This window comes from Cryptomeria japonica, chromosome 6, assembly GCF_030272615.1.
Source record: "Cryptomeria japonica chromosome 6, Sugi_1.0, whole genome shotgun sequence".
NCBI lineage: Eukaryota > Viridiplantae > Streptophyta > Pinopsida > Cupressales > Cupressaceae > Cryptomeria > Cryptomeria japonica.
The window spans coordinates 400,846,873-401,135,230 of NC_081410.1; the positions used below are offsets into that span (position 1 = coordinate 400,846,873).

At 38.4% G+C, this 288,358-nt stretch overlaps 4 protein-coding genes across 4 annotated transcripts; 3 read left to right on the plus strand and 1 right to left on the minus strand.

The window, feature by feature from the left end:
* The first annotated feature begins 14,543 nt into the window (after positions 1 to 14,543).
* Positions 14,544 to 15,206, plus strand: LOC131876624 (uncharacterized). The gene is made up of 2 exons (XM_059222064.1): positions 14,544 to 14,744; positions 15,006 to 15,206. The coding sequence occupies exons 1-2, from the start codon at positions 14,544 to 14,546 to the stop codon at positions 15,204 to 15,206; spliced, it is 402 nt and encodes a 133-aa protein (XP_059078047.1).
* A 15,935-nt stretch (positions 15,207 to 31,141) lies between these two features.
* On the plus strand, positions 31,142 to 180,700 carry LOC131065827 (BTB/POZ domain-containing protein FBL11). The gene is made up of 12 exons (XM_059222065.1): positions 31,142 to 31,414; positions 31,492 to 31,542; positions 76,333 to 76,453; positions 101,746 to 101,887; positions 102,029 to 102,078; positions 143,064 to 143,152; positions 143,243 to 143,351; positions 161,690 to 161,726; positions 161,980 to 162,119; positions 179,173 to 179,713; positions 180,130 to 180,411; positions 180,522 to 180,700. Exons 1-12 carry the CDS (start codon positions 31,194 to 31,196, stop codon positions 180,698 to 180,700), a joined length of 1,962 nt encoding a protein of 653 aa, XP_059078048.1. The 5' UTR covers positions 31,142 to 31,193.
* Positions 180,701 to 184,601: 3,901 nt separating this feature from the next.
* LOC131876625 (uncharacterized) lies at positions 184,602 to 185,606 on the minus strand. Its single transcript, XM_059222066.1, has 3 exons — positions 185,445 to 185,606; positions 184,957 to 185,300; positions 184,602 to 184,869 (listed from the first exon to the last, which is right to left on the minus strand). Exons 1-3 carry the CDS (start codon positions 185,604 to 185,606, stop codon positions 184,602 to 184,604), a joined length of 774 nt encoding a protein of 257 aa, XP_059078049.1.
* Positions 185,607 to 240,394: 54,788 nt separating this feature from the next.
* LOC131065809 (receptor-like protein EIX2) lies at positions 240,395 to 243,361 on the plus strand. The gene has a single exon (XM_058000449.2). It carries the CDS (start codon positions 240,395 to 240,397, stop codon positions 243,359 to 243,361), a length of 2,967 nt encoding a protein of 988 aa, XP_057856432.2.
* Positions 243,362 to 288,358: the final 44,997 nt, after the last annotated feature.

A 288,358-nucleotide genomic window follows, 5' to 3' on the forward strand; every position in this document is an offset into this window, starting at 1 on the left:
TGCTGGCAAAGGAAGCAATATTGGTGAAATCCGCACTTGAGCATCGGATGGTAGCAGAAAAGGGTTTTTAGGCGAGGACGCAACAAGTGTATAAGATCCGGGCCCGACTGGCGTCAGTAGTTCCTGCCGTTCATCTCCATTTTGTATTAAGTCGTCGGAGTCGACTTCTTTTCTTGGGGGGGATGATGTTGACGGGAATAATCATTATGTTATGTTGGTATATTATGTTTGTGTTGTCGTCGGTAATAATGAGTTACGGAGGTCAGTTAGTTAGCCGACGGGTAGGTAGTTGGAGTCGCGACGGTTGTGTCGCACCCCTTCGGCTGTCATATATTGTACCACCTCCGGGTGTTGGAGGACATGTAATATTGACGACAGATATAATATGAGCATCCGTTGACATTAATGGCAAGATTATTCGGGTACTTCTTTTGTATTTGCATTGTGCATTACTGTTCGATTTCTGTACTCTTCCTGTTTACCCAGTGAGGTAAACACAAAGTATTTGGAAGCAAGTGTTTTATCAAGAGAGACATGGATGGTCTATGTAGTTTTAACTCTAGGAGTGATGAAGGAATCTTCCTTGGTTACTCATCTAATAGCAAGGCCTAAAAATGATACAACAAAAGACTAAGAAGAGTCATTGAAAGTGTGCATGTAAAAGTTGATGAGGATATGCACAAAGTAAGTCAACCACAGGTAAACTGGTATAATGATTCTGGTGATGAAGGTGAGGAAGCCCAATCAGACAATGAACTAGAAGAAGCATCCAAGAAGGTTCCCAACCCATATGTGCAAATTAATCACTTGGAAGAACAAATTCTAGGAAATAAGATTGATGGTGTGCAGACTAGAAGAAGACTTGCCCAAAATGATGAACAAGTCAACTTTTGCCTAATGACTGAAGTAGAACCTAAAACATTCAATGAGGCCAACAAAAGAAAATAATAGATGAATGTCATGGAGGAAGAATTGCAACAGATTGAGAAGAACGAGACTTGGGAATTAGTTCCTAGACTGGAAGACAAGAACATAATTGGCACCAAATGGGTCTACAGGAATAATATGAATGAAGAAGGTAAAATTGTTAGGCATAAAGATAGACTGGTGTGCAAAGGATACTCTCAGGTAGAGGGAGTTGACTTTGAAGAAACATTTGCACCGGTAGCTAGAATAGAAGCAATTAGGATGTTTCTAGCCTTTTATGCCTACAAGGGTTATAAAATATATCAAATGGGTGTAAAATCTACCTTCCTAAATGGAAATTTGGAAGAAGAAGTGTACATGGAGCAACCAGAAGGGTTTCTGCTACATGATGATGAAACCTTTGTGTGCCGGTTGAAGAAGGCCATGTATGGATTAAAGCAAGCTCGTAGAGCATGGTATTCAAGATTGGATCAATGCCTCAAGGAGCAAGGATTTAAAAAGGGGAGTGCTGACAACAATTTATACATAAAGAAAGATGGAAACCACATGATCATTGTGGTTGTGTATGTAGATGGCATTATCTTTGGAGGCAATAAGGACACCCTATGCAAAGAATTTGTTGATCAGATGCAGTCAGAGTTTGAGATGTCAATGCTTGGTGAATTGACATACTTCCTTGGTTTGTGGATATTACAACAAGATAAGGGAATCTTTATCTCACAAACTAAGTATGCAAAGGATATGTTGAAGAAATTTCAACTAGAGGATTGTAAACTGGTAAGTTTGACCGGAAGTAAATTAAGCAAGAATGATGAATCACCGGTGGTGGATCAGACATTGTATAGATCCATGATAGGTAGTCTATTGTATCTAACTGCTTCTAGACCGGATATAGTACATGCAGTGTGCATGGTGGCCAGATTCCAAGCTACAACTAAGCAGTCACATATGAATGTTGTAAGCATAATATATAAGTACCTCCAAGGAATACTCAGTTATGGATTGTGGTACCCTAAACAAGGGAAATTCATTTTGGAAGCATACACTGATGCTGATTGGGCAAGTTGCATTGATGACCGGAAGAGCACAAGTGGTGGTGCATTCTTCCTAGGTGACGAGTTGGTCTCATGGCATAGCAAGAAGCAGGACTCGGTCTCTCTATCAAATGTTGAAGAAAAATACATTGTTGCTACTACATGTTGCTCTTAGGTGCTTTGGATGAAGCAGACCCTCAAAGACATATAGGTGGACATCAATGATCCTATTCTCATACGGTGTGATAATTCGAGTGCAATCAACATAGCAAATAATCTGGTGACGCATTCTAGAATAAAGCACATTGTTATCAAGTATCATTTTCTCAGAGAGAAGGTTGAAGGACAGGAAGTAAGGATGGATAATGTCCCTACTGGAGAACAAGTAGCAAACATTTTCACCGAACCATTACCAGTAAGAACCTTTGAGTACCTACGACACAAGTTGGGAGTTGTGTCATCTACCTTATGCACTTAAGAAAAAAATGTTTGATATGGTTCAAGGGGAGTTCATAACAACATCTATAACTTTTGAACCACATCTCAATATCAGCTACAATTACTGGTAGCAGCCAAAGGGGGAGTGTACAATAGCCTTTGTCATTGTGTCAAAGGGGGAGAAATGTACCGATATGAAGTGTCTTGCAGTATGTTGACATCAATGCCAAAGGGGGAGATTGTTGGCATTATTGACATTAAGTTGTCATTGATGTCAAACTGGTTTGGCAAAGTCACCGGTAAGTAAGAAGTGGTGACTGGTATAAGAAGAGCAAGACAAAAGGAAGGCTACCGGTACACATGAATTGTGTCATCTACCGATAAAGCAGACTTACCGGTAAGGCATAAACTAGAATGAAGGTTGTTTGTTTGTTATGAAGGCACAACAACCGGTGAGAATAACAAAGAGGATGTTTGATGGTCATAACCGGTAAGATGAACTAAACCAGTAGTCTACCTTGGTCGACAAATAATGTCAATCCAACATAGGAATCCAGACAAAGGTGGATGTCGACAAGCATGACAGCTTGATGCCAGGTGTAGGTATTGCACAGGTCGGTGGAGTGTGCATCGACGTAACAAATCTGCAAGTAGGTCGGGTTTAATGAGGAACCCGCAAGTCACGAAGGATGCCAAGGGATTGCGACTCAAGGAAGGCAAGCTGGAAAAGAGCTGAACTAATCGTGTAAGAAGATTTAATCTTTGTACTTGTTTGGTGAAGGAAACAACAAATCCATTAATGGTGAATGACAAAGAAAAACAAAAAAGCATGTTGTAGACCTCCAGATTTAGAAAACGCACATTGGAACGCAAAGCTCGACCAGTATTCGGTGGGTATTGATCGTTGTCATGAAGATTATATCCCTGAAAAGCAGATTGAATCAAATCTGATTGGGTTCGAGTTGGAGAAAGCAAAACCTAACACAACATTGTTGAATGTGGTTTTAGGTGGGAATCCACGATGATAAATAGATAAGCTTGAAACAAAAATGATTGATGCTTGAGGAGAAGAAGAAGAGTGAAAAGAGCTTGAGTGCAGAGAAGGATCATCTCCCTTAGAATTTATTCTAAGAAAGTTGCAGAGTGAGTGTGCAAGCAAATCGGTGAGAGGGTTTAATCGGTTGTGATTGAGTACTAGAAAACTGTAGCGGGTCTAATAGTTGAGCCAACCGATGAGGTGTGATTGATCAAGAAGGCATCCCAGTGTGACGCAATGTGTTGAGAGGCTGTGAGAAAGAGAGAGAGGAGGCCAAGAAGTAAAAAGAGCAATCTATTAACCGATAGTGTGAGATTCAGTAAATAAGAAAAAGACTGTTAACCGATAGAGACCTATTTGGTTAGGAGTTGCATAACTCATTTGCAACAAGTAGCTATAACTGTATCAAAATTGTATTTTGATATACTTCACCAAGTTGAGGCTTGGTGCAGGGGTTGGTGCTCCTTGGGTTGGTGCCCTAAATCAGAAGGGGTTGGTGCCCTAAATCTTTGTAATTTAGTGTTTCATTTGTGAGGCTGGATTGGACCAGTAGTCTCTAGCAACATTTCTCACTGAGGTTTTTTCCATATTGAGTTTTCCTCATATATCTGGTGTTGTGGGTTGCATTTGTGTGATTTTCCCTTTTGATATTCTTTTTTGTCTAGCTGGTTTGATTGTTTAGAGCTTAGTTTAACAATCGGTATTCTGAGGTTGCTTTAAAAGGGAAAAAGAATAGGAACCACTGATTCACCCCCCTCTCAGTGGTACATTGTGTTCAACAATGACAAGAAGAAGACTAGCAACTGTAAACGTATAAAAATGACCATATTCCTAAATCAATATTTTATGTTCATTCCTCTATTTTAGTTAAATCTGATTTAACTAAATTACCTACATTCCTCTATTTAATTAAGTAAATTATTCAATTTATTTAATTAAATTCACTTAAGCCCTTTATGTCATTTAATTGAATAAGTCATTTTATTTAATTAAAACCATTCTTCTTACCTTTTAATTAAATTTACATTTAATTAATAGTTTACCCCAAATTGAATAAATCTAATTTATTCAATTTCCCAAATTGCAACCAAATTGAAATAAAGTGATTTATTTTAATTAATTCTATTTTCCCTCACCCACTTGCATTTTCCTACATCTCCCACTTGCATCCTAAACCCTAATCCTAATTTCTTCTAGAATCCATTTAATCCTAATCAATTAACCCCAAACCCACCCATTATCCCTTTTCCCTAAATTTGAGAAGGTCACTTCTCAAATTTGGAGTAAAGTCTTCAAAAGGCATTAAAGCCTTTATCCATTCAACACGATAACTTGTTGAATACCCCCAAATTTGGAAGAACTCTTACAACTTTGTCCCCAAAGTCTTCAAACCATTAATGGTTAACTAACCCTTAGTGGCATGGTTAGAGACTTTTTGACTAACTTAACCTCCATCTAACCCAAGGGTCTCATCAAGCATTTATTGCTTTGACCATGGTTATTCCTTTAACCTTTGCACAAGAGTTTACCCCTTGGGTAAAAGCTTTATCCAATGGATAACCCTAACCTAACCTTAACCCTTACCTCCTAAGGTAACCTTTATGTCTTCTCAAGCATTTAATGCTTCTTTCATCTCCTCTCAACCAGTCTTATGTTGACAATTGTCACCATTTCATTGGTGAAAATTGTAAACATGGATTGATAACTTTCAATCCCGACCCTTGATTAACTCCTTCAATCTTGACCATCCATTGCCCTATTTTCACTATAAATAGAGCTCGCATTCTTCCATTTTAAGGATCCATGCAAGGTTTTAGTATTTCATTTATGCTCAATTTTATTAACACATCTAGCTTCTCTTTGTAATAGGAATTAATCTATTAAGCATTTTAGACTATTTCCTTTATCATTAGCTTAACTCATAAACTAGTATATCATGTTAGGATAGTATTGCTACTAATCTTGTCATCTTATAATCTAGTTTATTGCATTTGTAGAATCATGCATAGATAGGATGCATTTTCTTAACTAAATCAATCATAAGCATCCCTCGTTGTTGCATTTGTCATCCCTAAGCCACTTTTCTCAGTGATTTGAGAGCAAAGGCATTGGCTTGAGGGACCTTGTGAGATAGAGAACCATGGAACCAACCTTGGGAAGTTGAGTCATTCTTCATGACTCCATAACTTGCACCAAGAAGTCATGTGGGTGTGTGGACAAGCCTCTTTGAACTTCATTTTTTTTACATTTTAAGTTTCATCGCCCCGCTTTTCCCGCACACATTTATGGCGCTCACCGTGGGGCGCTACCCCATTAATCAAATCAATTTTTAAAAATAAACACTTGTGCAAGTATGCAAGAAATGGGAATCAGCATGTAGGGAACATCCCTTAGCGCATCCGGTGGATCATTTAGCACATCTGACTCACTATTTGGCGCGTGGGACTCATTTCCCAGCACGTGAATATCATACTTTAGCGCATCTGGAAAACAACTTAGCGCATCGAGTCTGTCGGATAGTGTATCCTGACTATACAGTAGCGCGTACAGTTTGTTCTATAGCGCATCATAGACAGAGGCAAAACCAAAAACTGTAACCGAATGTAAAAATTAGACTTGTTGAAGTCCATAAAAACCCACATATTTTCTAACAATTTTACTTGGTATTTTGCAGGGTTTTAACAAATTTCTTGCGGATAAGAGCTTAATTTTAGGATCATTAAATAGTTTAGGTTTTTACTAACTTAGTTAAGTTAGTTAAGATATAAACTTCTTTTGATTCTTGTTAAAATTGAACTCACTTTTGTTTGGGCTTTAAAAAGAACCACAAAACAAATTTTTTCTTGCTTTTCTAGGAGAGAATTTTCAAATTGGGTTAAAAAAAAAAAAAAAAAAATTAAATTTTTTTAAGTTTTGCAAACAAATGGATTAAAAAGAACTTCACCATCATTTGGTGTATAAAAGGATCCATTTTAGGTTTTTAGCAAAGTAAAGAACCACACAAAGTCCCAAAAGTCTTTTTGCAACTAAAGAGGGAAGATATTCCCCTTTTGATCGATTTCTTTTGTTGACGAAAATCGCGTTCATTTTGTTGACCAAGTTCTTTTTTTTTTTTTTAGATCAAAAAATCATTGCCTTGAAAAGTTAAAAAGAACACCATGTTTTCATGGAGCAACATCTCCATATAGGATTAGCAAATCATTGCTTTGAAGGGCTAAAAAGAACTTGTGTGCTTTGTCTCGAAAGTGGAAGGTATATGATCTCCCCTTAATTGGGTGATCAAAAATCCAAACCACTCTTAAAGCTTTCTTTAATTCAAGCAATAAATCCTTTAGCAGGCCTGCCTTCCCGAGGGGTTGAAAAACTCTTAAAGCCATTTTTGGCCAGTGTGAAGGGAACGACCTAAGTGGGAAACAACTTTGAAGCCAAGTGTTCCAACCCACTATAATCAAAAGCGGAAAGTGACGAAAGTCCTTTTCAACGGTTGCGCGTAGCGATTAGCCTTCCCCCAGTATCCTTGAGATATGTAAAGTCTTTGTTCTAAAGGTTGGAAAGCCTCCTAAGGGAGTTTATCACTGACGGCCAAACAAGAAGCTTGATTACGAACCTTAGCATAGAAACTTTGAGCCGAGTCAGTAACCAGACATTTGCAATATCATAGTGCAAGGGTGGGGAAGAATCCGCCCCCAAGATCGCTCACCATATATCTCCCAAGATAGCTACTCAATTGTGAATCAATTCACTTTAGGTTAATTTCTGGCAAAAGGCAAAAAAACGGGTGCCCCCTAGGGGGTGACACAGCTGTTTGAGTTAATAGAATATCGAGACTAGTGGGCTATGATATTGCTTATGACCCTTGAATAAAGAGTCTGACTGAAGTGCATATTGTATCTAAACCTGTTGAAACATTGGAGATTTGAACACATCCTCGCAGAACATACACTTATTGTTTAGATTAAGCAAAATGGTTGTCTCTTTGGTGTCGTGATTTGATTTGTTATTTCAGAAAGTCATCTATCAGCTCCAAAAACTCAAGCCAAAATTCTAAAATTGTAGAAAAACAACCAAGTCAATATATTTCAGGGCAATTTAGCACGTAAGAGCAACTTCTTAGTGTGTAGGAACCATCTTTTAGCGCATTAAACCTTCTCTTTAGCGCATCAAGTCTTAACAGTAGTGCTTCACCAGAATCTAAAAGCTAGCAATATCAAGTAGCCCGTTGAAGCATCAGTTTAGCACGTGGAAACTGAATCTTAGCACATAGGGTTTAACAGTTAGTGCATAGGCGGCCCATATTGGCGCATAACCTTTTGAACCAAAGCTGAAGCAATATTAAATAGTATAAACCAGTTAGCATGTATCAAGGGGCAGCGTAGCACGTGGAGTCTTTTCGCTAGCGCATAGAGAAGTTTTTATAGCGCATTGTGTCTCTGTTCTAGCTCATAGTCAAAACCAGAAAACAAGGGGCAAAACAAAGGTCAATTTTGAAAATTTTGAAAACAATTTTGAAAGCTTTCCTTCATCAGCCTGAACTTCATCAATCAGAAAACCAAAAATAGAGTATCAAAAGTTGTTTCTAGAGAAAAATTTCCATCAAACAAAGTTGTCCAAAATCTGAAACTAGTCACAAGGTAAACATATCTCTCCTATCAAAATCAAGAAACATCATCACAAGTATCAAACAGGTCCTTCCATCAAACGAATTTTTATCCCAAAACACACTTGTTTAAAACTCTAAGTTATCAAATCGAGTTTCCATATCGGGAAAGCTCGTATTCCATATCATTTGACGCACTTTGTCGTGAGGGGGCATCTAAACCTTCACTTTGATAAAGTAAAACTTAAGTTTCCAAAACAAGCTAAACTGAATCCAAAACAAACCAAAGGACACCATTGATCGCTTGTGCATGACTAATCCTCATATTCTGAGAAGAAAGAATATTTATCATAACACTAAGTTGAAGAAACAACAACCGAGTTCTTCGAAACTGACCAAAAGAAAAATAAAATTATACATCAATCGCCAACTCTTCAAATCTCATCGCACATTCCTTCGTCATATACGCTTGTATCTTCAAAATAAAACAAACGAATTCGACAAGGAATCCTTGAGGAGTAGGGCATTCTGTCAAAAATCAACATTCAATCAACACATAAATCAAGGAGGGAAGATCAATCTGACCTTCTTTCCCGAAGAGTGCATCACTTATAACATGCCCCGATTTGAACCACCAACCCCTAAGCAAAACATTGAAGAAGAGTTCATTCCTTTTTTCACAGAGAGCTTCTACTAGATGCCCGTTGTTACTCGCTCTCAACGAAACAAACAAAGCGAAGTGCAACCGGAATCCAGCATGAATCAGAGATTATCCAATCCTTTTGAGGGTCCGCATCTAGAGGACACTTAAATTACTGAGGAACTCCTTCAAGAGTGTCAAGAAAGCGCTTCATTTCAAAGGCTTGTGGAAAGGCTCATGGAAAATGACAAAGAAAAATATCTGCTCATGCTCACAAGCAAAGGAGTTAAAATTCTTGAAGATTTGGACACATACATTTTTAGAACAAGATCTTGACATTATGAATATCAAGAATGACAAAGAGAGGAAGAAACATGTGACCTTGAGCAAGATATCCCCGAGCAAAATATCCCTGAGCAAAACATCTTGGAGCAAAACATACCATTCCACACACCATTTCAGCCTAGAACTAATACAAGGGAAGAACTCTTCCCTCGGCAACATAATGCACCTTTGATTTCTCTCACTCAACAAATGCAAATGTTACAAAGACAAATGCAAGACATGCAACAAGGTACAACAATACGGTACTCCTTAACTGAAACTTGTCCTTATCCTTTTGACAGACGATTAAAGATGGTAGCTTTTCCTCCAAACTCAAACGTTCCCAAATTTGACAAATATGATGGGAAAAGTGATCCCCGTGATCATGTTCGAGAATTCTGTACAATGAGTCTTGAATTCACCCATGATGACACCTATTTGATGAGGTTATTCCCAAGAAGCTTGGGAGGGAAAACAATGGAATGGTTATCCAAAATCACACCTCCTATCAGATCATTCGATGAACTAGTCAACAAATTTATAACTCAATATTCCTATAACATTCAACATGCTATCACTATGATAGATGTCTGTAATACCAAACAGAAAAACAATGAAACATTCATGGTATTCCTTCAACGTTGGCGGCGTATAGTTTCAAGATATCCTTGTGATGTACCCGAAAAGGAAAAGATGGAAATTTTCATCGACAACTTGAATAGTGAGATGAGTTACAGACTCAAAATCCAATGCATACCATCTTTTGCTAAATTGATTGAGAATGGCATCCAAGTAGAAGAAGCATGTGTCAAAAAAGGAACGTTGAAATTTTTCAAAGAAGGAACAAGTTCATCCAATTACAACAACCAAAACAACAACAACTTGGACAAATCTAGATTCTGAACTAGAAACAAAAACAATGGAAATGAAGGAGGAAATGAATCAAATGATCCAAAATCAAAGTAGCCCGTGCTCGCATTATCAGGTAATCCTCAAGCTACAAAGAATTCCAAAGGTGCTAACCTAGGCACTAACACTTATGCACCGAATACCAATCAAAATCAACTCAACACAAACAACACCAACAATACCCAAAACAATAACACCAATAGGGGACCTAATCCAAACTCACGGGGTAATGCAAACAACTTTCTGAAACACATTTATACACCACTAGGGAAATCACTGGAGTCAACATTTAGAGAACTCCTGGCAAACAAAATTATCTCTTTACTAGCAATCAACAACTTTGAACCACAAATCAAACCACTCAGGTGGAATGACTCACACTTTTGTGATTTTCATCGCAACAAAGGTCATCAAACAAATGATTGCATGAGGCTGAAAAACATTGTTCAAGACATGATCGATAGAGGTGATTTAACGGTTGATGGTCTCAAGACAAATGGTGACCATGGAGCTTTCAAGAATCCTCTTCCAAACTACAACAAGGATGGAGCTCCAACCTTAAACAATACATGTGGAGCTCATATCAATCACATATACAATAACACCATTAATCACATATCAGCTGAGGACAATCAAGTCAATGTTATCACAATCAAAGACAGGTGTGAACATGAATCCGTCAATATAACAACCAGAGCTCAAAAATATGTCTTGAAGGGACATCAACAACAAACACCGTACCATAAATTCAATATGATCTAGTCAGTCAATTGCATAAAACTCTTGCTCAAATATCTATACTGGAGTTGTTAAAACTTTCACCAAAACACAAAGACATATTGGAACAAGCATTATTAGAAACAAATGTACCTCAAGATCTGGATGTTGGCAAATTCCAAGCCATGGTGGCTCATATGACAGGGCCTCATAACCTCACTTTTTCTGAGCATGATAATATCTCATTGAGCCATCCACACAATACTCCACTCCATATTGAAGTCATGGTCTATAAACACCGAGTTAAACGAGTATTAATAGATGGAGGAGCTGGACTTAATATTTGTACCTTAAAACTTATATGTGCATTAGGCTTCTCTGAGGAGTCTATTGATCCACACAAAAAGATCACTATAAAGGCATATGATAATGAAGAAAGATCATCCAAAGGAACAGTGGTGTTGCCAATTCAAGTAGGACCGATACGAAAGGATACTATGTGTTAGGTCTTAGACATAGACCTCACATACAATATCTTATTAGGTCGACCTTGGATACATGAAATGCAAGCGGTACCCTCCACTTATCATCAGTGTGTTAAATTCCCCTACAATGGGCAGGAGGTTTCTATATCAGCTGATCATAATCCATTTTAGTATTGTAATGCTATGGGGGCAGCCCAAGACAACTTGGTTCCACATAATAGAGAGAAAAAAAATTCCTCAGCACCAGATCTTCAACAAGAAAAGTCTAAATCATTATCTATGGATTTCAAGCAGAAAATGAAAATCAAAGAACAAGGCATGGGAGAATACTCTTTGGAACCCATGTGTTTGGCCAACTTACCAACATCACCTAGATCTCATGGATTACCTGCAACATCAACACTTCAAGCAACTCAGCCCATCACCAAGTTTGATGGCACATTTATCCAACTCGACACTCTAGCACATGAATCCGAGGAAAAGGATATCCTTAGTTGGCTATACAAAGATGAGGAAGAAGACAGAGTAGCTACTGTGGAAGTAGCTATACCAACACACTTGAATGAATTGGCTACTTAATCATGCAACAAATGGGATACAATGGCAAAGGACCTATTGGTAAGCATCAGGAAGACGTCACAGAACCATTGGATCCTCCTTCATAATTCAGTAAAGACAAAAAAGGATTGGGCTTTGAACTCACTCTATAACCAAAGAAAGCACCACACAAACATCAAAAACCTCAGTGGAAAGCGAAGAAGTACAAGGAAGACTCCTGGCAAGAGACACTATTTGAGTCAGCTGAGACAATACGTAAGGAACGTGAACATCAAGAACAAAAGCAATGTCAAAGGCAACCTATCAATCAAAAGAAAGAAACATCTACTACAAAGGCACATCATATTCAAGAACCAATATCCAACAAAGAAGAATCACCTCCTGATTACATCATTCCTCCCCAAGGAGAGACAGTATATGAACAAATGCAAAAAGTGGAAGCAGGATCTGACATAGAATCAGAAAAAACTATCAAACTTGTATCAATCATCAAAGACCTATTCTCACCCTACAACATACCAGTTCACAACACTAATAGAATCTGGGATGACACCTTTGAGACCGATTCCAATGAATACGAATGGGGCAGCTATTCTAACATTACTGAAGATATTTGTGCAAAAGACAATAGTACAGCCATCTCTCAAGAAGAACACGGTACAGAATCCAGACCACTTGAATTTGGTCCACAAAATATCTATGACACCAAGGAAAATGAGCATCAACATTATGCACAAGTCTATATGGAAGATGATACCATCGAAGACCTCGACGAAATCCTTAACTTCTTTAACACCCAGGCCAATCATGATGATACCTCTATCCTGACACTTACAGTAGTTGAACTTCATCCACCTAACAACTCCTTACCACTTGTCTTTCCTGATCTCATAGACTGGGATGAACTTGAAACTCATGATATACCAATTTTTCCAAATGACGAATCCATTATCCATTACTTATGTACCGTTAACCTAGAAACAAACTCTACCAGTGAACAAAGTAACGATGTCTGCAACCAGGGGAGTGCCAAGTCTCTCAGTCACAAAAATGAGCAAACTAAAAGATCTACTGCTAAAAACCAGTCAATGGCAGCAATAGATCACACAAAAGTAAAAATAAAGGATGCATCTGAGGGTGAAAACCTTTTTAAGGCACCTAAGGATGGGAGACTTGACACACTTCGTGAGCATTATCACAAGTGATCACCCATATTAATTGAGCCCGCTCAATCAATTGACATTGGTACTACAGAAGTAGCCAAAACTATACACCTTGCAGAATCTTTGACAGAAGACGAAAAATCAGAGTTTATCAAATTTTTTAAAGAAAAACAAATCAACTTTGCTTGGTCATATGCAGATATGCCTGGGATTGATCCACAATTAATCATGCATCACTTGTCCATTGCTCCAGGAGCTAAGCCAGTCAAACAAAAAATAAGAAAGATGAATCCACATATAGCACTCATGGTCAAAGCTGAACTAAAGAAACTGTTAGACGTCGGATTTATCCGACCTATCGACTATGCTGAATGGATTCCCAACATCGTACCAGTATCAAAACCAGATGGCAATATCAAAATCTGCACTGATTTTAGAGATGTCAACAAAGCCTATCCAAAGGACGACTTTCCTTTGCCCAGTATTGACATAATTGTAGACCTCACAGCAGGCCATGCAATGCTATCACTTGTTATCTAAAATTTCATTACGCATGTAATTTTGGCCAAAGGATGCATATTTATCAAATGATTGCATTTACAAAAGGTACATTGCAGTGTTTAAAAAGAAAAAAGGGGTATTTTTCATTTGTATTGAACAATGATAGATTACAAATTGAGTTCATGCATCTGAAGCATATTTATATACACTGAATTTCTTAAAACCTCACACAAGCCGTGAGCTTAGCATTTCTATCTTTCCTACGTATCCAAAACAGAAAAGGATAGAATCAAATAGTGAGTGTGAGGATAACCAGTCATTGCCTTGGGTTGCTTTGACTGGTTATTGGCTGCCCCGTTGCCCTTATGACTGTTTTCTCGATCTTCAGACTCCGAAAAACCCCTACTTTCCTGCACAAAAGAGAAGAGGTGTTAGATCCAACAGATCTAAGCAATGAAAGATTATCCTACAACGTATCATTTATCATAGCCTATCATATTTCTGTTTTGAAAGGGCGGGAAAGATAAAGACACAAATCACTACTTCAGGAGAAAGAAATGTTTATGCTAATGTGTTTGTTTCATGTGCAGATAATTAGTTACTCTAATTGGCATGTGCCCCTGACCAAGGCTCCCTTCGGGTATGAGCCCGACATACCTTTTAGAGTAACTAATCTCAGAATATCAAAGTGGAATGACGAAGAAACCAACTGAAGTATCAAAGGGACATGTTTGTTTTATATATGAAACCTTTTACTTTACTATTCATGATATGCATAAAAAGAAAATATTAATGAATAAACTATTTTAAGGGACATATTATTTCAATGTGAAACCTTACAGTATTTAAAAGGGTCAATACCACATCGTGAAGATAAACAATTCAATGCAACAGGTTGGTAAAGAAACAGAGTATTTGAGTTTTTTAATGCATGTTCAAACAGTGAACTTCAATGAAATCAGAATCAACTGGTAATGAAATGAGTGTCACGAGCCTGTGCTCGAACTTCATTTCTACATAAGATCAATCCCAGCATGTGCCAAAGTCGGAAATTTAATAAGGATAAAACACAATCTCATCAAAAAGTACAATTCTCTCAAGGAAAGAATGTGGATACTTCATCAGCTAATAATCTAACATTCTAGAGATTATATATAGTTTTTTTAAAAATAAAAAAATAAAAAAATTGATGGTTTATCTGAAATATGCATTTTATGGCGAACTGGCTTGTATCTCTTATTCTTCTATACTGTCCATGCTTAATAGCTGTAACAAATGCTGAAGGTCAAGCATTACTTGAACTCAAAGAAGGACTAAATGAATCTACAGAATTACTTGGAACTTGGGATCCAAATTTAGTAGAACCTTGCACTAGTTGGTCTCACATCACCTGCAGTGGAGGACATGTTATAGCTGTGCACTTAGAATCTATTCAAATAGATATGAACATCCCCAAGTATTAGCAGAAAGACATGTATCCAAAATGTGGGAAAAACAAACACAACACACAACTTTCCTGGTAGAATTGTATACAAAATGTGGAAGCATATAAAAGCATGCTGGAACTGTTTGATAAAATGCCTTTTAAAAGGATGCGAATCATGGAGTTTCTGTTAGGGGGCAGCTTTCATTTCATTTATTCTTGCTTATGTGGATAAAATGACATTGGTGAGCAGAAAACAAAGCCAACACAGCATAGTGTTCGGGAACTTCGAGGATTGGGTTTGACACCTCATCTTCTAGCATGCCGCAGTGCTCAGGCTTTGGAAGAGAATGTTAAGGACAAGCTATTACAGTTTTGTCATGTTCCAGCTGGGTATATTCTCAACATCTACGATGTTTCGTTTCCAACATTTGGCATGTTCCTCTCTTACTAAGGGTTGACTTGGATCTTGGTAACTATGAAAGATTTTTAGATGTGACTCTGACTCAAGACAATACCAATATCTAGTGGAAAAAATGTCACTCCCAGTCGCAGTCAATTTCAGTCTGAAAATCCTAAGTCAAAGGTAGATTTGCCAATGTCCTGTACAAAGAAGATGGCCAGAAGACATGACCTGGCATCCATATGGAGATAGCTTGTTCTTGGCATACACTGCAGATGGTGGAGACAACCAAGTATCAATTATAAATCTGAATGTTTCTAAGGAAAAGGTAACCTTCTTGGAAAAGAAGCCCCACACAAAAGGTATTGTGAATAGTATATCATTTAAGCCCTGGGAAGATTTGTGCTTTGCTATTGGGGGTAGTGATCATGCTGTGATAATGTGGACTGAAAAGGAGGGTGGAGGTGGTTGGAAACCAAAAACATTGCACATAAACCAACACTCTTCAGCTGTTTTGGGAGTTTTAGAACAAGGGTTCACCATGATATGACAGCACCATTGTCTCATTACTTCATATACACGGGACATAATTCATATCTAACAGGTAATCAACTGAGCAGCGACTGTAGTGATGCTCCTATTATCATAGCTCTTTAAAAAAAAAAAAGGCATACGGGTCATCGAGCTGGATATTTGGCCAAATTCATCAAAAGATAACATACTCGTTCTCCATGGAAGGACTTTGACTACTCCTGTAGATTTTAAGAAATGTCTCGATTCAATAAAAATGCACGCCTTTGATGCATCATCATCTCAACTAAACCTTCAAAAGAATATTCAGATTCTAAGACTGCTGAAATTAAGGCAAACGAGGATAAGTTGAAACAAAAAAAAAAACACCTGATGAAGAACCTTGGGGTGATGAAATCCCAGATTATCGTGGGAATGTGCCAAGTGAAGGAAAGGGTCCAAATGGCCTCAAGCCAGTTGCAGAAGATTCTGATGACGACGAAGAAACTTTGCAAAGAAACCCAGATAAAGATGCAGCACCCGAGTACAAGCGCCTTATAAAAATTAGAGCAGGCAAGCAAAAAGGGGGAAGTTAGAAGGAGTCATTTTCATACCTGTAGAAAACACAATTTGCATTTAAAGAGAAGACTCAGAAAGCCCAACACCCTTCGTCAACGACTTCACAAAGCAATGAAAAAAAAAATCAGAATATCAATGGCGGCACCAAACCCTCGAAGAGCTTCTTTGTTATTTTCATTTTGCAAAATGAGAAATATACGATGGAGTGCAAAACTTTTAGGGTAACAAAAAACCCTTTGTCATTTTTTATATCCTCCCTCAAGTCCGCTAGGCTTAACAAAAATATGCAAAGTAATAAAAATCAAACATATTTGATAAAATAGATGTTTAATTTTTCATCGATATATCAAATATGTTTTATTTTTATTATATTTTTGTTTTCTTTCTTGGTTAAAAGCTGGTATTTCTTTGTAAAAGGTATTTAATTACAATACAATTATAAATTGTAATTAAATATTATTATTCAAAATGTAAAAGGTGTATCCATATGCAAGAAGGAGACTAAGTCTTTTGACTTAGTTTTGAAGGATGAGTTAATTCAGGAGAGATAAGGCTCTCATTAAAGAAGTCTTTTCAGTTTGGAGACATAAGGAGAGCATATAGGAGCATGCATAACCACTTGGGAAATATTCAAAAGGAGTTGAGATAATTTTGGAGACAAGAACGTTTTTATAGGAACATGAGGTTGTTTGAAACCAAATGGAGTGAATCTAGGGAGGTTGGAGCACTTTTAGGTAAAGGGTCGAAGTTAGACTTTTTCACCATTTTGGGGAGCTTTTATTACTTGGTTGAGCTTTCTGAGGCTGTTTCTAGTGGTCTTTTGGGTTGGTTATTCATTAAAGAAGACTTTTCCATGTTTGTAGCCCTCTTTGGTGTCTTCTAGACTCCTCTTTTTGAGGCACTTTTCTTGCATCCGACCCAATCAGTTGGGGTTTTTGTACTTAATGCCTGGAGACACTTCATTTGGGAGTTAGTTCAGATTTATGCAAGAATAGTGTTTTCAGAGACAGTTTTTCTTGTCCTTAGCATTTTTTTTGCACAGATTCTGTAACTTAGATTTGGAGATATTATATATGAAACAGCATCTTTTGGAGCGATTTTCTATGGAATCAAACCTTGTTTTCCTTCCAATTTTTTGTGTACAAGCATGATTGATGAAGCTAAATTTGTGCGTTATATTGCTCCTTGCTTACTTGCCTCAGTCAGTACCTTAATATAGGAACGTGTGTATGCTTGCAGGTCATAGTATGTGTTTAAAAGTTCAAAATTTTTGAGTGAAAGATTACTATTCCTCATTGGTTCATCTCAAGACCTTATTATGAAATACTTATGCAAACTTATAACAGGAAAGAAGTGTTTATCAATTAAAGTAGAATATTGTAGACTGAGATCAGTTTTTATCATTTATCTCCCACATTTTGGTGTATCACCAGGTTCTAGTTAAGTTTAGTTCAGTTTTAAGTTCCATTTCTGTAATTTCTTATCCTTTACCCTGCAAAGTTAGTCCAATATTAGAGAGTATCAGGTGATTATCCAATAGGAACTCGCCTAGGAACCAGAGGTTTCATTTCAAGTTGTGCATTGCCCACATGTAGAAGTGAATCCCATGTTAGGCCAGATTGCTAAACTTATAGTTTAGTAGGGTGCAAATTTGTGCCTTAACATCACTAATGGATGGTTTTTCAGGCTATAATCAAATAAAGATAGCCCCAGAGGATCAAGATATAACAACGTTTACCTGTCCGTGGGGAACGTACTATTGGAATGTCATGCCTTTTGGCTTAAAGAATGCAGGAGCAACTTATCAACGAGCGATGACAACAATCTTTCATGACATGATGCATACCTTCATGCAAGACTATGTAGATGATTTACTAGCTAAATCCTTCACCAGAGCAAAACATCTAAGCATCTTAGAAAAGATTTTTGATAGATTGGAAAAATTCCAAGTCAGGCTCAACCCTAAGAAGTGTGTCTTCAGGGTTACATTAGGCAAATTACTAGGCTACATAGTTTTAGCTAAAGGTATTGAAGTGGATCCAGCAAAGATACAAGCCATTATGGAGATGCCACCACCAAAGAACATCAACCAGCTTAGATCTCTACAAGGACGACTCCAATCAATCACACAATTCATCACTCAACTAGCAGATAAAAGTCTCTCATTCAATCATTTGCTACATAAAAATGTACCATTCAGATGGGAAGCCAAATGTGTCGAATCCTTTTATCAAATCAAGCAGTATTTAATGAACCCACCAGTTCTAGTACCACCAATAGCAGGGAAGCCACTTATTCTCTACATTTCAACAACAGACATATCACTGGGGGCATTATTAGCACAAGAAGACCAACAGGGCAAAGAACGAGCTATATACTACATCAGCAAGACATTGAACGGATATGAACTCAACTATACATTCATTGAGAAGGCTTGTCTAATAGTGGTATTTGCCTCTCAAAAGTTCTGGCACTACATGCTAGCTCACACAATTAAGCCAGTTGCAAAAATTGATCCTCTCAAATATTTACTTAGCAAGGCAGCTCTTACAGGAAGATTGGCTAAATGGGTCATGATTCTTAGTGAGTTTGATATCCACTACACAGAGCGAAGAGCTATCAAAGGACAAGCAATTGCATATCAACTGGCAGAAGCACCACTACCTGGAAAACAAACTATGGAGATTGAATTTCCAGACAGAGACGTTCTTGCTATCTCCACCAAACAATGGACCTTATATTTTGATGGATCCTACACGTCACATGGCTCAGGTGTTGGCATTTTGTTCATCACTCCTGAAGGACACACTATACCAAGATCATATAGGCTTATGTTTCCATGCACAAATAACGTTGCTGAATATGAGGCGTTGGTTATAGGCATCAAAATGGCCTTAGAAAGGAGGATCACATAATTAAAAGTCTATGGAGATTCACAACTAGTCATCAATCAAATCAACAATGACTATCAGACAAAGGACGACAAGTTGCTACCCTGCAAGCGAATGGTGGATGATTTCAAACAATATTTTGTACACGTCACCTTCGAGCAAATACCAAGGTTGGCCAATAGAGCAGCCGATGCCATGGCTACTATCGCTTCACTACTGCAAATTCCAGAGCAATAGAGTCGTTATGAGTTTCTGGTAGAGCAACTGTTCTCCCCAGCCTATGATCATTCGAAATCCCATGTTATCGATGCCTTGACCGGTTCCGACTCTCCATTATATGGACCGGTTCCAACTCTCCGTTAAACGTAACTTTATCTAGCAAGTCGCCCGTTATACTCTTACTGCTGATACTCTGTACCGTCGAGGTCTAGATGGTACTCTTCTTCGTTGCCTTGATCGTAATGAATCTGACTCCGTTTTACAAGAGCTTTACAAAGGTATCTATGGCACACATTCAAGTGGTCCTACTCTTGCTAAAAAGCTTCTAAGAATGGGATATTATTGGCCGACAATGGAAAAAGACTCTTACTAGTTTGCAAAGAAGTGTCCCAAATGCCAAATCCATGGAAATCTTATACATGCACCGACACAGGAACTACAACCATTCACAACATCCTGGCCCTTTTGTCAATGGGGACTAGACTTGGTCGGCAAAATTCATCCTTCATCTTCAAATGGACACAAGTTCATTATAACTGCAATGGAATACTTTACCAAGTGGATTGAAGCAGTCCCCATGACCACAGTGACTGGGAAACAAATTGCCTCTTTGATCCTTAATTATCTGATCTGCAGATATGGCATTCCAAGTTCCATCATCATAGATAATGGATGACCTTTTAAAAACCAAGATGTACGAGAACTATGTGAAAAATTCAAAATCCAACATCGTTTTTCTACACCTTACTACCCACATGGGAATGGTCAGGCAGAAGCATCCAACAAAACAATATTGAAAATCCTAAAGAAAACAGTGAATGATGCAGGCAAAGATTGGCATATATAACTCAATCCAACACTTTGGGCATACAGAACTAGCATCCACACACCTATAGGAGCTACACCATATTCATTGGTATATGGATCAAAGGCAATTTTACCCTTGGAGGTAGAAATTCCATCTCTCAGAGTCTCTTTCAAAGGCTTAATCCTAAATGAAGAGTATCGAGTTAACCGACTGCAAGAGCTTGAACTTCTAGATGAACGACGCCAACGTGCCTACAATCATCTCAAATCATATCAGCAACGCATGTGCAGGAGCTACAACCACAAGGTCATTCCCCGAATTTTTAAAATTGGAGACCTAGTACTCAAAGAAAATCTTAGAAATCAGCAAGATTGGGAAAAGAAAGGGAAATTTGAACCTAACTGGTTAGGTCCCTATGTCATTATATCAGCTTATGGATTAGGCGCCTATCAGCTAACAACTTCAGAAGGAGATGTGCTCAATGAACCAACTAACAACATCCATCTGAAGAAATACTACAATTGAGTAGTCTAAATGCACGAAAAAGTAAAAAAATCAAAAAAATCAAAAAATCAAGAAAAAAGCAAATAAAAAGGTACAAAAAAAGCAACTGGTGAAAACCTGGCAACATGCGCTATTGTGAGAGGACAACTCCTCTATATATATCCATACCATTATATCCATAGTAAAGCACTATAGACCATCGCCCGACATTTTTATCACAATATCCATCCAGGACATACTTAGCGTAGTCACTATCCTGGTTTATCCGCATATCCTTTCACCACATCTCACCATGGCTTGGTAATCACTGTACAATCCACATTTAGAAGCACACTTGACTAGGGGCAGTATAAACTTGCAACACATTCAAGCCATCAAAACTTGTCACAAACTCAGAACATCTTATCCAGCAAACAAAACTCGCACAATCACAAAGCAAAACATTGATCGCTTAACAGGATTCACAAAATATGATGGATGATTTTCTGAAGTATCAAATGTTGCATCTTGCATAAAGTTTTGACTATTTTGCACTTGAACTTTTTGAATTTTGGATCTATTAAATTTTCTCAACAATGCTTCAAAGCTAGAGAACGTCGTGGGGACTCCAATATTTTCTTAGTTTTCTGTCTGTGAGGCGATCATCTGTACTGTGTAAATACTTGTCTTGAGACATGATTCACAACATATCACTGAAGACATGATTCCACTTTACGGATACAAATGGTTAAATCTTGTCTTTTTATACGCAATCCGCACTCAGGTTGTCCTAGTTCAATTATACCTTGACGCTTGTGCTATCTTGCAAAATCAAAAATCATGAAAAAATTTCTTAGGTCGTTATGGTTCAATTATACCATTATGCTTGTATAAATTTTTAACATATCCCAAAATTAATCAATGCTCAATGATGATACATACAAAGAAAGAAAACAACATGTGGCTATATAGGGATGACAAGTACAAAATGAGGATGCTCAAAATCAATTAGTTTCATATCATTTTACAATTAGTTGCATATCAAATCAATTAGTTGCATATCATTTTAAATCTGGCATAAGTATCACATCATATCATTATCATACATCTCATTTTCAAGATACATCTCACATCATATCATTATCATACATCTCATTTTCAAGATACATCTCACATCATATCATTATCATAAATCTCATTTTTCAAGATACATCTCACATCATATCATTATCATACATCTCATTTTCAAGATACATCTCACAAACATCATGCATTATCACATCATATTTATCACATATCACATCACATACAAGCATTGCACCATCATAGAATAAACAAAAGCATGTAGAAAACATAATCCATAACACATCACATGAGGATCAAAGAAAATGGTGTCGTATAAATATCTCAAAAAATGATCAATGTACAAAATATGTCATGTCTGTGCCAACACAACAAAATGATCAAAATACAATGGAGACAATGTCTCTCAAGTATGACTATCTCCTGAAGGAGACAGTCTCGCTGCAGATGTCCCAACACCTAGATCTCCAGGTGGATCCTGTCTAGGAGGCCCTGTCACGCCTCTTCTCTCTGTCCTTGACCCAGTATCTTGAGATCGAATGGATCTCAAAGCGGTGAAACTCTGCACTCAGTGCTCCCTAGGCACTGCATCCTCATAATGGTGTCAGTAATACTCCGCCTCCTTGGCTCTCAAAGCCAACTCTCTCAAGGTGTCTCTCATCGGGCCACTTGTTGTCACTCTCTGCAAACTCGCTGCAAGCTCCTCTGCTCGACCCCGCCGCGCTATCTCAGTATCAAGATCTGTGGTCAGCTGAGTAATCTGACGATGATGCGCCAACAACTGTGTCTGTAATTGCTGCACTAACAACTGCAATGATCTAATCTGAGCATCCTCCACATGCGTCGGAATCCGCATCTGCAAGGGTACCTATGAAGGGGTACCCCCTGTCCCTCTACCTGTCCTCGGTGCAGGTGGAGGTAAAACATCTAACCTCCTCCTCTAGGTTGGTCGTCTAAAGTCATCATACCCTCCCACTGCCGCTATCACCTCCCCAACCCTCTCCTCACCCCCAACTCTGATAGCCAAACCTCCTCTCCGTCTATCCATCACAGCCTGCTGCACAACTCTCTCCGCCTGTATCCCCCTATCACCACCATCTCCACCCCTATCTCCTCTCCTCCCACGATCCAATCTCCCTCTATCTCCTCGCCGACCTCGGCCACCTCCTCCACCATCTCCGCCGTCACCTCCTCCTCCATCACCACCTCCTCCATCACCACCTCCCTCATCTACCTCCTCATCGTCATCAAAAGCCAAAATCATCTTAGCTGGATCTGATATCCTGGCCACTACACGCGCTGCAAAGAGTGCTGCAAACTTGTCAATCATCCCTGCATCCGCTATCTTAGGGGCATAATCCCAAATTTGGCCGGCTAAATGAAAGAACTCCTCCACTGCCACCGCGCTATCAATTGTAGGTCCCCAATCCGGAATATCCTGTCTCCGTCGAGCATAAAAGCATGCTCCTTGTGGAATCCCCTGTTGTTGACCATACTGCCGCAACACTCGGCTATGTAGAAACCTCTCAATAACAAAGGGCATATGCCCTATCAAATATCTAATCATATAAACGTAGGGCATCTCCATCCCATCCTCTGCCCATGCCTCACAACTTGTATATGGTCGCCAGACGACTGTATCAATATCATCTAAAACTCTCCTCCAGTGCTCTAGTTTGCCCAGCTACGCTCGATAACTATCCCTCTGTATTCGTATGCATACGCACACCCAACAGGCCTATCTCTGTCCGCCAGTGGCCTAACTGTGGGAATATGCTCCCATGCCCATACCTGTAGCAGTGTCACTCCAGCTGATAAACTGCCATAACCTAAGTATACCACCTGATCTAAATCCAAGTGGGCCAGCACAGCCGACCCCCATGCAAATCGGTGACCCTGCGTCACCATATCCTCCAGAACCAATCCCCACCCCACTACTAGTCCCTTCGACCTATGGTCGGGACATAAGAACCCACCTATGAAACCTACCAAAACTGATGGTAGAGGAGCGTAATCCAAATCCAAGAACTCCTGCCAGGGGATCTCATACCCGCAAACAGTATCATCCTGCAAGATCCAGCGAAGTGCCTCAGTCCCACCCTCCTCAGTCTGCTCATAGGGTAGCAATGCATCTACCATAGGAATCTGTAGAATCCGGTAACAATCCTCAGGCATCACTATAATCTCGCCTGTCACCAAATGGAAGGTGTTCATATCACTATGCCACCTCTCCGCCAATGCTGTTAATAAACCCCAGTTCACGATAAACCGAGGCATATCTAACAACGAGGTCAGGCCACACCTCTCAATAATGTCTTTATCTACCTGTGTCAATCGTGGTATCAATGACCACGGTCTCGAAAATCGCTCACGTGACTGAACCACTCCAAGATGCTTCTGTCAAAAATCGAAACAAGTCCAATATCAGTGTCCTCATCAAAACATAGATACCAAAATCAAATACATATCAAAACTTGAAACTTTGACAATCTAAATCCAGTTCCACATCATATCGATTCATCAAATCATATCAACTTGTAACACAACTCAAGTTCCACAATCAATGCAGCTTGTAAAACAACTCAAGCTCCCCAATTCATATAAAAAACATTCATATCAAAAACCACAATATATCAAATCCGCATCAAATCTATATCAACTTGAAAAATTGCGAATCAAATCAACTTATATCAAAACTCATATTGGACAACTCATGCGCAGACCGACAATTTGCATCTATCCTGACAGAGTTGGCATCAACCTACCAATTTTCTTCATTCACAAATCACACTATACCAAAATTTTTCCCTATGCGTTAAACAATATTTTCTATGTGCTAAACTGCTTATCATGCGCTACCCTGTCCTCGCTAAGCACTACTAAATCTACCCTATGCGCTAGCCAAAACCTATGCGCTACCCTTTTCTTCCAAAGTGCCACCTAACTTATACTGAGCGCTAAAATACCCTATGCGCTATTCTATCCTGCTCTTGCGCTACATATCTATCCCTATGTGCTAGGTCATTCCTACGCACTATCTAGCCCTACCCATGTGACCTCCTAGAAACCCTATGCGCTACCCGTTTTACCCTTTGCGCTACCCTATGATCCTAGTGCGCTAACCTAACCCTAAGAACTACCCTAACTTGCTGATGCGCTACCCTACACTTTTCAGATGCTACCCTATTTCATTAAACCCTATGCGCTACAAAACCTATCGTATGCGCTATTTATTGACCCTGACACGCTAAACCGACAAATCCGCATGACAAAATTGAAAACATGATAAAAAATGACAAAATAAAAAATCCAAAAGTGGTCAAAAAGGTTGACTTACTGGTGGTCCATACACAACAGGCCTCCGATACCTCTGAACGCGCTCGAATTGATGCAAAGCATAAGGAACCGACATGTTGACTTCTCTCCAAAAATCACTTTCTCCAAGGTTAACAAGCACAAATGAGACAAAAGAAATCATTTTTTCCCTTTATATAGGGTAAATCAAAATTAGGGTTACATGGAGGGACGTAAAAATTGCTCACGATGTCTCCTACCACCCTACCAAATGGCAATATCGGGAGATGAATCAAATTACCACATTCAACATAGACAAAATTTTACAATGCAATGGAATTTATCAAATTTATCTAAATTAAATCAAATTTTCAAAATTTTTGATTCATCTCCCGAGGGGGCATTATCAACATCGTTTATCAAATCTGGGGCACGACATAAAAATTGATCATAACTAAATCATGATGACACATCATTTTCTTTGAATCAACATGTGCACACACATCATTTCAAAGAGGGGCAAAATGTAGACGTATAAAAATGACCATATTCCTAAATGAATATTTTATGTTCATTCCTATATTTTAGTTAAATCTAATTTAACTAAATCATCTACATTCCTCTATTTAATTAAGTAAATTATTCAATTTATTTAATTAAATTCACTTAAGCCCTTTATGTCATTTAATTGAATAAATCATTTTATTTAATTAAAACCCTTCTTCTTACCTTTTAATTAAATTTACATTTAATTAATAGTTTACTCCAAATTGCAACCAAATTGAAATAAAGTAATTTATTTCAATTAATTATACTTTCCCTCACCCACTTGCATTTTCCTACATCTCCCACTTGCATCCTAAACCCTATTCCTAATTTCTTCTAGAATCCATCTAATCCTAATCAATTAACCCCAAACCCATCCATTATCCCTTTTCCCTAAATTTGAGAAGGTCACTTCTCAAATTTGGAGTAAAGTCTTCAAAAGGCATTAAAGCCTTTATCCATGCAACAAGCTAACTTGTTGAATACCCCCAAATTTGGAAGGACTCTTACAAATTTGTCCCCAAAGTCTTCAAACCATTAATGGTTAACTAACCCTTAGTGGCATGGTTAGAGACTTTTTGACTAACTTAACCTCCATCTAACCCAAGGGTCTCATCAAGCATTTATTGCTTTGACCATGGTTATTCCTTTAATCTTTGCACAAGAGTTTACCCCTTGGGTAAAAGCTTTATCCAATGGATAACCCTAACCTAACCTTAACCCCTACCTCCTAAGGTAACCTTCATGTCTTCTCAAGAATTTAATGCTTCTTTCATCTCCTCTCAACTAGTCTTATGTTGACAATTATCACCATTTTATTGGCGAAAATTGTAAACATGGATTGATAACTTTCAATCCCGACCCTTGATTAACTCCTTCAATCTTGACCATCCATTGCCCTATTTTCACTATAAATAGAGCTCTCATTTCTCCATTTTAAAGATCCATGCAAGGTTTTAGTATCTCATTTATGCTCAATTTTATTAACACATCTAGCTTCTCTTTGTAATAGGAATTAATCTAATAAGCATTTTAGACTATTTCCTTTATCATTAGCTTAACTCATAAACTAGTATATCATGTTAGGATAGTATTGCTACTAATCTTGTCATCTTATAATCTAGTTTATTGCATTTGTAGAATCATGCATAGATAGGATGCATTTTCATAACTAAATCAATCATAAGCATCCTTCGTTCTTGCATTTGTCATCCCTAAGCCACTTTTCTCAGTGATCTGAGAGCAAAGGCATTGGCTTGAGGGACCTTGTGAGATAGAGAACCATGGAACCAACCTTGGGAAGATGAGTCATTCTTCATGACTCCATAACTTGCCCCAAGAAGTCCCGTGGGTGTGTGGACAAGCTTCTTTGAACTTCATTTTTTTTAAATTTTAAGTTTCATCACCCTGCTTTTCACACGCACAACAACTAATGAGGTATGTTTAATTTCTCAAGTTGAACCGGTATCAGTAATTGAAGCATGTAAAGATGAATGTTGGTTGAAAGCTATGGAAGAAGAATTATATCAGATAAAAAAGAATAACACATGGACTTTAATTCCCCAATCTAAAAATAAGAATGTTATTGGAACTAAATGGGTTTTTAGGAATAAATTGAATGAAGATGGTCAAGTTGTAAGGAATAAAGCTAGATTGGTTTGTAAAGGATATTCTCAGAAGAAAGAAATTGATTATGGTAAAAATTTTGTACCTGTAGCTAGGATTGAAGTTGTAAGATTATTTCTTGCCTATGTTGCACATAAAAACTACAAGGTTTATCAGATGGATGTTAAGTGTGCCTTTTTGAATGGGGATCTTGATGAGGAAATTTACATTGAGCAACTTGGTGGTTTTTTACTTTCAGATGATAAAAACAAGGTTTGCAGGTTAAGGAAAGCTTTATATGGATTGAAACAAACACCTGGATCTTGGTATGCAAGGTTAGATAAATATCTTTTGAAGCTTGGTTTCACTAAAGGTAATGCTGACAGTAATCTATATTATAAGGTCACTGATGATGATATATTGATTATTAAAGTTTTTGTTGATGACATTATTTTTGGAGGTGAAGATAAGTTGTGCATGGAATTTTTGAAAAATATGGAAAAAAAATTTGAAATGTCTATGATTGAAGAAATGGATTTTTTTTCTTAGGTTTGCAGGTTACTCAGACTGATAAAGGTATTTTCATCTGTCAGACAAAGTATGCTAGGGAATTGTAGAAGAAATTTGGTATGGAAGACGCTAAACCGGTAAGTACTCCTATGGTTACAAGTGAAAAATTGACAAGGAAAGATGTTTTTGCACCGATAAATCCTATAAGATACAAGTCTATGATTGGAGGTCTGCTATATTTGACTCAGACTAGGCCTGACATAATGAATGCTGTTTGTATTGCATCAAGATATTAGAGTGATCCTAGAGAAAATCATGAGAGTGAGGTGAAAAGAATTTTTAGATACTTACAAGGTACATCAGAATATGGTTTGTGGTACCCTAAGAATGATGACTTTGCTTTATGTGCATATACAGATGCTGATTGGGCATGTGATGTTGATGACCGAAAAAGTACTTCCGGTGGAGCTTTCTTTCTTGGGAAGAAATTGGTTTCATGGATCAACAAGAAACAGTCATGTACTTCTTTATCTACTACTGAAGCTGAGTATGTTGCTGTTGGTACTAACTGTACACAAGTTCTATGGATGAAGCAAATGTTGAAGGACATCAAAGTGCATTGCATTGGACCAGTAGTTATTCACTGTGATAACTCTGCTGCTATGGACATAACAAAGAATCCGTTATTTCACTCTAAGACAAAGCACATATCTATCAAGTATAACTTTTTAAAGTAGAAGGTGGAAGAAAATGAGGTTAGACTGGTTTATGTGAACACTAAAGAGCAGATTGCAGATGTTTTCACTAAATATTTGTCTAAAGCATCATTTGAGTACCTCATAGACAGATTAGGGGTTTCTGCCCCTCTGACAAAGAACTGATTGATGCTATTTGGCATCAGTCCGATATGCATTTTCAGAGATATTATTCAATCTAGAATGAATAACATTGATGTGGGGATGCTATTGCTCAGGGGGAGTAGTTAGCCTTGTGATTCAGTGGTTGTTGTTTTTGCTTTGATATCTATGTCAGATTTGTGGCATTGATGTCAAAGGGGGAGAGATATTCATATGAAAAACTTAAGGGATATATATATCAGGGGGAGTAATTTTAGAACTTCATTTCTATATCCTTGGATGGGAGATTTGTTTGGCATTTCTTGGCACTTGGATGTTTTTCACATCTAGTGTTGCCATCAATGCCAAAGGCAGAGATTGTTGGCCATTTGGAGGAATTGATTATGTGTTGCATTGATGTTTTGTCATTGATGTCAACACTAGTTGTTTTGATTGCTTTACCAGTATCCTTTTGGTCCCGATAAGTTGTTTGGTTTCTGGTTGGATTAGACCATGATGATCTGGTATGCTCCGGTATATTTGGGTTATGAAATTGGCTTATTCATGCTACTCAGATTCACGTTCAATCAGTTGGTTTTGATTTGGTGATCAGATGTTATCCTATTTACTAACAAGTTTGGTTTGTTGTTCCGGAGAGGGTTTCACCGATAGAGCTTTATTGAAGATCTTTTATGATATGCATAAGTGGTGTTGGTGCATCTTTTAGTAGAGATTTAGGATGTTGATGGTGATCATGTTCGAGACTTGGTTGATTGGGATTATTGCTTTAGTGTGTGTGGACCTAAATTGGGTCCTGGTTTATCTAGGTTATGGACAGACTTAATGTAACGTGTGGATTGGACCTCTCGATGTGTTTCCGGGATGTCTTATGGGTTGGATATTATTTGTTTGGTCTTTGGCCGACATGTTTTGTAATTATGTAATTATTTTATTGTCTAGTGGTCGACCTAATTGTTTGTGGTCGAGGGTTTGTATATATATGATGTAAGATCTCATTGTAGATCATCATGGGATGGAATAGGAGTGAATAATGTAATAATCATTCAGGTAGAGGATTTGGCCGATCATTGGTGATCGAGTTGGGTTTATGTAAGAGGATTTATTCCTCCGGTATTGAGCTTAACATGGACTGTACTTAGGCATAGGAGATGCTATCTTTGCAGCTCATTCTTTCCTCTGGATTGTAGTCTAGATTTCTATGTAGTCAGTGAGACTCGTTTTGTGATGAGCAGTGTGCTCTAGGCTGTTGGCCTTCCTGCAAGTGCAGGCCCCTCAATTGTAATCACATACTTACTGCAGAAGTATTATCTGACTGTGGGTAGGCTTCCGATCGTGGTTTTTCCCTTTACCGGGTTTTCCACGTACAAATCTTGGTGTCATGTGGATGGTATTTATTCTCTGATTATTGTTTATGTTTAATTGGTTTATCTGCTATCTCGATATTTGGTTTATACATTTCGGTATTGATCTTTTGGGTTCCGGTATTAAAGTTTTAATTTCTTAATGTTCTAGTAATCTGAGACAACTGATTCACCCCCCCTCCCCCCCCTCAGTTGTTTTCCGATTATTTGAACTGTCTAACAAACAAGTGCCTCCATGACATGGCAAAGATTTGAGATGGTAGCCTTATATGAAGACCTCCTAAAGATGGCTAGTTGGAAACACAGATGCAAACAAAATGAGACATGCATTGAATAACTCTATTCCACCACACAATCCACCTAGTTGGCTAAGTAGATTGACATTCAAGATTCTAGATTCTCCTAATATAAGCCAATGTGGGCATATGTATTCAAGCCATATAGGTACATTGAGTTTCTTTCATCCGAGATTATGATGTCTTGTGTCCAAGGTTAAAAATTTAGCAAGAAAGAATGAAAATACCAAGAACCATGCTTAAGAATAACCTGAGCATGATTGACTTAAAAAAATAAAAAAAAGAAGAAACCCCTTGGTGAGGTTCTAAGCGACATCAAGCCGAACGCCATGCAAAACCTAGTTTTTATCATCCCATTCTCTTAGCATGCTTTCGAGGGGTGTTCTCCCTACAAAGTAACTTATAAGAGTATACTCCTCTAATCATTGTCATGCACTATCGAATTTGGGGATCAACAAAACCACATTCGCAAGGTGTACCCCATGGAAGACTTTAAGCACAACTTCCTGGAGCATTTGTTCATGAGAGTCATGTTGCAAGCTACTAAATCATCAACACCAACAAGAATTATTGGGTCAAAGCTACTTAAGGCCATATAAATAAAAATACTTAAAGAAATCACAATAAATAAGAAATGATGAAAAAAATTCTATGCCAATAATGTGATACGACAAAGGGGAGGCCACCTACTTAAAAAAAAAACAAAAAAACTCTAGCAAAGATCTCACATGCAAAAAAGTAAATTTCATGAAAATAAAAGCATTTGTGTCTATTTAATTTTAATATTTCTTCTTGCTTATTGAAAATAAATAAAAAATTAATATATGGATAATACATACATTTAAGATATCAATACTTATAGATTAAACACTAATAGATTAAACATAAAATAAAGAGTATAAAGCAAACAGGAAAATAATTTTGAGTTAGAAACCTGAATTTCCGAATGTGCATTTCATTGCTCTGCAGTCTAAATTACATCGTGTTCTCTATCCAATGGCCTCTTCATTAAAAAATCTGGTCACAGAAAACGCAGAAAAATCCTTCAACACGGACGATGACATTGTGATTTTGGAGGTTCGATCACCTGATGTGGATTTGCAAGTGAATAACACAGACTTGCAAGTTCCAGAAATCTATGCGTGGAAGTTGCAGGCTTCTGACATGCCCCTCTCACAGACACCTGAAATAATAAAGATCCATGTACATCGACATAGGTTGGTATAACACCCTGGATAATCTAAACATATATAATAGTTACAGAACGGTTGATCTAATTTTAAAATGTTCGCAGGCTAATGGAGCACTCTACATACTTCCAATCTTTGTTCGGCGGAAGTTTCAAGTAAGTTCTTCAATTCTCAAGGCTTTTCTAATTGCCTTGTTATTTTTGAATTCTTATAGTGCGTAGATACCACTGTCAAGTAGAGAAATAATTTCAACTTATAGCTCTTTTTTTTCTTTCTTTTTTATTTATTTTTTATTAAAAGGGTAAAAACTTTATTGATAATCAGAGAAGACAAATACAAAGAAATCACAGAGCCCTAGGTTCAAACAGAAAAGGCACCAGCATCACCCAGCATCATAACCATCTATATCCCCAACAAAAATCCTCTCTAAATCCTGGCACTATGTAGGAGAAAGATTCCCCCAACCCTCAATCTTCCAATCCCTATCATGCTCAAAAGCCCACTTGGCCAGACAGTCAGCAGCCCTATTCCACTCATGTGGAATATGGACAAAAGAAATCTGTTCCATCCTAGAACTACTCTGTAAAATCTGTTGAACAACCAATGCAAGCTGCCAGTTCACGTCAGTCATCCTCCTCTCAATCAGCATATTGACAATAACTTGTGAATCTGATTCATAGATAACCTTACGTCACCCCAAAGCATAGACCCGTTCAAGGGCATAAAGAATAGTAAGCCCCTCCATAAAATTGTTACTTTGCTGCCCTTTATGAATGGAAAAGAAGAAAACAGCCTTACCCGACCAGTCTCTGTCCACCCAACCAATCCCAGCTGGTCCAGGATTACCACGCGAGGAAGCATCAGAATTGATTTTCAAGAAATCCATAGGAGGGGGCAGTCATCTACCCTCCCCATGAATCTTCTTCCTCGCACGTCCACTTCTCCTAACACAAGCAGAAACTGGAGACAATCATTGAAAACCCAGTCTGCCCACAATATTAGCATCCCTTCTATCTAGAGGAAACATCACCTCACACTTCGCTTCCGCCTTCTCATGGATCATTCCCACTGCTCTGTGCTAAACTTGTGGGGCCAAAATCCTTTCTCCCCGAAAGATCCTACGATTCCTTTCCAACTAGATCTGCCATAAAATGAAAGTAGGCCGAATACTCCACACAATCTGGAGAAAAGGAGTCAAGGTAGGAGGCTTACCCAAACTTAACCAAAATTCCACCAGGGAAGAAGCGTGAACACAAGGGTGTTTCCAAACACTCCACCAAAAGTGCCAGAGCTAAAGGGAAAAAGGGCACCTAAAAAACAAGTGTGAAGAATCGTCTTCTTTAGTGCCGCACAAAACACACATAGAAGGTCCTTGAAAGCCACGCTTTCGGATATTATCCCAAGTTAAGCATTTGTTCAAAGCCAAAGTCCAAACAAAGCAGTTGCACTTTGGCCAAGAAAATTTGTTCCAGACGAATTTCCACCATCGAACCTCCACACCATTTAGTCGTTGGGACAGTAATTTCTGATATCCACTAGAAACAGTGTAAGCGCCCTTAGGATTCGGGAGCCAAGCCAGTCTATCATTCTCCTTAAGGGAGCTACAATACCTCTGGGCCAATATGCCATACAGATCTGGACGATCCTACTCCATACCAACCGCAGGCCATTCACTAGGGACCTTCCATCTTGCCACCTCCATCTACCCAATCTACGTGAAGGACTTGAAGTCACTCACTCTTGACTAGCCAGCCGCAAGAAACTGCTGGCATAAGTTTAACAAATTAGGATACTGGGTAATAATGGGAGGAAAGCCATCCCAGGAGTCAAGCCAAAAGAGAGCCTTCTCCCCCCTCTTGCAAATCTAGAATAGACCCGAATCAGTGCCGCTTCCTTCTTAAGCGTGCTCCAAATCCCTGTACCCTTCCCAGCAAGAGGGTACCTTGGGATATCCTCCTTTGGAACTCCCATCAAATACTTGTGAGCCAAAATCCTAGCCCAGACTTGATCCCGATCCACAGACCACCTCCAATACAACTTTGCCGCCAATGCCAACCCAGTCAAAGTAGATTGCCTTAGACCTAACCCTCCAAACTGCTTCGGACTACAAACTGTCTCCCACTTAACAAGGCTCCACTTCGAAGAACACAAGTTGCCTGCCCGAAGGAACCGCCTTGCTAAGGCATCCAACTCCTTAACAAATCCCATAGGGGCCACCTGGATCAGGCATCTATAAATAGGAAGAACCTGCACCACCAACTTGAGTAACTGAACTCGTCCAGCAAAAGATAACCACCTGTGAGTCCAATGGTTCACCTTCATATGGAACTTATCACTGATACGCTGCCAAGACTCCCTAGGAAGACTTCCTGAAGAGATTGGGATACCCAGGTACTTCAAGGGAAGAGAGCCAATCTGAAACCTCAAAATATGAGCAATCCTCAATTGAATAGGCCTCGGCATATTGAAGAAGAAGATGGAAGATTTATCTTCATTAATCAGCTGACCAGAAGCTACTAGATAGACATCCAAAGCCTTGTGCAAATTCGTGGCCTCTCTAATCTGAGCCAGACCCATTAAAGCAGTATCATCCACAAACTGAAGGTGAGATTGCGGGGGCATGCCATCTCCCCATCTCCATCCATGGATAAGACCCCTCCCCACATTATTCTTCAAAAGTCTCCCCATCCCTTCCACAAGTAAAATAAACAGATAAGGCGAAAGAGTGCCCCCGTGCCTCAAACCCCTTGAAGCTCCAAAAAGTTCAGTGGGCTCACCATTGATCAAGACTGAAAAAGATGTAGAGGTGACACAACTCATAACCTATTGTATCCAATCCTCAGCAAACCCAAAGGCACCCAGAACTTTTCGAAGGAAGGACCACCTAACTCTATCATAGGCCTTCGCCATATCTAGTATAATGAACATAGCCTTGTCCTTAGAAACAACCATAGAGTGAATAGTTTCAGTAGCAATGACCACCCCATCTAGAATCTGCCTTCCTTCCACAAAGCCACTCTGCTCCTCCAAAATTAGATACTTAAGCCACTTTTTCAGTCTATCAGCGAGCAGTTTGGAGATAACTTTATAGATGACATTGCAAAGAGCTATGGGGCAAAATTGACTTAATCGATCAGCACCTTCACACTTGAGGATAAGCGCCAAGAAAGTAGTTTTCAAGGCATAGAGCATTTGCTTGTTTCTTTGGGACTACCTCGAGTAAGTCCATCTTAAGAATATCCCAGAATTCCTGAAAAAACTCGGTGGGGAAACTATCTGGCTCTGGAGCTTTCCCTTTCTTCATTTGGAAAACAATCCTTTCCAACTCATCAAGTGTGATATAACCCATAAGCTGCTCATTCATCTCCCTAGTGACTAGAGCAGGGATGCAAGAGAAGACCCAGGCTTCCTCCTCCGAGCCTCCTTGAGCTTCCTCTGTAAAAAGACAAGCAAAATAGTGGACAGCCTCTCTAGAGATATCATGTAAAGAAGCCAACTGTTCGCCCCTATCATTGAAAAGGATAGGGATAGAATTGCCATGTCTCCTGGCTCTCACATAATGAAAGAAGAAAGTAGTATTATTATCTTCTGCTTGCAACCACTCAATCCTTGCCCTTTGTTTCTAGTAAACTTCCTCCCTAATCTCACATTCTTCCAGATTCTTCACCGCCTTAGCTTCCTTTTTGCTCAGAACCTCAGATAAACCAAACTCTCTTATTTCCCTAGTAATGACATCCAACTTCGAATGGGTAGCAGCCTTAGCATGAAAGATGTTTCCAAAACACTGGTGATTCCAACGTTTAAGTTGATACTTAACATATTGCAACAGTTTGGCAAAGGTATACATAGCAGTACCAAAGGCAGGTCTACCATTCCTCCACCAATCTGCCACATAATCATGCAAAGAGAGGTCTCGAAGCCACATAAGCTGAAATTTGAAGGGAGGAGAACGAGAGATCCGAGCAAAAGAGACCAAGAGCTTAATCAGCCAGTGATCTTGTTAGGGTTTCAAGCAGATCCGAAGCAAATATGAACTAACAATTATATGCAGATTTAAATACAAAAGATAAAGGAATAAAATAGGACACAGATAACACAGAGATTTAACGTGGTTCACCCAGAATGGGTTACGTCCACCATACACAGCCGTCCAATCTTTCTTATTATCTAGCAAAAATAGTACATCGACCTTACAATGCCTTAAGCATCCCAGCCGCTTATAACATCCATTTTTAGGGCAAAAACAAAGTCGGTCTTTTTAGGGTTTTATTACAATGTTGGTTTTCATCAACAAAAAAAAATAGCCAAATTTTTTTTTTTCTCGGGGGCTCCCGCCCTCGAACCCCCGCTTTTCTCGGGGGCTGCCGCCCCCGAACCCTTGCCCGACGCTCGGCTCGGCCCCAGACCCCGGCAAGGATACGTGCTGAGTGTACAATACTTTGCTGACCAGTCTCCACATTTCAACAATCTCCCACTTGGAGACTGATCAGGCTCCACACCGAACAATCTCCCACTTGGAGACTGATACTACACAACACCACTGTACATGCAACATCCGCTGGATAAAACACTAGGACTCGACTGGTATAAATTCCACAATTATCAATTAAGAAGACCAACAAAAACTGCTGAAGAAATCAGCTTCTCTTGTGGAACTGCCTTCGTGAACATATCGGCAGGATTCTCACTTGTGTGAATCTTCTCAAGCCATAACTGACCCTCCTCCAAAACAGTCCGGATGAAGTGGTACTTGAGCTGAATGTGCTTTGTCCTTGAATGAAAAGCAAAGTTCTTCGCAAGATGAATGGCACTCTGGCTATCAGTATACAATGGACGATCCTCCTGTGTCTGACCCAATTCCTCCAGAAAACATTGTAACCAAATCATCTCCTTGCTGGCTTCTGTAGCAGCAACATACTCAGCTTCAGTGGTTGAAAGTGTAACAACCTTTTGCAGCCTAGAAATCCAACTGACTGCAGTTCCCCCTATAGTAAAAACATACCCTGTAGTACTCCTCCATGAATCAATATCACCTGCCAGATCAGAGTCAACAAATCCACTCAGAGCAGCATTAGATCCTTTGAAACATAATGCCTTCGTAGTGGTTCCTTTCAAATACCGAAGGATCCATTTCACAACATTCCAATGTTCCATACCTGGATTACTCATAAACCTGCTCACAACTCCCACTGCATGTGCAATATCTGGCCTTGTGCATACTATTGCATACATTAGACTGCCAACAGCTGATGAATACGGGATGTTAGACATTTTATTAACCTCTTCCTGTGCCTTTGGGCACATCTCCTTAGTCAATTTGAAATGATTAGCCAAAGGTGTACTAATTGCTTTTGCATCCTGCATGTTAAATCTTTTTAACACCTTCTTTATATACTCACTTTGGGACAAATTCAAGGTTCTATTTTTCATGTCCCGTGTAATCCCCATACCGAGAATTTGCTTAGCTGCACCCAAATCCTTCATAGCAAATGACCTGGCTAATTTCTGTTTAAGATCATTTATATGTTGCATGTTAGACCCAGCAACAAGCATGTCATCAACATAAAGCAACAGGATAATATAATTGCCATTATCTAATCTCTTAAAATATACACAATGATCAGAATGACATCTACGATAATCGTGTTCAGCCATGAAACTATCAAATTTTAAATACCATTGTCGAGGTGCTTGCTTTAGGCCACACAAACTTTTCTTCAACCTGCACACCAAGTTCTCCTTACCTTTGACCTCATATCCCTGTGGTTGCAACATGTAAATTTCTTCCTCCAAATTTCCATGGAGAAAAGCTGTTTTGACATCTAATTGTTCAAGATGTAAATCATCTGCAGCCACAAGACTAAGTACAGTTCTAATTGAAGTCATTTTTGCAACTAGAGAAAATATTTCATCATAATCTATACCCTTTTTCTGTGCAAAACCTTTTACCACAAGTCTGGCCTTATATCTTTTCTGACCTCCTTCCTCCTCCTTCAGCCTATAAAACCATTTGTTATGCAAAGCTCTTTTTTCTGCAGGTAAAGGGACTAAGTCCCAAGTCTTATTTTTCATCAAGGAGTCCATCTCCTCTTTCATGCCTAGCTCCCACTGTTGTTTGGCATCCACCTGCATTGCTTCTTCATATTCTTCGGGTTCACCAGAATTAGTTAATAAAATAGAATACAAAGAAGGAGAAAATCTTTCAGGGGGTCTACTTGACCTCGTAGAACGTCTAACACTTGCAGGAGTTTGTGGGACATTCTGTTGTTGTTGAGCATCAGGTACTTGTGGCATTTCATTTTCAGGAATCTCATCCAACACCACATATTCTTGCTTGTCTTGTTCATGCTTCTTTTCCTGCATCTGTTCTTTATACATAACCTTCTCATTGAATATAACATCTCTACTTCTAGTTATTTTCTTATTTTCAAAATCCCATAACCGATAGCCATATTCATCTATCCCATATCCAATGAAGGCACACTTCTGAGATTTAGCATCAAGCTTGGTTCTGTTTTCTTTATCAACATGGACAAAAGCTTCACAACCAAAGGTTTTCAGAAAAGAATAATTTACCTTTTTACCAGTCCATGCCTCCTTTGGAATACCACCATCCAAAGGGGTTGAAGGTCTTCTATTTATCAAATAGACAGCAGTATGTACAGCATCTGCCCAAAAATGTAAGGGCAATTCAGCATGCAATCTCATGCTCCTCGCGCATTCCATGATAGTCTTATTCATTCTCTCTGACACACCATTTTCCTATGGAGTTCCTGAAATTGTCTTCTGCTTTCTAATCCCATTTAAGGAGCAGTAATCTTCAAATGCCTTGCTGCAATACTCACCTCCATTATCCGATCTGAGACACTTCAACCTTTTTCCTGTCTCATTCTCAACCAAAGCTTTCCATTTCTTAAAAGTTTCAAAGACATCCGATTTTTGTTTTAGGAAATATACCCATGTTTTTCTGGTTGAGTCATCAATAAAAATAACATAATAACAAGAGCCACCAAGAGATGATACCTGAGCCGGTCCCCATACATCTGAATGCACAAGCTCTAACTTCTCACTCTTCTTCTCTTTCCCAACCTTGAGAAATCTGACTCTTTTCTGTTTGCCATAAACACAGTTTTCATAGAACTCTAAATCAATCTTCTTTAGTCCTGGCAATAGATTTTTGGAATGAAGGATTTTCATCTCTTTCTCACTCATGTGCCCAAGCCTATGGTGCCACATTATCGAATTTGTTTTTGCAACATCTATTGTTGCTGTCCCTGCAGTAACTTTATCTGTAGCAGCTAAGGTAGAGTAAGTGTTACCAGTACATAGATATAATGTGCCTACCTTCGCACCTTTAGCTACTACTAATGATCCTTTAGTGATCTTCCAGATACTGTCTGAGAAGGTAACTATGCAACCTTCACTACCTAGTTGCCCTGCAGAAATTAAATTTCTTCTTAAGTTAGGAACATGTCTTACCTCCTACAGAAACCAGTCATTACCATTCTGCAACTTGATCTTTATCTTTCCTTTTCCAACAATTTGACAGGGCTCATCATCACCCAGATATACCTGTCCAAAATCACCTTAAACATAATCTAGAAAATATTTTCTATGGGGTGTAGCATGAAGTGAAGCCCCAGAATCTATTACCCAGGAATCATTAACATTATCCAAACATAAGATTAAAACATCTTGTAAAGTATTACTTGCAATATTAGCTTCCTTACTGTCGTTTTCATTTTTGTCTCCTTCTTTGTTTTTCCGAGACCAACAGTCTTTCTTTAGATGACCGGGCTTTCTGCAGTACCAACAATCTTTCTTTCCTCTAGATTGAGAGCATCCTTTCTTTGACTTCCCTCGTGACTTCTCATTCCAAAAGCCTTTTCCTTTTTCCTTTGATCTTCCTCTATTCTCCACATTCAAAACACTACTTGATGATGTTGGAGTCTCACCTGTGCTTTTCCTTCACATTCTTCACTTAGGATAACACCAACAATATCATCAAATACCAAAGTATTTTTTCCGGAGACAGAGTTACTTACAGCCATAACCAAGCTATTCCAGCTTTCTGGCAAAGAACATAAAATCAAGAGAGCCCTAACCTCTTCTGCAAAAGTAATATTTACCGAAGACAATTGATTGGTAATTGTATTAAATTCATTTAAGTGCTCCGCTATAGATCCTCCCTCACTCATTTTCAAATTAAACAAACGCTTCATAAGAAATACCTTATTCGAAGCCGAGGGTTTCTCATACAGGTTAGCCAATGTCGCCATCAAATCTACAACCGTTTTTGCTTCTGTTATATTGAAAGCTACAGACGGTGCAAGGCACAATTGAATGGATCCCAGTGCCTTTCTATCTAAAATGTCCCATTCTTCATTTGACATTGTGGTCGCTTTCTTTGCCTTTCCTTTTAATGGCCGCCACAAATCCTTTTGATACAGGTAATCCTCCATCTGCATTTTCCATAACTGATAATTTTGGCCGTTAAACTTTTCGACCTTGAATTTGGAATCCTCCATTGCTCCCACTCAAATCTGAAAGTCCTGCCAATTTCTAGAAAACCTCGCTCTGATACCAATTGTTAGGGTTTCAAGCAGATCCGAAACAAATATGAACTAACAATTATATGCAGATTTAAATACAAAAGATAAAGGAATAAAATAGGACACAGATAACACAGAGATTTAACGTGGTTCACCCAGAATGGGTTACGTCCACCATACACAGCTGTCCAATCTTTCTTATTATCCAGCAAAAATAGTACATCAACCTTACAATGCCTTAAGCATCCCAGCCGCTTATAACATGCATTTTTAGGGCAAAAAAGAAAGTCGGCCTTTTTAGGGTTTTATTACAATGTCGGTTTTCATCAACAAAAAAAAATAGCCAAATTTTTTTTTTTTCTCGGGGGCTCGTGCCCCTGAACCCCCGCTTTTCTCGGGGGCTGCCGCCCTCGAGTACAGTACTTTGCTGATCAGTCTCCACATTTCAACAGATCTGGCCCCCTCCAGTCCAAAATCTCAGAACTAGTAGACCAACCCCCACCAACCCAGAAACATGAAACCAAAAAGCGATCAAGCCTCTTAGCAATACAATTCTCCCCAATCCTACGATTGTTCCACGTGAACTGACCATTGTTGGGTTTGATGTCAACAAGATTCAAGGACAAAATGTTATCACACTGTCATATTCCTGTTTAGACAGCAGGCAATGATTAGAAACATTAAAGAATACATGTACATAAATATATATATTTTCAATACATAAATTATTTTTACCGCTTAAAATACGTTTTATCTTAACTAGTGGGAGTAATGAAAGGACACGTCCATTCCCGAGCCACCTCTGGAATAGACGCCATGTTTCAAGGGGAATCGCGTGGTTTCAAAGAGGTATAAACCCGCACCCCAAGGAAACACGGGAGAGGAGGTGACAAGGAGAGAAGGGCAAGGAGAAGCATCCAACAGGTAACTTCGTTACTCAGTAATAATATTTATTTCAGTTTTCATAATTTATGATGCTTAGACAACCATGAGGATTGCCCTGAGAGTCAGCAGACAATGTGAAAGGGCTAGTTGTTGGTTCTTCCCAGCGATGAGGAACCAGCGCCTAGTAAGCATCCCTCCCCATCGCTAGCAGGCTGGTACGTCCCCAGGCCAATCCGCTTAAATGTCGAAATGATCAAGTATGTCTTTGTGCAAGTTGTATTAAATCTGCTTTCATTCTTCATATAACAGTAATTAATATAATTTAACTAGTGGCCCAGATTAATTGCTAAATCGGTTCCATGCCTAAAAATGTCTTGCTAAATGAACTAAGCACATCTGTAATGTACAAAAGGGTAAAATGAACTTAATCCCCACACTAGATAGGTAACCTGCAATATTAGGTTTAGTATGCTTCATTAAAATACACTTTAGTGATTGATAGAAGAATAAAAATAAGTCATTCATTCTCAGACACAACTAATAAGTAAAGAAAGGAATACTAATTAATGATAGTCATGTTTTTGCAACTAGGCACAAATATAATGAATTAATCCCTACATATTTATATATAATGGATAAATGTTAACCAAGTAATATAGTCATGAATCTATGTTTTTTGTAGGCATTTATTTTCTTCTTGATATCCTCTGTTTGTTAGTACATTCAAGATGATGAGTGCAAGCCAGGGGTATGCTGGGCCCATCCTCAGGTGGCCCTATTAGCCCTAAGAGACGAGATGGGTCTGGATGGGTAGCCCAGCCAACCTGGAAAATCCTCAAAAATCTAGAATGGGTCGTGTATGTATTTTGTGCTGCAATAATTATGCCACTGATCTAATATTACTGCTGACATATAAAATGAAATATCTAAATGTTGCAGGAAACCGTAAATCCTTTTGTGGCCCTAAATCCAACCTTCGGTGGATAGATTAGGCCCTAATTATCAGAAAGGCGAGGCAGGTACAACAAAGGTTCATTACACACACATAATCAAAGAAGGCGGCTCCAACCGCATATTACCCCCTTTCTTCTTAGTCAACTCTAGTATAGCATTAAAATCCCCAACCATAATCCATGGATATAGAGGCACTATGCTACAGATAAAAGTGATGTGAGACCATAAAATCTGCTTACCCTGAAGGTCAGTAGGCGCATAAATATTGGAGAAAAGAATAGATTCTCCTGTCTCAAGACTGGCTGCAATCATTGATAATGACGATTTAAAAGACATCCACCAAAGAGGACGAACCTTACAAGGGTCCCATAGACAAGCCACCCCCTAGAAGAGCCGTTAGCCCCAACGCACTGACAATCTCCCCTCCCCCACAACTTCGGAAGTAACCCGATCATACTTTCCACTGACAATTTGGTCTCTTGTAGAAAAAGAACATCAGGAGAATGATTTCTCACCAAGTCACAAACAACTTTTTGTCTAGGGCCACTGTTCAAGCCCCTTACATTCCAAGAGAGAACTATCATTTCGGGTGGTTTGAGAAGTGAGAATCCATAGTCTTCACTGACCTTGAGTCCACCAGGTTCTCCCCCATCAACTTAATCTTTTCCAAATCTTTCTTTCTACCAGTCTTAGATGTCTTTTCTACTGGTCCTTTTTTTATATCTTTCTGAAGAAGGCCCAGCTGGAGAGATGCCTTATTTCCCTTTACCACTTCTGGACCTGTTTTTAGCACCTGAACAGGATTTACCGCATCATCCATCTTAAGCTACGCAGTAGAAACCGGTTTCTCCTGAGTCTCCTGCTGGGCATCCATGTCCATTTGCAACACACTAGTGTCCAGTGGATCCTGAATAGCATCTAAAATAGTCCCCTCCTGTCTTGAAATCAGAGCATTCTGATCCAAGCTTAGCAAGCCCGGGTTGACTTCCTGTTGACTGAGATCATCTAAAGCTTCAAATCTATTGAAAGTATCCTCTTCCTACCGGTCCTTCCAGGTTCTCTTTTGACCCCAGTTCTTATTTCGAGTCTTGATAGGAACAAAGCCATCTGCCCCAACGGCCCCACCAGAAATGGGAGCCTTGCCTTTATCCAAATCCAAAGGATTGTGAGGTTGCCGAGAGGGTTGAGAATCAACCGGTTTAGATCTTGGACATCTCCGCTGTAAATGTCCATATTCATGACATAAACAACATCTAAAGGGTAGGGTTTCATAATCAAGCGGCTGCACCCAAGAATAAGACCCTACATAGATATCCATAGAATCTGGCAATGGCTTACTTAAATCAATTTCAACACAGATGCGAGCAAATGTCATTACCTTTTTGATCCGAGTTTGTTGAGAGGATCCAACCGGTTTCCCTAGCAAAGAAGCCACCATATGCAAGATATCATCCCTCCATCATTCGATTGGAAATTTAGGAAAAAGAAACCCACACCGGAACTCTATTCGGAAGCTCCTCCGACAGATTAAAACCCGTATGCCATGGTTTCATGAATAGGCCAGTCTGATTATGAAAATAGGGACCACTTTCAAACACATTATTGCGATCCGCCAAATAGTTAAAGGTAACCATGAAATAAATATTAGCCAATAACATAATGTCCATTTCTCCCTCTGGCGCACAAGTCCTTTGAGCCCATGTTTCCAGAAATTGTAACGAAATCCTCATTCCCAAAAACTTGCATAGTAGAGAATGTTGCGAATAATAAGCAACGTCTTCAGAAATCCATTCCGGCTGAATAACTAGATTCGGCCTCTCCTTGGACATTTCCAAACACCCATTAACCTTCGAGATTCAGGAGCTGCTAGAGGATCCCGACCCATTGCTTCCTGAACCAGAAAAAAATAAATTGTTATTAAATACCTTCGTAGCTTGAGAAGGCTCCTTAGCCTCAATCGCAGATCGAAAATCCATCTCCTGAAATACTCCAAAAGTCTCACCCCGAGGCAATGAATCAGACTAGTCCAAGATAGCCATGCAAACCAGACCCCTATCGGAAACGAAAAACAACTAAACAGATGCAAAGAAGCCCTCCACTGCACACCGAGGCAGCCCCAAGCTCCGATCTTCCACAGACCGTTGCATGCAAAGTGATCCACTCACATGCAACACGACCCGAACAAAAATCCACACTGAACTCTGCAGGCTTCTGAGACAAGAAACACACCAACACAAAGAACCCCCCCTCCCCGAAAACTAAAACACCCCCCCACTGAGCAGACACAACCAACGAACAAAGCAAAGAGAAGGGAGCTAGGGCTCAGATGCCCTAGCTCGAACTAGGCAAACGCCCTCCCCAACCGCCTACAGTCACCATCCTTTCGTTCTCATTTGTGTTTTTTAACTTATAGCTCTTTTAGCAAAATGCACACATTTTATTTTTATGTGATATTTAAAAAATCTAAACTTGAAATGTATTTTAAGCATATTTTATTCCTCTTTTGAGGTTTAAGTAGTGAATTTTTTGTTAAAATTTCCTTAGGCTTCTCCTTATAATATTTTAGAGTCTGGTTGCTGCCCCACACGATGATTATGGATTTTTGCAAGTGGATGTATTTTCTTACAAAACATACTATGGAACATGAGAAGCTCATGCCTCGAGGTATAAGCTTTTTTGAAGGGCCGCAACTAAACTGGCTCGAAAACCGCACGTCAATAACACAATTTTTCAAAAATTCACGATATTACAGATCGTTGATCGTGATCAGCAAAATTAGCTGCGGTTTTGATTTTTCGGTTTTTTTTGAAAAAGTCAATAACACGAGTTATATAACCCCGTTTTGGAGCCAGTTTAGTCGCGTCCTTTTTGAAGGGGCAGGGCATTGTATTCTTCGAAACCTTTCAAAACCTTAACCGCATCGCTATTTTTAGCATGTATGTTTGGGTTATTGCGTGGCTAACATGCAACATACATTTAGTGTTATTTTATGAAGAAAGACACACACTTATACTTAGAGGGGGTGAATCAATATAAGATTAGTTTTTACAATTTATAAACTTTAGTAATTTCAGAGTAATAATCAAAAGCATCCACACAAATGAAATCTAACAACTTAGAATACAAGATGCACATACTATTTACATGGAAACCTTGCACGAGAAAACCACAGCAAAATATTGCTTATATAGGAAACTTCTTAAAATCTTCATAGGCACCAACCCATAGGTGACACCAATCCCTTCACTGAGCACCAACTCAGCAAGAGACACCAATTTCTTTGAATGAGAGGTACCAATCTCTTGATCTCTTAGAATCTAGGATGTCTGGTTTGGCCCTTTAGCCCCTAGTACTGGTCCGATCCGAACAGGGTCCAGGTCTGGGGCTGGTTCGCTTGTGGATCTGGATAGGGTCCGTGACCATGGTAGCCGGTTTGAACCGGATGGACCAAGTTCGAACTTGGGCTGGACCCAGGCAAATTCCGATGGACCACACGCGAACCTGGCTGGAAAGTGCCGACAAACACAATTTTTTTTGCAAATTTAATAAAAATTTGACATCCACAACTGTAAAAAGTGGTTTTAAAATGACTTATGATGGGTTTTATGTCTCATTTGGTGTGCAAATAGATTGTTTTCTCTTGAGATGGAGCAAATAGGTAGTTGAGCAAGAGGGAGTTGGAAAATTGATTTGTGAAGCTTGATCAAGTGTTCGTGCTTCATTCCTACTCCTTTCCAAGCTTCTATTGGGTGAAAGAGGTAAGTTATTTTCATTTTATTTTATTTTTGTTTAAGTTTTAAATTTTTTTTATTTCTCTTTAATTCATAATTGTCCAAAAGATCTACCAATTTTTTTTTTCCATTCTCTTGTTTTTTTTTGAATGTGTATAAATTTTTTTGCCATAGGAACTAAAATGGCATCTACCTCTTCCTCCATAGGAAATAATGAACAACAACCAAATTCTGATTCTCCTTTGTGGAAGTATGTTGATATTATAAGACCCCTTTGTGGGGGATTTCGTTGGAAATGTCAGGGTTTTGATAAAGAAGGGAATAGCTCATATTTTCAGGTGGCAGGCCGTTTGTGTGGAATACCTGGAAGAGGAGTCAAAAAATGCCATAGAAAAAAAAATGCTCCTATATCAAATGACACAATATTAAAATATATCATGGAGCATGAAGAAGTAGAAGAGAGAGAAGCACGCAGACAAAATATGCCCATTAAAAAAAAATCAAAAGGAATGCAGCTCCCATCTTCGAATATTGTGATAGAAGACCACCCCTTGTATACTATTGCAGTTGAGCCTGACATTGAAACTCAAGCACCCATTCCACGCAAAAGAAAGGGACCTTTGGAAACTTCATATCAAAATGAGAGTCGGGACATTGCCGACCAAGATATAGCGAGATGCATATATGCAAATGGGTTGCCTTTTTGTGTTGCTCGCTCCCCATACTGGAAGATGTTGAATAATGTCAATGAAGCTCCAAAAGGGTATAAGGGCCCCGGTTATGAGAAGATACACAACAACTTGTTGGAAAGAGGGGTCAAGGGGGCTAAGGATGCATTGAAGCCCATAAGGGATTCATGGATTGAAACAAGGGTATCCATTGTTTCAGATTGGTGGAAAGATTCAAGAAACCGTCCTTTGATCAATGTCATAGCAGTGTCCCCTAAAGGGGCAATGCTTTTGAAATCTGTAGATTGTGAGGGGCAAGTAAAAGATGGGCAATTTCTTTTTGATATTCTCATCTCTGCCATTTAGACAATGGGACCTAGAAACATTGTTCAAGTCATAACGGACAACACAAAGAATTGTAGAGCTGCTGGTTTGTTTGTTGAAGAGCAATATTGACATATCTTTTGGACACCTTGTGCGGTCCACTCACTCAATCTTATGCTACAAAAGATTGGGAATAAAATTGGGTGGATCAAAGAGGTGTATGTAGAAGTCGAGGACATCTAGATGTTCATCACAAACCACCACATGTCTCAAGGTATTTTCAGATTATTCTCAAATTTGGAGCTATTGAAGGTAAATTAACTTGTAGTAATTTAATTAAAAAAAAAAAAAATTAGTATTTTACATTTTCTGATTTTTCATAATTTGATTGTGTAATGTGTATTTTTTTTATATGTTTGTCTCTATTTAATTGTACTTTTTTGCTTTAATTTCTATTACAGGTTGTTGAGAACCGTTTTGCATCTAACTTAATCGTCTTGAGACGACTTGTGAAAGTGAAAGCGACACTTTGCAATATGGTGATCAACAGTAATTGGTCTATATGGAAGCAAAACAACATTGAGAGGGTAGTGAAAATTAGGCTAAGGATATTGGATGACTCATGGTGAGAAAATGTGGATTATCTCCTTCGCTTCATCGAGCCCATTATGGGCTTGCTTCACTACATTGATGTAGATAGGCCTTGCATTAAAGAGGTATATGATGGCATCACCTCAATGCTTGAGAAGATGAAGAAAATCATAAATGACAAAGAGCAAGACCTCGAGGAGACCTTCTTCAAACAATTGGAAGCAATTGTTGTAGAACGATGGAACAAGATGACCACTCCTCTACATCTTCTTGCCTATGCATTGACTTAAAAATATTACAGCAAACAATATCTTGATATGCCGGGAAGGCTTCCACCATATAGAGATTTAGAAGTGTCTGATTTGTACGAGGCAGCATTTTTTAGACTCTTTCTTGATGATGATATGGGAGATTTGATTTCAGAGGAGTTCATAAAGTTTGTGAATGCAAGAGGTCTAAGTATTGATGCTCTTCATCATCGATTTAAGAAGGATGCTCATAGCTGGTGGTACCTCCATGGCCAACAATTCCAAAGAATTGATGTATTAACAGAATGAGCGAGACGCTCATAAATAATACAAGGATATTTACAAGAATAGCAAGTTTCTAATAAGAAACTGCTGAGAAGATCGAAGACGATCTAACTAAAAAAGAATATACACTATTGAGCATTAATACTAAAATTAACATTATTTTAATATTCTATTACCCTCCCTTAATGCTCAATTTATTAACTACACCTATAGACCCCCTGAATTTTATAAATTTATCAGGACCAAGGGGCTTGGTGAAGATATCTGCTGGCTGCTTCGAGGTAGGAACATATAGCAACTGGATGGATCCGTCTTCAACCAGCTGTCGAATATAGTGACAATGAGTTTCCACATGCTTGGTTCTTTCATGGAAGACTGGATTCTTGGCGAGTTTGAGCACTCCCTGATTATCACAGATCAAGGGAGTAGGACCTGCCTGGGAGACATGCATATCCGCAAGCATTCATCGAAGCCAAACCGCCTCACAAGATGCCTTAACTGCTCCTCGATACTCTGCTTCTGTCGAGGAGAGAGCCACTGCCTGCTGCTTCTTACTAGTCCATGTGACAGCACCAGATCCCAAACTAAACACATACCCTGCTGTAGACTTTCAGTCATCAACCGAACCTGCCCAGTCAGAATCTGTGTAACCACTGAGTATAGGATCAGAACTCCGAGTGTACAGAAGTCCATAATCAGGAGTGCCACTCACATAACGCAACACACGCTTCGCTGCTATCCAATGATCAGCCTTGGGAGCTGTCATGAAGCGTGAAATGTAGCTCACTGCAAAATTGATGTCAGGTCTAGTGGCAGTAAGATAGATGAGGCTGCCCACTAGTTGCCTGAACAGAGATTCATCCACAACTGGTGAAGATGACTGAGTTGAAAGTTTGAGCCCGGGTTCCATAGGAGTAGAGGCAGGTTTGCAATCCTGCATTCTGAACCTGTCCACAAGACTTCTGGCATACTTGGACTAAGAGAGAAAGATACTGTTCTCAGTCTGCCAGACTTCAACTCCTAAGCAGTAATGTAGAAGTCCCAAATCTGTCATATCAAAGGTGCGGCACAAATCCTGTTTGATCCCAGTGATCAAATGTGTTGAACTGCCAGTAATGATTAAGTCATCCACATAGACAACCACAAACAGAATATCATTACTAGAATGCTTGATATACAAGTTTGCATCAGATGGACTCCGCTGAAAGTTATGATCTGTCAGGTACTTATCAATTTTCATGTACCAAGCCTGAGGAGCTTGTTTCAGACCATAGAGTGCTTTGACTAGTCTACAGACCTTCTGTTCTTGACCAGCAACCTTGAATCCTGGGGGTTGCGTCATGTAGACTTCTTTCTGTAAGTCACCATTCAAAAAAGCACTCTTGACGTCCATTTGATGGACTTTCCAACTAAACTGGGCTGCCAAGGCAAGAACGAGCCGTATGGTACTCATTTTGGCTGTAGGAGCAAAAGTCTCCTCGTAGTCAATGCCTTCTTTCTGTGAGAACCCACGAGCAACAAGACGAGCCTTATACTTGTCTAGGGTTCCATCAGTTTTGTATTTTACTTTGTACACCCATTTGCAGCTAATGGGCTTCTTCCCTGAAGGAAGATTAGAAAGGGCCCAAGTGTGATTCTTCTGAAGACTCTGGAACTCAGCTTCCATAGCCTGTTCCCACTCAGGTATACCTTTAGCCTCTGAGTATGTCTGAGGCTCAAAAACACTGTGTATGTTAGCCATGAGAGCAAAATTGACTGTATGCTGTTGTTTGCTCTTATTACGGGAGCTTCTACCCTCAATGAGCTCAGTATCCCTGAGATCACCAATGGTCTTGGCCCACCATTTAGGCTGGAGAGTAGAAGTGCGAACATCTGGAGGAGCTGGAAGAGGCTCAGGATCAGGAGCAGGAGGAGGATTGTTCTCCGGAGGGAACTCAGGTAGTGCATCATCGAAAATAGATTCTGCATCATCCCTCCCATCAGGCGAACCTAATGGAATAAGAACACTGTGAGGCTGATCCTCAGAACTCTGCTCAGAAGAAGGGGACTGAAAAAATCCTCTGTCTTCATCAAATACAACATCACGACTGAAGATAAGACGTTCAGTGTCTATATCTATCAGTCTGTAGGCCTTATGGTGATCACTGTATCCTGTCATCATGAGTTTCTGACTTTTGGAATCCAACTTGGAGCGCTTAGCATCTGGAATCCAAACATAGGCAACAGAGCCAAAAACCTTCAGGTGGTTGATCTTCGGCTTCAGAGCAGACCAAACTTCTTCTGGAGTCTTCCCCTTAACAGCCTGAGTAGGAGAACGGTTAAGTAGGTAGACAGCAGTAAACACTGCTTCAGCCCAATACTTATTCGGAACACTCCTGTGTTGTAACATAGAGCGAGCCATCTCAACAACCGTACGATTGCGACGCTCGACAACATTGTTTTGCTGAGGAGTGTAGGGTGTAGTCAATTGGCGTTTGATGCCATGGGTATCACAGAAGTTGGAGAATGCAGAAGAACAAAATTCCCTCCCGTTATCTGTCCTAAGAGTAATGATACTATGTCCAGACTCTTTTTCAACAAAGGACTTAAACTTCTGAAAGATACTAAATACATCTGATTTATGTTTAAGAAAGTACACCCACATCTTTCTACTAAAATCATCTACAATAAGCAAAAAGTATTTGCAACCAGTAACAGGAGATGTATTCATAGGACCACAAATATCAGCATGAAGTAATTGAAGTACCTTAGATGCGCGCCAAGACTTTCCATGTGTGAATGAAGTCCGATGTTGTTTGCCAGCTTGACAGGCGCCACATACTCCAAGATGCTGAGTCTGAATATCAGGTAACCCTGAAACAAGTCCCTCCCGAGATAGCTGAGAGAGATACTGAATGTTGAGATGTCCATATCTCTGATGCCACAAAGTGCTGAGAGGAGAAACACGAGCTGCTAGAGCCACTTCAGGGGAATCACCAGTGTCAAGAAGCCTATATAGGCCATGATCCTCTAGACCAACAACAACAGTAAGACGAGTCTCCCGATCAATGATGGAGCACTTGTGAGCACTGAACACCACATCTAGTTGAGGAGAATTCCTCATAATCTGGCTGACAGAGAGCAGATTAAGTTCCATTCCAGGAACATAGTACACATTCAGAAAAAGGAGAGTCCTGCCACCAGACTGTATCTGAACAGTGCCTCTGCCAACAACTGTATACTCCTCACCTCCGCCAAATACAACGGAATCACTGAAAGGGGAGAAGTCTGTAAACCAGTCACGCCGATGAGAAAAGTGACATGATGCACTAGAGTCGATGTACCAAGCAGAAGACCTGGCATGATCTGAAGACCTCTTAGCCATAAAGGCATAAAAGGCAGTCTCCTTCTGCTCGGAATGTTCAGCAACATGCGCCTTCTGGTGTGACCCTCCCTGCTTCTTCTGTTCAGAAGCGAGCCTCTGACGGCAATCTTTCTTCATATGGCCGTACTTGTGACAGTAATTGCACTGCACATTCTTCTTCTTAGCTCCATCTTGTGTCTGAGAAGAGCCTTTCTGCTGAGAAGACTGAGAGGACTGAAATTTGCCTTTATCCTTCTGAAAGGATTGAGCTGTGAAGGCATTTTCCGAGGAGGCTGATGTAGTACCACTACCAAACTGTTGTTTCCAGCGATCCTGTTGTAGAAGTTTGGTGCACAATTCTGAAAACTTCAGATCAACATTAGTGGAAGTAATATTGAGGGTCTCAATGAAGTGTTCATACGATTTCGGAAGACTTTTCAGAGTGATTACTACCATGTCTTCTTCCTCCATAGTCCGACCAATAGCTTCGAGCTGATCTCGAATGTCCTTAATCCTCGTGAGGTGTTCCTGTAAGGACATACGTTCGTCCATCATAATGGAGAACAGCTGATTCTTTAGAAAGAATACTCGGCTCTTGTCGGATGTCTCATGCAATTCCTTCAGATGCTTCCAGATGTCAGAAGTTGTCTTGCCGGAAGGAATCTGCGGTAACTGATCATCAGTCACTGAGAGTTTGAGAAGCATAACTGCCTCCCGGTTGTGTTCATCAAACTTATCTTGATCTGCACCAAGTGTACCAAGACTGAGCTCTTTTCCCAAAACAAGCTGGTCAAGTTGCCTATATTCAAAAATGGTCAACATATGCTGTTTCCAGATGTTGTAATTGTGGCCATTAAAGCATTGACTGCCTTCTAACATCAGGTTGGTGAGAGAAGCCATTTGCACGTTTCCCCAAAAAAAATTCTTGGCTGACCCAGAAAAATCTGAAGACAACCCAGAAATCCTTGTGAAAAACCCAAAAAGAATCTATTGTCGGAATTTGGATCCGCTGGCTCGAAAATCGAGGCACAAAAATCGAGGCACCCAAAAAATTCTGACGACGACCCAGTTGAGATCTCGAAAAACCCACCACGAATCTGTACTCAGAAAAAAATTTCGACTGAATCTGGAGGGTCAAAACCCTAGCCGAAAGTCAAAAAAGCGAGTTTGACCAAGTTGCAGGTTGCAAAAAAAAATGGCGGGTCTGTACCGCGCCGAAAAATGCCGAAAACCCTCGCTAGACAAACTCGAACAGGAAGAATCCCGTTACACGGCATAAACACAGTCCAAAACGGACTTTTGAACACAATTTTTTCGAAAATCTGCAGCAAAACTAAGAGGCTCGAAAAATCTCGGAAAAGAATTCACAAATTCTTTATTCAGGCTCTGATACCATAAAACAATGCGAGACACGCAATGGATTTCAAAGAATTGATGTATTAACAGAATGAGCAAGACGCTCATAAATAATACAAGGATATTTACAAGAATAGCAAGTTTTTAATAAGAAACTGCTGAGAAGATCGAAGACGATCTAACTAAAAAAGAATATACACTATTGAGCATTAATACTAAAATTAACATTATTTTAATATTCTATTAATAGAGATTTAGAAGTGTCTGATTTGTACGAGGCAGCATTTTTTAGACTCTTTCTTGATGATGATATGGGAGATTTGATTTCAGAGGAGTTCATAAAGTTTGTGAATGCAAGAGGTCTAAGTATTGATGCTCTTCATCATCGATTTAAGAAGGATGCTCATAGCTGGTGGTACCTCCATGGCCAACAATTCCAATTGCTGCAGCCCCTTGCAATCAAAATTATATCACAAGTAAGTTTTATAATTTTAATTTACTTTGTCTTCGTAGGTTGCTAGTAATTTTATAACTTTAATAATTTAGTTTTAATTGTTTACTTTGTCTTGTCTTCATAGGTTGCTAGTTCATCTGCATTAGAAAGAAATTGGAGCACATATTTTTTCGTCTACTCAGTAAAGCGCAATAGGTTGCAATCAAAAAGAGCGGAGGACTTAGTATATGTGCATTGCAACTTGCATCTCCTTTCACACAAGTAGAATGAATACAAAGAAGGGGAGCCAAAGATGTGGGATATGAATGCAAAGCATACAGACTTGGATGCTTCCACTTCTCAGCTTGCAGTTGCTGCATTGGAGGAATTGGACAGTGAGAATGTTATTGGTGCAGCTGATCCCATTGGCCTTGGCAGTATTTGTGAATCAACTAATGCCATTCAAGATGATGATGAAGAAGAAGAAGAAGAAGAATCCATTGGATGATTTAAACTTAGTATAAAGTTCCAATTGTTGCAAGTTGAATTTTGGCACAATGATACTTGAACTTGATATTATCATTTTAATATTTTGATATTGAACTTGAAGGATATGACGCTATGATGGTATGATCATGATGCTATGATTACAAGTTCATGGTGTTATTTGTTGTTTATATGATATTATGTGACATTCTAATCTTAATTCATGCTTATAGGCTGCATATATATATATATATACATAATTTTTACATGTTTTTGTACTAACGAACCCAAACAAACGCAAGCCCCATTTCAAAATTTTGCTGTACCGGTGAACTGGTTCTTCGAACCCGAACCGGCAACCTAGCTTAGAATAGAAGGCACCAACCTTCGTAATGCAATGATTTGTTTGTGACTTCTTCTTGGATTAGCCCTAAATCACCTTCAAAAATCTGGTCTCTCCTTCAACAAAATCTGCCTTGAAACTCTGCTCTCCAATCTGCAAAATATCTTCACTCAGATCTGCAAAATGATCTTCAATGAATGCTCATGATTCAGAAATATTTATTCACCCAAATCTGCATATGATCTTCATCAGTTGTTCATAAATCTGCAATATGTCTGCTTCAAACTATGTCTGATTTTTCTCACGAATCTGCTCTTATTATGTGAAAGATGTTCAATGAATTCTTTCTTAAATGACTCTCAAAAAACTTCTTTTCATACCTTCCATAAACACCTTTTCACCCAATAGTCATGGCCCCTCAATGAGGTCAGTCTAGCAGCATGACAATATATATTTTTTATTATTTAAAAAACCTTTGCCCAAAGTGGACGCTCTATGCAAGGACGTTGTTCCTCATAGGGACCCAATAATTGGATGAGGAGATTAGATTGGTTTTGGTCTCTGAAGCTATTCTGGATGTCAGAGAGAGGAGATTGAGGAGTAGGATAATTAAGGAGTATCTTATTAGGTGGAGAGACTTACCCATAGAGGATGACACTTGGGAAGGTGAACAAATTCTCCAACATCCTAATCTACTATTGCTCAAGGACAAGCATTTCTGGGAAGGAGAGTAACATCCCCTTCCGAGGAGTAGTCAGAGGTGACCGTTTAGCCTATTTCATTCCCGGAGACTAAGGTCAGACTATAAGAGAGTAGATTAAATTTGTTATTTAAAGTTGTTAATAAAGTGCATTTTATAGATAGCTTTATTTAGTTAATTCAATAAAGTGACTTTAAGTGCAAAATTAAAAGGAAATATTTACGTCACTTTATTAAATGGGCTTCAATGAATTATTTTAAAATAGGAATTTGAAAAGGTTTTCGGGAAAGTTTAATGGGTTTTTATAAAAGGAGATTTTTGTGTTCATTTCTTCATGCTTGGTTTCTTTTTTCTAGAGCTTCTTGTGGAGTAGAAACCCCAAGACAAAAACCTTAAGGGAAATTGGTTTCAGTAGTTAAACATCTATCCTTGTTGGTTAATGGTGGGGCCACTTAGGTTTCACAGGTTGATTCAATGATTGGAAATTACAAAATGTGTGAAGTCTTGTTCGAAGAAAAATTTCAAAAGTTTGAGGAAGGAAGGCTTGCAAGAAAATATGGTCACCATGGCAATATGAGGGTATTTAATTTATTGTTTGATTTGTGTATTGTTGGGCGACTGGGATTCCTCCATTGTTGGGTGATTTTATGATATTATTGTTGGCCATTTGGTGGAATTGATTATGTGTTGCATTGATGTTTTGTCATTGATGCCAACACTAGCTGTTTGGATGCTTTACCGACACCCATCTGGTTCTGGTAGGTTGAGTGGATTTTGGTTGATTTGGATCCGACATGATCCGGTATAGTTTGGTGATGGAATTGGCTTGTTCATGATACTCATGCTCATATTTGGTCAGTTGGTTTTGGTCTAATGATCGGATGCTATCTTGCTTGCTTAGAAGCTTAGTTTCTGGTTTCGGCGAGGGTTTCACTGGCAGAGCTTTTGATGAAGATCTTTGATGAATTGCATTAGTGGTGTTGGTGCAGCTTTTGGTGGAGTTTCAGGATGCTGTTGGTGATCATGTTCGAGACTTGGTGGATGGAGATCATTGCTGTATCATGTGGACTTATACTGGGTCCCGGTTGATCTAGGTTATGGACCGACTTTAATGTAACATGTGGATTGGACCTCTCGATGTATTTCCGGGATGTCTTATGTTTTGGATATTATTTGTTTGGTCTAAGGCCGACATGGGTTATAATTATGTAATTGGTTTATTATCTGGTGGCCGACCTAATTGTTTATGGTCAAGGGTTTGTATATATAGATGTAAGATCTCATTGTAGATCATCATGGTTATGTTAGAAGTCATTGTCAAGGAATGTAATGTGCAAATAATGTAATATCATTCAGGCAGAGGAGTTGGTCGATCATTGGAGATCGAATTGGGTTTATGTAAGAGGATTTAGTCCTTCGGTATTGAGCTTAACCGGAACTGTACTCAGGCATAGAAGATGCTATCTTTTGCAGTTCAACACTTCTCCGGATTCTAGTCTGGATTTCTATGTAGTCAGTGAGGCTCCTTTTGTGATGAGCAGTGCGCTCTAGGCTGTTGGCCTTCCTGCAAGTGCAGGCCCCTCAATTGTAATTCACATACTTACTACAGAAGTATTATTTGACTGTGGGTAGGCTTCCCACCGTGGTTTTTCCCTTTACCAGGTTTTCCACGTACAAATCTTGGTGTCATGTGGATGACTTTTATTATGTGATTATTGTTTATGCTTAATTGGTTTAATTGCTATTCCGGTATTTGGTTTAAGCATTCCGGTATTAATGTTTTGGGTTCCGGTATTAAAGTTTAAATTGCTAGTAGTTCTGGTAATTTGTGACAACTGATTCACCCCCCCCCCCCCCCTTCTCAATTATCTTCCGGTTATTTGAACCGTCTAACAATTATCGCTGGGCCATAACAAGGACTGTTGAGGTGTGGGTTTAGAGCCATTTGTGTTGGTCGAGTGGCAATATTTCTAGTAATTAAAGGCATATTGTTTTTTGATTGATAAGGGGCACTTTTTAAGGTGCCAAACACTATTGTTGTTCAAATCCGTGAGCACACCAGCCTAGCGAAAGTACCAAGCCCACGAGCCTAGTTGGCCCAATAGGGATTTGAACCTTGGAGGCGGTTTCACCAAGTAAGTGTTTTAACCGCTGTACTTCATGGGTCACCCCAATAAACGGCATATTTATCTAGGCAGTTTGTGAATCTTATTCCTAGCCGCCATAGTTCATTATACTTCCAAGTGTCTAAACTATGATCTGAGGCATGAGATATAGCTTGGATATAGGGTCTTTGAAGTTGCTAAGGCTCAACAAAAGCTGAATGTAAAATAGGCAGGCCAGTGTGTGGGTTTTTGGTCATTTCATGGACCTATCCTTGGTTGGTGTTTAAATAATCTAATGGGTGTTTGAATCTCTAAGCACTGTGGGTGTATTGGTGTCATTATAGGGGCATTTGGAGTGAGACAAGCTGGTCTAAGAGTGAAAACTGTTAGTTGGCATTGAAATTATTGCTTGTTGCTAAGTCATCTTTCATTGTGGTCTACACATGAGGTTTGGCAACTCTCAGAAATTATCAAATCTGATATTGGAGGTGATAGGTGTGAGCTATGAGTTAAAGTTGTCTCCAGCAGCATGGTGTTAAGAATCCTTCACAGCAATTTTAAGGGGCAAATTGCATCATTCCTGGAAGATGTTTTGCTGCTGTTCATATACAGAAAACTGTAATTGGAACCCTGTTTTAAAAGGTCAACAGTTATCACCTTGTAAACTTGTTTAAGATATTGAGAAATTTGTTATTGAATCTATAATTTCTGTTATGAGAATTCTAGATCATGCATCGAAGCTATAAATTGCAACTTGTGGTTAATGCACGTGAAATCTTTATTTTCATGCACAAAACAGAAACTTACAAACAGAAAACAAATAAAATAAAATTCATGCACTGTTTAATAAAATACCTTGGGTGAATATTTGAGAAGTGGAAGGATATTTGCTTTTGTTTGGCATGGTATCTTACAAAATATGCTAAGGGCCCCTTTTTTCCTATATTCCCTCTCATATAATTCGCAACAAAGTTACAAAAAAATCTTGGGGCATTTGGGGCATTAGGTTGTGAAAGTGCCACTTTTGTAAGCTTAAATTTTAGGGCAATATTCCTAGAGCTAATTCCCACCTACTTCATAGCTGAGGTAAATGTGTATAAATATGTGAGAATTTTGCAAAAAAACTCAAATATAGGGTTGAGATAAGAAAGTTATGGGGTGGTAGTGAAGAAATGCACCTTTGCTTGTTTGCTAGTAAGGGTGAAGGTTCATCAAGGATAAGGTTCTACTTCCACTACTTTGCAAAGGCCATTTTCACATATTCTAGTTTTTTCTAGTACATGAGTAGTAGAGGCTAAGGGGAAACATAGGGCGACAAGTTATGCTTCAAATCCACTACTAGATTTATTCAATGTGCAATTGAAGGATGAGGCTGATGAAGCCATTAAAAAATGCTTGTTTGCCAATGGCGTTCCATTCCATGTGGCTTTCTCTCCTTACTATAAGGAGGTTATGGCAAAGATAACGAGAGTAGGACCATCATATGTGCCACAAGGGGAGACTAAATTGAGGATGACAATATTGGATAAGAACTACTCTGAAATTGATATTTTAAAGGAGAAAATGAAGGAATTATAGATCACGAGTGGATGCAACATATTTATGGATGGGTGGATGAACATTAGGCATCAACCACTCATCAATATCATGGTTACATGTACGGAGGGCCCTTATTTTTATAGGGTTGTAGATTGTTCAAGGTATCATAAGGATGTTGATTTTTCTTTTTATATCCTTAAAGATGTTATAGAGGAGTTTGGGCCACAAAATGTGTTCCAAGTAGTGATATGTATGGCTCATGTGTGTAAAGTTGTAGGGAATTTATTTGAGGAAGCTTACAAACATATTTGGTGGTTTCCTTGTTGTGTGCATGCAAAGAATAATGCACTCAAGGACATGGGAAAAATTGATTGGATCAATTCAATTGGTACTAATGCTAGAGATGTGCAAATGTTTATTTGCAACCACCACACTTCACATCACTTTTCAGGATGTTTTCTAAGAAGGAATTGTTGAAATCTCTAGAGGTTAGATATGCATTGTATTCTATTCTTTTGGAGAGGATTCTTGAGTTGCAAGAGGCATTGCAACTAAAGGTTATTATAGCAAAATAAAATTGGTGGCATGAGTCCAAGACAGAGCAAGGGAAGAGTGTGAAGGAAGTGGTGAAGAGCGATTTTTTGGGGTGATGCAAAATCTATTGTCTCCATCATTACTCCAATTTTTAGAGTGATTAGATATGTGGATGCCAATGCACCTGCCTTGGAGAGGTGTATGAGTGCATTGATACTATGCTTGACCAAATGAAGGTTGTTATGTGATAGAAGAACTCCACATTGAAATTCTACAATTAACATATTCAACCAATCATTCATCACATATGTGAGAAGCTCAATATTCCCTTGCACATGACTGGCTATCATTGAACCGTTATTGGTTCAGGCTTTGCTACACCCAAATTTGGGTTTGGTTGGTACCGGGTTCGGATTCAGGGCCGATTCGTTCAAAATTCTTTGGCTTTACATACGACACATTGTGGGTTTTTCCCATACGAATTCACATGAACCCGAGAAGAACCTAGTAAAATAATTGCATGCCCTAATGTCTTAAGCCATATTTAAAATTTTTCAAAATCTTTAATTTTTTTCTAAAAAACTCTAGCTGGAGAGGTAGAAGTACAAGAGTAACCCCATGTCCCCATGCAGCTGCTTATGAGCATTTTCTGCTTAAATTTAAGCAGCTGGAGTGTTCCCATGTAGAAGTTTAATTAGGAGAAAAGGATAAAAAAGAATCTTTCCCTATTGTAGTGGAGTGCCAGTTGCTTAAAAATTGAAAATAAGCTTTGAAAAAAAGTGGGGTCTAGCAATAAGCAGCAGCTGCTTATTCGAAAAAAATGACATGTGGCTTGACCATTTTTTTTCATCTCCTTTCCTTTTTATTTGCCTACAATTTTGCCTACAAATTTGATTTGTAAGAAATATTGCTTATAATTTCATTTATAAAATTATTTAAGAAGATTGCTTAAAAATAAGCAGCCATTTACCATCCATGGGGCCACCTGCTCCACATATTGCTCCTCAAAAAGTTGAGCAGCTGCTGCTAGCCAAAATAAGCTAAGAAGCCGCATGGGGACTTGCCCTAAGATACACTTGGATAGGGTAAGTAGTAGCAAAGTGAACCTTTAAGGTCAAGGATTTTGTGAAAAACGTCCACTTCTACCGACTGATCAAACTCTTATTCAAGAGATCCTATTTTCTAGCTAGCCATATTTGACAACATCTTACCACCTTAATAAAACAATTCACGAGAAATAATATTATTATTGGTAATTACTAATTGGTGGATGTTATTTCCAAGATGCACAATGTGTCATATTAATCCGATAATACTTGTTAATAATATTAGAATACTTTGTATGTTAACTAATTTTTAAAATTAATTTAAATATTTATTAATAATATGAGAATATTATGTAGGTTAATTAGTTTTAAAATCAATTAAATATTTATTAATAATATGAGAATATTATGTATGTTTAATTAATTTTAAAAATTAATTTAAATATTTATGAATTTATCAAATATTTTTTATATTATAAGATTATATATTCATTCTATTAATATAGTAATATTGTATAAGGCTTTTAAATATTACTATATATTAAATATACTAGGAAATGTATTATTAATATATTTTCCATTGTAAATATCCAAGGTTGCATCGGGACGGGGGTACTTGGAGAAGCCAATTTTTTTTAATATAATTTAATAATTTATAGAAAATCTGAAAATATAATGACATTGAACTTTCAAACAAGAACAATGAAAAAGTTTATTGTTTAACATTAACTTTGAAGTTTAAGTACACAAATGACAAATGTCATAGAATCATTGTGTCAAAGTTTATCTTGATAAGCAGCAAGCTTATACACAACCAAAAAACAAAAATCAGAAATCTTATATCTATTATCTATAGACACTTCATCCATATCAAGGTCCTCAGCTATGATGCTCTCCAAGTAGTCATCAATCTCAAACCTAGATTTCTCTGTTGGTAGAATAACAGGGGGTAAATTAGTAAGGCCATCTGCTTCAACCAGTTCATCCACATTGGCCACAACTTCTCCATCAGGTGAAATTCGATCCCATTTTGCTAAAGGGCTCTCATTGTATCCAAGATCTACATGAGAGAGAAGACGAAGTGAGTTATGAATGTACAATAGGTTCTTTGCTTACTTTGACCCTAACTGGTTCCTCCTTAGTGAACGAATGAACCCATAAGTAGTCCAATTTCTCTCACAAGATGAAGAGATAGCTACTTGTGAGAGCAATCTTATGCAAATAATTGCAATTCAGGGGTTTCACCTCCATGGTTCCAGTACCACTCTATAGGGTCTTTCTTAACTTTCGTATCATATAAAGCTTCCATGGAAGCAAAATCACCTTTGCCCAGGTGAAAACTTATTCCATTGACAACTCAAAATTGAACCATCCTCACCTCCGCCATAAATCTCTTTTATTGCAGCCCAAAATCGTTTCATGACCTCTCTATCTTTATGTGGAGCCTATTGATGGCGAAATTCTGCACTTTCAATCAAGCAGAATAGAATGCTGAATGTATCCTACCCTCTCTTGAATAAGGAAATCTCTAATGCTATTTGGGTTGATCACGGGAGATACCCACTGAAATAAATCAGCATCCTATTTCAGGTTAAAATCAACCTTTCAATTGTTGGAAACCTGGAAGCTCCTAGGAATCACCACTGACAACCTACTAAAACTCCTTGTGCCTCTCACAAGCATGGATCAACTTCAAATTGGAGCTCAGGCATTATATCATTAAAACCCTTTGACAACTAGCTCTCATAAGGAGCAGCCCTAACCATATAAGGATTTAAGAATCTCCACTGTAATACAATGTTAGATTTCTAAAGCATGGTAAGCAGATTCTGCATTCAGAAAATCAAACCTTAAACACTAGGAAATTTAACCTACGTTACCCCAAGTTTCTGGGACGGCAAATTTTTTTGCCAAATTTGGGGACGGGAGGGGACGGCAAAGGGGACGGCTATATAAAATATAGGGAAAATTTAAAATATATAGGAAAATTCTAAATGTTCATATGAAACAATGGATAAAGCATGCATCTATACATCATATTCATTTGAAAACATGGATATAGCATGTGTATGATACTATGAAAATTTTTTAGAATGCAAACATCGAACATACAACATTATCAATAGACTCAATACTCAATATGCACTCATAATTCAGAATTTCAATTCATTCACATTGTCAATATGCATATCATAATAGATATTAAAGAAATAACATACATAATGGAGCCTAATTAGACTCGGAGGTTAAATTTTCACTACTTCCATCAGCGCAATTTCCCCCAATATTTTTTGACGGGGGTTTGGGGTCAAGGGGCAGCGCCCCTTGCGCGCTCCCAAAAATACTTTTATTATTTTATTTAGGCGTTGGGTGTTATTTTTCTATTGGCAAAAAACCCTTCATGAGATATTTCACTCCCTCAATTATGCAAAAAACATCATTAAAAAAAAATGAAAATACGACTTCTTTTATTTTAATATTTTTTCCTAGCCCTAGATGTGGGGGACGTCTAGCCGTCCCCGGGACGGCTGGGACGTCCCTAATCCGTCCCCAGCCGTCCCCGGGACGTACGGACGTCCCCCACAGCTAGGGAAGCCGTCCCACCGTTTCGGGGACGTCCCCTCAAAATTTTGGCAATTTGGGGACGGGGGGGGGGGGGGGACATCCCTTGGCCGTCCCCAAGTCCCCGAAACGTCCCCGGGACTGGGACGGGGGTTTTCAGGTAGGGGACGCGTCCCCGGGTTTTGTAGAATTTAACAACTCCTACTTAAACTATTGATTCTTAATACAAGAATCCGCAGAAAGATCACACTGAAAAGTGAACAGCAACCACACAGGGTTGAACTCTCAAGTCTGCAACTGATTTTTTATTAAATCTGAAAAAATTTGCACTGCGCTGGATCAAAAAAAGCAAAATTTGAATCACTCACACGTCTTTCTTTAGAAGAAGGCTAGAATATTCTAATTCTAAATTGGATGCTAATTTAAACTTAGACCTCTTAACTTTGAAGCAAAAGTCTGAATGCAAAACACCACATTTCAAGAAAAGCATTCTAATTTTAGACCAACAGTTAATTCACTACTTAAAATAGAACCTTCTCATGCAAGTTCTGTTCTAATAATAACAGTATATAAAAAAATCTGAATGAGGACTAAAGTTGGTGCATGGATGCCTAGGCAACCATGCACCCTCTACTTTAGCCTATATGCCCACTATTTCTTCACCTCCTGAAATGATAATTTATTTGATAATTACAAAAGGAGAAAGCTCCTTAAATTGAGATTACAAGAGGATCTTTCCATAATGGAAATGACCGAGAATAGAAACACGGAAGACATAAAGGACACTTCCTAAAACTAACTAAAGATGAAAGACATAAAAGGAAGTTTCTAAATACACCTAAATGACTAAGATGACCAATATTGCAATATTACAATATTATTTTAATACCCTCCCTTAATGGTCATTCTACTAACTACCCTACAGAAGATGTGACATAATCTGCAAGTCATTTGGCCACAAATGCATAGAAGGCTGCCCCCTTCTCCTTAGAATAGTCCGTGACATGAACCTGCTACTCAGACTCTTGCCGGTTCCGTATAACTTTTGGATATGACCAAGTTTATCATAATCTTTCCAACATGATGTTGGGTAACAAAGCTATCCCTCCCTTTATCCAGAGACATTGGGATCAACTTCTAAAAAACTTTGATTTTTGTTGATAAAAAAATCAGCAAAAAAAATTGAAACCATGAATTTGTGGAAAAATTGTCAAACTTTTGATGTGATGCTGAAATCACACACCTTCGTTTTTGTGGAAAAATGGTAAAAAACCCAAAAATTGAAACCCTGCATGATTTTTTGTGGAAAATGTTAATGTTTTTAGCAGCAGGAGATTTCATTTTGCTTACGATGGTTTCTTCCTACACTTCTAAGAGAAGCTGATTCCTTGAGAACTGTCACCGACTTGCATGTATGACTTGTAGCTTCGTGGGAGCCTCGTGGCTTCGTGGGAGCCTCGTGCATGTTGGCAGCGGTTTCTTTCCTCTTCGTATTCCATCCAGAAAGAGGTTCGCTTGTGTCTACGTCTTATGGCTCTTGTTGGTGCCAGAGTTTGTAACGACAAGTATTGTAACTGTCGTCCAACATATTGCGTGATCTAGATGTTGGCTTTTCGTCTCCTCCATCTCAGATTTTTCAAGCCTTGTCGTTTCTTTTAGGGAGATTAGCAGTTCGTATTTCGGAGCATGGAAAAGTCCTTAAAGAGAGACTATTATATATTTGTATGAGTTATCATTCAGGGGTGGAGTTTTTTGACAGTATTTTCTGTAGCATCTTTGTATCTTCTTCAGCGTATATATCTTCTCTGTCTTCTCGTGTATGATTGAGGGATGATTATTACATGTCTCAGAAAGCTTCGTATTGGCCGTATTGTAGAAGCCTTTAGTTTCAGATGTTATTGGTTTCATCTTCTGATTGTTAAGGGTTAACAATTGTGTCTAGATCATTCAGTTTGAGAGCTTTTGTTCAAGTTTGTGACTTCAATAAAGTTTGATTTTTGGTGTGGTTGGGTTTTTCACCCTTAGGTGGAGGGTTTTCCCAGGATAAATACTTGTGTATCTTGTTCTTGTGAAATTTTATTGTTTGAGATTTCCGTGTCTTATGTTTCTGGTTCTAACATTAACATTGTATCAGAGCAAGTCTGAGGTCGTCTCCCTAGGAGGCCTCAGGATTCTGGGAGGGTTGCTTGTTTATTGTTTGGTGTTATTCAAACTATGTTTTTCTGAAGACTATGCCATTCTCTAAGCTGCGACTTCATTTCTTCCTATTTCAGATTTCTTGAGTGGCCCTGCAAAACACGACGGGATCTCTGCAATGCGACTGATCTAAGGGTATCACATCATGTGAAGTCCACTTTATTGTTTTTGGAAGGAGTCGTTGCTCTTATCTGGCATTTGCATCCTATCAGCTTGTATTTGCTATGATCATTTATCACATTGTTGTCATTGCTATAATCTACATCTCTGTTTTGTTCAAAGGAGAGAACACTCAGTATGTGGTGTATTTGAGCAAACCTTAATGCATACCAAAAGATTCCTGATATAAAGAACAGTGCTGGAGGAGTCTCATGAGAAGATAAGATTCAATTACAGGACTAACTCAATGCGAATTGACAATAAAGAGCTGGAGGGTACACATGTTCTAGGTGCATAGCATTTGTTTGTGGAACTGAATGCTATATCTGAGCTATCATTATGTTCCATATTGCTGGAAGTGTTGGTCACTCTACCGATGGGAGATTTGGAATTGGGGTATGCTCCAACATACTTCTTGACTGCTACAACATTGAAGATATGAAATTTGAGACAAGAGGGCTCTCTCAGTGAAAGGGAGCCTGACATTTCAGCTTCAGAGGGAGCCCGACTTTTCAGCTTTAGAAGGAGTCTAACATTTCAGTTTCAGAAGGAGCCTGACATTTCATTAGAGGCAACCTTGGACGAGGAGGTCAGAAGGTTGATATTAAGTTTAGAGGGAGCCCATCATCATGAAGATTTGATTAATGCATTTTTCTCTGTGACAGAAATTTGAGGTGAAAGCCCTTTTAATGCATTTTTCTTTGTGATGGAGAAATTTGAGGTGAAAGCCCTTGTTGTTCTTTCCACTCATGGGAGTAGCCATAGTGGATGTCATGTTGAGAGACTCCATGACAACATCACGTTGAGTGACTCCATGATGAGAGCTTGTGTTTATTTCACACATGGGAGTAGCCATGGTGAACATCATGTTGAGTGAATCCATGATGCTATCACGTTGAGAGAATCTGTGATAAAGTTTTGCTTTTTACACATATGGGTGTAGCCATTGTGTTTGTCATGTTGAGAGACTCCATGACTTGAAAATCTGTAAATGATATCTCCTTTGCTAAGAGGGAGTGTTAATGTTTTTAGCAGCAGGACATTTCATTTTGCCTGCGATGGTTTCTTCCTACACTTCTAAGAGAAGTTGATTCCTTGGTAACTGTCACCGACCTGCATGTATGACTTGCAGCTTCGTGGGAGCCTCGTGCATGTTGGCAGCGGTTTCTTTCCTCTTCATATTCCATCCGAAAAGAGGTTCGCTTGTGTCTATGTCTTATGGCTCTTGTCGGTGCCGGAGTTTGTAACAAGTATTGTAACTGCCGTCCAACATATTGCGTGATCTGGATGTTGGCTTTTCGTCTCCTCCATCTCAGATTTTTCAAGCCTTGTCATTTCTTTAAAGGAGGTTAGCAGTTCGTATATCGGAGCATGGAAAAGTCCTTAAAGAGAGACTATTATATATTTGTATGAGTTATCATTCAGGGGTGGAGTTTTTCGACAATATTTTCTGTAGCATCTCTGTATCTTCTTCAGTGTACATATCTTCTCCGTCTTCTTGTGTATAATTGAGGGATGATTATTATGTCTCAGAAAGCTTCGTACTAGCCGTATTGTAGAAGCCTTCAGTTTTTGATGTTATCGACTTCATCTTCTGATTGTTAAGGGTTAACAATTGTGTCTAGATCATTCAGTTTGAGAGCTTTTGTATTCAAGTTTGTGACTTCAATAAAGTTTGATTTTTGGTGTGGCTGGGTTTTTCACCCTCAGGGGGAGGGTTTTCCCAGGATAAATGCTTGTGTATCTTGTTCTTGTGAAATTTTATTGTTTGAGATTTCTGTGCCTTGTGTTTTTGGCAAAGTTTTAAAACTCGGACTCGCCACGGACTTGGCAAACCAAAAATTTCGACCCGGACTCGGACTCGTGAAAGACTCGGCAAAAAAACAACCGTAGTTTTACAAAAAAAAACATAAAGAAATTAATGCATTTAGAGAACATAAGAGCCATAATTGAAACATTACACATGTCATATGATCTACAAACACTCAATATTTGAAATTTCATCATTCATACTCAGTTTCAACTCTAAAATGTATAATAGTAGCATAAGTTTATAAATGTTTATAAAATTACATATAATGATATGTCCACCTTCAAATGTGAAAAACAACAATGAACAAACTAAAGAGAAGACTACATCTTCCTCTTTGTATTTCTCTTAATATAGCTCAATTTTCAGGCCTTGAGCTAGAAGTAGTAGCAGTGGGTGTTGTGGTATCTAAATGGTGAGATGATTCTTCTTCAAAATCAAAGTCCTCATCTTCATCCTTATCTTCATCCTCCATTTCATCCAATCTTGCTCCTTCAGCTTCTTGTGTTGCTCCTCTCTCTGTTTCTGCAATTTCTTCTTCGGTAAGGAGGACATCATCACCATCATTTTGTTCATTCATGGTCCAATCACCATATGGATCAATTTCATCCAAGTCAATGGCCTCATGTGAAACACCCTCCACCTTTCTAACTCGAAGGCGAAGGTTTTACCGAACGAAGACAAGATCATTGAGCCACTTTTGTGTCAATCTATTTCTCTTTTTTGTGTGAATGCTCTCAAATACACTCCAATTTCGTTCACACCCAAAAGCACTGCATGGCTGAGACAAAACACGGACGACTATCTTTTCAAGATTAGGCGTGCCAACACCGTAATTCTCCCACCATAAATCTACAAAAAACATTTAGAAATATTAGAATTGAGAAAAAAATGTAACAATCAAGTATGTAGTTTTTTTTCTTGCAGTATTGAACCAAGTTACTAAATTTTTTACCTGGTTGTTGTTTTTCTCTCCTATCAATTGCTAGTTGTGATGAGAAGAGTCTCCCCTCCGCACTCTTGTAGATCTTGAACAATGAACATTTCCAAATTCATAAATAGATAGCCAAAGTGTCAAACACAAATTCAATAGTGAACATTTCCAATTCAGAAATAAAGATAGAGCAATTGCAAATGTCAAATCTCAGCTCCAACTCATCAAGAACCTTGTCTCTCAACTCAGGATCAGGTGCCATCTTATGAATGCATGCAATAACACCTGCCATGAACTCCTCATCAACCCTAAATGAATCAGTGAAGTAGAATTTCGGGTTCAAGAAGTAGGCGAAGGCATGTATCAGTTGGTAGAGTTGGTTTGTCCACCTACGATCAATGATGCGCCAAAGGATTTCACATTTTCTTGTATTTCCATGATAGTAATGTGAAATGGCCTCTTTGGCCCTATCCATGGTCTCATAAATGAAACCCATTGGCATGCCCTCTCCATCCACCATACGAAGAACCCTTACCAAAGGTTCTATCACTTAAAAAAATGAAAACAAATTTTAAATCAGTACAAAATTAACCCCTAAAAAATAAAATCAGCAAATAGACAAGATTGTATAAAGTTTACTTTTGTATTTGTTACTTACTATAGTCAACTCCTCTCCACTTTTGCTGAACCCTTCATCACAAAAAAATCCTCACAATCTTCTCTGCTTCAGGTCTTTTGGAGTATGCAGACCCCAACCAAGCACCAGACACAAACATCTGCTTAAGATGAGGAATGGCACTAAGAATGCTCTACAAAGTGATGGAGTGGCTAGCAAATCGTGTCACTCCAGGTCGCACAAGGTCCTTTCCATTTGTGTGTTTTCTCATCAAAGCAAGCACCCAAGTATGGTTGTAGATGAATTTGGTGACACTTTTTGCATCTTCAACCACCTTTTTCACCCATCCAATCTTCCCAATGTCCTCTAGCATCAAGTCCAAGCAATGTGCAGCACAAGGACTCCATGTGATCATAGGATGCCTCTCCATAAGCATTCTACTTGCAGATACATATGCAGCTGCGTTGTCCGTGATAATTTGGACAACATTCTCAACTCCAACTTCTTGAACCACCCCATCCAATAGATTACACAAAGTCTCTACATTTTTTATTTCATTTGAGGCATCAATAGACTTTAGGAATACCATTGCACCATTTGAAGCCACCAAGAAGTTGAGAAGAGTCCTATTTCGTCCATCTGTCCATCCATTAGATAAAATGCTGCATCTTTATCTCTTCCAATACCTTTTCTGATTATCAACCACAACTTGTGTATTTTTTACAGCTTTCTCTAGCAATGACCCACTAAAGTCCTGACCCGTTGGGGCCTTAAACGCCTTACCCGCAACTGTTAATGCATTAACTAAACCTTCCCAATACACATTCTTTGCTGCATTGAAAGGTATATTATTGTAAAACCAAAAGTTTGATGCTGCTATCTTTGCTTGTTCATGCTTCTCTCTATTCCATCCTGTACCTGCAAGTGAAGGTTGTGCACCTGGAACATTGCGTGTCGCAAAAAAATTAGGGTTTGATCTAATAGGAGTGCCACTACCCTCACCCTCATTGTCACCCAAAGATGAAAGTGATTGACGACCACGAGTGTGACCAATGGGACTCGAAATGGACAATGTGGGATTCATTGCAGCTGCCATGGCTTCTTTTGTTTTTTGCTTTTCTTCCTTTTGCATATCATGCTCAATAAGAAGGGCCTTCATCTCTCTAATAATCTTGGGAGTTGATTTGGGGCATATGTCCACACCATATTTAGGTATTTGTGCAAGGTGGTATTTTAATCTATTGATTCCACCCGTCATCCATTTTGTACATTTGGTGCATGTGACTTCCCCCTTTTTGCTTCCAGGAATCCCATATTTACATGCTTTATCTCTGTCTTCCTAGCCTTGGGGTTGCCCTTGGAGTTGAACTTGCCATTGCTGATTTAACCTGAAAAAAATAAAAAATCAGTAGGGTTTTGTGAAAAATCAACAAAAAAATGACAATGAATCATTTGGCTAAAATAGCATTTGTTGACGGGAATAATCATTATGTTATGTTGTTATATTATGTTTATGTTGTCGTCGGTAATAATGAGTTACGGCGGTCAATTAGTTGGCCGACGGGTAGGTAGTTGGAGTCGCGACGGTTGTGTCGCGCCCCTTCGGGTATTATATATTGTGTACCTTTTCTTCGAAGTATGATCATGTTAGTCGTGTCAGATGTAATGTTATAAGCACTTATTGTACATGGACTGTGGAATTAATATAGAGGCTGGTTATTTAATATATTTCCATTATGTTCTGCATTTAACCATTTACTCGAGAGGGCAAACATTTGGCGCCGTTGCCTAGACGGACTCGGGAACGGAAGACACGGATGGCGCACAGACACAATGGGCCTACCCGTTGGTGAAGTAAACCCGGAGGCCGACGACGCGCGGACAGAACTTTACACAGGAGAAGACACGACAACGCGAGAATTTTCGATTTTGGTCCAGGTAGCCATTCAAACATACGTTCGACGAGAAGCGGCGGAGGCAGAAATCCCACCAAGTGCCGTGTGGACAGCGCTGGAGGTTAGCCCGACAGTAAACCGGTTAATGAACCACCTCCCCCGGCTGCTTGCACAGGCATCGCTGACACGGCAGTAAACCGGTTAATGAACCACCTCCCCCGGCTGCTTGCACAGGCATCGCTGGCACAGCAGGCCCACCTGGAGGAGATTGCCCAGGAAGAGCGACGACAACAAATCCTGCAACGCTACGAAGAGAACAGCCGACGGGAAACGGAACGAGATGGCGCCAGGCTAGGAGGAAATTGAACCTTTGACTTATGCCCAATAGACTAAATAAGGACAAAAATAAAAAGATACAGAGTGACGAATGGGAAGTGGCACAAACCGCATTGAATCTCAGACAGCAGATAGAACGAAGGCGTAGGCTAAGGCAGCTTGCCGAGGGACGACCGGCCGAGGGGTTGCCCGAAGGGAACCCAGGAGGTGTCACGGAGGTTGCGGAGGCAGAGATAGATGGAGAGAACTACACTGTCTACACTGTTGTAGGGCTGCCAGAAGGAGTCACGGAGGGTGCCGAAGGAGAACTCTACAGTTCGCTAGAATACCACTGTAGGGTAAGAAGCCGCGAAGAGTTGGTGGAACAAACAAGGCGAAGTCTAAACCTGATCGACGCTACCAGAGACTTGCTAAAGAATTTGTCCATTTCAGAGGACAACTGGAGGGAGACAACCAACCGGAGGGAGACATCGGAAGGTGACGGTACGACCGAAGGTGCCGAGGGAGCACAAGGGTACCGTACGGGAGGCAATTTGGTTGGTTCGGTGTCAGCAACTTTTTCCGGAGGACCCACGAGTGGAGGTTCAGTTGCAGGAGGCGGAGGATCGCCGGGTACAAGTACACAAGGAATTAGAGGAGCGAGACCCAGCGGTGGGATGGCGAGTAAACAAAAATTGCCAAAGTTCACAGGGGAGGGCAAGGAAGACCCCTTACGGCACTGCCGTACATGTGAAACCATTTGGTCCGCCAACGGAGTAACAGACCAGGATGACTGGGTATAGCAGTTCCCAGCCACGTTACGAGGAGTTGCCATAGATTGGTACTCCGATGTAGATAAGCAAAAAGTGGCCACATGGGCTACCCTACAGAAGGAATTCACGGAGGAGTTCCGGTTGCTTTGTGATGACAATGAAATTGTGACAGAGATATACAGTACCAAGCAAGGTACTAAGGAGACAGTACAGGCATATAGTCGGAGGCTGAAAGAACTCTTGGGTAAAATGGAGAGCCAGCCGGCTGATGGCTTAAAAAAACGATGGTTTGTGGAAGGATTGAAATCCTCCCTACGAAAAAAAATGAAGATTGTACCCCCGACGTCATATGATGACGCCTATAACAGGGCGATAGATCTAGAAAGTGAATATAAAACATCAAGGAAGAAGAAAAGTAATAGATATTCATCTGACGATGATGAAAATTCTGACGGGGAGAGCAGTAGCGGTGGCGAATCGGGTAAAAAGGTACACGCGCTCCAGAAGGACATGGAACGAATGTTGAAAGAATTCAAAGCCATGAAAGGGAGTACAAGTAAGACGGAAGAAAATGAAGTGTGGTGTACAGACTGTAGGAGTGACGGACACACAAGGGGTACTTGCCCGAAGAAGGCATTCTGTGAGATTTGCCAAGTGATGGGACACTCCACCAAGGAGTGTCCATACAATATGAAAACCCGAAGCACGAACCAGGTGTTGTTCACGGAGCAGGCCACAACATCTGCACCAGCGGGTACCGGCCAACATACTAACACAACGGCATCATCTGGAGGATACCGGGACAACAGACGCGGCGGCGGAAGGAATAGCAACAATAACAATAATGGAAGCCGTATCCAGTATGACGCCAAGGGCCGGCCAATTATCCAATGTAGGGCCTGTAATCAGTGGGGACACTTCGCCCGTGATTGCACGAAGGAAGCCACCCCTCAGCACCTCTGCTGTTGGTGTGGGCTAGGCGACCATGAGGACGCAAATTGCCCGCAGGCAGGGGTTAATCTCCTCAACATTGAGAAGGCTGAGAAGACTCGTGAGATTTAAGTACTGGCGATCACCCGCGCCCAGACGAAAAAAGCCACTTATCCCGACCCCCGTACGGAGAAGGAGAGATTACGGGAGGCAAAGGCCAATATTGAACGTGAGATGACGACCGAACGACGGGACAACGAGGTGGCGAGTACATCATCCCGTACGGAAGCGGAAAATAACATCATTGGGCAAATCTTGCAGATGGAGGTGCCGATAAAGGTAAAAGACCTTCTAGACTCTATGCCACAATTGAGGACTGCCATCCTCACCAATGTGCAAAGCCCCGCAGCGTCGAGTGCACCACAGGTAGGGGTTCCCGCCACCGCTTTGAAGAGTACACCACAGGTGGAGGTTTCCATTAGCCCTTCGACTGACCCGATGTTACTAGCCTTGAGCAGTGGTAGACACCCAGCTGTGGTAGAAATGGGTATCCGTGGGGACACCCAGCTGTGGTAGAAATGGGTATCCGTGGGACCATTCTGAAGGACACCATTGTGGATGGTGGATCTGGGGTGAATGTACTACCAGAAGAAACATGGAAGCGGCTGGGGAAGCCCACCCTGTGGCCACCCACATTCAACCTGGTGGGAGCGGACCAACACGGCATTAAGCCACTCGGCCTGTTGATGGCCCAGCAAGTGACAATTTGTACACAACCATTCTTGTTAGATTTCGTGGTTATTCCCTCAAAGAAGAAAGGCTATGACGCCATCCTGGGGAGAGCGTGGTTGATCAACGCGAGGGTAAACCACAACTGGAAGAAAAATACATTTTCCATGGAGAAGGGAGGGCGGAAATATACCATTGACCTACACACCCAAGATGTCGGCGAAGAGCTCGCCTCTTCAGACTCGGACTCAGAGGACTCTAATAAAAGGGAAGGGGGTCCCGATGAAAGCAAGGGCAAGAACGCGATGGAGCCGAACAGTGAAGGGGTGCTCGAATTGGAGGGATGTTCTGAAGATGAGGTATGCTCATTTAACGGGCTCTTCCATTGGCAAATGGAGGATTACGAAATGTTCCAAAGCTATAGGCTCGAAGTAGAGGAACCAGAGCAACCAACAGAGGTGTACCTGCCGGAATACAGAGAATATTGGAAGGGAGACGCCCCAAACCCTGGCGACGTAAATAATCCGAAGAGTGTCGGCAACGATTGGAACCCTGTATGGAAGACCGCAGTCTTCAAAATCTTTATTATTCTTCTTCTTCTTATGTACGGGAAGGAGGTCGCGGTCCTTGTAGAATTTGTGGTTCCAGGTCTTCCGATGGCCATTGAAAATAGACTTGCCACTAACGGGCCCAAATTGAAACCCTACCACGCGAAGTGCGCAGGGGACTCGAGAGGCCGGACGGACACCCGAGAGCCCGAAGGGGGACCCGAGAGGATGGAAGGGGACCTAAGAGGCCGGGCAAGCAACTCGAGAGGCACGGGACAAAAGCAGGAGACTTTTGGGCGAGAAAAACCGAGAAGGATGAAGGGCGATCCCAGAGACAGGGGACCCGAGCCGAAGACTCTCTAGACAACTTAAAAAAAAAAAAAAAAAAAAAAAAATTGAAAAAAAAATCGCACGGTCGTACGACAGCGACCATACGGTCAAAAAAAAAGAGAAAAAAAAAAAGAGAAGGGGAAAATGGCCACCGTACGGTGGGACCAAGGTGACACCACCGTGCGGTGGAAGCACCGACGGTGACACCATCGTGCGGTGGAACCATCGTGCGGTGGTCACACCGTGCAGTGGGAGCCACCAAAGGCCGCGCAAGGATATAAAACGCCGCACGAAGACAACACGCCGCACACCGAGGAGAGGAAGAAGACACCACGCCGCACACCGCCGAGGAAAGGAAGAAGCCACCACACCGCACAGCCGACCTTGGCAATAAAACCCCGTGGAGGAAGAAGACACCGAACACGGCCGAAGGCACATCACCGCGCAGCCAAGGAAAGGGACGCACCGCACGGCCCGATCAATACACACAGCCCACGAGCTACCGCAGGGAGTGAAGCGGACGGATGGGGTCGAGGGTTCTTACAGATTGATCCGCCGCTTAGGGAGAGCGGGAGCCCGGACAATCCACACAGCCACGTAAGGGCAAAACGACCGCCACAGGTAGACCAAGCAGCTGCACGATTGGAGTGGTGTTGTTGACCGGAGGTGTGTCCATACGATAAGAAGGGTGTCGACCGCACGATTGGAGGTGCTAGTGCTGTTGTTGACTGTAGAGGGAGGTTGTATGGCCGGGGTGCCATCGGGGACATTACAGTGCCTACAAGAAAAAAAACAAAACAAAAAAAAAACGACGATGGCCAGATTTAAAATGATTTGCTGGAGTCTGGAGCCTAGACACTGAAAATATTGGAGTGTAGAAGAAGGGTTTTGACATCATAAAATATCACAGAAATGATGCGCGCCATGGACTTTCGTGGGGTTCTGAAGGTTGTAAATTGGTGTTTGCGGCAGGGGCGCTGCCCCTCGACCCCGCTGGGGCGCTGCCCCAGACCTCGTGAGGGGCGCTGCCCCTCGACCCCGCTGGGGGCGTTGCCCGCAAACCCCCAGTTTATTTTGAGCTACAGAAGACCACGAGAAATGTTGTGGTTGTCCGTATTGTGAGAAAGAAGCCCGTAGCTAAACATTGGCAGGGAAGCCATAAGCCCTAGAGGGAGGTGGATTTGGAGGTTGGGAACAAACAGAGTTCGAGGGAAGGCATTGCAGGTCCGCGCAGTTGTATGCCACCAGGGAGTTATTCAGTTCAGTTTTTAGCCTTTGGGGAGTGTGATGGAGGATTTCAGGTGTCTCCTAGCATTTGTGCCAGCAGGTTGTGGCCACCTCCAGGCAGGATAGGTACGCTTTGAGGAACTCGGAGTATGTCTCGGTTGGACGTGAGGTTGCCTTGGTGGATGCACAGAGGGCTCGGGAGGAGCTGACCACCAGGTTGGAGGCAATAGTCTTGTGAGACTTAGTTCAGCGTACCCAGGAGTTGGATGCTGGGAGAGCAGCACGGGTGGCTATCGAGGACAAATTGGCTAGGGAGATAGTATCAATTGAGTAGCAGTTGGTGGAAGCTGAGACTGAAAAACATGTTTTGCAGACAAGTTTGGGTTAGGCACAGGAGGACTGTGATGGCAAAGGAAGCAATATTGGTGAAATCCGCACTTGAGCATCGGATGGTAGCAGAAAAGGGTTTTCAGGCGAGGACGCAGCAAGTGTATAAGATCCAGGCCCGACTGGCGTCAGTAGTTCCTGCGGTTCATCTCTATTTTGTATTAAGTTGTCGGAGTCGACTTCTTTTCTTGGGGGGATGATGTTGACGGGAATAATCATTATGTTATGTTGTTATATTATGTTTATGTTGTCGTCGGTAATAATGAGTTACGACGGTCAGTTAGTTGGCCGACGGGTAGGTAGTTGGAGTCGCGACGGTTGTGTCGCGCCCCTTCGGGTATTATATATTGTGTACCTTTTCTTCGAAGTATGATCATGTTAGTCGTGTCAGATGTAATGTTATAAGCACTTATTGTACATGGACTGTGGAATTAATATAGAGGCTGGTTATTTAATATATTTCCATTATGTTCTGTGCATTTACGTTCTGCATTTAACCATTTACCCGAGAGGGCAAACAGCATTCAAAAACAAGAAAAAAATGTAAAGAAATAATAGGAAGTTTCTAAATACTAACTAAATGACTAAGATGACAATTATAGCAATATTACAATATAATTTTAATACCTCTCATAGTATTGCAACCCACACAAGTATGCCTTCTATACACTGCCGTGCTGCTGCTTTGGATCTGCTGAAGTGTGCCTCTGCTGAGAAGAACATGGACTGAGCAACTATGTTAAAACTCAACAATTTTCCCTGAAGCTTATGTTGTTTGTGGGTTTTATTGATTCTTGGGCCTTATGGGCATGCATTGGATACTTTTTCTTGTAAATTTAACAAAGATTCCTCGTGTCATAACTTTGTAGCCAATTTTTACTTTTTATTTATGATTTTGTTGACTGACTATGAGAGAACTTATATTAGCAATTATGCATTATAGTGACTAGAGAATCATTGGAGCGATTTGGAGTTGTCTCCAGCTTTGTATTTTGTTTGATTCTTTTATGAGAGAAATAAATGCCTGATTGTTGTAGCTGTTTGAATTTTATTACTTCAAACAATGACTCTGGAAAGTGTCTTAAACTCAATTGTTTGAAATGCTTTACATTTAAATTGGAGATGTACTCTCATTTTAGCAAAGTTCCAATTTAATAGTGAGGAAGAACTGGCCTTTATATAAAGTAAGTTCATATTTTTTATGATGAAGAAGAAGATTGACTTCATCTTGGAGTGCGCAAAATCGGATGCCTTTTGGGATCTTTCATGTTCATCATAGGGCACCCAGGGATATTTACAGTTTTGTTTAATTGCTGTTAGAATTTTAAGTTTATGTTTTCACATAAAAGTTCCAATAGACATGCTGTCTCAGTATTCTAAACATCTACTTATTTGTCTCTAATCATTGCAGAGAATCCTCATCAGATTATATTGTAATTCAGTGGGACTTGCCAACCTTTGTTGCGCTTCTACAGTTTATTTATGGTGTTGCGTTGAATCTGTCATTCACTAATTTTGTGCCACTCTTGGAGGTATGACGCATGAATTTGTTTCTTTTGATCATTGGTCATGGGAAGATGGTTTTCTTTGAAGGCTGATGATGTTTTGATAGTTATTCAGTCATAGTTTTAGTCTGTCAAATGCTAAACCTATTGTAGACATCTTTGCGATGATTACCAAACAAGATAGCTTTATTACGTCAAGTGATATGCTTGCTATTAGGAAACTTAATTCATTTATTGAATGATGAAAATGCTAAACAAGTTATTAACTTATTATCCTTCTATATGTCGAAGATAGGTTTTCTTATTCTACAATCTTTCTGATGCATGTATATTTTTTTGAAAAGAAGGCAAAACTGAAAGCATGTATTATATATATCCATCTAATATAAACATGAATAGTTAATCTGGTCAGTCTTCTAGTGAGCAGTGGCAAAGTTAAGTCAAATAATCTGATAGAACCAGGTAGCTCAAAAAGGGAAACTATCCCTAGTGATAACCATCACAGTTAAAAAAAAATTACTTTTAATACTACTAACACTACCAGAAATAACAGGAACAAATCTGAGGGTATAATCAGCCTCATGAGGAGGAGGCTAAGCAGTGTATCAGAAAAAAACACACATACTACATTGGCCCCTAGGGACATAAGCCCTTAGCGTCCATCAATGCCAATACTAAATCCAAAACTTAGGAAGTACAGACATCGAAGACAAAATTTCCATTTGGAGGACCAGAAGTATCAATTTCTTTTACCAGTTCCCTAATGCATCACGATGATTGGATGTTCCCATTCTCTGGAGCATGCCAATGTGATAATAAAATTTATTCTCACAGGGTTGGAAAAAGTCCAATGGAAGTTTGCACTAGTTTCACCATCTTTAGGGACCCTGCTGAGTACATCAAATCAGAAATGATAAATTTAAACCACTGAAAGAGAGGAACTATCTTTTATTCCATAAAGCTTAGATTCCTGGAGTTATGTAATGTATTGAGATGATTTTCCAGTTAGACTGAATTGGTTGTCTATCTTCTCTTGATGGTATGCAGTCAATTTTTTCTCCTTAGCAACTATCAGAAATCAAATTCTCATATTTGTAGTGGTAAGGATTATGGATGGTTTCCTTCAACGTGCTAGCTGGGGAGAGGGTGGTCTGACAGAGAGGGGTCACGGTTCTTTCTTGTGTAAGGTGCAAGAGGGCCAAGAGACATTATCTCCTTTATGAGTTTATCTCAATTGATCCCTGAAGAAATCAATTCAGATCATCACAAATGTAGTGTTTGTTGTGTTGTAAACACACAACCCATTGCACATGGGGTCCCCCACTTTTTTGCTTCTTAGGTTAATAGTTTTGCTTAGCTTGGCAATGGTTTTGATCTTTTAGCCTTTGGGGAAGGTAGTAATGTCTTGTTAGTCCGGGAGAATAGTTGATCAATCCTTGAAATGAGTTAGAGTGTGAAACCTGTCCTTGGAAATGGATAGATCGAGTTAGGAAGTTTACTGAGTCTAAGGTCAATGAATGGGATCTTCATGTTGAGTGGGAGTACAACGTAGGATGTGAATTGCATGTCGTCCTTGTCAAATTGTGGAAATTCAATGAAAATGTGTAAGTGTTGCTTAAGAACACCCAATTCATGGTCTAGGAATTCAAGGATGAAATGCGAGATTATGAGCAAAGTTCACTTGACAAAGCACAGAAGTTGTCAAAGTTGTCAAAAAATGCAAAATGTTGTCAAGAGTGAAAATTTTGAAATGCTGTGGGGAAAATAAGAGAAAAATTTAAGTATGAAAGATCAAGACAAGGAAAATTCCTTGGGATTTTCCGACCTTGACAAGAGAAGAAATCAAGGAAAATTTTGGTAAAAAATTTCCTTGGACAGAAGTGCAATTTTCAAGTAAAATCCTTGTTTAAAATGTGGAATTCAAGGTTGAAATGTTAAAATCCTTGTTTGAGATAGGGAGTTCCTAAATTAAGATATAAAATCCTTGGTTGAGTAAGGAATTCAAAAATTGCGGTTCAAATTCCATGATTGAAATGTGGAGATTCACAAAATTTATTTAAAACCCTAAGGTAAAGTGTGGAATTCCAAAATTAAAATCAAATTCCAAGGTTCAAACATGGATTCACACTCAAGGCTTATTATTTTTCCTTAAGTAATTCATGAAATTCCTTGGCGAATTCATCATAGCTGTTGGTGTTGGAAATAAGCCACACCTGGACCGACGATGGACTGGTCCTAGAGGGGCCAGTAGCTCAGTGGTAGAGCACTCCAGCAGCGTATGGAACGTCCTAGGTTCGAGTCCTAGCTGTTCCATGTCTCAACATGGTATCGGAGCTAGGTCCAAGCTAGGAGCCCCAAGCACACGAGAGGTGTGGCTTAAGGGGGCGTGTTGGTGTTGGAAATAAGCCACACCCGAACCGACGATGGACTGGTCCAAGAGGGGCCAGTAGCTCAGTGGTAGAGCACTCCAGCAGCGTATGGAAGGTCCTAGGTTCGAGTCCTAGCTGGTCCATGTCTCAACAATAGCATTCATTTGTCCTTGCACAACTAGGATTTCCGCCTAGTAATCCTTGTTAACTCATGTTTAGCGCTTGGAAGTCTAGAACTACCTTGCTCTTGTGCCCATGTGTCCAGAACTCCTCCTCAAGTGCACCTAGTTGTCCATGGATACATGCTAATCCCACCCTACCTGTCCCTCTATGAGTGCAAATTCCGCTCAAGGAGAATTGTAGTATCCCACCCTTGACAGGATATTTACTTTTCTAATTTTCGCTTGTCTTTGATTTGGGTTGTATGTTTTTTTTGATATATTTGCAATGTTTGACACAACAATATAATGCAGCAAAATAGAAGATATTGCAATAATTATTTCAACTAAAAAGAATGGACATTACATAGGGAATATACAGCTGAAAAGTCCAGATTTTAACATCATCTTAGATACTCAGTATTTTCACAAAATATCAACAACCCTGTTCATAAAGTATCCCCTATTATCTAAATCAACAATACCCAGAAAATTTAGGAGTTACAATTCATGAACTTACAGGTAAGATATGTCTTGATACCCTCTGCCATACATGGTTACCAGAATGAAGTATAAAGTTTGCAGCAGTCATACAGTAGAAAGAATATCATCAAACCCCATTCAATATATGGCAGCAATTAAATCATCAAACCCTTGAAATTTCCTGTAGATTATCACTTCCAATCTGCACACTAATGGTTCCCATGTGCCAATGAAGAAGGCACAACCAAAAATGAATTTATGAATTTATGATAGTGAGAACCTGATAACAAGAGCTGTAAGGATTTGCTGATGAAGATTCTACACTCAGAAATGCGTAGCAGCAGATTATTGCCCACTTGCTCATGAATTCAAACCCTTGTAAATCCTTATGATAAACTCCACTAAAATACCTTAGTACTGTAGCGCGATACTGTTCACGCCACTGTAGCAGCCGGCACAAATTTTGATATGCAAAAGATTAACTCTTTAATAATCTAATCTTCAATGAAACCCTTATAAATTTCTGAACTTCTTCACCACTAAAGCACAAACGTGACCTCTGAATAAAGCCACCAGTATTTGCACAATCAAAGAGAGGCTACGTTCTCCAAGATTGAAATTACAACAAAACCCTAGGTTTCTTCTTCAAAGACAAAGCTTCTTTAGAATAGACAAATGTTGAAATTATTTGAGAATGAATGAAATGAAATCCAAATCCCCTTTTATAATGTTTGATTTGCATTTGTCTTCATCTCCTTCAATTTACTTTAATTTCATTTCTTTTTTCCCTCCTTTTGGTGCACAACATTAAAATATAAAGTATACTTTATTAAACACTTATATCTCCCCTTTAAATAACACTTTATCACTTATTATAAAGTATATTTTTAAAATATTTAAATCTCCCTTTTAAATAAAGTCCACTTAATTTATCAATGATATGCACTTAATAATAAATTATTATTAAAGTATAACTGTAATAATAATTATAACATTATAACTCCATCATTAATCATTTTTTCTCAATTCCGACTGAACCTGGGAGTTAACCATTGTATCCACTATCCATCCAACTGCCTTACTAAAAATAGTAAGGGTCTCTCTCCAACAACCATTATAGTAAGTCCCTCAAAATAGAACCATAAACCTCTGAATAGCCTAGCCTCAGAATATACCAACAATCTGGAGAGGAAAACATCGCCATCTGCCACTTGAAAAGTTGCATAACGCCCAAACTAGACCCTCTAATCCACCATACTAGCCTACGAGGGTCAAATGATAGGCTAATCCTTCGGACTCTGATGCTCACGAAAATGGGGACATTACAAGAATGTAAGTCTTCATTTGCTAGCAAAGGGTGAAACGTGTGTAATATGAAAAAACCAAATCAAACTTGCTTACGTTGGCTTTTGTCAAAGGGAGTTTGGGTTCGCTATTTCTAAGGTGGAGAATATATATGAGAAGATCAAAACATCATTCAAGACAGAATTCGCTTTAATTGTTTGTGCAGGGCAGAATTAATGCAGCCTTAAATTTATATGTATTCAAGTTGGGTGAAATCAAGTTTCAAAGAAGGCTGACCTGGTAAAAGAACAAGGAAAATGCTGTTTCAACTGACCTGATATGAGGAAATTTGAAATTACAATTTGAAAATAAACACAAAAATGTTGCCTATGTCGGCCCTCATTAGGGAAATTGCATTTCTAACTTGGAGCGCTATATATCAAGGATGTAAAGCATTATTTCCACATCAAATGCAATTCGAATTCAAGGCAAATTCAGGCAGAACAGAGCAAATTTTAGCAGATTGGAGACAAATTTTCATTGAAGATCAGATCTAAAGCCCTAAGGAGGTGTGAATTTGGGAGGAGAAAAGAGTTGCATATTCAGTTTTAGCCGAATGCTTCATCTTGTAATCAATTTACAGACCTGTATCAGCATTTTCAAATCAGTTTCCTGACTGCTGAAAGTGAAATCAGAACCTATTAAGCCCCAATTTTTTTGGAAATTTTGTGAAGAGGGGTGAAGATAAGGATTTATGAAGTGAAATTTGTAAATTATTAATGATATTTCTTTTCACACCATTCTTGAAGACTAATTACCATGAAAATTTCTTCAAGATGAATTTAGAATGCAAGATGTTCAATTTTCTTGCATTTCACTAATTTAGGGTTTCATCTATGTCATGTCCCCTCCTTGATCATTATATATATAAAACCTAAATGAAATAAAAATTATTAATATAATATTTATTAATGAAAGATTAATTGAAATTATTAAATAATAATGTTTAATCTGTCATGTCCCCTCCTTGATCATTATATATATAAAACCTAAATGAAATAAATATTATTAATATAATATTTATTAATGAAAGATTAATTGAAATTATTAAATATTTGTTTATTTATTAAACATTATTTTTTAATAATCTGAAAATATTCAAATAAGAATAAAGCAATATTATTATAAATATTAGAAATTGAGATAATGAATCAGATTATCATACGTAAAGAAGTCGGATACGTTAGATAACCAGTAATCTCTATATGGTCAATAATTGATCCCATGCGCCTTGTATGGCATGAATAGTCTTGAGGTTGTGGAGTCTGTGCAAGCGATCAAACAAGATAGATCGACTAAGACAAAGAGAAGGCATCGAAATAACTTCAGCGACATGGAAATTCCATAAAACAAATGGAAATTATCCCAATCTTAAGCAGCGATTTGTAATATTAATGATGAATTTCATTGATTGGGCCAAGTGATGACCAGTAAGTAGTAACAACATGAGCGGAGATTATATTTATCGAAAGGAGATAGATATTTCTTTATTGACTGCAAGGATATGTCGACCCAACCAAACGTACAGTCTAAGGCCAAGTTATGCGGAGCGATTCATCTACAGTCCCAAAGTGTTAAGAGACCAGTAGAAATCGATAAGGGAAGTAAGAGATGAGTTAATATTGATTAGTTGATAATACAAAGATTGGCGTCTAAAATAATTGGTGTATACTATTGGGTGGCTGCAATAATAAATAAGGATGTGATTGGTTAACTTCTGATAAAGGAGATACAATTAGCAGCAGTCAGCATACACTGGGAAGGTATAGATTAATTACCAAAGGCTACATCGATAGTCATAATAGCAAGGAAGTGGTGTGATTAGTAATTAACGAACATAAGACATGTCCTATTTGGAAAGAGATTAATAGTCCCAAAGGCTATGCCCCTTCGATGGGGAGGAGGATATAAAAAGATAGGACAAATCATCAAAGGAGGGGGAGAAAACAGAAAAGAGGAAGCGTGAAGGAAGAGAAGCTGCGGAATGGGGACTGCAAACAGGTAAGCGATTAACTTCCACGCCACAAGGGTGTATATGTGTGTGGACATGTGTGCCACACACACACATATATATTAATATGAATTCTGTCGTATGTGAGATAGTATACCAATCTCTTGGGCAGATTTATAAGTAGTATAATAATATTGTCTCATGGGTATGTAACAATAAATATATGTATGTATGCAGCATATTTGTAAGTACTTAGGAACAATAATAGTAATTAAGGAATATGTAGATGCAGACATAAAACATAGATGATAATGAAATATAAAATGTTATATGAATAACAATAATTTGGCTATGTGATGGAGGCTATTGGGAGAAAAGTTCCTTAGCCTAATTCAGGGATTATGACAGTCCCTGGTAGGCAGTATATATTGAGTATTCATATGCATATATGTTAAGGCTTGGGTGTCAAAAGCTCACCCAAGAAGAGATGGATCTGGCCGGTCCTCTCTGGTAGATGTATCATCCAAGGCAAGGAATTGATCATATATGTTGATCTTCCTTGGTAGGCTTGGATGTAAGATGTTACATCCAAGACAGGAATCGAATTATCCATCGATTTCCTGGTAAGGCTTGGAACCATGATGGGTTCCAAGAAGGCAGGCATTACAATCGCCTAAGGGCATGTCTTAGTACTGCATTCGTATCCTTTTTATTAAATAAGAATTGACACTAGTTTTAATTAAGTAATTGAAGTCTAATTGCAAATTAGATTAGTTATATATATATTTGTTGCATTCTAACAGTTTGTTTTGCAGGACAGCGATCTCTAAGTAGTAGGGACATTACAATCTACAATCATGATTTAAAGTGTTCTCTCTCTTTTCATGATTGATGTATGGCGAATGATGGAGAGATATTGTAACAACATAATGAAGATCAAGGTCTAAGGAAGGATTGCAAGGATTGATCCAAGAAGGCACATGAAACAAAGAAAGGGACTTCACAATGCAAGAGAGCAGATTTTTTAAGACAATGGAATCCAAGATGAACACTTCAAACAGGCTGATTGCAACGACGTTGGATTTCCTTTGGAAATCTAAGATCAATGTGAGGTATTCTACAAGATCAATACAAGAAGACATCGATATGCACAAGCACGAGACATTACAACATGAAGAGCCCTACAATGTGGAGGATTGCTCAACTACAACAAGAAGATCAAGGTCAAGGATAATTAAAAAGCATCAAGGAGGATTACTATCAAGGTCAAGGACAATGTGTTTAAGGAAGATAACAAAGAAAGATTGCTTCACATGATGGAGCATAAGACAAGGTGATGTTCAAGATGAAGGATTCCAAATGTGAAGATGGAAGTATGAAAAGGACAAGCTCAAGAAGCATCATAAAGAATTCCAAGAAAGAAGAGGAATTACTATGAAGATGAAGAAGAGCGTTCAAGAAGATGAGGCAATTTGGGAATGTGAACCATCACAATCAGTCAAAAGACCAGATAATGTTGAGTATCAAGAGATATTACTAGAGATGCAAAGACTTATTTGTGAAGAAGGATGGAAGTTTACATATGCAAGCTGAGGTGGCATCCATTCGTCTCCAACCAATCAAATAACGACAAGTCAGCATGTCCGGATTCATTTAATCTGACTCATCTTAAGGAGAACAAGTGGACCTATGGATGCATTGAAGAAGTGTCATCATCTACTCCTTGTAAATTGTGCCATTAGGGCTTTGTTAATTTATCATTGGTCCTTTTCCTCAAAAGGATATGTATTCAAAGCTTGTAGTTTTCTCATTGGATAGAATTTAATGTAAGATGGTGGTTGTTATAACTACCTCATTTTAGGGTTTCATTGAATTATCTTGGCTGTTGATTTGCAATCAATTGGGCCTTTCATTTGTAATTGGGAAGTCTATATAAGGCTTGCTCTTTTCATTTGTAAAGGCTAATAGAGTAATAGCAGTAAGGAGAAGTAGTAGAAGTAGTAGGAGGAGATTAGAGATTGTTGCCAAGACTATGCTGGAATAAATACATAATTTTTATTGAAGATATGGTGGATCTTTGTGTGTTGTTTCAACATTTTGCATGGTTTCTACTTTCGTTAGTTTTAGCTAAAGTTCATTGATTGTAATGGAGAAATGTGAAGATGTTTGATGGAATTCCTTGGTTCATACCATTTGTAGTTTGTTGCTTGCAAATTGCAGTGTATGGTTAGTTTGAACCTAATTAGCATTAGTTCAATTGTGGATGTTGATTTGGATTGCACTAGTATTGGGTATTTGGATGCATGTTTTACAATATGAAAATCCTCTGTTACCTTTGGAGATTGCATCAGTTTTGTGTAGTTGTTTCCTCATGGTGAAGCAAAACTTGATTTATGGAATCCATCTATCAAAGCACTATTTATTATCATCAATTTCCTTAGTTGTTTAGCTTAGATTTCTCTAACCCTATCTTTTTTCCCTTTTATTTTTCAAGTCAGTATTCCAGTGTTCTAGTAAGTGTAAGTACCTTTGTGATATGAGCAAACCACACAAAGTCTATCCATTGTAATTCACATTGTTCGCATTGTAAATCTTGGGGTTACCTTATTTGATCGCATAGTTTAGCATTTGAGGTTTCCTTGTTCAAGAGAGGATAGAATACTTGGTATTTTATTCTGTGTTGGCGAGTGTCACAAAACACGCATCAACAGTGTTTAAAAGTGGATGTTTGGCTGCCAAAGAAGAAAATCAACCTTAATCTTGAGCACCCCAGAGCAAAAAGAGAACTTGAAAAAAAAAGATGGAAAGGGGAAAACCTTTCCAGATGTAGCATCACCTTTTCCTGAAGCACCACACCCATGATCAAGCTTTTGACCAGCTGATAGCTTTCCAAATAACAAACCTAGGACTGAGAGTGAGAGAAAGCCATGTTATGGAGATGTACCACTGGTTAATGTTTGCAAAGCCTTCCAAGTTGAAAACATTGAAAGCCCTTATAGAGGGGATGACACAATTTAGTTTGATAGAATGATAGGCACCCATAATATCCAAAACTATTAGCAGGCATGGGATAAGTCATACAAAGCAAAGAAAGAGAAATAATCAAAAGGAAGGACTGCCCAATAAGCCTTCATCTTGTACAATCCGAAACCTTGTCGAGTCATAGCATGAGGGACTTCAATGGGAATACAAAGTGTCTAAACAAGTCCCCCCAATCTATAGTTCAAATAGTACCTCAATCCTGGGAATAAGGCCATTGTGATCGGTACAACTAGCAACAATGATGGAAAATTTTCAAAGTAAAGAGAGAGAAGTTGGATATCTATGATTGTTTGCCTCAGCTACCAAGCTTGAGGAGCCTGTTTCAGGCCATAGAGTGCTTTGACCAGTCTGCACACTTAATGTTCTTTTCCTACAACCTTGAACCTTGGAGGCTGCATCATGTAGACCTCTTACTGCAACTCACCGTTGAGGAATGTGTTGATGTGACCAAAGTCGTATTGCTACAACTCTCTCCGATCAACGCAAAATATAATGTTGAGTATCCTATCCTCTTTTGAAATAAGGAAATCCCTAATGCTGTTTGGTTTGATCATATGGGCGTGACCTCAATGTTTTGGTTGTCAGGCCTTGACTACAGGATAGCTCAATAGTTTGATGTGTTTTGCTGGAAACACAAAGGGGATTGATGTTGGTGGATGGATTTGGCTCGAAAGGTCTCAGACATGATTTCCCCTAGGCTCTACGAATTGATTCATCTGATTCTGTAGTATGTTTGATGCTGCCATGGATACTTTACTTTCAGATTTAAAAAAAAGTAAAAAGAGCTAAAAAGGGGAAGGAGGATGCTAATTACTTCTACCTAAAAATAACACATCGAAGTTGATAGATAGAAACCTTGCAATAATCAAATTTTATTTCGCCAACAATTCACGCAACTAGATAAAATTGATGCAATCTCCAAAGGGGAAACAAATTTTCATGTTATTAAACATAAACGCTGAATTTAAGACATTCATACACTATGTTAAATAACAGAACTAAGCATACTAGTGAGTTCAGACTAACCATGCAGAGGAATTGGCAATCAGCCAATCCTTAATGGTATGAACTAAGATTTCTATAAGATATCAACATGCACATATTATTTTGTAAAACAAAATGCATAACATAAATTCAAAGAGTGAAGAAATAGACCATGCACTCACATGAAACAATAACAAGTCTGAATGTATTTCTGTAGAGTTTCTGCAACAATCCAAGATTTCTTACTAAAAAATAAGGGAGAGACCATCCCTTATATAGACTTTCAAAAATGGATGAATGGCCAAGATCTAATCTTACAAGTGGCCCAGATTCATCCTATAAAACATGGCTGCCCATACCCATTAATGGACAACAAAATATCATCACCAACCATCAACTAACTAATAACTACCAACTACCAAACACAAAGCTGCTTCAAAAAGTGCACTTGCACGGAGCTCAAAAATTTACAATGACTTTGGTAGTTGGAAAGAAACTTTATGCTGAAAAAGTGCATTTAGAATTTAAAAGAAACAATTATTTTCAAGAAAGCACTTTTTCTTTCCCCGAGATAGACTCTTTCTCCAAAAATTCAACTTCCCCTTGCAAGTAATCCTTCCAGATGTCTCGATCTGCTGCATGTTCTACCCGAACGTAATCCTGAAATCTCATGCATAGTTGGAACAGTTCCATGCTGGGAGGCATAGGAGGATGGCGTATTTTGTACTGCATACCCTCTCGGTGGCGATCCACATGTTTCAGCTCACTGCTCCAGACCAACCGACGAGTTTCAAAACCCAATATGTCTGCATGCAACTCATTGGCAAATTACAGGTCTTTTGTTGAGTACGTGGATTTATCAATTCTCAGTCTATCCTCCCACCGTAGTTGTACCTCATTATCTGTCATGCTACTCTTCCAAGCAGGGACCATCGATCTGAGGATCTTTTCACCAAGATCCTTCATGTTTGACAAAACTTCATCGCACTCATCCTGCTCTTTATTTATGGTGTCCTTCATATCATTTTTCATGTTGGCAGTCCAGTACCATTGCTTGAAAGTGTTGATGTTGTAGGGATCTAGGATAGTATGCAATGTGGGAATCTGAGTGTGGGTCCAGAAAAGAGCCCTGATGAGGGGCAAAGCCATACCAACCATCTCATGGACCTTAAAACATTCTTTCTTTACTTCAAACATCTTGACACGAATGGTCTCTCGGTCGTGGGCCATTTTCTGCACATCCATAATGATTTTCTCTCCTTTTCTTTTAACGTCCTGGATCCATTTTTTGACGGCCTTGGTGGTGTCACACACTCCCTCAAACTTAGATGTGGTCCTTTGTGCCAACGCCAAAGGAGGAACATGGGACTCAACCGTATGTTGCAGCGGTCTTAACAGGTGGTCTATGTATCCTTCAACTTGCTCAACACGAGCTCGGTACATATCTCTCTCTGCAATCATTTCATCTAGCTATCTAAGCATATTTTGTACGAAATCTTTGAATTCTTCCGTCTCCTGCTCTTTGGTTGCTCGCCCTATTGGAATCAATGTGATGCTATAGTCGGCCAATGCAACCTGATCTGCTGGTTTGTCTGCAGGTGGGGCAGCAATATAAATCGTAGGATTCCTTTGCTCATCTTTGGTAATCCTGGAGTAAGTCTTTGGCTTTTTCTTTTCTTTAACTTTTATTTCTCCTATCCAAGAGAAGATATTCTCTAGGTCAATTGGTGGCTTGACAACCGCTTTCCGCTGTGCTCGAGCTATCAACCAGTCATGAGGAATGGTTTGCCCATATGTGACTACTAAATCCCCACTCTGTTCTTTGGTTGCCCCAACTGATCCACTGCCTATCTGCAACTGATCGGACACAGAAGGAGGAATGGGTGCAGTATCTAATCCTTTACTCACGGTTGAGTTCTCTCTCACCTCACCGAGTAACTGATGGGTATCCTCTAATAGTGGCTGTTCTTCAGTTCTGCTGGGTTCTTGGGTTCTATCTTCTTCCCTTTCTCCCTCAATCGTGGTGTTATCCTTGTTGCCGCCTTCCTCTTGCAACTTATGCCTGCTCTCCTGCGTGGGCTCTTGTTTACCAATCCCTTGATCAGGTGCAATCTCTCCTTCCTCGACCCGATTCTCAGGTCCATCCAAACTAATGATCCTTGCCTCTTGCTCATTTTGTATTTGAGGATTATTTGCCTCTGATGCAACCGGATCATCTTGTGAGGGTGGAGTTGGAAGGTGATCAAGTTGAATCACATCATCCTCTAAACTGGGGTCCTTGGATGAGGAAGTAACCTCTGGCCTCCTGATTGGGATCTTTTCTCTCCTTGTCCTTTTTGACAACCGAGTCCCCCTATTGGCTCTTGCCTTCTTTCTTTTTTTTTTTCAGGTTTCTCAACCTCTTCTTTTGGCACGCTTGAGGTTCCTTCGTCTTCTGAAGACTGGGAATCGAGACTGCCCATCAAATTGTATGTGAATTGGGTTCCTTCATGGGTTAGCCTCTCTATTTGTTGGGATACCCAGTTATCTGTGTACCTTCTTGGACCCTCCATGACAGCTTCAAAATCTGTGATAGGGTCCTGAGTCCAATCAATGGCTAGTGGGAGGTCCTTGACTGCTTCAAATTCCTGGACTTGCAAGCAATTTCCATAGTCTGTTACTTGATCCGGAACTTGGCGGTACTCATAAAGTCGCATTTGTTGAACAATCAACCTTGAATATTCCTGCCGACAGACCTCAAAGTCATCTGAACAATTGCTCCAGTAGTCCTCTATTGATGCCTTGGCCTTGTAATGCTTGCCGTAGGCCTTCTTTCCCAATCCATCATGATCAAAGTATTTCCTAGGGAAATGTTCCTGTATGCAATAGGAGGCCAATTATTTCCTAGGGAAATGTTCCTGTAAGCAATAGGAGGCTAGTTCGTCGAATGACTCCTTGGCCTGCACTGAATTCTTGAAGTGCACATCAAGGTTACCTAAGATCATGGGGAAGGTGAATCCTGACTGCTTTTTGTCCCTGAGTATGCTGCCTATTGGGTGTGCCTGCCTTGCTACCTCCATGAGGACTAATCTATCTGATGGGTAACGCAGAAGCTGATACGGTGTTCCCTCAGCCGGCTATTCTAATGTAGGTGAATCTGGGGAATTGGATTAACCATGCACCGTATTTCCGGATCAGGGTGGTAGCCTGCTTTGACAACCTTATGTGCAACCCTCCTTGCATCAATCTGACTATGTGCATTGTAAAATCGTCATTGACCCGCTCATATTGACCAATCGCATATGCAATGTTATTCTTTTCTCTTTGGGCTACATCATAGTAATGCAACTGAGGATAGCAGTCGTATACCTTCACCTAATTTGGCCCGTTCCTAATCTCACCTCTCTTGATTAATCCTGGCAGCGACTGATGTCGAGCAAACATATAGACCACGTAGGAGGTCATAGCGAAGTACTTCTCTTCGAGCTCAACCGTGTATGAATATTATCGCTGATAATTTGAGCCCAGTCAATCTTAGATTTCCCACCAAAGACTTGCTCAGTGAAGTAGAACATCCATTCCTCAAAGAGATTGGATTGCGGAAGTCCCATGACCCGGTTCAACAAGGTAACCATATCACCATATTCGTTGTGGAAGTCGCTTCTGTGGGTCTTTTTGCTGATCCTAGTGCTTGGGGGTCCTCTTTCTTTGAACCACTCTTCATTTATCAGTTTTTTGCACGGATTAGGACTCTTGTCACAAGCAATTTGGGCTTCATCAATGGTTACGGCAGTAGGATTATCAGGAAACGGGATATCAAATTCTTCCCCAATGGCTTTAGGTGTGAAGTCGGCCATTACCATCAGGTGTGAAGTCGGCCATTACCATCCCTTTCAACACTACCAATTTGGTTTCTGGCTGATAATGCTTGGCGGCTTCAACTACTAGTTCATAATTCTGCACGACCGGTGGGAAACTAGCAGCTTGAGCAATACCACTCTCCAACATCCGTCTGGGCTTGCCATAGGCGTTAGGAGAGTATACCCTGTTCCTGAAATCCTGAATATCTATATGTCCCAGGTCTGTATCTCCTATATTTTCCCACACTTTGGACCTTTGACTCCTTGACTCCTCCTCCTTGGTACTGATACTTCATTTTTTCAAACTTGCGGGGAATGTCAGTTTTGGAAGTCCGTGATGCTCTGGTTGCGTTAGGTGCCTTTGAAGACTTCGTCGCCGATTTAGGCATCTATCCTACACAACCAGACACAAATTACGAGACAGGCTTGAGAAAAGATGTGGGTTAGTAGTGCCAGAAGACGACGTTAGCACTAAAATCATTAAGTAGCCAAATAATTTTTGAAATTTGAAAGCGTTTTAAAAACAGGCTTTTTAACAATTTTAATCTGTGCTTGGAGAATGAATGCAATTTGAAGTTGAAAACCAGTTGGTTTGGTTACCTGTTGTTCTTGGAGCGGATTTTCAAAATGTTGTTCCTGATCGTGAATGGTGAAAGGTTGCAAACGTTATTAAATTACGCGATTCAGTGTTTCAAGTTTTTCAGTTTTGATTGAGCGTTTGAATGTTTTGAAGATGGTTCTGCGTGCAAATTTTCAGAAAGATGATCCTATGCGTTTCGCAGTTTCGGATTAGAATTCTTAAATTTTGTGCAAGTTTCAAATCTTTGGCCGAATGGTCGATTTGGTGAATGATTGATTGTTTCCTAAGGTTTAAGTTTAAGTTTTCACAATCTATTTTGCAAGTCAACCTTAGGTAAAAGAAATATGATCATTTTTCAACCATTTGAAGGGCAAATTTTAACTTACCTGACAGCAATATGATAGGTTGTTGACCGTAAACGATTGAAATTTGGTGTTGAAGGGAGGAATTCTCGGGCTTGACTCTGTAATCCACGCCTTATCTCTTTCGCATGATTCCCCTCAAACGAACTTAGCTTCTTTATGATTTTCGGCTTTTGAAGCTAGAATGCGAACTTTGAATCTATTATTTCAAAATGCAAACTTATCATTTTCGGCCGATGAGAAAACTCCCTTGAGATCCGGAACCGTGGTTCTCAGTTTGAATGATCTTGGCTCAGGAAGACCTTGTGAAATCTGAAACCTTTGAATCTTTTTCTGCACATGGGCTTACTTTGCGTGATTCATTCTCTCACTTTCGGCTCACAAAGGGTTTTTTTGAGCGATTCAATACCTTGGAGTGTCACAAAAGTGTTTAAAACTTTGAAGATTATCGATAGAATGGCGATTTTGAATTTAACTCCCTTTTTGGCTTCTCACGCGATTTCCTCTTTGAATGATTTCTCGCGATTTTCTCTTCTCACGTGACTTTCTTCTTTCCTGCTATTTTCGGCTTAGATCATTGCATTGCGCAAATTTGAGCTTTTTCTGGCCAAAAGCACATTTTGGGCGATTTTGATATTAACGTCTTTTCCTTATATTCGGTCATTGAGGATATATAGCGCAATATGAACTTGTTGAAGTTTTCGGGCCAAATATGTATATTGCGCGATTTACTCCTACCTCTTCTAAGCAACTTCGGGACATTTTGGCGAAATGCAAGATGTTTGGTCTTTGAATTGAAACGACCTTCTTTAAGCTTTTTGGGCCTTAGAGCCTTTTCGCGAACTTTGAGCCTTTGAAGACTCTTTTTCGGTCTATTGAGTGATTTTGTGAGTTTTTATTATTTTCGGTATTCGGAATGATTTTGCGTGATTTAAACCTCTCTGTTCTTTTCGGCCAAATGAGTGATTTTGTGAACTTGAAATTGCTTTTCACCTTTTTGGCGAATTGAGTGGTTTTGAAAGTTTAAGGTTTTATCATTTCACTTTTCGGCTTCGAGAGACATTTTGTGAACTTAATATTTATCTCCTTTTCGGTGTTAGGAGAGTATTTTGCGAGATTTTACCTTTATCTCTTGTAAGCAACCTTGGGCCATTTTGGCGAAATGCAAGACGTCTGGTCTTTTTTCTTCAATTTCGACCTTTAAGTTATTTTTGAGAGTTTTAACGTTTTAAAATTTTGGGCCAAGGAAGGTTTATAAACTTACAATGTTGCCTCAGAGGCCGAAATTGAACTTTTAGTTGCATTTAGACTTGAATTTCGGCTCTCTAGGTTGACTTTTGAATCTTTGGCTCACGTTTTTGCTTATGAAGCTGATTTTCAGAATCTTAAGTCATTTTCGACCTGAAAGGCTATCTTGGGAGTCTCCCAAGTTGCCTTGCTCACTTGTCTCGATCGGCTTAAGGCTTGAAACCTACCCATGACGTCGACGTCGTCTTGACAATGTTTTGCGTTTTCAGCTTAGGTTCTTTATTCAACTCAGATAACCAATTTTCTTATTAGTTCAAGACTCTCCTGTCAGCTTGCTGATTTGACTTAATTGCAACATCTTGCTTCTCATTTTCAAGATGCAAATACTTCAGTATCTAGAACTTAGGCCAACTCACTCTTGATAAAAATCACCTCCTCTTGTCTGAAATTTTCTAACTGTCGCATCTTCTCTGTGAATTATCGGGACTCCCTACTCAGAACCTGAGCGAGGACAAGACGAGAAAATAGGAAATGGGGACCCTATCGACGACGGGGAGTGTGTGCAAGGCACAACAAAATGCACTCTTAACATCCATCTGCTAGACTTTCCAACCAAATTGAGCTGCCAAGGCAAGGACAAGCCGAATGGTACTCATCTTGGCTATAGGAGCAAAAGTCTCCTCATAGTCAATGCCTTCCTTTTGTGAGAACCCCCTAGCAACGAGACGAGTTTTGTACTTGTCTAGGGTTCCGTCAGCTTTGTATTTAACTGTATACACCCATTTGTAGCTAATGCTAGAGGAAGATAAAAAAGAACCCAGGTGTTAGTCTTGAGAAGACTCTGCTGTTCAGTTTCCATAGCCTTTTCCCACTCAGGAATTCCTTTAGCTTCAGAATATGTTGGGGGCTCAAAAACACTGTGAATGTTGGCCATGAGAGAAAAGTTGATTGTATTTCGCTGCTTGCTCTTGCTTTTGGAAGATCTACCCTCGATGAGCTCATCAGGACAAAGATCACTTATGGTCATAGCCCACCATTTAGGCTGGAGAGTAGAAGAGCCAACATCAGATGCAGGAGGAATGACTAGAACAGGATTTGGAACAGGTTGAACAGGTGGAAGATTAGCATCATCTAGAGGAAATTCAGGTAGTGCATCATCAAATTCAGAAGCTGCACCAACCCTCTCATCAGGTGAACCAAATGGAAGACAAACACCCAAATTAGTAGCCTTCAAAGGCTGATCCTCAGAATTCTTCTCAGACGAGGAAAGATGAAATGGTCCTCATTCTTCATCAAAGACAACATCATGATTGAAGATAAGACGATCAGTGTCTACATCAATTAGGCGGTAAACCTTGTGGTTGTCACTGTACCTTGTAAACATAAGTTTCCGACTCTTGGAATCCAACTTGGAGCGTTTGGCATTTGGAATCCAAACATATGCTAAAGAGCCAAAGACTTTCAAATGACTGATCCTGGGTTTGCGACCAGTCCAAGCTTCCTCAGGAGTCTTCCCCTTAACAACCTATGTGGGAGATCGATTAAGGAGATAGAATATGGTGTATACTGCTTCTGACCAAAATTTCTTAGGAACACTCATGTGTTCCAACATTGACCTAGCCATTTCAGTGATAGTGTGATTGCGACGTTCTACAACACCGTTTTTCTGAGGAGTGTAAGGTGTGGTTAACTGTTGTTTGATACCATGAGTATCATAGAAGTTGGAGAAAGTGGTAGAACAAAACTCCGCCCTTTATCTGACCTAAGAGTGACTATGGGATAGCCAGACTCTTTCTCTACTAAGGCCTTAAACTTCTGAAATACAGTAAACACATTTGATTTCTGTCTAAGTACACCCACATCTTACAATTGAAAACATCAACAAAAAGCAAGAAATACCTGGAACTAGTAACAGAAGGTGTATTCATTGGACCACATACTTCAGTGTGAACCAACTGCAATACCTTTGAGGCTCGCCATGAGTCACCATCCTTGAATGGTGTCCTGCGCTGCTTCCCAGCTTGACAAGCTCCGCAAACTCGGTGATTCTGAGTCTGAATCTCAGGTAAGCCAAGAATAAGATCCTCTTGAACAAGCTCAGCAAGGTAATGAATGTTCAGGTGACTATACTGCTGATGCCGGAGATTGCTGATAGAAGATGATTTAGATGCAAAGGCATGCTCAAGAGAATCACCCGTATCCACAAGTCTGTATAGACCATGATCCTCGATGCCAATAACCATAGTAGTGTGTGTCACACGATCAACAATCGAACACTTGTGTGAGCTGAATACCACATCAAGCTAAGGAGAGTGCCGCATAATCTGGCTCATAGAGAGAAGGTTCAGTTCCATGCCATGAACATAGTATACATTAAGGAATATGAGATTCCTCCCACCAGACTGTATCTGAACGTTGCCCTTGCTGACAACAGTATACTCTTCACCTCCTCAAAAAATGACTGAACTGGTGAAAGGTGAGTAGTCTATGAACCAATCATGCCTATGAGTGAAGTGTCGAGATGCATCGGAGTCTGTATACCAAGCAGAAGATTTCACATGATTTGTAGGACGCTTTGCCATGAAAGCATAGAAGGTAGATTCTTTCTGCTCTGAGTGCTCCGCAACATTGGCCTTAGGTTGAGACCCTCCTTGCTTTCACTGTTCGGAAGCTAACCGATTCCGACAATCCTTGATCAAGTGGCGATATTTGTGACAATAGTTACATTGAACTTTCTTCTTCTTCGAGCTATCTTGAGACTAACTGGTGCCTTTTTGCTGAGATGATTGAGATTTGCCTTTATCCTTGTGAAAGGATTTGGCTACGAAGGCTTGTTCTGAGGAGGACGAAGTGGCACTGCTACCAAATTGTTGTTTCCAACGATCTTGCTGTAGAAGTTTGGTAAATAAGTTTGGAAACTTTAAGTCAACATTCGTTGAAGTAATATTGAGCGTTTCTATGAAGTGCTCATAGGATTTAGGTAGACTCTTTAGGGTTATAACTGCCATATCCTCTTCCTCCATTTTTCGACTGATTGCTTCCAGCTAATCTCGAATGTCCTTAATCTTTGTCAGATGCTTCTGTAAGGACATATGCTCATCCATCAAGATCTAAAATAGCTGGTTCTTTAGAAAGAACGCACGACTCTTATTTGATGTCTCATGGAGATCCTTCAAAATGCTCCAGATCTTTGCAGCTATCTTGCCAGATGGCACTTGAGGCAGCCGATCATTAGTAACTGAAAGTTTGATAAGCATGACCGCTTCTCGATTGCGCTTGCCAAACTTATCTTGATCTTGTCCAGCTCTAGTAGGACAAGTCTCTTTACCCAAAACGAGATCATCAAGACGACGGTATTCGAAGATGGTCATCATGCGTTGCTTCCATGTGTTATAATTTTTGCCATCGAATCCCTTACTACCCTCCAACATGATGTTGGTCAATGATACCATTTTGCACACTTTTCGAGGCATGGAAAACGAGAAATTTTGAAAAGGCGAAAAGACCATTACAAAATCCAAGGCACATATCCCAATGCAAAAACGGAGGTAGTTTCATGTACAGACTTTGAAAAAATATGAAGTATTGCTGGCATAAATCCCAAGGTACGAATGTCTGTAGACCCAGAAAATTCTAATGACGACCGAAAAACTTCGTGAAAAACTCACAAAATCTGTAGGTTAAAGTTTGTTCCGACAAAAAAATAAGAGGATTTTGCAAAAACCCTAGTCGGATTTGTCAGAAAAATATAGATATTTTTAAATGCAGAAAATAGGGATGAAAACCCTAGCCACTGGAATCAGAAAACCCAGATCATTGAAACCCTATCGGAAAGACTCCAGATGCGAAACAAAGAAGTCTTGGGTTGCAGATTTCACAGAGGTAAAAAAACGGAGGGTGGAAAAAAGAAAATCCTGTCGTCAAAATCGCGCCAAAAAGTGATTGAAAAACACGACACCAAAAGAAATAATGCCGTCGCAAGCTATAAATCATGAGCGCAGAGGGGTCAGCAAAAGTTAATTTTTTTTTTTTTTTTTTTTCTGTTGAAGAAAATGATAGCAATCATAGACCCGATGGTGTAGAAAAAATGCAGGTAGAAATGTCGCATGAGGTGCAGAAAGAAGGAATTCGTTGCACAGAAGTACAATCCTGCTGAAAGAAAAAAGAACCAACATAAAAATCTATAGGGAAAAGTCGCATTGTGCGAATTGGGAAATCACAACTTGAGGAAAAACGTGAGCGAAAGGCGTGAAAAACGTCTATTCGTGGGTTATGGAACCCACGAAAAAACCAGAAGACGATTCGCAAATAATGCCTCCTAAAAACTTTTGCGCTAGGTGGAAACAAAAAAAGCTCAGAAAAAAATTCATTTTTCAGAAAACTAAAAAAAATTTCATTTGAATTTTTTTAGAAAAACGAAATTTGTTTTCTACTCTGATACCATGTTCATGAAATGCAATGATTTTATTAAAAGAATTGAGATGCACATATAGCATTCATGAAAACTATGTTTCTATTACGAAACAATCGTAAACTGAAGAAAAATAGAAACTACCTACCATGTACAAAGAGGAGGTCAGCACATACACCTCGCATCATCAACATTGTAATACAAAGGGGAGACATGTTCAAGAACTTCAAGATCAAGGTCTAATGGAGAAAACATAAGACAATCTTAAATTTCGTTCAGAAATCCAAGAATAGCAATCAGTACAGCAGAAAGTGGCCAATAAAGATTATGTCACAGTGGGAGACTCTACATCAGACCTATGTCACATGAAGGACATCAATTACCATAGAGGGTATCTCACATAATGGCAAAGAATTCAAGTCTAAAGCAAGGGATCCAAGTTTGGAAGATCAAGATCAGGCATAGACATCATAAAGTCTACATCAAACATCATCAAGGTGGAGAATAATGCAAGAACAAGTTCAAGACATCACAAGGGCAAAAATTTCCAAAAATGAAGATGGAAAGTGGATGTGATCAAGGAAGCAGTTAGTTTCAGAAGAGTTAATCAAAGTTAGAAAGTGTGATCACTTAGATGATGCAATTTGGGAATATACCCCATCTTCATCATGGTGAGCAACTGGATAATGTTGAGTATCAAGAGATATTGCTGAACCGCAAACACTTTGTGATGATTTACATGGGCAAGCTGAGGTGGCATCCAGTCATCATCAAACCACTCAAGATGTGCCACATCAACTTATCCAAGTTCAGTAAACTTGATTCATCTCATGAAGGAGCAAGTAACACATGGTATGCATCGAAGTTTACTCAACATACCTAAGCTTATCATTCATTTGTTAGAATTCAAAGGACACGTGTCCAATTCAATGTAATTATTTCATTGGTCAAGAAAGAGTTTGTTTTAACAAACCCTAATTAGGGTTTCTATAATGTAATCTTGGCCCTTCATTGTAATGGGGAGCTCTATAAAAGGCAATTAGAAGTAGAGTAGAGTAGGAAGAAAGGAGATTGTTGCCAAAGCTTGTTGTAATAAACATACTATTTTCATTGCAGAGATGGTGGATTTTGGTGTGCTATTTCAACTTGTTGCATGGTCTCTACTTCTCATAGTGTAAATGTTTGTTAGATGAATGGAAGATTTTATTGTTAATGAATGGTGAACCTATGTTCATACCACTTGGAGTCTGTTGATTGCAAATTGCAGTGTGTGGTTTAAGTGAACTTGATTAAAAGCTTAACTTCAATCACTATATGCTCATTGTTCATAATGTTGGTGAACATGGGTGATATGAAAATCATTCGCTTACCCTTAGGAGATTGCACTATCTTTGTGTAGTTGTTTCCGCATGGCGAAGCAAAGATTGGTTTGGTGTCACCGATTCAACAATCATTTCCTATGTTCTTAGGATTAATATAGGCTTTCTAAACCCTTTACCTCTTTTATCTTTATTTTCCAAGCAAGTTAGTATAGAGTCTATGTTCTAGCAGAGTTCATTAACGTAAGTCCCCTTGTGATTCCAGCAAAATCACATCAATTCATTGAGTCTATTCCAAGCAATTAAGTTGCATAGTTCGCATTGTAAACTTTGGAGTCATCTCATTTGATCATGTTGTATAGCATATGAGGTTTTTTTTGTTCAAGAGAGGATAGAATACCTTGGTCTTTTATTCTGTGTTCGAGGTGCATAGAAAACACATCAATAGTGCTGTTTATAATTAAACCTAGGTGGTCTGTCATTTGTGCTGTCGACTATGGCCTGTGCATGTAGTCTGTTCTTTTGGCTGATATGGCTCATATTGTGTATCCCGTACTCTTTGTTGACTGTGATATAATAACTAAAAAGAGTCTTTCAAAGAAAAATTGTTGAGTGCTTGCACAATTGTAATTCTGAATGCTAGTGAATATTTAATGCTTGCCTATGATACTATGTTTATATAGATGCTAGAAGGTGGCAACCTGGTTACAACAAATTCTAAAACAAATTGCCATCTATTTATTCCTAAAACTAGTTTTATGAAAGTTTTTACCTTTTTCTATCTTTAGCTCCAAGCAGTTGAACCATCCAATAAATCCTCCAACAACACCTTTTTGTTGTGAAACAACAATAACCTCTTTGGAACTTTGTGTGCGCACTTTGGAGTGTTGTTATGTTGAATCATCAAGTAGATCTTGGTGCTATGTTCACTCATCAGCAACAAATTGCTCTAGACAGCTCAACAATCTCTTTGTGATAGTTATTGTCTTGCAAAGCAAAAGTGAGTGGTAGAGAAAATAATACTTTGTTCAGCAAAGAGACTGCTTGTGTAGTAAAGGTAATCGCTTGCACAGCCAAAGGGATGCCTTATGCAACAGAGAACATCACTTGCACAACAAAGGCGATCTCTCACTTAGCAACAAAAATGACTTGTGCAATCAAATGAACCATCTTCTGATTTTGTGCAATAGCTTTGTTACTCATTTAAACTTTTAGAAGTTCACTAATTTAACTGTATAAAACAACTTAATCACAACATTTTCAGTTGATTAAGCCATTTCACCACTTTCTACTAAAAAAGCAATCAATTTATTTACAATAATCCTAATATAAAACATAAGTCACCTCGAGGGTATATTTATATATAATAGGTGGAAAAAGAGATTACATATTTAATAATTTATAAATAGGAAAATACTTTATAATCATATATACTTTTGAGGTTCATCATCAGCCTAAAGCTGACGTTGTTGCATGTCCCTGTGCAATCCTATATGGCCCATCATGTCCGAGACGCAGAGACTGCCTTGGGTTTGGTGTGGGTTCTTCTATTTTAGGGTAATAACCCTATTCTTGTGTAATTTCTGCCTCAGAATCTATAGGAACCCTGGTGTTCTATTTGGGATAGGATATCATAGCAGTGGGTTGTGAAACCTGAGTTGTATCCATTCATGCTCCTGTTCTTCCATGGCATCCTTGTACAACTGCAACCTTGTCATTGCAGCTTTCAAGTTCTTAAACGTAAAATTGCTCTTTCTTCAAGTAATAATCTAGTGGGCAGGAATATTGATGACGAAGGTTTGCAAGTCACTTAGTGTGATGCATTACACATATGGTAACTTGCATTCAGCACCAGAAAAATTTGCTCTGAGAGCAAAAGAAACATCTGGTTTATTTGATCGGAAGTTTCAAAAAATGTCAGAGACGAGTCCAGGCCATTGAACAATTTCTTACCACATACTCTGCTAGGAAGGTCCTAGCATAAATTTTCATCAAGATAAATAGCAGAAGGTCAGCATCGCAGAAAGATAAAATGGCCGAATCAGCTGTCCCATAGACTGTCTTTGGCCACCTTAGATCTGCAACAATCCATATTTCTTCTCCATGAGCTTTCTATCATCCTAATGATGGATCACAGAGTGGGATCCTAAACATTGGTGCAAATAAACATACACAGTCTAATCCAGAAACAAGAACAGCAACTATTGTGGATTGTGGAAAACTCATTATCTTAACCTGTACCCTATTATATTTATTCCACCAACAGTGTGCTCAGCAGCCCATGTCAAAAGGTAGGAAACTCAGCTTGGTATCCCTGATGAGGCAATATTTTGGAGGGGTCTAACTGGAATTACAATATCTTCAAGCCTCAGATTCGACTTGCTCCCACTAATTAGCATAATGAAAAAAGATTCACACAACAAACCTGTCATAGAATTTCAATCCACCAAGGGAGTAGCAAGCTGCCGAAGTCTGAAAATTTGAGTTTTTATGTCCATTGATTTTGTAGACAACACTTTCATGGTAATTTTTGTAATGTTGAAAAGAACCCAGACAACTGGGATCAAGTTGAACATTATTAGAAGGCTTGAGGCCAAGAATACAGTTCTTTGCTTTTGGTGCAACAATGTTTTAGTCTGAAGTCATAAATGTCAGCTTTTTAGATTTTTTGCTCTGTGCTGGAAATGCTATGTGATGTTTCTTCTTCAGCATTTTTGGCAGTGACCTTGGGTCCTGTCTAGACAAAGGCTTTGGCAGTTGTAAATGATTTGAATTGCTCTGGAAACAACATCAACCTTTCAATAACAGATTCATTTTGTAGAATGCTATTTATTTGTAATATTTAAATTTATTTATTGATTTGTGGTTGTGTAAACATTTGGCTTCATCTCATGTGGACTAACTCAGGCATGCATTCGTGTCCTGGTTGCATTCTAAGCAGCTCTTGCCCATTTATGTTTGCCAATTTCTTGTTTTTGTGAAATTATTGATTGTCAAGTCATGTTTTTTTCTCTCAATTTAACCCATTGCCTGTAAGATGTGTTAAGCATTGTTTAAAGGTCTGCTTTAATGGATACATGAAATGGCTGCTAATTAGGGACATTGAATGTGGGGCATACATTCTTGTTTTTGTTGTTTTCTTTATCTGAATATTGTTCTTCAGTTAATGAAGTTATAGCTTTTTATAATTCAATTTGTTAGTGATCTTGCTGATACTCTTACTGTACAGGGAGCACTCTTCTTTGGAGTGAATAATGTTATCATGGAATGCAAAAACTGGTCCATTCAAAATTTAAGTTCTAAGAAAACTAAGTTTTCTGAAGTGTTTTTGAGGCAACTAATTGATGTTTGGAATTTTGGAGCTGACAATGGTAAGCATGAGCTTCCATTGACTTAAGAGATCTGGTATCATTAAGTTTTAAAGATTACAACATTTCCAAGTTTTATATGATATTTGAATTTATACATCTTAGTGGTCATATTTATTGATATTGGAGGTGAATCTTTCACAGGTATTCATTTCATTTTGGAGCTCTACACAGATTTCTTTGCAATGAATTTTGTAGGCACTACTTTCTCAGGTGCCTGCCTGGTTTTGTCTGTGTTCACTGTTTTCTTTCCCTTGTTGGTTTTTCTATTTTTATTTATAATTATACTATCCATAGTCAATGTTGTAAAGATGTGGCAAGTGGTTTTTGCAAACCAATAACTTGTATTGTTATTTAATAACTTCCTGTTTGCAGAAAGGTTAGATGGAAGTTCATTATTTATCAATTTGAAGGTGGTAACATGCATCATCGTTATGCTGTGTGTTGTTGCAAGGGATCAACAATGAACATTCATTTTGGCCTATCCAATTTGTTTTTCTGCTTCTTCAGCTTTAAACTTTTGAATTAATTCAAAGTGTAACGTGTTCCATTTGTTAAATCTGAAACTAGTTGATCGAGATCTTCTTACGATGTATCATATATCTGGCTTAGAAAAGTGGTTATCTGATTTTCTACTTGAATAGAACTCTTGAAAAGTGCCTTCTAGTTTTGCCTTACATTGATCAATTTCCTAGCGAAAAATTATCTGTTGTCTAAGTCCTCAATATGACATTGACTCGCAGGGGAATGAGGTCATGCTGCTCTAAAGGTTAACCCTTTGTCTTGGCATGGGAAGTGATTATGACATTTATTGTGTCAATCTGCAGTGAAGTTGCTTGGTTTACAAGATTTTGTAACAATCTTGACTTCAACAAAATTGACGATTGGAAATTGACAAAATGACGTTGCTGCATTTGCTTTGGCGTTGGACTTTCTACAAGAAGGATACTGTCTTTGACAGTGAAGACACTTTACCCAGAATAATATTACCTCTGTACCCCTCTGTACCAACACCATGGCTTCTTTGATGGTGAATGAATTTACCTTGATTCATAACTAACTTAAGAGACTTTTATACACAACCTAGCATCATCATTGTGTCTGGGACAGCCTCAAAAAGTTTAGATTTAGTGGTTGTAAGCAGTTTATTTCTCTACCAGTGAAAGTTTAGGAAGTTGTCTCAATTTCAACCATTAGCTACACGAATCCCATCAAGCTACTAGCCAATGTCGGTTTTATTGAGTCAGGGTTCCAGTGCTTCAAATGTCTTGTCAATATGAGGTCATATGGTAGACACATGCTCAAAAGGTGTAAGGATTCATAAAAGCAGGACACCCTAAAAAAAGTTTACCACAAATAATACTGAAAAATTTGATTTTGGGGTTTGAACCTATGCCCTTACTGTCAAAGTTTGAACATTATATAAACTTACATATTTACTAGCTAGAAAATTAGTTATCCTTTTATGATCTGTCCAGTGCTTCCTTATTTGAAAAATATTTTCTTAATTAAAGGAAAACACTTTATGAGAGCAGTTGAACCGATGACCTCCTTTTAGCTTCAAAAACTAATCCTAACTTTGATCAATTTCCAACTTGTTAATGCAAGATAGCTTCAGTAAGATAAATGATTGAATGAGAGATAAATGAAGTCTCTCATTCAATCATTTATCCTATCGATAAACTATCAACTTCAAGTTATTTTCATTTGATAATCATTCCTCTTTGTATATTGAATTTACTTAGTCAATCAATATCAACAGCATGGTATATCGGTGATCACTTTCGGGTTAACTGTGTATTTCGATTCACATCAGATGTGTTCCCAGAAAATAATAAATAATTATCAAGTGCTTTCGGGCGGTGTTGTGACCATTTCACACATCGCCCCATTGCAAATGGGGACCCTTGCTTTTTTGCTTTTTAGGGTTTTTTTTTTGGTCTTTTAGGGTTTTGTTAGTTAGCCTTTGCATTTTGAGTGCTGTCGGGGAGATCAATAGGGTAGCAAGTCCTACTTAAGTGATGCCCTAGTCCTGAAATTTGGCTAAGTCTGGAATGTCCTGAAATTTGGCTAAGTCTGGAATGCCCTGATCCTGAAATTTGACTAAGTCTGGAAACTGAAAAACCTCAAAAAGCTAGATTTTGGAATATAACTCCTGGAGGTCTGAAACCACTCTCAAACATCCTGAAAGTATATATGGAATATAACTTAAAGCATAAGTGACACTTTCTTATACTTAAATGTTATATTCCATAAAAGTTATCCTGATAGAGAGTTCGAAAAGCCAAATTTCGCTCCTGTCCTTCACTGAGGATCCAGAGTGAATTTCGCTCCTGTCCCTCCCAGGAGGACCAAGGCGAAGCGCTCCTGTCCCTCACCAAGGGACCAGGGCGATAATACTTATTTGAGCCATTCCTGACCTTGTTTGGACGAATTGAGACATCAAAGGCATGGTGAAGGGTAAAATGAGCATGATAGAGCATCCAGACTTGATCAAAAGCAATGAAATGATGAAGTTTTTGCCTAGAAGGTCAAATTCGCTCCTGTCCCTCACTGAAGGACCAGAGCGATTTTCTTTATATGCACAATTTTAGACCTTTCTTGGACATTAACTTTTATTCATAGCATGAAGCAGGATGATATCTTCCCTAGCAAAGACATTTCATGGTGAAAAGTGAAGCATTTGGGCCTGGAGGACAAAAATCGCTCCTATCCCTCACTGAAGGACCGGAGCTTGAAATCCAAAATTGCCTTGTCCTTGAAAGATTTGAACGATTTCGCGAATTGAGAAGATCAAAGGAGATACATTTTATCAGTTGAATATAACTTGAAAGCGCAATCATGAGGAAAATTGACCCTAGAAGCAAAATCGCTCCTGTCCCTCTGCCAGGGACCAGGGCGAATTTAAGTGATAGCTCCCGTCCCTCTCTCAGGGACCAGAGCGATTTTCCTTATAAGACAGGTTTTGGGCGAAAATCAAGTAAGTGTTAAGTTTGAGGCAAGCAAAGGAGGCGTAACTAGTCCGTTGAAGATAATTTGAAGATTGTAAAACGCCAAGTGAAGCCCATATTGTCCTAGGCGCTCCTGTCCCTCTCCCAGGGACCAGAGCGATTTCTTCCTTAGACAAATCTCTCGCCAAGATGAAGCAAATTACATGTCAAGGATGAGTGAAGGGAAGCATAGCGGATCCATTGAAGATGGTTTTAAAAGTTAGCAAAGCATGATTGAGCCTACAAGTGAAAGTTCGCTCCTGTCCCTCAGCCAGGGACCAGGGCGAACTCAAGGTTATTTAATATTCCCTCCAAGCTTAAATCACTCCAAGCTAAGACACAAAGGGGCAATGATGTTTGGAACGCCTCGGAGAGAAAGTAAAGTATCAAAGACTGCAAAGGTGATGGAAATGCCCAAATTCGCTCCTGTCCCTCACCAAGGGACCAGAGCGAAATGTTCAAGTGTGTCCAAGTTTAAGTTGCCACTCACATTTCAAGTGTTCAAAAGGGAGTAAGGAACATCATTTTACACCATGAAGACAGTTGCAAGTTGATATAAACAAGGATGAGCATAAGGAACAAAGGTTCGCTCCTGTCCCTCACCAAGGGACCAGGGCGATATTCACTCAAATATCAAATTTGCGTTGTAAAGGACGAGTAAAGTATACATGGAATGAATGGATAACATTGTTACTTGCCTTGCGATATAAATTGGTGATTAAAGAAGCAAAGACCCAAGGAAAAAGGCAAGTTCGCTCCTGTCCCTCACCAAGGGACCAGGGCGAAAGTACTTTAAAGTGCACTCCTTCCACAAAAGGGACGAATTAAGCTCAAGATTCCCAATTAAAATGCTATTTTGGACGTCTAAGACATGACTCTGAACGTGAAAAACAAGAAAAACAAGGCCAAAATGAAGGAGCGCTCCTGTCCCTCTCCCAGGGACCAGAGCGATATGGTTAGTGTCCCTTATTCCTCCCATGCTTAGGCGCCAATATTTTTGAATTACATTAAAATGCCAAATTCGATAAAAATGTGAAAGATTTAATTAAATTGGTATTTAAAAATAGCGCATGGACATTCAATAATTAATTTAAAGCCTTTAAAAAATCGAGGTTTTTAATTACAAAGACATTTAATTAATTATTATTAAATTAAATTTTAAAAAAGGGGAGTGCTTGGGGTATTATTTTGCAAGGTCGGCCCCCTCTTTTATTAAATTTTATTTGTTTTTTGGGCCTATTTTCCAAGTCGGCCTAGGGGCAATTATCAAGATGAGCGCCTATATAAGAGGGGTGTGTTGAGCATGTTAATCCATCTTTCAATCATTTGTCCAAGTGCGATTTTGAAGGAGCAATAAAGGAGTGCGAAATCTGGTCCAAGAAGGAGTGCGAGTTGAAGGCTAGAGGTGGAGCGAATTTTCCTCAAGACGTTGAAGGCTAGAAGTGGTGAAGTTGATAGAAGAAGCACATTTTGAAGACTCTGATCCACATTTTGCCTAACAAACTTGCTTAATTTTGCATCTTTTCTTAGAGTTAATTCCCAAGTGGAGGTATGGCGAGATTCTCCTAGTCTCAATTTTGAATTTTGAATTTTCAATCTCAAGTGGCTTAGTAAATTTAGGAAATGATAATTCAAAGATTTATCATGAGGTTTCCTAATTTAAAACTTAAATCCTCTTTCTAGTCTATATTTCCACGTTGCAAAACATGTTACTAATTTTGAAATGTTGTGTAGGTATCAAGATGGCGACTCCAAGCTCGAAGGATCTGCAAGTCGGAAGGTTCTCCTCAAGGAAAATCAAGCCAGATCAAGGACGGTCTCCTCAAGGACGATCAAGCAAGGACAAGGGCGGCCTCCTCCAATCCAGCGTTTCAAGGCGAGGTACATCATCATCCTGCAAATCAAGGACACAAGAAGTCAAAGCAAAGGGTTCGTTGAAGAAGTAGATAGTTCCAGATGAATTAATTAAAGCTAGCTTCTCAACAACATTAAGTTGAATATCTACCAAGTTACAAGTGTCAGACGAGGTGGCATCCTAGTCATCGCTCATCCAGTCAGTGTGGTCCACCTCAGCATTTCCAGATTCAATGTACCTAACTCATGGAAGGTGGCACAAACTTCGATGTACCTACCCCGGCTATCCATTGGTCAAATTTTCCAGAGAGGACATGTGTCCAAGCAATACAATTTTATCATTGGTCAAGCATTAAATGTTATGTAATGGTTGTAACAAACCCTAATTAGGGTTTTCATTGTAAAATCTTGGCCATTGATCTCGAATTGATCTAAGCCATCGAATTGTATTGAGGGCACTATATAAGCCCTGGCATTTCATTTTGTAAAGGCATTAGGAATTAGAGAGAATAGGTTAGTTGGAAGAGTTAGAATATAGTTGATAGAATAGCAATTAGATTAGAGTAGAGAGAGAAGGCAAAGATTGTTGCCAAGATGTTGTTGTAAAAGACTTGTAACTTCATTGAAGAAATGGTGAAATTTATGGGTCGATTCGACAATTTGCATGGTCTTTATACTTCTCATATTTGATTTCATGTTATTAGATGAGTGGAAGAAATATGCTTGATTGATGGTGGAATTCGTACATCCATACTACTAGCAGTTTGTTGATTGCAGACTTGCCTTGCGTAGTCAACTGGAATCATTCAGCTTAAGCTTAACTTCAATTGTCGCTTCTTCATTGATATGCATCAACCTGATGGTGTCTATGCCTGCAGTGATGATTTGAACATCATAAAGCTTCCCTTCGAAGATCGCACTAGCCTTGTGGAGATGGTCCTGCGATGTCAAAACAAGACCTAGTTAGAGTTTCATCAAAGATCAATCATTGCTCCTACATTCCTTAGTATTAGGATTAGATTCTCTCCTTGCCCTCGTCTTTTTTCCTTTTTTTGCAAATCAAAGCTAGTGAAATCCTGTGTTCCAGCAATATTCAAAGCAGATCAAACGTTCAATCATCGAATGTAAGTCCCCTTGTGATTCCAGCAAATCACATCATACCACAGAGAGCTTATCCACACGTAGAGACCCTACATACAAGAACCTTGGAGTCATCCTGATTGATCCTTTTTCGCGATATCTTCAGCAATCAGAGGCTTTATTCAAGAGAGGATAAGGTACCCTTGGGTATTTTATTCTGTGTTAGGCAGTGTACAAAATACACGTCAACAGGCGGCAAAGTATGCACCGCTTGGGATAGATAACATTTAGTTAGTGATTGGTGTCAACTAACATAGACACCGATTCCCATCGGTTATTATATCATGCCAACCCCATCGTGAATACCGATTAACATATACACTATGTTACGTGAACCCCGATTAGTATCGGGCTGGCAATAAATTAAACACCGGTTGATAACATATACCAAAGGGTGTGATCAAGTAGTGTCTTGATCGGTCATGTCCATAAGACATGACCGGTCAAGGCACTGCTTGATCCTCACGTCTTGTATATATGTATCATTTGATAGTTGTGAAGAGGATATTGAAATCGAAAAATACTCCTCTCACCTGTCAAACAAAGAAGATAGTCAGATTTATAATAAAGATAGAAAATTACATAGATATAGAGAATACAATTAAGAATACATCTTGCATATTGAATTGTAAATTGAACATCATTTACATGGTATCAGAGCTATAGTTAAATCGAACTTGAGGCTGTTCAATTTTACGTTAAATTCAAATCAAGCATATATTCAACATCACAATTCTCTCAGTGGCTAGCGCTATCAAATTTGAAGACAGACTCGGAGGAGGTGATGACTTCTCGGCATGGAAATTCAGAATTCAAATGATTCTAAAAGAAAATAAAGTCGAATCATTTGTAAAGACTGAAACTGAAGAACCTGAGACTGAACGTGACAAAGCAATTTGGAGAGAAGGAAATGATAAGGCTATCAAAATCATAGTTGATGGGGTAAGGAACAATATTATGCCCATTATAAGGAAACATGAAACAGCCTTCAACATGTTCAAAGCACTTGAAGATGCTTTTGAGATATCTAATGCCAGTAGAACCTTGGCTCTAAAAAGAGAAATAAATCACATAGCCATGATAAAAGGAGAATCAGGCAATGCCTACTTCATGCGAATATCTGCCCTAAGGGATGAACTGGCAACCCTTGGATATGAGATCCAAAGCAAAGAATTAACCCTCATTGCCCTAGATGGGTTGCCTTGCATATGGAAAACATTCGTCCAAGGCATCAGTGCAAGGGATAACTTCCCAAAATTTGATAGGCTAAAGGCTGACTGTCTCCAAGAGGAATCGAGGCAAAATAAGAAAGGGATCAAACAAAAGAATATAGATGAAGATCTTCAAGTTCTAAATACGAACTCAAACAAGAAAGGCAAGCAGAAGCAATTCAGGAAGAGAAAAGGTCGTCATGGCAAGAACTCCTTCAAAAAGGACCTCTCTCAGATTTAGTGTTACAGATGTGACAAAATTGGGCACTATGTTGCCAAATGTCCAGAAAGAGCTAAACAAGCCACATTTGCCAAAACAGGAAAATCCAAAAGGGAAGAGGACTTCCGAGAAGTATGTACTCTATTCAGCATTCACAAATCAAGCATCAAACAAAGTGAACTCCTGGGTGATCGACAGTGGCTCATCCAGACACATCACATGATTTAGAGAAGTACTAGACTCCATGAAAGAGGAGAATGACGAGGAAGTAACTATCGGAGATGATTCTACACACCCTGTTGAAGGAGTTGGAACCTGCACCATCAAACTTAAGTCGGGTGTATCATTACAACTTAGAGGAGTGCTATATGTTCCAGGCATCAAGAGGAATCTAGTCTCAATATCAGCACTGGAGGACAATGGATACAAAGTGACCTTCATGGACAACAGAGCATTGGCTTGGCCAAAGAACTCATCCATCAAGAAAGGTAAAACAATTGGTCAAAGACAAGGCTACTTGTATCAGCTATGCATAGAGCCCAACTTAGCCCTAATTCATGAAACTACAGATGCTAATGAAGTCTGGCATAGAAGACTAGGCCACTTAAATTTTAGAGCTTTATCATCAATTTGAGACCTTGTCACAGGTCTAGCTAAGTTAAAGCAATACCATTCAGAGGCATGCAAAGGATGTGCTCTAGGTAAAAATACTAAGGGTGCTTTTCAGAACAGTACTAGGAAAGCAAGTAAAATTTTAGAGTTAGTTCATTCTGATGTATGTGGACCCATGCCCGTACCTTCATTGGGGGGATTTTTGTATTATGTAATATCTGTTGATGACTACTCTAGGAAAACTTGGATCTACTTTCTGAAATGTAAAGAATCAGAAGAGATCCTTAATAGGTTTAAAGAATTCAAATCACTAACAGAGAACTACTATGGTAACAAAATTAAAACCCTAGGAACATATAATGGGGGGGAATACACATCAGAATTATTTAAAGAGTTTTGTAAAAATTCAGGGATTAAGAGGGAGTTAACAATACCCTATAACCCTCAACAAAATGGAATAGCTGAGAGGTAAATAGGACAATCGTTGAAGTTGCCAAAGCTATGATTCTTGATCATAATCTAAATGTCAATCTTTGGGCAGAAGCAACTAGCACTGCTGTATATATTCAAAACAAGTGTCCTCACTCTCATCTTGAAGATAAAACCCCTGAGGAAGTCTTTACTAAATCAAAACCTGATATTAGCCACCTTAGGATATTTGGATGCCCTGTCTATATTCATGTACCTGGGGAGAAAAGATTAAAATTAGAGCCTTCTGGAAAAAGGGGAATCCTTGTAGGATATAGTGAAACCTCCAAGGCCTACATGATATATATACCTGGTCAAAAGAATATTGAACTAAGTAGGGATGTGATCTTTGAAGAAGACTTAGCCTTCAAAAGAGCCCAAAGCTCTCTAGACCCTGAAGTCTATATCCCCACCCCTAGCTTAGATAGAGATCCTACTCCTGAGCTTCAGAGGGAGAATCCTGAGGAAACTATAAGTGAAACCCAAAGTCCACCTAGAGAAAACCTCAAGAAAAGACCTCTATGGGCCACCAAGACTGTAGAAGATGCTCAGAAGTTTGTTGCTCCTTTAGGAACCTTTAGGGAAAGCAAAAGGCCTAATAAATTCACTAGCTATGTTGCCCTTATGAATGATCTCTCTAAAGCCGAACTAAACAATGTATCAGATGCACTTGAACATCAAGTATGGAAGGATGCCATGTCTGAAGAGTATCAGTCCATTATGAAAAATGATGTTTGGGAGATTGTTCCTAGGCCAACTAAGAAATCTGTGGTTTCATCTAAATGGCTTTTCAAGATCAAACATGCTGCAGACGGCAGTATTGAAAAACACAAGGCCAGATTTGTAACTAGAGGGTTCTCACAAAGGGAAGGAATAGATTATGAAGAAACTTTTGCACTTGTTGCCAGGTATACATCAATAAGAGTTGTATTAGCCATTGCAGCAGCAAAGGGGTGGAAGGTACACTAGATGGATGTTAAGACAACTTTTCTAAATGGTGAGATCTCAGTAGAAGTCTACCTAGAGCAACCTGAAGGGTTTGAAATTCATGATGCAGAGTCTCATGTGTGTAGACTTAAGAAAGCTCTCTATGGGCTTAAACAGGCTCCCAGGGCCTGGTATGAAAGAATTGACACCTATCTCTTAGGACTAGGCTTCTCCAAAAATGATGCAGATCCTAATCTCTACTACAAAAGAAATAATGGTGATATGCTAATATTGATTTTATATGTTGATGACTTATTAATCACAGGAAATTATCACCTTATAGATCAATGCAAGAAAGATCTATCCAAAGAATTTGATATGAAGGACTTGGGACTCCTTCATTACTTCCTAGGATTGGAAGTATGACAAAATTTTGACAACATTATACTAAACCAAGGAAAGTATACCTTGGATATTTTGAAGAGATTCAGAATGCTAAACTGTAGACCCATGACCTCTCCTATGGAAACCAATTTACATAAACTTAAAGAAGCAACAACAAAGTCACAACCCAATTTACATAAAATTAAAGGAGAAGCAAATGTGGATATCTCACATGAATGGAGGTAACAATCATAGAAGCATGATATTGATTGTTTGCAATTCACTGATCATCGTACCATTTGGCTTTTTTTTCATGCTAGGGGGGGATGATGTGCTACAGAGTTTATAGAACAGCCAACCTGATATACATAAGAGTGAGTTAGGTTGGCTTTGGTATGAGTGGGTAAGAAGGTGTTGATGTGTTTTTTAGGACACTTCAAACATAGAATAAAATACCAAGTATTCTATCCTCTCTTGAACAAAGAAACCTCATATACTAATGAATATGATCAAATGAGATAACTCCAAGGTTTACAATGTGAACAATCGACTTAATGCTCAGGATAGACTCAGTGAATTAGATGTGATATTGCAGGATTCAAAAGGGGACTTAAGTTTATGAACACCATTGGAATGGAGGACCTATATTAACTCGCTTGGGATATAAAGACAAAAGGAGATAAAGGTTAAGGAAAGTCTATGCTACTCCTAACAATGTAAGAAATGATTGTTGACTTGGTGCATCCAAACCAAGCTTTAATTCGCCATGAGGAAACAACTACACAAAGATGGTGCAATCTCCTAGGAATAAGGGAATGCTTTTCATATCGCCTATGCACACCAACATTATGAACAATGAGCATATGGCAATTGAAGTTAAGCTTTAATCAAGTTCAGTCTAACCACGCACTGCAACTTGCAATCAACAAACTCCAAGTGGTATGAACATTAGGCTTCATCATTCATCAACAATAAAATCTTCCATTCATCTGGCACAGCTAAACTATAAGAAGTAGAGACCATGCAACAAGTTGAAATAGCACACAACATCCACCATATCTTCAATGAAAAAAGTATGTTTATTACAACAAGCCTTGGCAACAATCTCTTTTCTTCCTACTCTACTCTAGCTATCAACTACTACTTACTGTTTCACTATTAATTATTAGGCTTTACAATGAGAGGACTGAGCCTTATATAGAGGTCTCAATACAATTTGAAGGATCATATTGATTCAAGATCAATGGCCTAGATTACATGGCAAAACCCTAATTAGGGTTAGTTACAACTAACTTGTGATCTCCCTTTTTAGGAAATAGTGGGATATTGGGACAATTACCTTGAATCCTCTATTTTTGATATGAATAGTAATGTATGATACCACTTAAAACTTTATAATTGAAAGAATATAAACAATGATAATGTTATTTCAAGAATAATAACTAATATCAATGCCACTGCTGTCTTTGATTATACAATTAGATGTATGCTAAGTGATTTTATCTTATAGATATATATTGCACTTGGTGCAACAATATGCTGGTAAAATTTCCCTTTCACCTATATTGATGAAGGATAAAGATTGGATAACAAAATAATGCTGTATCTGATACGATCTTAGGGATCATGCAAGTTAGGATATTCCAATATTAATAGTGTACATATATGTATATGGAGATGTGTGCTTTTCTTGATATGCTGATGTTAATTGTGCAATGGTCTTCCCTATGAAGATAGCTATAAAGCTATAAGGCTGCTATGTCTGATCCACCAATATGAATATGCAGATTGTAGATATTAGTATCACTCTACAGTGATATGTTGCTGTTCCAGGTATAAAGTTATTTGCTTGCAACTAAGAGTGCTGTCTCTGATTTGATCTTTATATGTATGCAACCATTAATGCCAAAGGCAATCGCTTAATATAGAGCAGATCCACACGGGATAAATAAAAGAGAAAATCCAAATCAATGATGAATTAGAATGATATTGATCTTGTTCTTATATCTCCAAAACCGAAGGGTCGGCATCCTTTGAGGTTTGACTAGTCACGTCTCTTCTTGATTGGTTTCTTCATAACTGTTCCTCCCTTAAGCAAATCGTATTACTTAATAACAACCAGTTTAATATATTCAACACACCCCTTTACTTGTCTATTTTGCTAATTGGTATTTGATCCTTTAATCGCACCTTATAATTGGTTAGTTACTGATTCTTACTAATAATCAATAGTTACTTTCGTATGGACTACCGCCGCTGTTAGACTCTTCATAATGATATTGACTAGATGTTGGTTCGTCTTCTTGTATGAATCAATATTGCAATTGATGTTATTAAACATTGTTGGCAATGAGATAGTCGCTAATTATAGTTGTTCTTTTTATTCATTATTGCAATTTTGTCTCTCTAGAGACTTAACAAAATTGAGATACTTGATTGCACGGATATGAAAAGGATGGGGACAGTACAGTCTCCCCTCCTTGAAAATGCTTGCCCACAAGCATTCTCAAACCATGATTCCTAGACCCCAACTTGGTAGTGCCCTCTATGCATAACATAGTTTAGCTGAGTAATTTCCAAGGTTAGATTATGTTGTATACATCCTTTAGAAGTTTGTTTGTCGACAACCTCAAGTCTTAATCTTATAAGAGCACTTTTTCTAAATTCTATATAGGCCATCTTGATTCCTGGTTTCCCAATTAGTCTTGGGAACCAATCACCACGTTGATGTTGCGCTACTCTGATTTTAGTAATCTGATTCTCATGCCCAATTTGGAGTTGTCTCTTTGAACATTTTTGAGAGTGTTCATTGTTTACCTTCCACTTGAGATGGATGCCATGATTGGTCTTATTCTTGAATAATGAATAGATTTGGTTCAACCATAGAGTCGAACTCTTAATGCCTTCCCTCAAGAATTCAAGAGAAAAATCATCACCGGTCCAACTTCTTGTAATCGTGAATGACTTAAAGTGTTGGTATGCGTTACTGTCCCTTGTGATGGTGGTAGAAATTAACCTCTTGAACTTAGAGGTGTTACATTGTTCAATTGTCCTCATTCTTGTCACCTTAATCGGAACATAATGGTAGTCATAACTATTTTGCAGAAGATATATGTGGGAAGCATAACTTCCCTTTGCTATCAAACTTAAACATTCACTTCTCGATCTTGGCTCTAAAGAAGGAATCTGTTGCTGAACTTCATTCTTTTGTAGATGGAAGGGAGCACGTTTAGTGACAACATTGTGAAGGCTTGTCATAGTGTTCCAAATGGATCTCAATGCTTTCTTGATTAAAGATGCACCGGGATCCCAAAGTTTGTTTTCATCTCTACCTCTATGTGGTTTCAGGAAATCATCTTCATTCAATTCAAAGAGTGGGCTGTCATAAGTTCTTCTCACTTCAATTTCAAACAAAGGGCTAGGAATAAGTTGAAGATTGCTTTTGCTTCTAAATTCAAACTTATCTTTTTGCAACCTTCTTTCCTCTAATTTCTTCGGGTAATTTTTCAAGTAATTATCTCTTTCGCTGTTACGAGGTTCCTTGAAGTGCTTAATTATCATGTCATCTTTTTGTTGGTGATGTCTCTTCTATACTTCTTATCTTATTCCCTTCCTTGTAATGATTTGGGGTTTCACTATTTGTAGATGTTCTTCTATCTTTATTTACCATCTTTTGTATCTTCTCCTTCCAAACCTTCAAGATATTTCCTCGTCTATCTACTTTGAAGTGGTTGGGTTGGAAACAAGAAGTAACTTTTGATTTCCTTGCAGTAGAAGTAGCACTCATCTTCTTGACAAGCATGGCTGGTATGTTTTCTTCGGGAGATGAAAGAGAATTTTGTTTGATATTATTATCTCCAATCAGTTCCTCCAAACTTGAATTATGGTTCCAAGATTCAAACTCTATTTTGTTATTCCATGTGCACAATCCTTGCAATGATGTGAGGTCAATCTCACCATTCTCATGGATCCATGTACTCAACTCTTTTATGATACATGGGGAGTCAATAGCCTCTTTTTCCTCTTGTATTTGTGGCCCCTTGAAACATTTGGTGACTACATTATGAGTTCCCTGTGGTGCTTGACTATCATTAATGTGGATGTGTGAGACTCTTGATGCAATTTTTGAATTACAATCATTCATCCTTTGCCCTTTAAAGTGTTCATGCTCTTTGCTTCGCCTTCTTAGGTCCAAGAGATGACTTATTTGTTCCTTAGGCTGGTACTTCATTCGTAGATCAATGTAGTCCTCTAGAGACATGTCCTGTTGAAGACCTCCTTTTAACCAATCTTGTCGAAATTGCTCATGTAGATCCACCAATGTTGGTTTACTGCTTTCTTGCCATTCAACTTTAGATGGGAATGTCGATCTTGGACTAGGTGTAGCCATATGCTGAGTTGGAGTTTGAATGATAATGGATTGATTTCCATTTTTGATATTGTCTCCTTTCTTGCCACGGTAACTGTTTATTTGTTTTAGCTGAACCAGTAGATGAGTTAGTCTTTCTTGAGTGTTACTTGATGAATTCATTTTATCATTAAGCGTGTACCAATCCTTGAATGATTTTCATCTTCTACCAAACTAATATGTTCTTCTCACAGGCTGGCAGGTTCCTTAGCTCTGATACCGGTTGTAATGTCCCTTCTTAGGATATCTTGGGATATTGGGACAACTACCTTGAATCCTCTGTTTTTGATATGAATAGTAATGTATGATACCACTTAAAACTTTATTATTGAAAGAATATAAACAATGATAATGTTATTTCAAGAATAATAACTAATATCAATACCACTGCTGTCTCTGATTATAATATTAGATGTATGCTAAGTGATTTGATCTTATAGATATATATTGCACTTGGTGCAATAATATGCTGATAAACTTTCCCTTTCACCTATACTGATGAAGGATAAAGATTGGATAACAAAATAATGCTGTATCTGATACGATCTTAGGGATCATGCAAGTTAGGATATTCCAATATTAATAATGTACATATATATGTATTCGGAGATGTGTGCTTTTCCTGATATGCTGATGTTAATTGTACAATAGTCCTCCCTATGAAGATAGCTATAAAGCTATAAGGCTGCTATGTCTGATCCACCAATATGAACATGCAGATTGTAGATATTAGTATCACTCTATAGTGATACGTTGCTGTTCCAGTTATAAAATTATTTGCTTGCAACTAAGAGTGCTGTCTCTGATTTGATCTTTATATGTATGCAACCATCAATGCCAAAGGTAATTGCTTAATATAGAGCAGATCCACATGGGATAAATAAAAGAGAAAAATCCAAATCGATAATGAATTAGAATGATATTGATCTTGTTCTTATATCTCCAAAACCGAAGGGTCCTCATCCTTTGAGGTTTGACTAGTCACATCTCTTCTTGATTGGTTTCTTCATAACCATGCCTCCCTTAAAAAAATCGTATTACTTCATGACATCTGGTTTAACATATTCAACACGCCCCTTTACTTCTCTTAATCGCTGTCCTGCTAATTGGTATCTGATCCTTTAATCACACCTTATAATCAGCTAGTTACCGATTCTTACTAGTAATCAAAGGCTACTTTTGTATGGACTACCACCACTATTAGACTCTTCATAATGATATCGACTAGATGTTGGTTCATCTCCTTCTCTAAATCGATATTGCAATCGATGTTATTAAACATTGTTGGCACTGAGACAGCCGCTAATTATAGTTGTTCATATTATACATTATCGCAATTTTGTCTCTCTAGAGACTTCACAAAGTTGAGATACTTGATTGCCCGGAAATGAAAAGGATGGGGACATTACATAACTTCATTCTGGCCAATGATAAAATTACATCTTGATGGACACATGTCCTAGTCAGGTTCAACGAACATGGACAAGTTGATGTGAGATAAGATCGATGAATAGGATGCCACCTCAGCTACACCATGTATATCATCACAAAGTGTTTTCGATTGAGCAATATCTCTTGATACTCAACATTATCTAGTTGCTAAATGTGATGAAGATCATATTCCCAAATTGCATCATCATTAGATGATCAAGCCGACCTTCTAACTTTGCTTAACTCTTTTGAAACTATCTGCTTGATCATATTTGCACTTCAATTCTCTAACTTGGGAATCTTCCTTGCTTCATTCTTGATGATATTTGATGTAGTCATTGTGGTGCCTATGCTTTATTTGAATAGTTTGTCTTGATAAAATCCTCCTTGATATTCAAGAATCTACCTCCTTGTGATGTATTCTATTTTGAACTTCATACCTCCTAGTAGTCCTTGTGAAGATGCGCCTGATATAAGAGTATATGCATGTTGTGCTAGCCTTGGATACCTTCATGTTGCTTGATTCACCTTGTAGCTCCGACTTTGATTCTTGGATTTCTGAAGGAAATTCAACATTGTCAAATTTCCACATCCTTGTTGCTATGCCTTGAAGTTCTTGAACTTGTGGAGCAATCTTCATGTAGCGGTTGCAATGCCTAGAATCCTTCATCTTTGATGTTGATTTGCCCGTGAGTGTAATCCTTCATCATGAATGCCGTGAATTTGGTTTTGTAAAGCAACCTCACAATGTTGTGGTTGTAACCTTAAAGTGATGATGCTTGAGTCCTTGTTCTGATTTCTTCATCCTTGAACTTGTCTTTCATTGATGTAGTTTTTACGTGTTGTTGAATGCTTCCTTCATTATTTGTTTTGCTTTTCAAATATTTGGATTTCTCCTTAGAGAGCCGACCTAGGCAAATCACCATGGTGGGTTTGAGAGAGTATAAGCATGCCATCATTGGTGGATCTGAGGGTATCAACCACAATTTTACACAAGATTAAAGGTCAGCTCTGGTCATATGGCTGAAGTCAGAGGGTATCAATAATTCAAACTAGAGAATAGGAGGGCAAGCAACATTCCTTGGCGGGATTAAGGGCTTATTCTATACTTTTTTTCTTGCATGTGCTAAATCTCCACAAGACAATTGGTGGATTGAAGGGGGTCCTCAACATTGCTTGCGGAGTGTGAAATTTCCACCCAAATGATTGGTGGACATAGAGGGTAACTCAACATTTTGCAACACTTAGCAAGTTTTTGAACAATTTCCAACATTTTCCTCAAGTTAAAATGCAACATTTATTGGTGGAAATCAGACCCAAACAACAATTTTGTTAATTTTGCACTACATTTCCTCACCAACCATTGGTGGAATTAGAGGGGTAAACAACAATTGTATGTCTTAGTGCAAAATTTCTCTCAAAATGATTGGCGAATTTAGGAGGTGAAGCAACATTTTGACCAACTATTAACAAAAAAATCTCAAGGATTACTTTGGCGGATTCAAGGGGGGATTCAACAATTTTATCAACATTTTGCAAATTGAAAACACTTTGCAACAAATTTGAATCAATCACTTCCCCTTTGCATGTAAATTTTCAAACAAAACCTGATTGCAACATTGGTGGGCTTAAGGTGCTAGGGCAACAATTTTTGTTGCACGTTCTCAACATTTTCAACTACATCCTTGTGCATTACTTTGGTGGAAATAACACCCTAAACAACATTTGCCTCCACAATTTGCAATTTTGCAACAAATTTTCGATCAAATTCCACAAGAATAACAATTTCAAGTGTTGCACCTTTGGCGGAAATGGAGAAATCATGTGCACAAAGTTGTACATGCCACAAGGGGGTAAATCACATACTTAACCAAATTTAATCTTCCTCAATCCATCCCCTAGGGTGGATATTAGGGGGTGGCTTGCACAAATATGAGCGCATCTAAAGAGGCCCTATGCACGAGTTGAAAATGCAAGGTGATTGAGTGCATATGAAGTGCCTATTTGCACAAAATGTGGATATTAAAGTCTCCTTGGTTCAACACTTAGCTAATTTACCACTTGGTCATGAAGTTGGTTTTGACATCATTGCACAATTTACCCCCCTAAACCTTGTATAAATCTATACGTGTCGGGAGGGGTTGGATTTTACTCAGGCAAATTTTCACATATTTATCCCTCTAGGTCTTGCATTAGGCAAACTTGAAATTTAGGACCCTAGGCATTGTGCTTGCAGTTCCTGACCGACCGTTCCATGCACAAGCATCAATTCCCAATGACATTCTGCACCCTTAGCGAATTGACAACTTTTCAATGTTGACATGACAACTTATCTCAATCCTGAATTTAACAAAACCAACCTCTTCTCTCAAGAAAAGGTTAACAATTACGATCACTGCCAATCTTGAAGACGACCTAACTAAGACACCTAAGTTAAGAAAAAAGTGGGGGCCCCCATTTGCAATGGGGTGAGGTGTGAAAACGTCACAACAAAAGGTTTATCCTTTGCCAACATTTTGCTAAGGCTGTATAAGAATACATATAATTGGAATTAATTAAGTTTATGCTATTACATTTTGTTTTCTCATTCTTATTATTTTCTTGAAGGATATTGACAATTGTTATGGTGAAAGTTGACCTCAAGGATATTATCAGCATAAGCATGTTTGCATTTTTGGCACTTGGATCTAGGTACATAATGGTAGGAGGACTTATCCCTGAAGAACAACCAATGGATCAATACCATATTTTGGTTCAAATGGACAATTAATAGCTCAACACTAGAGCTTGGCCCTAAAACATGATTTTAGTGACTAATACCAGAGCTTGGCCCTCAAGGACAATTCATGACTCAACACTAGGTTATTGTCCCCAAGGACCATTTATGTCTTGGACCCATATTCAAATTTGAAAAGTAAAACTACATTTCAACAGATTTCTATCTTTACAATAGTCATGCCAGTATTAATATATTCGAACAAAAGAGCATGTAGTATTTGAGCTTGCCTCAATCATGTTGCAAATGCCTTTGGTGATGCCAACAATCAAAATATAGTCAAAAGTAAACGATTTTTTTAAAATTAGAAAATTGTACCACATAGGGGTTGGGCTATACAGTCAGACTAGCAAATTGCCAAAATTGACAATTTGATTGTCAATTTATAGGTTCTTGGGCCTTCTGAGCAAGATGGAAATGTTGGATTTGACCCAAAATCGTCCAAAAATATGGCTACCTTTTGGATTTGGCAGTCACCTCCCAAATACAAATCCATGTAGATCTATCCTCTAATGTCCAATTTGGATGAAACAAAAGGCATAACTGACTTTCTCGGACCCTTTGTACTCAATGGTGAGCTCAAAATTGTACCAACAAGCCTTGATTTTGACTTGCAATACAAAGCCACAAAGAGGATGCCCCTCAAAATTTGGTGTTTCTATTAATTTTTTTGATTCTCTAGATCATCATTTGATGCAAGAAAAGAGCTTACACAACTTTTCAAGATCTACCAAGATTTGCACTTAGTATCTCTCAAAAGGCCTAACCAAAGGCACCCAACTTGCTATGAGAGCATGCAAGATTTGGATTTGGATATAGCAACCTGTTGATGTGTTTTTTATGCACATGCGAACACAAAATAAAATACCAAGGTATCTTATCCTCTCTTGAACAAAGTTATCCAAATACTGAAGATTTGCCTAAGGATCAATCAAAATACTCCAAGGTTCTAGTATGTAGGGTCTCTACGTGTGGATAAGCTCAATTTGGTCTGATGAGATTATGCTGGAATCACAAGGGGACTTACATTCGAATGCCTGAGCGTTTGATTTGCTGGAATTCAAGTCCTATCTACTCACCGGGATAATAAAGAAATAACCAAAAGCATAGGGTTCGGTTGGTCTACTCTAAGACCTAGAATGCAAGAAGATAGATGAACGACTAGGTGGAGTCCTACTGGGCTAGGTCTCACCATCAAACTAAACAATTCAACACCAGCTTAGTGTAATCTTCTAGGGTAGTTCTGAAGATGTTCAAATCATCACCGTCAAACACTGATCACCATTCAAGTTAATGCATGAACAATAGACGCATAACAATTCGAGATTAAGCTCATTCAATGCCAGTTGACCACGCAAGGCGGCCTTACAATCAGCACCAGGTTAGTGGTTTGGATGGATTCCACGTGAGTGCATTCAGTAACTTCTTCATTCAATCTCATCATTTACCATCTAAAATGAAGATTCAACAAGAAACCATGCATATTGCAAAGAAACAACACACTTCACCATAACTTCAATGAAAATGGAGTTTATTTACAATCAAGGCAACAATTTCTCGCCTTCTCTCCCTAATCTACTCTAATTACTATTTAATTCTAATCTCTACTAACTAACTATTCACTATTAACCTTTACAAATGAAGAGCCAGAGCTTTATATAGAGAGCTCTTTACATTTCAATGGCTCAAATTGATTTACAATCAATGGCTATGATTACAAGATGAAAACCCTAATTAGGGTTTGTTACAACAAATAGCCAATGAGAAAATTACATTCCATGAGTGTGGACCAATAGGAAACCGGGGTAGGTGCCTCGAAGTTTGTGCCATCACTAGTGAGTCAGATACATTGAATCTGGACATGCTGATGTGGACCTATTTGACTGGAGGAACGGTGACTGGGATGCCACCTTGTCTTGCGTTTGTGCTTGGTCAAGGAACGTTGTACTTCTTGATATTCAATGTGATGATGATGAGAAGCTAACTTTGATTAACTCTTCTGAAACTATCCGCTTCTTCAACGTACCCTTTCACTGACCTTGATTGATCCTCCTTCATCCTTGATGTACTCGATGAATGATGTACCTCTCCTTGACTCTTTTGTGCTTGATGAGGGCTCTTTCATGGTCAAGCCACTCCTCCTCTGGTAGCTCACCTCGCCTTGAAATGTTTATAAGATCTTTCTTCTTTGCCATCTTGTGATTTCTCCATGTGATAGAATGAGGTCCTTGAGGATGGTTAGCTTTACTGTTTGCAACTCCTTGAACACTTGAAGTCCTTCAACTTGGAAGTACCTTGAGTCCTCTCTCACGCATTTGAAGTGTCCTTGATGATGATGAAACTTGAAGAGGTCGCCCTTATCCTGGCTTGATCTTCCTCCAACTTGATTTTATTGATCTGCAAAACAAACAAAGATGGTGTTAAGCACATATGATATACTCATCCTAACACGATATTTGTCACTTCAAACTATCAACAAGAAGGCATTAAGATCATTTTCGCTTTGGGCCCTCCCCAAGGATAGGCCCTATAATGAAATTCGCTTTGGACCCTTTGGAAGGGTCAGGAGCGAAATTTGCATTTTACTCAATCTTCCTTCATAGAACTTCATCTCTCACCCTTACCTTATCAAGATCAAGTCACTTGCCTTCAAAAATGCCTAGGAATGGGTTGGTTCAAAGGTTTGAGCAAGGTACAAGGCTTCTTGAAGAAATTCGCTCTGGACCCTTTGGAAGGGTCAAGAGCGAAATAGCTACTTGCACTCAAACTCTCATACTTCGTTCAACCTTGCTCTTAGTCTTAGCTTTTAGGTCCTCCCTCCATCTCAATCAAGTCCATTTTCCCTCAAAATGACGTCCACTCAATGCTTTTGGTGACAAATTAGGCCCTTCTAAGGATTTCTCTCTAGACCCTTTGGAAGGGTCAGGAGCTTAGATGAATTTTGCTGTGGACCCTTCCGAAGTGTCAGGAGCGAAATTCATACTTTCACTCAATTCATCCTTCATTTTACTTTTGTTATGACCTTGGTCCATGCTAGGAAGGCATCCCAAGGGTTTTCCTTGCTCAAATTTGGAGTCAAAGCACAGTCTTTGGCAAATTCACTTAGGTACCTTTGGAAGATACATGACCTCAAGAGGAATTTCGCTCTGGACCCTTTGGAAGGGTCATGAGCGACATTTGCTTCTTAGTTCAAATTTCATCATTTCCTTTGCCCCAATCCACTTCTCAAGGCAAGTATACATCAATCTTCTCTCAACCATGCCATAGGAGCAAAAGCTTTGACCCAATCAAGGAACCAATATGTGTTATAGGAGAATTCACTCTAGACCCTTTGGAAGGGTTAGGAGCGAAATTCTTCCTTTGATGCCATTCATCTTCCATTTGTCATCACTTTGCCTTGAACTTAACTTTTCAAACCTCCTTCTATCATGATCAAGTCAATTCGCCATCAATTTAGCTTAAAACAAGGTCCTTTTGGGTGCATTAGGTAAAATAGGGAGTCCTAAGGATTTCGCTCTGGACCCTTTGGAAGGGTCAGGAGCAAAATTTGCTCCTTTAGGCTAAATTCACATCCCTTTTCACTTAGCTTTGCTTTAGACTTGACCTTTGAATCCTTTTCTTGCCATCCATTACCACCATTCAATGTCTTTAGTGAGGAATTAGGTCTTTTGGAGTATTTTGCTCTGGACCCTCTGGAAGGGTCAGGAGCTTAGATGAATTTCGCTCTGGACCCTTTGGAAGGGTTAGGAGCGAAATTGATGTTTTAGGCTCAATTTCCTCATCCCATCTCATTCCGACTTGCTCACAAGGCAAAGATAGGTCATTCCTCATTCAGTCAAGGCATAGGAGCAAGCTTTTTTGATATAAGTTAGGAGATCTAAGAAAATTCGCTCTGGACCCTTTGGAAGGGTCAGGAGCGAATTTTGCAATAATGCTCAAATTCATGACCTTTTCTCCAAATTACTAGGTCTAAGTTTGATCAAAGGCCTCCAAAAGGTTAATTCAAGCTAATTTCCTCCCAATCCATGCCTTAAAGTGAAGGTTTTGTCCAAAATAGGAGTCAAAAGGGAGCTTAGGAAGATTTCGCTCCTGTCCCTTTGGAAGGGTCAGGAGCGAATTTTGCATTTGTGCTCAAATTCTTATTCAACTCTCAAGTATTCAAGTCTAGGCTTGGTTGTTAGGCCTTTTCTAAGGATAAATAGGTCAGTTTCACATCAATCAATGCCTAGAAGTAAAAGAACTTCATCATTAATCAACTGGACCAATCTCAAACCCTCAAAGGGAAGAATCCTTGAGAACACCTGCTCACATACCTCCATTCACTTCCTTAACTCATTGACATAGGTCTCAAAAGGCAAGATTCCTAGCATGATACAAAGACTTCCTCAAACTCAATCAAGAATCAACCCTAGAAGCAAGACCCAGGCCTAACTAAGAGGAAACATTCAACAGAGACCCTGACCTGGACCACCTATTGACCCATTTGAGCTTAAGCAAACCATCCTATCCTAATGAGCTCACTGGCAACTCTCCAATGCAAAGATTAATAGCCAAGAACCTAAAAGACCAAGAAAACTAACCCTAGAAAGCAAAAAGTAGGGGTTCCCATTTGCAATGGGGCGATGTGTGAATATGTCACAACACAACCCAAGATTGAGGGGCTTAATGGAAAGCACAATGAAATGAGAAGATCAATATGACAAGAATAAACTTTCTTCCTATCTTTGAATGCAAATATACAATCAGAATAGATTCTACAATATGAGAATTTAAAGGGAATGCCTTGGTTATATAGGCCAAGGAGAGACATATGATATTGTATGATTACGAGAATGTCTTAATCTTATAGTATGAGACATAAAGTGATAAGATATGTGTTGGCATTTTGATGATGTTTTGATTGTCACTGATGGACACACACTTTCTTGATGTATGAGTTATGCTCAACCGGTAATTGTTCCAACCGGTATTGTGTATTATTGAATGAATAGTCTTTAGACTCGGTATTTTGCAGAAGATGGTTTACTGGTCACAGATTGACTGTAGAGCCCAAGCAGTATGAAGACCCCAAGCGGTTCGAGGATCTCAAGCGGTACGAAGGACCCAAGCGATAGTTAACTTTTGATCAGAACACTACGATCTTTCAGTCTTCGTTTTTGACAACCGGTAATCGGTTTATTGTATTAACCGGTATATATCTATGATGAGTTACCAACCGGTATTACTGTAATGTGTGATGAGTTATCATCCACCGACACTTTGGTGGTGTGTTTGTGCCGCGTTACCAAATGTGTCTAGATGCACTGTACCTAGGAACTTGTAGTCTAATTCTATTGGCCCCACATGAAATCAGATTCCTTTATAAGGACATCATGTCTAGGGTTTGCGAGTGTGAGATATAGAATAGAAAAGGTTATGTGCGATCATTGAAGAGAAGATTAGGTCTGTGTGAAGAGATAGAGTGTGGAGATATTGAAGACTGAAGTAATGCTGAAATGCATTAACAAGGAGCTGTCAAGGATCTAATTAAGCATTCTGTGCTAGCATCTAGATCATTCACTTGTTGATTACTCACATCTTTGACAAGTCTAAAGCCCTTAACTGGGTAGGCTCAGCAAAGCCTTTGTAAATCCTCTAACAAGGTGGTTCACAACTGTGGATCTTAAATCCTCTAACGGGTAGTCTTTAACATGACTTATCTCCTAACAGAGATCTAGATTCCTATCAGGATCTGTTCTGGTGAAGAACATTGTATGACCTTAACCGGTTTGGTTACTATTCTACAGATAGTTACTTGTGAGTTTCTGCTCACCGTGGTTTTTTCCCATTTGGGTTTCCACGTCAAATATCTTGTGTTATGGTGATTGTGCTCTTGTGGGTGAATGCTTTGTTTGCTATTTGGTTTGCATTTATCCTAACCGGTTTATTAGTGAATCTGCTGCATCGGTTATCTGCTAAACTGTTTAAAAGTCCATTTACAGTATTTTTTGGCATAATTCACCCCCCCACCCCCCCTCACTCTTAGTATTCATCAATATGATGAGATCACATGCAAAGTGATACGTATCCCATGCGTACCCTAACTTAAGTAATAAGGTGTAAAGAGGACCTAATAGTCAAACTGCATAGGTAATACTCCTATTTACACCAACATTTGTAAGCCAAAATTGGTGTACTTTTTATTCAACGAAGATGGATGAAGAGAGGGTCACAAAGACAATTTGTGACAATGTCTTCGACAAAAGTGCTAATTAGATCAGTAAGTAACTTAAAACTTCTATTTAAATTTTAAATTGTATCCTTTAAGCTCACTTTTTCTAAATTCTAATTACTTGATACTGTTCAATTTTTTAATCTTTAATCTTTAATTGCAACTTGTATGAGGTCATAAACAAGGCCATGGAGGCCATCCAAAAAATATTACAAGATAAAAGAAAATTTAACTTATTTGGAATAGTATTTATTGGAGGTGGAATGATCAACTTTGCCAACCCATTCATGTAGTAGTACACTACCTCAATCCCAATGTTTTCTACGCATATGAATTTAGGGCTGATGGGGAGATTATGGAGGGCCTCACAACATTTAGGAGGAGGATGGTGCTTTAGGAAGACGCCAATGAATTGATTATTAGAAAGTTGGAGAGGTATGAGCAGGTAGAGGGAAGGGTTTTCTTTTCACCACTAGCTATTTGAGGGAGAACCACCCAAGCACTAGATAACATAATAAACATTAGTGATTAACACTTCATTTTATTTATTTATTGCATAAAATTCTTGTTGACTTATAAACTTGTGAATGGCTCTTTGTAGCTACGTGGTGGGAAAAACTAACCTTCTGAATTTCATCCCAACCTACTGTATCCGCTGCCTCCGTCGCGCATACCAACCGAGTCTGCAATAGACTCCTCTCGGTACTGACGACATCCAACTCCTGTTGCACGTGGCTCCTCACACTCTGCTCAGCCACCAGACGAATCTCTACCTCGGCCTTATCTGCTCGGGTCTCAGCCGTCTCTGCGTGGGCCACCTCAAGCTGTGCCAACAACTGCGCCCTCTCGGCTGCCTAGGAGGCCTGCTGACTGGCCACCTCCTTCTCCAACGCTACTCGTGCAGCCTCGCAGACCGCAGACTCTTGCTGTGTACGCCTCAATGTGTAATAGGCATCCCGGTAGACCTGCTTGATCTCGCGGACAACTACCGTCACTTGACTCTCCACAATGGGCTGACGCAACCTCCAAGCCTGGAGCATCTCCTCTGTCTCAGTAGTCGGCCAACCCTAAGACTCAAAGCAGGTAGCAAAGGCCGCCGGGCAGCCCACTCGCATAAACTGTAAGACCTGCTCTAGCTCCACCACCACCTGCTGCAATGCTTGCGTCTAGGCAGCGGCCACAACCCGCCTACCCCTCGTCACCATGGCAGCCATGTCAGCTAGATAGGTCTCAATATCTTCCCCCGTCTGCGCTGAGAGCTGTGAAGTCTCTGGTGGAACGGACACAACCGCATCCTGCTGTGAAGGTACCTCCTTCGCTACCGAAGGTGTACCATCCCCTGGCGCCTGCCTAGCAGAGGCGACCTCCCCTGCCTTGTTCCCAACTACGAGTCCATGTGCCTCGCTCAATGAGTCATCCAAGTCGACTACCTCCGTTCTAGTCTCTCGACACGGGGAGAATACAACAGCTCCCTCCGGTTGTGCCAATGTCATCTGAAACCGCTGTGTGAGCCAACTCTGCATAGCCACGACCGACGGGTCGGCACACATCTCTACGACCGGGGGATGGTTCGCTGTCACCGGCTCCTCCAACAAAGACGCAGACACAGTCAGCATGGCGTCACTCCCCACAACGTCCAACCGCACCTGAGGCTCTGTATCCACTATCTCCCTCAGCTCCTGCTCGGCGACTACTACTCGATGCGGTGACTCCTCTGTCCCTGACTCTGCCATGTCCTCCGTAGGTGCCGCCGTGGTTGGGCTTGGTGGTGCTACCCGTTGCTGAAGGGGGCCAAGTGTAACTGGCGTGCGGCTCTGTCCAAAGGCCGGAATAAAGGTGCCGCCTACTCCAGATGATGGCAACGACGTGCCCATCGGTAGCAGGGGTGGGGCAAACAGAACCCGCTCCTCTGTTGCCCTGCTACTATCATCCTCCTCTTTGGCTTCTGATTCCTCTGTGCTACTGGAATCCCTCCCGCTGTCAGGCTCCCTTGAAGCCGAGGCATCTACTGCCCTTTTCCGCTTCGCGGAAGAGTGCCCAATTTCCAAGTGCCTCTAATACATTATTGGAGGCTCACCTGCTGCCAACGGTCCCTGTGGCCGTACCTCTAAGTCCTCCTCGGGCACTGCTTCCCCCGTGGCCTCCAAGAACAACCCTATAGCGTAGTGTGGCATATAAAATGTGCGATGCTGCAACGTCAAAAACTCATACATGCGCTCTGCGAGTAACGCGGCCCAATCGTACACGATGCCATTCATCAACCCGTTCATAAGCATAATCTGAGGGAGGGCGATGTCCGATGCCCTACCCTACCCTATCAACCTGCTCTTGATGACATCCATAATGCATCGCCAGTGGCCCTCTGCAACAAAAGTCTTACGGATCCCTCGACCCTTCGTGGAATTAGCCACGCTGTCCAACTCTGCTGTCGTCAAGTTCCTGGAGATTAATTTAATCCACCGCTCCTCTTCTCGCTTCATCTTTTTAGCCTTCAATTCTATTTTCTTGCCCTGTCTGCCTGGAATGCCGAATACCCTCGTGAAGTCCCCTACTTTGAAGGATATGGTAACATCCCTCCCGAGGTATTCGAAAGTGCTGGTGCATGTGTGCCTGTCGAAGGTGTCTACCATGAACCGTAGGGCACCCTCATACTCGTGGATAGGAAACACGAGCATCCGAATAGCCCACTCCACTTCCGCCTTATAGAGGTTTTGCTTCACCACATCATCGTCGGGAGTGTCCTGCCACCATTTCTGGCATTCCGACCCATTCAAGTCTTCAAAGGTGATGTTCTGTGGCGTCAATGTGTTTTTTGCACTTATGGCAGCCTGTGGTGCTTTCTGCTTTTGCTTCTGTCGGGCGCTGGCATCCATGGTGCTGCCTGGAACACGTACACCTGATGACAAAACCCTGATATTGCTATCCCTCGGGCTGCTACTGGAGGAAGCTTGCAGCTGTTTTTTCCAACTTCGTTTCCCTGCTGAATCCATTAATCTCTGGTATAACTGATTTCTCCTTAAAAATCGTACGGTCGTTAGATACCTTCGTAATGACCCTCTTTGTTGTGTATGGCTGTTGCTGTTCGGACTAGGCTGCCTTCGTGCATGACGGCTATGGGTTTCCTTCCGCTACTTTTTCCTTTCTTCCTTCTCCTCCTTTTTCTTTTTCTCCCTTTGCGTGGGCGGTGTGATGTGTTTGTGTTTTATTTTGCGGGGTTGTGCGGCGTGTGCGGGCTTTTCTTTTTGTTTTCGTCTTTTTTTGTTTGCGTTTGCGCGGGGGTTTATGCACGGTTAGCGGTGTGCGGGTGACCACCGCACGGTGGCATCCACCTTCGGTGGCCCCACTTTTTTTTAAAAAATTTTTATCCGTACGGTACGGTTGTCGTACGGACCGTACTTTTTTAAAATTATTTTAAAGTCTTATAATAGATTGACAAACATCCAGACTAGAGGGGCTAGGTTCCCTCCGTTCATGATAAATCTTTAATTTCGATCCATTGACGGCGTCTAGCACCTCCTTCCCGTCCAGCGTCCACAACTTAATCGCCCCGTTGGTATTGACCTCGCGTACCTTGAAGGGCCCTAGCCATCGCACTTTGAATTTCCCAGGTTTGATTTCGTTCCTTCCATTGAACTTCAACACTAACTGTCCAGGAGTAAACTTCATTCGCCGAAGATGCTTGTCGTGCCAAACCTTCCGTCTTTGTTGGGCTATTTCTGTCGCCCACTGAGCCATCATCCTTTGTTCATCCAATTTGTTCAAAGCGTACAGTCTCTCTCTCAGGCTTTCCATGTCGCCAAGTCTATTATCAATGGCGATTCGGAGACTCGGCACCATGAATTCAACTGGCACCACGGCTTCTTGTCCATACATTAGCTAGAAGGGAGTCTGTCCAGTAGTTACCTTGTAAGTTGTTCGGTATGCCCAAAGTATTGACGGTAGGCGCTCCTCCCAGTCATGCTTCTCCACTTCGCAAGACTTATAAATCACCGACACGATTACTTTATTGGTCGCCTCTGCCTGCCCGTTCGCTCGTGAATAGTAGGGGCTTGATAAGGAGTGGAAGATTTTGAACTCCGTTGTTAGCAATCGGATTATATGATTTACAAAATGTCCTCCTCTGTCACTCGTTAGTTGGATTGGAATCCCATACCGTGTAATGATGTGTTCATAGATGAATTTTGCTGTATTGACCGCCGAGTTGTCCGGCAAGGCCCGTGCCTCAACCCACTTGGACAAGTATTCTGTTGCCACTACGATGTATCTGCACCGTCAGGCTCTACTTGGTTTTAATGGTCTGATAAAATCCAATCCCCATCTCTCAAACAGTTCCTGGGCATTCGATGGGTTGAGGGGCATAAAATCCCTCTTCAATGGCCGTCCGACCCGTTGGCATGTGTCACAGCTCATCACCCACTCTCTGGCGTCATTGTGTAGTGTCGGCCACCACAGTCCTGCCAACAGGACTTTCCTGGCCGTGGTGTCGGGCCCCATGTGTCCACTTGCGGGCCCTTCATGTGCTTCCCTTAGGACGCCCTGAATTTCCTCTTCTAGGATGCATTGCCGTAAGATCTGGTCGGGTCCCATTTTGTACAAGAGGCCATTAATGAGTTGGAATGTCCTGCTCCTCAGTACCAGTTTCCTTCTTTCTCCTGGTGGCATCTCCCTCGGAAATCGTGATGTCGACAAGTATTCCCCCACGCTTGCGTACCAGGCGGGGAGAACCGCGATGCGAAATAAGTGAGCGTCTGGAAAATCTTCATTCATTCCTTTGGCTGGTTCTCCTGACTGGATTCTCGACAGTTGGTCAGCTATCACATAGCTCTTCCCGGGTCTTACGATAATGTTGAATGTAAATTCCTGTAGCAATAGCAGCCATTGGCTGATTCGTCCTTGGATAATTGGCTTGTTTACCAGGTACATTAACGCCTGGTGGTCCACATAAAATGTGAACGGGGTGGCTAGCAAGTAATGTCGAAAATTCTGGACGGAGTACACCATCCCGAGGGCTTCCCTTTCTGTGGTGCTATAATTTTTCTCTGCCTTCGACAGGAGTCTGCTTGCAAAGTAGACCGGGTGATCTAGCCCGCGGTCGCCAACCTGCGCCAGTGTGGCCCCTATGGCAAAATTGGATGCATCAACGTGTACGTGGAACTCTTTGTCCCAGTCAGGATATGTTAGGATTGGCGCACCCACCAATCGTGACTTCAGTTCTTGGAAGGCCTCCTCCTGAGCCGTCCCCCATGTGTACCGTTCACCTTTCCTTGTCAGCTTGTCCAGAGGGCAGGATAGTCAAGCAAAATTTTTGATAAATCACCTGTAATACCCTATGTGTCCTAGGAAGGATTTGACTCCCGTGACATCTGTCGGTGCCTCCATTTCCACTATCACCTGAATCTTGTCTGGGTCAGTCTTGAGTCCAGCCTTAGACACTATGTGTCCTAACAGCTTCCCTTGAGGCACCATAAGCCTGCATTTTTTGGGATTGAGTGCTAGGCGGGCTCGCCTGCATCTCTCCATGCATTCGCCAAGTGCGGCCAGATGTGCATCTTGGTTACTGTAGATGGACCAATCGTCAAGGAACGCCTTGAAGTTCCCTACTGACATCTTTTCAAATATGTGAAGGATTATCCGTTGAAATGTCACTGGCGCGTTGCATAATCCGAACGCATTCGATTATATGCGTACACGCCATCCTCCACTATGAAGGTGGTTTTTAGTTTGTCCTCTTCGGCAATGGATATCTGGTTATACCCAGAAAATCCATCCATAAATGAATAAATTTAATGACCGGCCACTTCCTCCAAGATGCTATCCGTAAATGGTATTGGAAACGGGTCTTTTATGGTGACTGCGTTAAGGCATCTGAAATCCACGTAGATTCGGATCTAGTTTGCCTCCTTTTTAAGGGATATCACTATGGGCGACACCCACTTGCTGGTCTGCGCTTTAAAAATAATCCCGGCTTTGAGCATACGTTCAATTTCATCATTCACCCTCGCTGCATAGTTTTTATTCATTCTGTACGGCCTCTTCCGTATAGGTACGACCCCAGGTATGAGTGAAATTTGGTGTACGCACAGTTCTGGCGGCACCCCTTTGAGGTCCTTATACGTCCAAGCGAATACATCCTTGTATTCCATGAATATTTTAAACGTGGCGGCTTTCAGGATTGGATTCCAGTCGTCGCCTACCAGGATGTTCCTTGGCTCTACTTCCGTGCCGAGGTTTGTAGGTTTTACGGACTCATCGTACTGGATTGGTTTCGTCATGTCAAACCTGTGCGCTGGTACTTCGTTGATAGGGGCATCCCCTTCGGTGTATTCCCCGTACGCTAGCGGAAATTCGTTATCGTCCGGTTCCTCGTCAACCTGCAACATGTTGCACCCATATAGCAGCTCGTAGTCCTCCATTTGCCAGTGGAAGAGCCCATTAAGGGAATAGGTCTCGTCCTCAGAACATCCTTGGATTCCCAGGACGCCTTACTCGTTCAGTTCCCTTTCGTACTTTCCTCCGTCAACTCCGCCCTCGCCGTCTGATTCTGATTCTGACGCGAGTTCTTCACTCACAAGTTGTGTTTTTAGATCGATAATAAATTTTCGCCCGGCTTTCTCCATTGACAACGTGTTACGCTTCCAGTTGTGATTCACTCTGGCTGCCACCAACCACCCTCTGCGCAAAATGGCGTCATATCCTTTCTTGGTGAGCAAGATCACCACGAAGTCGAGGACAAATGGTTGTGTCCCGATGTTCACTTGTTGTGCCATGAGCGTTCCAAGGGGTTCGATACCATGTTGATCCGCTCCCGGTAAGTTGAAGGTTGACGGCCATAGTGTTGGCTTGCCAAGCCGCTTCTAGGTTTCTTCCGGAAGCACATTCACTCCGGACCTGCCGTCGACAATAGTGTCAGTCAAAATGGTGCCAAGTATTCCCATTTCTACCACCGCTGGGTGCCGGCCACTATATAGTGTCAGAACCAATGGGTCTGTAGGTGTTCCGCCGGAAACATCCGTATTCTGGGTCGCCTGACTGTGCGGAGTTACTTGTACCATACGTAGGAGTGCTGTACGTAATTGTGGCATCGTTTCCAGGAGGTCCTTCATCTTCACAGGTACTTCAATCTGCAGCATTTGCTTCAGGATATTTTCCTCGGCCTCAGAGCGGAAAGTACTTGCCGCTTCCTAGGTGTTCCCTTGTGCCAACATTTCCTTCGCTACTTAAGCCTTCGCCTCCAGCGCCCGCTGCTTCTCCGTTCGCTACTTCAGCCTTCGCCTCCAGCGCCCGCTGCTTCTCCGTGCGGGGGTCCGGGTATGTGGCCTTCTTTGCCTGTGACCGTGTGATTGCCAATACCTGTTCCTCCGTCCTGTCAATGTTGAGCAGGTTCACTCCAGACTTTGGGCAAGTTCCATCATTGTGGTCTCCAGGCCCACACCACTTGCATAGTTTTTGTGGAGTTTCTTCTGAGGTGCATTCCTTGGCGAAGTGGCCCCATTGATTGCAGGCTCGGCACTGGATCATTGGCCGTCCCTTTGCATCATATTGGATCTGGCTCCTATTATTATTATTGGTCTTCCCCCCTTGCCAGTTGTTTCGGTATCCGCCAGATGATGCACTATTCTTGGCGGTTTGCGAAGTCCCGACGGCCGGCTGCTCTTGCGTGAAGAGAACTTGTTGGCTCCTGGTTTTCATATTGTAGGGACATTCCTTTGTCAAATGTCCCGCAATCTGACAAATGTCGCAGAAAGCCTTCTTGGGGCAGGACCCCTTGGTGTGTCCGTCACTCCTACAGTCGGTACACCACACGTCGTTTTCTTCAGTCTTACTTGTACTCCCCTTCATGGCTTTGAATTCTTTCAGCATTCGTTCCATGTCCTTTTGGAGGGCGTGCACCTTTTTACTCGATTCGCCACTGCTGTTGCTTTCCCTGTCAGAGTCTTCATCATCGTCAGATGAATATTTATTACTTTTCTTCTTCTTTGATGTTTTGTATTCGCTCTCTAGGTCCATCGCCCTATTATAGGCGTCGTCATATGACGTCGGGGGTACAATTTTCATCTTTTTTCGTAGGGAGGATTTCAATCCTTCAACGAACCATCGTTTCTTCAATCCTTCTGTTGGTTGGATTTCCATTTTACCCAGCAATTCCTTCAGCCTCCTGCTGTATGCCCGTACTGTCTCCTTGGTACCTTGTTTGGTACTGTATATCTCCGTTACAATTTCATTGTCATCACGGAGCAACCAAAACTCCTCCGTGAATTCCTTTTGTAGATTGGCCCACGTGGCCACTTTTTGCTTGTCCACATTGGAGTACCAATCTATGGCAACTCCACGTAACGTGGCTGGGAACTGCTGTACCCAGTCATCCTGGTTTGTCACTCCGTTGGCGGACCAAATGGTTTCACATGTACGGCAGTGCCGTAGGGGGTCTTCCTTGCTGTCCCCTGTGAACTTTGGCAATTTTTGTTTACTCGCCATCTCGGGTCATCTTCCTGGGGGTGGCTGTGCTTGTGTCTGTGTCCCTGTGCTGCTTCCTCCGGTGGCGCTGGTGGTGTGTTTCGCGTGGGCGACTAGAGGTACGGTGTTTTGCCTGTCGTGTGTGGCACCTACACCCGTACGGTTGCCCTCCCCTTTGCTCTCACCCGCACCCACTCCTGGTTCCCGTTGGTGATCTTCACTCCGTGGTGTAAGGGATAAGTTTCTAAACTGATCCCGAGTCTCCTCAACTAGATTTCGCCGTAACCTTGTTTCTTCCAGAAACTCTTCGTGGCTCCGCGTCCTACGATGCTCTGGCGACGCGTAGAAATTTCCGTCGGCTTCTGCACCCTCCGTGACACCTCCTTGGTTCCCCTCGGGCCACCCTTCGGCAGGTCATCCTTCGGCAAGTTGCCTCAGCCTTCGTCTACGTTCTACTTGCTGCTCCAGAATCAAGGCCCTCTGCGCAGCCTCCCACTCGTCCGTTTCTGCTTTTTTATTTCTATCTTTATTCAATAGGTTGGGCATTAATTGTCGCACATTTCCATAACTCACAATACATAAATCAAAACATGTCTTTATTAATTCATTTCCTCCAATACAACTCGTGTCAATGACACTTTTATTTGAATATAAAAAGTTCAAGGTTCAATTCCCTCTTGGCTTGGCGCCATCTCGTTCCGTTTCCCGTCGGCTGTTTTCTTCATAGTGTTGAAGGATTTGTTGTCGTCGCTCTTCCTGGGCAATCTCCTCCAGGCGAGCCTGTTGTGCCAGCGATGCCTGTGCAAGCAACCGGGGGAGGTGGTTCATCAACCGGTTTACGGCTGGGCTAACCTCCAGCGCTGTCCACACGGCACTTGGTGGGATTTCCGCCTCCGCCGCCTCTCGTCGGACGTAGGTCTGGATGGCTACCTGGACCAGAATTGAAAATTCTCTCGTTGCCGTGTCTTCTCCTGTGTAAAGTTCTATTCGTGCGTCGTCGGCCTCTGGGTTTATTTCACCAATGGGTAGGCCCATCGTGTCCGTACGCCATCCGCATCTTCCGTTCCTGAGTACGTCTAGGCAACGACGCCAAATGTTTACCCTCTCAGGTGAATAGCTTAAAGCATAAAGCAAGTAATGCAGAATAATGCCATAGATATCAGACAAGTATCAGATATGTTATTCCATTCATAATTCGTTGTTGTAAGTTACATTCTGAAGTATATAAAGATACCGAGGGGCTGCGAGTGCCAACCGTCGCACCGCAATTGCCACCCCTTGGTTGCCAACTAACCAAAACAATTACACATAATTAACTAGTTGTATTTTCGTATACAATAATGCCACCAACAATAGAGATCTAGATTCCTAACAGGATCTGTTCTGGTGAAGAACATTGTATGACCTTAACCGGTCTGGTTACTATTCTGCAAATAGTTACTTGTGAGTTTCTGCTCACCGTGGTTTTTTCCCGTTTGAGTTTCCACGTCAAATATCTTGTGTTATGGTGATTGTGCTCTTGTGGGTGAATGCTTTGTTTGCTATTTGGTTTGCATTTATCCTAACCGGTTTATTAGTGAATCTGCTGCATCGGTTATCTGCTAAACAGTTTAAAAGTCCACTTACAGTATTTTTTGGCATAATTCACCCCCCCACCCCCCCTCACTCTTAGTATTCATCAATATGATGAGATCACATGCAAAGTGATACGTATCCCATGCGTACCCTAACTTAAGTAATAAGGTGTAAAGAGGACCTAATAGTCAAACTGCATAGGTAATACTCCTATTTACACCAACATTTGTAAGCCAAAATTGGTGTACTTTTTATTCAACGAAGATGGATGAAGAGAGGGTCACAAAGACAATTTGTGACAATGTCTTTGACAAAAGTGCTAATTAGATCAATAAGTAACTTAAAACTTCTATTTAAATTTTAAATTGTATCCTTTAAGCTCACTTTTTCTAAATTCTAATTACTTGATACTGTTCAATTTTTTAATCTTTAATCTTTAATTGCAACTTGTATGAGGTCATAAACAAGGCCATGGAGGCCATCCAAAAAATATTACAAGATAAAAGAAAATTTAACTTATTTGGAATAGTATTTATTGGAGGTGGAATGATCAACTTTGCCAACCCATTCATGTAGTAGTACACTACCTCAATCCCAATGTTTTCTACGCATATGAATTTAGGGCTGATGGGGAGATTATGGAGGGCCTCACAACATTTAGTTGGAGGATGGTGCTTTAGGAAGATGCCAATGAATTGATTACTAGAAAGTTGGAGAGGTATGAGCAGGTAGAGGGAAGGGTTTTCTTTTCACCACTAGCTATTTGAGGGAGAACCACCCAAGCACTAGATAACATAATAAACATTAGTGATTAACACTTCATTTTATTTATTTATTGCATAAAATTCTTGTTGACTTATAAACTTGTGAATGGCTCTTTGTAGCTACGTGGTGGGAAAAGCTAACCTTCTGAATTTCATCCCAACCTACCGAATTTCATCTCAATCTTCCAAATTTTTTCCCAGCCTTGTAGTGCTTCTAAATGTGATTGTGATTTGAGTTTATTTGATGCCATTTACACAAAAAAGAAAGTTTATCCTTTGCTAGTGAAAGATCCCTGACTAGAATTCTTATCCAAAACTGCTGATTGTTTACAAATTCAAATTCTTTGACCAACGAAAAGTGTTTTTGGAAGTTTATTGTACGTTTCAATTTTTTTTTGTAGTTTTTGGATTTTTGACAATACATAGAAAATAATAAATGCAATACAATAAATCTAGAACTGATGATAGTTTCCAGATTTCTGATTATTAATTGCAGCAAGTACAAATATATAATAAAGAGGATTCTTGATAGAATTAAGCCGTTCAAAGCCTACCAGGAGTCCAATGCTGGGGTTTGATGGGTGGAATTTGAGCTTGGAATGAAGCAGTGACTGAACCAAGCACCTCCAGCTGCTACTAATGGCTGCAAATGACTTAATTTAACTCTAGGATAATTACCAAAAACTAATATTGAAGAATTATTCAGACCCAGTTGGAATTCCAAATTCTTGCTAGGCAAAACTTCCCAAATTGATCAATTTTCCTTACATAATTGCTGGTGCAGCTCACATACACTGGAATATCTCCCGGTAATCCACACTGCTCTCTTAATTATCTGCTAACAATGAAATCTGTGCACTCACTTCAATGCTAAACCCCCATATTTATTTTATTGGCTGACCCAGGCATGGGGAATGGTACGGCTAGGCTGGAAACAGTATGGCTTGCTTTAATTATTCCTATGACTGCTCAGATTTGATAAATCAGACCTGCTAATACCCTCAGAAATGGATCTCCTTCTGTTTGCAATCCTTTGTGGCCAATTTCTAACAAGTAATGCTGCCGTGGTGAAGCTGGGTAAGTGGGAAATCGTCCTCACTTCAGCAAATTGGAGGGGTTTTGTCCTCAATTGCTCCAAGATCAGAACCTCTGCTGCAAATCGTGCAATACAGACAATGAATCATAAAAATTGAAAGTGTAGAATGAGTCTCCAAAACCCACGATACCTTTCTTAATTCATCTTCACCCTAAACGTACCACAAAGGCATCTTCCAAAGATTTCATTGGAATCTCTCTCTCTCAAAAAAGTTCGATCAATAATGATGGGGTTAATTTGTCATTAAGAAGGGGCCATAAAAGGTTAATTTATTACCTAGGGAAGTGTGCAAGGTAAATAAAGTCTTAATAACATCTTTTAAATTAACTTTTTCTATTTTTAGAAAAAGTGTTGTTATAACTTTAATTTATAAAGTTACTTTATTAGCTTACCAAAGTCATAAAAATGACTAAGTATAAGATTCCCTTTGGCAAGTAGATCATCCCCAAACACTAGAATACACTTGTGGAGATGGATGTCAGGTGAATTTCCCATCCCGATAGATCACTCAGGAAGTGAGGACATTGCAACTAGGTGCATATAATGCAATTAAGTAATTAACTCAATGCAAGAAAATAAAATAATGCACCAATAGTTATGGCCCATGTGTTCCGAGACAATACATGATGAAACATCATCTTTTTATAATATTAAATTTAATGGCTACTGAGGACAGAACTAATAAAATAGATAAATTCTCATTTTGTTTTCTTTATAGTGGATATTTCTGTTTCATGTATCTTTTATGTACACTAGCTTCTTGGATGCTTGACAAGAGACTCTTTCTTTTGATTTAATTGCATTTTTGCATTATTAGGCAGCACAATTTTTTTGTAGGACATGATTGATACATGCCTAGTGAGAAGCACACAACAAATACTGAGAGGGGGGAGGGGGTGAATTAGTATTTGAAGAAATTAAAACTTTAAAATCAATATGTAGTCAAAACAGATTCTGAGAACAACCAGCAAGAAGATAATGCAAGTGTTTCTCGTGGAAAATCCTTTCAGGTAAAAAACCACAGCATCAAAGAATTCTATTCACTTCAAAATAACGGGCTACAACCCAGATTACATAAGTGAGCTACAACTCACTGATAGCATTCACTTTCCAAGAGCACCAACTCTTCACAACAGAGGCGACAACCTTTGTAAGAGCACCGACTCTGAATTTATAAGACACCAACCTCTTACTACTGAAGCACTTACGTTCAATTTCAGAAAATGCTGTGAACAAACTCCTTCAAAAATAAATACAAGCCACTGATATGGTTCACATAGGCTTCAACAAAATAGCTTCTCCAACATAGCAAGCACCATAAACCTTCGAATCTTTTTCGGCACTCAGAAATTTTTAATCTAAAAACACTTCTACCTTTGTCATGCTACAGACCACACCACTTGAAAATAAACAGCGACCAGCAAAAAGGCATAATCACCACCCAGCTTGCATACAAAGTCGTGTCTTCACATTTGTATCAAAACGGGAACATTCAAAGAGAGTCGAAAAGAGTTTATTTAATGTTCCTGCAGATTCTTCACAAGATGCCTTCCATATAACTCCACATATGCTGCCAGAGTTAATTTGACACTATGAAAAGCATATCCACCTCACCAAAAATAAACACGATATCTCCAGAAAAACAAAAACACTGTTCCGACACAAAACAATCGCATTATAATACTTCCCAGCCAAAGCTCAAAATGTCCGCTAAAACAAGTTGCATCATATCCGTAAAAAAAAACAACAGAAGCCTTATTGAAAATCTGAAGTTTACGACGATTTCTGTCCACATTCTAATTCCGTTCCTCACCCTCCTTTTTCAAAAAATATATTAATCATGCCCAAAATTATATAGAATCACCAGCAACAAACATGCACCAAGTCTTCTATGGAAAATGCACTTCCAAAAATGGCTTACGCAGAAACAAAAGACTTCTAGCTTGAAAAATGCCTCAACAATATTCACGTCCAGCCACAACATAACGCCAATGTCAAAAAAATAGGTATCGCATAAAAAGAAAACTCTATCGTGCTGAAACCCCCACTCCCAAAGATAAGGCATCTTGAATTAATTTTCGTGGAATTGCGAACTTGGCTGAAAAGCATTACAAGAGCTGCCACAAATAAAGTATCGATTCATTTTAGAATTGAACAAGGGTCATTTCCTTTAAAAATTAAAACATTAATCCCAGCTGGCACACGACAGACCTTCAAAAATTTAATACTCCACTCATATATCTTATGGCATGCGATTCTTGTCTCCTTTATATAGAAATGCATATATACAAGTGTCGCTTCATCCATTATCAAATAAAAATCCTTCACTAAGTCACTGCATGCATATATGAAGCCAAATATCGAGACAAGATAATAACATCTTCATAGATTAATAAAAATAGTTTACAATGTTAAATTAGCCTTCGATGCCATAATAAAGGAAATTAATTCAAAAAAAAAACCCAAACTCATACAGCCCCCACATAAAGAAACTAACCCTTTGAAAATTCAAGTGCTGACATGGCAGCAATTCTGATGTAACAGCTGACACAGTGACAAGTAGGCACTGACACTGCTGATGCGGACACACACATAGCTCAAGCTAACACACAGGCAGCTCAAGCACACACCCAACCAACTGAAGCAGCCAACTAAGCACCTCGAGCAAGCAACCAGCTGGAGCGCACAACCAACCAGCTCAACTAGGCACACAGGCATTTCAAGCAGGTAACCAAGCACCTCAAGCAGGAAGCCAAGCAGCTTAATTAAACCTTGACATCAATGACAAAAATTTGAACACCTAGCTACCACTTGGAGTTGAAGTTTGGGATATCACAGGTGAAGTTTCCACAATAGTCTCTACTTAAAGCAAGTATTCTGCACTTGTTTGACTGTCAGGAAGTGGTGTTGAATGCTCGGCTTATGTTTTTCCAGTGTTTCCCTGCTCTCATTTGGAGGGTGAAGGTGCAATAATGTAGGTCAGGCTTTTAGCTTCTAGTAACATAGCTTGAAACACAAAAGACACAAAATTATATACTAAATGTGATAAAAGTTACCTTGGATCATATGCAGTAAGCTTGTCTGACTACTAGGAGCTTCTCCACATAATCTTGATCAATCTTGCATGACTTCTGCATTATATATGATACATGCACACTAGTTCTCAGGTAGTAAGGATTCTGGATGAGATCAGTTATTCCCAACTTTAGTCAAATGCTGTAATGTCATGTTCTCAAAATGAGCTCCTCATTTACTTGTGAGTATTTCTGGTGCCCAAACCTCATCAAAGTATCTCCGCAAATGAAATGAAATTTGTGGCAGTTCTATCTCTGTTGTTTGGTAAAGCCATCATTTCCTTTGTGTCTACTCATTTGGTCAAGAAATATCATGAGCTTGATAGTATACAAATATCTCATTTTCTTTGTTGCATCTTTCAATGGATCTACACATTTCAATTTTGATGACTAAAAAAGCTGTTGCAGTTTTGGAACAAGATGCAGTTGGTCATTCGAAACACCTTTATACTCAAGTATGACTAAGCTTCTTTTAGAACGGCTTCTGTTTTTCTCATCCTACCCTGTTAGAATACTTCTTTGTTACAGGTTTGCATCATTAGTTAGCTACAGAGTGAATGCATCATTAGTTGGTTACAGAGTGAATGATTCCCTAGAGGCTAAGAACAATATCTGTTTATCATTGGACAATAGTGTTTATCAATAAGGATGCTTGGAAACTGATGATTGTTGACAAGGACTTTCTGCAGACTTCCCTCCTCTCTCTAAACAGTGAAACTAAAAAATAAAGATTTGGCACTTCTTGTTACACTGAAAGCCCAAAATATAAAATAATACAAAAACACTTGCTACAAGTTATTGCCTGTAAAACCTTGTTTGGGGTATGCAAATTAGATGTAAAGGTTTTTGACCAATGCTCATAAAGGTAACAAGGCATGTAGATAGGTAATATTTTGGAATTTGAGGTAAATCTTCTTAAATATTTTCAAAACTTTAGGAGATACAGAAAAGAAGCTGTCCAGTAGATGCCGAAAATGTTGTTTATCCAATATTATCAACATAATTATCATATTCTGTGGATGTGTTTGTTCGTTGGCTGGATTAAATAGTCTATAAATATCCTTGACAGTGTTTTCTTGATGCCTAGCCACATATACATAGTTACTTAGATCTTAAAATAGAAAATGGAAGTGCATATCATGTGGGTTGATTAAATGTAATTTTCTAGAAGTGTTCAGATAAGGCCTCAGCAAATAAGTAAATAGCGTATAGTTGATAAAATTTTCTGAAGAATTGGAACTATTGCACTTAAATGCAATGATTTGTTCAGTATTTTGTTATGGGCCCTTTGAAGATATTTTTGTTGAAGCACTGAACAGGTTTATAGAGCTTTCTTTTGGCAAGTTACACTGTTCCATTAAGTTCAGTTTATTTATTAATACATCTAGCTATTTAATTTCCCATATTGCTGCATTTAATGGTTTTAAACTTTTATGCTGTAATTTTTGTTTCCCTTACATATTTTAATTCTTCTCATTTTGTCTTGCACTTGGTGGATTTGTCTTGAAATGATTTTTCTGTGATATCATATTTGCAAATTTGATTCATATTATACAGGTCATTGATATTTATTGTCCTGGGCAGGCTGCAGTTCTACAGTACAATTCTTTTGTAGCTCTTCCTTATGCATTGTTGAATGCATGCATCAGTCATCCTTTATTGACGGTTGACAGGTCTTTTCACAACTTTTGAGTCAAATATGTATAATGTGATAGTTGAACCTTTATGTGGTATAGCATCTGACCTATATTGTGCATTGGCAGTGAAAGACAGCTATGTGAAGCTATTCTTAATTGGTTGGCAAGCAACAAACAATGCTCAGAATTCAACTCCCATGAAACATTAGATAATTGTTTTCAAATCCTTGAAAAGGTATTTATTGCAATCAAGTCAATTTTTGCCTGTATGAAAAATCAGTTAAGTCGATGCCTATGTGGTAGTCGAAAGAAAATGTATGTTTCTTGCCATGAAAGGACCAGCTTCAACAAATTTCAACTATATTGAACTTGTATTATATCTTGCTTTCAAAGTGTAAAATTCACTGACTATATATTGATTCAAGTTGCAAGATTCCATAGTGGCTACAATGAAATTTTGTACCATGGAAATTTGATTCCTTATGGATTTATATTCAGTGGCCTTCAAGCCTTTCATACTCAGCATACCTGTTCGTACTCATGACAGGCTTGGTGAAATTCAAGACATATTTGACACGAGCCCACCAATAGTCATCTAGGATCAATGACTTGACCTTTTGGTTCCTCTCTGAATTTGATTGCTTCCAAATACTCCATTGGTTGTTAATAACCATGGCACCCAATACCTCTCCTTCACTCAAGTCATCTCGATATCATGTTTAGCTCCTCCTTTGTCCAGAGTTACATAAGTAACTATTATACCCCTGCCATGGTACCTTCTTACACCCTCCTCAAAAGAAAATAAGAAGACTGATTATTTATATGACTAAAAAGAGCAGCAAACTGATAAACAGAACATCGATTAAACATTTGTTTAGAGCAGCAAATTACTAGCATATAAACATATTTAGCACCCAGGCTTGTATGGCAGCGATTACTATGTTATAGACAGAAAGCAGAAATTAATGCTACAAGCGACAAATATTAAATGAATAAGACAAGACTAACATAAGACAAATTAAGAAAAAGACAAAATAGCAAATAAGACAAACTTGTCTTATTTTATTTACATCTTGAAAAGGTGCTATTGAAAAAGAAGCAATCATTTGTTTCTAATAGAAAGCAAATTTTAATCCAAACCAGCGATTCATACAAGACAAAGGCGGTGACTTATTAAGGCATTGTAATGCCCCCTACTAGGATTTGGTCTAATTTAACCATAATTAATCTATTTTCAAGTGCTTTAAACTAACTTGATCAAGCAGCAAGTCTATCTTAACATGAATCCAATCTGTGATGTACTATCTTTCTTTAGTCTATCAAGTAATTGCTAACTTACCATACTAAATAATTAATCTTGTTCTGATTCATTTATAAATCATTTACATATTTATTAATTACTAGTTATATAAATTATCAAGTATTACTACAGAGCAATTTCTAAATGTATTATATTAATCATAATTACATTGTATTAATATCTATTATTATCAATATCTATATTTACAATCCCTATATTATTCCTTATTATAATTTAAGTATATATATATATGTGAATTAAATAGGGTTGCTAATTATTATGTATTTGCCAATTTACTAATACTACCACTTCTAAAACAACACTAGTTAGTAATATGTTTAGTGGCTGGTAATGGCAGACAGATCTGATGCATGCCAGATCTGGTCTACCACTGTCCTGTATTATTTTAATTTATACTTCAGTCTATGCTACGGTTACTATTAAAATTCTGCATAAAGACATAATCAGAATTCATTATCAGACTTCATTAAAATTCGTCTACTTATTACTATCAAGCTTCATATGTGAGGCAGACGTATTAGGCATACTCTTCTTCGGTTCGCTGATGAGTCCCAGATATTTAGTTATGATGCTCCAATAAAGGATACAAATAAGAGATTAAAGTTTTCTGATTATCCCCTATATTATTATTCTTCCCTCCCCAATACCCCCCATCGAGGATTATATGAAGTCTGTTTAATATGCGATGAGAGGGTGTGATGGTGAAGTGTCGTATTTTTTGATACAAACAAATGATATTAGCTCTTAATAAATCGCACCTCTTTGTTGTCCTTGAAAATCAATTAATCTCTGTTTAATAAATCTTAATTGATGTAGCCTTTCACGTTGTCAACTTACATGCTGCTGTTAGTTCTTCCAATGATAATCTCATAATCGTAGCTCTTCTTATACTGACTTATCGCTAGTGGCAGCTCCAAAACACAACCGTCTATCACTGGCAATAAACATCTCTTGGACTATAGATGACATCTGTTTGATTACTTCTCTCTAATATTATTGCTACCGTTAGATAGGTAACATTCTATTTTGTTCTTTGTCTCTTATTGAATCGCTTAGACACTTAATCGCTCTGCTAATCACTTTTGGGATGACTGGGGCATTGCTATCAATAATGTATTGTATATGATCAAATCCTTTTCATAACCAACGATTGTTCAATGCGATATAATTTGTAGTAGTTATCAAGTGTAATCGGGTACTTAAGCAAGTGATACAAGCCAAAGGCAATTGCTTAGAATGAGCGGTCCAAGTTAGTAAAAGAGATTTATTCGATGGCATTAAGGTATTCCATGAAACAAATGCACTATATGTTTTGTTATCGATAATTTTCTCAATTGCCGCTTACTTCCACTAATGAGCTTTCAATACATTATGTGTCAAATATTAATCTAGATCTGCTAAGGTCGTCAGTGGAAAAAATATTGGTCTTTATGTATTTGGTTATCAATGAAATTTAGTCTCTTTTTCCATACTTGTTTGCCACCTTTATTATCACTACTATATTAATATTCTGATGAAGTTGACCATCAATATTATAAGTCGACCATATAATATTAATTTAGTGTTGCTTTATTCGAATTACTAATTTATTAATCTTAATTAATATCATTAATGATTATCTCCTCCTTAACATATCTTTGATGGCCGTTGCCTTATTGCATTATAATTGTTTGATAGTTATTATATAAATAATAATAAATAACAATCATATATAACAATAATAATAAATAATAATCATAACAAATAATAATAAACATTAATAATCATATATTAGAGGAAAATCATGAAGTCTCATAAATGAGACGATTTTCCAATATTATTAAATGTTAATTAATAAATGTTTTAATTATCGTATTTATTTAATCCAATGTCCAAAGAGGGGTTATGATAGGCATCAATCGAATATTTGATGATAACTAGTCTAAAGATTGAGGTGCAGCAATTGAATAAGGTTGTGCTAAGACAGAAAAAAGGTTATGTTTATTAGTTACAAAGACAATCTAGAAAGAAGCAATTAGTTATACAAAATAGTTCTATTTACAAAGGGTGACAACCTTTCAAAGAGTTGTCTTTTTTAAAAGGGATGTCTCTCTTCATATGGATCATGAAGATATATATAAGGTGGTTGTAAAGTGTGAGTAGCGTAGTTGTTGAGGAAAGAAAGAGAAGAAAATACATCAGATATACCAGCACTTGAAGAGCAAAATTTGAGGAGATTATATGCCGACTTTTGAAGAATTTAAGGGCAAATTATAGAAGTTAGATTCAGAAATGGGGGACAGATCGAAGAAGGATCAGATCTGATATAGATAGCCAGAATAAGACATATAGAGGTTTAATATTATAAATGTGATTAATTTATTATTAAATCTTATCTCAAAATGGGGACATTACAGTCTGCACCGCCCAAAATTGCTTGTCCTCAAGCAATGATCATGGATTGTTTTAAGATGATTCCCAATATGAAATTGCTTTGGAGACGCACATGGAACAAACTTGTTGAAAACCATCAAACATGATGCGAAGCATATTCAAGATATACGGCATACATTATGAAGGCACACACGCCATGAGAGTCATGAGTCAAACACATAAATGCATGTAAGATATGAAGCATATATACAAGACACCAAGCATATATGAGAAAGGTACACACCAAAGTTCCCAGACTCGGACTCAGCAAGGCCGACTCGACTCGTGACTCGGCTATGACTTGGAAAAATAAAAAAACCCTTGAAATTTAGAGATTTTTAACGATTTAAAACTTGTTTCATGTACTCATTATTGAATAAAGCTTAAAGACACTATAAAATCATCAAATAGAAGCTAATTTGATCACATACATAAACATACATCCATCACATGCGTAGAAATGTAAATTGTAGCTGAAGGAAATAGAAAACATAGATATATAGAGTTATAAATGTTGTCAAATGTATATAAAATCCATGACATCAAATGTTCCCAAACATATATGTAACTGTAAACAAAAATAAGTCTATGGCTCAGGCTCTAGCTCATCCTCAGCCTTAGCCTCAAAGTAGTCTGTCTGCCTCCTACAAAGGCATCTAAGGTAGGTCCTGGATGACTGAGTAGCCATAGTCTCCGCCTATGAGGTGCCACAATGATCAACATCAGTTGTGCCTGTGCTGGATTGTGCTCTATCCTCCTCCTCTGCCATAGCCACAGCCTTAGCCTCTTTGTCTGCCTCGTCAACCCACTCATGGTCCTCCTCAGTGAAGATGGGATTGGTAGACTCAGTGATCCACTCAGACTCTGGATCGATCTCCGCTAGAGTGATCGGAGAGGAGTCAGTGTCCAAAATCTGTTTGGTCCTAAGACGGAGGTTGTAATGAAAAAAAACAAGATCATTCAACCTCTGCACAGACAATCTATTACGCCTCTTTGAGTGGATGTGCTCGAACATGGACCAATTGCGCTCACATCCAGAAGCACTGCATGGCTAACTCAAAATATGGATGGCAAATTTTTGAAGGTTTGGGGTTGAGGGCCCAAACATTTGCCACCATCTATCTGAAATAACGAAAAGACAAAAAAAATCAATCTCATTTACAAGTTACAACTTTAAGGCTAGATTATAAAATAAAAAATTAAAATGCATAAGCCATAAACTTAAGAATCTTAAGTTTACATATATTTCTACCTAGCTGCAATTGTGTCCGAGCCTCTATGCACGTGCTGCTTGCGAAGATTGCCCCTTCTTGATTATTATATTTATCCAGTTGGAGCGTTGTACTTGAGGCTGTGCCATCAGTACACAACTTCTGTACCACTGTATATAGGCCACTAGGAACCTCCTCATCCGCCTTGAAGTCATCATGGAATGGAAATGCCGGATTGAAGTAATAGGCTGCTGCATGGATGGGCCTATGAAGCTGGTTCTACCATTTCCTATCAATAATCTCCCAAATGGGGCCATACTTATCCTCATCTCTTGCATATATGGATCTAATGGCCTCCTTGGCCCTATCCATACCCTCATATATATAGCCCATAGAGGGCTTCTCCCCATCAACAACTTGTAGGAGAACTACGAGGGGCTCAGTGACCTACACATAATGTTAAACAAAAACAATTAAGTCACAAATTAAATTAAAAAAAAGCAAAATTGCAAAGTTAAATTGTTAATAAATTAAAAGTAAATTACTAAATAGTAGATACTAAATGTTAAATTGTAATAAATTTACCTGCATGATTTCTCCACAAGAGGTCCAAAAACCTGGCTCATCAAAAATGCAATTTACCACATCTATCCCTACAGTGGTCGTAGCATAGGATGAGGAAGTCCACTCTTCACCAATAAACATACGCCTCAAAGCCACCTTTGATTTCATCAAGGATTTCAGTGTGAGGAAGTTTGAAGCAAACCTCGTGATACTAGGACGAGCTAACTCCTTTTGCCTTGTGTATTGCCTCATAATGCTAAGGACCAATGCATGATTGCAGATAAACTTGTTGATATTTTTGGCCCTTTCAACTATTGATTTTACCCATTCAAGCTTACCAATATCCTCCAACATGAGGTCAAGGCAATGGGCCGCACATGGAGACCAAAAAATTTTCGGGTGCCTCTCCATCAAAAGTTTACCTGCAACAATTTTAAATTAATTAGAAATTTGGATGTGTTAAGAAAATTATAAATAATCATAGAAGCCTCTCCATCAAGACTTGAAAAGTTCAAAGTTTACCTGCAACAACATAACTTGCTGCATTATCTATCACCACCTGCACCACATTTTCTTCCCCGACCTCTTGTATGACTTCCTCAATAGCCTCACATAAGTATGTGGCATTTTTCACATGTGAGGAAGCATCAATAGACTTCAAGAACATGGTGGATCTTGAATATAGAGAAAAATAATTACCAATTATCATGTATCAATCAAGTTTCAACAAATCAAAATTTAATTTATTCAATGCATTTAGGGAAGTAGAAATTAGAATGATCTATCACCTCTGTAGGAAACAAGAAAATTTAGAAGTGTTCTATTCCTCCTATCCCTCCAATTATCTGTCATGATGGTGCAACCCTTTTGGCTCCAAGACTGTCGGTGGTCCTCTACCTCAACTTTCATATCCTCAACCATTTCTAACAAGAGGGGGCCACTTAACTCAGCATCAGTAGGGGCTTTAAACCCCACACCACAAATGGTTATGGCATCTACCATGCCTTGCCAATAAGGAGACCTGTCACAAATAGAGCATGATTAGACAAAGTAGAGTTCAACTTCAAACTAAAAATTTACTTTTAAACTTAAGGCAATCAAATAAAAAAGAATTACCTAGCTGCAATAAATGGAATGTTGCAAAAGTACCAAAACTTGCAAATTTGTTTTCTTGCAGCATCATGAACCTCCTTGTTCCAACCCATGCTCTCAAGCGAGGGTTGTGCCCCAGGAGTATTGCGTGGCACAAAATAACTATCCAACCTGGATTTCCGGACTCTAGGGCCAAAGGTAATAGTGCCACTAGGATGAGTAGAAGTAGAAGCACTAGCACTAGCAGAAGCACTAGGACGAAAGGGAGGCATGGAAGAACCCTCTCCAACATAGCCTGCGGATGTGGATGCGGATGCGGGTGCATGGGAGCCAATAGCACTTAACTCTTCCAATTGCCTCTTCTTAGTTAACTTTTCTTGTTCATGTGTTTCTAATTGGACATAACAGAAACGTTTTGTCTTAGCAATTTGTAATTTACATACCTCAATATCATGGCCAAGTATGCCAGCAATATGGTATTTAAATCTATTGATGCCACCAAAATTAATTTCTTTACAAAAAAAATGTTTTGTTTGATTTTTTTGTCTGCCAGGAAACTCTTTAGTATATTTCCAAGCCTCATCCTTTTTAGGCATTGTGAAAAAAGAATGTTTTTAAAACGTGAAGGGTGCTGCAATAAGAAATTTTTATGAAGTTATAAACTAATAGAAAAAATCAGCAAACCCTACTGTTTTTTAAGAAAAAATTGTAAATACATGTTTACAATTTTTTTCTAAAAAAATGTAGGGTTTGCACTTTGCTATTATTCTATTTTTCTCATTGAAGTTAAACTAAAAAAATAAAAACATTCAAGATTTGGAAAGTTAACTGTTAAACTAAAAAAATTTAACAAACAAATGAAAAAAATCCATTAACATACAAAAAAAACCAACAAAATCTACAAAGTTTAACACTTATCTCTTTCAAATGAGTTGAGAAGTCTTGCTATGGACTCCTTGATGCTCTTAATGCAAGCCTATGGCCTCCCCAATGTGATTTGTGATCTCCTTGATGCTTTTCTTCCCTGCTGGTTGCAAACCTATGGCCTCTTGTTTTCCTTCTTCTCTCTCACTTTTCCTCTTTTCTTCTCACAACTAGCAATTAGAAGAACTTTTAGGGTTGAATGAAAAAGAAATTAAAAAAAAAACATGTCAAAAAACACTTTTTGTTTTGTTTTCGCAAGTCAATTTTTACATGCCGTGGCACGAGTCCTGGAGCTCGGACTTGGGGAGTTTTGTCATAACTCGCCTGACTTGCGAGTCAGGCGAGTTATGGGCAAAACTTGCCAAGTCCGAGTCCTGAGTTGGCAAAACTCATCGAGCTTGGCTCGACTCGCCAACTCGGCAAACTTGCTTGACTCACGGCGAGTTTGGGAACTCTGGTACACACACAAAATAACCATGAAGTTTTCATGTTGAAGAAACATTGTACCTAAAGCAAGCATATAAATACACATAGACATATTTAAGGCATGAAGAATTTACATGTAGCAATATACATAAGGCATGAAGCCTAAATACATGTAATACACATGAATACATACAATGCATGAATCATACACGAATACATAGGAGGCATAAAGCATGAGTCATACACATGATTACATGTAAGGTGTGAATCATATTGCATAAAGCATGAAGTGTACACATGAACATACGTAAAGCATGAATCATACACATGATTACATGTAAGACATGATTTATACACATGAATACACATAAGGCATGAATCATACATATTAAGACACACAAGGCATGGATCACACACTTGAATACATGCAAGGCATTAATCATACACATGAATACATGCAAGGCATGAATCACACACTTGAAGACACGTAAAGCATGTAGCATACATCTGTGAAGATAAAGTATACACTTGAAAGATACTCATGGAGTAAACATGCTGAAGACATATCAATTGCAAGGTGAACACATAAATACACATAAGTCACAAGGCATACATATAAAACACATGCTAAAAACATATCAGAACATAAGCAACACAAATCATACATGACAAAAGCATTCATATAAAATATACATGGAGTAAGCATACTTAACACACATTATACACATATAGGAATGCACTGTTGGCTTTAAGAGAATGATTGTCAAAGTAGGTTTTCCCCACAGGTTGGCAGAATCATGCTTTGATACCACTTTTAATGTCCCCAAATCAAAGATAACTAGTTTTTGCCCTAATTGAAGTGGGATAGGGGTTAGAGATACCTGTTACTTTGACTGAAACCCTGCAATTAAGTTGAGAAATATACAATAATCATATTGCATTAAATACACCAATCATACATTTGTAAGACACAATCCTAATTACAAGATTAAATTATGCTTGAGAGAGTTCAATCATAGTGCCCTAGAGACCCTCTACCCTAGGCACAAGGGCAGATCTCATGTGGCCCATACCATATGAGGTGGAATACCTAGTAAAGTATCCTATCATTGTTTTCCTTAACCTTGTCACTCCTATCCTATGTCTCATGATTAATGCATTCATTCACCATGATAGAGAGCATGAGGGTCATCACAATAAGGTGCCCAGAAAGTCTATCCTTCATAGTATAAATGTTATTCAATTTCCAATTCAAGATGCAAGTTATATTCAAGGTTATTTTTCATTCAAGTATATGTTATTTCTTAATATAATAAATCTGATTATTTATCTGGAATGTTGCAGATGGAGAAAGAGCATTTATAAATTTCGATATTCTTCTCACAATCACCGATCGATGTATATATATGCCAATAAGGAGGATCGAGCAATACCTTGACCGGTCATGTCTATTAGACATGACCGATCAAGATATTACTTGATCGCACTTCTTCAACCATAATCGCGTTTAACTAATACCGATTGGTGTGCATATAATTAACACGTTTAACCGATACCAATCGGTGTGTATATAGTTAACATGTTTTCGGTGTGCATATGATTAACAAGTGAAACCGATACCAATCGGTATTCTGTGCTTTATGATTTGCAACTGATATTAATCGGTAGTTAGACATTGGTTAAGAACCCGATGTTGATCGGAATTTGCAAGCAAGGTTATATATATATAAATCGAAGAATAATCATCAAATGAAGGAATGATAAGTGAAGTCTTATCATAGTCTATCGATAAGATAGATGATTGAATGAGAGACTTCATTTATCTCTCATTCAATCATTTATCTTACCGAGGCTATCATGTATCAACACATAGGCCCAAAGGCAACACCCTCTGTACCCCATTGGCCTCATGGGACTCCCCGGTCTTATACCATGAGGTGACGTGCCTAGAAGGTAACCCCAACACGGTTCCCCTACTTGCAATCCTTTGTCTCTCTATCATGGCTGGAAATACTGAAAATATATGCAGACATACTTGTTGTGACCTTTTTCACACATCTCCCCATTGCAAATGGGGACCCTCTCTTTTCTTGCTTTCTAGGATTTTTGTTAGTGCCCTAGCCTTTTGCTTCAATTTTGCCTAGCCTTGCTCAATTTTGAACGGTTCAAGTCCTAGAGATTGAAAGTTAGTTTTTGCAAGCCAAGTGATAATAGAGCCCGGATATCGTCGAAGTGCCTAGAAAGGCCAAAGGACGAAGATCGCAATTGATTTGGACAACTTTCTATTTTTAGAAAGTTTGCTTTTTTGCTTTTTCCTATTTTTTAGGAAGTTTTGTTTTTGGCATTTTTGGCCCAATCCCCAGTATGGCTATTTTTAGAAAGTTTTCCCTATTTTTTAGGGATGTCTGCTTTTTGCTTTTTTGGAATGGGGGCCTAGGGTTTGCACTGGTGGCATTGGCATGCATCGAAAGCTATCGAAAATTTCCAAGTTTTGACCTAAAGAGCTAAGTTTCTATATTTGAGGGGGTCATGGTACATTCAAAGGATAATCAGCTCAAAAAATCATCTAAGTTTGGAATGTCATCCCGGTCCTCAAATGTCCTGAAATTTGGCTAAGTTTGGAATGTCATCCTGATCTTGAAATTTGACTAAGTTTGAAAAATTGAAGAATCCTCCAAAAACTAGATTTTGCATTATAACTCCTGGAGGTCTGAAGAAGTTGAGGAAATACAACTTCAGAGATCCCAAGAACACCTGCATGCAAATACCTGTCACAAGAGAAGAACGGAGGCACATAAAGCAAAAAAACATAAATGCTCTGAAGAAGAAAATTATCATTCAGAAAGGGAATCGATTGAATGAACAAGTACAATACAATCCTTATAAAAGGATAATAAAAACCCTAAAGGTATGCAACCCTAAAGAAACCCTAAAGGGATAATGTGTATTTAATAATTAGAATAATTATTAAATACCTACAATATTTATTAAATGCCTAAGTTTAGCTTAAGCGTAGAGTTTAATAGACTAATAATTAAATAAATAATTATTAGCTAATACAAGATAACTCTAACACCCCCCCTTAAGATGAACTTAGGGAGTAGCTAAAAAACTAAATGCATGAAGCAAAAAATGCAACTACATGGTGAAGGCAAATTTGGGTCCCAACAACAAGGCTTGATGAGGTACCCAAACACAACCAAATCTCTATGAATTGGAGAAATAGAGAAAATCACATGGGAAAAAACTCTACTCCAAAAAGAGATGGAAAAGCAAGAACACCACTGAAGCAGGAAATAGCTGCAAACACTGCCAAAGAGTAACTACTGATCTGAAGAACCTCCACTGAAATAGAACATGACCAGGTAGAGAAGACTGTAATCTGCATGAGTGCCCTCAAATGGCACTACTCGAATTAGATGGCAAACATAGGCAAACAACTGAACTCGAAGATACATATGGCATGAGACACCAAAGCCTGAAGAGCTGATCAATCGAACCAAGGAAGCATTAGAACCAACAGGACAAACCTCCCCATAATGCTGAAAAGGGAGAGGGATAGATACACTGAAAAGAACGGTCAACAAGAACTGCATGACGAAGAACCAGGAACATTGAAGGTGCAGAGAAAGTACATGGTGTCGTGGAAGGAACACTCACTTCACACACATCATGAGGTGATTGTCGTGGAAGGAACACTAACTGGACAAAGGAAGATGGCAAACAATAGGCAAACATCAACCCCCTCATGGCACTTTATCAATAGTGCATGTACAACAAGGCACAAGATGTGCATGATCCCAAATAAATAATGCATGATGGCACTTTATCTCAGCGCATTTGCATAAATACAAGCTACAATGATAAGAAGACTGGAAATAGAAACGAGAACCAAAATAGAGACATCCTACCCAGAGAAGAGATCCCAGGACCTGAAACAACCAAGATATCCATCAGAGTGCTGAAAAGCAAAAAACTGAATAAAATATTCATGGAGCAGAACCTGGAAATAAAACTCAGATGGCTGGAAAGTACACAACACACGCTTTCCAAAAATATAAACTTTTCGAAAAATGGAGGTCGGATGCTCATTCTATGGCTCTCGGAGTGCAAAAACTAGACCTCACTTTGATTGGAAAAAAAAACAGTCAAACAGCAAAATTGGAAAAAATTACCAATATGACGAGGTCCGGCTCGGAATCAGCTTTCTGACGCCTATTCATTTTCGAAAAAATGACTTCGTATGCCCAAGATATGGCCAAAAGAAAAAAACCCCTCTTTTTGGGCATAAAAAGGGTAAAAAAAAATTTTAAAAATTATTTTTTTTATTTTTATTTTTTGACGCATTTGCAAGTACAGCCGTACAGATTTTTGTGCCTCGTAAAGCGTGCCAATGAAAAAATCATGGCCCAAATGCACTTGTCACCGAAATAGGTCGAATTATATATCAAAATGACTGGAAACGCCCTTCGGAAGCCAACGGTGAGGTTTGTTTTGGCCCGAACTGCTCTGAATTTTTTTAATTATTTTTTTGACGAATTTCTCGAAATTCATGCCCAAAAAAAGTTAAAAACCAAAGAAAAAATTTCAAAACCCAAATTTGTCAAAAATTGACAAATTTTATATGGAAATGGGGGTTTTAGGACATTCTGAGCTCAACGATGAGGTCCGTTTGAGCCCAAAATGATCAAAAGAAAAACAACTACCCCAAATCCAATAAAAAACTCGGAAAAAACTTGAAACCCTCCTCCAAAAAATCTTCTGAAAAATCAAGAACAAGCAGTAGTAGATGTAGGCTTTGATACCATGAAGAAGTTGAGGAAATACAACTTCAGAGATCCCAAGAACACCTGCATGCAAATACCTGTCACAAGAGAAGATTGGAAGCACATAAAGCAAAAAAGCATAAATGCTCTGAAGAAGAAAATTATCATTCAGAAACGGAATCAATTAAATGAACAAGTTCAATACAATCCTTATAAAAGGATAATAGAAACCCTAAAGGTATGCAACCCTAAAGAAACCCTAAAGGGATAATGTGTATGTGTATTTAATAATTAGAATAATTATTAAATACCTACAATATTTATTGAATGCCTAAGTTTAGCTTAAGCGTAGAGTTTAATAGACTAATAATTAAATAAATAATTATTAGCTAATACAAGATAACTCTAACAGGTCCGAAACCACTCTCAAACATCCTGACAATATATATGAAATATAACTTAAAGTACACTTATACTTAAATGTTATATTTCATATATAGTCCGCCCTCTTCAGGCCTTCCAAATGTCCGCCCTCTGGATGAAGAGTCTCCAAACTCTGCCCAAGGTGATGATGCATGGTGATCTCCCAAAAGTCCGCCATGAAGTTGGGGGCATCAAAGTCCGCCCAAGGAGAACACCTTCCAAACTTCACCATGTGTTGAGGTCACCCTAAAGTCCACCTTGAAGAGGATTGAGAGGTGCCTAAAGTCCGCCTTGAAGAGGATGGAGAGGTAGTCAAAGTCCGCCTTGAAGAGAGAGCTCTAAACTCCGCCCTCGGTCATGCCATTCAAAACTCCGCCCTCATGGAAGGTCATCAAAAGTCCGCCCTATGATGGAGAGTAGCCAAAGTCCGCCTTATGGATGTAAAGGAAGAAGTTTAAGGCAAGCAAACTCCGACATGATGATAGAGGCACCTGAAAACTCCGCCCAACCATCAAGATGGAAGATGAAAACTCCGCCCAAGCATAAAAGTGAAGTCTTAAAACTCTGCCCTACTCTTGGAAGTCAAACAAAGTCAACAACAAGTTCGAAAATAAGTCATTGCTAACTGATTTAGAAAGTTTTGGAAGAAGATATAGTGCAGATTGAGAAAGAATTCGAACTGTGGATGGAATTAGAAAGTTTTGAAAGAAGATCTCAAGATCAAGTTCGAATTTATGGACTAAAATCAATTTAGAAACTTGCAAGAGTAAAGAGGTTCGAACTGAAGGAGATGATTGTACAAATTCATTTAAAATTAGAAACTTCCTTCATGAGCAAGATCGAATTGAAGTCAAGAATGGAAGTGCATTTGCGTGTTTCTAACTTTGAATTTAAGTTTGAATACAAATAAGACATTCCTCCTTTCATTATTACACAATAAAAGTTCGAATTTTATGAAGAGTGAGAGCATTTTCAAGCAAGCTTCTTGCAGGTCTGAGGGTTTTTAAGAAGTTTTATTGCAGATTGGAGGTGTTGCATGGTGATCTCTTGCAGATTGAGCGAACTTTTGGAAGAGTTTTAATGTATCTGCAGATTTTGGAGTTCAATCAACTAATAGAAGGCAGAACTTTCAAATTTTATGAGTTTTGTTCCTTCTATATTCTCATTTCTGTCAAAGGTGAAGTTGATTGGTGGGCAGACTTATCAATTTTCTCAGTGTATTGGAGGTGTCTTTATCGGGTTTATCCAAAATTTTGATAAGAGGATCATTTTGGATTGAACGTTCTTTCTTTCAAGCATGACCTTCTAAGTGCTCGCAGCTTGTTTCAAAGCTAAAAGTGTTGAGAAATTGGAAGATCAAAGCATTCTGCCATCTAACCTTCGAAACTTTGCACTAAAAGATAGATTTCTAACTTAATTTCCTTTGGTTTTGCAGGTCACAGATGGTAGTAGTAGCGGAATCATCTAAGAGATCGCAGCTGGAGTTTCAAGCCAAACAGAGGATTGAGGACAAGTTCACGGACAAGGTTCATTCGAGCGTGAAGATAGCCAAAATTTGGCTATGGGAAATGTTTCACAAAAAAAAATTCCAATTTCCTCAATTATGAAGGCATGGAGAAATTCTTCTCCAAATTTCAGGGTATCAAGAAGGAGGGCATGATCGCAGCGAATGTCTGAACAACTTGATCCCATCATTTCATATTTGCAAGGGGTTATCTAGAGCTTTTACCCTCCTCTCGTGCAACATAAATTGGTAGCTGAAGGCAGGATCGTCATAGAAAACACAAATGGAGTTTCAAGCCAAATTCAGAATTGAAGACAGGACCACGAGCAAGGTTCATCCAAGCATACAGAGGGCCAAAATTTGGCTAAGTATGAGAAATACTTCACGAAGGGATTTCTTCTCCAAATTCGAGGCACTTGAAAGAATCTCAAGGCATCAAGAAAGAAAAGTTCTCAGACTTGGTGAAAATATGGAAAAGTTAAATAAATTTCCAACTTCTTGAAAGATTTCATCTCCTGAAGAAATTAAAAAAGACAAGCTCTCAAGCAGAATCAAATGTTGACAAGAAGGAATCAAATGGTGACAAGAAGGAAACAAATTTTCATACTTAGAGAATTTCTTGACACAAATTGGAGAATTCAAGGAAGACATCCAACACATTGAGGTGGCGCCTCGTCATCTTCCAACCAATCGGATTGTTCCAAGTCAGCATGTCCAGGTTCGATGAACTTGACTTATCCAGAAGCTTCTAGAAGGGCACACTTCACAATGCAACCTTTTATTTTCATTGATGGTTCATATTTAGCAAGAAGGACAAGTGTCCCCAAATGTAATTTTCTCATTGGTCGAGGGTAGTTAGTTTTGGGAAACCCTAATTAGGGTTTGTAGCTTTCAATTTGGGCCCTTGATCCCTGTTTGATCATGGCCGTTCATTATTTTCTAGAAAAACTATATAAGGCTACCTCCTCTCATTTGGAGAGGGTGAGGTTTTTGACATATTGTTGCGTGAAGGTCATTTTCGAATAATATATTGCATATGCGCTTTCTCTTAAGGCTTTGTAATCTCCATTGTTTGAATGATTAGCATGGTTTCAATTTCCTCAACACTTTAGTTAAAATTAATTTAGATTTGCTTTCATGTTATTAGCGTTGAATGAAGGATTTGATAAGTGTTAATTGACGGTGTATCTCCGCTCATACTTTTGGTGAATGGATGATTTCCATCTCACTGTGCAAAGTTAGTTTGAGCCTATCCTCTGTGCATGCCAATATTTCAATCATAAGCACCACCCATTGAAGATTGCACCCACATTGTGTAGTTGTCCTCAGTGTGGCGAAGCAAAGTGTGGTTTCCTGAGAGCACCCAGTTGATACCGTCTCCGGAGTTCGTAGGTTTAGATCAGCCTTCTTAACCCTATCTCTTTTCTCCTTTTTTGAAAGTCTAAATCTTGGAAAATCTAAAAAAGAAAGAGCCTAAAATTGCTAAATCCGTCTAAGTCTAGCAGCTTCAAAGACAATTGTTAACGTAAGTCCCCCTTGAGATTTTCAGCAAACACTAGCCGAGTAGCTATCCCACTGAAGTCGCTCGTTCGCACATATAGACCTTGGAATCAGTAGTGATTTTTCAAGAGAGGATAGAATACCTTTGGGTATCTTATTCTAATGTTTGGTAGATGATAAAACAAACACCAACAATACTGTTAGACATTGAGAACATACGTAGAAATATATTTGACATTTAATAAGTCAACTACAGAATATAATACGCCAGATTTCTATTTACTGATTTAAATATAATTGGTAAAGCATTTCGTCAAATTATAAGAATGCAGTAATAACATATGTAGTTACAACACTTTATACGATGCACAAAAATTCATACCTACTGGAGTGTTGGGTCAGACCGTTGAGAGGAATAATTAATGATTAGATTAAATCAGAAACCTTCAATGATATTTGTATGATTGATTGATTGAATCAATGAATTCCTTTGATTGGATGATTTGAGGTATCGGTGAGTTGATAACTAAGTGATTTCTGTTTAGATGATTGATGAGTGAGTGAGTGATCCTGGAATGCTTGGAATGATCTCTCCTGTATACTTGATTGGGGGAAAAGTCATTGCCTTTCATAGGAATTGAGGCACCCCCCTTAATAACAATTGAGTCACCATTTCTCATTGCTGCCTTTGAGAATGATATATTATTCTCCAAATTTATCTCCCTTCCCTCTCTTCCTCAAATGAACCTTCTCCCCTTTATATCTTCCCATGTGAGGGAGAGGTCACATCTCTTCATCATGCCTGCCCCTTGGCAAGAGACGCAACCTATCACAATATCCACCCTTTGAAATAGTACAACCCTTCATAATTCTTGCCCTTTGAAAGAGACACAACCTTATGTACTTTCCATTCCTTTCTTCCTCCATTAATCCTTCCTAGATTCCCATGCTTCATTCTTTTCTTCCCTCCTCCTTATCCCCTTTCAAATGATCTCTTCTCTCTCTTATATCATTTTTGAAAGAGTCACAACTCTTCATTCCACGCCTTTTGACCATTCATTAACTTAATTACATTTTAATTATATTATATTATATTTCTATTACTTATGATTGTTTATTATTAAATCCTATCTCAAAATGGGGATTTTACAGCAACACATAAATTCCATTGAGAAGAGGTTCTTTTATAGTGTGGGTTTGCATTGAGGACAAATTATTTGAAGGTGCATGTTGTTGGATACAGACATGGTAAAGAAGTTGTTTGACCACAAGTAAAATTCTCTATATTGTCATATTGTTATTTAGATAACATATCAGAATGGTGCTATAATTTTTGTTCTTTTTAAATTTTTATGGAAGGTTTTCTTAGGTACATCTGTTGGTTCTATGTGTGCATGCTTTGATTTGTCATTCTGTTGGTCTTGCTTTGGATTCTGTATACTATTTAGCACCGTTCTCGTAAGATAATGGGTAATTTCCTTAGAGTGTTATTATTTAAGTTTAACAAACAAAAAGTATCATGTTTTTGTACAATGCAAACAAATGATTCAGAGAAAAAATTAAACATGCTCGGTTAATTGATGATGGTTGAGCTGAAAATCCTCTTCCTTCTTCATCCCTTTCCCTCTTGCTTTTCCCTTGTCGCAAATGCAAATTGAAATGGACTTAAGGTTTAGGGTTTGTACTTTAGTGGAGAGCTTTGGTGGGCATCCTTTTTACTATTAGGTTTTGTTTTGGATATTTCATTTGTTAATTTTTGATTTTGAAAAGGTGTTAAAGTCTACAGGATTGTCCTTATATCTCAGAACTGTAAGGATGTCCTGATGTTCACTATACATTTCTTAAATGGGGAACACCTCCCAAGACATCCCCAAATGATAGGAATGACCCCATTTTTTTAAGAATTTGAAGGAGACATGAAGGGCACTTTTCATCCCAGTCTCTTGGTTCCTGGGATGTCCTAGCCAGCTTCCAGGCCTCAAAGATGCACGAGAGAAGAATGAGAGGAATAGTTTTAAAATGATGTAGATATCAATTCCGCTAGATAGGGAAAACATAAAGATAACACCAAGCAATAAGCGAAAATATGAAATTTGATATTTTCAAATGACTGGTATCCATTGAACAACTCTAGCTAATATTTGGTTTGGGTGTCTATTATTTCAAATGGGAGATTAGTTTCCTTTTCAAAGTTACCATGGCTCTTTCATCTGATTCACATGCAATGTTTTCTGGAGAATTGATCTTTTTGCATTTTATTGAGAACTTTTTTTCAACAGTTCATTTCAGACTGGAAATTGACATCTAGTATTAGCTGTAATATGGTTCATGGAGCTTTGTAAATTTGTAAGTCTGATATTGCAACAGAGATTTGTTTCTCCAGAAATTCTCCGATGTTTAGTTTAACCTTTGTAAATTGTTATGGAACAGGTTCGAGTTGGTCTTCTCCCCTTGGAGTTTATTCTAGGTTTGTCGTACTCGTTCATTTACTTACCAAACACCATTGGAATAGGTTCTGATTTTCAGATGAAAAAATGTTTTTTGTGATATATGTCTTTAAAATCAATATTGGCGCAAGGGATGTACATATCCTGCATGTATGGTGTAGCTGGCTTAGGTTTAAATGAGAAGCATAAGTGCTCTGCTATCAAATGTGTTTTTGGCTAGTCCAAGTGAGTTGATATGCTACTATTGAGTTGACTATGCTACTATTGTTGCAGGTCGGTTATGGAGAGATTATCCTTCTATGGTGACAGCTCTTCAAGCATCTGTTATGTTTGATCAAATATCACATAACTATTCTGACATCCAATTTGAGGATCTTGAGCTATTCAGACTTCGACTGACTCAATACTCTGAGGTTAGAATTAACTGTTTCTGTTCTGCCTGTTAGAGGTGTACAATTACTAGTAATAATCCTTTTCTGAAATCTGTCTATTGTGATGATTTCTACGTTTAAAGTTTCATGTCCTTTGTTATACTCATCATCCGTAATGAAGAATCTCACTCACATTAAGCATGAGCTGCCCAAGGCCATTGAGGAATATAGAAGGAACCAACTGCCATTAAAAGAAATCAACCTCCTCACTTCTCTATTGTTAGTTTCAAAATTGAATAAAGCCAACAGATTAGAAAAATTAAAAAATATCTTCCAATTGCTTTATGTAACATGGTATATGAAACCATCTAAAAAATCGTTGTTCCCGGATTTAAAAAGTTTTGCCAAAGATTATTTCCTCTCCAGAATCTTGATTTTTTCTAGGTGGGCATATCTTGACAACAAGAGCATATGCATTCTCTCCATACTCAAAAGAGGCTGGGCTTAATAATCACACTTGACATCTCCAAAGCCATTGATGGATGCAACTGGAATTTAATTAGAAAAACTATCAAGAAGCTAGGATTGAATGCTCACATCATCCAATCAATTGTTTCTTGTAATCAAACACCATCATTGTAGATTTTTGTTAATGGTGAACACTTTAACTCTATTGCCTAAGTCATTGGATCCCAAGTTTGTATTTGTTTTGTTAGCATTTTTAATTTTTCTCTTGCAAGACAATATAAAATGGAACAGTACACATGGTAGAACCATTCTTCAATCTGGAAGGCGAAGTTCCCTAAGACCCAACTAAACCTAAAACAAACCCTATACTAGACATATTATACACGTATGCACACTTTATAATATTTTAAATGGGGTGGAGTGCAAGGAGTTTGCATAAATGATAATCACTAAATGCCTATGTTTTTGTACCATCTGCATGTGTCAGATTGCTAACAGTCACGTCTTGTAGACAAGATTTTCATATATTTAGGGGAAACAAATAATTCAAACACAAATTAATTCAACTTCTTACTAGCTAAAACAAAGCAACAATATTTTATTGCAAAAAAAGGTTTGAAGGGAAAACAAATGAATGCTTAGTGTCTAGGCTAAAACAACATGAAAGAATTAAATAGAAGAATATCACATGATTTTAACAAGTAAATTTTAAACTGTATTCTAAGCTTGGTTAAACTTTCTAATCTATAGTTTAACTTTAAACCAAGCTTGAAAAACTTGGTGAGTACTTGCTAGATGCGAGAGTACTATTGAGGCAAAACCTTGGCCGATTTAATTGGCGTTTAACTCACCTACGATTTTTTGTTTGACTCGATGATTTTTTGCAGAAAAAATCACGAAAACTCCCAATTTAAACCTTAATGACTTGCTAGGAAATTCTTGATGTTAGAAAAGTAAAAAGCAATTTGCATTGTAGGTTTTCATTTCATTTTTTCCATGCGATGCGACTGAGGTAGGTAAAAAATAGCAACTGTGGCAGCCAGTGAAACCAAGTATGTGTAAATAGTAAATGAATATGAAAGTTTGTAATTTTGTCTTCGTTGAATCTTTAGACTAGTTTACTATTCTCTTAAATAGTCCAAAATTATTATTTCTCACAGTTGAAGATTATAATGTTGATGCTTCTAATGAAGTAAAAAATGCAGAGACTTTGTGCAACATATTGGATGAGGTGGTGATGGAAGTTGAAGTGCAAAATATCATTTAGATTGTGATCGATAATACAGCTGCCAAACTTCTATAGGCTAGGCATTTGACATTATTTTGGAGCCCTTTTGCTACCCATTACCTTGACTTGCTCCTTGAGGACATAGGGAAACTAAGTTGGGTGAAGAATGTGGTTGAAGATGGAAGGAATATCACAACTATATCTACAATCACACATGGGTGCTAGATCTTATGAGAGATCACATTGATGGTAAGGATCTTGTGTGATCAAGAGTCACACATTTTGCCACTAATTTCCTCACTTTGCAGAGCATATTAGCTACATTGCCTAATGTGAAGCAGATGTTTGTGAGTGAAAGATGGTTGGAGAGTCATTAATCTAGGAAGCCTTAAGTAGAGATGACCATAAGGCTATTTTTGATGATAGATTTACCAAAATTATGGAGTAGATCATCAAAGGAGATTTTTTAACTTTGGTTGATGATTATTTTTTAATTTTCTATTATTACAATTTGCTGATTTTGTCAAATTTTTGACATCTAGGTGTTAGAACACTTGGTTAGGGTTCTACGAATGGTGGATGGGAACCAAAACCCCATGGGGTATCTATATGAGGCCATGGATAAGGCCAAAGATGTGATTCAACATTTGTATGGGTCAAACAAGACCAAATATGAAACCATATGACACATAATTGATTGGAGGTGGAACTGACAACTCCAACGTGTTCATGTTGATGCCTACATTTTGAACCCCAAGTTTTATTTCTTCACTACTTCCAAAGTAGATGCAGAGGTTCTTGTTGACCTTGACACATGTATTCAAAGATTAGTTGATGATGAGAAGCTTTGAGACCTCATACTAGATGAGTTACATTTTATAAGAAGGTCAAAGGTCCATCATTTTCTGCACCCAATTGTATTCATAGGAGAGCCACCTTGTTGCTAGGTAAACAAAAGATGTGTTTAATTTTATTTTACTATCTATTTCATGTTTTAAGTTTATCAAAATCTTTACTAAGTTATAAATGGCAATTTTTATCCTTGTAGATTTGGGGTGGGAATATTATGTTGCCACAATGCCTAATCTTCAAAAGATTGCCATCCACATATTATCTCAGTTTTCTAGTGCTTCTAATTGTGAGTGCAATTGGAATGCTTTTGAGGCCATTCACACAAAAAAACACTATAGGCTGACTCAAATGTGCTTGAATGACCTTGTCTATGTGTGGTACAACCTTTGATTGCATGAAAAGAAGGTAAAGGCCTGTTTAAAAGAAGGTGCAAGGGCAAGGTTCACATTAAGCCTCTCCTTGAGCAATAGTTGATGAATTTTCTGACATAATTTTTATTGATACCAAAACTTGAGCTTAATATGTATTCAAAGGTTGTAGTTGTTTTGTTGTCTACCTTGAGAGTTATCATAGGATTCGTGGGTCAAATACCCAAGCGAGTCACTTGCCTAGAAACTCACGGTTGCATTCGCAAAATCGTGCTAAAAACAACTAGTTACTTGTGTCGGAAAAAAATAGAAATGACAAAGGTGACAAAAAATTTAGGTTTTTATTTTTATTTCTCCTGTGACTCAACTTCACCCACTCACATGAGGCGACCCTCGACTCAGGCAATGCTCCTCTGACTTAGGCGACTGCAACCTAGGGTTTTTAAAGGTGAAACTTCAGGTTTGACAGCCAGCTCACGATTTTGTGCATGTTTTTTCTTTGGTTTTTTTGTGAAATCTTAAAAAAAGTTTTTGTTTTGTTTTTATTGTAACTTGTTTTTGTTTTTGTTTATGGCATTTTGTTTTAAAAATTTAACAAATAATGTTTGATTTAGTTTAAATTTTAAATTGAATCAAGCACTGTCTATTAAATTTTTAAAACGTAATGTATTTGCTGGTAAATATTGTCTGTTTTAAAGTTTACTAGCAAATTCAATATGTTTTAAATATTTTAAATACAGTAAGCCTTTTTAAAATTTTTAAATATAGTATGTTTTAAAGTTTTAAAAATAGTATGTTTTAATTTTTTAAATATAGTATGTTTTAATTTTTAAATAAATTATGTTTTAATTTTGTAAATAGAGTTTATAATTTAATATTCAAATTTAAACTCAATTTTAGCTAAATTTTAAATTTATTACAGTTTAAAGACTTATAGAAGTATTGTGTAACTATTATACAAGTATGAAAAAGCTTAATGACTTATGTCTGATGGAATTGTTATGTTCTCTTTTGCCAGGTTCCCATCCTATTTTTCTAAAAGAAAATGGCTTCTGCAAGTAGAGTTGGTGGTAGAAAGACGGACCCTTGTTAGAAACATGGGATACCGGGTGCAGTGTGAGGAGAGGTCATTTGTAAGGATTGCACTATGACTATGAACACTGTCATAAATCCGCTCAATTATCACCTTGCAAAGATCACTTGCCAAGATATTAAACCATGTGACAAATGTCCTAAAGAGGCTATGAGGGACATAATGGAAATGTAATGTCCCCATTTTCATGAGGATTAGTCCATAGAGGAGTTTGGCCTATTACTTGATCCTCGTAGGCCAAAAGGTTGATGAGAGGGTCGACTTGGCAAATATTTCATATTTGTGGCTTCACATTTTATGTCTACAAGATTTTATGGTGAGATAAGGAGATTACACGTATGATGTCACCTGTGCACTTTAATTATAATGTAATAATATTTAAAAGTGAAATTAAATAATGTGTAATAAAATAATAAAGTGTAATAAAAGAATATGAGTTTGTTAGAGAAGAATCTTCTAGAAGGAACCAATCGATTGGAGGAGAAAAGAATAAATAGAGGGGGTTGGTTCATTGTTCATCATTGGTTATTTGATTTTTTCTCGTGTAAACTGGTGGAGCCAAGGGCTTCTGCAGACTTAATCATTTGGGAACGAAAATTCCCTATGATTTGCATAACTGAGGTGGTGAGAGATCCTCCGAGGGGTTGTAGCTGAGAGTGGAGGATAACTTCAGTCCTTCACATTGTGCTTAATGAGTTTCTTGTGCATCTCATGGTAGACATTTCATGGTATTCTCAAACCATTCATATTCATCATATTTGTGCACTGATTTCTATAGGAAGGGTTAGGCAAATTTTCCTAGAAAAAAACTTGAAGGAGAAATTGGAAGGTTGCTGGTTTGAAACAAAAATCGATCTCTCCCCTTCATTCCCACAATTTTGCAAATATCACCTTGTGGAAGCATCGAGACCCCCATTTGAGAACAACGTTGGCATTGGGGACATAGGGCGATCCCCTTAGGAGTATAGGGAGGAGAAATAAGAAGATTTCAGTGGCCAAATCAGATCTGAGAACTAGTTTGTACCAGTCCACCTGTACCCACGATTTGCTTATATAGCCTTGTTCAGGCATCAACTCTACCTTTGAATGAGGGCGCTGTTATTAGGGAAGGTCGACAATGAAGTTTAGTGACTAGAAGGAGACTGATTTGCTGCCCATTAATTGCTAATGATTTGCAGGCAAGCAGCAGGGGCGATTTTGGAAGATAGCTTGATTTGGCATGGTGGAGGCTCCAATCAACACAATATTGCTTGCTTCTTCAGCTCCAAGGCAAGGCGATTCAAACCAGGTTCTCTTGGGTATCATATTTCCTTGTAATGATCAATTATATGCCTGTGTCCATGGCTGATATGTATCTTCAGATTTACTGAGGAAAATCATTAATAATTGCTAAGTGTTTGGTCATTAGTTTGGATATTGTAAGGGCTCGTTTGACCCATTGTCTCATTAATAAAAGGAGTAATAAGGTTGCATCTTATTTGTATATTGTCCAAGGTTTCATGCCAATTGTTTTATGAAATTACAGTCAGCTGTAGGTGTATGATTTGCATCCAAAATTGGTGTGATAACATTATAAACTAGCTGCACATGCATCCTAGGGGACTATGCTATCATTAGGAAGTCGTTTATAAGTCATTCATTGATGAGAACTTGTGGTTGAGACCTCCAAAACAAGTTTGCAATTCTGTGACAGCCATTCAGCATAACACACAAAGTTATAAAATGTGCATAACATGCAGGTTGACAGCCAACTGTTTGTCAATATTCCTTGCATATTCAGCCTATCAACTGCAGGGGATATTTCAGGAAATGCTTGCAGCAAATTATCAAAAGAAGGCATTGAAAAAGAGAACATCAAAGGCAATGGCAGCCTCAATGGCAAATTTGAGTTCTACAGGGTCACATGTAGATGTGGGGTCTTTTCTTCCCTTGGGCCACAAATACAAGTTTCGGGAAGTGTGGCAGCCATATATCAATTCTTTTTGTTCCATGCAACACTCCTAGTGTGCAACCTCGATTGCAAGGCATTGTACGGAATAAAGAGTTGCAACATGAGGCAAAGTTGGAATGTGCTAGATTTTCATACGACGATAATATTCCATTCAATGTTGCTTCTAGTCCATATTGGGAGAAATTGGTCATTACATTTACCGTGGTAGGTAAGGGGTTCAAAGCCCTAAGTTGTCACAAGTTGAGTGGGCCATTATTGTAGGATGAGGTCCAAAACGCTTGCTGACTAGTGGAAGAACAAAGGAGAATCCGGGAAAAGAATGGCTGCACCATTCTATCTGATGGGTGGACAGATGGCAGGAATAGGACACTCATCAATTTTCTAGTGGCTTCAAATGGACAATTAATTCTTTTATAATCAGTTGATGCCTCCAATGATGTGAAAAAGGCAGAGACCTTGTGCAACATGTTGTATGAGGTGGTCATGGAAGTGGTAGTGCAAAATGCCATCCAAATTGTGACTGATATTGCAGCTGCATATGTGGCAGATGACAAACTTCTAATGGCTAGGCATCCGACATTATTTTGGAGCCCTTGTGCTGCCTATTATCTTCATTTGGTCTTTGATGGCATTGGGAAACTAAGATGGGTGAAGAATGTTGTTGAAGATGGAAGGAATATCATAAAGTACATCTACAACCACACATGGGTCTTGAATCTTATAGCACACGAATGGTAAGGAACTTGGGCAATTGGGGTCACATGCTTTCCTACTAATTTCCTCACCTTGCAAAGCATATTAACTACATTGCCCAGTGTGAAGCGGATGTTTGTGAGTGAAAGATGGTTGGATAGTCCTGATACTTGGAATCCTTAAGTAGAGAAGGTCATAAAGGCCATTTTTGATGATAGATTTGACAAGATAATGGAGATCATCAATGTAAGTTTCCCAAATTTGATTTATGATTTATTATTGAATTTTCTAATATTGCAATCTGTTGGTTTTGTTAAATTTTTAATGTATAGGTGTTAGATTTTAATTTTGGTCACTCAATTACAATATCAATTTCTTTTTCTCTTACATATGCCATTGTTTGTTCCTCGACAACCCCTTCTTATTTGTGCCTTGACAAACTTTAATTCTTAGGCAGGTCATAGCACAAAGGTGAGCTTTCACTTGACTATATAAGCTCTTATATGTGATTCCAGGGTGAATACAATGCCAACAATCCCCACCTCTTAGAAGTTGTTCAATCACCATAACATATTTCCATAGAGGCGATGCTTGATAGTATTTGAAGTGTCCACCTATGTTTGGAATTGGGACCACTAAACTTGAACTAGTATCCATTTTGAGTATATTGCTGTTATAAGAAAAAAATAAAAAAATGAAAATATAAACCTTACAATACATTTAAACATGATGAAAAGAAAAAACAATAAAAAAAAATCTGAAATATTCTTTAAAATATCTTAATGTTGTTTTGGAAAATAGTTGAAGAAACTTTTCACAAGTTGAAAGAAAAAACTCAAAAAATGCTTACCTTTGATGATTAAATTTCCTTCCTATAGCTCCTAGTGGATGTATTTGGCACCTTTGCAATCCTTCGCCTTTCAAAAACTAGCTAGCTTCACAAATGCAAAAATGGCAAAGGGGAATGATACTGATTATTTTTTGCCCTTTATGATTGTAAAATGAATGTTGTTGGTCACTTTCAAGGTTGTTATTCACATTTTAGGGTTTTGTAGGCTTTAAAAATGCCTTTTTTCAAGTTTTATTTTTCATTTGAAAATGCCACTTGGGCTTTGGGCAAGCTGGGAATGGTTGGGCACATTTGTAATGTCCCCTTCTCATTGATGACCTTCCAGTGGTCCATTAGCCTATTCCTGAGACCCGTAGGCTAGGTGGAAGGAAGAATGAGGGTCCAACATTGATGAAGCGAGGACTTACTATTTTTAGTAAATCAAGGAATGACTATTTTGATGACACTGTCCTACTGATCTCTCCATGCTCTGTCACTGGGTGCGAAGATCATGCTTTTCGGAGCATTAGTTCTTGACTTACTATTTTTAGTAAGTGGCAGTATGGCATAATTCTATTTCTGGCAGTGGACAAGTTCCCGATCTTGCAGCAGTTCAGTGGTCTTCCTGGCTCAGTTTCATCTTGGTTTTGACAGTAATCAGTACGAGAGTCATATGTAACGCAATTAAATATTATTTCCTTATCCTAAGGTTTAATATTTAATTAATCTGATTAATTGCTACTGATTTATGGAATTTGGGATTAATGTCTATTATCTCCTAAGTTTGGCGAAATTCATGTTTAATAAGGGATGTCGAAATTACTTAGAGGAATATTATTTTTATTACATCTCTAATATTTGCCAGTGTGTTTAACGTGGGTCCATGCCTTTGGCGTGAAGTTTGACTTGTGGGAAATGGCGCTACACTTGGGGTCCACATGTGGTGAAATGAAATGCAAATGAAAGGAGTTGAGTTTGAAGGAATTTGCATTTGGATTTGAGGTGTGTGAAGTTATAAATAAGAGCCTTGGGCTCCCATTTGGATCATCTTGAAAAAAATGTAATGTTATGCTGCCGGTTTGGCGACAGAACTTGACGCTTCGGAGTGCATCTCCCTAGTGCTTCCCGATTTCGTACTTCAAATATAGTACCTAGCTGCGTGCTGTATTCTACTACATTCTCAGAGCTTGCCTTAGACATTTTTGGTGTTGAAGTGATGCAGGAGACTTGCTGGTTTGCCTGTGGCTGAAGTACCTTTTCGATCATACCTCTCTGCTGAAGCGACTGACGGTTATGGGTATCATCTCCTTCTTCCTTCCCAGCATTGGCGATAAACTTTGTGAGTTTATAGCATGTTTGCTTGAGTTTTGAATTTATTATGCTAAATCGAAATTCCCGGGGATAGCGTGGTTTTCTATTTTGCATTGGGATGCATGCAAAATTAATAAGGGGTTGTTTGGGTTGTGGCTTTGATTGGTTGTTGTTGCATGGGATATATTGTGGGTTTGGGACTGGTTTGAAGTGATTTGAAGGTATATTGAGGGAGTTATGAGCATTTTTGCATTTCCTTAGGCTGCTGATTTGTAATTTCAGCCTGCAGATTGGTTGTAACAGAAATTTATGTTCTTATTGTGAAAATCTGCATTACTTTCCTTCTCTTATCTCTAATTTTGTAAGGTTAAGTATTACTACTAACCAGTTCTGCTTTGTAACTCTCATCCCACTGAAAAAGTGGAAGAGGCTGGCTTGCCACCTACTATCGAGCAACTTGTAATTTTCAGTCCTCCCACTGCATAAGTGGTTGAGTGATAGTTATGTGTAATGGTCCTCTCGCTGCATAAGTGGTCGAGTTGAGGTTGTTATGTAATTGGCAGTCCTCCTGCTGAAATATTGCGGTTGAGTGATTCTTATTTTTGTGTATCTCACTTGGCTGGTTTACCGCCAAGTTTCCTTGTTTTCCCGCTGGATAAGTGGAAGGGGCTGGCTTGCCGCCCAAACATTGCATTCTATTTCAGTTTCTTAAGCTAATGATCTCCTCAACACCGTATGCTCTCACCTTCCCACATTGGGCACTTGGTGATGAAAAAGTGGAAGGGTTACTTTCCCAGCATGGTGGTTAATTTCTTGTTAATGTTATTGTTGGCCTTAAAAATAAAAATAAAAATAACTGGGATATTACAACATTGAAGGACAACTAGGGTATACCTTGGCTGCCCAAAGTACCTTGTGGGTCCTGTTCTCCCATCTTCACCCTTGCACTCATTCCCATTCTTTCTCTTGTCCAATCCGATATTATAGATGATTCATGCTATTCCCAGCAATGATTTTTTTAACAGATTCTCAATATTTTGGAATTATACTTTTTGAAAATAATTTATATTGTTTCAAAAGATTTGGAAAATTGGCAACAAAGCGTAGAGACTTTTTTATTCTCATAAATTTGAAATTTGACCAAATGATAAGTTTGGAGTTTAGGGGTAAAAATCAACAACAATTTTGGAAACCAAATATTATAGAATAGTTACCTCTAATACTCTACCGTGTTGGTGTTGGAAATAAGCCACACCTAGACCGACGATGGACTGGTCCAAGAGGGGCCAGTAGCTCAGTGGTAGAGCACTCCAGCAACGTATGGAAGGTCCTAGGTTTGAGTCCTAGTTGGTCCATGTCTCAACATGGTATCAGAGCCAGGTCCAGGCTATGAGCCCCAAGCACATGACAGGTGTGGCTTAAAGTGGGGGGGGGGGGGGGGGGGGTTGTTGTTGGAAATAAGCCACACCCAGACTGACGATGGACTGGTCCAAGAGGGGCCAATAGCTCAGTGGTAGAGCACTCCAGTAGCGTATGGAAGGTCCTAGGTTCGAGTCCTAGCTGGTCCATGTCTCAACATACTGCCCCTACCAAGTTTTTTTACCCAACATGCAAATTCTTTTTTGGAGGATTTTATATCATCCACATAAAACTTTTAGCTACCTGATATGAGAGAACAAGCCTTTAGGTTGAAACCTTGTAATATCCCACTAATTTTTTTTTGTTTTTTCAGGCCAATAGCAATTCATCCACAACAATTACCCGTTAAGGTTAGAGTAATAAGCAAAACAACTAAAGGGAACCCTTACACCTTTTGTTCACCGAGAGCCCAGACTGGGAGGGTGAGAGCATACGGTGTTCCGGGGATCGTCAGCATCAATAAACAAACTGAACATTACAACTGCATGGGCGGCAAGCCATCCCCTTCTGCTTATCCAGCAGGATAGAAACTAAACTTCTTGGCGGTAAACCGACCAAGGGAAATATTATGTAATGTCCCCAGCTAGGCTTAGGTCTGTTTTAACCATAATTAATCCATTTGAACATACTTATGACTTAAACTACCATTGATTAGGAGACAAAACCATCTTTAACATGAATCCAATCAATAATAACAAAGAAACATAGGCTTCTTTCTAACATTAACTTAAGGATTCTATCTGATTTATATTCTAGTGTTTATTATTAATATACATATATCTTTATTTATACACATTATTTATTCTCAAATATTATCATGTTATATCATTCTATATATTATCATTATATATTCTAGCAGATACCATTCTTATAAAACATTATTATTATATCACTATTAAATTCTGCACATGAACGTTATTGGACTTCATATATTAATCATACGTATTAGGCACATCATTATGCAAACCCCCAAGAAAACAGATGTTACTGCCTGTAACTCAATAACCGTTCTGATCTGAGCTGTATGAATTGCAGACTATTAACCTCTCTTATCTCCCCTTGATCCAATAAGGATGTAAAAAGAATAAGGAGTCATCGATTTATACGATAATGATCATAAATCCTCTGAGGTGCTAGGCACTTACCTGAAGTGAATTCCTCTACAAGTCCAATGCACTGCAGACGATACTTTTCTTTCCTTCCCTAATTTTATTTCCTCCTTTTATGCCTTTCTTCAAAGGAAGTTCTCCCATATATAGCCTTTAAGAGGAACGTAGAGACACAACTCTTACCAAGAGTCTCTTTACAAAGAGGCGTCCTTTGATAATTAACGGCTGTCTCTTCCCTTAATCGCAGCTGCTTGGAAATGGTTTGGTTTAGATATTATTCTTTATGCTACACAAATTGCTGCTTTGACAAAATTGATCCTTATCGTAATACTCAGATCCAGGGTGTATATATATATTTTTTCATATATTGACTTTTACTCCTTAGGGTCGGGGCATGACACTGATGATAATAAATCAGATTTCGGTTTTTTATTGGTTATTTCCTTATTTCCTATCAATGCTTGTTTCATTCCTTTATTATTCTATTTTCCCTTTCTGGATTTCTTATACAGTTGATGTTTCAGATTTATTATTCTTCCTTTCCCTTCATCATTTGATGCCTTGAATCACTATTATAACCGTTGTCTAAAGAGTAATCATCTTTTGAATAACTAATTGGTTGTTAGCTAATATATGTAACAAATCCCTTCATGGGTGGTGATATCAATAATATTTTGCTGATTACTATGTACGTGGTAATCTATGAATTTTATTGCTGACGGTAGTCATCCCTTGGCGAAAGCTAATATATTTGTATCGCTTAATATTCGTATCTTTCGGTTATGTGAATCGCTGGCTTTAATGGCTTGTTATCACTGCTATCGTTGGCTCCATCAACCTATTAATAGAACCAATGTCTAATCAACTCTATAACCGATTCTTATATTTATCTTTATATTTATTATTTTATTATTTTATTATTTATTAAAAAAGAGATTAATACATATGATAGTTTAAAGGAAAGTTAGTTTCAAAAGTAGAAGGTTTATATAGAGAAGAGAAAGTTTTTGAGGCAAAGGTTTGTTTGTTATTGCTGACGACATTTAACCAATTTATTGACTAATTATCATTGTCTACAGCTTAGGGGACAACTCTGACACCTGCAGTCCCCTTAGTCTTTATTTATTCTGCTGGTTATTGACGAGGATGAAGGCAGTTTTAATATTAGTTTTGTTACATATATTTCTGAATTTATTTATTATTATATTTGTTTATAATATTTCTAAATGTTTAGGAAAAAATAATTATTTATTTTATTTGGATATTTCAAAAATATTATTTATTAATAAATATTAATAATAATATTTAATAATTAAATATTAATAATATTAATTTATAATAATAATTGTTTCATTTAGATTATAAATAACGATCAAGGAGGGGACATGACAGTCAATAATTATTTATTTCATTTGGATATTTCAAAAATATTATTTATTAATAAATATTAATAATAATATTTAATAATTAAATATTAATAATATTTAATAATTAAATATTAATAATATTTAATAATTAAATATTAATAATATTAATTTATAATAATAATTGTTTCATTTAGATTATAAATAACGATCAAGGAGGGGACATGACATATTACAAGAAATAGAAGTTCAATCACTCTACCGCGTATTTCAGCGGGAGGATATTACATTAACAATCACTCTACCGCATATTTCAGCGGGAGGACCAAAACATTGAACTTTATCACTCGACCACTTATTCAGCGGGAGGACATTACATTAAAACATCACTCTACCGCATATTTCAGCGGGAGGACTATTTATCAAAGAAAACTGAATTACAAAACTGAGAAGGCGGCAAGCCAGCCTCTTCCACTTATGCAGTGGGAATTACAAAATAAGCAGATAGAATGGGATGCTCAGTACTACTGAAACAATCCTTACAATATGGAGATGAGATGAGAAGATTAACTGCAGATTTCTACACAATACTGTAATTTTCTGTTACACTGCTCTGCAGGCTGAAAGTACAGTTCCAGCAGCCCATGAAAACATGAAAATACTCATAACTCACTCAATTTTTACCCGAATTGACTCAAATCAAGCCCAATCCCACCATACATCCAATACAATGACAACCAATCACAGCCACACCCCAAACAACCCTCTTTTCATTTTGCACGCATCCCAATGCAACCCAAAAAACCACGCCTAGACTAGGAATTTCGATTTTGCATAATTAAATCAATACTCAAACAAGTGTGCTAAAAACTTACAAACTTATTTGCTAGTGCTGGGAAGGAAGATAGGAATAATACCCATAACTATCAGACGCTCCAGCAGAGAGATGTGAGCAAAAATGTGTTTCAGCCACAGGCAAAACCAGCAAGTCCAGAATCGTTGCAACACCAAGATGTCTATGGCAAAGCTCTGAAAGCGATAGGAGAATACAAGGCACAACTAGGTACTGTATTTCAAGTACGAAACCGGGTAGCACTAGGGAGACGCACTCCGAAGCCTCAAGTTCTGTCGCCAATCCGGCAGCATAACATTACAGATTTTCAAGATGGTGCAAATGGGAACCCAAGCCTCATATTTATAACTTCATTCTTCAAATCCAAATGACATCCCTCCAAATTCCACGCTTGCATTTGAATTTCATTCCACTTTCATGTGGACCCAAGAGTAGTGCCCAACTCCCTAAGTCAAAAGTCACGCCCAAGAGAGGGGAGGACCCACGTTGGACACTTAGGCACAAAATGGCGATGTAAAGTGAAATAATATCCCTTTTTAAAAAAACATTTCACATCCCATAAAATAATTGAATTTCGCCCAAACTTAGGATTAAACAGGCATTAATCCCAAATTTAATAAACCAGCAGCCAATAAATAGATTAATTAAATATTAACCTTAGGAAAGGAAATAATATTTAATTATGTTGCAAATATCTCCCGCACTGATTATTATCACCTCCAAGATGAAACTGAACCCAGACGACCACAAACTGCTGCAGAATTCAAACCCCTGACTACTGCCAAAAATAGAAATGTGCCACCCAGCCACTTACTAAAAATAGTAAGTCAAGAATTAATGCTCAGAAAAATATGATCATCGCGTCCAGAGGCAAAGCAAGGAGTGTTCGGTCGGACAATGGCACCAGAACGGTCATCCCCTGACTTACTAAAAATAGTAAGTCCTCGTTTCATCGATGCTAGACCTTGATTACTCATTCCACCTAGCCTACGGGTCTCAGGAATAGGCTAATGGACCTTTGAAGGAACATCAGTGAGAAGGGGACATTACAAACCTCTTTGACTAAGAGCCATGGACTGAGGGGTATCCCTTCTGCAAAATTTGCCTGATGTATGATCCCGGCCTCATCCCTTATGATTTTGGAGTGTTGCACTCGACAAGACTTGATCCCCGGTGGGCTCATTCGGAACCATTCAACTTCACCAGTAGACCAAGGGCCCATTGACAACTTGCCATTTTTTCAACCTTAGCTTATAGACATTTTTTCTAATAGTAGGTGGAACATTGAACCAATCAATATTTTTGAATTAAGTGCCTAGGAATAGGTGCAACTATCTTCTATTATCATGGAGATATGCATAAATATTTGTAGGTATTAAGCAATTCATGGATATCTTAACAAGCAGTTGTTAGGCATCAACCTTTTATCGACAATTTCACAAACAATTGGCCAACACAACCCTTGATGGTATCTAATATCAAGATACAATAGTGGCAGCAATTGATAGGTGCATTATAACAAACATATAGTCATCAATTGATAAGAGACATTCTGTTAAACAAGTGGCATGAAAACTGAAATTCAAGACACAAAACTGATTTTCTAAGTTCACAATAAGTTATGAAAGTAACCTATATCAGCTAATACAATGGCTGGAAATGAAACATTACTTGAGCTAAATATGACATCAAAATACCTGCGAATACTGCTGTAAGTTCTTACTGTGTAAAAGATGCTTCATAAGATTCGCACAACTAGTAATAGTGGATTGACATTCCCGCACTACTATAGATAAAGTTCTGATCTCTTTCCAACTTTGTTGTAACCAAAATTGATATATATAGGCAAGTTAATGAGCGTCTTGCTTTGAAAACTAACTTTTTGTTAACTGTATGTTGTTTTAGAACTGATATGGATTGCTGTAATAGAAAATCAACCCCCCAGCTTCACCAAATGATGCAATGGTAGTCTGAAATCTGTAAGTGGACTGTTTGAATATAATTGTCAACAGCTAATAGTGAGTGCTATAGCTGAAATAAGTTATATTTATGATACACTGGTTGATCCCAAATAATACCAGCAATATTCAAAAACTTGGAAATAATATTATGATATTTCATTTCTTCAATGCAAATCACCACAAATCTCATAACTTTCAGCACACTAGCAATCTCTGTATGAAATTACTCCAATGGATGTTGAGGGTTTTTGTCTTCAACCCAATACCTTTAGCACACATGTGACTTATGATTGAAATCACTCTCAAATGGCTAGGAGGGTTTTCATTCCTGAAACCATTCTTACCGTAGGCTTAGGGTTTTCATTCTAGGCATAGAAGATAAATAGGCTTCAATGTTCCAAGGAAAGAAAATTTGACAATGAACAATGGATCAACCTCTCGCACAAGCTTTACTTCAATAGCATTTTATTTGCTTTTTGGAAAAAAATGTTTTGTGCTTTTTCGTTACTTTAAAGCAAGAAAAACACTTTCTTCCTTTTTCATTGCTTAAAATTAAAAAAAGAACACACTTTTTTGGTGTTTCATTTCTTTTTTCAAAAAAAAAGAACGTTTTTCTTTTTCTTTTTTCCCCCAAGCGAATTCATTAATTTACCTTTACATTTTAAACCTTGAAAAATCACTTTATAAAATAATTAATTTACTAATTTTTTTTAATTATGCCTGGTAAACTTTTTAATGTGATTGGTGACGCTGGCACGACATGCCCTCTGGCTCCATGTGAAACGCTTTTGACCCGGAACTATGAACTGGTGAGGCCATAAATGGGGGATCTCTTCCCCACACTTCACTTGATCAAACCTGCGAGCTCAATAGCCCAACAAAAGCACAAGTTATGCAAGCATAGTGGTCCAGCAGGGTTTTGAACCTTGGTGGCCGCTTCACCAATGAAGTGTTTTAACCGTGACACTACACATCCGAAGACAATTAATTAACTAAAGCTACTCTATCTTAGACAACTTAATTTAATTAATTAATAATTTAATAATCTTTTGCATAATCACCTAATATACGAAAAGTAATAAAATAGCCCAGAATATGAAGTTTGATCCACAATCAATATCTTGAGTGCATAGAAAATCGATCTATGTGCAAGTTGGCATTCTCCCAAGATGACAGTTCTCCAAGAAGTGTGGAGTGCTCCCAGCATGTTGGATCTGCACATGGACCACGCCATTATATTCTCCTTGGCTATCGGAACTCTCTGGCCAACGTGATGTTTATTTGATAAACTCTCTTAAAAAAACCTATTAGAATGTGTTAGACATTTGTCACGTGGAGTGATCTTTGGAACATGAGAGCCCTATTACAGGTGGTTTAAGTAATGGATTTCTCCTGCTGTTAATCTAAAAATTATGTTTTGAACTATTTTTAAGGCTTAAAGTTAAAATCCATTTGTTTCTAAAAGTTCGCATCTGCCAAAGTGTATTGTCTTTTGTCAACATTGCATTTTAAGGAAGCTTTTAACATCACAAATTAAAAAATTTATGCTTGCATTTTGATGATAAAACTGATTAGATTCTTCACCTATTTGTCTAGAAACTAGACCTTGCAGGATGTCAGCAAGTTACTGGGAAAATATTATTTTTCTCTTCACTGCGTACGGGAATGGTGGATACAAGGTCATCTTCTTTGGTTTCCTCGGAGGCACTCAAGAGGCTTGTGGGTACGAGACAAACTTTTGAAGGAGTACGATGGCCAGTTCTACAGCAGTCACATTTGGTAACATCATTAAGTAACTTGCAAGAAGTGAATATTTCACACTGTTGGAGATTTCAGGAGGATGACATCATTGATTGGTTACAGCTATTGTCACCATCTGTAAGAATTTTTAAATCTAAATGCTGTTCCCAGTTAAAAGTGAGCATATTGGACAAACTATCGCAAGCATGCCCTTTAATTGAAGAAGTCGACTTGTCTGTGGACATAAGCCCTGTAGCTGCCTGTAAAGTCTCTGTTTTGCATGTCAGCTGTGAAGCATATCCAAGCCATCGGTCTTCTGCAAACTGGGTTTTATTACACAAACCGATATCATGTAACTTGACCAGACTCTCACTGAAAGGTCGTACAGATATAAGAGGTACTTTTTATTTATGTTTCCATCATATCTTTTATATCAGTCTTTAACCCGTGGATAGCAAGGGAATTCCTTAAATTAGAAGGAAATTATTCAAGATATAATCTTCTTTCATGCGTCTTTGGTGTTCCAAAATTTGAAGAAAATATGAAGTGGCTGTCCAGGTGCGAAATGTTCAACAATTTGCATACTGATGATCATTGAATAATAGTTATTTTGAGTGTTCTTGTGACTAAGAAAGTATGTATGAGGTACTGTGGCATCATTTTTGATATTTGTCTTAGTGGTCTATAGGACTGAATTATTAAGTGAATGAATTTTTCTCTTACTGGTAATTAATCAAGGAGGTGTTACATAGGATATGCTAACTGTAGTTTATACTTTAGAGGCCTCTAGTAATGCAAAAAATGTTGTTGCAGATAATGATTTGATGACGATTGCAGCACTATCTCATTTGATCTCTGTATTGAATATTGATGGATGCACTTCCTTGACAGACCGCGGTATTAGTTGTTTTCTTAGTTCATGCACACAGCTACATTCATTACATGCAGCATTGACTTCCTTTGGGCAACATTCAATCACAGCACTTTTATCAATTTCTAGTAATAACGACAACCCTATTATGCTGGAGCATGACTTTAGCTTGAGCTTGCATTCATCTTCTTCTCTTGTAGAGCTGGATCTAGGGGGTTGTAATGGTAAGAGTTTCTGCATCATATTTAACTGAACTCGATTCCATCAATATTGGTATGTATGACTGAGGTATATATTCTGAACAAAAACTTGTTCTGGCTAATGTCTTTGACAGATATAGATCAAGCCTTTCTAATCAATTACATGGCATGCGCAAGCTCACTTTCTTGTTTGTCTTTGCGGCACACAAACCTTGGTGATGAACCTCTTTATGCTTTCAAGGGAAATTCATTGAAGGAGCTTGATATCTGCGAGACATCGGCAAGTATCCAAAGACACAAATCATTCATATGAAATTACTGTTTAATTTAATTGCCTACATTATGTCTAACTGTGCACACACAAATCAAAATAAATTTATTAAGTCAAACTATTTCTCTGTTTTGTTTAGAGTTGATATTTATAGCGCTGAATGTTTTTTTTTTCCTTTACTTATAGGCCAATTGATGATCTATCGCCCAGGGCATATCTAGGGAACAACTCACTAACTTTCTAAAACATAAATGTGTTAAATGTGGAGGCAAGTAATTAACAATTTTTTAGCAGTAAGATTCATAAATGACAAATAGGAAAGACAATAGAACTGCATGGCATTCTCTTAAAGGAGATGAATACTTATTTTCCTCTATCTCTGTCTAGATATGTATACATGATCTTGAGGTGAATTAATGCTCTCAATATGAAGTATCCCTGGTAAGAATGTTAGCCAAATTTCACCAGCTATTTAAAATCAGCACAAACCCAAGTTCAAAAAATGTGCCAACTACACCATGTGACCTGAAGATTGGATGACATAGGTTGATTTCTCCATTGAGTAACCCAAAAGTGTGTTGAAGCATCCATTGAATGGCTTGAAATTGTCTCAAGTTGCAAATGTGGACCACTTGTCCACAATATTGACACAAAGACTGCTTCTATAGTACAAAAAATTGTGCCGAAAATGGATGAATATGATAATCTTGCTCCATGCATAGTGATAAAAAAATGAAATGAAGTATGCAACATTAGGTGTTTAGGTGTTGAGCTGAGCATTGCTTTTTCAAATGCAACAGTAAGTTGCAATCACAAGTCCTCAATGGACAATGTGAATTGTCTCCAAGTACAATACTCAAAGAGTTCAAAATCTGGATGTTGAAGTTTCTTTGAGTATCATGCTCAAAGAACTCAAAATCCAAATTCTAATGTTCCCTCTTGCAAGACGATATTTGCCCTCTCGGGTGAATAACTTAAGACATAAAGAACATAACGCAGAATAATGCCGTAAATATCAGACAAAGTATATCAGATGTTCTATTCATAATAAGTGCTTATAACATTACATCTGACACGACTAACATGATGATACTTCGAAGAAAAGGTACACAATATATAATACCCGAAGGGGTGCCACACAACCGTCGCGACTCCAACTACCTACCCGTCGGCTAACTAACTGACCGCCGTAACTCATTATTACTGACGACAACATAAACATAATGATTATTCCTGGCAACATCATCCCCCCCAAGAAAAGAAGTCGACTCCGACGACTTAATACAAAATAGAGATGAACGACAGGAACTACTGACGCCAGTCGGGCCCGGATCTTATATACTTCCTGCGTCCTCGCTTGAAAACCCTTTTCTGCTACCATCCGATGCTCAAGTGCAGAATTCACCAATATTGCTTCCTTTGCCATCACAGTCCTCTTGTTCTTAACCCAAACTTGTTTGCAAAACACGTTTTTCAGTCTCAGCTTCCACCAACTGCTACTCAAATGATACCGTCTCCCTAGCCAATTTGTCCTCGATAGCCACCCGTGCTGCTCTCCCGGCATCCAACTCGTGGATACGCTGAACTAAGTCTCACGCGACTATTGCCTCCAACCTGGTGGTCAGCTCCTCCCGAGCCCTCTGTGCATCCACCAAGGCAACCTCACGTCCAGCCGAGACATACTCCAAGTTCCTCAAAGCGTACCAGTCATGCCTGGAGGTGGCCACAATCCGCTGGCACAAATGCTAGGAGACACCTTGAATCCTCCATCACACTCCCCAAAGGCTAAAAAGTGAACTGAATAACTCCCTAGTGTCATACAACTGCGCGGACTTGCAATGCCTTCCCTCAAACTCTGTTTGTTCCCAACCTCCAAATCCGTCTCCCTCTACGGCTTATGGCTTCCTCGCCAATGCTTAGCTGCAGGCTTCTTTCTCATAGTACAGACAACCACAACACTTCCCGTGGTCTTCTGTAGCTCAAAATAAACTGGGGGTCTGGGGGCAACGCACTTGGTGGGATTTCTGCCTCTGCCGCTTCTCGTTGAACGTATGTTTGAATGGCTACCTGGAGCAAAATTGAAAATTCTCGCGTTGCTGTGTCTTCTCCTGTGTAAAGTTCTGTCCGCGCGTCGTCGGCCTCCGGGTTTACTTCACCAACGGGTAGGCCCATTGTGTCTGTGCGCCATCCGTGTCTTCTGTTCCCGAGTTCGTCTAGGCAACGGCGCCAAATGTTTGCCCTCTCGGGTGAATAACTTAAGACATAAAGAACATAACGCAGAATAATGCCGTAAATATCAGACAAAGTATATCAGATGTTCTATTCATAAGAAGTGCTTATAACATTACATCTGACACGACTAACATGATGATACTTCGAAGAAAAGGTACACAATATATAATACCCGAAGGGGTGCGACACAACCGTCGCGACTCCAACTACCTACCCGTCGGCTAACTAACTGACCGCCGTAACTCATTATTACCGACGACAACATAAACATAATGATTATTCCCGGCAACAGACAAGAGTGGAGAGCTACTACAAAGGCCTCCTTGAAAGAGAACATGTGTAAGAACCCTGCTGGTTCTAACTTCTCTGAAATGCTAATTCTGATTTGTTTTTGTATTTTCAAGGGGTTTGAATAAATTTAAATAAAAATTTGACAAATGCAGCAGGCAAGGATTGCTCATAAAACTGAACCGAGACAAAATTGAGAGAAACTGCAACTATATTATGAATAAGATAACTTGTGCAAATGAAACTAATACATAAAACATGCCCGAAGGTCCTTAGCTTATTTAAATTAAATATTTTTGGAGTTTGCCAACCAAAACTGGGAAACTAACCAAAATAGGCATACAAGTCCAGATTATGATTTCTTTGAGCCAGAAAGTTGATAAAGTAGCTTGAATAGGCTAGGCGTCCAAGGTAGAGCAGTCTAAATGCCAAAGGGGAAGGCGTTTCAGCCCTCTAGATCCCATGCCCTTTTCCAGACTCCAACGTGCCTAGCTGATGGTGTACGACCAGCCCAAGGAAATGTACGACCTCCTTATTTGATGCTAACTACTACTGATTGGGGCGATTAAGTCTGAAAGCCCTTTCCTAATTGTAAAATCTGCAAATAATTGAAAATAAGAAACTCTGATGAAGCACAAGAAGACTCCAGGATGAAGCCCTCTTAGTTTGCAATAATTCAGCTGACCTTTCATAGCCTCAAAATCACGTATCCATGAAGAATGAACGTTCTTCAATAGCAAACCCTCTGAAAACCTTGTCTCAGAAAATCCACAGAGCAAAATCAAGCAATGTCAAATAATCAATAATAGAGTTTGAATTGTCTTCATTTTCCTTATAACCCCCAAATGGCACGATTTTCAAGAAGTATGCCCAAATGCATTTTAAATACATTAAAATGTATTTAATTAACTTTGCATAGTTTAATAATCAACTTGGGCGCCCAAATTCGCTTCAGTGATTTAACAAAAATCACTTTATAATATTAAGTGGCTTTTAATTTAATAAATTCACTTTACGACTTTATAATAACCATATAAGTTAATTAAATAACTTAACCACTAAAATATTAATATCTCCTTCATTATTTAGCCTTTTGGCGTGCCGTCTGAAGCTGGAGTCAACATTGAATAATCTCCATGTGTCCAGGTGCCCTCACTAAAAATAGCACAACTATCATTATAGTCCCTCAGCTAAGCCCACACACTGTCTACTAAGGCCTGGAATTGAACCCAAGACTGAACTGAAAAAGTGGAACTAGCACTGGGACTCTCTATCCAAAACGTTAGCCTACAAGAGTCCAAAATAATAGGCTAACCCATCAGTCACTGAAACTGACCAGAGTGGGTACATTACAGTCTACCCTCCCTGAATTTGCTTGTCCTCAACCAAACTCAATGCTGGATGTTGTAAAATGCTAACTTTCTCAAGTAGCATCCTCTATCGGCATATCTCTCCACTTAACCAAAATTTCCCTAATGACCCGCCTTCGAAGATGACGCTCTCTAGTCTCTATGACGAGCTCAGGTACTAAAATCAACTTCCCCTCATCATCCAAGGGTGGTAAGTTTGAAGAAGGAGCTATATGTTGTCCCAATGCCTTCTTGAGGTGAGAAACATGGAACACATTATGAACCTTACTATCTACTGGTAAATCTAACTCATAATCCACCTCGCCAACTCGCTTGATAATCCTGAATGGCCCATAATAACGTGGCTTGAGTTTCTCTGAGCTCTTCTTCTTGAGAGAGGACTATCTATAGGGATGAAGCATCAAATACACCATGTCCTCAATCTCAAAAGATCGCTCAACCCTCCTCTGATCAGCATATTGCTTTTGTTGATTCTTAGCCTTTTTTAATGTTCTTATGAAGAGCTCTAATGATATCCTGGTTCTCCTGTAACAAGCGTCAACACTTGGTACTCTGCAATCGCTCATCAATAAATCCAGAAAAATAGGAGCATCATAGCCATACAAAGCTCTGAAAGGTGTCATCTGGATAGTCATGTGGTGAGTGGAATTATAACAATACTCACAAAGAAGCAGCCACCTCACCCAAGCCTTCTGCTGCCTAGAAATGTAGTTCTGTAGGTATGCCTCCACCCATTTACTGACAATCTCAGTCTGCCCATCAGTCTAAGGGTGGTAGCTAGTACTCAAAGTGTGCTCTATCCCGCATAGTCTGAATAACTCCTGCCAGAAGTCACCCATGAACCTACTGTCTCTATCATTGACAATACTCCGAGGTAACCTGTGCAATCTGAATACCTCACGAAAGAAAAGAGCTGCCACCTGTGCAACTGAATAAGTAGTTGTGATCGGAAAGAAATGTGCATACTTAGTCAACTGATCTACTGCCACATAAATGCTGTCTCTCCCTTGAGCTTTCGGCAAGCCCATAATAAAGTCCATGACTCCATAGACACGCATTCCCACTTCCTCTTAGGAATAGGAAGTGGCTAAAGCAACCCAGCAGGGAAAGTATGCTCTTGCTTGTTCTGCTGACAAACAGAGTACTCCCTGACATATCGAAGAACATCAGATTTAAGGCCCTTCCAAGTAATTCATGTAAAGATCTCAGTACCTTGTTCCTCATATTTGAATCTGGAACTAAAAATATTCTCTCTTTGTAAATGATAAGATCATTCACAAGAGAACACCTACTGTCCCATCAATAATGCTAGAAGCCCACAGATTCTTGGCATACTATACTATGATCGAGTGTTTCCAATCCTCAAAAACCTCTGCCATGGAGCTCAAATGGGGACAACGAGATAAGGCATCAACAACAATGCTCTGAGTCCCTTTGACACAAGAGATGTCAAAATCATAAGACTGTAACTACCCACTTCTATTGACACTCATTTAGATCCCGCTGTCCAAGGAAATGCTTCAAGCTATTATGATCAGTTTTGACACAAAACTTGCTGCCAACTAAGTACTGCTTGAACTTGGCCATTGCATGCATGATGGCTAACATCTCCTTGTCATAAATACTATAGCTCCTCTTAGGACCCCTTAGCTTCCTACTCTCAAAAGCTATAGGATGACGATCCTGCATAATCACTGCACCAATACCCTCTCCACATGCATCACAATGAAGCTCAAAAGGTTTGGTGAAATTTGGTAAGGCTAGAACTGGACATGTAGTCATCAACTGCTTGAACTTTGTTTGCCACATACAGGTAAACGTTTAAATGCAGAAAGTAAATGCACAAAACATAATGGAAATATTTTAAATAACCAGTCTTTGTATTATTTCAACAGTCCATGTACATCAAGTGCTTATAACATTACATTTGACATGACTATCATGATCCACTTCGAAGGAAAGGTACGCAATATATAATACCCGAAGGGGTGCGACCAACCGTCGCATCCAATTGCCCTTCGGGACGACTAACTAACTGACCATCGTAACTCATTATTACCGACGACAACATAAACATAATATGACAACATAACTTAATGATTATTCCCGGCAACATCATCCCCCCCAAGAATAGAAGTCGTCTCCGCACGACTTAATACAAAATAGAAATGAACGGTAGGAACTACTGACGCCAGTCGAGCCCGGAACTTATACACTTGTTGCGTCATCACCGAAAAACCCTCGTCTCCTACCATCCGATGCTCAAGTGCGGATTTCACCATTAGTGCTCCCTTTGGCATCACAGTCCTCCTGTGCCTAAACCAAACTTGTCTGCAAAACACGGTTTTCAATCTCAGCCTCCACCAACTGCTACTCAAATGAGACTGTCTCCCTAGCCAATTTGTCCCGGATAGGCACCCGCGCTTCCCTCTCAGCATCCAACTCTTGGGTACGTGAGCTATGTCTCACGTTAGTACTGCCTCCAACTTGGTGGTCAACTCCTCCCGAGCCCTCTCTACATCCACCAAGGCAACCTCACGTCTAGTCGAAACATACTCCAAGTTCCTCAAGCGTACCATTCCTACCTGGAGGTGGCCACAACCCTCTGGCACAAAGGCTAGGAGGCACCTCAAATCCTCCATCACACTCCCCAAAGGCTACTAATTGAACTGATTAACTCTCTGGTGTCATACAATTGCGCGGACCTGCAACGCCTTCCCTCACCAATGCTTAGCTTTAGGCTTCCTTCTCACAGTACGGACAACCACAACACTTACCATGACATCTCTAATGCCCTTCGCCCAACTCCAACAAGTGTACTGTAGCTCAAAAATAAACTGGGGGTCTGGGGCAGCGCCCCAGCGGGGTTGAGGGGCAGCCAGTGGGGCGTGCAAGTGTCCATCGCAGTCCATGGCGCACATCATTTCTGTGATATTTTATGTCTCTCCTTTTTTTTTCTCTTCGTCCGTTTTTTGTTTGGCGTGGTGCGGGGTTTCCTTCTCCTTTTTCCTTGCGTGGGCTGCGTGGTGCGGGGGTTTGTGTTAAGTGAGGCGTGCAAGTGACCACCGCACGGTGGTTCCACCTTCGGTGGCCCCACCGTCGATGTGACCACCGCACGGTGGTTCCACCTTCGGTGATCCCACCTTTGGTGGTGACACCTTCGGTGGTCCCACCGCCGGTGGTTCCATCGTCAGTGGTTCCACTGCACGGTGGTCCCACCGCCGGTGTGGTCACCGTATAGTGGCCCCACGACTTTTTTTTTTCTTTTTTCGTACGGTCGTTGTACGGACTGAACGAGGTTTTTTTTTATATGTTGACCGTACGGACCCATACGGCCGTACATTTTTATTTATTTTTCTCCAATTTCCTAATTTAGTTGTCTAGAGAGTCTTCGGCTTCGGTCCCCTGTCTCTGGGATCGCCCTTCATCCTTCTCGGTTTTCCTCACCCAAGAATCTCCTGCGTTGGTCCCGTGCCTCTCAAGTCGCCTGCCCGGCCTCTCGAGCCCCCTTCCATCCTATCGGTTTCCCCTCCGGACTCTCGAGTGTCCTTCCGGCCTCTCGGGTCCCCTGCGCGCTTCGCGTGGTAGGGTTTCAATTTGGATCCGTTGGTGGCAAGTCTATTTTCACTGGCCATCCGAAGACTTGGAACCACAAATTCTATAGGGGCCACGGTCTCCTTCAAGAAGAATAATAAAGATTTTGAAAGCTGCGGCCTTCCACACAGCGTTCCAATCGTTGCCGACACAATTGATCTTCGGATTATCTACGTCACTGAGGTTTGGGGCATCTCCCTTCTAATTTTCTATGTATTCTGGCAGGTACACCTCCTCTGTTACTTGCTCTGGTTCCTCTACTTCGAGCTTGTAGCTCTGGAACATTTCATAATCCTCCATCTGCCAATGGAAGAGCCCGTTCAATGACCCTGTCTCATCCTCGGAGCACTCTCCTAGTTTGAGAATCCCTTCGTCGTTGGGCTCCTTACAGCCTCGTCCTTCTTTCCTCAGGTTGCCTTCTCCTTCACCCTCTGATTCCGAAGATGATGCCAGTTCCTCACTAACCAACTATGTCCCGAGGTCTATGATAAACTTCCTTCCTCCATTCTCCATAGGCAGAGTGTTCTTCTTCCAGTTTTGGGTGGCCTTGGCTGCCACCAGCCACCCTCTCCCTAAGATCGCACCATACCCTTTTTTCTTTAGTGGGATTACCATGAAGTCCAGTATGAAGGGTTGCGTCCTGATGGTAACTTGTTGGCCCATCAGTGTCCCGATGGGTTTGATTCCATGCTAATCTGCTCCGAGCAGATTGAATGTAGATGGCCACAACGTTGGCTTCCCCAGCTTCCACCAGGTTTCTTCTGGAATAACATTCACTCCTGATCCACCATCGACGATGGTATCGGTTAGAATGGTGCCAAGGATACCCATCTCCACAATGGCCAGGTTCCTTCCAGTGTTAACTGCCAGCAGCATGGGTCTATTGCAGACCCCCCAGGAACATCTGTGCAGTGGTTGGGAGAGATTATTCAACAACGCTGTTCATAATTGAGGCATCGTCTGGAGGAGGTCGTGTACCTTCATAGGCACCTCCAGTTTTAATTTTAAAATTTGATTTAGTATAGCATCCTCCGCCTCCGGTTGTTTGGAAGTACTCGTCGTACCCTTCGCCTTCGCCCTTTCTCGTATCTCTTTCTCAATTTCTTCCCGTGCCCTTCGCTTCTCCATCTCCGAGTCTGGGCACATTGCGTGTCTGGCTTGGGCGCGGGTTACGGCCAACACTTCCTCTTCTTTGGTTTCCTCGACATTGAGCAAGTTGACGTCGGACTTCGGGTAGGTGGCGTCTTCGTGGTCTCCTGGTCCACACCATTTGCACAAATATTGTGTGGCCTCTCCCTCCGGGTAGTCTCGAGCGAAGTGCCCCCATTGGCTGCACACTTTGCATTGTACCATCGGTCGACCTTTGGAGTCGTATTAGATCCGGCTCCTTGTGTTGTTATTGTTGTTATTGTTGTTACGTCCTCCCCACCGGTTATCTCGGTAGCCTCCCGAGGTTGCATTGTTATTCGCTTGTTGGCCCGTACCCGTTGGTGCGGACGTTGTGGCCTGCTCCGTGAACAACACCTGGTTCATTTGCGTATTCCGGGTTTTCATGTTGTATGGGCACTCCTTGGTAGAGTGTCCCATCACTTGGCAAATCTCGCAGAGTGCCTTCTTCGGGCAAGTACCCTTTGTGTGCCCCTCTTTGCACTCAGTGCACCATATGTCCCCTTCGGTCCGACCGGTGCTTCTCATTGTTTTGAATTCCCTCCTCATTTGCTCCATGTCTTTCTGGAGCGCTTGCACCTGTTTGCCAGCCTCGTTGTCGCTGCTGCTTTCCTGTGACGAGTCATCCTCCTCGGACGAGCTATCCTTCTTCTTCTTTTTCTTCGATGTCTTGGTCTCGCTCTCGAGATCCATCGCTCTATTGTATGCGTCTTCGTACGTTGTAGGTGGAACGATTTTCATCTTCTTTCGGAGGGAATGCTTTAGTCCCTCCACGAACCATCGCTTTTTCAACCCATCTGCTGGTTGACTCTCCATTTTTCCCAATAGTTCCTTCAGTCGCCGACTATAGGCTCGGACAGTCTCGTTCTTGTTCTGCTTCGTTCCATAGATCTCGGCGACTATTTCGTTGTCATCTCTCAGGAGGTGGAACTCTATCCCAAACTCCTCCTTCAGGTCGGGCCATGTGCCGACTTTGGCCTTATCCATGTCTGAGTACCAGTCTATGGCCACTCCCCTTAAAGTTGCTGGGAATTGTGTTACCCATTCGTTTTGGTCGATAACACCGTTCGTTGACCATATGGTTTCGCACGTTCGACAATGGCGGACGGGATCTTCCTTCCCGTCGCCATTGAACTTTGGCAGTTTTTGTTTACTCCCCATCGATGGGGGTCGTCTTCCTGGAGGTGGCTGTGGCTGTGTCTGTGCCCCTGCGCCGCTCCCTCCGGTCCCTTCGGTGCCCGTGGTGTGTCCTGCGTGGGTGACTGGAGGTACGGTGTTTTGCTTGCCGAGTGTGGCACCTACCGTACGGTTATCCTCCCCTTCGTTGTCACTCGCGCCCACTCCTGGCTCCCTTTGGTGATCCTCACTTTGTGGTGTAAGGGATAAGTTTCTGAACCGATCCCGGGTCTCTTCGACTAGATCTCTCCTTAACCTTGTTTCCTCCAGAAACTCTTCGTGGCTCTGCACCCTACGGTGTTCTGGCGACGCGTAGAAATTTCTGTTGGCTTCTGCACCCTCCGTGACAACTCCTTGGTTCCCCTCGGGCCACCCTTCGGCAGGTCGTCCTTCGGCAAGTTGCCTCAACCTCCGTCTCCGTTCTACTCGCTGCTCTAGAATCAAGGCCCTCTACGCGGCCTCCCACTCGTTCGTTTCTGCTTTTTTATTTCTATCTTTATTTAATATATTGGGCATAAATCACTTCCGTACATAGCAAGCACACGCCATGTACAAAAAAAAAAAAACTTTTTTTATTTTTCCTTTCGGCCACAATTTATCTCAACATTGTGCCGGGATTATTACAGGGTTCAATTTCCCCTTCACCTCTTGCCATCACGCTCTACGTCCCATGATGATTGTTCCGTTTCCGTTTGCCCATCGTCGGCCTCTGGTTTAATCTCACCGATGGGTAGGCCCCTCGTGTCCGTGCGCCATCTGCGTCTTCCGTTCCTGAGTACGTCTAGGCAGCGGTGCCAAATGTTTGCCACATACGGGTAAACGGTTAAATGGAGAAAGTAAATGCACAGAACATAATGGAAATATATTAAATAACCAGTCTCTGTATTAATTCAATAGTCCATGTACATCAAGTGCTTATAACATTACATTTGACACGACTATCATGATCCACTTCGAAGGAAAGGTACGCAATATATAATATCCGAAGGGGTGCGACCAACCGTCGTGTCCAATTGCCTTTCGGGACGACTAACTAACTGACCGCCATAACTCATTATTACCGACGACAACATAAACATAATATGACAACATAATTTAATGATTATTCCCAGCAACAAACTTCTCAAAACACTCCTGTGCTAGAGGTGTCCAAGCAAATGCACCCTTCTTTGTCAAATCAGTAAGTGGTGTGGCATGTCGTGAAAATTCACTAACAAACTGACGGTAGAAGGCAAATAAACCAACAAATCCCTTGAGATGAGTCAAGGTCTCAGGCATAGGCCAATCAATAATGGCACGAACCTTATCAGGATCCATGCGAACTCCCTCTCTGCTGATTATGTGACCCAAATATAAAAGTTCTGACAAACCCAATGCACACTTGGATTCCTTGGCGTACAAGGACTCCCTGTCAAGTATGCCTAAAACAGTATCCAAGTGAAATAGGTGCTCCTCTGAAGTTCTACTATAAACCAAAATGTCGTTAAAGAATACTAGAACAAATCTCCTCAACTGAGACTAGAAGACCCTATTCATAGTGGATTGAAAAGTAGCTGGTGCATTGGTTAAACCAAAAGGCATAACCAAAAACTCATAGTGTCCACAATGACATCTGAATGCGGTCTTCTCAATATCCTTCTCTCTGACACTGATTTGATGATAACCTATCCTGGAGTCAATCTTAGAGAAATAACAAGCTCCATGAAGCTCATCTATTAACTCATCGATGCGAGGGATTGGATACCTACTCTTTATTGTCCTTTTATTCAGCATTCGGTAATCAATGCATATTCTAAGTGTACCATCTTTCTTCTTCACCAAAACTACTGATGAAACGAAAGGTGACTTACTTGGCCTTATGTGTCCCATAGCTAAAAGTTCTTTGATGGTTTTCTCAATTTCATCCTTCAAACGCTTTGGGTGCCGGTAAGGTGTAATCATGATGGGCTTGGTGCCCTCTTCAAGCTCAATGATGTGCTGTATACCTCTATTAGGAGGTCTACCAGGTGGTATGTCACTAAACACCTTTGTATTCTTAACTCTAAGCTCCTGAACATCTGAATGAAAAGGTGTTTTATGCTGCTCCTCATAAGTAGGCATTAATTTACACTCTTCTGCCCACTCCAACCATGTCATGTTTGACAAGTCTCTCCATTCTTTTGAGAGTGATTAACTTGAAGTTGCTGGCCTTGATAGCTTTAAGAACACGATTAGTTCCATCAACCTTGAATTTCATCTCCATATCTCTAAGGTTGAGTGTAAATTCACCTATTGCATGAAGCCACGTTATGCCAAGGACCACATCCATGTTTCCCATGTTAACCACATAAAAATCAGCTTTGAATTCATAGTTATTGAGTTTCATAGGTAAATCTGGAATCATTCTATCACAAGTGAGAGTGTTACCATCAGCAACTTTCACCCTTATGCCTTCAAACTCTTGAGTTTGAATTCCTCGCTTCTCCACCAATCGTGCATCTACGAAATTATGAGTTGCACCTGTATCAAGTTACCTTCTCTCTGCATGCTAGACATATGAGCTTCCTGCAGATCAAATTCCTCTTCATTTTCAACTCCTTTTTCTGAATTTTCAGTCTCTGAATCATCTTGATCGGCTTGCTGGTTTGTGTTATCAGTCATGTTTTCTCCATCATAAAACCACTCCATATGCCTATTTTGACCCTTAGGCTTGAGGGGACAATCATGGTTTTGATCATAAGGGACGTTGCAATAAAAACACAGTTTCCTTCTACACAAATCATTAATTGTTTCCCTATCCAAAGGTGCTGCAAACTTCTTCTTTTGGTCCACATTTTCTGATTTCTTTGGATCAGATTTTATGTCATTAAATGATGGGGGCAGTTTTGAAAAGCCATGCTACATGCTTTCCTCATAGCCTCTTGCAAGTTAGGGGGATGAAAAGCCTTAGTCCATCCCTTCATAGGCTCATAAAGACCTTCAACAAAAAAAATGACCAACCTCCTCTTTGAGATTTTTGTTACCATGACCGAGAGCTTTTGAAACTCACTAATATAAGATTCCAAGCTACCCATTTGTTTCAGCTGAGCTAAATCTCTGAAATACAACTCCAGATCTCTTTTGTCAAAATGCTCAACCAATCTATCCGTGAATTCTTGGTATGTAGTAATAAGGTCATGATGCAAGGTAACCATCCCATGTTGCCACCAATCATGGGCTACCCCATCCAAATGCAAAGCTGCAAACTTAATGGCATCTTCTTCTGACATACGTAAGGTCAAGAAAGTATCCAACTTGCTAATCCAAGCTCTAGTTGTGACTCGACTGCTGCCACCAAAAGTAGAGTATGAGCTTGTTGATTGCATATTTGAGATCATTAGTTTTATTCCAAGGTTTCCTGTCATTCCAATTCCACTTCTTGCTATGCTCCCTCTTTTGACTTATGAACCTGTGAAAGTTAAGATGTTCCTTAACTCTTGGTGGTAACGCATCCCACTCATCATGAAGTGTCATGTTATCTGTAAAGGCCACCTCATTTTCCTCCTCAGCCATGTCCTCTTCTTTAGGTTCATTCCTCACAAATGTTGGGCGTGTAGGCCTATCATAGGTGCATGTGGGTGTCACTCTTGCCCTTGGGTGACCAACAACACTTACATTTTCTTCCTAATTCTGGTTATGTCCCCCATGCATAATGATTTGCTGTATGGCTGTAGTCAACTGCTGCAACACATTTGCCACTTGTTGCTGCCCAGTTACTAGACCCCTCATAATAATTTCGGCTTCTTGGTCCTCATTGTTAACAGGCTCTCTATGTGACTCACCATCATTCCTGTCCCCCATAATTTCCAATGGTATCTCTTCAATTTGATTTGGGTTCCCCTATAAACTAGGTCTCCTGCGTGTATAATACTTGTGAGGCCCAAACTGATGCTGATGCATAAGAACTTATAACCCTCTAGGAAGGCAGGATCAAATCTCTAATACCACTTTAAGAACCCTGCTGGTTCTAACTTCTCTGAAATGCTAATTCTGATTTGATTTTGTATTTTCAAGGGTTTTGAATAAATTTAAATAGTAATTTGACAAATGCACCAAGCAAGAATTGCTCATAAAACCGAATTGAGACAAAATTGAGAGCAATTGCAACTATATTATGAATAAGATAACTGCTGCAAATGCAACTAATACATAAAACATACCTGGAGGTCCTCAGCTTATTTAAATTAAAGAATTCTGGAGTTTGCTAGCCAAATTGGGAAACTAACCAAAATAGGCATCCATTCTAGATTATGATTTCTCTGGGCTAGAAAGTTGATAAAGTAGCCTTAATAGGCTAGGAGTCCAAGGTAGAGCAGTCTGAATGCCAAAGGGGAAGGCATTTCAGCCCTCCAGATCCCACGCCCTTTTCCAAATTCCCACATGCTTGGCTGATGGCGTATGGCTAACCCAAGGAAATGTACGACCTGCTTATTTGATGCCAACTATTGCTGATTGGGGCGACTAAGTCTGAAACCCCTCTCCTAATTGTAAAATTTGTAAATAACTGAAAATAAGAAACTCTGATGAAGCACAATAAGACTCTAGGATGAAGCCCTCTCAGTTTGGAATAATTCAGCTGATCTTTCACAGCCTCAGAATGATAGATTCATGAAGAATGAATGTTCTTCAATAGAAAACCCTCTGAAAACCTTGTCTCAGAAAATTCACAGAGCAAAATCAAGCAATGTCAAATAATCAATAATAGAGTTTGAATTGCCCTCATTTTCCTTATAACCCCCGAATGGCATGATTTTCAAGAAGTACGCCCAAATGCATTTTAAATACATTAAAATGTATTTAATTAACTTTGAATAGTTTAATAATCAACTTGGGCGCCCAAATTCACTTAAGTGATCTAATAAAAATCACTTTATAAATATTAAGTGGCTTTTAATTTAATAAAGTCACTTTATGACTTTATAATAACCATATAAGTTAATTAAATAACTTAAACCATTAAAATATTAATTTCCTTCATTATAAAGTCTTTTGACGTGCCGTCTGAAGCTGGAGTCAACACTGAATAACCCCCATGTGTCTAGGTGCCTTGACTAAAAATAGCACAACTGCCAGATTGACTTACTATAAATAGAAAGTCCCTCAACTAAGCCCACACATTGACTGCTAAGGCTCTGGAATTGAACCCAAGACTGAACTGAAGAAGTGGAATTGCCACTGAGACTCTCTATCCAAAACATTAGCCTACGAGAGTCCAAAATAATAGGCTAACCCATAGTTGAACTACTCGCGACTCGGCTCGACTTGCCAAGCCCCTGGGAAAAAAACTCGGCGAAAACTCGAGAAAAACTTGGAAAAACTCGGCGAAAAACTCGGCAACTTAAAAACACGCTTAAACTTAGTAAAAAACGCAATTTTTTTGCAATTTTTAATGAGAAGATGCATCCAATGAGTCAATAGATGATAACACAAAAGAAACAAGCTGATTCTAGATATATTTAAATGCAAAGTGTCTACAAAATCGCATCCTCATGAGGAATGCTGATGGCTGGAAGCCTGAAGCAAAATAGTAAATTACTAAATAGTTTTTGTAAAACCAAAAGTAAATACATCATTACAAATTACAATTACAACTTCCTCTTCCCAGCTCTAGCAAAAACATGGGGAGAGGTAGAACTAGAGGGTCTAGACTGTCTAGTCGTAAAAGTCTACTGTGGGACTGGGCGTGACTGTGCCTCCTCGCTCGGTATGGTTGATTGAGACTTATCCTCCATCCTGGATGAAGCTATGTCTCCACCTGCCTCTGGCACTGGCAATGAATCCTCATCCTCATCCTCATCCTCATCCTCATCCTCCTCAATGTCATCCAGCCTGAAACCAAATCCACCCCCCTCCTCCATAGCCTGCCTCTCCAAATCAGTGATGTCAGTGTCGGAAAACAATGGAGGCTGCTCCTGTGATGTCCAATCACTGTAAGGATCTATATCATCCAAGTCAATTGGACCACCTTCTAGTTCCTCTACCTTCTTTACGCGCAATCGAAGATTATATTGCATGTAGACAAGGTCATTGAGTTGTTTCTGCGCTAACTTGCTCCTCTTCTTCGTGTGGATTGCTTCAAACAAGCTCCAATTGCGCTCACAATTGGATGAACTGCAAGGCTGACATAAGACTCTGAGGGCAAATTTTTTGAGATGTGGGGTGTTTCCACCCCAATTTTGCCACCAAGCATCTGCAAAATAAATAGAATGGAAAAGTTAGAAAGCAAAGAGAAAAGAGAAAACATAATTTATCAATCATTTTAGTCTTTAGATCCCAAAATCCAAATGGCAAATGTTATACCTGGGGTTTGAATGGTTCTTCGTCTCCTAGCCAGCTCTGAAGAGAATAGCTTACCCCTTCCTCCCTCATAATTTTGGAGCTCACTCACAATGAGGTCTCTCTCCTCAACATCAGGTACCATCCTCTCAATGCATGTACTGAGGCCCTCCATGACTTCTCCATTCGAATTTGAGTAAGAACCCCCGAACCTAAAACGAGGGTTGAGGAAGTACCCTGCTGCATGAATGGGTTGGTGGAGCTGATTGTTCCACCTCCTATCAACAATTTCCCAAATGGGATCAAATTTGAGCCTATCCCCCTTATAGTAATTTTTGATAGACTCTTTGGCCCTATCCATGGCCTCATAAAGATATCCCATTGGGGTTTTATCCCCATCCACCAAGCGAAGAACTCGAACCAAGGGCTCTGACACCTACAATTGAAAAATACAAATTACAAAAAGATCAAAATTTAAATAATGAAGTTACAAATTAGTAATGAGAGACTTGAATCAAGAATAACTAAAATTTAAAAATTAAAGTTTTGAAGTAACAACCTTCACAATCTCTTCAGCGCTTTGTGCAAATTGGTTGTCGAAGACTATGCATGCGACAGCCTCTCCTTCAGGCTTCTTTGAATAAGGTGAGTTAAGCCATTCTCCACTCACAAACATTTGTTTCAAAGAAGTCAATGCAGCAAGAATGCTTTGCAACGTCAAGAAAATCGTTGCAAACCTTGTGACACTAGCTCTCACCAAATCTTTCCCTTGCGTGTGTTGTCTCATCAAATTTAGGACCCAAGGGTGATTGTAGATATATTTGGTGATCCTCCTTGCATCTTCCACAACTGGAGTCACCCACTCAAGTTTTCCTATGTCCTCCAAAAGAAGGTCAAGGACATGTGTTGCACAAGGTGTCCAAAAAAGAGTGGGGTGCCTCTCTTGGAGGATTCTTCCTGCAAAAGAAGAATTTATTCTTAAGAAATATGCAACCAAGTAAAACAAAGCCCACAACAAATGAGAATATTGCTAATGCCTAAAGGTGATAATTCAAAAGGATTCTACCTGCTTACACATATGCTGCTGCATTATCTGTGATGATTTGCACCACATTCTCTACCCCCACCTCCATGATGACACGCTCCAACATTCCAGCCAATGTTTCTCCATTTTTCACCTTGTTGGAGGCATCAATAGATTTCAAGAACACTACATTGTCCTTGCAAGTGACCAAAAAATTGATGATGGTGCGGTTCTTGCCATCTGTCCACCCATCAGAAAGAATGGTGCAGCCATAATTTGCCCAATCAATTTTTTGATCCTCCATCACTTCTCTTGCCCTAGCAACTGCATTTGTGAGCAACCTGTAAGTGCAAAGTGAAATTAGGTATTAGTACACAATTTTGATTTAATAAACAAGAAATCTAAAAATAATTAAAAATGAAATCAAGTGGACTATGTAGTAATTTACTAACCTCCCACTCAAATCCCTGCGAGAAGGGGCCTTGTACCCCTTTCCTGAAACTGTCATAGCAGTCACCAAATTCAGCCAATAAGCATTCTCCGCCACATTGAATGCAATGTTGTTGAAGTACCAAAAATCAGCAACTGCCATGTCAGTTTTCTCATGTACCTCCTTATTCCATCCACTAGCCTCTAATGATGGTTGTGCTCCAGGTGTGTTTTTGGGCACAAAATAATCACCTATCGACCCTGATCGTTGTGATGGAAGTGGAACAGGGCCAAGTACTCTACTAGAGGAAGCAGAAGTAATGGGCGAGCTGATGGTGGGTTTGCAGATACGTGGGCCACGCCGAGAGCCCACTATGCCCTCAAGTGCTTCTTCTTCCTCGTCAAGGTCAATAGAAACACCTTGAGATTCAGCTATGGCTGATCTCATGGCTAGCTTTGCCCTCTCCCTTTGCAATTTCTTCTCTTCCCTAGCTGCAAGTAGGGCATTCATTTGTCTTTTTATTTCTTCATTGGTCCCAGGGCATGCTCTAGCATCATGCCTATCTATTCCTGCAAGGTGGTATTTGAGGCGGTTGATGCCTCCATGAAGTATTCTCTCACACTTTATGCATATAATTGACCTAGGATCGGGTCCCTCATAGGCATACCTCCATGCCCCATCTCTAGCACCTCTAGGACGGGTGCCTATAAATCCAGATGGGCATGGATCTAGTGGCCATTGCTCCCTTGCCATGATTAATGCTTACTTAACCTACACATACAAAGTGCAAAAAAAAATTAATATTTTAGTTAAACAATTTAACACTAAGCAAACTATCTACATTAGTTTAAATAAATTTAGACATCATTCGAAGTTTTTTTAAAAAAAAAGTAGGGTTTGAATTTTTTTTTGAAAACTAGATTCTTCAAAAAAATTGTGAAAATTCAACAAGACGTGTTAAATCTTGTGTAAATAACTTAGAAATGATTTAGACTACCAAGGAATCATTTGTAATCAATCTAAATGCAACAAAAAATAAACAAATTGTTTTAAAAAAGCATAGAAAAAAAAATTAAAAAACTTACCTGGAATCTGATTTTCCCTTCAAATCCCCTTCAAATCCACTTGGAATCACTCAATAACCACCCCAAATCACCTTCCAAGCCTTCCAAATGAGTTTCCCCCTTCTCAGCCCAAAACATAATTGGAAAACAAAAAATAAATGAATTTTTAAGCCGTTTTCGGCTGTAAAGGAAACACGGGCGAGTTTTTTTCGAAAACTCGCCAAAAACTCGGCGAGTTTTCCTAGCGAGTAGAAGTCGTTACTACTCGCCAGGCCCAAAAACTCGGCAAGTTTTTGTCACTCGCCGAGTTTTCGGTGAGTGTGTCATCTTTGGGCTAACCCATCAATCACCGAAACTGACTAGAGTGGGGACATTACAACATGGACTTGTATAGAGATGCACAACTCAATGACATCCTCTAGGGTTTTCATCAAAAGTGTCCATTGAGCCACCCATTTGGGCTTTTGTAATAAACAACTTGTTTTTATTTTTGAAATTTCTAGGTGAATAAACTGCAATGCAATGTCCTTATCACTTTTTGATCACCTAGTACCCAACATGGGCAAGGTGAGAGCATTCGGTGTATAGGACTATTCAACTATCTAGAATGCAACAACTTGAAAGAAACACACTTGGCGACAATGCTGACGAAAACTTCACTTCTTCAGTAGAGTGTGCTATGCTTGAACTAAAAGGAAAACTCTTAAATGCTTATTCAATGGAGTGTGCAATTACAACGAGCACATACACTTCTCGCTTATTCAGCGGAGTTCGCAGTTACATAACATAATCACTTCCATTGATTTAGTGGTGAGGGCAATAATGATAGCCATAGCTACTACTTATTCAATGGTGAGTGCAATCACAACCACTTCCACTTGTTAAGTGGCAATTGCAATTACAATAATTGCAACCACTTCCACTTATTCAATGGTGAGTGTGATTATAACAAGATGGAAAGTTGGGACGACAGGCGGTACTAGCATCCAGTGCATTACAAGGTTCGGTCAAATGCATTACAAACATAATATAGAAAGATTGACTATTGTATGTGCTGATCATAAATAAAGACTACTGCAATAGCCCAAATGTGAACCAAATTGCATGGATAAACAAATATTCAAATGCTCAACATGAACCATACCTTTGGAAGATGAAACAAGGCGGATTGCATGTTTGATGGCACTTTGTTGTTGCTGTCTAATTGTCTTGATAAAACTGAACACACTGGAAATTATTGATTACTAACATTGATTTCCAAAGATAGCATGCTAGATGTATAATGTGAACATGGCTACAAAGATTACACAGGGCTAAGGTTCCATTGCTAATTCTCAAAGACAATAAAATTTACAACACCTTATGGCTTTTACTGATAAGTGGAAATGGATTGGCTACTTACCTCTCCAAAAGGTTGCCTTTTCTATATACTATTAGATTGATATACTGAATCTTTGGATATGCTCGCCCTTCTAATGTATGTAATGACCCCTTCCTAATTTGCCCTAAAATCACAATTGCAATAGGTTAGGGTTATGGTTACTGTTGATGTGTTTTTTTACGCACATGCGAACACAAAATAAAATACCCAAAAGTATCTTATCCTCTCTTGAACAAAGCTTCTTAAATGCTAAAGATTAGCTTAAGGATCACTTGAGATAATTCCAAGGTTTATAAATGTCAGGTCTTGATGTGTGGATAAGCACGAGTGGTTGTGATTGCTGTTTCATCAAGGGGCCTTTCGCATGAAGAGACTTATGAAGTACTTTGCAGATGATATGCAATGAAGTTCTTTCCTACTACTACAAGATGTTTGATCAAAAAATGGCAACAGATGAGGGTTGAGAGGTTCTAAGCTATCCTAGGAATGAATGGATGAAGGAAGATTTGAGTGAAACTCTACTAGTCTTAGTATCGCCATACAAGAACAACTCCACCAAAACTAGTGCAATCTTCTAAGGACATTTGAAGATTTTCAAATCGTTACTAAGCATAGACACCATCACTTGAATGCATAGCCATGATTAAGCAACAATTGAACTTGAGCACTTTTAATGATTCCAATTGACCACGCAAGGCGCACTTACAATCAGAAAGAGGCTAGTGGTATGGATTAGGAGCTTCACAATAAATCAAGTACAAAATTCCATCATTCAATCTAAATACTTAAACTAATATCAAAGATTGACTTGAGAGGATGAAAAACAATGCAATAAGCTTCAAAGATTGAATAGAAACACCATAACTTCAATGTTTTATTAATCCAAAAGCAAAGTAACAACAATACTTCAGATCCTTCTCTTATCACTCTTGAACTCTAATGTCTAATATCTCTAATCTCTCTATTATTTCTAGTTGATCTATTCTCTCTATTACTATCTTCTATTCTATTCTTCTACTATTAATCTTTACAAATGAAGAGCTTGAGCTTTTTATAGAGAGCTCATTACAATGAATGGCCGGGATTGAATCTCCATCAATGGCCAAGATTCTACAATGAAAACCCTAATTAGTGTTTGTTACAACAAACTCTTTTCTAGCCAATGAAATAATTACAACATTTTGACACAACCAATAGATAATAGGGGTAGATGCCTCGAAGTTTGTTCCATCATGGACGTGTCAGGTATGTTGCATCTAGACATGATTATGTGGAACTTCTCTTATTGGCGGAGTTGTGACTGGGATGCCACCTCAACTTTGCACTTGTGGACTCGATTCGTCATCATGAAGGGATGTTGAGAGATATCTCTTGATACTCAACATTTCAAGTTCGCTCAAATTAGTGGTGATGGGAAGCATTAATGTAGTTGAGTCATTCCTCCATCCTCACTTGCTTGCCTTAGGGTGATTGTATGACTTCATCCTTCGCACTCCTTTGATCTCTTCATCATGATAGAATGAGAACTTAGAAGGTATCCTACTCCATTTGTTGTTGCGCTTGCTTCATGTTGCAGCTGTTGAAATGTTTGAAGTCCTAGCATTTTGAGTCTTCTTCCGTGCCTTCGAAGTGTTCTGGATGCTGCTTCCAGTCCGCTTCTCCATCCTTTTCATTAGTTATTCCTGCAAAATAAATGAAAGAAGGTATTAAGCACACATGATACATAACTTATACAATCTCTTAATTTGATATAATCTCCGATTCTATGTGATTTGCAGGTTGATCAGTGCTTTTTTAATTCTTGTGCTTTTTTATGCTAAACAAATGTAAAGAGCAATCCTATTTTGATATAGCAAGGAAGTTATGCTTCAAGGTATAAGGAATCAAGATGACATTGCATCTCTTGCATGGACTAGGGCTCTTCAAATAGAAGAATGACCCTAATCATACTAGGAAACAAAAAATATTGTTGAAATATGTGAGGAAAATAGACTTAAAGTATGATAGTTCTAGTACACAAAGGGTACTAAATGACCCAATATGCAAAGGATGACAAACTCATGCTAGAAGCTATTCCAACACACACAAGGAAAGTAATGGCATAAGTAGTGTTCCAAGAACGTCCCACAAACATGATAAGCACAAAGCAAAGACCATGTCCCATTCTATGCTACTCTAAACATAACAAGATATGGAAGATCTAGGTGGTCTCAAGAAAGAATGAGAAATGGAACAAAAAGATAAAAAAGATTAGCGATCAAGGCTCCAGGTGAAAGATAAAATGGAAAATGGAAAAGATCAAAAGACGAATCAACAAGCAAAATGACCAAATGACAAACAAGCCAAACAACCAACATATCTCTTGCCAAAAGGATAAGCTCATTGTGGATAGATAGCGCCTATATAAGAAAGATACATCCATTGAGGTATAGATAGCTAGATAAATCCTAACATAGGTAGGATACATCTTGTCAGGGAAAAGATACGTAGATAAATAATGAGAGATGCATGATAGATGAGGAAAGCAAGTATGTAGGAAGCCAACCTAGATCAACAACAATCTTTCACTCATGGTTTTCATAAAAACTCAAATGATCTTTGTCTTGTGATATGCATAGTTTTGATCTTGTTTATACTTTTTGGTTTCAAATGTCTAATGTCAAATGTGCATGATGTTACTCTCTTCAAAAAAGGGCTAACAAAAAAGAATCCAAACCCAAACTAGGTCAAGACAAAGGTGCCCCCAACTAGGAAAATGATGGTTTCATTATTGTAGATATAATAGATAAGCTAAGGTTTATTGTGGTAGGTGGATAGGTGAAACATAAATATTATCAACCAAGCCATGATAGGTGGGTAGGCAGTACTAATGGAGTGAACCTACTATGTATAAGGCTACTAAGGTCTTCTAAGGGTGAAGCATAAAATTTCTTAAGATGGATACTACTATTAGGCTCATCTAAATCTTGTTCTTCAAGTGTAGCAAGTCTATAAGCTCCATATCCATAGCTAGATAAAATGACAAAGGGTCCTAACTAGTTGTGCTCAAATTTTCCTTTCTTCTCTCTATCTTGTTGATTCCTTTGATTCTCTTTTAGAACTAGATCAACAATATCAAACTTATGGACCTTGATTTTCTTGTTATAACTATGGAAAACGTAGTTTTGATTATGGGTACAATAGGTGTATGAATGCTAGTGCGACAAGCCCATAAAGCAGGTTCAAGTTGAAAATGCTAGTCATGGCCAACTTCATTGATTGTTTTCTTAAGGATTCTTAATATAGTTATGTTAAAAGCCTTAGATTGATTGTACGTTAGGAGTAGTATGGGTGGAAAAATGGTGTTGGATATGAAATTGTTGGCAAAATTCATGAACATCTTGATTTTTAAGGGTCTACCATTATTTGTAATGATGGAAAGGGAAATCATAGAGTGGAAAATGATATAATGGAGGATAAATATTGCTCTTTATTTTCCAATGATATTGGTTAAAGGAATGATTTTTATCTACTTTGTAAAATACTGGATGGTGGTAATTGTAAACATATGACAACTATATGGGGGGTGGATTTTTCTTACGAGCTCTAGTCCCTATTGTGAGAAAGGCCAAAGAGTAGTGATAGGTTGCAACACTTGAGAAGGCACACAAATTAATTCTCCATGTTGTGAACATTTATGACATTTCTTAACAAATTGTTGTGCATCTTCCTCCATGGTTGTCCAGTAATATCCAATTCAAAGCAAATTTTTGACAAGGGTAATTCTACAAGAATAACCCACACAAACACCTTTCATGCACCTCATGTAAAGTAATTTTATCCTCTTCTAAGTTTAGACACCTAGAGAGGATACCATCAAGATTCTTTCGATACGAGGTGTCACCTAAGATAGTGAAATGAGAAGCATGATGAATGGATGTCTTTTTTTGACTTCTAGATAAGTTAGGTGGCAAGGTATTCTTGTGAAGATAGGTGTAAAAATCATGACATCAAAGGAAATTTGGACCTACAAATTTACATGCCATTTTGGATTCCAGAACATCAAAGTTGGTTTTTAAGAGTTGTTCTACAAAAGAATCATACTAATGGTTATTATGAGGCATGAGTAAAAGAGATCCAATGGTAGCCATAGCATCAACAATTTTGTTGTTTACTCTAGGTATTTGTTTAAAATTGATCATGAAAAAGTACACACTCAAGTCTTAGTACAAACTACCTCACATTTGGTGCTCTACCTACACACTCAGGAACACTAGCTTTGGTACCATTGATGATGGGGTACTATTCATTTCAAAGGTAACACATGAAAATAAATAAATGATTTTGACTTAAATATTATGCAGAGTACTCCTTTGCCATGATTAAACTCAACAAAAAAAAATTAAACAAGAAACATGTAAGATTGGATTCTCACCTTCTATCGATTATCTAGAAATGAAATTACAATGTTGTTCTAAAAGTTACATAAGATTTATCCTCGTGGGCTTCATACAAAAATTAAAAAATCTAATATAAAACCAGTGAGACTTGCAAGAGAGAACAACAAGGAAGTAGTCAAACTTCACATATGTTTTTGTTCTTCAAATCAACTCCTCAAGCTTCAACGTGAAAAAATATCCAATCACAAACTCCAACTCTCAATTTATAGAGATTTAATGGAGGGAAAACAACTATTGTTTCCCAAAACCATGAGTTGGAAACCACCTCTGAAATTGCATGCCAAGACAAGGAGCCTACCCATAAATTTAGAAAATTGTATAAATTTCTTCACTTGAATTGCCCGTGGCCACCTCAACCAATCAAATTGGTCAAACAATATCAACTCCATAACTTTTCTAAAACGTAAAATAAGGTGTGTATTGCCAAGTCTACTTTGGCACCCAAATTTGAAATACATAAAATGACATGTTTCAACATAAAGGATCATGGAAGTAAAGTTTCTTTTCACTCCAAATAGAATATTATGAGCATCTACCTTGTAGATGCTAGCAAGATGTGTTCATTTTCCAATAGAGTTGAAACCTTAGGACTTGGCCAAATATTTAATTAAATATTTAGGCCTTATTACATCATTTATTTAACTTAAAAAATTTAAAACTAAACTATGCAAAAATAAATAAAATATTTTTGGTTGATACAAGATTGCCATCAGAACTCCAGATGCTCCTTCATAACCATATTGTCTTTTAAATACATTAGAACTAGTGGGGGTAACATAAAAAAAAATTAGATAAAAAAGAAACAACCATAAGGGTGTAGGTATTTCTAGGATTTAACAAGTTTGTGATTAGCCATCTTAAAATTGTTCCTCATTGGGATTTTCCATGGTTCATTACCATTGAAAGCTTTTATAATCCACTTAACTATGGAAGAAGTACCTTGCAATTTCAAGTCTTTCAACTCAATGCATTCATCAATTTTATCCAAGTAGCACATATCCCATCTAACAACATTTTTATTTTTATTTTCTTTCCCATCTGACCAAAGGAATTTCTTTATAGGCTTTTGAATATGATTAACTTGGAAACTACAAATAACAAAATTGAGGCATAGTAAAGACTATTTGAGGAAAGGGTGTTTGACATATTTGGATTATTCAAACCAAAGAAAGAAATTGCTTATTCCAATTGAAAATTTTACCTTCAATCTTACTTTTGATGCAATTCTACATATCTTTCAATGAAGTATTTTATGCAATTCTACATATCTTTGGGTAATAGTCTTACAATGCCCAAGAGATCCCTTAGAAATTTCTTCTAAAAACCTATAAAAGATCCTCGTTGATCCAATCTACATTATTCTTGTAGAATTCTGCTAGCAACCCATTTGATCTAGGTGATTTCTTATTTTTCAAAGATTCAATAGCCAACACAATCTCTTGTTTAATTATATCACTAATAAACCTCCGACAATCATCTTTTCTAATTTTCTTAGGAATGATTTTATTACACAATTCCTTGGCATTATCATGTTCAATATGCCTATCTTCAGTTGAGAAGAGGTTTTTATAAAAGGGAAAGAACTCACTCTTAATATGGTCAAAATCCTTAATCAACATATTTTAAACCCAAATTTAATTAGTGTTTTCCTTGATATTTTTATCTTTTTATTCATCTAAAAAAGTATTTGTATACTTTATCACCATTGCTTAGTAGACTACAACTAATATTGAAGATATTATTCCTTCTGGTCTCTATAAAAGCCCCATTATGAAGATTGATATCAATTAGACGATGGACCTTCATTTTGTTACCTTCTTCAATCCTATCAAAGCTGAAGATGTTTTTACTATAATAGAACTTGTCCAATCTAGAACATATCCTTTTGATACCTTTTTGAGAATTACATCTTGTATACCATATATTCTTATTTTATTTCTTTAAACCTTCTAAAAAATTAAAGAGACTAAATCTTTTTTCATTTTATACCGATTTTTTTTTCCATTGCCCTTCTTACTCACTATTTTCCACCATATTAAAATCACCACCTAATACCAAAGGCTAATATGCAAAGCATACAACCACTTCCACATATTTATCCTTCCTCTATAATCATTAGGGTATTGTTGATTTCCAAGATCACCCAAACAACTCTATGAAAATGAGAGCAACCAGAATCAACCATATGCCTTGCCAATTTATCAATGACTAGGATGAAAATTCCCCTCTTTCATTTGTCCTGGTTGGTACAAAATTACACATAATTCTTCCAAATGAACTTCAAATTTGTTTCTAGTGTGAAATCCACAACTTTGACCTCCTAAAAAAAGTCCATTTTAAGAGTTTTTAGTTGGTTAACAAATATTCTGATAATATATTTCCTATTAGGGGATTCCAACCTGTTGACATTCCAAATAATGTGGTTTAGGATCTTCATCAATTTGAGAGAAGTTTAAATCTTTTGGGTTTCTACAAAGCCTATCAATTTTTTTTGGAAATTTATCCTCTTTTCCTTTATTCTTGGACATTGTTCCACATTCTTCCCTACTCCTTTTTTTTTTTTCTCTCCTCGACCTTATAGAAGAAAATTTATCAAAATCTTTAGGAAGCTCTTCATCACTTGCGAGGAGTAGATTATCAAAAACAATATTAATCATTTTTTCACTAGTGGCAAGATCTACTGACAATGTTTCTACTTCCGACTCTGGTTCAAAATGACAAGAGAGGACAAAATATTTTCCATAAGCACCAAATATTTTTGTTTTATTTTATCAAGCACAAACTTTTAAGCATTCTTCTTATCCCCATAACTAATATTAGTCAAGCTAGGAGAGTTAGTAGCTTTTGGGTCTGTTATTTTTTGTTCTTACCAGTACCATCAATTGCATGATTCTTTTCCTTTGGATTGATAGTCATTAGAGGTAATATTTTCATAGGTATTAGAGTTGTTCCCAATAGTTTCTTCAACATTGGAACTATAATTTGCTATAGTTTCTTTGATACAGTCATTATGGCTATGCCCAAAATATATGTTGTGGATTTTTTGGTTACTATTAGTTTTTAATGCAATTTAAGGAAACCATTTATATGATTCTCTTCTTTCTTATGTATAAAACATGTGTTCAATGAACCCAAAGTTTCATTTTTGTAGATTATCATTTTTCCCCAAGTTAACACCATTTTTTGAGGGGATTTCCACTCTTAGGGAGAAAGAAACTAAAATTATAGCATCTATGTGTGAGATGGTGGTTCGTGTCTCCTGAACTTGGAGCACTTTCCCTAGAGGAGACAATAGGTGCAATGGAAAGGCCCACAATTGAGGTGGAAGACTCTTAACAATTACCCATCTGGGGACCAAATAGGCCAAGATCTCCTTGTTTAACATATCAGGAGACCATGAAATCATCTTAAAGATGGAATTTATAACTTTTAAATATTGTCTTCCCAAGGTCCTCTTTTGCATGGAATATTTTTTTAGGAGCATACAAGCAAGCCTTTTTGCACCATTCTACAAAATGAGACATGGAGGTCAAATCTATTGTCCCAAACATTAAGTACCCATTTCATAATTTTTTTTCCTAGTGGGGAGCTTATCCATATCCAGAGTAGTGAAGAAAACCACAATTTTTTTCAATCCATATCCAGAGTAGTGAAGAAAACCACAATTTTTTTCAATGTACTTTCTTCTCTCTCAATGGAAACAAACATATCTTTATTCTATTCAATAAAGAGAGTTTTGAAGGTAGAATGATGTAGGGACTTCGCGGGGTCATAACTTTTGACTCGGTTATCCGATTGGGCTGAAATTTGACGTAGAGGTGTATCATGAGGAGTTGTTTGGATTGAAAATTAAATCTATTTGGGTAGGACCTAAGAAAAATTCAAATTTTCAGGGCTTGATTCCTTCATCTGGGGTCTCAAAATTGGCTTTTACTGGTTTTTTTTTTGGTTTTTAGAAAGTGGGTTTTTTAGTGAATTTTGAACTCATAATATTTATGAGGTTAGAAAGTTGGCAATTTGTGTCGTAGAATTTTTTTTTAGATTTCCAGAAGATTTCATGATTTTTGAGATAGATTTGAAAATTTCCATAAAAGGCAAATTTTGGATTTTGTAAAAATCTACCCAAAAAGGAAATTTTTTAGGTTGCTGTTAAAATAGGCCTTTTTTCATTGTAATTGCAGAATGGTTGGAGTTTGCAAAGGAAGAATAATGAAGAGAATTTGATCCAAACTTGTGTCAATTTTTTAATAATTTTATTTATTGTATTGATTATGTTTTAACTGGCTACATCATAGAAGGAGATAACTTACCTTCCTATGCTCTAGCACATAGACCTCTACTAAAATATCCACAACTAGAGTCCACAACCTCAAAATTTGTCACTTCCAAAAAAAATTTAGTCTCATCTCTGGCACAACATCCTTGAAGGATTTGTTTACTGCTTCATTGATGAGATTACTTTCATTGCGTCCTCTTGTAGCTAACAGATGACATCATCCTTATTGGACATTAAAAATTGATACATCCATGTGTTAGACTTGTGTGAATATTATTGACATTGTTGTCATTAATGTGAAACCAACTATCTGATTTGGATCGGACAGTATATGTGTTGAAATTAGGGATCACTAAGAGGGGGGGTGAATCAGTGATCTATCAGTTATTAAATTTTCTAACTGAACTTTAAACCACTAGAAGCATAAGCATGAAACTGAAATGCAGAAACACAAAATAACCAACCACAAAATCATATCACCAGGATTTTTATGTGGAAACCCAAATGGGAAAAACCACGGTGGGATTTGAACCCACAATATTATTCCACTATGGCTAGTAGCAAAACAATATTACAAAATGGGGAATGCACATGCATTTAGGCACACTGCCTAGAGCTTACAACTCAATTACAATAAGGGCTACAACCCCAGAAGGCTCACTTCCTTACAGATCATCTGCAAAGATGAATTACAATGAAAGAAATCCATAATAGCTTCTAACAATGTTTGGATGAGTTTCAGTTAAGTACCAAATACTCTGACTGAATCACCTATTCTTCTCTACTCTGTTCTTTGTCTTAGTCAGCTACCGGATCAAGAATGCGCATGTGAAACTGTGCCAAAATGGATTCTTGATCACCACTCGCTCGCATACAATCATATCACACACCAAAAAGATCTTCTGCACTGGTCTTATATATTTGCAATCACAAAATAGGTCATTCACTAAGTCGGCCTGCTAATGTAACGTGTAGTCTTATGTCGGCTTAGACCGAATCACCAAAACATGTGTGGATCCATCAAGATGACTTCCACAAGTCGACTCTATCACCCCATACACGAATCTCACCACCACAATCCCCAGAAAGCTTCCAAACCAAAACTATTCTATTGAATTACAAGAGCTAGAATACCGGTTACCGGACCTTAATAACTTCTGGATATCAAAGATCTATAGATACCAGATAGAATTACATGAAGAGTTTCCATCAATTACAACCCTAAACCATTAATCAAGCATCAACAACCACCGGATGAGTGTCAACTGCCAACAATATGTAGCCTGAATTGGTCCGGATGTTGTATGTAGTTAGTTGTGCAATTTTTTTGTTATGGATAAATGTCGTTGTTATGGACAGATGTTATGTTGAAGTATGATGAAGGTAATACAATGTGGTAATCTCTGGAAGATCCTTGTTCCATAATTTTGAGTTCTCATTGATCCCGGTATCAATCATGTGTCCCAGTATTAGCTGTTTTGATCATATCATTAGTATCTCTTCGAGTTTTGTGTTGTAGTATCTTTGGTACATGTGGAGTCTATAGTTTCGAGATATTATCCTTAATTTTGTTATAATGGGTCAGTATTCTTGGGTCTAGATGACCCTGCCCCACTCCAGTAATCTCAACATATGCATTGGCAAATGAGGTATGCAAAGGGAAGCATGTAGAGATCTTGCAGAGGCCGACATGAGTATCTTGCTAGCGTGTTGGGCTTGACCGACACACTATTTTGTATATATATACATACACACATATATATACATATATGTGTATATATATCTATATATATTTGTATATATGTATATGTGTGTGTGTGTGTGTAGTAACATGAGGCAATAGTATGGTATGGTATGAAGGTGTGTGTGAGAAAGAGATTAAGGAAGTTCATGAGATATGTGAAAGAGAGTTAGCAACGAAGGTAACAGTGTGTGAAGTGTGAGTTGTGGACAACGAAGACATACAATATTGCATAGTGGAGTAGTCCTTCATCAGATCTGTTGCAGGACAGTTGTACAAAGATCTCTAACTAGATCTACTGTAAGAGTTTGTAAATTGTAATATGAGCTTAGTCTTCAAACTGATCATATGCATTTGGAGATGCAACCCTTTTCAGTTCAACATTTTCTATTGTAGTGAGCATTCCGACAGTGAGTCGTTCATTTGTATCTTTGCACTGAGCAGTCTGACAATGAGCCACTTTTGTAATCTGGCAATGAGCCACCCCTTTTGTAAACACCATATAACCATGTTTATTCTTCATTTGTTGTTTTATATCTATTAAGTTTATTTGGTGAAGATTGATATCTCAGTGGAAGCTTAAAGTTTGAGAAAAAAAAATTATATCTGTGGGAATATTGATTTAGCCCCCCTCTATTCAACCTAATCAACGATTGGTATCAGAGATGTGGTCCCTTGTTTAGAAGCTTAACTGCTTGAGGGAGATCCATGTTGGTTGAATCATGACATCTATATGCATGATCAAAGATTTTAAGATGGATGAAGATTTGAAGACAACTCTTGAAGATTTGGAAAGTGTTGACTCAGAGAATGAAGAATTGAAGGAGAATGTGAAGATAGCAAATGAATGTGTGTAGAAGTTGAGAGAGAAAATCTGGAAGTTCAAACTGAGGCATAAGGATTTTAACCATCAGCTGAAGCAAGTGAATGAGACTATTACAAATTTGATGCAGAAGATTGAGGAAAAAGACAAGACAGAGCAATTCTTGAAGGAAACAATAAAGCAGAAGTCCGAGGAATGTGAAAATCTTGAGTAGGAGGTTAAGAATCTAAAGGAAGAAAACAACATCCTTGCCATTAGTAAGCTCCTAGAAGATTTGATCAACATGCAACAAGTTAATTTAGACAAAACCTGACTTGGTTTCTAAACCATTATATGTTCATATCAAAATGATAAACAGGAAAAAAAAGAAATCAAAGATGAAGTGGAGAAAAAGATAAAAGATGAAAGAAAATCTCAAAATCAGAATTCTAATGCAAGAAGACCACCAGTTCAACAACCTAATGCACAAAGGTACCCATATTTCAATGGCTATTATTTTAAATGCAATAAATTTAGACACAAGGTAGTAAATTGTAGAAGCATTCAATGTTAAAGTTGCAAGAGGTTTGGACATAAAGCAAGTCTTTGTAGAAATCATTTTATGAAATAAAATTATAATTCGATTGAAGCAAACAATAAGGGTTACAAGTTTCATGGATACTGTTACATTTGCAATAACTATGGACATAAGGCTAATCAATGCAGACACAGATCACATCTGGTAAGACTTGAAATGAAAGTTATCAGTTGTTTAAAATGCAAGTAGTCCAGACATTATGCTAATCAATGTAGAAGTGGAAATGAGGAGAAATTTGCTGAGAAAAGTGTGATGAAGTATGGTGAATCAAAGAAGAAAGAAAATTTGGTCTGGAGAAAGAAGAGAGAGAATAAAGGAAGCAAGCCTGATGTATCGAAATCCTGGTGCAAACACCTCTTCCTCCGATAACTAAGTATAGAGATTTGGGTTAGGAGGAGTCCGTTTTGAAAGAAAAATCTTCTATCCTCCCTGTTTGAGTGGATCATGTCATTGATCTGGCATGACAGTGTTTTTAGTTGTATATGGTAATCATAAGAACTTTTGCTAGCATCATTGACAAGACAGTTCTTGATGGCAAAACCCTAAGAAAGTGTTTTTGGCAAGATAAGTATCGATTTTTTGAATTCATTCTTTCATATCAGTTATTTGTGTTTGAGATTATTGTGAACAGTAGAGGAGTAGCAAAGTGAGAAGTGCAAGTAATCATGGAAGGAAAATTGATCATCGAAGAATCTAGCAGCAAGGAATTTTAGATTTTGGACAAGGTTCTCTTGGATGAATTTCACTCGGAGAAAATCAGAGGTGTTGAAGGTGGTTTGGGTGATGTTGAGTTGCAAAGGGTAAAAGGATTGGAAATCAAAGGTTTGAATCTTTGGACAAAATTCCCTTGGTTTGATAATGCAGAAGTTATCAGGATGATTTTTAGCCATGTGCGGGATGACAACATCATGTTGGATAAACCCTATCCAAACACGAAGGAAGTTATTTCTATGATCACCGACTTGTGAGACAATGTAGAAGTTTTGGCAAAGAAGTCAATCTTGAACAAAGAAGTGGAAGCCCTAACCAGTGTAAAGGGTGATTAGCGAGCTTTAATCGTTAACACAATTGTCAACCCTATAGTGAGGTATGTTGTCTATGGCATCTCTTATAAAATCTATTTTAGAAATAGGAAAGGTGCCACCTTGGGAATTGCAATATATATGACACATATGCTTGCAATGGAAAACAAATCATTTGACTTGTTTAACTTATTGAAATAATTTTTGTTAGAGAATATCAAGATGACAAAAGAGAAGAATTATGCTTTCTGATTTGGGTCATTGCTTGTAAGTTTGGCTATTTACTATTTGGGATCCCTTTCGGAAAAAGATAATGTCATATGGGAGTCTGGTGTTCTGATTGCAAGGTAGAAATTTAGATATTTGAACAGTCTAAATAGAGGAAGCATGTGCTTTCTATTTCAAAGTGTTTCTAGACATGTGGAGTGTTGGCTTGATATCTGTATCTTTCATTTCTGGTCCTGGAGGTTCCTCCTCCATAAAGAAGGAAATGAGACAACTTGTTCTTGTTAGTATTTCAAAGCCAAAGAGAAGCAAGGTAGAAGATGTTGTAATTGATGATTCAGAATCCCTTTTAGCTAGAGGAGATTCGGTTGTTACAAAGCAGGAAGTTGGAGAATCAGATGAGAAATCTAATTTGCTAAAATTGGTTGACAATATGGATGGAATCAAGAAGATTGGTGTGATGTGGCTAACTTCAGTTGAGTCAGAGAGAATTGAAATCATTATATTGAATCATTTAATCTGAAATGACATGAACCTTGAAGAGATCACTAACTGCTTCCAGAATCTTTGAATGAAGTTCTAAAGGAGAATTTCTCTAAGCAGTGAGTCGAAGAAAAAGGTTTGGATATGCAAAATCTGCTGAATGAATGTGTTAATATGAAAAAGATCTTATCAGCATGTATTGAGGAATTGAAGAATTGTATCTGCAATGCTAGCAGAATCTATAGGTATTGTATCTCTTGGCCGACAGTTGCAGTGAAGAACAAAAGAAAAATTGATGCTATTGAAGGTGAGTTGACAACCCTACGCAAATATTTTGATTTTCTGAATGATAAGGATGGTGACCAGAGGAAAAGAACCAATTCTCTTCAAGTTGAACTCTTATTGCTACAAAGGCAGAGATAAGACTTTGTGAACATGTTTTAGAAGGTTAAGGAGATTGTTGAGGCCAAATTGGAGCATTTTTCAATGTTCTTGGGAATGTAGTTGAGTATGAGCACAACCCATATGCTCCGGAAAGTTTTTCCCATGCAGTTGATCTGTTAGTAGAGTGAAGAATCCTTTTAGTTAGTATTAAACTAGCCATACATTCTTGGGAATTTCTTCTTCTAGATTTGAAGGAGGAATTCAAGTTAATATTTTCGAAGAAGAGCAGCTGAAGGTTCTTGTGTAGTGTTCAGGTTTTGACATTTTTGCAGTTGTATATCTATTATGTTTTTATTCCTTTTTCTTTTCATTCTTTTTTTGTCAAAGGCATCCTTTGTCCTTGGTGTCAAAAGGGGGAGAAAAGAATGTGGTTTCTTGAATTTGAGGAGTTCAATGAGTAAGAGGGAGTTGAATTGGATAATTTTTGCCATCAATGACAAAGGGGGAGATTGTTAGACTTGTATGAATATTGTTGATATTGTTGTCATTGATGTCAAACCAACTATCCACTTTGGATCAAACAATATGTAGCCCACATTGGTTCAGGTATTGGTCCGGATGTTGTATGTAGTTAGTATGTGCAATTCTTTTGTTTTGAATATATGTTTCTATTATGGACATATGTTATGATGCAATATGATGGAGGTAATATAATGTGGTAATCTCTGGAAGATCCTTGTTCCATAATTTTGAGTTCTCATTGATCTCGGTATCAGTCATGTGTCCCGGTATTAGCTGTTTTGATCATATCAGTAATATCTCTTCGAGTTTCGTGTTGCAATATCCTTGGTACACGTGGAGTCTATAGTTTGGAGATATTATTCTTAATTTTGTTATAATGGGTTAGCATTCTTGGGTCCAGATGACCCTACCCCACTCTGGTAATCTCGACATATGCATTGGCAAATGAGGAATGCAAAGGGAAGCGTGTAGAGATCTTGTGGAGGCTGACATGAGTGTCTTGCTAACGTGTTGGGCTTGGCCCATATTTTGTATTTTTGCCCTCCACTATACATACATACATACATACATACATACATATGTAGTAGCATGAGCCAATGTTATGGTATGAAGGTGTGTGTGAGAAAGAGATTAAGGAAGTTCATGAGATATGCGAAAGAGAGTTAGCAGCGAAGGTAGTAGTGTGTTAAGTGTGAGTTGCGGACAACGAAGACAGACAGTGTTGCGTAGTGTAGTAGTCCTTCACTAGATCTGTTGCAGGATAGCTGTACAAAGATCTCTAACCAGATCTACTATAAGAGTTTGTAAATTGTAATCTGAGCTTTATCTTCGAACTGATCATATGCATTTGAAGATGCAATCCTTTTTACTTAAATTTTTTTTGTTGTAGTGAGAATTCCAACAGTGAGTTGTTCCTTTGTATATTTGCAGTGAGTAGTCTGACAGTGAGCCGCTTTTGTAATCTGGTAGTGCACCACCCGGTAGTGAGCCACCCCTTTTGTAAACATCATATAACTAGTTATATTCTCCTGAGAGTTAACACTCTTCATGTTTTTTCCCATTTGGGTTTTCCAATCTAGTGTTTGTCTTGTGGTTGTGTTCCTCATGTTTATTCTTCATTTGTTAAGTTTGTTTGATGAAGTATATATATTAGTGGAAGATTAAAGTTTGAGAAAAAAAAATTTATATCTGAGGGAATACTGATTCACCCTATGGGTCAGGCCTCAACAACATTTTTTTGACATTGAGCCCTCAAATTTAAGGGGTGTGACCTTTTTTCATATCATGGTAGAGTTCAAAAGCCAATTTGTTTTTTGTTTCAATTTGAGTTCTGGCTTTAGAGTTCTTTGCTCTGTGCTCACTTTGATTACTCTATTCTTGCCTATTATGAGTTCTAGATTTAGAGTTCTCTTCTCTGTGCTCACTTTGATTACTCTATTCTTTTCTATTAAAGGCTTCTCTATCTTGGGTTTCTTGGTCATTTCTCTCTATTCTACTCTAGTCCATAACCTGTTGCACAAGGTTACTACGTCTTGCTTTGGTGTCATTCATAATGGACAATAACTATTCTTGTTTTGTTATTGGGGTTTTGGAGGTGTTAGGCCCCTTCTGTGGCCCTCCAAAGTTATCCCTAGAATGTTGCTTGTATCTACAATAATTCCTATAATGCATAAAGATATTTATTAATTAAAGAGCAACTAATATTTCATTTCCAACTTTTGAATTGAGACATCAATAAATATTCACACACAACAAAATTTGTTCTTTTTTATTCATTTCAAAATATGTACAACATTTATAATTGTTGGTGTAAATAATTATTCATCTTGGATATTATTACACTTACTTAAGTTTACTTAGGAAATGCATTTCATAGTAGTTTGGGTATGAGACACTTGGGTGTTTGTGCCACATTGGGATAATGTGTGTAGGAGAAATTCCACCTTTTATGGTGTTGATCTTGTTGTTACACTCCACATTCAGTGGGTGATCCACCTCATGTGGACTATTATATTATTTCTCCTACCTACCCACACCTATTTCCTACCTACCCTTGTTTCTTATTGAGCCACATGTCATGTTTGTGTGCTCACATATCCCTAGCCTTGCCTATATAAGCAAGCTCATCTACATTGTATGTAATTGATATTATTGATAATTTTCTATTGATGAGAATACAATTTATTCTTGTCCTATATTGTGTCTCTATTTTGTACATTTCATGGAGCTCTTGATCTTGGCAAAATCTCACATGGTATCAGAGCCATTGGGGCTTCATTGATTCGTCTTGAAGAGGCATTATTGCAATGTCAAGAGGTAGATCTGAGGAGCAACATCTTTTGGAGGCGTCCTAGATTAGATCCGATCCCGCCATTGCATCCAGAAGGCTGTTTCCATGAATTTTGGTTATAAAGTCGGCCTATTTTGGTGAGAAATTTTTTTTCGCCAATTTTGCTATTATTGTACGAATTTCGAAATTTTTTAATATTTTTTTCGAAAAAAAAAATCAAAAAAACTTTTTGAAAAAAAAAACAAAAAACAAAGTGTTTTTGGGGGGTCCGCAGACCCCCCCGTGCAGTGTGTACCTGCGTGTCGCAGGTTGTAGGCGTACTCCCTGCCGGACTCTGCAGGTCCGGGCCTGCCGCCATCCCCCGCGCCTATACCCGCCGCTGCCCGCGCCCGTACCCTACAGGTCTGCAGCACCGATCCACGTCGCCCGTGCCGCCGCCACCTCCGGCGTCCTCAGCTGTGGCTTCGTCCTCCCGTCGGCCGCCTCAGCTTCCATCCTCCTGTCGACCGCATCACCTACTGCCTCCGCCTCCCGCCGGTCGCCTCTTGCCGACCGCTTCACTTACGCCGCTAGCTTCCCTCCGCTTCCGGCCCACCTCCGGTGACCTCGGCCTGCCAGCGTCACTAAAACCGGCGAATCCGCGTCCGTCATGTGGCAGGCGGCCACTGGCCCGCGGTCGACCTGCGTACACATAGTCACTGTGCCACGACATCCGTACGGCCTGCACAGTCATCTGCCACATCAGCCTGTTTGTACAGTACGAATGCCCAGTCAGCAGGGAGGCGAAGTTTTTGCGACGGTCATACGACCATCAAATTTAATCAAGTGATTTTCTGACGTCAGCACACATCAGCAGGGTTTGAAAATTTTTGGACCCCCCTCTCATTTGCATTTCTGATTTTGCAGTTCAACTTCAGACGATGATATCTTGCTCATTTTTGCTCCTTTTTTCGAGCAATTTTTTTTGAAATGGGCTAGAATTTCGTGCTCTCCGCAGTGGTGAAGAAATTTTTTGATTTTGATGCACTGATTTTTTAGAAAATGCAGTTTTTGGTGACTGTACCTGAGTAATCCCAATTTTTGCAACTTCAGAGGCTTCGTTTAGGGTCATACGACCTCCTTTTCAGGTGCCGTTTTTTTTGAAAGTGCGTATTTTTTCATCTACTTTCACATGATGCTATCAGATTGATGCCATTTTAAGTAGAAATTTTACTTTAAGATTTTGGCCATTTTTGGCTCTCTTGGTACTTGTATATATGCTTGAATCTCAGTTAGATTCATTGCACTATTGATTGAAGTCTCTTTTATATCATTTGAGAATTTGTAAAATTTGCATCATAAGTCCACTTTGCCTTGTTTTGCAAGTGGCTCATTGTAATCGCACTAAGTATAAAGTGCCAAAATCATCACTTTGGGGGGGGTTTCTTGATTGAGTGAATTTGGGGGGGTGTATCTTGTGCTTTTGTGCTCTTGTGTTCCTTCCTTTTTGCTGCTATGGGTTCTTCTAAGTTTCCTCTCTTAACTCCTCATAATTATGCTACTTGGAAAATTGATGCATGGAGTAAACTTATGGAAAAAGGACTCACTCATTACATTGATGGAACTATTGTTTCTCCCACTGATCCTAAGGTTGATCCAGTTGGTCACTTGGATTGGCTCACTAAAAATATCATGGCAATTGGTACCTTAAGAAAGTATGTATCAAAGGATCTCATTTTTCATATTGAGAAGTGTACTCTAATCAAGGATGCTTGGCAAAAGTTTCAAGACTTGTATGGTCAAGTTGATGAGATTAGGGGATATCAAATTGATAGTGATCTCACCATGTTAGATCCCAATAACTTTGATACTATACAAGATTATGTCACTAAGGCAAATGAGTTGAGGGCACAACTCAAAGATTGTGGCATTGATAAGAAGGATACTCAATTGATATTCAACTTGATAGGCAAGCTTCCACAAGAATATGCAGCATTTGTTTCTAGTTTCTAAACCCATAGGATGACAATGGGTTCAAGCTACAAAATGCCTACATTTGATGCTTTCAATGAAATGTTGATGATGGAACAAACTAAGTTGATAAGCATGGGCATTCTTAAGGCTTCTAAGTCTCAAGCATTAGTGGCAAATCAAGGGAACAAAGGAAATCAAGGAAAGGACAACTCAAACAAGAAGAAATGGCAATCAAAGCCTAAAGAAAAAACACCATCTTCTCCACAACAAGGAGATTCATCCTCTTCCAAGAGAGATAATTCACCAAAGAGGGAGAGACCTACTTGTGCTTATTGTAAAAAGATTGGTCATGAGGAGCATCGTTGTCATTCTAAGAAGATTGATGAGCTCACACATATCATCAAAAAGCATAACATTGATTTGCCTAAAGTCTACAAGAAGGATGATTCATCAACTTCCACTTCCTCACATTCAAAAGGAAAAGGGCAAGCATTCATGGCTTCTACAAGTGGGAAGACTCACTTTTTTGGAACAAGACAAGGAAAAGCTCTATGTGCTACTATTAGTCATAATTCAGAGAGATGGCTTCTAGATTCAGGGGCTTCTCATCATATGGCATCTTCGCAGTCTATGTTCTCTACATTTGAGCCTTGCACCATGCCACAGATTTTGATGGGCAATCATACATACATGGATGTGATTGGGAAAGGATCTATTGGCATTGGGGATAACTCCTTCAATGATGTGTTGTGTGTACCCCACTTGACAAACAATCTCCTTTCTATCTATCAAATCACACATGGCGCAACTAAGAGAGTTGTGGAGTTCACACCTGACTCGGTTTTCATTAGAGACTTGGAGACTAGAGCTATCATTGCGACTGGGGTGGTTGATCATGCATCTGGGTTATACTCCTTTTCAGATTTTGTTGATGATGATAATTTTACATTTGATGATTCTACACATGATGATCACATTTCTTGTGATGGTTTAGATTTTGAGGAGAACTTTGGGCACTTGAACATGGGGATTCTCACATGTGACCCCATTCTTGAGCCTTGTATTTCATCTCTTCATATTGATATCACATCACCTATTGCACCTGATGATGCGGATAGTGCGACAGTTTTGCCTTCATGTGATTCAGTGCAGCAGGATATTCATTATCTTCTAGCTTCAGATTCATGGGATGATTACTTGACAGACATTGCAGGTTTATTTATGGAATCCTACATTGCAGATTTGGGAGACATCATTGATGACATTCATCTTCTCTTTGATGAAGGTGATCCTTCTTCGATTGTTGCGAGGACACACTCTGACCCTCTTGTTCATTCTCTACATGATCATTCTTTCGAGGTTGACATGATTGTGGATACTTATGTACAGCAGTTGGAGGAGGTCTCTTTATGTTTTGAGGAGACATGTGAGTCTTTGGGACATGTTCTACATCCATCTCCACTAGATCTTGGAGTGCCTTTTTCAGCAGTGTGGCACAGTTTACCACCTTTGGAGGGGGTATCTTTCAGCATCGACATGGGGACACTTGAGCAGTTTTCAGAGATTCCTTTCATCATGAGTTTTCTTCATACATCTTCCCTTCATGATTGGGGAGACTTCATGGATACACCTTTGGTTTTGTTTCTTCCTAAGGGGAGGAATGTTGTTCGACGTTCATGGAGCAGTTTCTTCATACATCGAACTTCTATCATTGGTGCAGATTCCACATTGAGGGGGGGCTTCCTAGCTTCTCTTCTTCTCTCATATGGGGGGGACTTTTTCCTCACATGGGGTTTTATCCTTCACATTCTTCTATGAGAGTTCTCTTGTATGTTTTTCATCTCTCTTTTGGGGGAGGTTTTTTTCCCATTGGGTTTTTCTCTCTTTCCCCACTTTGTGAGAGTTTTCATTGCATTGGTTTGCATGCATTTGCATTTGTACATGGGTACCTAACATGGCCTAGTAGCCGGGACCCATCTTGCATTGCTTAGTTGCATTGTGGTGTTGGTGTAAATAATTATTCATCTTGGATATTATTACAATTACTTAAGTTTACTTAGGAAATGCATTTCATAGTAGTTTGGGTATGAGACACTTGGGTGTTTGTGCCACATTGGGATAATGTGTGTAGGAGAAATTCCACCTTTTATGGTGTTGATCTTGTTGTTACACTCCACATTCAGTGGGTGATCCACCTCATGTGGACTATTATATTATTTCTCCTACCTACCCACACCTATTTCCTACCTACCCTTGTTTCTTATTGAGCCACATGTCATGTTTGTGTGCTCACATATCCCTAGCCTTGCCTATATAAGCAAGCTCATCTACATTGTATGTAATTGATATTATTGATCATTTTCTATTGATGAGAATATAGTTTATTCTTGTCCTATATTGTGTCTCTATTTTGTACATTTCATTGAGCTCTTGATCTTGGCAAAATCTCACAATAATATCTAGGTATCTTTTCTTTTTGTACAATATTAAAGTTCACAAGTCTAAGAACTACTATCTGCACTAGTGCGACATGTCTCTCTGGGCTCTTCTTGAATATCAAAATCAGATGGTATAAATATATAGCTTGGAGTTGGGACACATAGCTTCCCTTTTTCCTCCTTTACATTCTTCTCCTCAAATGGGTTTTCATGAGTTTCTCTTAGGTTATATTAAGATTTAAAGATGAAGAAGGATGTGGAGTTTTCTTGTTCTCTTTAGACCACACTTTTCTCTCCTTTTGGAGTCTCTTTACAACAATGCCAAGGTTTCATTGTCTATAAGAAGTGTACAATTTGCATGGTCATACTTGGTTTTGTGTTTTTGGAGGATTTTAGGTCATTGCGTGCAAACCTTCTTCCTTGGGGTCTGGTGGATTCTCATCTTGTCCATAGAACATTTACAATGTTTCCATTAGCTATATTATACAATTTTAGGTAGTCGACTCCTAGGTCAAGTATTGAACCTGACAGTTCTGATACTAGATGCAACAAGCTCATTACTTCTAACATGAAAAGTAGATAAATTTCACTTAACAAAAGTAAAAGATGCTGAATAATTATGCATGTGAACTTTTTTTGCATTGCATTAATGTTGATTCATGAATTATCAATGTATAAGCACCATAGAATAACTAGAAATGTCAAGCAATGTGGAGAAAGAATCTAACAAGTACAATTTTTGAACACCTTTGTCTTTTCAATTTAAACGTTGAAATGCATAACATAAACGAAGAGAGTTGGTAGTTTACGATCACTGTAGTTCTGGATGATTGAATTATATCACAAGTCTTGATGTGATTCTGCATGCAGGAGAGCAACACTTCAGTGCTTCTCCTCCAACCACAAACCTAGTGGTCCCCTGCACACCTTCCTACTGGAAGTGGCTCTACCCTTCACGAGGGCACAAACACAAGAATTGGTCAAGGTTGCCAATCGAGTTTGGTGTTTGTATCCTACATAGTTGTATTTAGTCACACAACTATAGAGCCCTACTAATTATGCATGACCCAAGACTAGACTATGTATTTGGACAAGGTGAACTGACAGGACGCAAGAAGAACTTTGCACCATCTTGGCTAAAGGTTTTTGATGCTAAGCACTTTCAAGAAGTGTAGTCAACTTCTCACCTACCCTACATGACTTGGGTACCGTAAACATCCTATGGTTGTAACTAGTATTTCCCAAACTTTGTTTAAAAGAAACCTCAGGTCAAGCGTTCTTGCCTACCAACCTTGTCAAAGCTACACAAGGATGATATAGATTCATTTTGCGTTATTATACTTGACTTCCATATTTAAAGGTGCACAACTTTCGCTTCTCACACGCTTGTATCTAAAAATTTACATGCTTTGAACTAATAGTCTAAGTTGAGTTATCTGAAATTTCGTCTGCTTGGCCAGCCACAACTTTCTAAGACTTGTATTAGTTAGAAGCACATAAAGACCTATATTGAATGCTACAAGATTAAACTCCTCTAGGATACCATTAACAAGATTCTTAATTAAAAAAAGAGGAAGAAAAACAACATATATGGAATGCAGCTCCTTAAAATTTGCGTTAGTCTTAATATCGTTTCCTTAGATTTTTTATCGTATAGCTTTACTATGACTCCTTTATTTTCAATAGCTTTAGCAACATATAGTTCATCCCCTGAACCTATTTGTTGATTGCAAAAACCTATCAGGTTCTTTTCAGACTTGAGAATATAACCAGTTCTTAAATAATATAAAACTGTAAAACTGTCAAATATGAGTTTTGAATTAAATTTCAATCTTTTGAAGCTACGAGTTGATTAGATAAAATCAAGACTATTTTACACATACCCACAGCCGTACTGTTCCCAATGACTATTCTCTGTTTATTTTTAAGTAATTAAAAACAAGAAGAAAGCCGCTCTCAGAATAACATGAACGCAATATTATATATACACAGCTTATTCCTCTCATTCTTATATATAACAGTTTATTCCTCGATCATATATATATATACACACATGTATGTTTACATATTATATGTAATTGTACATCTCAATACATATGTATTAATAAGGTAATTAAAATAATATCAAAATTAAAATTATTTTGACAAATATTATTACATATGTAATTAAATTGATTAAAAAGATTAGGCTAATGACATTGACTAATCGTACCCAAACTTAGGTCAAGGTTTGACATTTAAGGTCATCACAAAATTCAACTGACATAATTAGACGAAACACCAGGGAAGCCCTCTAGTGTTCAACCAAGGATAAGTTATCTTTTCCTGAGTGTGTACGTAGAGTCAATGGCAACCTTAACCGTTCTCGTGTCTGCAACCCTCTCTCTAGTGATGTTCCTCTATTTCCAGAGGGCAGGGTGGCATGCCCTACATCCAACTTAAAAATATGACTATATTTAGGCCATAACATATAACCATTTCTAATATATTGAACATCAAAGCATTAATTACATTCATTGATCATTAGAGTTAATCATTCATTCCATGCAAACTCATTTGAAATAACTAATTGATGCAATCCCACATCCAATCATATATTTACCACAAAAATTACTATGCAAGTAAGAAAACATTATTAGTATCATAAGGAGGGGTGTAATAACTTGGGGGTGTCAAACTTGGAAAGTCAACAACAAAAGCATGTTTAGAAATTTTTCTTAGGTTTCCAGACTTTACCCATGTGGTTGATGACTTTTTAAAAACAGGGTTTATTAGGAAAATTGTTAACTTTCCACTGGTTTAAATTTTACCTTATTTTGATACTAATTAATTCCAAAACTAAATTTGGATCATAGGAGGATGGCGGCACTGCGCGTGAAGGGAGCCAAGCGCGGGCTAGGGCATCGCAACCCTAGCTCGTAGGAGGGCCTACATGCTGTTGTGGCGACGTGAGGGTGGAGGTTGCAGATGGGGGTGTTACTGCGGGAAGGGTTGGCGTCAGGGTTGCGGGGGTCGGTGGAGTGGTGGTTGTGGGGGGTGGGAAGTGTTGCAGGGGGCAGGGGCTCGGGGTCCTTGCGGATCTACAGACTGCGCATGGGGAAGGGTTGGGGGGGCTCAAGCTACGTGGTGGGGAGAGGGTGATTACTGAATGCAAGGTACGGAGTCTTTGGCCAGCTCCTTTCGGAGGGTGGGTTCCCCGAGAGGTGAGATGCATAGATCTGGTGGAGAGGCCTCGAAGGCACCTCACGATATGGATCTTCGGGCTGCGGGGGGTTTGAAATCTCCACCCCATAATTTAAAGACCTTTGACAATAACCTTTTTGCCTCAGAGTCCGGGGCTGGAAACGTTGGGGGTTCACAGATTTCGAAGATTAATGGCTTCCTAGAGAAGTGCAACAAGAGACCTTGGGTGAGTATTCCTTTGGAGATGATAGCGGAAGATGTTGATTACTTTTCCAAACATTCGTTATACTACAAGTTTTTGGGGATGAGGGTCTCTCTACAGTTTTTGGAAAACTGGGCTCGGAGAACTTGGGCTTCAGAAGGGGAGATGGAGATTATGTTACTGGCAAACAACTACTTCATGGTTACCTTCAATTGCATGGAGGATCGGAGTAGGGTTTTTGAAGGAGGGTCATATTTTTACAACCAGGTGGGATTGTTTATCAAACCCTGGCATGCAAGGTTCAACCCTTTAGAGGAACTCCCGAATAGGGTCCCAGTGTGGGTCTGCTTACCGCGACTTCTAGTGGAATGTTGTCGGGAGGATGTGCTTTGGATGCTCGCTTCAGTGCTTGGGAGGCCAGTTGGAGCATCCTCGCAAACCCTGGGGAGAAGGGTAATGACCTTCACTCGCATCTGTGTTGAGATTGATCTTATTAAGCCTTTGTCAGATGCTATTGATATGTGTGCGGGTTCTTATTCCTGGGTTCAACAACTGGATTATGAGACTTTACCTTTCTGGTGTCGCCTATGTCATGAGTACGGTCACTTGCAGCGCAAGTGTCCTAGGTATAAACCGATGGTGCCCCAATCTCAACAGTCGACCTGTAACACAAATGGGGTTGATAAAGGAAAATCCGCCATGACTGGGGAAGCTATGGGTACTGATGGTTTTGTCCCAATTAAGACAAAGAACAGGAATTGGGGACAAAAGAGGCCCTTATAGGAGAGATAGGAGGAGGATACTTTCAACAAGTTTGAAGCCCTGGACGACCTCACCCAGTAGGAGGTGAACCCTGGGCTGACTCCTTTGGATCAGGGTGCTCCAGGGTCGGTCGATGATATTGTGATTTGGGACTCGACCCAGGCTTTGCAAATTGTTGGGAGCTAGCAAATGGAGATGGATCAACCAGGTGTAGCTCAGTTGGGGTCCATACCTAGTGTTGTAGTGGAGTTGGTTGGGGGGGAGGGCTCTCCTTCAGCTCAAAAATTGGAATCTATTGGGGCCAAAAGTAACAAGATGGGAGTACATTTGGGTCTCCACCAAAAGGACATTAAGAAAGGATCAGTGGAGAAGAGTTCAAAGGTTGGCAGAAAAAAGGACTTAGAGAAGATCAAATTGATGGGGGAGAATTTGGTTGAGTCGGGGTCAGTAAAGACTTTGGATTCTCATTTTTCCAATCCCCCTAAATGATTGTTTTATCATGTAATGTGAGGGGCTTGAACAGTGGCCCTAGACAAAAAGTTGTTCAGGAGTTGATAAGGAGCCATGCTCCTGATATCCTATTTTTGCAGGAGACAAAAATTTCTGTGGAAAGTATGATGGATCTGGTGCCAAAGATTTGGGGGAGATGCTAGTGTCGGTGTATTGGGGCTATGGGCTCCTCGGTAGGGGTGGCATGTCTTTGGAACCCTCTAAGGATTCGTCCTGACTGGTGGGTGGCCTCCAGATCTTCATCATCTGGGGTTGTCTCTAGTCTTGAGACTGGGGAATATATCTTGGTTACTAACATCTATGCCCCCACTGATCTTCAGGGTAAGCAGAATTTATGGTCCCATATCTCTGGTATGCGGAGGTTGGTCCTCTTGCATCCTTGGATTATGGCAAGTGATTTCAATGCCATCCTTGAGTTGATTGAGAAGAAGGGGTGTGTTATTTGGTTAGAACCTTTGTCTTTCCTTTTTCGAGATAATATAGCTTCGTTGCATCTTGTTGACATTAAGCCTGGTAATGGTCTGTTCACCTGGAACAATAGGAGGATAGGGGAGTATTGGATTGCGGAAAGGCTAGATCATTTTTTGGTTTCTAGTTTCTCGATTGGTGGGGAGTGGTCCACAAGCTCGGAGATTCTAGACTGGAGAGGATCTGATCACTGGCCCATCGAGTTGGTTCCTTGTTCTGCTTGGGTCGCTCACTCTCGTTCATTCAAATTCCAACTTATGTGCCTTCGGGATCCTACTTTGCAAACTCTTGTTGCAGAGTGGTGGAGACAAGGGAGGCCAGCCTCCGACACTGTTATGTACACTTTTGCCAAGCAATTGCAATTTGTTAAGTTTTAGCTTAAAAAGTGGAACCGTCAGGGTTTCGGAAATATTTTCCATGCTAATAAAGCTACTCAGATTGTGTTGAATGGCATCACTAGTGACATCAGAGAGCACGGTTTGTCTGAAGCCTTGCTTAGGGAGGAAGTCAGGGCTGTCAAGGCTCTAGAGAAATGTGAGCTTAGGGAGGAAATATACTGGAAATAGAGAGTTCATATTGATTGGCTTCAAGAGGGGGATAAGAACACTACTTTCTTCTTCAATTTGGTGAAATCAAGAAGACATGGAAATGCCATTCCAGTTCTGGTTAATGATAGAGTTGAGTAGCTTTTATCCTTGCAGGAGATTTCTAGGGAGTCTTTACTTTATTTCTGGGCCCTCTTTAGGGAGGAGTCTCAAGGGGAATTGGTGGAGGAGAATCAAGTTCTTGATTGCATCCCTTCTCTACTTACTAGAGAGATGAATGAGCAGCTTATGGGTCCCATTTCGCTGGAGGAACTAGAGAGGATTGTTTTTCACATGAGAAAGGGAAAGGCTCCTAGACCAGATGGGTTCCCGGTTGAATTATTTCAAGAGTTCTGGGATATTATCAAATTGGACTTATGGGAAGTAGTTTAGGAGTCCCAGAGGAATAAGCAGATGCTTTGGGTGTTGAATGTGACTTTCATCGCACTCATCCCCAAGTGTGATGGGGCTGACCGGTTAGGTCAATTTTGACCCATCTCTCTCTGCAATGTGATTTACAAGATTATCTCTAAGCTGATAGCGGATAGGTTGAAAAAGTGTCTGGGGGATGTTATCTCTAAGGAGCAGAGTGGGTTTGTGGAAGGGCACCAAATCCTGGATGAGGTGGTCATTGCTACATAGACTATTCACTCTATGGCAATTTCCAAGGAAAAAGATATGTTTATTAAGTTGGATATGGCTAAGGCTTACGATAGAGTTCCCTGGTCCTTTTTTCAAAAGATTCTCAGGGCATTTGGCCTTTCTGATGAATGGATCCAATGGGTAGTGAGATGTGTGACGTCTACATCTTTCTCGGTGCTAATCAATGGAGATCATACCGAGTTGTTCAGTGCATCTAGGGGTCTTCGCTAGGGGGACCCCCTATCCCCATACCTATTCATTCTTCTAGTTGAGGGCCTGGGGAGGTTGATTAAACATAATGTGGGTCGGGGATTTATTTAGGGATGGAGTTGGGGTAATGACTTGTAACCGCAGTCTCACTTGCAGTTTGTTGATGACACGACCCTGATGGGTCTTGCTCAGATCAGAGAGGCCACTAATCCGAGAAAGGTTTTGGATGTTTATCTTGCATCTTTGGGCCAGATGATTAATGAGGATAAATCTTCTATCCTCTTTTTCAACACTCCTGGTTCTATTCAAAGGAGGATTGCTCTTATCCCGAGATTCCAAGTTGGCTCTTTGCCCTTGACTTATTTGGGTATTCCTATTTCTCTTGGTAACCTTCCTAAAGAGTCCTGGTAGGGTATCTTGGATAAATTTTGCACGAAGGTTGATCATTGGACTAATAGATTGTTATCCTTTGCTGGGAGGGTTCAGCTGATTCAGTCAGTGGTTCAGGCTCTTTCGACTTATCGTTGTATGCTTCAAGTGGCTCCTAAGTGGTTCTTGAAGGGATTGGACTCTCTGGCTAGGCAATTCTTATGGGCAAGTAGCCTTTCCTCCTCCAAATGAAGTCTTGTCAATTGGGAGTTGGCGTGTAGCCCGAAGCAGTCGGGGGGGGGGGGGCTTGGTTTAAGGTAGTCTATTTTATTTGGGGAGGCTCTGACGGCTAAACTGTACTGGAGGTGGTGTGTTGAGCAGGATCGTGGCTTGGCTAGTATTTTGGCCTACAAATATATGCACAGGATCTCGATGGAGGAAATTCCAAGATATCCGCTTGATGGTAAAGTTTCAAAGATTTGGAGTACTCTTAAGAAGGGGGCTTCTCTTATTAAGGAAGCTCTCTTTTGGATTTGCAGGAGGGGGGAAGAGGTCCTATTCTAGAACAACTCTTGGGATGGTTATCCCCCCATCCTGGATCAGTTTCCCAACCTTGGGAATCTCTGCCAAAGGTTTTTGGAGGTGGGGTGGTCTAGGGTGAGTGACTTCAAGGCTGTGTATAGGTGTGGACGGCTGGAGATGGAGCAATGGAAGGCCCCTAATGAGTGGCTGGTTGTTGGGATGGAGGAAGAGTGTGTGGAGTTGTATGACATTCTCGCGAATAGATACTGTAGTTCTCTCAAGGGTAGGGATGGACTTGCTTGGTTTACGAATCCTAAGGGCGTCTTTACTGTTGCTAGTGGATATCAGGTTCTGTTGAACTGAAGACTTGAGGGAAGAGAGGTGCCCTGGTGGAAACAGGTGTCAAATAATCTTTCTTGGCCAAAGTGTAACAACTTCGCTTGGACTTTGGCTTTGAACAAATGCCTAACCTGGGACAATATCCGCAAGCAAGAATTTTTGGGGCCTTCCATTTGTGCCTTGTGTGGTAATGGGGAGGAAGACTCCTCACACCCGTTCTTCAGATGCCCCTTCTCTATGCTTATTTGGAACTATTGGTGGGGGTGTGGAAGCATCCTTGTGTTCACATGAATTCATTGGTGGAGTTTTGGAGTAGTTTGGGCAGACCTCCTATCTCCTCCTCCTTTCTCCAGATTGTCGGGTACATTGGGCCCATCTTCATACTATGGCAGATCTAGCTCAAGAGGAACAGGAGGATCTTTCGTGAGGTTAGACTGGTGGTTCAACAAGTGTGGAATAGAATCATAGTTATGATCAGGGAGATGGTGGAAGCTAAATGTGAGCTGCATTTTCCTCTGAATAGAGACGAGGCGGATATTGTGAGTAGGCTAGGGCTGCAAGAATTGTCCCCTACCTCAGCTTGTGTCAGGAGAGGTAGATGTACTTTGAAGAAGGTTCAAAGGATGGGGAGATGGATACCTCCTCAGGATGAGCTTATCAAAATTAATACTGATGGCTCCTCTAGGGGTAACCTAGGCCCTGCTGGGATTGGTGGTGTTGGTAGGAATTGTATGGGGGAGGTGGTCCTCTTATTTTCGATTCATAAAGGGTGGCATTCTAATAATTTTATGGAGGGATTTGCTATTCTCTATGCCTTGGAGTGTACCTGGGAGTTGGGTCGAAGAAAGGTTATCTGTGAATCGGACTCACAAATTATGGTGAACTTGTTGACAAAGCAGAAGCTGAGTGAGGTTCATTGGTAGTTGGCAGAGATTGTTCGTCAGATTCTTCATATTAGCTCGGCTATGGAGTAGGTGTCTTTCATCCATATTCCTCGTGAGTGGAATAGAGCAACAGATTGTTTGGCTAAGTGGGCCTCTGAACATGGTAGTGATTGGAAAGTTGAAGGGTGGGAACATCTTTCCTCGGATTATTGTCAAGAATTGTAGAAGATTCTTGCTGAGGACATGGATGGGTATGAAATTGGCTAATTTTGGGTTGGGCTTGTGGTTCTTATCTAGGGCCTTGGGGCCTTGGGTCTCTTTGTAATTCTTGTGTCTGATTTTCAATAAAGTTTTTACCCCTTTATTAAAAATAAATAAAATTTTACCTTATTTTAAATTTAATAAATTATTATTATTGATTTTCTACATGCATTATGATTGAAGTCCTGATTGACAGGATGATTAAAAACAACTATAACTTTCAAATAGTTTCACATGTTTTGAATCCAAAAGATGCACCACATTCTATGCTTCACATTCTATACACCACATTCTTATATAATCTAACAACCAGCAAAACTGTTAAATATATACTTTACCTTCATTACTTAGACCCATTGTAATGTTACACCATTCGATAATAGATGTTGCATCTATCAACTTTGCATTGTCTATTTACTTTAAATTTCTTGTATTAAGGTTCCTGTAATACATGCTCCTACATCACCATGTTTCCCTTTTCCATGCCCAAACTCAAAGAAATTTCACATATGTTGAGAACCAATCATATTACATATCCTTCTTAACCAATAGAACATCCACAAGTTCTTCAATTATGATGCACAATTATCTAACAATATGATCTATGTTGACGAAATCATATGCTCTTGCTAGGCAAATAATGGTGGAACATATGATAGCAACCTTACACAAGCTCTGTAGAATATGTGTGATCATCACTAATTTATAAAAGAACAATACTCCCTAAAGTCAATGGGGTTGTACTCTAATGTCAATGCCATAGGGTTCTCAAGATGGATATCCATGTTTGAATCTCTAAAGTTATATCTAGTGTTGTATTTCCAGGTGGTGGATCTTGGACTTCCATTGTGGCTTCTAAGTCGATTATGTGGCTTGTAAGTTGATTATGTTGATTGGGGAGGAAGTCCCCCTTGTGACCTCCCCTGGGCTCGAGCTAGCTTAAAAAACTCAACCTTCACAACTTTGGTTGTGGTTTAAAAAGAAAAAAAATACTCTCTCAAGATCTTCTTGTCTTCCTCTATTTTTGTCATATGCATAAATGAACTCTATATGGAAAAATATAGCAACCTAATTGGAGTTGTAATACTATGATTTGACCTCATTTTTTGGCTATATTGTATATAGTTCTCTACAAAATCTATAATTAAAACAATAGTACCAAGTGGAAACATGTCCTTGCATAACTTGAATATCAAGTCTAACCATAGAGCTCTATGGGTATCCCTTGCACATTCATACATGCTATAGTCTATAAAAAATAGACATATATTGATACATTTCTATCTTTTCATTCACTAATTCACACTTTTTTACTTATAAATGCCATCTTTTAGGCTCTATGCCACTAACTTATATTTTTCAAAACTTACTTGTTGATTTCTAATTGCATGTGTACTCTTCATATGTACACAAATTGATGAATGTTGTGAGCCACTCCAATGACCAAAAGTGTCATCCAAGCATAATATGTTGTAGAATAACTAACCATCCATTCTTTGACATAAAATGCTTGAAATGAATTTTTTTAAGATTTAGGTGGATTTTATATCTTACACTTCTACAAAATCTTGCTAGTATGCAAATCTACATGCATATATGTCAATAAAAGTCATAATGATTAGAAAAGTCAGTATGTACTCCACAACAAGGTGTGTGTGTATGTGATTTGTTTTGATATAAGAAGGCTTTTGCATTTCAAAATAACTTTGACTAATTTTAATCTAGGGATACATCGCTTAAAAATTTTGACAAAATTTTTGTTTGAACTATATCTAAAATATGCTTTGGATGTGGCTCACAGTTTTGACAACCAATTCTCTTTTAATAGGATATACCCTTATGCTATTTTTTCATAAGTCTTCAATTGGGTATCTCAAGGCTTCAACTCTTTGTTTATCATTTCATGGGAGTCTACTAGAGAATTCACATAATTCATTTCTATTTGGGTCCTCCACTCTTTCACATCTTCCAACAACTCTCATTAAACATTTTTCTACTTATTTTCAAAGGTTAACTTGTCTTTCTAATGAGGTGATATTTCTTTGTTTGTCTTCTTACTATTTTTGATGTAATGACACATTGTGTGATATTACTATCTTTAGTGAGTGAATTGGAACCCACATGCTCATATGCACTCATTATATTTTTATAATAGATTTTTCACTTGAAGCATTCAATGTTCTTAGGCCAAGAATCTTCATAATGGGCCTAAATTTTATATTTCTAATCATTTTAACAAATAGTTGACATCATCTAATTTCATTTAACTTCTCAAAAAATTAGCATATATTCAACAATTATGCTTGGTAATCTTATCAACCATTAGTTTCAAAAGATTCTCAAAAAGCTTTCTATACAAACTTCTAAGAGGTGTTCTCAATGGTAAATGTTACCTTGATATTAGGAATTTCTTCAATATTGAATTGAGATGTTATGGATGGCATACCTTAAATTTGAGATGAAAAATAATGATGTTCCTTTAACTTGAGATGAAAAAGATGGTGTACCTTCATCTTCTTATGTGAAAGATGGCGTACCTCCAACTTGAGATGTGAAAGATAATGTACCTTCAACTTGAGATTGGAAAGATGACATGCTTCCAACTTTAGACATGTAAAAGATGATGTACCTCCAACTTGATATGTGAATCCTGGTGCATCTCAACCTTCAAGATTCAAATTCCTCATTGCACCTAGGATTTGCATTCATTGCCTTTAAATAACACAAAATTATTCTCTCTTACCTTAAGTGGATGTTACATTTTCATTTACAATTTTAAACATTGATAATTCTATGGTGCTCAATTTCCTAATTTCATAAGCAACCTCATTCTTTTTCTTTTATTTGCATTCTTAGCTTCATGTTATTTTGATATTAGTGTTTTTGGTCATTTTCTTGACATGATGATGAATTCTATCTATGTCATTAATAAGATATAGAGATTAGTTTCATCATGGTACAATAGAGAAAAACAATATCATACATAAATGTCAAACTAATCCTAAAACTATCATTATGGCCTTTAAAACTATATTTGACATCTAATCAAAATCATTGAAATCACTTATACTTAAAACATCATATGAAAAAGATTATAACCATTGGATAATCATAATAACTAATGATTAGATTGACTAAATGATAATAAAACTTAATGTTTTTAGTTTCCTTAGGTAGTCCAACCCAAAGCATATAGAGAGATGGTGTCAATAGGACACAAAAATGAGAAAAATGAAGCAAATAAGACTATCATAGGTCTCTTAGGACTATCATAGATTTTTTAAGATTATCATAAGTTTTTTAGGACTATTATAGGTATCTTGAGACTTCCAAAAGTTTCTTAGGACTATCATAAGATACAAGAATTTGTAGGAGGCAATTTTCAATCTAGGCATGCAAGTATATAATCATGTAAGGATAAGCATGATATATGCATATGGACTACATATAGCATCAATAGTTACAATATTGTCTCTAGCATAGAAAAATAGTGGTTATTTGGCCTTCAATTCTGATGTACACTCATGTTATTAAAATGGCATGAAAATATATAATAATGTGTAAAACAAATCACGGTACTTCCAAATAGAGAGATGTGTCTAGATGAGGGGGTAATATGTAAAGATGACACATGATTCTTTTCACATGTGAGAAAGCTTGATGCCTCACATTGTGATAAAGAGGGAAGACATTATGATCCTAATGCAATAAAAGGGAAGACATGATGCCCCTAATGTGATAAAATGGAATACATGTAATACCTCGAATGTGAAAAAGTATAAAGTGTGACACTTCCCATTGTGCTAAGGTGGCTACTTAGGACATGAATGAATTAGGAGAGTGCAAAAATGTAAGAAGTAATTACAAAATATTATATCAAATAAGAGACCTCATATGAGCAAAGATGATGTAGTAAGTTCCAAATGTGTGTAAGCATTAGGGATGCATGGTGCTCCTAATGTGAAGATATGGAAACAATGGCTCAAGTGCAAAAAATGGAATGCATGATGTCCCATAATGTAACTCAAAAAGTGTGTTGATGTAATTTCACAATCAATGCCTAATAATGTCCATATAGATAAGCATGGATTAGAAGGTAGTGATATGTATGGATTTGATAATCAAAGAATATGTATAGCTAAATACCTTTAGATGAGCATAATAGCACAATGAAAAGCTCATGAGCAGGAGGGAAGGAATGGTGCCCCTAATGTAAAGATATAGAAAAAAAGGCCTAAATTGCGAATTGAGATAAAACATGATTCCCTTAATGTGGCACATACAAACACAATATATGAGGAGGGAAGTTATACGACCCTTAACCTAATGTGAGAGCTTTAAAAGTGTGATATATCAATATAGTCTCAATATGTAAGATTCAAAAGCATGGTATGATAACATAAGATCATATGCTCATTAATTAAAACAAAGTAAGTTCAATAAATAACTTTAAAAATGCAAAATATTAATGCAACATATGTTCACTCATGTCAATATAAACCACATAAAATATGTAATATAGTAAATTATATCCATTTACAATTTCACATTTTATTTGACTAAAAAAAATAGGCGAGACATTGAGACAAACTCTTAAATGTTGTAGCTGCCGACAGAAGGCAGCAAAGTGGGAGGCAGCGGTACAATATATTACTGTTTTGTGTGCGTCGTATGATCTGCGTTAGCGAGTCTTTCGCGGGAGTTGACTAATTCCTCCCCATGACTTTGTTTGCCGTGTCAAACAAGAAAATGGCGTGTCAATCAATATTTCGGCCATTTCCTTTCCACTAAACACTTTGACTTCAGATAGCGACTCAGGTAAAAATCATATTAGATATACAAGATGGAAACTAGTTCATACTTTGAAAAATAAATAAATCTGTGATGCAAATTGGTCTATTTTGGGAAAATACAAATTTAATTGTGGGGCACAGATTAATTTTGTGCTATAAACAGAGTCATACTAGAAAAATACAAACTTAATAAAGAAATCATGGGGTACAAATTAAATTTGTGGTATTAGATTTGGTCATCGATCTTACATGTTTAAATAGAACCTCTCTTTTTTTGTTGAACGTCAATTTTTTTCAATGATTGTTATCCATGTGAACTAGTTTTTCAAATGGTGAACAAAATTAAACATACATGAAAAATATATTAAAATAGTTTTAGATGAATTATGATATCATGTTTAAAATCTTTTTTTATATATATAATATATATTTTTACAAATTTATTTATATTTTATGTTAAAAAATTTAAAGTCAATTATATAGGTAGTCATCAATTTTTACTTTTTAATTTATAGTTTAAAAAAAAATTCATTGATTGTTTATATTAAGTAAATAAAGAAATTAGAGGATACAAAATATTGTAGTCATATTCAGATTTTTTAATCAAAACTCATCTAGAAGTTGATAAGAATAAATTGAGTTGCCTTTTATGTATTGAATAGTATTTGAATTGAAATATTTCTACATCAAATTTGACAATTAATTTATCCCAATCTCATTTCACCTTTGTGCATCTCAAGTGTCCAAACATGGTCAACAATCTCCATTGTTTATCATCCTCCTTTAAGCTTACTAATGTAGAATTGATCTAACAATTTTAAATTAAACTTTTAAATTGGGTTGATGTTTCCCTCCCTTATTAGCCATTGGGAGCCAATCAAAATGCATCTCATTTCAAATTACAAAGTAGGTTAGTGTATTTAAGGACTAGAGCCTTAATCTATTTAGATTATAATGAAATAATCAAAAGAATATTTACATTTGAGCATAGTAGAAACATCATAGAGAATCCTAATAAGGGCATCATTAGCTTGCACCATCATCTTATGCATATTACATGCTTACTTAATGTATTCAAGCTTGGTTCATCAACATTAAAAATCCATCCACTTAGTGGCTTAGTTGAGAACATAACCCTCATGTGGCAAGTTCAAAAATGATATCTACAAATAGTAGTCCAATTGATTACTCAAATGGATAACTACCACATAGGCCTTATACATACACACACATGCCTCTAATCCTAGAAACAACACTTCCAAAGCTACCATAATGGTTTCATTCAAGTATACAATTTAATAGTAAAAAAAATCACACTCTTTGCATTATAATTGCACTTCACATCATACTTCTTGTTATCTCATTTGTATTCTCTAACCTTGAACTTCATTGATACAACACTTATCCTCTTTTCAATCTGATAAACTATCCTTGATGCACTCAGTGGATGATAATTTATCCTTCATCTCCTTCATTGATCCTCAAAAAATTACAAGCAAAGCATATATACAAAGTATTCATCCTCAATAATGATTTGCATTGGCTACAAGGTGGTGTAAAACTTTAGGTCACATGAAAAGTGTGTTGGTAAACTATAACAACTTCCAAATCAAATTTTTTTTATAATAGAAGAGAATATACTTATGTGGTGCTCCTTATAGCTTCACTTGGACCAAATGTACCTCCATAAGAACTCATCTTTTTGCATAAATTTCCCAAAAGATCGCATAAGAGAAAACCATACCACTCTAATGGTCTAGAGTCAAGATTTAGAGCAAGGTTCTTGTGTCAATCCAAATCTCATGAAACATGAACATGATATCACCCCAGGCTTAATAATCTGCATATTGTGAGACCCTAGAGCCATTTGTGATAAAATGCAATGGACTCCTAGTATCTGCTTAATGACTTGCACATTAACACACAATGGAAAACTAAAAAATCTAACATAAGTTAGACTCCATACCTCATGGATTCTCCTACATCACTTTCTATTAGCATATGTCATTTTAGGAGTTTGACCTTGAATTCCCACAAGGTATAAATAGATTTATCATGCTTTTAGAGAAAATTCTATCTAGCATTTGGAAAGATAGAAAGATCGATCCTTTAGTGGCTTTCTTGTCGAAAATAATTTCTCATTATATTCTTAATCTATGTATTTCCTAACATGTTAATATCGATACAAGTCTAAGATAATAGATTTACATGTGAAATGATGCACTTACAAGTTCTTCTAAATCAATAAGAATTTGCTCCTTGTAGGTTTTTTAAAGTGCCACTAACCTCCTCTCCTCCTCCTAATAGGACCAAACCCCCCTATTTGAGGGCATCAATATGATAAGACTTAGACTTCTCATTGGCATGCTGATTCTCATACCTCTTAGTACATAGCCTATGGTCATAGTGTGCATGGGTGGTCCCAATCCTTCCACTAGAATTCACTTTCTTCTCAACACCATTCTAGAATAGGTTTAGTTTAGCTAGATAGTGGAAAATTGCCTCAACTTACCCAAACCATTTATGCCATTAAGGCTACTTATTAGCCTCTTGAGGAAGTGTAAAATAATGAAGATAATATAAATGGTAGCCCTATTGGCCAGAAGATAATTCAAGTAGAATACAAAATTCAAATGTCTAGAAAGTAGATGACTATGACCTATCTCCTTCCACTAGTTCTATAACTCTTAGTACTTAAAATTTCTTTCTCTTTGGATTTGTATAAAGCTCTACCTTGACCAGACTTTCATAAATGACTATCTCCACTTAGCTATTTCCATATACACCTCTTTTTGTAATATAATATATTTAAATTTCTTTTTAATGTAAATACCTAATTCATAAAAAAAAAAAAAAATAGTTTACATACTTTTTATAATTGGGGAAGGGACCCAATTACTGCCCATGTTCCAATAGTTATTCATTGGAACATGCTAACTAAAAACCCCCTAAAAAATCATCTACTAGACCAATAGTCGCCCACTTGTATACCTAATAGTTGAGAAAAAAGTTACCAATTAGAGGAATTGTGCAACTTTATTGGTACCCATTACACATGATTACTAGGTCATTTATGCATAAGTAGTGGATCAATTGTGCAAATTTTATGGTGGTCGAAGTGAATGGTTAATGAGACAATAGAAAATATTTAGAGGACATCACTTCGAAATGGCCACTTTTTGACCCTTGCACACATAATGAATCTTCTAGCATTTGTTGTAACTATCTAGTGTAATACCCTAAAAATGGTCATCTAAACCATGAGCCCCTAATCTTGACAACGTCACCAAAGTCCTAACCAAAGGCAATTAAATCAATTTTGAGCACACAATTAATTCTTTAATCATCAAATGTCACATGGCAAAATCAATCACTCGATATTAATTAAATATTTATTTAATTAATTAAATCATTCCAAGTAAATCATTTTAAACAATTATCTTATTTATTTTATTAAATATCCTAGCATATTTAATTAAATAAATCAATTTGCCATTAAATCATCAAAAAAAGGAATTGATTTAATTAAATAAATCAATTGAGCACAAATCTTCAAAAAAGGAATTAATTGACAAAAAAGGAATTAATTGAGAAAAGAAATCAATTGGAAACAATCTTGAAAAAACAATTTAAAAATTGATAAATAATCTCAAAGAAAGCAATTAAAACAATTAAATATTAAAATTGAATGAAATAGAGAATAAATCAGTTTTTTCTTGATTTTAATCTTAAATTTAGTTCAACTCCCTTTAAAATTGATAAAAGCATCCAATCATATCAATTCACCTGGATTGTGCTTCCTCTTGGAAAATCTTGACCGCTCATCATCATTTGATCTTAGCTGTTGGTTTCTTTCTGAATTTTCTATAAATTCAGCCTCATCTCTCATTCAAAAGGAGAGGTTGGAGAATATATTGTTATTATACTATTTTTGCTCTAGGATTTCATTGAGATATTGCATATTAATTGTTTCATATTGATTAAATCATTTAGTTTAATGTTGCAAAAGTATTGTTAGATTAATATTGCATCCATCTAGCATTTATCATGTTCATATAGATAAAATCCTTCGTCTTGATGTTGTCTAGTCACTGATATTGCTTATAATCTGAGAGCAATCTTATACTCGCATCTTTTAGAAGGCAATGGGTCGATTTGTTATGGTTTATTATTCATTGATTATATTTGATTAACCATGCATGTAATGACTTGATTGAAGTGTTGTGCTTACAGATACAGGTCTACTCTTCACACACACACCTAGAAGCCAAAATAATTGCTATAAGCTCTTAAGTTGCATATGAAGAAAACAAAAGAAAACAAAAGAAAAATCGTCACAATTCCGATATACCGTAAATAGAAACTTAAGATACAAAAAATTGACTATAACAACAATTGATTCCCTTCCCATTACATCAAAACTATATTTTAGAAAAACTTAAATATAAAAATGATTAGAACATTAAAATATATACAAAATTCTACATAAAACCCATTGTCTTTTCACCCTTTCCACAATCCTGTCCTAGTTTTTCAATTCTGCTGAAAAACATACATCAAGTGTGAAGATACACGTTTCTTTCTATTGTTTTCTATACGCGAAGAATTAGCACCAATCACAGCAAAAGTAGATACAAAAGTTTGACCCGTCCTTTTGCACAACTAAGAGAATCGAAATAACGTAAAAAATAAAGACCCCCGTGATTGCTTATCTTCTTTAAAGTTTCTTTGAATGGTTGAAGTGAGAAAAGGCCGTCTTTTCCTCGTACTATTTTTTACTTTTGGTCGGCACAGACCATGTTCTTTGCCTATAAATGAGAAAGAAATGGGCAAGGAGATTATTCAGCTCCAATCAGCAGTCACTTAGCTTTAAGATGTCTGTGGGCTATGGAGTTTTGTTCATATGGATAATAATGGTGCATGTTGATTTCCCATTTTCAACAGCATGCTTGCAAGATGAAAGAACTTCACTGTTGGATTTCAAGGGTGGTCTTAAACTTTCCTCAGGCCGCTTATCCTCTTGGATTGGATTCAACTGTTGCGAGTGGGAGGGTGTTGCCTGTGATTATCATACATCTCATGTAATCGGACTTCGTCTAAGTGCTGATCTATCATATATGGAGGAATTGACTGGTGAGGTTCATCTAAAGAAAAGTCTATTCAGTGGTGAGATTCATCTAAAGAAAAGTCAGTTCAGTGGTGAGATTCGTCCGTCTCTGTTTAATCTGCACCATCTACAGCACTTGGATCTCAGCTGGAATGACTTCAAAGGTATTTCTATTCCTCCTCAGTTATCAAAACTCCAGAAACTTACATTTCTTAGCTTGTCAAATGCTGGATTTGGAGGTGAAGTCCCTTTGGAATTGGGAAATATGTCAAGCTTGCGTCATTTGGATATTTCAATTGGATACCCTTATGCATATATGTTGGATGGTAGTATGTTTGGTGTATGGGTCAGAAATCTAAGAAGCCTGGAATTCTTGGGAATGAATTCAGTGAATCTAAGAATGGCGTCTGAGCTGTGGAGTGAGGCCCTTAGTGGTCTTTCCAATCTAACCCATATTCACCTATCTAATTGTGGGCTCTCAGGCAATATTCCAGATCTCTCAAACCTCACACATTTGTCACATCTGCATATAAGCTGGAATTCGTTTCCGGTTGAACTCCCAAGTTGGTTTCAGAACATGTCATCATTAGTTTCACTTGATCTCAGCCACTGTGGTTTAAATGGTTCCATCCCTTCAAATTTCATCCCCCATTCAAGAATGAGTAATCTTGTGTTTGACGCAAATTATGAGTTGAAGGGAAACATGTCTTCCATTCTAAGCCATTCTTCCTCACTTACCGTGCTTTCTTTTAGAGGGTGCAGTTTAGGAGGAGTGATTTCGCCCTCTATTGCAAACTTTTCAAAACTCAGGATCTTGGATCTCTCGCATAACGATTTGGAAGGAACCATACCGTCCTCTTTTGGCAACATTTTGCCCCTTAGAGGTCTATACCTAAGTTACAATCGGTTAAGCGGTCATATTCCTTCGTCTCTGTGTCAGCTTCCGGTATTAAGTGAGCTCCTCCTGGGCAGTAACCAGCTGTGGGGAACAATTCCAGATTCCATTTCAAAACTGGCTAGTTTGAAAGTATTGTCACTACCTTCTAGTGGATTAAGAGGCAACATTTCACTCCAGCTGTTTGACAATCTAACTCGCCTTCGAGAACTAGATCTTTGTGCAAATAAGTTTACCATTAACATCTCTCCAAGTTGGGTTCCTCAGTTTGCCCAGCTTCGGTACTTGGGATTGAGGTCTTGCAATATAGGAGGTGGTTTTCCTGCATTTTTGTCTCAGCAATATCAATTGGAAGGCCTAGATCTTTCAGGTGATAACATTGTGGGAAATATTCCTTCGTCGTTGTGGGATCTTCCTAATCTTTCAATGCTCAATCTTTCAAACAACCAACAGGAAGGTTCTCTACCCCGCCAGATTTCCCATAATTTTACAGTGGTGGACTTGCATGGTAATAGATTAAATGGCCCTCTTCCTGCTCTTGATTTTGTTTCAGGTATATTAGATCTGTCGAACAATGAATTTAATGGCTCTATTCCTCCAACTATTAGAACGCCGTCCTTTCTATCTTTGTTAGTTCTGGACTTGTCAAAGAACAAGTTAACAGGTCCGATTCCGGCAAACATTGGGAGGTTTTCTAAATTATTGGTTTTAAATTTGGCTCAAAATTTTCTGCAAAGGGAGATTCCACAGGAACTGGGAAATCTGCAGGCTCTTCGCACATTAAATCTCAATGGCAACAGGCTACAAGGTACCATTCCTTCATCTATTGCAAATTGGACTAATCTCCAAGTATTGGGTTTGGGAAGTAACAGATTTGAAGGTCGCATTCCTGTTTGGTTGGCAAAATTGACAAATTTAAGAATCCTCAGCTTAGCGTCTAACAAGTTTAGAGACAGAATTCCTCCCCAGCTGTTCAGACTGCAAAATCTTCAAATTCTAGATTTATCTGGTAATCAATTATCAGGAAGTATTCCTCCAAATGTGAAAAAGTTATATGCTATGGTTAACAAATCACAAATTTTTGATGTACAACTTACCAATTGTGGTAATTTATATTTTGGTTTGGACACAATCTTTGAACTAAAATTTGTGGATGAAGTGACAGTCTACATAAAAGGAAGGGCAACTCCATATCAAAAGATAATCAAAGCAGACAAGTTCATAGATCTATCACGTAATAACTTATCAGGTAATATTCCTTCGGAATTGGGGCTCCTTCATGGTTTAATTTCTTTAAACCTATCAAAAAATTATCTTAGTAGCTCAATCCCTGAATCCTTGGGAGCTATGACGTACTTGGAATCTCTTGATCTTTCAGAAAACAATCTATCAGGAAAGATTCCTTCAGAGCTCTTATATCTCACGTTCCTTGAAGTCTTGAATCTTTCAAACAACATGCTTTCAGGATTAATACCACAGGGAAAGCAGTTTTCAACGTTTGAGGCTTCTTCTTTTCTAGGAAACCCCAATCTTAATGGGTTTCCTCTTGAAAACAAGACAGTGAGTTCTAATTTTGATAGTAGACAAAATCACATGGAATGGAATAATACAACTATTGAAGATGCAGATGTAATGGATCGATGGTGGGCAGTGGGTGTTGGGTTAAGTTACGGAGTGGGATTTGCAATTGTGATTTCAGTGTTGTGCTTCCACATAAAATGGAGATACAATTGCTTTTCTTGGATAGATAATTTAATCTATTATCTTTTTGAGTGGTGAATCCTTGAAGCTCCTTAACAAAGAATTCTCATAGTGTTTGCTTTCAAAATATCCTACACATGTAGCTAAGATTTGTGTTGTCAATTATATCTATTATTTGCATTGTTGTAGAGTGTGCTAAAAAATAATTTGTTTTGAATTTACTTGAATGCTTAGTAGAGGGAAGTTGGTTGGGAAAATTGATTTTAAGATGTAAACTTAATACGACTTTATAAAAATCAATTACTTCTCGTTAAACACTCCTTACAACCATATTTTCCTTTTCAGATTTTTTTATAAAATTAATAAAATTTTATCTACTACTACTTTTTATATTTTTAAATTATAAATACATTTTAAAATTAATAAAAAAATAATTCAAAAATTTATATCCTTACAATTTGTAAATGTTTTCCTCATTTTTTAATTCAACAAATTCTTGATTATAAAAATTGCTAAGTGTCATTGTGTTGAGTTTCTATATGAAAATAGCTTCTTCGAGTTACATGTTGTTGGTTGCAAATATTCTTTGTCATCCTCAAACATCGAATCACTTTCCAAAATGAAATCATTAACCTAGATATGCCATCAGAAAAAGTTGGCATTGCATGTTTTTTGTGTCAAGTTGTACTTACCAATTTCAAGAAGTATTCCACTTGATTAAGTTCATGTGAGATTATTACATTAATATTAAAAAAGTTTGTATGATAGTTTTTTTAATATCCTTACTAAATTATTTTAACCATAAAACTACCAAATATGAAAATGAAAAAATAGTCTTTCACAATTTCCAACAAATGTCCACACATAGTGATAACTAGCTTTCAACATTACACCAAATTGCACAAGAAACTCTCCAAAGTTTTTGTTTTTTTGAATAATTATATGTATGCAGTAAAAGAGTCTAAAACAACTACTCAGCAACAACATCAACAAAAAAAAGTGTTGGACATAAATTATGATTTCTAATCAAAATCAATTAAAACTAGGAAGCTACTTGATATTATGAATGCAAAAAAAAAAGCCCAAAATTTTGACAATTGATATATAACATATAAATATTATTTTTACACAAATATGGACTATTAAAACAGTTAAAATACTAGAAATAATAGAAAAAAAATTGAAATAAAAGTTACAAAAACTATTACAAAATGTAACTAGAAATGTAATATATTCTACCTGAACTTTGTGAAGAAAACCCTAGTTAAAAGATGAACATGCTATAGATCATGGAAAAGAAAATGGGGCATGAAATAACATCAAAAATCACTCCATAGACCAAAAAGATCATTTACAACAATCTGCAAGAAAATTTGCAAACCTAGACTTGCACACACACTTACATTGAAACTAGCTAAATGACAACAATCGTTGAAACTCTATTGCACTCCCTAGATGGTAGTTTCTTATTGAATCAAATGGCTTTTATCCTCTAACTTGTGTAACTCATAGGGTTTCATCTACAAGCCACAAATTCGATGGATTTTTGTCCACAAAAGCAATTATTGAACACAAGTGTTCAAACAATGAAGTTGACAAATTATTGAAATGAAATATATAAAAATCCTAGAATATGATTTTTCCTACCAATAACTAGAGAATCAAATCCAAATGTACCTCTCTTGAAAAACTAAATAAAATAATATTATTTTCGTCATTGTCCCTCCAAAGAAACTCACCATGTTGACCATTACAAGATTCTTTGACCAAAATTAAATAATAACACCTCATATGCAAGTTGTCATAAAAACTACTATTGAGATAGCATCGCTATGGTATGGCCCCCAATGTTCAAGCAGATTGTGAAGAAAAATAGGACCATGCCTAGTATAAACCTGTCTACTCAAATATGTTCATGCTAACAGTTTGTGTGAATGACGAATAGAATGAAAATTACCCTAACTTGGAGCTTTTCATTGCATGCAACTGATGATATTTACTTCAACAAAAAAATTGTTGCTCTAAGAAAATGGATTTGAGCCTTCAAAATCTAAGATAAGTTACTGTAGAGGGGCCTCACATGACCTTATGGGTTCAAACAGATCATTCATATGTGCTCTGAATTTCAAGAAACATCTTGTCAAAGTTTGACATTTTTTTGAACTTAGGGTACCTAGGAGATAGTGACACTATGGTATGGCCTTGAATGTTCAAGTGACTTGAAAAATAAAATAGGACCATGCCTAGCATAAACCTGCCTACCTGAAAGTATTCCTTGACGATCCGTGCCCACTATGAACAAAAGAAAATTTATCCTATCTTGCAACTTTTCAATGCATGCAATTATCAATATTTGCATCAATAAAAAAATTGCTACCCTAAGAAAATGGCTTCAAGTCTTCAAAATTTGAGATAGGTTATTATAGAGGGGCCTCATGTGACCCTTTGGGTTCAAATGGATCATTCGTATGTGCCCAATATTGTGAAAAATGACATGTCAAAGTTCAACATTAAGCTAAAGGTATACGTTGTTGAGTGTAATAACATTTCTATAAAAAGTAAATATGTGGATACTCCGTCAAAAGATTTGAGGGTTTCACCTTCAGTGGATAGACATGGCTTTTGGGTACCTAAGGGTGCTCTTTCTTTTGAAGAAAAGTTACTTGCAAAGAAGACTATGTTATGGCACCAAAGACTTGGCCACATTAGAGAAAAGGGTTTGAGGACCTTAAAAAATAAAAACCTTTTTGAAGGTTTGAATGATTGTAATATTGACTTTGATTTATGTGAGCATTGCATTTATGGAAAATAAAACCGCTTTCAGTTTTACTCGAGTTCTCATATATCTTGTGGTGTTTTGGATCTTATTCATTTTGATGTGTTTATTATAAATCTGATGGTGATAATTTCCTGTACATTGCATTGTATGTTGATGATATGTTATTCATTGGTAAAGGGAATGTATGATTTCAGAACTAAAGTCTCAGCTCACTGCTAAATTTGAAATGAAAGATCAAGTGGTGCTGCAAAGCACATTCTTGGGATGTAAATTAGAAGAGATAGAGTGAACAAAAATATATGGCTAGGCGAAAGTAAGTATGTGAATTCAGTTTTACGGAGGTTCAACATGCATGATTGTAGACCATTATGTGTTCCTTTTGTAGTTGGAATAAAATTATCTGCTTCAAATTGTCCTAGATCCTCATCGGAGATGGAAGAAATGAGAGAGTGACTTACCAGATTGCAGTTGGAATTTTGATGTATGCTATGGTTTGTACCAAACCAGACATTTCCCAAATAGTGGGAGTTCTTTCCAGATATATGTCTAATCCTAGTAGAGTTCATTGGGATGCGGTCAAAAGAGTCTTCAGATATTTGAAGGGTATGATCTTAGAGTATTCTTCGTGTTATCATGGTAATTTGGTTGGACATATGACTTCCCTTGACATTCATGGTTATGTGGATTCAGACTAGGCAGGTGATATTGATAGCAGAAGATCCACCAGTGCTTATGTGTTTACTTTATTTGGCGGTGCAATTAGTTGGATGAGTAAGCGATAGGTTGTGGTTGCTTTGTCTACTATTGAAGAAGAGTATATGGTAGCTACTGATGCCTGTAAAGAATTCATTTGGCTTAGGAGACTATGTTCAGCTATTGGAATAAAATAAGGTGTAGTGACAGTTTATTACGACAGTCAAAGTGCGATCTAACTAGCTAAGAACCCAACATTTCATACCCGAACCAAACATATTGATGTTCAGTATCATTTTGTTAGAGATATGGTCGAAGATGGCAGGGTGAAGTTGGTTAAGGTAGAAACTTTGATGAATATTGCATATGCTTTAACTAAGGCTGTGAGCACAAAGAAGTTCAGATGGTGTTCAATGTCTATGAGCCTCATGGCCCTTAGCAATTGATAAATTGTGTTGTTACTCCCTTTTCTCTTGCAAGATGTTCGACACGTGGGAGAATGTTGGAAAAATTGTGTCTCAACCTTGCATTTACATGAGGTTACTATTTATAGTAAATTTTCATTTGAGCACGACATAGTGCGAACTTCTTCCTGAAGCTTTTGGTTAGCTAGATAAGTATTCCAATAAAGTTATGTCACAAGATCACAACTAGTTTTGAAGATATTAAAGTTATTTTTTGGAGGGGTGCGATGAAAGGTTTTAATTTAATTTTGAGGACTTTAGAGGATCCTAAATGCCTTGAAGAGTGGGCCTAAATGAAACAATGATTTATGAGGCAATAGAGAACTTCATGATCTATCTGGCGCTTCAAACCGTTTGTCAATAGGACACACGGTTCTCAAGTTATGGCCTCCAAAATTTTGTACTCCTGAAATAGGAAATATAAAATATATCGACCACATAAATGAGCTGTAAAAGGGAGGTACACATGTTGATGTGTGTTTTAACACGTCATAGGGCATCTAGCACTAGTACATTTGGGGCAAATTTCTGATGGCCTATTGTCAGAATTTCGACTATTTTTCATTGGACTGCCGACAAATGAAGCCATCAAAAACTCATCGTCAGACTTCCCGACGATGCCATTGAACATCGGAATTCCGACGATAACGTGAACTCTTCCGATGGCGGCCATGATCGCTCCTCCGACCAAAAATGTCATCGGATGGTCATTGGAATTCCGACGCTCCCCCAGTAATATTCATCGATGAATGTCCGACAAGGAAGTGTAGTCAGACATGCATCATCCTCGTCGGATGTTTCTTTAGTTGGCGTTAAAATTATGATGGCAACCAGAAAGTTTGCACCAATGAGAATGTTGTTGGTCTGACGGTTTGGTCGTCAGTGCAAAGTTTAGTTGCCATCGGAATTCGAATTCTGACGACTATTTATATAAAAATAAAAATAAAAAATTGATTATTATCTAGACATAAAGTACACCTCATTGATATGTACAACAAATGGTATTCTATCCCCATCAGCTACCAATAGGGGGCATAGGTTTCAAGCTAATATGAGGTGCACTAGTTTCAAGCTCATATGAGGCGCACCATGGTTGAGATGGTCCAACTCCTAAGAGGACTGTATGAACCATTGAGTACTGGTAAACCTATTAAAAATGGGATCAAAGGGAGTACCTCTAGTGCTGATAGGGAATTAGCTAACCCAAATACAAGAGCCTTTAAAGCCAATTTTTTGGAAAAGGAAGGGACATCACCAATGGAAGAAGAGAAACCCAATCAAGGAGATGAAATGACTTTATCTACTTTATCGAAGTTAGCTGTTCTTTTTCTTCTTTGTTCTTTTCATAAGTTAGTTGTATGAGTCATATTTGGTTTGCAATGACTTTATCTACTTGAAACCTACTTTGGATGTTTTTCTTAAGCTTGTAGCCTTTGACTCCCTTGCATGTTTCAACATTGCCCCCCATCAGGTTTCCATTTTAGGTTATCAACCTAATGGGAATGGTACAACTCTATCTTACTTGTTACTTGTAGGAATATTCCTAAGGAATCCCTACAAGTCCTTTATCTTATTTGAGTTGTCTCATCTCATTTTATTTATTCCAAATATGTGGAATATTATATTTTCTCTGTATGAGGATTGTGGCACTTTGCACACACATAGGATGTTAGATGGCATGCTTAGACTTGAGAGTTATATTTGCAACTCCACTCTCACCTTTATATATTTGAGGTGCCTCTCTCATTTCTTCATGGAAGCATTTCTATGCTAAGATCACTATCTCTTTCTCACATTGTATTTGTGGTGAAGGATTGAGGGTCTGATATCTCCATGTATCAGATGTTTAAGGACAACAAGATTGAATATACACCATGTTAAATGAATAGAGATTAATTCACCTTGTGTTTGGTGATAGAGAGATGTGGGGGGGCCCTATGCATCCGATCAACAAGGTTGGATATCATATTGTAAAGGAAGAACAAAAGCACTATTGACTATCCTAGAAGGACAGACTATGACAAATTGAAATTACTAGTGTCATTGCTACAAAATAGAGTCTTGTTGGAGGGTTTGGGAGGTTGGAAGTCCAAGAGACTAGTCCTAGTTCTTGTGTAGGTTCCGCAAGTCAGTTTCAAGGGGTTTTTTTTAAAGGCATAGATGTGTTGATTTGGCCTTTGGCCATCAACGTTGATAGTCCTAATTGCAAAGGACTAGTAACCATCAATGATAGTATGTGTGGCATTGTTGAGATCCACTAATTTGCACCTGTTATGATGTCACAAGCCCAAGACTAGTTTACCATGATGTTTATATTCCCTTGTAATGTTGGATCAAGCCTTGAAAGGGTGATCAAATTGTAGTGGCCAATAGGTGTGTCCAAGAGCACCCATAAAGGATGGGATATGAAACCACTGTCATTGTGAATTGAAACACTTGTGAATTTTTTAATTTGTGAATTCTTATAGTTATGTTATGGATTTGTTGATTATTGTTATCCAGTGAATGACCTTTTGGCCATTTCCTTATATTAAGTTCATTTCTATATCTTCTTAAGCATATTTGTTTATTTTGCTTCTCCCTGGAAAAGTGAATGCAAAGAACCTATAGAAGATCTTATAATTAGTTCTCATAATCACAAGATGATTGTGCTTGATCAAGTATTAGAGTGCGACATATCTACACACCAACAATACTACAGGTAGACTAAAATTAAATAACAATTAACAAAATAGTGGAAGAACGTTAAATTTATAAAGAACTACTAGATCATACTTACAAACTTACAATAATGTCTTGAAAGTTATTTGGGTGGGTGCAAGAAGTTGGTTCCCAATTCCACAGAAGTTCACGAGCAAAAATGTTTGCCGCTAGAAACGAGCATCTGTTTTTAAGAAACAGACACCCATTTAGCTTTGGGCCTCTGACCCATAAAATAAAATGGGTGCACATTTTGAAAAATGGGTGCCCATTTAGGATCGAACCACCACAGATAAACAGGTGCACCATATTTAGAAATGGGCATACATTTCTTAAAATACTACAAATTTCAAAATGGGTGCCCGTTTTTTGAATTTTAAATAATGGGCACCCGTTTCATAAAAGATGGAGCGGGAAACACACCTATACCTCAGTTTTGGCTTTGGGTTAGGCTTGGTGGGACCAAGTCTATGCTTGGACCTCCAAACAAATGGCTAAGGCATTGTAATAGTAGATTTATGCCTTGCCATAATTTTTTGAAGGTCTTTCTGATCGTATTTTTTGATAAAATGAAAACCCATTAGAATTCTTATTGTCCTAATTTCAAAAATGTAAATTTCATAGTGATATAATTATTTTTACTATTTTTGCATTATTTATTAATCAAAAGTGGTACCTAATGTAAAATAGTGAGGTTCAGTAAAACTTTAATAACTTTTTTGTTTTTTTGTTTTTTGGAAAATAAATTATATGACATCAATCTACATACAATTCTTTTGAATATTAAAAAAAAATTAAAAAATGAAATTTTCATCAAATTATGGTGGCTGTACACCAGATGTTTTGCAAAACGTACTTTATAGTCAATTAAAAATTAATTAAAAAATATATATTCAATAAAAAAAAGAAAAAATATTCTCATCAATATTTGGTGTCTTAGGTATCTTTTCCCAGAAGGATTTGCAAAAATTCATTTATTTACGTCAAAATATGGTGGTCATACACGTGTGGTATGGTCTTGAAACATGCACTTTGAAAAAGTGGTTTTTAAACATGCCTAATAGAAATCAATTTATACCATGTGGGTATTGAAATAAATTACATATTTGAAAATTAGACTCCGAGCACTACATTTTCCATTACTGAAGTTTTTTTAGATTCAATTTCTAAGTGCCTCAAATTTTGACATCAATCGACAGAAAATTTGAAAAATAGGGAAAACACTTCCACTTTTTACCCAAAAGTGGGACTCAACTTCTTGCATCCACCCATTTTCTTTGTCTATCATGTCTCTCAACTATCTTCAGTTTCTATTTGTTAGCTCTATTAGTTTATCTTAATTTATATATATCGGTGAGCATGCTAACATGAGTACAAGGATCATGTGACAAACACAATCGCTTGCCAATTCTAGGGTTTCTACATATAATCAATTTATACAGAATGAATTGGTCCCTAAGGAACCCTTGAAAGGGCTTTCTATCAATGGGTAGACAAAAGTGACGAAGTTTGCCCAACTATTGAACCATGGCCTACACTCCATTGTCTAGATCTTTGCCCCATGATCACTATAATTAGTGGGAAGATATTGACAAGGGTATATGGATGCTTTCATTAAAGGAGTTGTTGCATATCTTTCCTCAATTGTGTAAACTACTTTATGTAAAACTTTATTGGATTTATATCTTAAGATAAAATCTAAACTTAATTATTATTAGCAAACAATAAGGTAAAGAAAAATCGAAGCCAAGCAAAACCTTAGACAAAAGACCTTTGGTGATTAGAAGTGAAAGAAATAATTGAAATATTACAAAAAATCATTTAACCTATGATATGGGATGATTATCAATGGAATCCACTACATAGGTTAAATGGTAGTGGATTCCATCGATAATCATCCCATATCATAGGTTAAATGGTTGTTTGTAATATTTCAATTATTTCTTTCACTTCTAATCACCAAAGGTCTTTTGTCTAAGTTTTTTCTTCGCTTTGATTTTTCTTTACCTTATTGTTTGCTTGATGTCATTATAATAATAATTAAATTTAGATTTCAGTCTTCAGATATAAATCTAGTGGAGTTTTACATAAAGTAGTTTACACAATTGAGGAAGGATATGCAACAACTCCTTTAATGAAAGCATCCATTAAAACTCATAGCTGTTGTCAACTCATGAAACGTTATGATTGCAAGATAAGCATAGGATGGGTTTGTTAAAAAGGCTTTAGAATCTTTCAAGAAAATGTGATTGGCATGTTGAAACCCTTGTAAGAAAAAAACCACACCAAAGAGAACAATGCTTGTATTATTCCTTCAAATGGGTTACAAGAAAACTTCTCTCTAATTTCCTCTAGCATTTTATTACTGCTACAACCTTCAAAACAACTTGTCTAACCTCCTAGACCAAGCTCCAATTCACAAAATAAATAAAGGTGAAAACATGGGATGGTTTTGCAAAACATTTTACAAGCCCAATTTCACATCTCACCAATGCAAAAGGTATGCATTTTGATTTCATAATATAGAATGGTTTCTCAACTTGTCTATTATGTTTGTCACTTGAGGATAGGCCAATGGGGAGATTGTTAAATTTATTTGTTGAAGGTTTGGGGGAACTCTATGAATCAATGAACACTTTCTTATCAATAATGAGATTTGTGGTATTTTTTTCTTTATTGAGAGGTAGAAATCTTTGTAGCTTCTCTCATTAAAACTTCCAAAACACATTTGTTTTTGCTAATTCACATGGTTTGATGGTGCAAGAGCACCCTAGGGACCTAGGTTTGGCTAAAATGGTCAAAATTTGAGTTTTTTTTTTTGTTATTTCATGTAAATAAGGCCATTTGAGGCCATTATGATGTATTTGGACCTAATTAGGAAAGTTTGAGGTCCATTGGGCAAAAATTGTAAAAAGTTGTCATTATTGTCATGACAACTTTTTAAAATTTGGTTGGGAGGTTGGTTTTTGGCGGTTTGAGATTGTGACCCACTTGGATGGGCATAAATAGAAATTTTTCACACCACCCAAGTTTGTCTTGTTAAATTTTGAAAATTTTACTAAATGAAGTTGGAGATTTTTGTTCATACAAAAACGTTTTAGTTTGATTCTCATTATTTTTAATTGTGAAATTCATCATATTTTCATTAAAAGTCGATTGGATATGGTAGAGAAGTGAATTACCTTCATTTCATCTTTTGTATCATTGAGATCCATTGTAATTTAAAGAAGGTATCACTATTTTTCCAAAAACTATCAAAACACTCACTAGGGTTTCCAATGAGTGGGAAAAAAATGTATTTTTGGCCTTTTCACCATTAAAAACTCATATCACTCGTTGGAAAGGCTCTTGTAAATATGTATTTTCATTTCTCTTTCTTGCAGGTCTCCAAAACCTCTGAGACACACGCTAGATTTGATTGATTGGTCTGATATTCTTCATGTATCGGACCTCCGGGAGAGCAACATAGAGAAAGTGGAATATAAGATAGGTGAGAGTGAAGTGCCTTGGATGGAATGTTGGAAGAGATGTGTGGGACCCCTGCACACCCCATAGAAGCATTTAGAAGCCATAAAAAAGTGCCATAGACCAAATATTAATGATTGTCCTAAGGGTACCAATTGTGACAATCACAATTTTACCAGTGGTACTGCCTACTCAAACAAGTTATGTTTGGAAACCCTAGGTGTGGATATGTAATGGTAATGAAATGTCCTAAGAGTAGCCCTTACACCAGTATGCACAAACCTTGGTGTCACAATGGTGTTGGTGTGGCCTTGGGCCAATGGTGATTGACTGTTACAATTAGGACAATGATCTCAAACACAATTTACGGTGTTTATCTCTAATTTTCCAATCTACTTGTATATATTTTCATAAAACAATGAACAACCCAACCATAGCTATTAATAATATTTCCCCATAAAATGCATGCAAAACATATCATCATTGATAGGATAATTGACTTGCATTTAGTAAGAGACCTCAATGAGTGGAGTTTCATGCTGAAAAGAGTACTTGCAATAAATATATTGAAATCAACGAGACATTATGCATTCAAAAATCCACAAGGAAGATCTAATAGTTATGAATGAAATTGCAAATCAATCTAAGTTACATTTTTGATATCTTACTTATATCATGGCAACATAAAATGTATATATGCACTCAACATACCTCTTTGCTTATTTATTTGAGAATGTTGCTAGGAATTAATAGGTGAATGATACATTGATCTACACATGAATCACTTGTACTTTCCCGATACTTTCATCCCTTGGTCAAGGCCGCGTACCCCCTAACACTTGAATATTGTTTCCACCCTCTTGATTACTTGAAGTCCATGCTCAAATCACACTAAATCACAATAGTTAGTAGAAAATAGTGACCATAGCCAAGGAAGCCCAAATTTACTCATACTCAACATAATAAGAAATAACTAAATCATCTGGACCATTATTCATAACATAACCTCTTTTCACATCATGGAAGGCCAAAATTACAAGGAAGGCCAAAATTACAAGGATCACGCTTCTTCGAAGGAGCCATTGTTCAGAGCCACCAAGCTATCAACAAGAGTAGAAGCTATTAGGCTCATATAATTTTAGGACATATAAAGAGTCACCTTAAAAAACCCACACTAATTGCAAAAGATCAAAAGCTTTCCTAGAACAAAAGTACAATATAACATAAGGATGGTGATAGACTATCAAATAGAAGAATGATCTCCTTATCCTTAACTACTCCCAAAATATTAATTATCATATAGAAAAAATATATTAAAAAATATTTAACATCTAAAATATAATGTTGTTAATCTTTTCCTCTATCAATTTTGTTCCATCAAATCTTTTATCTAATACTCTTTTAAAAATAGTGATCCTTACCAACATTAGAAATGAGGTGGATGTTGATTTTAAATTTTAAAATAAAAAGTGGTGAGTATGATCAATGATGCTAAGGTTCTATTCATATTGTGTAACAAGGCACAATAGGCTAGAGATAGGAAAGATTGACTTGCTACTCTTCAATTTTATATGGTAGTTTAATATATATTCTGGACTTTTTTAGACCGTACATCTTAATATATATTGTATTAAATGTCTCTTTGTGGGACTACATGCCCACCATCCATCCTCTCTTTTATACATGACAATACATTTCTTTTCATTGACCAAAGGTGGTGTTGGGTCTCAAATCAATAGATTGGATAGGTTCTAAGGAAATGCCAACTCCTATGCTCAAACCCTCCAATTGACCTGACCAACTTATAGAGTGAACCTATTTGGTTACTAACTCTCTCACTTTAGGCTCTACAGGACCTAGGTGGGTATACCTACTCACTAGTTGTTCCTTCAACTAATGCTTTTTATAGTAGATTTAGTATCTTGATCTAACTTCCTCCTATCTCAGAATGGCATAAGCTCCTAGGATGGAGATATAGTAGATGTGAAAGTATGAATTGTTGAGTTGTATTTTATAGATGACTAGTGCCTTTCTTTGTTGTTTGGGCTACAAAATCTTTATATCTCTTTGGGACTTATTGTGTAAACTTATGAGACAGTTTTTAAACCCACCCCCTCTCGATGAGTCTATCAATTACTATTTCTTATGAGCTCTACTTCAATGTCTATATTGTAAACCGCCTGAATGAATTTAACTCTAACCTTAAGAGACCATCCAAGGAAGAAATACAAGGAACAATTACAATTCACAAGTAAATCTTTTTGATCCAAATCTACAATATGAAACACAAAATTTTATTGGAAGGACACAAATAACCTTATCTCCTTTAGATAATATCATAAGCAATTGCTTGCAGAAAATTGCAGTAATCCGCAACACATATGCAAAGGAAAAACAACTGATTATATTATATATATTCGCCAAAATAGTACAGTGGTAAGCCTGAGGCTATAATCTACTACTTGTTTTAATGATCCCTATCGATATTACAAAAGTTCCCTTATTTATATGAGGGTATACATTGTCACCAAGCGTCGTGGCTTTTTAGCATATAACTATTAATTAGCACCCTTGTTAACAAAATGGAAGATAAACAAGTTCAACACTACTATGTGCTCGATATACTTATCATCTTTATACATCACAATATCATTGTTTAATATCCTCATATCATTTTTTGTCTTTTAGGATTTTCTTTTGCAGTGATAAGTTCCTTTCCCTTTCTGGTCTTACTAGCCTTAGATGATGATTCCATTCAAATTTAAGAAAGAGGTCTGTGTGTAAACAACTTACTTGAAATCACTGAGTTTTATCTATGAATTTGCCCAATTTATGCTTCCAGTTCATCGCTTGTGAATTCCTCAATGCTGTGTCTTTTGATGTTGATCTATTACGTATGGTGCATTTATTTAGTTAGTAGTGGCAGTTTGGACGATGGTCACCTGGGCGCACATTTGAATTTAATGGCAATGTGACCTTACCTGAGATTTGTTTCTGATTTTCGCAACAATCAATAACCATTTCAATGAGAATATATCTTTTGATCATTAATTTATTTAGTCCATTGATCTCTTTGTTTCTATCGACAACACTTTTATTTCGAATATCACTCCGACCAAGTATTTCCTTCATTCATTGAAATATTGTATTCGGTCGCTATGGTTGTCTCCTTACTGATACCTATCTGATATCCATCGGGTTTTTATGTCAAAGAAACCTTGGGCTTCGGTGACCTCCTTTATTTTTCCACCGAAATACCTCTTCCATCGATATCACTATGCCCCATCGATGAATGGATCTATTGTCTCACCGAAGCCTTTCCTTATCCTCTCTTGTCATCTTCCACCAATAAAGTTGTATCGGCGAAATAATGCATATCGGAGACATACCTTTTAGCCTCCTTGAAACCTATTTCCTCATCGACATCACTACACTCCTTCAATGAATGGGTCTACTGTTTCATCGAGGCCATCTTTCTTTTGATGATTTGCTTCCACTATCATCTTTCATTGATGTGCTCATTAGTAATCTTCCTCGATAAAGTTGCATCGGTAAAACCACACATATCGGTAACATGCCTTTTAGTCTCCTCGAAACTCATATTCTTATCGATATCTTTTATCGATTTAGCTTCCTTCTGTTTGATCGATATCATTCTTTCGATAAGAACGCTTCTTTCGGTAAGTTTCCTTCATGTTGTGCTGATGGTATTATTTCCTCAGAAGCCTTTTCCTGTCGATGGAAACCGTCTCTTCTTTCTTCGATTTCCTCTTTCAGTGGAATCATTGCTTTCGATGAGTCCCTTTTAGAGTTCATCGGTGTTCCCTTTCCTTCGATACCCTTTTTATATCAATGAGACATCACTGGGTCTCATCGATACTATTTGAATTTTGGATATTTGGATAGAATGCTATTAGACTTGTTGGATAACTTATGGGTTATTATGGTATCAATGAAAATGATGATTTCTTCCAAAGATAGATGGCTTCTATGATTTAATTTCTCAAATCAAGATATTTTACTTAATTTAGATTTGATGCTCAACAGTGGCTCTGACTAGGGATGGGGGTATGCTACGGATACCTTCAAGAATCTAGACTCTCTGGTTTATATAAGGGAAAGGAGATTTGAAGAAAATGTGGCTTTTTTACAATGGCAGTGAGACCTAAACTATTGTACATGAGGATGGTTCCCCCTTTTCCCTTTAGGAAAAGAATTTTTTTAAGAATTGTCCGTGCACTGGCAGTTCTTGGACTTCTCCTATAACATTTTGGAGAAAATAGGAATCCTCTCCTATTCTATCCATAATCTTATAAGGTCCAAGCCATAAAGCTTCAAACTTACCATGTTTACCTTTATCTTGACTCCTGGTATTCCACATCAAAACCAAATCACCAATTTGAAATTTCCTATCTATTGTTCATTTGTCATACAACCTTTTCATCTGATTCTAGATTTTAATGTTTTGTTCCTGAGCTTTTGCCCTGACTTCATCGAGCTCTATCAACTGCATCAACCTTTCTTGTAAAGGGTCATCAATCTCTATCCCTCCTTGTGTTATGAATTTATATATCGGTAAGAGGTTATCCAAAGGGAGTCTAGCCCTTTTACCATAGACCAGTTCATATGGAGATTTCCCTGTAGATTTTTTTACTGTCAATCTATCTGCCCATAATGCTAAATTCAATTTTGAATCCCATGCCTTTTTATTTTGTCCTAACATCTTTTTGATGATCTTTAGGATGTTTTTGTTACTTGCCTCAGCTTGCCCATTACCTTGAGGGTGATATGGGGATGAATGAGATATCATAATGCCATAATCCCTACATAAAGCATTGTATTCTTCAGACCTAAAGGCCATGCCGTTATCAGAGATGATCCTTGTAGGAACACTGAATCTAATGATGATATTTTCCAGTATGAATCTTATCACCACTTTACTGGTAGCCTGTTTAGTAGGTATTTCTTCCACCCATTTGGTAAAGTAATCTGTGGTGACCAAGATCCATCTATGTCCCCTACTCGATTTCTCTGATATTTCTCCTATAAAGTCTATTCCCCACTTTTGAAATGGTTCTTCAACTTGCATTGGTCTTAGTGGGAGTGATCCTTGATATTTCGTTTTGCCCGAAAATTTCTGACAGACCTCACACTCCCTAACATAAGCATAGGAATAATTGAAGACTCGTGGCCAAAAATAGCCAGCTCTCAATATCTTATGTGCAATAGTTTTGGCTGAGAAATGACCACCACAAACCCCTTTATGCATCTCTTGTAGGATTTTCTCTGCTTGATGTTCATCTAGGCATAACAATAATATCCCATCCCTATTCTTCCAATACAAATCTCCATTGATGATCACATATCTTGCGGATCTTAATTTTAGTGTTCTCTTTTGATTATTAGTCATATCATTCAGACATTTTATGTGTTTGAGATAGTACATGATGTCTGTATACCAGGCTGTATTTTCAATACTGAAGCTGGCTTCATCCATGCCAATCTCATTTACTTGAAATTCTTCAACCTCTGCTCCTGCCATAAGTTTAGCTAGTCCCTGGCATTTGATAACTTGGGAAATTTTGAGCTCAATATTGAATTCTTGAATCTGATTGATCCATTTGCACCTTTTCCCTGTGACCTCAGTTTGCCTGAATATGTCTTTTACCGCTACATTAGGAACATGTGCTATGACTTCTGCACCTACCAAATATGGTCTGAATTGTTTTACTGCTTTTACCAGGGAATAAGCTTTCTTTTCATTTAGGTCGTATTTAATTTTGGATGAATTCAGTGACTTACTGAAATATGCAAACGGTTGTTCATAATTATCTTGGTTCTTTTGTAGCAAGACTGTCGCTACTGTATGGCATGATGCAAATGATAAAACCAAGAAGGGTTTATAAAAATCTGGGGATATCAATATTGGTGCCTCAGATATTGCCCTCTTTATGTTTATAAATGCATCTAATGCCTCTGCATCCCAATCAATTCTAGATTCCTTTTTCAACATCCTCACTATAGGTTTTATGATATCTACAAAATTAAGGATGAACCTCCTGACAAAATTAATTTTTCCCAAAAATGATTGAATAGCTTTGATAGTCTTTAGGATAGGCACTTCATTTATTGCAGCTACTCTTTCGGGGTCAATTTTCACCCCTTCCTTGGATACTACGTGTCCCATGAGCTTCCCTTCTTTAACTGCGAAGTGACATTTCTTCAGATTGAGGGAAATTCCATATTCCAGGGCTTTCTTGAATATCTTCTCAAGGTGACCGTAATGGCTTTCAGCCCTTTTCGAATAGGTTGTTAAATCATCTTGATACACTACGATTATTACATCAATCAGTTCTACAAATGCTACATCCATTGCCCTCTAAAATGTTGCTCTTGCAATTGTTAATCCAAATGGCATTCTTGCATACACATTTGTGCCCCATGGTGTTATGAAAGTTGTCTTATATTGTTCAGCTTCTTTAACTTTCACTTGATTATACCCCGAGAATCCATCCATCATGGACAATAAATCACATCCAGTTACTTTCTACAACATATTATCCATGTTTGGCAAAGGATAATTATCTTTTAATGATGATATGTTCAGATTTCTGAAGTCCACACATAGTCTTATGTCCCCATTTCTCTTTCTGACAGGCACCAGGTTTGAAATCTAGGTAGAATACCTACAAGGTTTGACTATCCCTGCATCTTTCATCTTTATTATTTCCTCTTTCATTTTAGGTAGTAAAGTCAGATTTATAGGTCTTTGTTTTTGTCTGAATGGTTTAGCATCAGGTTTGAGAGGTATCTCATGTTGAAAAAGATCTTCATTGTATGATTTGAGGTCATCATAAGACCATGCAAATACATGCTCATATTTTCTGAGTAACCTTACTAACTATTGCTTCATTTCAGGGGTCAATTTATTACCAATAAAAACATTCCTTGGTGATTCTTTCCTTCCCAAATCAATCTTCTCAACATCAGTCTCTTTGACTGAGGCTCCTTTGATCTTGACTTTGTCCTATATGTTGAAAGCTCTTTCTAATGCGACTAATCCTCTAGGTATCTTATTAGATTTTGATTGTATGATTTCTTGTCCCAACAAAGTCTCCTTCCCATTTGTCATCTCTACAAAGTTATTAAAATTGATAGCTTGTGCTTGGTAGTGATCCACACAGTGCAAAAACTTTAACAAATCATTATCATCAAAAACTTGCCAGTTGTACAAATTATCTGGAATATAAGGCCTGACTTTTATTTCCATTTCCGAGACTCCATTCAGTGTTATATCATTCTCCTTTATGTAGATTATGTCAAAACTGCATGTAGTAGCCCCAAGCCCCAAAAACTGAACACTAATTCTTTCCTCTATCAAACATCTGATTCTCATCATGAAGTATTATAAAAACTTTGAAATTATTGATATCACCTGATTGGCAATTCCTGTCATAAGATGCATCATCCATCCTTATTTTATAGGGATTCTTTATTTCACTTGGATTACCATTATCCCCTATTCCATAGGAAATGGTATTTATACTTTTATAAAAGTTTGCTTCTTGTGGCATCTGCATATTCTTCATCTCTATTTTATTGGAATGTTGCATATTATCTAATTGGTACTTCCTTACACCTTTTATTTTATCTCTATGTGACGTACCTTCCTTTTGTAACTCTCTTATTTTTGTGGTCCTTTTATCATGTGACTTAGTCATATTATTACCCATGTTGTCTTCACACATGTTTGTATTGTCCATACTGTCTGAAATTTTTTCGTCTTCATCATATAAAGAATTTGAGAATACATGAAAATCCTTTTCACACATACCATGGCAGTAGGGAATATGATTTTCCTCTATCACTTCATCACATAAGGGGTTTGAAAATATTTGAAAGCCATTTTCAACTTCGCATATCTCTTCTTTATCAATTTTATCATCAAGGTACTCAGGTATGGATTCACTTTCCTCATGACTGGTACAATATTCTTCATCAATGTTAGCAACAATTCTTCAGGTTCTGACTTGTACTCACAAACATCATCAATTTCTTCTTCATGAGATGGGACTTCCAAAGGGATAACTGATTCTTCTATATATTCATCTTCATTTGCATCTCTTATGTCGATGTTACTCGTCTCACGCAAATCATGTAGTTTTTTACTCAACTCTTCAAAAACTGAACATTTTGATTCCAAATTGTTAGGCCCACATTCTCTCACGATCAATTCCTCCAGTATAGCTGCATTAAGTTGTATATTATCAGGCATTTGAAAACAAGTCACCATTATTCTGCCAATCAATTTTTCTATAGATTTACCTTCCTTTATTCTTATGTTGTAGAGTGTATTGCCACAATCACAGTCTGATTGAATCTGATTTTGGTATGGAGAACCAATTGAAGGGCTAGTGGTTGAAGTGTTGTCCTCGATTACACCGTAGAATTCTTCCTTGAACCACCACTCAAGTTTTTCCCATGATGAGATAATTTGTGGGGGTAACAAACTAAATGACTGCTCCGCAACATCCTCCAATGTTAGCACAAACCATTTCATGATCGTTTCTTCTGAATAGATTTTGAAGGTCTCAATAAATCCATAAAATGATTTTAGATGGCCAATTGGTGATTCCCTTTCATCTCCATGGAACCTCGGCATATAGAACTTCAACTCACAGGGAAATGCGTATGGATACTCAGGGATGTTACTGAAATCCAATGGCTTAAATCTTCTTGGAATATTCATGTCTCTTTGTGGCTGTGGTTGCCACTGTGCATATTTTTCTGAAGATGATTCTCCATAAAAATATCGATATTGAAACATATTGAATGCTACTGATCTTTTTCATTTAATTTTCCTTTTTACAGAATCGCCACCTCTTTCATAGAGGACATAAGTTATTTCTTTCTTCTAAGTTCTCTCCCACAATAGAGTCTTAATAATTCTTCCCCAGCAGAGTCGCCAATCTGTTGGGTCTCATATCAATAGATTGGATAGGTTCTAATGAAATGCCAACTCCTATGCTCAAATCCTCCAATTGACTTGGCCAACTTATAGAGTGAACCTATTTGGTTACTAACTCTCTCACTTTAGGCTCTGCAGGACCTAGGCGGGTATACCTACTCACTAGTTGTTCCTTCAACTAATGCTTTTTATAGCATATTTAGTGTCTTGATCTGACTTCCTCCTATCTCAGAATGGCATAAGCTCCTAGGATGGAGATATCAAAGATGAGTTCAAGATTGTTGTTGTAGAAGCTATTTGATCTTTGTGCTTGAAATATATATATATACAATATTGCTAATTTATTCTAGAATTCCTACTCAGCTACTCCTATTACTTTTAATGTGAAAGTATGAATTGATGAGTTGTATTTTATAGATGACCAGTGCCTTTCTTTGCTGTTTGGGCTACAGAGTCTTTATATCTCTTTGAGACTTATTGTGTAAACTTGTGAGACAGTTTTTAAACCCACCCCCTCTCGATGAGTCTGTCAGTTACTATTTCTTATGTGCTCTACTTCAATGTCTATATTGTAAACCACTTGAATGAATTTAACTCTAACCTTAAGAGACCATCCAAGGAAGAAATACAAGGAACAATTACAATTCGCAAGTAAATATTTTTGATCCAAATCTACAATATGAAACACAAAATTTCACTGGAAGAACACAAATAGCCTTATCTCCTTTAGATAATATCATAAGCAACTGCCTGCAGAAAAATGCAGTAATCCGCAACACATATGCAAAGGAAAAACAACTGATTATATTATATATATTTGCCAAAATAGTACAGTGGTAAGCCTGAGGCTATAATCTACTTCTTGTTCTAATGATCCCTATCCATATTACAGAAGTTCCCTTACTTATATGAGGGTATACATTATCACCAAGAATCGTGGCTTTTCAGCATATAACTATTAATTAGCACCCTTGTTAACAAACTGGAAGATAAACAAGTTCATCACTCCTATGTGCTCGATATACTTATCATCTTTATACATCACAATATCATAGTTTAATATCCTCATGTCATTTTTTGTCTTTTAGGATTTTCTTCTGCAGTGATAAGTTCCTTTCCCTTTCTAATCTTACTAGCCTTAGATGATGATTCCATTCGAATTTAAGAAAGAGGTCCGTGTGTAAACAACTTACTTGAAATCATTGAGTTTTATCTGTGAATTCGCCCAATTTCTGCTTCTAGTTTTCCGCCTGTGAATTTCTCAATGTTGTGTCTTTTGATGTTGATTTATTACTTATGGCGTATTTAATCAGTTAGTAGTGGCAGTTTGGATGATGGTCACCTGGGTGCACGTTTGAGTTTAATGGCGATGTGACCTTGCCTGAGATTCATTTATGATTTTCATGGCAATCAATAACCATTTCGATGATAATATATCTTTCGATCATTAATTTCTTTAGTCCATCGATCTCTTTGTTTCTATCAACAACAAATTTATTTCGAATATCACCTCGACCAAGTATTTCCTTCATTCATCGAAATATTGTATTCGGTCACTATGGCTGTCTCCTCACCGATACCTATCTGATATCCATTGGGTTTTTATGTCAAAGAAACCTTGGGCTTCGGTGACCTGCTTTATTTTTCCACTAAAATACCTCTTCCATCGATATCACTATGCCCCGTCGATGAATGGATCTATTGTCTCACCGAAGCCTTTCCTTATCCTCTCTTGTCATCTTCCATCAATAAAGTTGTATCGGCGAAACAACGCATATTGGAGACATGCCTTTTAGCCTCCTCAAAACCTATTTCCTCATCAACATCACTACACTCCTTTGATGAATGGGTCTACTATTTCATCGATGCCATCTTTCTTTTGATGATTTGCTTCCACTATCATCTTTCATCGATGAGCTCATTAGTAATCTTCCTCGATAAAGTTGCATCAGTAAAACCACACATATCGGTAACATGCCTTTTAGCCTCCTCGAAACTCATATTCTTATCGATATCTTTTATCAATGTAGCTTCCTTTTGTTTGATCGATATCATTCTTTCGATAAGAATATTTCTTTCGGTAAGTTTCCTTCATGTTGCGCCAATGGTATTATTTACTTAGAAGCCTTTTCCTGTCGATGGAAACCATCTCTGCTTTCTTCGATTTCCTCTTTCAGTGGAATCATTGCTTTCAATGAGTCCCTTTTAGAGTTCATCGGTGTTCCCTTTCCTTCGATACCCTTTTTATATCGATGAGACATCGCTGGGTCTCATCAATACTATTTGAATTTTGGATATTTTGATAGAATGCTATTAGACTTGTTCAATAACTTATGGGTTATTATGGTATCAATGAAAATGATGATTTCTTTCAAAGATAGATGGCTTCTATGATTTAATTTCTCAAATCAAGATATTTTACTTAATTTAGATTTGATGCTCAACAGGTGGATAAAAATAGTTCATCGAAAGGATATCTTAACCGATTCTCGTTGAATCAGAAGTGAGAAAAAAAAATGAAAAATTGTTGAAATATAATCTTCACAATTCTGTCATCACGAGTGCAAACAATTTAGTGAGGAGGACAAAGATGAATAGTGTGATGAAGATTAGAGCCATCTAATCTAGGAGGCATAATATGAGACTCTTTCTGAAGCAATGCTAAGGGCTATTATGATTTGAAGCTTCTCTTAAATCCTCACATTTTGTTGTCACATAAGAGAAATGTGAAGCAGAACTGGGTAGAGAAGATTCAAAGTCTTAGAATGAGGTCGATATATATATGGATGGTAATATTTGAAAGGATATATGAAGTATATATGAAGGCCATGGTAGAAGAGAATATTTACTTCACACTAAGTGAATTTATGGAGGTAGTTTCCATGGATGTAAAGTGGGGAGTGTAAAGGATTCTTTGGATTCATGAAGAACATTAAGGAGGAAAGGTTAGTTATATCAAGGAAAAAATAAAGAAAAAGGGAAGTGATAAAGAAGGGATGAAGAAAATAGGGAAGAAAGTGAGGAAATAAAGAGGGAGATCTAATTTATTTTGGTATGTAGCCTCTACTACTCTTTTTCTTGTTGAATAATTTTGCAATATTTTGAGAAGACTACAAGGCGTGAAGTAATGCTCATGAGGCATGGAGGATATATGTAAAGCACAAACCATACATATGAATACATGCAAGGCATGATTCATACATGTAAACCATGAAGTAATACATAAATACACATAAGGTACAAGCATTTATGAGAAAGGTTCTCATGGAGTGGACATATTGAAGACACATCGATCATGAAGCATACAAGAGAGGTATTCATGGAATAGACATCTGAAAACATCTCATTCATGAAGTAACAAAATGATAAAGAAAATGACAAGTAATAAAAAAACTTACAAGGATGAGGCATATTCATAACTTATGTAGTCCCACCATGGATATCAACACTAGAAGCAACTCATACTATTAGTTTGCATACAAGACAATATGGGAGTTCATTATACCTAGCAACTTGTGGTGTTGTTGTTCGTGTTTGCTCTGTTGGACCCTACAATTCAGATTCAATATACATTATTCAATAAGATTAACTGTTCAACATAATGAAAGATTGAAAAGTGTGTTATCTTATTGAGCTTCACTTGGTGTCGAGAATAGTTTAATATTCTCTACTTAATAGGGCCAAATGCATGAAGGTGGAAGCTCATTTGGCCCCTCCCCCCCCCCCCCCAACATCACTCTAAATTCTTCGTTAACATCTAACATTCATTCATTCATTCTTTCTACCATTAATAAAATATAACATTCATTCATTAATATCATATAAAGTTCATTAACACATAACATTGATTAACATTAATTAACATGCAACATTCATCAATATTAATTAACATATATCATTCATAACCATTCATTAGCACATAATTACATTCATTAACACATAAAAATCAGTCATTATCAAATAAGGTAGATTACAATCATTTATTTTATTTTATTTCTTTGAAGCTATGAAAAGACTAAGTGGAAGATCAGTTTCTTCATCATTTCCCCCCTCTTTAGTTGTTCCACCCTCTACTCGTGATCTCGATGTATGCCTAGTCCTATATTGAGGATGAGGACACTGAAGTGAAGGGGTGTCCTATGCAATAACAAAGAAATGGGTTAAATTCAAAACATTTTTTATTATTGTTACAAGTATTTCATTAATTTAGAGAGCACAAGTGTTGCGCTCTTTACCTGATGGGGCCACATCATTTTGTCTAGCCTCAACCTCAACATGTTGAACACCCTCTCGATCATCTGGAGTTGAAATACTAAAGGTTACATTAATGTTGGACACCAATTGCAATTATATTTATTTAAAGGAATAACAGTGGTCCTCTTTACCTGATTGGGGAACATCATGTTCCCGATGTTGTGTACTCGGATCATGCTCCACTTGGTCAGCACTGACTACATGCTCTAAAATATTAACAAAAAAGGTTACTTTAATTACTACTCTAATTACAAATTAAGATGTTTAATTGTATTAATAATTACATAAATAAATTTGAATAGCAAATGAATACCTCCACTACTGGGATGCACATCCAGACCTTCATGTGTAGGTGGTGTTTTATGATTAGCAGGCTGCATTCCAATGTCATGCACATTGTTATCATTGCTTTCTTTTTTAAAACAGATATAGTCACTTTATGTTGGAACTCAACATCAATTAGATTATTGGTAAAGTATTCAATTTGAAACAATTTTCATTTAGCATATTTACCTATGTGATGGATGCACCAGAATATTGTGTTTGCCCACTCAATTCTCATAGCCAATCAGCCACAATTGTATAGCCTTGCTAGTAGGCAATTCTCTTGTCATCTTCTGTGGGCGCTCTATTGAATTCAGAGCCCTGCATTTTTGCTTGGTATCATGAATTTTGCTTGCATTGTTTGATCAAAAAATAATCGTTTGCAATTTATAAATATTTTGATGCAATATTTCATTTACAGATACTTACAATTTGTGTGACAAGTTTCATATAACCACCAGAGCCGAGTTTATGTTGCTCGTGCTTTTCTTGTATTGCCTTGGTTGCCTTTGATGTGTCACTCAGTCAATGAAAATTTTGAAATATGTTAGATTATATAAATATAAAGAGTAATTAATTAGTATATAATTACATTCTTAATAGTATCTCGTACCTTCTTTTGGTGTCTAGTGATGTATTTCCTTTTTTCCTTTCAATTCTCTCCTTGGCATCCAAAATCAGGTCCTTCCACCCCCTCTCTGGAATCATGGGGGGACACTCATACTTTAGGATCTTCTCTAAATGGGTCTTGTATTGGTCTCTCACATACTTTAGATATGTGCTAGCTTTTTTAAGGAGCTTGGTTTTGTCAAAGGTGTCATTTCCAAACCAATCTACCATATGGTTTGTCAATTCATCTTTTAACCTTTTTTCTTGGTCATTCCACCTTTTAAAGCAAAAACAAACCTGTTAGATTCAGAAATGAACTGAAGCTACATTTATTATAGTTCAAGAAATGGATCAAAGGAAAACTATTCTAGCAATGATATGAAATAAAAATAGTGGATTAGGGTTAGTTCACATATGATGTACCACCTTTTACGTATGGTGGGCCCAAATATCTGCAATGCAATGTCACTAAGATTTTTATAAAAAATATCATTTTCTACAAAAAATTCATGGGATCATTAGTCCAAAATGAGTGATCAGAAAGTAAATTACAATTAGACTATATATAATAATAATTTTAAAGTACCTGGAACCTTCTGTATCTTTAAGGGAATCATTTCTTTGTCGCTCACCACCAATGTGGCCTGCAACGTTCCCATACTAGCAATACGAGAAGATATAGGAAATGATGGCATGTTATTAGCAATAGTCACCTCTGGCCATCCTCATGTGCATCTCCTATTGCAGAAAATGAATCCACTATGAAATGCCCCCAAGAAAGAATGCTTGAAGGGAAATAAACATATAATAGAAGATAGAGCAAAAGAGGTATCTACCAACAGTGGGCAGGCCAATATGACGTGCACTAGAGGATGTTTTGATGCTACGTGTTGCCGACATTGCAGTTGGCAATACAGGTGGGGCTAACCTCTGATGAGGCGTCGACGTCATTTGCATAAGAACATTGACAACACCTGAAGAACAATACATTAAATATATGAAAAGTGCAAGAATTGTAAACAAGGATGAACCTTTATTATGAACATTGACAGTATCAAGTATGATATATTTTGGGTACTCAAAGTGATAAGCCAATAAAATCATCATCACCTGAAGTACCTGCAACACCCTAATCACGACCACCAGTTTCATGAGGATGCATAAATTATTGTAAAAACAACATGTACATATTTTAGTTAATGACATTAAAGAAAATAAAATATAAACCATTATTTAACTTTTGTTATAATTAAAGCTTTCACTATTGCTTACTTGCAAGTTTTGTGTTGTCTACATCAATACTTGCACCCTCTCTCATATCTCATCAGTTTGAGGATCCACGAATGCCAAAGCAACAATCTCTCTACTAATTTTTCTAAGAGAGTTTTTTATCAATTCTATAGAGGTTGTGGAATTTCTAGGGTCATCATCGCTTAATCCTGTTGAGTCCACATCCCTAGAGAGGTGCTCAGCTACTGCAGCTCCCATTCCCTTTCCTCGAACATCCATATGTGTCAAGAATGTCAATAACAATTACAAAATTAGTCTAAAACACTCAAAAAAAGAACATAATAATGTAACAATTTGCTTCTATCTAATTTGTACAATTACAATGAGGTTTACCTGCTCGATAGAAGTGTCACGACCTACATCCCTGTTTGTGCTATGTGATGGATCCATGTCACCCTGTGACAAAGAAAAAATATAAAAACTTTAGCGAAATTAAACCAATAGACTTAGCAAAAAAACTTCATAATAAAATGGTATATTAGAGTCATTAATTGGAGGTTGATTAATATAAATGGTATATAGTACGTACCACCCCTAGGATAGTAACTTTGTTTGTATCTATACAATTCAAATTATAATCGATTAGAAGCTCTTCCCCTGCACTTATTGATTTTATCGTACATACAAATACATGATTTCTCTCGCGCGCCTCAAATATGCAATTGGGTTGTTTATTAGTTGACCCAGGTCGCGTACTATTTATAAAACTTGCAATATTCCCTGTTGCTTTTGGCCTTCCATCAATGTATACATCCAATTGTTTACTTTGATCATTATCTTTCTGTTGTATATAATTTGTTGACAGTGCATACCTATGCATACATTGTTTATATCAAACAATCTCCATCCAATTATTGTAATTGTAACAAGGTCCAACAAACTCCATCAATTCAGCAACCTTTTTGTAACAAACCTTTATGTTGTCCATGGAAAATAGGCCCAAACCATGTAACGACGAAGGTGCTATGTGATATATCCTATCGTTAACACAAAAATCGATGTTTATTGGAGGAAGTTCCTTGGGTACCCATTGTTTTTGTAGATGTTTGTACCTCAAAGGCACCTCAATTTCATCTTTGGTCTCATCATCATAAGAACATGACCCCCCTTGAGCAAGGAAAAATTTCATGCGTTTATTGAATTTTCTTCTAATCTTTTGACCTCTAGTTGATCTCCCTATTGTAGACCTACTACATGTCTCACTTTCATTTTCTATTTTTGCATTTCCCTCACTCAAGGAAGACACATCTGACAAATACCTATTTGGTGGTACCTGCACTCCATCAAATGAGAGAGTTAGTTGGTAATGAGAGAGATATTTTGCAAATGAGGGTAATGTTGATGAAGAAGTTGGCCCTAAAGTTGATGTTGAGATTAAAATTTGAATAAGTCCAACTGGGGCCTCAAGTGTTGATAATTGTATTAGATTTGCTGCTAATGTCGAGGTTTGAAAAACTGAGGAAGTTTGCTTTCCAAGTAATTTTAAAAAATAAATTGTTTCTATAGGGTGTATTGACTATTTATACATGTCGATCCATGAGATTGTGCAGGATCCTCGTCAAAGGGGTTCGGGTTCATGCACATGTAATTCAATTATCTTATGTTAGCTAAAATTTACATAGTACACAACATGAACAACATGAACTTTGTAGACAAAAAAAGTATTAAATAAAAAAAAGATGTTGTCATCATAATCATTGTAAATTTTTTAATTCCTTACCTTTACTTTATGTAGACTATGCAAGATCCTCAACTAAATGGTTGGTGATGTCTATAGTCAATGACTTGTTCCCACCAAGGGTGACAACATCACATAGGGACTATACATGAAATCAACACCATCAATTGAGCATCATAAGCATTACATTTGTAAGTTGATAAACAATAAATACATACGTATCATAAGCATCATAAGAATCACATGATGTATCATCATATATGTAATTGAGCATCATAATTAGCATCACATATGTGTCATCATAAACATGTAATCCATCACATATGTATCATAAATCACCATCCATCACATAGGTAAGAAACAATCCATATTCTATAAATAAACGCAAAGTTCAAAAAATGTCACATGTACCATCATAAACATGTAATCCATCACATATGTATTTTAAATCAACATCCATCACATAGCTAATAAACAATCCAAATAAACACAAAGTTCAAAAAATGTCACATAAATAGTCACTCTCCCTATCTCCATTTCCTCGGGGTGGCATAGTTCTACTATAAGGACCTGCTAGAGGTCATGGAACATGAATTAAAAACATTAAAAGGTGTATCATGAATTAATTATGTAAGGGCATTAGAATTCAAAACATAATTAATTAATTATGTAACCATATAAGTAAAAAAAAATTCTATAAAGAAATCAATATTAAATAGATAATATACTAATCGCATACCTCATACATTTCATTCATCATGGTCATCATCACCATCATCATCATCATCATCATCATCATCATCATCATCATCATCATCAATACCACCATCACCATCACCATCACCATCACCATCACCATCATCACCATCATCATCATCACCAACTTCTTCTTCTTCAACATCATCGAGTAATTGTCGATCGTGATCATCATCTACTTCATCTTCTACTTCTTCGGTATCTTCTTCTTCCATCACATTATAATTTATCAACCTTCCTTTTGGATCATGTCAAATAACAAATGACCAACCCGGTTTATGTGGAACCTCTGAGTAAAATACTTGCTCACATTGGCTTGTAATAACATAGGTCTCATCCTCAACTGGTTCAAATGACCTTGCATTAACCATTGTAAACCATTATCATGTTCAATAACAGTTCTATCAGGATCATTTTTATTCAATCATAGCTTGTACCATTTGACGACGAACAAAACTAATTCAAAGGAATTAAAGTAGCACTCAAGTATATCATCCAAAATGCCATAGTATCAATTTTGAGACTCTTGAGGATGTATGTCATTTCTTGATGAAATATTTGTCACCTCAAAGACTGCAGTTATCCCAGAATCACAAGTTTTCGTCATGTCATCCAACTTTTTGATGTGAAATTTATGACCATTGCAGCACATAGCGTTGTGGTGTTTGACCTAAAATATGTCAAACATGTAAAAATTATTGCATCGTGAGTTGATAAACATATGGGTGATTAATAAATTTATACGTACATGTTTATCTTAAACCATATGCTAAATCAATTTCCCTTTGCGTAACATTAGAATCTCCATTACAATGAGCTTCTTTAACCAATGAAGCCACACCTTCCCATGTTAATGTGTGACCAGAATGTTGACAATGTTCAATCCATACCATCATCCAATCAAGATTGTTTGCAATATACAAATGTAGTCCATCCCACTCTCGACCAACTGTACAAAAAATAAATAGACGTCTTACAACCGATTTATTTTGAAGATTAAGAATTAATTAACTACAATAACATCTTATAATTACCTCTCACTTTCCTCAATCTACCTTTCCCTGTCAAGTACTCCCCTTCGAATTATTTAATGGGGTTGGGATCCCAAATGCAATCCACGTGGATCTTTGTTACAAACTTAGGAAGATATTCAGAAATGTACACCATAGTCTGGTATACCATATATCCCTCCACCATAGAACCCTCAGGATGTGCTCTTTGTCAAACCAAAGCCTTAAAAAATTTCAAGTGCCTCTCATCCATCCACATTGACCTAGTGCATACAGGTCCACACAATTCAATCTCCTCAACTTGGTGTATGAGGTAGTGTTCTTGTGCATTGAAAAAAGCTGAAGGTAGACACTTTTGCATTTCACATATTAGATGAGGAATTTTTCTCTTCCAATATTTTATATCTTCTTTATGGATTTCTTTACATGACAACCACCTACAAGATGTTCAAGACGCAAAAAAATATATTACATAACAATTAAAACAAATCACAAATATAATATCTATACAATGAACTGAACAAATATCACTACTTACCTCATGCATTTTCCAAGATCATATATGACTTGCTTGACATTATTGTCGAAGTCATCTGGGAGAGATAGAGGTAGAACGTATTGCAACAATTATAAAATTATCTTTTGATTTTTTCTAACATAATACAATGAAAAGTAAATGCGCAGTATACAAATATATAGTAAAAAAACAAGAACATGAATTACCTTAATGAAGGTATGTCAATCATGCGTTTTCATCCCTAGCCCAAATTCACTTTTCTTTGATGTGATATTGTTTATGTTCGCAGCAAATCCTGTGGGAAATCGAATTTTTTGTATGACTTCTTTTATAGAACTGTTTTGTTGGTCCGTTGATAACCAAGGAAGCTCACTTATATTAATCTGGTCTCCATGGCTATTTGATTGAATGAAATTTTTCATTGCATGATTGGAATCCTGAATGTCACTACAAATTTTGACAATTTTTTCTGTCACACCTTCCATCCAATATTTTCCATAATGTCTGTGTTATATTCTTTCCAATATGCATAGTATCAAACAAATGCACAATTTATAACTGCTCATAGTAGGGTAACCTACTAAATTATCGGGGATAACTTTTTAGTCCCTTAGGAAGGTGGTCATTTATGCCTTGACGACCTTCACAATCATCAATCACATCATCAGTAAACAAAACACAATAGAAAAGATGTTTTATGACATAAACCATTAGATAGAATGGCATTACCTTGATGATTAATTCTATTATATTCCAACTTCCATAGGTAAGGTGTCATTCTTCGTGGCATTGATGTATTCTCTTCTTTCCCATTGAAAAGATATTTTTTTAGTATTTCGATACTTATGATTTTTGTGGAGAAAGTGCCTATACTCATCAAACACCTGCTTTCCTAAACTTTTTGAATGATGAGATTTCATCTTTGGACCACAAACTAGACATGCAAATTTTCCCTTTGTTTGAAGACCTACAAGATAATGTATAATTGGATTAAATATGTCAACTTTTTAAATTATAATTATCATGCGCAACTTCAACACTATAACATACCACAAAAATGTGCTAGCCCTGGGGCATCATGTATTTTCCATACAAGCATCACATGGAATTGAAATTGTCTTTGTCCTATTGGTCTAGAGATGTCATACATAGTGACACCATTCCATAACTATAGTAACTCGTCGATAAGAGGCTCGATATATACATTCATATCTTTAACTTGGTACTTACCTAATCGAATGAACAAAAACATTACATAATTATTATGACCATTTTACTACAATATTTATCATTAAATGAAGATGACTATATTTAAATGATAAAATACTTGGAACAATTATTGCCAACATTATGTGCTCCCTCTTTATTGACATCCATAGAGGAATGTTATTGTTGATAGCAAAAACAAGCCACACTGAGTAAACAGATCTCAGCTCTCCAAATGGATTGACACCATTCGCTGCCAATCAAAGCTTGAGATTACGAGGTTCTTCTTTAAAGTGTGGCCACTTTTCCTCTATGTCCATAAATGTTGAACTATCCACAGACATTTGAATAATGTCATCTCGACTTCTATTGCGTGCATGGTAATCCATAAATTGTGCCAAGCTAGTGCACTTGAATAATCATTGCATACGTGGAATAATGGGAATATAGCGAAGAACCTTGTGAGGAACCCTTTTTGTTATTTGATCTGTTCGATATAGGTATATGCACCAAGTTGTGGTACCAAAAGGGGGTCTTAAGATGCCACTTCTTCTTTTTTTTTTAATTTTTTTTTCTAAAATCAGCAAAAGTCTGAACTTCAATGACAAATTGAACCTAATTACACTCAAAATTTGAAGATGCAACAAGAACAAGAGTCAGAGTGCCTCGAGTCTACTTTCTAAACTACTAATTTATTTTGAAAATGGTGGAGATTAAGGGCTTCAAAAAGGGGGCCCACAAAAAGTGGTCCTATTTTTATGCAAAAAACATAACATAGCGTCTGTTGTGGCCCCCCTAAAATGTTAACTTTTTTTTTTGAATTTTTAAAATCGCTTCGATGAGAAATTATCTAACACCTTGTAGTTTATGCCAAATTTTTCAGCTAATTTTTTAATGAGTATATGAATTTTTTCTAATTTTCAAAGTAGACACATCCTGAAAAACAGAAATTTGAGCGTGCTCCCCACTAAAATCATTGAAAATTAATCATAAATCAATTTTTTTTAAAAAATTGTGTAGAATGGAGTCTAGTTTCTAAAAATGTAAGTTTTTTCAAAATCTGATGAACATGTAAATATCTATACCCAAAATAGTGCATGTTGGTTTTTGACAAAAAACGGACACACTGAGAAAAGAAATTATAGATGAAAGTCTTAATGAAATCAAAATTTGAAATAAATTACATTGTTGGATAGCTGGGAGGGAGATCAAGTTTGCCACAGTATTTCTTTTTAACTTCATTGAAACACATGCAAACCTGACGAAGAGCACGACAAAAAATATGTCAAAATTTTCAATGTTCTGATCAAAAAAAGGTTGTAGCTTGAAATGGCCGTCCAAACCTTTGGGTTGGATGACCAAGGAAAATCCAACCCATAGGTTTGGTGTTTCCCAAAGCGGGTCATTTGGCGCATGCCAAATATGGCGCTCTCCCTATTTGGCGTGCACCAAATGTGATCAATGGGTTTTCCCATTTGGCGCGCGCCAAATAGGGAGAGCGCCAAATGTGTACATAGAAACCCCCATCTCACCTCTCCCTTTTTATCTCCCTTCTCTCGTAGTTCTATCTCTCTCTATGAACTAGATCTCATATTCTTTCTCTCCCCTTACGTCTTCTTAGGCTCTTCATTCTTATAGATACTTACTCTTCTTTATCCCTACCCTCTCTAGCTCTCACAATTACCTTATTCCCCTATCCCTCGAGCTATCTCCCTCTCCATCCTTACACCCAACTGATTCCCTCTCTCACCTATTTCCCTTAGTTTCTTCCTCACTCCCTCCTCTCTCTAGGTCCTAAGGGGTCATAGGACACCATATGACCCCTTAGGAAACAATATGACACCTAATGACACCTAACGGGTCATATGGTGTCCTAACGGGTCATAGGACACCATATGACATCTTAGGCTACAATAGGACCCATAACGACACCATATATTGTCCTAAGTGGTCATAGGACACCTTATAACCCCTTAGGACACCATACAACCCATAATGACAATATATGGTGTCTTAATGGGTCATAGGACACCATATGACCCCTTAGATGTCGTTAGGGGTCATATTGTGTCCTAAGGGGTCATATTGTGTCATATGACCCCTTAGGACACCATATGACCCCTTAGTATACCATATGGTGTCGGTATGTTTCGTATGGTTTCCTATGACCCTTTAAGACACCATATGACCCCCTAGTACACCATATGGTGTCAGTATGGTCCTATGGTGTCTGATGATCCCTTAGGACACCATACGACCCCTTAGGACACCATACAACCCATAATGACAACATAAGGTGTCCTAAGGGGTCATATGGTGTCTTAAGGGGTCATAACACACCATATGACCCGTTAAGACACAATATGATCCCTAACGATACCTAAGGGGTCATATGGTGTCCTATGACCCCATAGGACACCATATGACCCCTTAGGACACCATATGACCCATAACGACAACATATTGCATCCTAAGGGGTCATATGATGTCCTAAGGGGTCATAGGATACAATATGACCCCTTACAACACTATGACCCTTAACAACCCCATATTGTGTCCTAAGGAGTCATATGGTGTCCTAAGGGGTCATAGGACACAATATGAACCCTCACGACACTATGACCATTAACAACCCCATATTGTGTCCTATGGGGTCATATGGTGTCCTAAGGGGTCATAGGACACTAGATGACCCCTTAGGACACCATGTGACCCCTTAGAACACTATATAGTATCGTTATGGGTCATATGGTATCCTAAGGGGTCATATGGTGTCCTAACATGTCATATAGTGCTCTATGACACCTTAGGACACCATATAACCCCTTACGTGTCGTTGGGGTTCACATTGTGTCCTAAGGGATCATATGGTGTCCTATTACCCCTTAGGACACTATATGACCCCTTAGGACACCATATGGTGTCATTATGGGTCATATGGTGTCCTAAGTCATCATTAGGTGTCTTATGATCGCTTAGGACACCATATGACCCCTTAAGACACCATACGACCCATAATGAAAACATAAGGTGTCGTAAGGGGTCATATTTTGTCTTAAGGGGTCATAACAAACCATATGACCTGTCAAGACACAATATGATCCCTAACGACTCCTAAGGGGTCATATGGTGTCCTAAGGGATCATAGGACACCATATGACCCCTTAGGACACCATACGACCCATAACGACACCATGTTGTGTCCTAAGGGGTCACATGGTGTCCTAAGGGGTCATAGGACACAATATGACCCCTTGGGACACCATGTGACCCCTTAGAACACCATATAGTGTCGTTATGGGTCATATAGTGTCCTAAGGGGTCATATGGTGTCCTAACAGGTCATATAGTGTTCTATGACCCCTTAGGACACCATATAACCCCTTACATGTCACTAGGGTTCATATTGTGTCCTAAGGGGTCATATGGTGTCCTATGACCCCTTAAGACACTATATGACCCCTTAGGACACCATATGGTGTCATTATGGGTTGTATGGTGTCCTAAGCAATCATTAGGTGTCTTATGATCCCTTAGGACACCATATGACCCATAATGACAACATAAGGTGTCCTAAGGGGTCATAACACACCAAATGACCCATTAAGACACAATATGATCCCTAACAACACCTAAGGGGTCATAGGACACCATATGACCCCTTAGGACATCATACGACCCATAACCACACCATATTGTGTTCTAAAGGGTCATATGGTGTCTTAAGAGGTCATAGGACACAATATGACCCCTAATGACACTATGACCCTTAACAACCCCATATTGTGTCCTAAGGGGTCATATGGTGTCCTAAGGGGTCATAGGAAACTAGATGACCCCTTATGACACTATTTAACCCCTTAGAACACCATATAGTGTCGATATGGTGTCTTAAGGGGTCATATGGTGTCCTAAGGGGTCATATAGTGTCCTATGACCCCTTGGGACACCATATAACCCCTTACGTGTCGTTAGGGTTCCCATTGTGTCCTATGACCCCTTAGGACACTATATGACCCTTGAGGACACCATATGGTGTCACTATGGGTCATATGGTGTCCTAAGTGGCATTAGGTGTCTTATGATCCCTTAGGACACCATATGACCCTTTAGGACACCATACAACCCATAATGACAACATAAGGTGTCCTAAGGGGTCATATGCTTTCTTAAGGGGTCATAACACACCATATGACCCGTTAAGACATAATATAATCCCTAATGACACCTAAGGGGTCATATGGTGTCCTAAGGGATCATAGGACACCATATGACCCCTTAGGAAACCATACGACCCATAACGACACCATATTGTATCGTAAGGGGTCACATGGTTTCCTAAAGGGTCACAAAACACAATATGTCCCCTTAGGACACCATGTGACCCCTTAGAACACCATATAGTGTTGTTATAGGTCATATGGTGTCCTAAGGGGTCATATGGTATCCTAACGGGTCATATAGTGTCCTATGACCCTTTAGGACACCATATAACCCCTTATGTGTTGTCAGGGTTCACATTGTGTCCTAAGGGGTCATACGATGTTCTATGACCCCTTAGGACACCATATGGTGTCATTATTGGTCTTATGGTGTCCTAAGTGGTCATTAGGTGTCTTGTGATCCCTTAGGACACCATATGACCCCTTAGGACACCATATGACCCATAATAACAACATAAGGTGTCCTAAGGGGTCATATTGTGTCTTAAGGGGTCATAACACACCATATGACCCATTAAGACACCATATGATTCCTAACGAAACCTAAGGGGTCATATGGTTTCCTAAGGGGTCATAGGACACCATATGACCCCTCAGGACACCATAGGACCCATAACGACACCATATTGTGTCCTAAGGTGTCATATGGTGTCCTAACGGGTCATAGGAAACCATATGAACCCTTAGGACACCATACAACATATAATGACACCATATTGTGTCCTAAGGGGTCATATGGTGTCCTAAGTGGTCATAAGACACCATATGACCCCTTGGGACACCATACAACCCATAACAATGCCATATGGTCTCTTAATAGGTCATAGGATGCCATATGGTCTCTTAATAGGTCATAGGACACCATATGACCCCTTAGGTGTCGTTAGGGGTCATATTATGCCCTAAGGGGTCATATGGTGTCCTATGACCCCTTAGGACACCATATCGTATCAGTATAGTCCTATGGTGTTCGATGATCCCTTAGGACACCATATGACCCCTTAGGACACCATATGAACCATAATGACAACATAAGGTGTCCTAAGGGGTCATATGGTGTCTTAAGGGGTCATAACACACCATATGACCCGTTAAGACACAATATGATCCCTAACGATACCTAAGGGGTCATTTGGTGTCCTAAGGGGTCATAGGACACCATATGACACATTAGGACACCATACAACCCATAACGACACCATATTGTGTCCTAAGGTGTCATATGACATAATATGACCCCTTAAGACACCATGTGACCCCTTAGAAAACCATATAGTGTTTTTATGGGTCATATGGTGTCCTAAAGTGTCATATGGTGTCATAACGGGTCATATAGTGTCCTATGAACCCTTAGGACACCATATAACCCCTTACGTGTCATTAGGGTTCATGTTGTGTCCTAAGGGGTCATATGGTGTCCTATGACCCCTTAGGACACCATATTGTGTCATTATGGGTTGTATGGTGTCCTAAGAAGTCATTAGGTGTCTTATGATCCCTTAGGACACCTTATGACCCCTTTGGACACCATATGACCGATAATGACAACATAAAGTGTTCTAAGGGGTCATATTGTGTCATAAGGGGTCATAATACACCATATGACCCGTTAAGACACAATATGATTCCTAATGACAACTAAGGGGTCATATGGTGTCCTAAGGGGTCATTGCACACCATAGGACCCCTGAGGACACCATACAACCCATAACGACACCATATGGTGTCTTAATGGGTCATAGGACACCATATGACCCCTTAGGTGTCATTAGGGGTCACACCTAAGGGGTCATATGGTGTCCTATGACCCCGTAGGAGACCATATGATCCCTTAGTACATCATATGGTGTCGGTATGGTTTGTATGGTGTCCTATGACCCCTCAGGACACCATATGACCCCCTAGTACACCATATGGTGTCAGTATGGTCCTATTGTGTCCGATGATCCCTTAGGACACCATATGACCCCTTACGACACCATACAACCCATAATGACAACATAAGGTGTCCTAAGGGGTTATATGGTGTCTTAAGGGGTCATAACACATCATATGACCTGTTAAAACACAATGTGATCCCTAGCGACACCTAAGGGGTCATATGGTGTCCTAAGGGATGACCCCTCAGGACACCATATGACCCCCTAGTACACCATATGGTGTCAGTATGGTCCTATTGTGTCCGATGATCCCTTAGGACACCATATGACCCCTTACGACACCATACAACCCATAATGACAACATAAGGTGTCCTAAGGGGTTATATGGTGTCTTAAGGGGTCATAACACATCATATGACCTGTTAAGACACAATGTGATCCCTAGCGACACCTAAGGGGTCATATGGTGTCCTAAGGGATCATAGGACACCATATGACCCCTTAGGACACCATACAACCCATAACAACACCATATTGTGTCCTAAGGGGTCACATGGTGTCCTAAGGGGTCATAGGACACAATATGACCTCTTAGGAAACCATGTGACCCCTTAGACCACCATATAGTGTCGTTATGGGTCCTACGGTGTCCTAAGGGGTCATATGGTGTCCTAACTAGTCATATAGTGTCCTACAACCCCTTAGGACACCATATAACCGCTTATGTATCGTTAGGGTTCACATTGTGTCCTAAGGGGTCATATGGTGTCTTATGACCCCTTAGGACACTATATGACCCCTTAGGACACCATATGGTGTCATTATGGATCGTATGGTGTCTTAAGTTGTCATTAGGTGTCTTATGATCCCTTAGGACACCATATGACCCCTTTGGACACCATATGACTCATTATGAAAACATAAGGTGTCCTAAGGGGTCATATTGTGTCTTAAGAGGTCATAACACACCATATGACCTGTTAAGACACAATATGATTCCTAATGACACCTAAGGGGTCATATGGTGTCCTAAGGGGTCATAGGATACCAGATGACCCCTCAAGACACCATACAACCCATAACGATGCCATATTGTGTCCTAAGGGGTCATATGGTGTCCTAAGTGGTCATAGGACACTATATGACCCCTTAGGACATGATACAACCCATATAGACACCATATGGTGTCTTAATGGGTCATAGGACACCATATGAACCCTTAGGTGTCGTTAGGGGTCATATTGTGTCCTAAGGGGCCATATGGTGGCCTATGACCCCTTAGGACACCATATGACCCCTTAGTACACCATATGGTGTTGGTATGGTTCGTATGGTGTCCTATGACCCCTTAGGACACCATATCACCCCCTAGTACACCATATGGTGTTAGTATGGTCCTATGGTGTCTAGTGATCCCTTAAGACACCATATGACCCCTTAGGACACCCTATGTTGTCATTATGGGTACACCATATGACCCCTTAGGACACCATACAACCCATAATGACAACATAGGGTGGCCTAAGGGGTCATATGGTGTCTTAATGGGTCATAACACACCATATGACCCATTAAGACACATTATGATCCCTAATGACACCTAAGGGGTCATATGGTGTCCTAAGGGGTCATAAAACACCTTATGACCCCTTAGGACACCATATGACCCCTTAGGACACCATATGACCCATAAGGACACCATATTGTGTCCTAAGGGGTCGCTTGGTGTCCAAAGGGGTCATAGGACACAATATGATCCCTTAGGACATCATGTGACCCCTTAGAACACCATACATTATCGTTATGGGCCATATGGTGTCCTAAGGGGTCATATGGTGTCCTAACGGGTCATATAGTGTCCTATGACCCCTTAGGACACCATATAACCCCTTACGTGTCGTTAGGGTTCACATTGTGTCCTAAGGGGTCATATGGTGTCCTATGACCCCTTAGGACACTATATGACCCCTTAGGACACCGTATGGTGTCATGATGGGTCGTATGGTGTCTTAAGCGGTCATTAGGTGTCTTGTGATCCCTTAGGACACCATATGACCCCTTAGGACACCATATGACCCATAATGACAACATAAGGTGTCCTAAGGGGTCATATTATGTCTTAAGGGGTCATAACACACCATATGAGCCGTTAAGACACAATATGATTCCTAACGACACCTAAGGGGCCATATGGTGTCCTAAGGGGTCATAGGACACCATATGACCCCTGAGGACACCATATGGTGTCTTAATGGGTCATAGGACACCATATGACCCCTTAGGTGTTGTTAGGGGTCATATTGTGTCTTAAGGGGTCATATGGTGTCCTATGACTCCTTAAGACCCCATATGACCCCTTAGTACACCATATGGTGTTGGTATGGTTTGTATAGTGCCCTATGACCCCTTTGGACATCATATGACCTCCTAGTACACCATATGGTGTCAATATGGTCCTATGGTGTCCGATGATCACTTAGGATGCCATATGAACCCTTACGACACCATATGACCGATAATGACAACATAAGGTGCCCTAAGGGGTTATATGGTGTCTTATGAGGTTATAACACACCATATGACTCGTTAAGACACAATATGATCTCTAACGACACCTAAGGGGTCATATGGTGTCCTAAGGGGTTATAGGACACCATATGACCCCTTAGGACACCATACAACCCATAGCAACACCATGTTGTGTCCTAAGGGGTCACATGGTGTCCTAAGTGGTCATAAAAGACAATATGACCCCTTAGGACACCATGTGACCCCTTATAACACCATATAGTGTCGTTCAGGGTCATATGGTGTCCTAAGGGGTCATATGGTGTCCTAACGGGTCATATAGTTTCCTATGACCCCTTAGGACACCATATAACCCCTTACATGTCATTAGGGTTCATATGGTGTCCTAACGGGTCATATGGTGTCCTATGACCCCTTAGGACACTATATGACCTCTTAGGGCACCATAATGTGTCATTATAGGTCGTATGGTGTCCTAAGTGGTCATTAGGTGTCTTATGATTCCTTAGGACACCATATGACCCCTTAGGACACCATATGATCCATAATGACAACATAACGTGTCCTAAGGGGTCATATTGTGTCTTAAGGGGTCATAATACACCATATGACCCATTAAGACACAATATGATTCCTAACGACACCTAAGAGGTCATATGGTGTCCTCCGGGGTCATAGGAAACCATATGACCCCTTAGGACATGATACAACCCATAACGACACCATATGGTGTCTTAATGGGTCATATGACACCATATGACCCCTTAGGTGTCGTTAGGGGTCATATTGTGTCCTAAGGGGTCATATGGTGTCCTATGACCCCTTAGGACACCATATGAACCACTAGTACACCATATGGTGTCGGTATGGTTTGTATGGTGTCCTATGATCCCTTAGGACACCATATGACCCCCTAGTACACCATATGGTGTCAGTATGGTCCTATGGTCTCTGATGATCCCTTAGGACACCATATGACCCCTTAGGACACCATACGACCCATAATGACAACATAAGGTGTCCTAAGGGGTCATATGGTGTCTTAAGACGTCATAACACACCATATGACCCGTTAAGACACAATATGTTTCCTAATGAGACCTAAGGGGTCATATGGTGTCCTAAGGGGTCATAGGACACCATACGACCCATAATGACACCATATTGTGTCCTAAGGGGTCACGTGGTGTCCTAAGGGGTCATAGGACACAATATGACCGCTTAGGACACCATGTGACCCCTTACAACACCATATAGTGTCGTTATGGGTCATATGGTGTCCTAAGGGGTCATATAGTGTCCTATGACCCCTTAGGACACCATATAACCCCTTACGCATTGTTAGGGTTCACATTGTGTCGTAAGGGGTCATATGGTGTCCTATGACCCCTTAGTATACTATATGACCCTTTAGGACACCACATGGTGTCATTATGGGTCGTATGGTGTCCTAAGTGGTCATTAGGTGTCTTATGATCCCTTAGGACACCATATGACCCCTTAGGACACCATATGACCCATAATGACAACATAAGGTGTCCTAAGGGATCATATTGTGTCTTAAGGGTCATAACACACTATATGACCTGTTAAGACACAATATGATTCCTAACGACACCTAAGGGGTCATAGCACACCATATGACCCCTTAGGACACCATACCACCCATAATGACACTATATGTTGTCTTAATGGGTCATAGGACACCATATGACCCCTTAGGTGTTGTTATGGGTCATATTCTATCCTAAGGGGTCATATAGTGTCCTATGACCCCATAGGACACCATATGACCCCTTAGTACACAATATGGTGTTGGTATGTTTCGTATGGTGTCCTATGACCCCTTAGGACACCATATGACCCCCTAGTACACCATATGGTGTCAGTATGGTCCTATGGTCTCCGATGATCCCTTAGGACACCATATGACCCCTTAGGACACCATAAAAACAATAATAAAAACATAAGGTGTCCTAAGGGGTCATATGGTGTCTTAAGGGGTCATAACACACCATATCTCACCCTCCATCCTTACCTCATATGGTCTAGCATATCGGGTTATAGGGTCTATGGTTATTGTATAGGGTCAAGGATTTAGCATATTGGGTCATACGATCTAGGGTATTTGTTATAGGTTTTAAATTGTTTAATTTTTATGGTTGTGGCTATCAAAATATAGGGTATAGAGTATAGATTATAGAGTATAGAGTAGAAATTTATCAAAGGTTAAAAAATGTCAATGGAAGTCATTTGGCTAGCACTATATTTGGTGCTAGCCAAATGAGCTACACTAAAAAACAGTTATATGGGACCCTTGACCCATGATCCAAGCCCACATTCTCTCATTTTGTCTAGTTTTTGCACATGATCAGACAAAAAAATGATTTTTGCATGGTGTTGACATTTTATGCAAGGTTATTTTATACATTTCATCAGCTCTCCACCACCTTATTTTTCATTTGGCAACGTTGAAGAGGAAGAACATAATTTTTTTCTATCAAATTTGAATAATTGAGGTAATATTTTCTTGTTTTTAGAATTCAAATACTTATTAAGTGTTATTTTGTTTAAATGTTAGAATAAAAGTGTTTTTTCAAAATTGATTATAATCCTATTAGATTTACATTAGATTTAACAATGCATTTGAAGGAAGTTGCATAAGAAAATTATTTGTTTAGTGGTTTAAAACAAAATTTGCAATTTCATACATCCTTTTTAAGATCTTATGAAATAATTTAAAAAAGGAATACATGAAATAATTTCAATTTCATATATCCATTTTAACATATGCATAATTAGGATAGTCATAGATGCATTAGGACTGTCCTAACATAATTAGGACAGTCATAGATGCATTAGGACTGCCCCTTACGCCTCTTGAAATCTCTTTATGAATTGACTTTATTCTCTTTTATGTGCATGTACATGTAGAAATCATCATCATGCCAAGGAAATGACCAAAAAATGTAACACCGGAAGAGCATGAAGCTAAGAATGCAAAAAAAAGAGAAGGGATGAAGCAACTTCGTGAAGAAAGGAAATTGAATACCATAGAAGAAGAGGTTCCAATTGAAGAGGAACATGAAATATCCATCCAATCTAAGAGAGAGATAGAATTGGCCACACAAAGGCGACGGATGAAAAATCTTCAGGCAATGAGACAATTGAATCCCGAGGTTGAGAGCATGTCTACCACAATTCAAGTTGAAGGCACCCCATCTCTTACATCTCAAGTTGAAGGCAGACCATCTCTTATTGGCACACCGTTGGCATCTACAATGTCTCATATTGAATGCACTCCCTCTATGACATTTGACGTTGCAAGTACTTCACGATTGACATCAAGTATTGGAGCTACACCATCTTGTACACCTCAATTTCAAGGTATGCCGTCATTTTCATCTCCGGTTGAAGGTATGCCACATATCCCTAATGTTGTTGACATTCCTAATCTTGAGGTAACTCAAAGTTTGAGAACACCTCCTGAGTTTTGCATAGAAAACCTAAGTATTTGATTGATATTGATGCTAATGTTTTGAAACCAATGGTTGACAATATTCCAAAGCGTACTTGTCAAAGACATGCTAACCGGATATGGAAAATATTTTTTGAGCCTTTATATGAGACGAGAAGATGTCAACTATTTGTTGAAATGATGATAAATCTGAAATTTAGGCCCATAATGAAGATTCTTGGGCTAAGAACATCGATTGAATCAAGCAACAAATCTATTGTGAAGAATATGATGAATGCATATGACACTGTTCGTTCTAACTCATGCACAAAAGATAGTAATGCCACACAACATGTCATTACATCAACAATTGTAAGAACTCAAACTAAGAAAGCTTGCCTCATTAGAAAGACAAGTAAACAATTGAAGATAAGTAGACAAACTCTAATGAGAGCTATGGGAAGGCGACAAAGAGAGGAGGATCCATGTAACAATGAGTTATGGGTATTTTCTGGTAGATTACCACAGAAAGATAAAGCAATTGTTGAAGCCTTGAGATCCCTAATTGAAAATTTTTGGAAGAATAACACAAGGGTTTCTCCAAATCAAAGAGATGTTGTAAGAAGGAGGATTGGTAGTAAAATCTATGATCCACATCCAAAACATTTTTTAGATATGACTCAAACACAATTTTTTGCCAAGTTTCAACGTATGTATCCTCAAATTAAAATTAGTCAAAGATTCTTTGAAATGGTAAAGCCTTTTTATGTCAAAATAAATCACACATGCACAACTTGTTGTTGTAGAGTACATATCAAATTTTCTAACCATTATGTTGTTTATCAACACATATGTATAGATTTGCATGCTAACAATGTTTTGCAGGAATGCAACATAAATGGTCCACCAACATCTTCAAGAGAATTCATATCTAGCATCTTATGTGAAAGAGTAGATGGTCAAGTATATTACAATAAGTGTTGCTTGGATGGCACATGTGTTCATTGTGGTGGATTGCGACATTTACAAATTTGTCAACATATGGATATTGGACAAGAAATTGGTAATGAATTAGTGGAATTTGGAAAATATAAGACAGTGACCTACATGCTAAAAGATGGAAAAGAAGCAAAAAGGTGTGAATTGGTTAGTGAGAAGATTCTAGTGTATCAATTTATGGGCATCTTTCATGAGAATATAGTGTATGAGTATGCAAGGCATAACCATTGAGCTCATTAGTTGGACTCACAATTTAAGCTATGCAAGGACACATTTCCACTTCATACAATCATTTCAATTGTTGAGACATATCGACCTCCAAGTGCACTACAACAAACAAAGATGGAAGCATCAGTTGACTTTGACCATGTGTCAGATTTCGTCCAACCAAATAATTATCCACATGCAAATTTTTGTACTTTAATATTTTACCTTAGTTGTTTGTTAAATTATTCTCACTTTATCATTGCAGGGCATGTTTATGCAATTATTGCAGCTGAATACAATGAAGAAGGAACAAATTATTACCTGTGTTGTTGTGTGGACGCAAAAAAGAAATTGGATGGCCCTGTGGTAGATGGAGAAAATATTGAGTACCCCACATGATCAGTAGTTGTTACTGGTAAATGGCTTTGAAGGTACCCAGTGAATAAGTCTAACTTGTGGTTGTTAGAGGACTTTGAGACACATAGAAAGATTCTTCATTATTCTATCCTTGTTGTAGCTTCAAATGTTCATTTGATCAGATATGGGGGTAGACCACTAAACAAGAACCTATGGAAGGTTCGTGAGTCTGACCATGAGGCCATACTAGACACGATAAAGAGTAGAGTAGATCCAGATGGTTCACTGGCTTATATGTAAATGTAAAAAATTGTAATATCAATCATATTTGGATATATGTACATGATTTGTATTTTCGACTACTTGAGGCATTGTAATATAAAAAAATTGTGTTTTTGTCTTGTTTTGTGTGATTTTATGTAAATAATGTCATTTTAGACCATTAGAGATCACATGGGATCATTTTGTGAAGTTTTAGGCTAATATGGTAAAAGATGTAAAAATTGCTCATTTGTTGTCAATCACTCAAAGTGTAAAAAATTGTCGAAATTCAGCATAATTTTTCTTGATGTTAGTGACACATAATAATGATTCCTCTAATCCTATAGGATCATATTATGGCACTCTAAAAAATCCTCTCTCGGTTTAGGTAGACTTGGATCCAATTGCTCGAGGTGACACTTTCTTGGGTGCGACAAAAAGCGTCACA

Bases quoted from the DNA above. Each gene is read 5' to 3' on its own strand.
- LOC131876624 (XM_059222064.1), top strand. From the start codon at position 14,544: ATGGCGAACTGGCTTGTATCTCTTATTCTTCTATACTGTCCATGCTTA. The intron at 14,745-15,005 runs GTGCACTTAGAA...ATTGGTGAGCAG, and splicing joins GTGGAGGACATGTTATAGCT to AAAACAAAGCCAACACAGCA.
- LOC131065827 (XM_059222065.1), top strand. From the start codon at position 31,194: ATGGCCTCTTCATTAAAAAATCTGGTCACAGAAAACGCAGAAAAATCC. The intron at 31,415-31,491 runs GTTGGTATAACA...AAATGTTCGCAG, and splicing joins ATCCATGTACATCGACATAG to GCTAATGGAGCACTCTACAT. The intron at 161,727-161,979 runs GTTTGTCGTACT...CTATTGTTGCAG, and splicing joins CCCCTTGGAGTTTATTCTAG to GTCGGTTATGGAGAGATTAT.
- LOC131876625 (XM_059222066.1), bottom strand. From the start codon at position 185,606: ATGCGTGTCTATGGAGTCATGGACTTTATTATGGGCTTGCCGAAAGCT. The intron at 185,301-185,444 runs GTATTCAGATTG...ACTGATGGGCAG, and splicing joins CAGCTCTTTTCTTTCGTGAG to ACTGAGATTGTCAGTAAATG. The intron at 184,870-184,956 runs GTATTTGATGCT...TGGGCCATTCAG, and splicing joins TTTGAGATTGAGGACATGGT to GATTATCAAGCGAGTTGGCG.
- LOC131065809 (XM_058000449.2), top strand. From the start codon at position 240,395: ATGAGAAAGAAATGGGCAAGGAGATTATTCAGCTCCAATCAGCAGTCA.